Source organism: Prunus avium, chromosome 1 (assembly GCF_965620075.1).
Source record: "Prunus avium chromosome 1, drPruAviu1.hap1.1, whole genome shotgun sequence".
Lineage (NCBI taxonomy): Eukaryota > Viridiplantae > Streptophyta > Magnoliopsida > Rosales > Rosaceae > Prunus > Prunus avium.
The window spans coordinates 56,930,786-57,211,623 of NC_142284.1; the positions used below are offsets into that span (position 1 = coordinate 56,930,786).

The window sequence follows — 280,838 nt, forward strand, 5'->3', positions numbered from 1 at the left end:
TAAATGTACCAAATGTTGCTTGTTTATTATTTGTAGGGCAAACAGACTCACAAGCGTACGTACCAAATGTCTCTGGTCCCGGGGATCTGATTTTAGGCCTAGCTGGATCAAAGGTAAATTAATTCTAGTTTGACCAATTCCAGATAAAGTTGTTTGTTTATTATGCCAAGCATGAGGTGCTCATCCAACGAATATTGGCCTAGTGTGACCAAACAAAAGGGGATAGAAACAAGAATCATCTCCTCACTTACCTATCTATAGACTTCTATCCTATATATATATATACATAATAAGAAAAATTAAATGACGTCCATTTTTCATTTCAATACTAGTTATGATTGCATGTACAACATAAATTATTTGTAACATTATGTACCTATATATTTTCATATATATATCTTTATAATCATTTTACTATAATGCACCTGCAATATTCACTCTTGAACTTTTATAGTTTTAAGCGAAAGAAGTAACGAAGTACACAATGTCGGTGGTCGAAAGTACTTACATACAAACGGGTGCATAAAACTTCTCTCATGATATACTCACGAAAATAATACCAACTTTCGTATACTCATGCAATGGCATTGTACATGCCATGTCAGAATGGAACTTTTAGAAGAGTACCTCATACACACCCGTTCCATTGCATTGCAAGAATGATTTTGTCGACGGTAAAAAAAATCATTAACGATTAGAAAAACATAACCCTCTGCCTTTTTCCATGTACGGAATCCACAGAAGTGCAATGAACCCATCAAGCCTGAGTCCATGACAACAATATAAACAAGTTTTGAGACCAAAAAACCAAGAAGCAGGCGCTGAGGCGCAGATAGAAAGTGACCATTTTGAAATTGTGAAATTATAGGATGTTTGTCTTGGAGCTCTTTGGTATAGAATGTATAGGTAATAATTGATTTGCTTTTTTATGCTATAAAAAATGCGAAGCTTCTACACTTCCACTTAACTGGCACAACATCAATAATGTCTCTTTCGATTATTTTACCCGGAACTATATTTTGGCAAACCATTCCTTGCCAACACAACACATGCATTAATCCATGATCCGGTGCTGATCATGGGATTAAAATGTGTACTAAGTTACACAATTTGTATTAACGTTGTATTAAGTTACTAAGTGGTGTGTTTGAAGTAATTCAATTGTGTACTAAGTTACAAATTTTTTTTTTTGAATATTTACATTTTAGTAGACTATTGTTTTACCTTTTTTTCTTTCTTTTAAATGAAGTAAATGTGTTTTTAAAAAATTCATAAGGACTATACCTACCAAATAATTTGTATTAAATTATAGAAATTATTAGTGAAAATGATTAGATCAATGGTATTTCCTAAGATTGCAAGACTATACCTACCACATAATTAGCTTCCCAAAAAAATATGGTGCAACTACACATTAGAAACCTTCTAGAGAAGGTGGATAATGTCATTAACTAACAAGCAGATGCCCAATGGAACTTCAAGTCATCAGAATATCAATGAGAAATTAAGTTTGGTGGCTATCATTTATATATATTAGCCTCTCCGCACGCGCTTTCCCGCCTGCGAGAGGCTTTTTATAAAAAAAATTATTTTAGAATTAAAAAAGATAATGGGTAGTTGTGTTCCATAAAAATAGGATTCATTATCTGATTTTAATTGTTTTAATATGAAAAAAAATGTGAATTTACTATATTATCCTCATTTAATTAATAATTTATGTTTGCATTAACCAAGGACATTTTTTGGTATTTTGAATGTTTTACCATTCTCTGCCTTTTGCTTTATATATATAGATATATAAATATGATTTGAAGTCTCTGTTAACAAAATCTACAAATATTCCATCACCGTAGCTCAAAATTTCTGTATTGGTTTCCAACTATTTTATATAAGGAAAATATTAGACAAATATTTGAGCAAGCAATTCTACACATTGCAAAATATTCCATTCTCCTATCACGAGCCTCCATCATATATCCGACAGTACAAAATAATGTTAGGTCGGCAACAAAATATTTGTTCAGGTTAATCAAATATTGCCAGAAAAAAGCATCTTGTGGTCAAATCGACAATTTGTACCGGAAATCACATATTAAATTATTCTACATTATTTCATTACATTGATGTTAATTAAAACGGTGTTCAACGGATAATAAGGTACTTGTGATCATAGATTATTATAATTTATATAACCTCCATCTTAGCTGGGGTTGTTGTAGAAGTTCTTCGTCAACTTGATTTTTTTTTTTTAACTACAAGCGGTAGTCTAAATTATAGGAGTGAGGAGTTTCTCACACACACACGCACAAGACTAAGATGTCATGAGTGTTCAAATCTAAGACCTCTTATTTGCAAGTCAAGGCCCTTTGCTACTGGGCTAGACCCCGTTGGCTTCATCAACTTGATTTTATTTGACAGTACTCTCTCAAATTTGATTAAAAAAATTCTTAACTAAATTGTATACCATTTAATTAAACTGGAACATAAAGTAGAATATTGATCCTGTCTGTGTTTGTAACTCGTCAAAGATATATGGTATATTTTTCGGCAATTTCTTTTATAGGAAAAGATACTGCATATCTCAAATTTGACCCATTACATACGAGTCCCCATCTTAATTATCTGGTACACAAACATAAGGCATTATTTGTCTTTTTCTTTAAGTGACAACAAAATTTTGTCACATATATATACAACTTGTGATCAAGTTTGAAGACAAGCTAATCAATTTTCAAAGTTAGATTACATATGTGTGTGTGTGTGCACCTATAAAAAATAAACAAACCTTAAGAAATATGTCTTCTGCGATGTGATCTTAAATCCCGTACAAATAATTTTATTGTTATCAAATTTGTTCATTCTCATCTTCAAGTTATTTGACTCACTTAATTAAATTCATTGTGGCATGAGAACTTTCGTTTTAATTTAATCTTAATCACAACGAACTCCGAGTTAATAATGCCCGACAATAATTAGTGGAAATCATAAGTGGATCACAATGTTTAATTAAGCCAAATAGCAGTGTTTACAAGACAATGAGTCATAATCAGCAATCAAATTTGCTTTCTTAAGCATGATGCATGATGATGTGATCATACTGTAAAATGATTAAAGGAGATTAGTAATGTCATTAACTGACTTAAACCCAATTAAGATTCCCTTTTAATTTCCTTTTGTATTTGTCCAACAAGACATAAAATGCCTGAACGGAAAATCTCCCATTTTGTGGAATCAGCCAAGAAACGAAAAACCTTCACCAGCTAATGTACTTGTCCAACGTTATTAAATACCCCAATTCGAATATAAAATTCAAAAAATTAATCTGAGCCAGAGAAACATACAATTAAAAAAAAGCCATTTTGCATGGCAACAATTTCAGTTACATAATATTGATGGTACAACTGATTTAGGCAATCCATGGTAGCAAATTCGTCTGCTTCGACTGGACAGAAAACAAGTTGGGCATTAGCAACCCTACACTAGGCTTATTGTCCCCCACAGGCCTCCACAACCAAAACCGCGGCACCGCGGCACAACCAAAACCAGAGGCCTCCTTCACAACACAACAACAATGATAATTTTGGCTTTCTCTTGCTAGTTGCCATCGCCATTGACTCATTGCTTGCTTGTCTTTAATATTTGTTTTAGGAAATTATATATATCTCATCTAAATCCATTATGAATTGCCATGGTTGTCTCAAAATACTGGGTCAATTATGATAAACTACTGGGTCAATTTGAACTTCATAAGTGATTGCAAGAAGCCTCATTAGTGACTAGTCTTTTTGAGGTATGGTGTTGATATGATGTGCGCGTCCCATTGAGTTTTACCATGTGGGCTCGAAGGCACATGTGTGGATCTGCCTAGTTATTTTGGTCTTATTAGGCTACTTACTTGTTTGGCGTTTTTGGGCTCAACATTAAGCCTTAGTAGTTATTTTGTTTTGATTATTTGATATATGCTTCTTTAGGAAGCACTCTCTCAAATGCTTTTTCAAGAAGCACTTCGATTTCTTATGAAAATTTCAATATCTTTATAATAAAAGCACTTTTGCTAGAAATGTTTATAAGCAGAAGTGTTTTCTAAAAAAGCAGTCTCAAACGAGCTCTTAGATTAGTTTGGTTCTAGTGGATTGATAGTTTCCAAAACCGATTATATTGGATTGAATTACGGATTGGACCTAAATCTGACCCAATCCAACCTATATCCACCTTTAGCCACTATGCCTGTAAGTTGTAATATAAATATTTGTTTGTCAAAGAAGTTGTAATATAAATAGAACCGCTCAAATTTGTAAGGCCTTTATATTGTCAGGAAAGGATAGACGAACTTAATACCCATGATCTTTTTTCTAGAAACTCCTTTTTCAAAATTTTGCCCATAACCATGTAAAACTTTGGGCTGTTCTTTCTTTCATGAGCCCACTGTTTGATAAATTGATTGGGGTCATTAGGCCAAAGATATTACAAAATAAATTTCCCATAAGAGGATCAAGGTTGATCATTACGAAAATAACTGTAGAAGACAAAAGGATTACCTTGTTCCCATCGATCATGGATGAAGAATTTAAAGAACTAAATTAAAACTGGGCTGTTGATTTTAATATAATCTAATTCCAAGCACCAAACGAACGTCATATGATTCTACTTCGTGGATAAAATTCTTGATTTTGGGGTCTTTGAATTTTTATTCCAAAAATTGTCATTTCGGTCTCCTAATTTTCTTTTTTAATCTTAAACTCATCTTTAAAATTCTTGATAGCAAAAATAGAAGACAAAAAAATCTTCTCCTATCTTTTCATCTCGTTCTTCTCTCCTCTGGTTTGCTCTACTAAAATATTAGGGAAATAAAAAGGTGAAATAATGATTTTTCGTTCTTGTATAGAGTGGTATTTTTTTCAGAATTCAAATAGGAAATAAAATATTTCTTCTGGTTTTGTGTTTTAAGCAGCCAAAAAGACGATGATGTGTATCAGATGTCATGCTATGTACCCTAGAAAGTTGTTCATTTTGTTCTAACGATGACGACAATAAGTCTTGACGAGTATTCTTGTAGTTATCATCAAAATAGTTCCATGGGCAAAAAAAAAAAAAAAAAAAAGTAAACGAAAAAAAATCATCTAAAGACTTTCATCTAAGAGCATCCACAGTGGGGGTGTATGTTAAAAATACACCCATTGTGATCGGAATCACCCGCAATGGGGGGTGTATATGAATGTATAATTACATCACCACCTTGGAGATGTATATTTAGATGCAATTGTACATCTTTTTTTACATCTCTTGCAGGTGGGACCCAATTGCAAAAAGGTGAGGGAAAATGGAGAAAAGTGGCTTTACACCCCCGAAAATACACCCTCTCATTGGAGCAAAAAACGTATTTACACCCCCCGAAGGTGTAAAGGGGATGTAAAAGTGGCTTTACACCCCCGAAAATACACCCCCGAAAATACACCCCCCCACTGTGGATGCTCTAACAAAGTTTCATTAGTCAAAGGAACGTACTTATCTGTTGAATCAAGAAAGCAACAACTACGAATTCTTTATTTTATAAATTAAGATTTGGTTAAATCCAAGGAGGAAGCCAGGATTAAAATTCCTGACAAGAGAGTGAATATAATATTAAATAATTATATATATATATAATTATAAGCCCATGGTTTTTAAAGCAGCCTGAGTAGCATGTAGATATTTTGATTAGATATTTGAGATTGAACGAATACAATCCTCTCCAATTAAGAAAACAAAGGAAGAAGCTTCCTGTAACTTATGTCATCAAGTTTGGGGGCTGCGCATATTGAATTAATGGGTTAATTATCCAATCCCCTTCCTATAACTTATTCGTTTATAAGAAGCTTCCTGGGTCTGACCAGAAGTGTCTTTAGCATTAGCTACCGTACTAGTTACATTTCCAGGTCTACTTTGGTAGACTAAGAGAAGGACATGCAAGGTAGATTATCAGGATTTCGAAATGAACGGGGCAGGATTTACATTACAAAGAAATTTGACGATACAAGAGAATTTCATTGATAACAAAAAAATAATATACCTAGTCATGGGGATGTATAATGAGCCCGTACCCCTCAAAATGCATCTAGATAGAAACTATGAGGTTAAAAACACAACAATAATTAAACATGCAATGCAAATACAAAATAAAACTATTTAAGTAGCACTCTTCGAGACTTCAAATAATTAAAATCGCTAATTATTGTTCCAACACTTGCATCCATCTCTGAGGACAGGTCATCTCATTATTGTTCTTTTGTTCTTTAATACAAATGATATTTGAGGAGAGAGGAATTGAACACATAATTTTGATTTAGTGCATGCAAAAACGCTCTTAAACATATGAAATACAAATCCCTTGCCCGCGATCTCACATCAAATACAAGTTATGTGCAGATATAACCGCTCTTAAACACTTGAAGTAAAAACCCCTTATAGACAATATCATCCTGATGTAAGAGTTTTTCATTATCATAAATTTAGAAGTGAGCAAGTGGAGAAAGAGGATATAGGTCGGCTGGTCATCTCAGGGAATATATAACTTATTTGTTGTTAGAATCAAATTCAACTAGTCAACTTTTAGTTGGGAGCCCTTCCTGGTACGGTTTTAGCCACGACTTGCAATTCCCATTTTCATTGCCATTCACGTTTGCAATTCTTATAATAAATAGTCCAGAAGAGTATTCCCTTTCTTGGGTATTCTTTTAATTGCCGCCTATAATCTCCATCCATCCTTTTACTCATCACCTCGCTCGTCCCCTTTCATTAAGTCTTTCAACTTATTAATTTATTTTTCAACTAAAATTACTTCTTTTTTTCTCTTTTTCTCAAAGGATACTTGGCATTAAAGAATCAAGAAAAAAAAATGTTGACATCCAATTCAAGTCTGACACGACACCCAATACCCCAAATAAAAAAAACACTTCAATGGGCATGGATGGTATTAGTAGGGTTCGTATTTATATTATCCATGATTACGGAACTACCTACCAAGTAACCATACTTATTAGTTCCGTAGTCACACTCCATAGCGAAGAATCACGTTTGTCATTATTGAAGTGTTTTTCGGTGTGTGTTTGTGTTTTTGTTTGTTCTTGTAGTACCCTCCCTTGTAACGAGCCTCAATCCTCAGAGTTTGAACATGGCAGCTACTTTTTTCACCTTCCAATTTGTGATTCTATAATACGTACTGTCAGCTAAGTTTGGTGCAGTTTAAAGAAAACAACAACCGAAGGCACCAACCAATGTTCTAGAATATAGATTAATAATTGTTTTTAGTATAAAAAATAAAATTTGCTCATGCCAGCCACACAATTCTACTACAACTACTCTCGTTGTAATCGCATATATTGACTATCACCCAAACCGCAAGAAAACAACATGCACAGCCGTCTCAAACTCAAAGCGTCCCAACCTCCATTTCTCTACATCTGTCAATCATTGCCACCCACAACCCCAACCCCCGCTACACCACCATCTTCATCATCAAATGATCCACCCCTTTTATTAAAAAAAAAAAAAATAAAAAAAAATCCAATATTATATGTTAGATAATCCTCCATAGAAATTTTATTTTCTTCTGGGTCCCACCTTCTCCATTAGTCAACCTCCACAGCCTCCTTGCTCTACAAACAAACCCACACGACACGACTCATTCAAACCCCTCAACTATATTCATTCTCTCTTCTTCCCTCTATCTCTCTGTATTCAAAGCTCATGGAGTAGAGCCAACCCTTTTCTGCCTTTTCCAGCAGTTTCTGCTTCTCTTTGAACAGCAAACCCTAAACCCTAAACTAGTAGTGATTATGAGTTTCAACCATGCCGCCTTGTTGGCGTGGACGCTCAGCTTCCTCCTGTTCTCGCAGCAGATCACAGCCCAATCCGCACCGCCTCCGCCGCCATCCAACAACTCAGGCGGGCCGAAGTTCGACATCAAGATGGCCGTGGTGATGGTGGTCCTGGTCGTCGTCTTCTTCATCCTCGGCTTCTTGTCCGTCTACACCCGACAGTGCGCCCAGACCCGCCTCCAGGGGAGCGTGGACCTTGCGCTCCGCAACGGCATGGCGCGTGGACTCGACCCCGCCGTCATCGAGACCTTCCCGGCTTTCCTCTACTCCGACGTCAAGGCGCTCCAGCTCGGCCAGGACTCGCTCGAATGCGCCGTGTGCTTAAACGAGTTTCAAGATGACGAAACGCTGCGTTTGATCCCAAAATGCGATCACGTGTTCCACCCGGATTGTATCGACACGTGGCTGCTCTCTCACTCCACTTGCCCAGTTTGCCGGGCCTACCTGGTTCCCAAGCCGGGCGAAGAGCCCTACACTTGGGTTGACCCGACTGACCCCGATATCGAATCAGGGCAACCTGATGCAGGCCCGTGTACTGTGGATGAACAGCCACCACCGCATATGCCACCCCGCCAGGTGTCAGTTCGGGTGGTTGAAGATCAAATCAAAGAGGAAGAATCTCAAACGCCAGTGGTTATTAATTTGGTGAATGTGAGTGAAGGAACCAATCAAAGAGGTCCACCTAGGTCGAGGTCAACAGGTTTTAGACCGCCGAGGTCAGGATCAACTGGGAGGCGATTCACTGGAATTTTATTTCCAAGGTCACACTCGACCGGTCACTCGTTGGTTCGACCCGGCGAGAACGTCGAGAAGTTTACACTACGATTACCAGACGAGGTACGAGCTCAGCTCATGAACTCGGCCTTGATTCGTAGCAGGAGTAGCAACGTGGCATTCCCAAGGGCTGGGAGTACAAGGAAAGGTTTCAGGAATGACAGCGAGCGTGGAAAGAGCCCCAATTTGTATGAGCGGTTCGAACCAAGCTCAAGGTCAAACCGGGCGAGCCGGTCAAGCCGGTGGGGTTTCTCAATGATGCCACCTTTTGTATCTCGGAACGGTTCTGTTAGGAACCAAATTGGTGATAATGACGTGGCAACCCAGTCGGCAGTTGCTCCATCGGAATCGAAGAAATCACAGTTGGCTCATATTGACGGTGATGATGATGAACGGTCAACTGATGCCTTGCGGAGAAAAGATCAGGTTTAAAATATGTAGCAGCTTAAATTTGCCTCAACTCAAATTTTGTGTACATATTTATTTAAATTTGTTTCTTAAGATTTTTTGTTCAAATTGTGAGACAAAACATGTAAGAAAATTATGTGATACCTACAACACTTATAAACATTGAATTAGTTGTGTGATACATACTATTAGAGTTATCCGCACAAAGTGAAGAATAAAGTAGTTGGAGGACGGAGAGTTTGTGATTAATGTATGTAATGACCATATCACTCTTAACTTGTTTTTTTTTTTTTTTTTTTGGTCTAAATCATGAGGTGGTTCTGGATGGGCTCCAACTATAGGTGGCACCTTTAAGCCTTAACCACAACCCAGACTAATCCCCACTCACACCGGGTCGGCCCGTAAGGGGTAAAGTGTTGGCCAAAGTGGTGACTCCGTACGAGAGCAAGGATCGAACCCCTGACCTCTCTTAAGGAATGAGAGTGCCGAACCACTCACACCAACCACCTTGGTTACTCTTAACTTGTTTTTATTTATACAAACGATATTTTATGTTAAATTAATCTAAACTATGGAGAGGGGAATTTGAAAATGGGTGCAGAGTGGGGAGCACATCCGCTTTAGCCAACTTAGCTAGGCCCATATATGCCATTAATCATATAGTTTTAATTAAGAATTGGTGGTCTTCTTTGATTGCTGAGCTGAGCTTTTTTTTTATAATTTTTATATCCAGAGAAGAGAATCCAACCTTATCAAGTTTATATCAATATGTGTTGAAAGTCAAAGTGTATGCCAAACAACTTTAAAACTACATTTGTTTTCAATCGCATTTACAAATTAATTAAGAAACGACATTAAACGAATGAGACTTCGATGTAATCCAAGTTGCGTATGTCTGAAAGCGAACGGACCCTGCAAGCGATCATCTGTTTTTAGCTTTGTTTCAACTCTTCAAGTCATTATCTAATTTCCAAACGTATGCGATGACTGATTAGGCATGTGAGGAATATACTATGTTTCTTGTCATGCTCAATACCTTTTTTTTCCTTTTTAAATCAACTTAAAAATGGAGATTTGAATTTGTAATTTTCATTGACATTAGAAAGAGAACTACTTGTACCATTAGACTAAAAACTAATTTGTTCTAACACGACGTTGAGGGAGTCTTCCTCGCCCCGCATTTCTCCAAAATTCATGATGGCCTTTTGTCTTATGTTTTACTAGTCTCTCCGCACGCGCTTCCACGCCTATGATAGGCTTTTTTTAAAAAAATTTAAATTTATTTTAGAATTAAAAAAGATAATGAGTAGTTGTGTTTCATAAAAATAAGATCCATTATCTGATTTTTATTTTTATTTTTATTTTTTTTAATATGAAAATGTGTGGACCATCCTCATTTAATTAATAATTTCAATTCTTAATGTTTGCATTAACTAAATGCATTTTCTGGTATTTTGAATGTTTCACCATTCTTTGCCTTTTGCTTTATATATATGGATACTAACATCACGAACCTTGTCTTTTAAATTGCAATTTATCGACAAATAGAGGAACCATAATATATATATATATATTTTTGAACAAAAGTTTAGTGGGAGGGGAGACTACCTCATCCCAAGGCCAGAGCATATTATGGCCTTTTTGAGGACTTACAGAGGGGGTTTTAGCCCCTTTTTTAGTTTTTACAAATTACCTATCAAGATGGATTGTTGGCAGCGAGACTCAAACCTAGACCTTGATAACGAAGATAACTATCCTTACCAACTCAACCAACCTTCGAAGAACCATAATATTTGAATGTGTAAAACATAATGAAATACAAATACAACCCTACGATAAGATAAAGGCTGAAGGTTCCAAAGGAGATTTTTTTTTTTTAAAAAAAAAAAACCCATTTCGGCGGCCCCAATCTTACCATTATGGGCTCTACCCTTCAATTTTGGCCATTTGTAACTGTATTTCCTACTTGGTCCCATTTCTTTTGTTATGGTGCCAATTTTGGTCGATACCTGGACGGTCTTATATATGGTCGCTCATATTCTGATCCATCCGTGATATTCCATTTGTCAATCGAATTTATCTTCTTGCTTCATCAGATTGTTTTGCTCCTAATCTTATCTTTATTTCCTCCAACCGAGCTTCTAAGATTTTCACTTTTTAGTTTGTGGTATGTTCCTCCCAATTGAGGTGTAGTTTCCTTGTACGTGAGGCCTCATGTATATGTCTCTTTTGAAAATCACCAATCTATAACTCCAACTTTATTCCCATAAACGATGTCAAACTGTTTGATAAAAATTCGTTAGAAACATATTAGTCAATTTTGTCAGACGAAAACGATTGAAATTAGGCAGGTTCCCTTCTAGGCTAAGAAAGACCGATGTTGATATGTTAGAATGAAAGGAGCTACATAATATGCATGTGAAAAACCTAAATAAGATACTTGTCGTCGCTTTATAGGACTATTTAAGAGGAGGAAAAGTCCATATATACATGCCATTGACCTTAAGTTACCTTTTCATATATAGGTATTTTACATAGCTATTGGTACCATTTCAGATGCTATATATCAATTTGTTTCGATGATCTCATCTCATCATGTTTCTGGATTCAACATCCAAATATTTGATTCTTGAATCCTTAGAGGTTGTATCTCTAGTCGGAAATCAAAACAATTTAGCGAAGATATATAATTTATTTTTTAAGATTTACAAAGATCAATATTAATGCTTTATCATTTTTCTTTGTGGTAGACTAAGCACGATTAAACATCTAATTGGACTTTGGACTAAGTCAATGAATCCTATAATGGTCTACTCAAACATTAACACTATAATGGTCTACTCAAACATTAACACTATAATGGTCTACTCAAACATTAAAAATATGAAAGTATAGCATACTCGCAATTGCAGATTTGAATCTTTCAAAATAATTAAGGAATATATACGGAAGAGAAAGAATCCAAGTAGACAAAAGGGAGAAAAACTTCAATAAGTATTTTTAGTCACGTGTCGAAATAAATGACAAATACGGTTCAATTAAAATTTATCATGCGTTACATAATCTTAATCTTAAAAAAAATAAGTGTCAGAAAAGTACCCACTGTAACATTTGCGGACAACGGGACGCATATAAACCAAAAACATTTACCTTATATCTAATTCTAGGTAGCCTTTCTCGCAATACAGATTACAGTTACACGTATATTATCTGTAAACTGTTCTATATTTACGCTGCCATAAAAATTAGATTTATATTTATTAATTTATTATACTCAAAGCGTTATTCGCGCTCCAACTTACACATAAGTGTAAGAACACACTTAAAAAGCGTTCAAGCCTCTCTTCCCATACGGTAAAAAGACATGCACAGTTTGCACACACACACGGACACCACCAAATTACGAAACCGCGTTTACCTGTCAATTTATACCCTCCGGCCTTTCCGAACTCCCTCTTCATACACTTTTCCAATCAATTTTGTCCATCTTCCATGGCCCGTATCAAACTCATCGGCGTTTTGAAAGACAAAGTCTCGATCCTCAAGGCCACTCTATACATCAACCGCCATGCCTCGTCAGTGCACGTTGCCGTCCTACGCGCCACCACCCACCACCCGTCACGGCCGCCTTCCGAGGAGAAGATCGCCTCCGTGCTCGCCCTTGGGCACTCCTCACGTATCACTGCATGCGCATGCATTGAGGCGCTTATGGACCGCCTCCACGTAACGCAGAGCCCATTTGTTGCCCTAAAGTGCCTCTTGACCCTCCACAACATTATAGCGAAAGGCTCATTTATTCTCAAAGACCAGCTTGCTTATTACCCTTCTTTTGGGGGACACAATTTCTTGAACCTCTCTATGTTTTCTGACAATTCTGATTTAGCCATGTGGGAATTTTCTTCTTGGGTTAGATGGTACGCCGGGGTTGTTGAGCAGAATTTGATGGTGTCTAGAGAAATTGGGTATTATCTCAACTCATCGAAGAAAGATAAAGAAGAGAAGGCACTTGCGTTACTGGACTCGGATTTGGCAGTGGAGATTGAAGTTCTTGTAGAATTTGTGGTACGAATTTGCGACGCACCAAATTCTTTGGACCTTCAGAGGAACAATTTGGTTTATGAGGTTGTACGAGCTGCAGGGGAAGATTACAGGTCTGTTCAGCGAGAAATCTTGGCCCGAGTGAAGGAAGTTGGGGACAGAGTCGACTCAGTCGAGGGAGTGAATTCTGATGAGTTGATTCAGTTGATTGACGCGTTGGAGAGGCTGGAGGGTTGCAAGGGGAAGTTGATGCTGTTGTTTCTAAACAGGAAGAGGAATGATGGGTTTTGGGATACGGTTCGGGAGACCAAGGCCATGCTTGTGGAGACGAAGAAGAAGAAAGAAGAGAAGAGCCTGGTGAGGTTTGTGGGGAGGGACGAGTCGGCCGAGTCGACGCAGTTTTGGAACCCATTTCTTGAACCAGGACAGTTGTTGCTGTTGCCATCTGGTGGTGGGTGGTTGGATTTTGGCCCAACCCCAATAGCGGTTTGAAAAAGTAGATTATTGGACCGGGTCGGGTTTTTGTAGTGGTGCAACTTTCTAATTATATGTGAATTATGCTATTTAAAATGAATCACTCGTACGTAAATGTTTCTAGATTGAACAAAAGATTTATCTTTTTCATATAATTGAAAAAGAAAAGATTTATCTTTTGTCTTTTTGAGAGTTTCTCCAATAAGAATTTAAGTTAAGGATTAGTTTACATATTTTTATTCTTGGCTGTTGAATTGCATTCATTAGATGTATTGTTAGATTTAATATGCAACATCCAAGCAATCCAACGGTCAAGATTAGAAATATGTAACTAATCCTTAACATAAAATACTTATTGATCTCTATATATATGGTTTGGTTTTTGGTGTGAAGTGTGAATCCATATTTGATGTCACAATTTGAACAATGTGAATGTGAAATTGTGATGTATGCCGACATAATGGTTCAAAGACTTTCTTTTTTTATTTGTGGGGATAATAATAACAAAGGTGGCTTTGTTGTTATTGGACAAAAACTTCCATTAGGTTTGTTTTTTCTTTGGAGAAAAGTTTGGACAAAAGAGAAAATGAAATTTTGAGCTAGGTTTGCATCAACCCAAATTTGGGTTTGATTTTTCTCATGGATGCTTTTGCATATTTTAGTCTTTTTGTAGAGAGGAGGTTGATGGGTTACCTCTGTCACGTCTTTGCCAAATGCATCAAAGTTAAGATTGATGTTGATTGTGTTCTCATCTAATTAGTTTGTTTGTGGATGAGCTCAGGCTGCTATGATTTGTCTTCTTTGGACGGCAATGTTTTATAAATGCCCTGGCCAAGCTATTGCAATGACCTTTATTTTGGAGGGTCATTGTTATACTGATTCCTTGGTTACTGTTCGAAAACTTAGCTTAATAATCACTTAAATCGCATCCATGTGGCTTGCATTTTGCACAACATTGCAAAAAATAAAACAGTTACCAAAATGTAACCCATGTCGAGGGTTTACCACAGTTGTTGCGGCCCTCCCTCTTTCTCCCTGCTTGGCATCCAGGATCAAAATTCCAGGATTTTTTTCCTCCCAAAGTAACCAAAAAAAAAAAAAAAAAAAAACCAAAATGTTGGGAAAATATGGGTTTGATGGGAATGGCAAGACAATTTTATGTTAATCTATTCTGTTTTTTCTTGTGCTGCTTGAAATTGAGTAAGCTCACAGTGTGTGCATGTAGCGATAAGAATCAAATATGCTGTTATTGTTGTTCCTCTGTTTGATCATCTGGGTTAGGAGTTGACCACTTATTTACACGCTGGCTGGCCTCTTGAGCCTGCACAAATTGGTCAACCAATATGGTATCATAAAATGTTAGCTTCAGCTTCCCTTAATTCTTCTTTTATTTCTTCTGGTTGAAAGAAATAAGTGGACTTCTTTTTTTTTCTGTGAAAAGAAATGAGTGGACTTTTATGTTCGAATCATACCTCCTTTTCCCAATCACGTCGTGTTGTCACGATGGCCAACAGCACTGTTTGGACAGCAGTTCCACCAAGGATCATCCCACCCCATATACCCTGATTTTATAAAGGAAAAATTCCACAAGCATACTGAGATAATGTAGTAAATTAGTGCTTGAAAGAGCTCATTACAAGTGTATATATTATATGAATGAAAACACCCAAAATTAGGAGCCAAACATACCATAACACCTAAGTTGGCGACCCATCCCATTACAAATCCAAGTGGGAGCCCAATAATGTAGTAGCAGAAAAGATTTATATATGCCACCCATGCTTGCCAACCTGAGCCCACAGCCACTCCTGTAAAATTAAACACCATCTTTTAATACCAAGGAAAAAACCCTAACATTTTAGGCATCGCAATATTCAAGTTAAGCACTGAACGATCGATAACTGTTGATTTAGGTGAAAGCCATAGTGAGATTCGCATATATATATATATATATATACAATGAACAACCATCCATATACATATAAGTAACTGTCGTATTTTTTGGTAAGTAAAGACATCATATACCTACGACTAATTTGTAGTTAAAAAATTTATGAATGGTTAAAAGTTAACCTGATAAGACGGGTTGAACACCGTTGAGTAGAATTGTGACTGCCAAGAGGTAAGACATTTCACTAACTGATTGGAGGACATCAGTGCTGGAAGTGAATATGTACCCAAACTGATCACGGAATATAATAATAAGTATGCAGAAGAATAGGGCAATTAAGGTGGATTCCGCAGCAGAAACTTTTGCGGCAAATTTTGCTGCCTGACCATTTCCACCTCCCAGCTCATTTGCTACCCTTACTCTGTGAGTTCATGACAAAAAAGAATGAACATTTTAATTATATTTAACCATAAGCAAAATAAGAAAATAGATGTCTTTTTTTTTATAGTTAATGATCAAAATCCCTAACTAATCTATCTCATTGCTTCTGCATAATAATTTTTTTTTTCTTTCAATTGTTTACTAAAAAAGTGGCGAGAGGTCAAAAATAGTTACCCCGTTCCAGCAAAGAAGGCTAGATGAATCATGAGCTCCCACCCATTTATAGTCATGCTGCAAGTTTCAATGCAAACAACACAAAAAAGAGAAGGTTAAAACTTAAAACTTACAGTTACAATATGGTGAAATTGAAAATTCACCAAATTAGAAGAAACTGCAAGAAAAAATAAAAATAAAAGTAGTATACCAAATTGATAAGGCATCCACAGCAAGAGTCGCGTTCTGTAAGTATCCAGTCATCAATATCAAGATTCTATAGTACCAGAATTCCAAACTGCATAAATAATGAACGGCAATGCTTGAGATTGGAATTCTTTTTAAAAGCAAAAGGTGCTTAGTAAGTCCCAATGGCCATATGATCCCATATATGATGATTGGAATTCTAAGAATGGATATTATTACTATTTTTTTAGGCAAGCGATATTTAGGGAGTGGGGAACCTAGGATTTGAGATGCAGAAATAAATACTCTTATAATCACTTGAGTTACAAGCCTGCAAGAATGAATATTCTCTTTTAGGTTACAAGAAAACAAAGAAAGAAAAAAAAAAGAGAGAGATATAATACCAGAGCATGACACCAGAAGCAGTAGAAAGTTTGACAAATTCCCAAAGCCCATAAAAGGCTTCCATAGAGAAACCAGTCCAGCTTAGTGGACACCAACCACATGTAACATAGCCAAGCAGCCCAAAACACAAAACCCACCATGAGATATCCAAAGCAACAGCAGCACCCACAACCCCGAAGTCCAAAACATACACAAAAAGCCAACTTATCAAGGCATGAAACACCAAAACCACCAAGGAAACCCACAAAGTCACAAAGTTCTTCAGCTGGCTCTGCAAGAACCTCTGCAGTGGGAACAAAAACGCATAGCTGAAGTGCAAGGGGAGAAGCCACAAAGACACCACCCCAGTTTGCTCCGCCACGTCATCGGCCTGTCCTAACAGTTTCAGGATCGGAGAGGCGAAAATGTATATAGGTAACAGCAGAATGCAGCAGAAAAACAACACAATCCATGACCTTTGTAGGTATATCCCCAACATGTGGTGCCTCTTTGCCCCAAAAGCCTGCCCACATAGTGTCTCTAGCGCACTTGCCATGCCTAGCTAATTAATTGCGAAAAAAACAAATTACAAAAAAGTTAGAGACAAAGAAATAAAGATTGGACATGCTATTCCAGCTTCCAGCATGTTATTTTGCACAATCTAGAAATCGGAATAACATATGGTGCATAAAATTTATTACACGAACACACTGAGAGATTTAGCATGGTTGATTATTACCAGGAGACCGAAAGTGAAGCCGAGGACGACATTGTTTGCAATGGAAATGGAAGCGAGTTCAACGACACCGAGGTGGCCGGCAAAGGCCTGTGTAATAACACCCATGGAGTAGCCAGCCAAACGGCTGACGATGGCGGGACCCACAACTCGCCATAGTTTCTTGGACTCTATCCAAACTCTGGACGGAAGGTGTTTGGCTTGAGATGGTTCTGCTAACAGAGATTGGTTAAGATCCACTTCTGCTTCTTCCCTGTCAATGCTTCCCATCGTAGAAATAGTTTAGTAAGACTTAAGAGTGATAAAAACCAAAAATAGAAAATAACCAGACAGAGATATAGTGGAGAAAAGGTAAATTTGACGTTGAGGAGTCGTTGCAAAAATGTTTGCTGTGGAAAATTAGGTGAATTTTAGCACTCCAGCCACCTTCCCCCTTGCCTTTATTTATTTAATTATCTGGTAAAATGGGGCCTTCCCGAAACCAAAAACTAAACAAAAAGCAAAGCAATGCAAGTAGAGAACTTCAAATAAAAAAAATTGGACTGTCTGCCATTATGCAATATTATGCAAAATTAGGTGAAGTTTCTTGGATGAAGAGTTGTTGAGATTCGGAGAAATTTGCTTCCCCTTGGCCTCCATATTTTAATTGTATGACTTCATGGGGTTGCGCTTGGAATGCCCTTTAATTTTTCCAGCAGAAAAAGAAAAATGGTCATTGAATTTCCCATGACTACTCGGTTTAGTAACATTTAATTTTCACTTTATTAAAAAAGATTATAAGTTCAAATCTTATATATGTTCGCTTCGAATGAAAAGAATATTGATGATTGTATTTATCTAGCAAAGACCATCGACACATTAACAATTTAAAGGTCCTTCGAACAGAACACTAGGACTAGGAGGTAAGCATGATGAATTGAAATCAAATGAGGATCTGTATAGCAGAGACAAGACTTGCTCGAATTAGAACCTGCGAACAGAAACATACTAGATAGATAGGTGCATCTGGAGAAACGACTTGGTAAAGACCCAAGGACTGTGTTGATTCTCCACAGGATCAAAGAATGATGAAAACTCATTAAGGAATGTGTTTATACCTACAATTTATGGAAATTTCACACTAATTAATTAAGCATATAGTTAACCAATTGAAAAGAAATGCAATAACTAATTTTTAAATTCCTCCTTTGTATTTATTGATAACAATTATCATAGTTAATTATCATAAGTACTAATTTAAAGAAAATAAGTAAATCTGAAGATGGTACCAACCAACTAGAAACTTAAATAAAATTAAAGAATTACAAGGAAGGTGTTCAAAATTACCATTTTAGCCCAAGAGGTGGATCAGATAGGCAGACCCCATCATCAATCTTTTTTTCAGAGACTTGCCATTAATTTTGATGTTTTGGACTTGAGACGCCTTTTTCACCCACTCCGTTCCACATCTCGTCTCAAACCATTGTGCAAGATTCGGACAATCTGAGATGCTCAATTCCTGCAGCGGGGTCTTCCATAGGAAGTTTGGCAGTGCTTTCAGCCTATTGCAGTACTGGATTTCTAAGTATAAAAGAGATGGCATTATTGTAATTTTAGAATCCTCTTCTTCTACTCCTTCCCATTCTTCCCACTGCTCCATGTCATGAAGTTGGAGTTTTTTCAATTTCGGAAACAACTTTATTAATGTTTGTGGTGTTTCGCCTGTTATTCCCAAAAATTCAACTCCCACCTTTTTCACACTCATCATCCCACTTATCTCTAAATATTCAAGGGACGGAAGTTTTCCCAGAGGAGCCAAAACCCCACAAAATGGAACATCATAGAATACAAGCCTTCTCACATTATGACAGCTCATCATCCAACTGGGACACAAGGTGTTACTATGGTAATTCCAGATAGCCAACGACTCCAGATTTGTATGCACTTGAAAGCCATTCAGTATTTCTTCATCCTTTGAATCCGCCTCAGCTCTCTCCGGATCTAAAACATAGTCGTGCCAAAAATCTAGTTTCAAATGAAGGAGGTTCTTCTTGTTCACCAATTTTGCATTTTTAGCCTCACTCCCATCTTTCGTTGACTTCAAGTTTATTATACAAAGGCTCCCTTGAAGCTGCTCCAAGTTTCCCAAATCCCCTAACTTGAAAATTCCTTCATCATGCTTGCCACCGTGTTGAAGATACAAGAAATCTAAGATTTGCAGATTTCTTAATCTTCCAATCTCTTTTGGTACTTTTAGAACATAGCACTCCTCAATATAAAGATGTTTTAAGTTAACCAACTTTCTTAAGCTCACCGGCAGTTCTCTGAGTCCAAAGCACCTCATGAGAAGCAATGTTTCCAGATTGAATAAATTACCCATAGAATTGGGTAATTCTTTCAATTCTTCATTTTCACTTAAATCGAGATACCGCAAATGTACTAGTCCACCAATACTTTCGGGAACTTCTTTGATTGAGATTTCATTCAACTTTAACGTTCTAAGGCTTTTCAATTGTGAAAATAAGTCTGAGCGTAACGGAGGAAGTTCTGGAGTAGAAATTACCAAAGTCCGTAATCCTTTGCAATTGTAAATTGAAACAAGAAACGAATAATTGTATGACATTATGTTCAAATGACGAACCTTATTATGGACTATCATGTTTTTCTCTTTGCAACTTTCCGCCACCTCCATGATAAAACATTCATTTTTGGTGAGGAACTGTACAAAGTCATGCACAATATCATGCATTTTGCAGCCTATAATTGTTAGTAAAGTCAAAGACAAAACATAGACATCCCTAAATGGCTTGTCTACCACCTTGTTACTTTTCCTTGTTTTCATATTCCTTGTTTTAGGGATGGAAACTCTCCATGTTTCCCTCCATGTCTTGTGCATTGTTTGTAACTAATAATCACCTTGTATACTTGTATATCTAACCCTTCACTAAGTAAGAAACTCAATTGGCAGATTTGAATTCTCTGCAAAACCTATCTTGTTCTTCTTATTATACATTCTCAACTCTCTCAATTACACTATATTTGGCATGGTATCAGAGCAATCGATTTTGGTTGCCTCTGCATAACCTTGTTCTTGCCTAAATCTCTACCTATCCTTGCCCATAATTTGCTGTTATATTATTCCTACCTCATACTTTGCCTTGCCTCAAAATTGGTCTTGATCACAAGCCCTTTTTGTGCTCTTGTTTGCTGAAGTTTTAAGCTATTTCTTCCTCTACATCCTTTTATATACTTACCTCATGGGTGACACCAACGACTCCATCAACGACTCCACGGACGACTCCTCTAAAATCGACTCCACCAAGATCGACTCCACAACACCACCACCACCCTGGTCCTCTCATGACTACTCTCCAATTACTCCTGATAAGTTGGATGGGTCCAACTATCCTGCATGGTCTCATAGTGTTCGCTTGGCCATCACTGCTCGTCGTATGGCTGGTTTCATTAATGGTAAAAAGATTGCCCCTGCTATTGATGATCCTAGCTATGAAGCTTGGGATGAAGACAACTGTTTGGTGCAGTCATGGCTCCTCAACTCCATGACCAAAAATGTACGTGCCTTATTTGATCACTGCTCAACGGCTTATGCGGTGTGGGACGCAGCTCGGAAGACATATACTGTCACACAGAATAGCTCCAAGTTGTACCAACTCCGTCGTCAGTCAGTCACCACCTCTCAAAGTGGTGAACCTGTGAATGTATTCTATGAAAAATTACACATAATATGGCAGGAAATTGACAGCCTCCGTCCCTGCAAACATACCAATCCCGATGATGTGGCTCTTCACCAACAAGCACTTGAGGTGGAACGTGTGTACGATTTTTTGGGAGGACTCGATCCCAACTTTGATTCCGTTCGTAGTCGGATTCTTGCCATGAATCCACTTCCAGCAGTCATTGAAGCTTATGCACTAGTGGTAGAAGAAGATAATCGCCAATCTTCCATGCTTGGCGGTGGGAGTGCAATGGCGGTCAAGCCATATCGGCCACCACACCGTACGTCCTCCGGACTTCCCCCCCGGGGTCCCAAAACTGACAATGCAAAGGGAACTGAGAAGTGTACTCATTGTGGTGGTGATCATCTTGTTGAGAAGTGCTTCAAGCTTCATGGTTATCCTGAGTGGTGGGATGCTTTCAAATCCCGCAACAAAACACCCAAGGCAGCATGTGTTATAACTACCGATGCCTCTCCATCTTCCACCCTACTCTCCGACTCCGAATCAGGTACACAACCCACTACATGGATAATTGACACAGGTGCCACTGATCATATGACTTTTGACTCTACTATGTTTTCCACAATATCTTCTAAGTCTCGTCATCCTTACATCACTAGTGCCAATGGAGTCCCCTCTAATGTTGCTGGTGAAGGAACTATATCACTTTCCCCTTCCTTATCTTTATCTCATACACTACTTGTTCCCTCCATCAATTGCAATTTGCTGTCTGTTGGAAAATTACTTGACTCACATAACTGTTATGCCACATTCTATCCTTCCCATTGTCTTTTTCAGGACCTCACGACTCACGCGACGATTGGGCATGGTAAACGAAGAGGGGGGTTGTATTCCTTGACGGTCTCTTCACCACCAAGGGCAGCTCATACTCAAGGTTCCAGCTCACAAGCTCGCAATCAACATCAGATTTGGCTTTGGCATCGTCGTCTAGGACATCCATCCTTTGGCTATCTTCAACGTTTGTTTCCGTCTTTGTTTCGTGGCCTAGATCATTCTCAGTTTCAGTGTGAAACCTGTGTATTGGCCAAAAGCCATCGAACTGTTTTTCCCTTAAGTGATAATAAAACGGAATTCCCTTTTGATTTGGTTCACTCTGATGTTTGGGGTCCTGCTAAAGTTTCTTCCAATGGCAAAAGATGGTTTATTACATTTATTGATGATTGTACTCGCATGACTTGGGTATATTTACTAGCTCATAAAAGTGACGTTTCCGCTGCAATCCGTGAATTTCATGCTATGATTACCACACAGTTCCAAGCTTCCATCAAAGTATTCCGGTCTGATAATGGTGGGGAATATGTGAACAATGTCTTGGCACATTTCTTTCGAGACCAAGGCATCATTCATCAAACCTCCACATCTTTCACTCCGCAACAAAATGGTGTCGCAGAGCGAAAGAATCGACAATTACTTGAGGTTACTCGTGCTTACATGCTGGATAAATCGGTCCCTCACTACTTATGGGGACATGCCCTTCTTTCTGCAGTATATGTAATTAATCGAGTGCCGAGTAGTGTTTTGAAGTTTGAAACTCCACTGAACACCTTGGCTCGTCATGTCTCTCTTCCTACAGTCCTCAAGCTGCCTCCTCGCATATTTGGTTGTGTTGTATATGCTCATGTTCCATCTCATCAAAGAAGTAAGCTGGACCCTTGTGCCATTCGATGTGTGTTCGTTGGGTATGGATCAACTCAAAAGGGATACAAGTGTTACCATCCTCCTACTCGTAAGCTCTTTGTCACTATGGATGCCACATTTCATGAAGATTTATCCTACTTTAAAGCTGCTATGCCCCCTTCTCTTCAGGGGGAGAGAAGGAATGAAGAGAAGGAAGAAAAGGAAGAAAATATCCAAGTCTGTGACAAAACGACCGGTCGCAACCCAGAAGCGACCGGTCTCTTTCCTGAAACGACCGGTCGCACTGACCACAGCGACCGGTCGCATTGCTCCAGCGATGATGAAGATCGACTCTGTGACAAAACGACCGGTCGCAACCCAGAAGCGACCGGTCGCTTTCCTGAAACGACCGGTCGCACTGACCACGACCGGTCGCCTTGCTCCAGCGATGATGAAGATCGACTCTGTGACAAAACGACCGGTCGTAATCCAGAAGCGACCGGTCGTCGTGACAAAACGACCGGTCGCACAGAATCCAGCGACCGGTTGCCAAGCACCAGTGAACTTCAAAATTTGGACAGCGATGAAGGTATTGGAAAATTGTCGTTCTTATTTGGTGAAGATCCCGGAGGAGACAATTCAAATGGTTGCTGCGATCAACAACAAAATACAACCCCTTCTTCTCAACCATCGGACCAGTCGTCTCGTGATGAGGAAACACTTGAGGTAATTCCCGAAGCACCTAATGCTATACCATACACTCTCCCACCTAGGACCACTAGAGGAAAACCCAAGCCTCAATATTGTCCTGACCTTACTGCCAAATCTAAATATCCCATTAATAACCATGTTTCAACTCATAGATTGTCAAAGTCATATGCATCATTTGTCAATCAATTATCTACTGTATGTGTTCCAAATAAGTGGCAGGATGCTATAACAGATTCCAGATGGGCTGAAGCAATGGCGATTGAAATGGAAGCTCTGGAAAAGAATTCTACATGGGAAATGGTCCAGTTGCCACAAGGGAAGAAACCAGTTGGATGTCGGTGGATATACACCATTAAATACAAAGCTGATGGATCCATAGATCGATACAAAGCTCGATTAGTGGCCAAAGGGTATACACAAACATATGGAATTGACTACCAAGAGACATTTGTACCTGTTGCCAAGATCAATACCGTACGTGTTCTCATGTCATTGGCTGCAAACCTTGATTGGCCACTATTGCAGTATGATGTAAAGAATGCATTTCTTCACGGGGAATTGCAAGAAGAAGTGTATATGGAACCACCACCAGGGATCTCCATGGCACTTGGTCCCAACACCGTGTGCAAGCTGAGAAAATCATTATACGGGCTAAAGCAGTCACCACGAGCCTGGTTTGGAAAATTCACAGATTCTATGAAGCGCTTTGGGTACACTCAGAGCCACTCGGATCACACTTTATTCTTAAAGCGTCGTGGTGACAAACTTACGGCCCTTATCATCTATGTTGATGATATGGTGGTTACCGGTAATGACAATGAAGAAATGAAGAATCTGCAGAAGCTCCTTGCTAGTAAATTTGAGATGAAGGAATTAGGTGAGTTACAATATTTTCTTGGCATAGAAGTTGCTAGATCAACACATGGCATATTTCTATCCCAACGAAAATATGTGTTAGACTTGTTAACAGAAACTGGAATGCTTGATTGTAAGCCAGCTGACACACCTATTGAGCAGAACCACAAGTTAGGGATGTATCCAGACCAAGCACCCACTGACAAAGAAAGGTATCAAAGATTGGTTGGGCGACTGATTTATCTATCACACACACGCCCCGACATAGCTTATGCTGTGAGTATGGTGAGTCAGTTTATGCATCAACCAAGTGAGGCACACATGAATGCAGTAACTCGGATCATGAGGTACTTGAAGGCTGCCCCTGCCAAAGGGTTGATATTCTCCAAACATACACATATGAACCCAGAAGGATACACAGATGCGGATTGGGCAGGATCCATCACAGATAGACGTTCTACTTCTGGATACTTTACATTTGTGGGGGGCAACTTAGTCACTTGGAGAAGTAAGAAGCAAAAAGTTGTGGCTAGATCAAGTGCTGAAGCAGAATTTAGGGGAATGGCTCAAGGAGTTTGTGAATTGCTCTGGTTACGGAAATTACTGAAGGATCTGGGAATTAAACCATTGAAAGCTACAAACTTGTACTGCGACAATAAATCAGCTATCGAGATAGCACATAACCCAGTACAACACGACCGTACCAAACATGTGGAAGTTGACCGACACTTCATCAAAGAGAAACTAGAAAGGGGTATAATCAAGTTTCCATTTGTAAACTCGGAAAACCAACTTGCTGACATCTTGACGAAGGCCGTATCAAGTAAAGTGTTCCATGACTCACTGGACAAGTTGGGCATGCGTGATATCTTTGCACCAACTTGAGGGGGAGTGTTAGTAAAGTCAAAGACAAAACATAGACATCCCTAAATGGCTTGTCTACCACCTTGTTACTTTTCCTTGTTTTCATATTCCTTGTTTTAGGGATGGAAACTCTCCATGTTTCCCTCCATGTCTTGTGCATTGTTTGTAACTAATAATCACCTTGTATACTTGTATATCTAACCCTTCACTAAGTAAGAAACTCAATTGGCAGATTTGAATTCTCTGCAAAACCTATCTTGTTCTTCTTATTATACATTCTCAACTCTCTCAATTACACTATATTTGGCAATAATATCATCATTCACTCTGTCTTTAACGAAATCTTGGAAAAAAGAACGCATCACTAAGTTATCAAAGTACTGTTGGCCTATCATTCTTTCTTTTTCTCTATCTCCTTTCATACTAAGATATTCTTGTGACATCCAACACTCAATCAACTCATTTCTATCAAACTCATAATCTTTTGGGAAAACAGCACAAAATAAAAGACACCGTCTGACAGCTGGAGTCAAATCATAATAGCTAAGTAATAGTGATTGAAAAACCTGTTGTTCAACCTCTTCTAATTCCCACATCTTACTCTCCAAAACTGCTACCCATTCGTTTCTTGTCTTCTTATATCGCATGAGACTAGCTAAAGTCTTTGCAGCTAGAGGCAAGCCATCAACCTTTTTTGCAATCTTGTTCTTAATATCTTCATCAAACAACTTAGACTCATCTTTTTCTTTCTCAAAGAATGCAATTCTACGGAATATTAGCAAACAATCTTGGTCGCTCAACTTATTCAAATTGATCATGTGATCATTGGTTGCTCCCATCATAATAGCAACCTTGTTATTTCGAGTGGTCACTAATATTCTACTATTTGCATCACCTTTTTGCAAAGCTTCCTTCAATGGTTCCCACTTAGGATCAGTGGGATTCCACACATCATCTAAGACGAGGAGAAACTTTATACCATCAATATTTTCAGATATACATTCTGACAAAGTTTGAAACTCATTTGAGTTCTTTCGAGTATCGTCTTTATTCAGAACTTCAATGATGGCTTTGGCAATCTTAATCTCTTCAAAAGGGTCCGACACACAAACCCATATTCTCTTGTGGAAATGAGTTGTTACATTTTGGTCATTGTACACAGATTGGGCAAAAGCAGTCTTGCCCAACCCTCCCATCCCTACAATCGGGATCAACAATTGATGACGACTCTCACTTTTCAACATGCTAAGTATTTTCCTTTTTTCCTCTTCACGACCAATTATGGTAGACATGTCGACAAAGGAAGTGGTTTTGGATCGTTCAACTTGTTCAGTGCCTCTTACTGTGCTTCGAAAGTTATAATTGTTTCTTAAAATGGCTATCAGAGTTAGCCTTTCATTGATTTCTTTTATCCTCTTAGCAATGTCATGACGCATAATTATCCGATCACCAATTTGACCAAAACAGATAAGAATATTTGTGAGGAAGGAGGGAACGGTGGACCATACCTTGTTCCTCTTAGCAAGGACAAGATCATTATTCTCACATTCTTTTTCTTGCTTCTCCATGTGATGCTTGAGAATGGCGGTGTTCCACTCATCCAACACGTCGTTGATCTGGTACGACGCGTCTTTCAGATTGTACAGCCAACTCTTGACGTTGGCCTCCTTCACTTGCCTCTCCTCTGCATCCTGGAGCAGACCTTGAACAGCCTGGAGATGGAGGATGAGATTTTGGACTTCTTGGTCGACACCGATGACCAGGTTCACCTCTTCTTCTATCTGCTTCAGGCTGATGGAAGCCAGCTGTTCTAGCACTACTGAAACCAATGCTTCCGCCATTGTTGTTGCTTGTTGGCTTGGCGTTAGAATTTACTGAATAACAGGTTTTGAAAAACAAAAGGGAAAATGAAGTGCAGATGAACAACTGGGAAATATGACTAAAGCAGAGAGCAGAGATCTTGAAAGCTAATGGCAAAGACTCAAAAGAATGGTTGGTTTGGTGAAGTAACAATTTTTATAACAAGTTTTTTGACCGTTGTAGTAATTTTTTTCTAAACGTTGCCCACAAAGGTCCACATTACTTTTTTGACAGTGTTTTCCTAACTTCACATTCATATAACCTTATCCTCAATAATGCAATGAACATGAGCTCAAGTGACTGCATTATTTTGATGGGGTGGGGATGAGAATTTTGATCTGCAAATTGAAGCATCCATTGAACGAAGCAAGTAGACTTCTATTCTATGGTCCACGCAAACTTTTCCAAGTAGAGAATTCAAAGCACAAAAAAACAAACTAATTGATACACCAAAATCCAATCAAGCCCCACTTTGTAGTTTGTAATATTGTCTTTAAATTAAGATTCACATACTGACCTATCGATCATTATCTCATTTTACATTACAAACTAGTGCACCTTCAATTTCTTTCTTTCACATTATTATTTTCTTAGGGACCGTTTCATAATCATTTCAATATAGCTGAAAAAGAAGAAGAACAGAAGTGAGAATGTGATAGGATGAAATCTATTTTAGAATTCCAAAACTGTTAAAGAGGCTATTAGAGATGTTCTTAGCGTGTGAATGATTGGAACTGGAATTATTTCCGTTTCATCTATACATATTCATACTCGTAACAATTTTCTAGCCAACCAAACACAAGAGTAATGCAAAAAATGACATAATGAGACACAACAAAAGCTCCTCTCTCATACAAAGAAATAAAAGAATAAAAACAAGGAAAATAAAGTCAAAGTCGTCGTGAGTGACTCATGAACCATGGTGAAAATAGTCTTGCAAATTATTCTAAAGACGACAATACATCATAATAAATTGCAATTCACTGTCGGTGAAATTTCATCGGGGCCCATCTGTATCTGCTTTACGTGTTACATACAGCTGACCCTGTTTCACCACAAGAAAATATGTTGAATTTTATCTCTGAAGTCCACAATAAATAATTAAAAAAATATATTATATTTATATATGATTTTCAGAGAGAAATACCACAATATTGTCACAAGTTTCTTCCAAATCCTGAATTGCTTTTTGGCTTTTTTTCCAAGAGCGTTTTTCTTAGTGTAGTGTTTTTCTTCACAACCAAAGTAAAGGGCAAAGGGGAAAGGGCTTGCCTTCCTCGTAAGGTAATCGATCACCTTTTATATGATATGATTACACACTGGAAGAATTGAAAACTACTTAGAATATAATGTGATTACAAAATTTGAACCTGCAGATTATGTCAAAATTATAAAAAATGTTCGACTTAATGCTCATGTATTTTTGTTCTATTTATGTTCCTCTATTTGATTGTCAGGGTTAGGCGTTGACCACTTCTTTGCACGCTGGTTAGCCTTCTGAGCCTGCAAAATTGATCCAACAGTATAAATATTGGATAGGAGAATATCTACACTTGGGCTAGCAAGCATTCAGAATAAGGACAAGTAAATACAAATTCTTGTTCCTCCTTTTCCCAATCATGTCGTATTAGCACGATGGCCGAAATCACCGTTTGCACAGCAGTTCCACCAAAGATCATCCCACCCTATATACCCTGTTTTATAATAATTTGCACAAGCTAATCAATTAGTTAAATATAACTAGCCGCTTTAATCATTCTATTTCGATGATACTCTCTAGTTTTGATTAACTTTGAACATTTAATTGTTTTTTTTAATAAGACTGAATCATTATTCAGAAAACTAAATTCTACTTATGGATAGCTAGCATGTTGGATGATTTTTTTTGTTTTTTTTGTTTGTTTCGGGGTGAATTTGAGTATTTTTTTATATAAAAAAATAGCTAGAAAGGGTTTAGCTAATCTATTGGAGATGCTCTTAACTGGCGCAATAACAAAAAGAAACATAGCGAAATGTACCGAACCGAAACACCCAAGTGGCGGATCCATCCCATTACAAACGCAAGTGGGAACCCAATAATATAGTAGCAGAAAATATTTATGTATGCAACCCATGCTTGCAATCCTGTGCCCACAACTATTCCTGTGAGTACAAAGACAATTGTTTTACTGATTTAATGGAAGAAAAAGAAAAACACTAATGTGAATGTGAAATTGTGATGTATGCCAACAGAATAGTTCAAAGACTTTCTTTTTTTCTTTGTGGGGATAATAATAACAAAGGTGGCTTTGTTGTTATTGGACAAAAACTTCCATTAGGTTTGTTTTTTCTTTGGAGAAAAGTTTGGACAAAAGAGAAAATGAAATTTTGAGCTAGGTTGGTTTTTCTCATGGATGGTTTTGCATATTTTAGTCTTTTTGTAGAGAGGAGGTTGATGGGTTACCTCTGTCTAGTCTTTGCCAAATGTGTCAAAGTTAACATTGATATTGACTGTGTTCTCATCTATTCGTTTGTTTGTGGATGAGCTCAGGCTGCTAAGATTTGTCTTCTGTTGATGCGAAAAAGTGGTTCGGCACTTTTGGGCTCAACTTAGTATTTTTGGGCCTTCGGAATGCTTTTGGCCTCGGTTCAGCGAGTGATCTGCAAGATGAGAAAACGCTCGGTAAAACCTGGGGCACCAGTGTGGTACTGACCGAAGGCTCTTCGATGCTTAAATAAGTTCGGAAGTAGAAAGTTCAACTGACAGATCAATAGGCTTGTATGCCGTAAGTTTTGATTACCTCCATTTTGGGATGGATGTCCCCTTTTATAGACCTTGGGAGGTGTGCATAGCGTTTAGGATTTCGATGTGGGACTGTGGATGTTGATTGTGAGCATGTCACGTGTCCTAGGGGAGGGCGTTGCCCTAATGGATCAATCGGTAGGCTAGGTGCCGAAGTCAACCATGACCAGGCTCGATTTCTTCCACATGTCTTGTTCTTATTGGTTGTTCATTCTGGTATAAATAGGAGTCCCCCAAGTTTCCATCTGAGAGTTCTCGGATGGGGACTTGATTGCTTCTTCGGGTATCATAATATTGTCCTACCATTCGGTTGTCTAGCAAAGTGTAGCGCTTGGTCCTCGTTTGTGACTCTTCGTTTGGTAAGCATACGTTTGGGAACTCAAAGGTCGCCAGTTCGAAGATTGTCGTTTGGTAGGAGAGGCCGTATGAAATGGATACCGTCATGCCTTTCCGATTAGTCACTAACTTGGACAAATTGGATCTCGCAATCAAGGCTACGCGCGTTGGGGAGGAGAAACGATGGGACACAGTGGCGCTTCGTCTTCTGTGCCTTGCGTGCTGACAGAACCTCCTGTCAGCGTGTGACACATGGCGTATCCACTATTGTGGAGCGGCGCCATTAATGCGCCGTTTGGTTTCTCGAGGCGTGCCATTTCGATCCCTCGTCCTATAAATAGGAGCGACTCCAGAGGAGAAATTCACTTTACGTTTGTGAGTGAAGTGAAAGCTCTGTCAAGACGATTTCCGACGAGAGTTAACGGCAGCCAAAGCGATTTCTGGCTAGAGCTAACGGCAATCCAGGCGATTTCTGACGAAACCAATCGGTAGTCAAGGTGATTTCTGATGAAACCAATCGGTAATCCAGGCGACTCCTTTTCATCTACAACTTCGGGATAAGGTACCGTTCGGCACCTTCTTAATATCTTTACTTACTCTGTACACGTCCTTCCTTGGCATTAACTAGACTGAACTTTGTGCAAGTCGGGTTTCATTCGGTAGTCTAGTTGCCATAGGTAGCGATGTATGTATCGGTAGGCTAGTCTTCTGAATGGCCCTTAGTTTCCTTTTTCTTTGTTTTGTAGATGTCTGATAGCGAGTCTCCATTCGAGAGGCAACCCAACACGTTTGATGAGGAGTCATCGCACGGACAAGGGGATTCTAGCGGTGAGACCTTGAGTCTTGTTTCAGCTTTTTTTGCCAGCCAGAGACTCTTAAAATGGAGGAGGAGGAAGAGAGCTCTCGGTTCAGCTTTTTTGCCAGCCAGAAAATATAAGACACTAAAATTATAAATTTTGCTTATTGTGCTTGGGTTTGAGGAATTTGTAACCATGCATTTGTCTAAATTGATGCATGACTGAGCAACTATGACGGGGGCTTCAATCTTGACCTACAAAATTGGAATGTCCTGGTCCATATGCATATCGGTGAGCATTGGTGGACCCAAATTTTTTTTAACGGAGGTGCAATTTTGAAAGGCTAAAAACGCTTTGTGGATTGAACATCTAAGGGTTTTTTTTTTACCTAGATTGACCTTAGGTCCCTTCATGCATTCATATCATACATGAAAAATTGTTTTATGTAAAAATATTGACTAAGTATTTTTTTGGAATAATTATTTTCTCAAGATAATTTTTGGCAGCTTTTATTCCTTACACATCAAATAAGAAAGCTTGATTTTATGGGATTTTAGTATGAAGTATATATTGACTTAATGAGCCATCATTTTTAGCGTAAATCGTATTTTGCACTAAAACCGATTATTCATATTTTGATTTGGTGGGAATTTAATTTTCTAGTATTTTTATTTGAATCCAAATGAGGGGTACTTCACTTTAATTTTTATATTACTCCATTTACTTAAATGTTGAAAATGGAAATAAGGTAATTTGTACACCAGCTGAGAAAAGGGGCAATTTGAGGCACCTACAATGGTTTTTCTGGCGAGAGGAGGTGTGCACTTCCTTGCGCCTTAATAGGCGGTGAGAGGACCAGTTGCTATCCAAATCATTTGGCTGATGTCTTTGTATTCTTGCTAACTAGCGATGTCTTTGTATTCATGGAAGAGAGAGAGTTGTCAACGGTGAACGGTGGAGAGGGGTCGGGGTGGCACTTGGAGTTGGGTAGGTGGGATGGCTGCTAGGTTTATAATTTTTTCTTTATTGTTCAGTTTAATTTGTTTATTTTAAATTAGAGTTAACAGTGTTAGGGTTAGATTAATTAAATAGATAGGTGTCAAAAGTTAAAAATTAAAGAGTCGTAAATGTACGATGTCTAAATGTAGAGGCTCAGAATGAGGGTTTGTTAAGTTTGACATATTCCAAGAATGGGATTGAGAAAACGGGATCCTCTAGTGTCAATCAAATGATACATTGCCAATTTTATGTACTGGGTTATTTTAGGCACAAAGGTCCAAACCCTAAATAAACACCAATCTGAACCTTCGTAATGTCTTTTGGTGTCACCTTGCAGAACTAAAAGCTCAATGACTTGAAATTCTTTTTTTTTTTTTTATAAAGGCAAACGATAATTCATTCAAATAATCAACTCGGTCTCGTTAAAACCTTCCCGAAGAAAACCACATGGGACAAAACTTCGGGATAGGAAAGAGTACCACACATGCCAAGAAATTACAATAGAATCAAGGAAAGGAATGCAGAGAAGGACAATCATCTTGAATGCAATCCATGAGTAGTCAAGGATGGCACTCATCCATCCAAAATGATAGGCTGATTCACGAAGACAAAACTGAGCAATCCGGTGAGCAGCTCCATTAGCTTTACTAGGAACATATTGAACAGTAGTTTTGGGGTCTCATCATAACTCAATTAGGCGATGAATCTCATCCACCAAAACCCCTTTTGATGCAAGCACTCCTCATCAGTGTTAATCATTTGAACTGCTGTCAAAGAGTCAAATTTCACCACAAGAGGCACACAAGAAGCATCCAAAGCAAAGGGGATTCCAACCTTCAAAGCATATAGCTCATGGCAAGGGTGGACCACGTTGAGGGCTCTAATAGCTACTGCAGGTTGTGGTGATAGTGTTCTTTATCACAGCATCTGTTGATTCTGCACACAATCCGAAGGACCTCAGATTTTTAAACCGTGAATAGAAATAGAGTGACAAAACTATTTCATGAATCTAATTTAATAAAGAAGGCTTGAAAGACCAGTTTGGTTTCAAATTCCAAAAATATTATCTTGCAATATTTACTTACCAATCAAAATCCTATCCACTGTGCCTCTTAATTGAGATGCAACGATCTTAGCACAATTCGCAAATCTGCTGCTCTTGCAGAAATGTTTTGCATGTGCATTAAGAAACTGAAGTAATTTCCACTTAATAGAGTCTCCACAAACATGGTAGTCGTTTTAGACACTACAAGGCCAAGTTAATGAAATTCAATGGGATTAGAATGTGATTACACTTTCAAAACAGAACCTTAAACATATGTACGCACAAGGTTTGAAGCAAAACATGTATGTTCCTCGAATTGTTGCGTTAGGAAAAAATAAAGTTGATATTTTCAATTTGTACAATTTGAGGCAAAGATACCTTGGAGATGAACAAGTCTTCTATGGGTCTCATGACACTCTGACTCTGTCCAATTCCATCTTGATCAAGTTAATTACAGCAACCGAAGCTACTAACTCCACGCGAAGAACTGCATCGTTTCTTCTAAAGCTCAGATGTGTCAAGTTTGACGGACCTGAAAGAATTTGATCAATTCATGTTCAGTTTCTTCCATATTCAGGGCCATAAAAAATGACAACAAATATTGAGCATATAACAGGATAGAAAAAGGTCGGGAAGAAGAAGGAAAACTTTCGGAATAGATAAATAAACCAGAAAGATCCACAGACACAGAAAGTAAAGGTGACCCTTGTGAGGACTGAGGAGAATCCATGCATCCATGATTTGCACCAGGTTATTGTCCTAAGTAGAGAACCTGCATAACAAAATGGCATAAAACACTAGGACTAGGAGGTAAGCATGATGAATTGAAATCACATGAGGATTTATATAGCAGAGACGAGACTTGCTCGAATTAGAAACGACTTGATTACGCACCTGCGAACAGAAACATACTAGATAGGTGCATCTGGAGAAACGACTTGGTAAAGACCTGCTGTGTTGATTCTCCTTATTCCAAAGGATCAAAGAATGATCAAAACTCATTAAGGAATGTGTTTATACCTACAATTTATGGAAATTTCACACTAATTAAGCTGGATATATAATTAATGTAGTGACACTAATTAAGCTGGATATATAATTAACTTTTATAAAAATCAATGAATTAGCATATAGTTAACCAATTGAAAAGAATTTAAAACAAATGCAATAACTAATTTAAATTCCTCCTTTGTATTTATTGATAACAATTATCATAGTTAATTATCATAAGTACTAATTTAAAGAAAATAAGTAAATCTGAAGATGGTAGCAAAGCAACTAGAAACTTAAATAAAATTAAAGAATTACAAGGAAGGTGTTCAAAATTACCATTTTAGCCCAAGAGGTGGATCAGATAGGCAGAGCCCATCTTCAATCCTCCTCCATTCCAACTCCGTCTTTTTCAATCACATGTAACATAGCCAAGCAGCCCAAAACACAAGACCCGCCATGAGATATCCAAAGCAACAGCAGCACCCACAACCCCAAAGTCCAAAACATATTGTATCATAAAATGTTAGCTTCAGCTTCCCTTAACTTCTTTTATTTCTTTTGGTTGAAAGAAATAAGTGGACTTTTTTTTTCTTTCTGTGAAAAGAAATGAGTGGACTTTTATGTTCGAATCATACCTCCTTTTACCAATCACGTCGTGTTGTCACGATGGCCAACAGCACTGTTTGGACAGCAGTTCCACCAAGGATCATCCCACCCCATATACCCTGTTTTTATAAAAGAAAAAATCGACAAGCATACTGAGATAATGTAGTAAATTAGTGCTTGAAAGAGCTCATTAGAAGTGTATATATTATATGAATCAAAACACCCAAAATTAGGAGCCAAACATACCATAACACCTAAGTTGGCGACCCATCCCATTACAAATCCAAGTGGGAGCCCAATAATGTAGTAGCAGAAAAGATTTATATATGCCACCCATGCTTGCCATCCAGAGCCCACAGCCACTCCTGTAACATTAAACACCATCTTTTACCCGTTGATTTAGGTATCGCAATATTCAAGTTAAGCACTGAACGATCATTAACCGTTGATTTAGGTGAAACCTATAGTTAGATCTGCATATATATATAACGAACAACCAGCTATGTACATATAAGCAACTGTTGTATTTTTTGGTAAGTAAAGATAGTTAAAAAGTTTACGAATTGTTAAAAGTTAACCTGATAAGACGGGTTGAACACCGTTGAGTAGAATTGTGACAGCCAAGAGGTAAGACATTTCACTAACTGATTGGAGGACATCAGCGCTGGAAGTGAATATGTACCCAAACTGATCACGGAATATAATAATAAGTATGCAGAAGAATAGGGCAATTAAGGTGGATTCCGCAGCAGAAACTTTTGCTGCAAATTTTGCTGCCTGACCATTTCCAGCTCCCAGCTCATTTGCTACCCTTACTCTGTGAGTTCATGAGAAAAAAGAATGAACATTAGAATTATATTTAACCCTAAGAAAAAGAAGAAAATAGTGGCAAGAGGTCAAAAATAGTTACCCTGTTCCAGCAAAGAAGGCTAGATGAATCATGAGCTCCCACCCATTTATAGTCATGCTGCAAATTTTAATGCAAACAATACAAAAAAGAGAAGGTTAAAACTTAAAACTTACAGTTATAGTATGGTGAAATTGAAAATTTACCAAATTAGAAGAAACTGCAAGAAAAAATAAAAATAAAAGTAGTATATCAAATTGATAAGGCATCCACAGCAAGAGTCGCGTTCTGTAAGTATCCAGTCATCAATATCAAGATTCTATAGTACCAGAATTCCAAACTGCATAAATCATGAACGGCAATGCTTGAGATTGGAATTCTTTTTAAAAGCAAAAGGTGCTTAGTAAGTCCCAATGGCCATATGATCCCATATATGATTATTGGAATTCTAAGAATGGATATTATTACTATTTTTTTAGGCAAGCGATATTTAGGGAGTGGGGAATCGAACCTAGGATTTGAGATGCAGAAATAAATACTCTTATAATCACTTGAGTTACAAGCCTCGTGCAAGAATGAATATTCTCTTTTAGGTTACAAGAAAACAAAGAAAGAAAGAAAAAAGAGAGAGATATAATACCAGAGCATGACACCAGAAGCAGTAGAAAGTTTGACAAATTCCCAAAGCCCATAAAAGGCTTCCATAGAGAAACCAGTCCAGCTTAGTGGACACCAACCACATGTAACATAGCCAAGCAGCCCAAAACACAAAACCCGCCATGAGATATCCAAAGCAACAGCAGCACCCACAACCCCGAAGTCCAAAACATACACAAAAAGCCAACTTATCAAGGCATGAAACACCAAAACCACCAAGGAAACCCACAAAGTCACAAAGTTCTTCAGCTGGCTCTGCAAGAACCTCTGCAGTGGGAACAAAAACGCATAGCTGAAGTGCAAGGGCAGAAGCCACAAAGACACCACCCCAGTTTGCTCCGCCACGTCATCAGCCTGCCCTAACAGTTTCAGGATCGGAGAGGCGAAAATGTATATAGGTAACAGCAGAATGCAGCAGAAAAACAACACAATCCTTGACCTTTGTAGGTATATCCCCAACATGTGGTGCCTCTTTGCCCCAAAAGCCTGCCCACATAGTGTCTCTAGCGCACTTGCCATGCCTAGCTAATTAATTGCGATAAAAACAAATTACAAAAAAGTTAGAGACAAAGAAATAAAGATTGGATATGCTATTCCAGCTTCCAGCATGTTATTTTGCACAACCAAGAAGTCGGAATAACATATGGTGCATAAAATTTATTACACGAACACACTTTGAGATTTAGCATGTGGTTGATTATTACCAGGAGACCGAAAGTGAAGCCGAGGACGACATTGTTTGCAATGGAAATGGAAGCGAGTTCAACGACACCGAGGTGGCCGGCAAAGGCCTGTGTAATAACACCCATGGAGTAGCCAGCCAAACGGCTGACGATGGCGGGACCCACAACTCGCCATAGTTTCTTGGACTCTATCCAAACTCTGGACGGAAGGTGTTTGGCTTGAGATGGTTCTGCTAACAGAGATTGGTTAAGATCCACTTCTGCTTCTTCCCTGTCAATGCTTCCCATCGTAGAAATAGTTTAGTAAGACTTAAGAGTGATAAAAACCAAAAATAGAAAATAAAAACTTGACCAGACAGAGATATAGTGGAGAAAAGGTAAATTTGACGTTGAGGAGTCGTTGCAAAAATGTTTGCTGTGGAAAATTAGGTGAGTTTTAGCACTCCAGCCACCCTCCCCCTTGCCTTTATTTATTTAATTCTCTGGTAATTAAAATGGGGCCTTCCCGAAACCAAAAACTAAACAAAAAGCAAAGCAATGCAAGTAGAGAACTTCAAATAAAAAAAATTGGACTGTCTGCCATTTTATGCAAAATTAGGTGAAGTTTCTTGGATAAAGAGTTGTTGAGATTCGGAGAAATTTGCTTCCCCTTGGCCTCCATATTTTAATTGTATGACTTCATGGGTTTTCGCTTGGAATGCCCTTTAATTTTTCCAGGAGAAAAAGAAAAATGGTTATTGAACTTCTTCCCATCATTGTAGTTGATGACTAATCGGTTCAGTGACATTCAGTTTTCAATTTATTAGAAAAGATTATGAGTTCAAATCTTATATATCTCCGCTTCGGTCGAAAAGAATATTGATGATTGTATTTATCAAGCAAAGACCATCATCGACACATTAACAATTTAAAGGTCCGTGCAAAATTTGAACCTGCAGACTCTGGACTTCATCCTTGGAACAGAACACTAGGACTAGGAGGTAAGCATGATGAATTGAAATCAAATGAGGATATATATAGCAGAGACGAGACTTGCTCGAATTAGAACAAGGCAGCTGCCTACTTAATTACGTACCTGCGAACAGAAACATACTAGATAGATAGGTGTGCATCTGGAGAAACCACTTGGTAAAGACCCAAGGAATGTGTTGATTCTCCACAGGATCAAAGAATGATCAAAACTCATTAAGGAATGTGTTTATACCTACAATTTATGGAAATTTCACACTAATTAATTAAGCATATAGTTAACCTACAATTTATGAAAAGAATTGAAAAGAAATGCAATAACTAATTTAAATTCTTCCTTTGTATTTATTGATAACAATTATCATAGTTACTAATTTAAAGAAAATAAGTAAATCTGAAGATGGTAGCAACTAGAATTAAAGAATTACAAGGAAGGTGTTCAAAATTACCATTTTAGCCCAAGAGGTGGATCAGAAAGAATCATCAGATAGGCAGACCCCATCATCAATCTTTTTTCACAAACTTGCCATTAATTTTGATGTTTTGGACTTGAGAAGCCTTGGCCCACTCCATTCCACATCTCGTCTCGAACCCATGTGCAAGAATCGAACAATATGAGAAGCTCAATTCCCGCAGTGGGGTCTTCCATAGGAAGTTCGGCAGTGCTTTCAGCTTATCGCAGAACCTGATTTCTAAGTATAAAAGAGATGGCATTATTGTAATTTTAGAATCCTCTTCTTCTACTCCTTCCCATTCTTCCCACTGCTCGATAGTTTCAAATTTGAGTGTTTTCAATTTCGGAAACGACTTTATTAATGTTTGAGGTGTTTCGCCTGTTATTCCCAAAAATTCAACTCCCACCTTTTTCACACTCACCATCCCATTTATCTCTAAATATTCAAGGGACGGGAGTTTCCCCAGAGGAGCCAAAACCCCACAAAATGGAACCTCATAGAATTCAAGCCTTCTCAGATTATGACAGCTCATCATCCAACTGGGACACAGGTTGGTACTGTTGTAATTACGGATAGCCAACGACTCCAGATTTGTATGCACTTGAAAGCCATTCAGTATTTCTTCATTCTTTAAATTCGCCTCAGCTGAATGCCCAAAATGTAGAGCCAAATCAAGGAGGTTCTTCTTGTTCACCAATTCTGCATTTTTAGCCTCACTCCCATCTTTCGCTGACTTCAAATTGTGTATATAAAGGCTCCCTTGAAGCTGCTCCAAGTTTCCCAAATCCCCTAACTTGAAAATTCCTTCATCATCCTCGTCACCGTCTTTAAGATAAAAGCAATCTAAGATTTGCAAATTTCTTAATCTTCCAATCTCTTTTGGTACTTTTAGATCATAGCACCCCAAAATATAAAGATGCTTTAAGTTAACCAACTTTCTTATGCTCACCGGTAGTTCTCTGAGTCCCCTGCACCATTTGAGACGCAATGTTTCCAGATTGAATAAGTTACCCACAAAATCGGGTAATTTGTACAATTCCTTATTCCTACTTAAATCGAGATACCGCAAATGTATTAGTCCACCAATACTTTCGGGAACTTCTTTGATTGAGTTTTTACCTAACTTTAACGTTCTAAGGCTTTTCAATTTTGAAAATGAGTCCGAGGGTATCGGAGGAAGTTCCCAACTAGAAATTACTAGAGTCCGTAATCCTTTGCAATTGTAGATTGAAACAGGAAATGAATCATCGCATGTCGACATTATGTTCAAATGACGAACCTTATTATCGACTAATATATTTTTCTCTTTGCAACTTTCCGCCACCTCCATAATAAAACATTCATTTTTGGTGAGAAACTGTACAAAGTCATGCACAATATCATGCATTTTGCAGCCTATAATATCATCATCCACTCTGTCTTTAACAAAATCTTGGAAAAAAGAACGCATCACTAAGTTATCAAAGTACTGTTGGCCTATCATTCTTTCTTTTTCTCTATTTCCTTTCATACTAAGATATTCTTGTGACATCCAACACTCAATCAACTCATTTCTATCAAACTCATAATCTTTTGGGAAAACAGCACAAAATAAAAGACACCGTCTGACATCTGGAGTCAAATCATAATAGCTAAGTAATAGTGATTGAAAAACCTTTTGTTCAACCTCTTCTAATTCCCACATCTTACTCTCCAAAACAGCTACCCATTCGTTTTTTGTCTTCTTATATCGCATGAGACTAGCTAAAGTCTTTGCAGCTAGAGGCAAGCCATCAACCTTTTTCGCAATCTTGTTCTTAATATCTTCATCAAACAACTTAGACTCATCTTTTTCTTTGTCAAAGAATGCAATTCTACGGAATAATTCCAAACAATCTTGGTCGCTCAACTTATTCAAATTGATCATGTGATCATTGGTTTCTCCCATCATATTAGCAACATTGTTTTTCCGTGTGGTCACTAATATTCTACTGTTTTTATCACCATTTTTCAAAGCTTGCTTTAATGGTTTCCAGTTCGATTCAGTGGGATTCCACACATCATCTAAGACGAGGAGAAACTTTTTACCACCAATATTTTTAGATATATTTTTCAACAAAGTTTCAAACTCAGACTCATTTGAGTTAATTGGTGGATTGCCTTCGTTCAGAACTTCAATGATGGCTTTGGCAATCTTAATCTCTTCAAAAGGGTCTGAAACACAAACCCATATTCTCTTTTCAAAATGAGTTGTTACATTTTGGTCACTGTACACAGATTGGGCAAAAGCAGTCTTGCCCAACCCTCCCATCCCTACAATCGGGATCACCAATTGATCACCACTCTCACTTTTCAACGTCCTAATTATTTCTTTTTTTTCCTCTTCACGACCAATTATTGTAGACACGTCGACAAAGGAAGTGGTTTTGGATCGTTCAACTTGTTCGGTGCCTCTTACGGTGCTTTGAAAGTTATAATTGTTTCTTAAAATGGCTATCCAAGTTAGCCTTTCATTGATTTCTTTTATCCTCTTAGCAATGTCATGACGCATAATTATCCTATCGCCAATTTGACCAAAGTAGATAAGAATATTGCCGAGGAAGGAGGGAATGGAGAACCGTACCTTATTCCTCTTAGCAAGGACAAGATCATTATTCTCACCTTCTTTTTCTTGCTTCTCCATGTGATGCTTGAGAATGGCGGTGTTCCACTCATCCAACACGTCGTTTATCTGGTACGACACGTCTTTCAGATTGTACAGCCAATTCTTGACGTTGGCCTCCTTCACTTGCCTCTCCTCTGCATCCTGGAGCAGACCTTGAACTGCCTGGAGATGGAGGATGAGATTTTGGACTTCTTGGTCGACACCGAAGACAAGGTTCACCTCTTCTTCTATCTGCTCCAGGGTGATGGAAGCCAGCTGTTGTAGCACTACGGAAACCAACGCTTCAGCCATTGTTGTTGCTTGTTGGCTTGGAGTTAGAATTTACTGAATAACAGGTTTTGAAAAACAAAAGGGAAAATGAAGTGCAGATGAACAACTGGGAAATATGATTAAAGCAGAGAGCATAGATCTTGAAAGCTACAGGGAAAGACTCAAAAGAATGGTTGGTGAAGTAAAGTCTCGCCCCACCACCAGCTTTTACAACAAGTTTTTTAGACCCTTCTGTATTAAAGTTTCCTGAACGTTGCCGATAACAGTCGTACAGGTTTTGTTTTAGGGTTAATTACAGTTTAGCATCCTGTACTTACACTGTTAAGGCATGTTAGTCTCCGTCTTTTCAATTTTTACAATCGCATACCCTGATTTTTTAAATTTATTACAATGTAGCTCCGCCGTTAGGGTTTCGTCAGATCTCTCTGTTAGTTGACTACGTGGCACCGTGGATCCCACATTTTTCATATTTTTTAATTCTAAATTGATTAAAATATAAATAAAATATTAAAAACCAAAAAAAATAAAAATTTCTCTCTCTCTCTCTCTCGATGAAGCTCCAACACCCAACCTTCAAACCCATACCACAGTCACCCTCCACCGCAGTGTCTCTCTCTCTCTCTCTCTCTCTCTCTCCCGATGAAGCTCCAACACCCAACCTTCAAACCCATACCACAGCCACCCTCCACCGCAGTGCAACCACCCAGCGCCCCCTTCCCCCATGAACACCGCCCTCCAATCCCCAACGAACCCAGAACCAACCCAGCAACCACCCCCTCTCTCTCCGATTTCCCTTTGTTGTTCCAGCCCAACCCCCATCACCTCTCCCCTCTTCTCTCTCCTCCCCGACACAGCCCAACCCTCAAATCCCCAACTCATCCACTCGCCATGACCCTCCTCCAATCGGTTCTGGGATATGCGACACAGCCCAACCCAAAGATTACAGGGTAGACGGTGTTAAGGGGTTGAGGGTAGTTGATGGGTCGACCTTCCTGGAATCACCAGGCACAAATCCAATGGCCACTCTGTTGATGCTTGGAAGGTACCAAGGGATCAAAATTCTTGAAGATAGAAATTAATTATGCTTAAAACCCATCATATCCCAGAGTTTCATCAACTTGTATTTGCCAATTACCGTGTAAATATTTGAATAAAAAGTTTCAGTTTTTTTTTTATTGAAATTCACTCAAACAACAGAAAAAATAACCCCTTTTGAAAAAAATAAAGAATTGTGTGAACACTAGAGGTCAACTCCAAATTCGAAATTCTGCATAGCATTTAGATCTGTACATCATCAACTCACTTGGATATTCCTCCTTACCATCGTATCATGATAAAAGTTGAAAAAGGAGGCAAAGAAATTTGAAATACTATTTCACCGGATGAAACTTAAAAGCTCCGAGCCTGTACAAATCACTTCCTAGTTCCTTCCTACAAATTTCTAAGAACAGAAGAAATCTTAAATTTTTTGTTTTCTAACTCTGCATTTCATCATGATCAGCTGCTGGGCTTGAAGAAGAATCACTGGCATTAAAATCACCTGAAGGTGTTTGCTCAGAATCCTCACTTGCTCTCTCCTCTCCTCCTAGCCCCAGCCACCCTAACCACCACCCAAGCTTACTCAGGCCACCCATCCCCAAATTCAGACGCTCCGCCCCCATTCCCAACCTCCCCCACCCCAACCCAGAAAAATTAAAAAAATAAAAAACTCAGGCCACCCATCGCAGGCATACAACCCCTCTTGTTCCAGCCTAACCCCCATCACCTCTCCCCTCTTCTCTCTCCTCCCCGACACAACCCAACCCTCAAATCCCCAACTCATCCACTCGCCATGACCCTCCTCCAATCGGTTCTGGGATATGCGATTTGGGGTTGGGGATGAGTTCGGTTTTTGTTCCTTCCCATCTTCAAGCTTCGGATTCACAATCACCCTGCAGTCAATATCATCCCAGATTTGGTCTCCAAATCCAAGCTCTAACATCCCCGATTTTCCCTAATCTCATGGCCATCATTGTCAGCAAGAACATGAAATTGATTCACTCCAGATCCATCATCCTTTGCTGGGTTGGTTCTGGGTTCGTTGGGGGTTGGAAGGCGGTGGTCATGGGGGAAGGGGGCGCTGGGTGGTTGCGTTGCGGTGGAGGTTGGCTGTGGTATGTGTTTGAAGGTTAGGTGTTGGAGCTTCATCGGGAGAGGGAGAGGGAGGGAGGGAGAGAGAGAGAAATATATATATATATTTTTTGGTTTTTAATATTTTATTCATATTTTAATCAATTTAGAATTAAAAAATGTGAAAAATGTGGGATCCACAGTGCCACGTAGGCAACTAACAAAGAGATCTTACGAAACCCCAACGGCAGAGCTACATTGTAACAAATTTAAAAGATTGGGGTATGCGATTGTAAAAATTAAAAAGACGGGAAACTAACATGCCTTGATGATGTAAGTACGAGGTACTAAACTGTAATTAACCCTTTGTTTTCACCCAGTCCACATTACTTTTTGACAAAAAACCAGTACTTTCCTGACTTCACGTGGCTTTTTTGGCCTTTTTTGTTTTGCTTTAACCCAGTCCACATTACTTTTTGACAAAAAACCAGTACTTTCCTAACTTCACGTGGCTTTTTTGGCCTTTTGTTTTGCTTTAATCAAGGAAGTGCATTATTGCCCCCACTTATGATGCAAATCTTTTCTTTGTGCATTATTGCCCCTATTCATAATGGAAAGCTATATGCTTTTCTGGTAGGAATTGGGATGCTTCTGGAATGTGGATCATCTACCACAGTCTGCATTTCGTGTGCTACCCTGTAAGATTGGTATTTTAATTTTGGCTTAATTATGTGCATGCTCTCTGTGCTTTCAAACTTATCTCAGATTACCACCTGTGTTTGCAAACGTCTCAAAGTACCCCCAATCTTTTAAAAAACCGTCTCACATTACCCATTCCGTCAATTTTTTTGATGTTCCGTTTTCTCCTCCTTCCCCCCCCCCCCCAAAATCCAGAACTGCAGCCCCTCCCATTTGTTACTGTTTATCCGATCAGTTTTTGGGCCGCCATCTCCTCCTCCGGCCCACCCATGCGATGGCATGGGTATCAAAAGAACCAGCACGTTGTCCTCTACCATCCTCACATCTCAGCCGCTGCCAACCGCCGTCTGGATTGCCGAAAAAAGCAAGAAATTGGCCAGTTTTTACCCAAAATATCCATCGCTCGTTCGGGCGATTCCGAGCACCATTTGCTTCGATCCAGGTATGGTTTTTCAACCTCTCGAGCTGTTCTTGCTGCTAGTTGTGTTGGTTAGGAGAAATTTATGAGTTTTGGAGGGTAAATAAGCGATGAACAGTAACAAAAGGGAGGGGCTACTGTTCTGGAATTGGGAGGGGGAAGGAGGAGAAAAAAAAGAAGAAAAAACGAAGTGGGGCCCAACATTCGTAACGGAACGTCAAAAAAACTGACGAAACGGGTTACGTGAGACGGTTTTTAAAAAGTTTGGGGGTACTTTGAGACGTTTGCAAACACAGGTGGTAATCTGAGATAAGTTTGAAAGCACAGGGGGCATGTACATAATTAAGCCCTGATTCTAAACTACGGCCTCAAAAATGTAATTTAAGAAAGAAGGCCACTCTTAGTCAGATTGTACACTCAAACCAACAGTTTGTTTTCATGTTTTTCAAAATATCACCAATATTTTTACTTTCCAATATCTAAATCATATCCACTGTATGTGCAGTCTTATCAAACGAAAACATAATGAAGAAGTCAAAGAAGTGAGCACAACAACAATACAGAGACCGAGAAAATTACAAGAGATGAAGAACAAAAGTGGGTTCTTCCAACCACTAGAAAGAATCTCTCTCTTCTCAACCCAAATTCTCAATAGAGAATCCCCAATTACACCCATGACTCGCAGGTTCACAAGTCCTAAACCATACACCCTAAAATTAGGGGGGGAAAACAAGGGCTAACCGGCTAAAAAAAAGCTACAAAACAAGGTGGGAAAGACCAAAAAGAGCTACAAAATCATTTACAAGGCAACTTTAGAAAACAAAACTGCATCCGCGTGGCTCGAGCAGTTTTGCAACATCACGAAATCGTTCTCTCTGGACTGGAAAATGTAGCTGGAGAACTGGTGCATATCCACTCAATTGGATTTTCTGCAGAATATTCCCTCGCACTTTTCTTGAGCTGATTAAGCACTTGGGCTCCATGATTGAGCAAACTAACTTCTTTTCCTCGGCAAATTCACTTCTTTTTTATTTTTTACAAAAGTGAGCAAATCAACTCCACATGCTCCTCTTGATTGAGATGCAATGATCCCATCCTAGCACAGTTTGCAAAAATTTGAAGGTGCATTAAAAAACTGAAGTAATTTCCACTTAATAGAGTCTCCATAACAAACGTAGTTGCTTTATAAGGCCAAGTTGATGAGAAATTCAATTGGATCTGAGACACACTGGAAGAATTGAAAACTACTTAGAATATGATTACAAAATTTGAACCTGCAGATTATATCAAAATTATAAAAAATTATTTCGATTTAATGCTCATGTATTTTTGTTCTATTTATGTTCCTGTATTTGATTGTCAGGGTTAGGCGTTGACCACTTCTTTGCACGCTGGCTAGCTTTCTGAGCCTGCAAAATTGATCCAACAATATAAATATTGGATAGGAGAATAACGACACTTGGGCTAGCAAGCATTCAGAATAAGGAGAAGTAAATACAAATTCTTATACCTCCTTTTCCCAATCATGTCGTATTAGCACGATGGCCAAAATCACCGTTTGCACAGCAGTTGGCAGCGGCTAATCAATTATTTAAAATATAACTAGTCACTTTAATAATTTTACTCCGTACTCTCTAGTTTTGACTAACTTTGAACATTTAATTGTTTTTTAATAAGACTGAATCATTATTCAGAAAACTAAATTCTACTTATGCATAGCTAGCATGTTGGATGATTTTTTTTTTTGGGTGAATTTGAGTATAAAAAAAAGACCTAGAAAGAGTTTAGCTAATCTATTGGAGATGCTCTTAATTGGCGCAATAACAAAGAGAAACATAGCGAAATGTACCAAAACACCCAAGTGGCGGATCCATGCCATTACAAACGCAAGTGGGAGCCCAATAATATAGTAGCAGAAAAGATTTATGTATGCAACCCATGCTTGCAATCCTGTGCCCACAACTATTCCTGTGAACACAAAGACAATTGTTTTACTGATTTAATGGAAGAAAAAGAAAAACAGTAATGTTCTGTTTGACAGTGATTTCGGAAGGGATAAAACACTTTCAAATAACCAAAAACACTTCTAACATCATTTCACATAAAAAAGTTAAAAGTATTTTTGGATTACAATAATATTTTCTAGTCATTTCAGGCAATGGAAGGTGCATTTTCAAGTTTTTCACGAAGCACTTGTATTTGCAATTAAACTTTAAAACAGTTATGAGTAGAAATGTTTTTTTTTTTTAAAATTTGGGTAAAGTACTAGCACCTCATAGAACCAATATTAAGGTTATACTAGGACTAATTTGTTGTTAATTAGGAGCTTCATGAATTCTCAAAATTAACCTGTCAGGACGGGTTGAATACTGTTAAGTAGAATTGCCATTGCCAAGAGATACGACATCTGATCAACTTCTTGGATGACATCAGTGCTGGATGTGAATATGTATGCAAACTTTTCATGGAGTATGATAGTAATTACACATACGCATAAACCGATGAAGACAGATTCTGCCATAGAAACCTTTGCTGCAAATTTAGTTGCCTTCCAGTTTCCAGCTCCCAACTCATTCGCCACTCTTACTCTGTGAATTTCATCATGACAAGATTTTCAGAAGGCTGCTAAAAAATTAATTAGAAAGAATTAACATGTTGAAACCTTAGTTAGTAAATTCACGTGTAATACTCCTATAACATGCATATGTACGTATCTTTGAGAAGAAGATAAATAGTGGAAAGAGGTCATAAAAATATGGTACCCTGTTCTAACCAAGAAGGCCCAATGAATCATGAGCTCCCACCCACTTATAGTCATGCTGCAAAATGGAATCCAAGCAATATCAGAAGGAAAAGTTAAAAACTTAAACCTAATTAGGTGTGGATTTTAAAAGATAAATGTAAGCAATATATATATAGAGTTCACAGTCCCAAAGGTTCGGTGTTGTACCAAATTGTCAAGGCATCCACAGCAAGAGTTGCTTTCTCTAAGGATCCAGTCATTAGAATTAGGATTCTATAGCTCCAGAATTCCAAGCTGCAGGAATCAAAAGGTAGCATTATGGATATATATGTTTTGTACCCAATTTTGGTCAATGGACCAAAACTGGTTACCTTCCCAAAAAAGAGCATGGCAAGGGCCCAAGCCCAATAGTTGTCCATAGGTTAAATTTTTCAAGAACACCAAGACAAAAACCAAAGCCCAAGAGCAGAGGGCCCAAAGCGATTGGACTACTGAAAAATGGGAAATCGAAAGATGTTCCAAACCCACGCGGAGGTGAGAAGGACCATCAACATTTAATGACGATTTGACTTTTCCCTCTTCCAGCAAGAAAAGCCAGCCGCCTAAGGAAGCCACCAAGCCAGGTAAGAAGCCAACTTGCACATCAAATCACCAAGGACGAAAACACCTCAGACCAGGAAACTAATTCGAAGGACCGACGGTTCTCGTCAGAAAGATCGATCTCCCCCTCTACGGACCAGTTCAGGACGTCAAATCAGCAAGCTGACTTTGGACAACAGCCAAATATCCTTGCTCAGTCATCATCACTTAAGACCTCTCCTGCTCCTATAAATAGAGAGCTTCCAGCACAGAAGAAGGGGACTCTCTCTCCAAAAACCAGACGCAACGTCTTAGAAAAGCACTCAAGGCATTCCAGTCATCTCGTTCAGACTTCAGATAGCCAGACGATCTCTGTGTTCATCTTTTTATTTCTCTGCCATTTCCATGGTATGATTAACTTCTGAAAATGTTCAGTTTGAATTTGTAAATTTAGTCGGCTATGAACCTTAGATCACCGTGATAATGTATTTCATAGTTTGAAACTAATAAGCATGAATCTCTGCTGTTTCTGTCATTAATTTAAGAGTTAAGTAAATAAGAATGATGAAACCCATATCTAAAGAGCTCTTTTATGCTTATGTCTGTTTTCATTTCCATATCTGCAATCTTTAAGCCGTTTCCCGCTTTCATTTTTTTTAAAACTATAATATCACGAAAGGTTTTTAGCCCGAATCGGGCCGCGTAGGCTTGAGGGATACGAACCAATTGGGCCCGAAAGTCACATAGTTGGGCCCGAAATTGTGGTTAAATTATATATATATATATATATATATATATATATATATATATATATAAATTCAGACTTAGGTTCGTAAACTCGCGCGAGGTGTTTGCTGACCAAGAACTTTGTCTTTTTCCCTTGCTTGGATAGGTGTTGCTCGCACCAACCATAGCCGACATATACACGAGAGAAAGAATTGTGAAGTCCTCTTAACTGGGGCATAGAAAAGAACCAAACCAGGCCAGTACCCCACCTGGTGCACAATGGCTTGAACAGAGGATCAGGAAGAAGGCGCGGACTCCACAAAATACTAACCACGCTCGCTCATACCAGGTCTGTTGGACTGGTCATACATCCAACAGTGGCACGCCTATAAAGCAGAACCCATGAATCAGAAGAATTTCAGAGATTAGGCCCAAGATAGGGCTGGACTGGATTTCTTATCAACCTGATTAAACTTTCAATTTCGTTGAATATTGAAATAACATCTGCGCGGGCCAAGAAAGAAACAATTGGGGCATTGGTGTAGGTCTAACAGCTCCTGTATTCTTTCGAGCACACCTACTACGACATTGGGCGAAAAGAATACTTGACAGGAAAAGAGACCCAACATCTTTTTGGCACGCCCGGTGGGACTTTCGCTCGTGTATGGTGAGAAGGACTAGAAGGAAAGTCTACATGGCAGAGTCCACCCAAGCCACTGACGAAAGAAACAAAGGGATCGTGGAAACAGAGTAAATGGAATCTTCCACAGAATACCCCTTTGAACGGTTGGAAAAGGCCATGAGAGAAGGTTTTCAGACGATGACCACTTCTATGACCAATTCCATGAATCACATGTCCCAGAGCATTGTCCAGACCGTTGAGAAATGATATGAGAACACGACTCTACAAGGAAACGAGACTAGGGCACACCTGAGTCAAATCTTCGAACGAATCATACGAATGGCACATGAAGAGGACGCGCCCAGGAAAGGAAAAGGGCTCCTCGAAAATGAGAATACCTCTTCAGGGGTTCCAAAATATTCTCTGGGCCAAACAAGCGGCCATGCTAACTCAACGTCTCCCAAAATGGTGATAGGAAGTTCTTGTGGAACACCTTTCCAAGTTGCTAACACAGGCACTCCAGACATGACGCTCGCTGGTCCAATCGTTACGCAAGCAAGCAGTCCATCTAAGGAACCTGGAGGTCAACGGTTCACACCTTCTGGAACCTCTTCCAAATATCAAGCACCAAGGACCGGCGAGGCCGCCTTACCACCAGGACCCGTCTGAAAGAATATGTACACCGAAAAATGGAGAGAACCTGCAGGGTTCAACGTCCAGGTTGCCCACAACAAAGGTAATAACGGGGGTAATGGACGAGCTAGGCGGGATTATGCAAGGACAGCCGAGCAGTATAGAGGAATCAATTGCAAGATACAAAGACGAAATTGAACCGAAGAAAACAAATCGAAGCAAACAGAGACGAAAGAGCAGCAAAGTTGAAAAGAAAGCTAGAAAATCGCATAGAGAAACGAAGCAGAGTAAGAATCGAAGAACTGAGCAGCGGAAGAAAAGAGAAAGAGAAAAGAAAATCGATAAATGATAATCAGAGAGGATGCTCTGATACCATGAAAGCTTTCCTCTAGGACTTCATTAAAGAGGTCAATCAAGCTTAGAAATCAAAGAAGGTAGAAGAGAGAGTTCGAGAGAGATATTTGATATTGAAGGAATGTTTTTCATTATTTCACAAAGTAACAGTACCAGCTTATATATATACATGTAGATCAGTTCAGCTTAAGTAACACTAACCAACTGATTAACTTAACAGACTGCTAACTAACTAGTAATCGTAACTAACACACCATCTCACAATATACAACTAACAGCACATGGGCATAAGAGCTTTAATCAGGTGGTCTGAGGTGTAGGCTAACATCTCTGTCATTTTAGTGAAGCATCATTTGCACAATCGTCCATATTTTGCTTATTGTGCTTTTTTTTTTTGGTCAAGGAAACTCTATTCATTAATAGTGGGAAACATTACAAAATGAGGAAAGCTAAATTCAAATGCAGCCCAACACCAACAAATAAAGCAAGCCCAAAGATACAAAACCAAATAAACAACCAAAGCCCATAAAACAATAAACAAAGAAACCCTAGATCTAGAACACAGGAGCAGCCGCACCACTTAGCATGCCAACAACACCGCCAGAGCAGATCCACCACCACCAAGGAGGAGTAACCGATACCATGGGGTATCAAAGAGGCTAACGAAAGATGGGGTGAGCAGGCCACCCGCGCGGAAGCGCTCCCATAATCCAAGAGTCAAGTGCAGTATGCACTTTAATCGTAGCCACGAACCACTACACACCACCAAGGAAGAACAACGGGAGCAGCGGACGTGGAACCGAGGAGCAAACGGTGATGGTTGAGAACTGGCGACCGGACGAAGTCACTGGCCATAGGTGGATGACAACAAAACAAGGAAGAGATTAGGAGAGTGTAGATGTAAGAAGTGGAGGGTGAAAAGTGGAGGTGGCTGGGGAAGAAATGAGAGGGAGAGATGGGAGGTTTGAGGTCTCACATAGTGGGCTTAACTTAGGGAAAACTAGAAAAAAAAAAAAAAAAACTAAAGGAAACCGAAGTGGAGGCAAGGAGCCCCAGATCTAAGGTTTTTTTTTTACCTAGATTGACCTTAGGTCCCTTCATGCATTCATATCATACATGAAAAATTGTTTTATATAAAAATATTGACTAAGTATGAAAAATGGTTTTTCGGAATAATTATTTTCTCAAGATAATTTTTGGCGCGGCTTTTATTCCTTACACATCAAATAAGAAAGCTTGATTTTATGGGATTTTAATATGAAGTATATATTGACTTAATGAGCCATCATTTTTAGCCTAAATCGTATTTTGCACTAAAACCGATTTTTTATATTTTGATTTGGTGGGAATTTAATTTTCTAGTATTTTTATTTGAATCCAAATGGGGGGTACTTCTTTATTTACATTGTAAACTTAAGTAAATTGAGTAATATAAAAATAAATGAAAGTATGTACAGAGCAAAGGGGCAATTTGAGGCACCTATAATGGTTTTTCTGGTGAATGGAGGTGCAGTTGCACCTCTTTGCGCCTTAATAGGCTGTGAGAGGACCAGTTGCTATCCAAATCATTTGGTTGATGTCTTTGTATTCTTGCTAACTGGCGATGTCTTTGTATTCATGGAAGAGAGAGAGTTGTCAATGGTGAACAGTGGAGAGGGGTCAGGGTGGCACTCGGAGTTGGGTAGGTGGGATGGCTGCTAGGTTTATAATTTTTTCTTTATTGTTCAGTTTAATTTGTTTATTTTAAATTGGAGTTAACATTGTTAGGGTTAGATTAATTAAATAGATAGGTGTCAAAAGTTAAAAATTAAAGAGTCGTAAATGCACGGTGTCTAAATGTAGAGGCTCAGGATGAGGGTTTGTTAAGTTTGACATACTCCAAGAATGCGATTGAGAAAACGGGATCCTCCAGTGTCAATCAAATGATACATTGCCAATTTTATGTACTGGGTTATTTTCATTGGGGCACAAGGGTCCAAACCCTAAATAAACACCAATCTGAACCTTCGTAATGTCTTTTGGTGTCACCTTCCAGAACTAAAAGCTCAATGACTTGAAATTCTTTTTTTTTTTAAAGGCAAATGATAATTCATTCAAATAATCAAGAACAATAGAGTCAGCATGTATCGAAGTGGTCTCGTTAAAACCTTCCCGAAGAAAACCACATGGGACAAAACTTCGGGATAGGAAAGAGTACCACACATGCCTAGAAATTACAATAGAATCAAGGAAAGGAATGCAGAGAAGGACAATCATCTTGAATGCAATCCATGAGTAGTCAAGGATGGCACTCATCCATCCAAAATGATGGGCTGATTCACGAAGACAAAACTGAGCAATCCAGTGAGCAGCTCCATTAGCTTTACTAGGAACATACTCAACAGTAGTTTTGGGGTCTCATCATAACTCAATTAGGCGATGAATCTCATCCACCAAAACCCCTTTTGATGCAAGCACTCCTCATCAGTGTTAATCATTTGAACTGCTGTCAAAGAGTGAAGCATCCAAAGCAAGGGAGATTCCAACCTTCAAAGCATATAGCTCATGGCAAGGGTGGACCACGTTGAGGGCTCTCATAGCTACTGCAGGTTGTGGTGATAGCGTTCTTTATCACAGCATCTGTTGATTCTGCACACAATCCGAAGGACCTCAGATTTTTAAACCGTGAATAGAAATAGAGTGACAAAACTATTTCATGAATCTAATTTAATAAAGAAGGCTTGAAACACCAGTTTGGTTTCAAATTCCAAAAATATTATCTTGCAATATTTACTTACCAATCAAAATCCTATCCACTGTGCCTCTTAATTGAGAAGCAACGATCTTAGCACAATTCGCAAATTGATGCTCTTGCAGAAATGTTTTGCATGTGCATTAAGAAACTGAAGTAATTTCCACTTAATAGAGTCTCCACAAACATGGTAGTCGTTTTAGACACTACAAGGCCAAGTTAATGAAATTCAATGGGATTAGAATGTGATTACACTTTCAAAACAGAACCTTAAACATATGTACGCACAAGGTTCCTCGAATTGTTGCGTTAGGAAAAAATAAAGTTGATATTTTCAATTTGTACAATTTGAGGCAAAGATACCTTGGAGATGAACAAATCTTCTACGGGTCTCATGCCACTCTGACTCTGTCCAATTCCATCTTGATCAAGTTAATTACAGCAACCGAAGCTACTAACTCCACGCGAAGAACTGCATCGTTTCTTCTAAAGCTCAGATGTGTCAAGTTTGACGGACCTGAAAGAATTTGATCAATTCATGTTCAGTTTCTTCCATATTCAGGGCCATAAAAAATGACAACAAATATTGAGCATATAACAGGATAGAAAAAGGTCGGGAAGAAGAAGGAAAACTTTCGGAATAGATAAATAAACCAGAAAGATCCACAGACACAGAAAGTAAAGGTGACCCTTGTGAGGACTGAGGAGAATCCATGCATCCATGATTTGCACCAGGTTATTGTCCTAAGTAGAGACCCTGCATAACAAAATGGCATAAAACACTAGGACTAGGAGGTAAGCATGATGAATTGAAATCACATGAGGATTTATATAGCAGAGACGAGACTTGCTCGAATTAGAAACGACTTGATTACGCACCTGCGAACAGAAACATACTAGATAGGTCATCTGGAGAAACGACTTGGTAAAGACCTGCTGTGTTGATTCTCCTTATTCCAAAGGATCAAAGAATGATCAAAACTCATTAAGGAATGTGTTTATACCTACAATTTATGGAAATTTCACACTAATTAAGCTGGATATATCATTAATGTAGTGACACTAATTAAGCTGGATATATAATTAACTTTTATAAAAATCAATGAATTAGCATATAGTTAACCAATTGAAAAGAATTTAAAACAAATGCAATAACTAATTTAAATTCCTCCTTTGTATTTATTAATAACAATTATCATAGTTAATTATCATAAGTACTAATTTAAAGAAAATAAGTAAATCTGAAGATGGTAGCAAAGCAACTAGAAACTTAAATAAAATTAAAGAATTACAAGGTGTTCAAAAATACCATTTTAGCCCAAGAGGTGGATCAGATAAGCAGAGCCCATCATCAATCATCCTCCATTCCAACTCCGTCTTTTTGCATCACATGTAACAGAGCCAAGCAGCCCAAAACATAAAACCCACCATGAGATATCCAAAGCAACAGCAGCACCCACAACCCCAAAGTCCAAAACATACACAAAAAGCCAACTTATCAAGGCATGAAACTCCAAAACCACCAAGGAAATCCACAAAGTCACAAAGTTCTTCAGCTGGCTCTGCAAGAACCTTTGCAGTGGGAACAAAAACGCATAGCTGAAGTGCAAGGGCAGAAGCCACAAAGACACCACTCCAGTTTGCTCTGCCACGTCATCGGCCTGCCCTAACAGTTTCATAATCGGAGAGGCGAAAATGTATATGGGCAACAGCAGAATGCAGCAGAAAAACAACACAATCCATGACCTTTGTAGGTAGGTATATCCCCAACATGTGGTGCCTCTTTGCCCCAAAAGCCTGCCCACATAGTGTCTCTAGCGCACTTGCCATGCCTAGCTAATTAAATGTCATAAAAACAAATTACAAAAAAGTTAGAGACAAAGAAATAAAGATTGGATATGCTATTTCGCGGCTTTCAGGGTGTCATTTTGCACAATCTAGAAGTCGGAATAACATATGGCGCATAAAATTTATTACACGAACATAGTCTGAAATTTAGCAGGAGACCGAAAGTAAAGCCGAGGACGACATTGTTTGCAATGGAAATGGAAGCGAGTTCAACGACACCGAGGTGGCCGGCAAAGGCCTGTGTAATAACACCCATGGCGGGACCCACAACTCGCCATAGTTTCTTGGACTCTATCCCAACTCTGGATGGAAGGTGTTTGGCTTGAGATGATTCTGCTAACAGAGATTGGTTGGGATCCAATTCTTCTTCCCTGTCAATGCTTTCCATCATAGAAATAGTTTAGTAAGACTAAGAGTGATAAAAACTAAAAATAGAAAGAATATTGATGATTGTATTTATCTAGCAAAGACCATCGACAGATTAACAATTTAAAGGTCCTTGGAACAGAACACTAGGGCTAGGAGGTAAGCATGATGAATTGAAATCAAATGAGGATATATATATAGCAGAGACGAGACTTGCACGAATTAGAACAAGAGCAGCTGCCATTGCCAATTACGTACCTGCGATCAGAAACATACTAGATAGATAGATAGGTGCATCTGGAGACACGACTTGGTAAAGACCCAAGGACTGTGTTGATTCTCCACAGGATCAAAGAATGATCAAAACTCATTAAGGAATGTGTTTATACCTACAATTTATGGACATTTCACACTAATTAATTAAGCATATAGTTAACCTACAATTTATGAAACGAATTGAAAAGAAATGCAATAAATAATTTAAATTTCTCCTTTGTATTTATTGATAACAATTATCATTGTTACTAATTTAAAGAAAATAAGTAAATCTGAAGATGGTAGCAATTAGAAACTTAAATAAAATTAAAGAATTACAAGGAAGGTGTTCAAAATTACCATTTTAGCCCAAGAGGTGGATCAGATAGGCAGGCAAAGCCCATCATCAATCCTCCTCCAACATTCCAACTCCGTCTTTTTTCACAAACTTGCTATTAATTGTGATGTTTTGGACTTGAGACGCCTTGGCCCACTCCGTTCCATATCCATATGTCGTCACGAACCCTTGTGCAATATTCGAACAATCCTCCGTCATGCTCAATTCCCGCAGCGGGGTCTTCCATAGGAAGTTTGGCAGTGCTTTCAGCTGCATGCAGTTATAGATTTCTAACTTCAAAAGAGATGGCATTATTGTAATTTTAGAATCCTCTTCTTCTACTCCTTCCCATTCTTCCCACTGCTCCATGACCATAAATTGGAGTTCTTTCAATTTGGGAAACGACTTTATTAATGTTTGTGGTGTTTCGCCTGTTATTCCCAAAAATTCAACTCCCAACTTTTTCACACTCTTCATCCTAAATATCTCTAAATATTCAAGGGACGGGAGTTTCCCCAGAGGAGCCAAAACCCCACAAAATGGTAAATTAGAGAATTTAAGCCTTCTCAGATTATGACAACTCATCATCCAACTGGGACACAAGGTGTTACTGTGGTAAGAATAGATAGCCAACGACTCCAGATTTGTATGCACTTGAAAGCCATTCAGTATTTCTTCATCCTTTGCAATCTCCGGATCGCTAACATTGTCGTGCCCAAAATATAGAGTCAAATGAAGGAGGTTCTTCTTCTTCCCCAACTCTGCATTTTTAGCCTCACTCGCATCTTTCGCTGACTTCAAGTTTTTAATCCAAAGGCTCCCTTGAAGCTGCTCCAAGTTTCCCAAATCTCCTAACTTGAAAATTCCTTCATCATCCTCGCCACCGTCTTGAAGATACAAGTAATCTAAGATTTGCAGATTTCTTAATCTTCCAATCTCTTTTGGTACTTTTAGATTCAAGCACCCCTCCATATAAAGATGCTTTAAGTTAACCAACTTTCTTATGCTCAACGGTAGTTTTCTGAGTTCCCAGCAGCAAATGAGACTCAATGTTTCCAGATTGAATAAATTACCCATAGAATCGGGTAACTCTTTCAATTCCTCATTCTCACTTAAATCGAGATACCGCAAATGCACTAGTCCACCAATACTTTCGGGAACTTCTTTGATTGAGTTGTCATTCAACTTTAATGTTCTAATGCTTTTTAATTTTGAAAATGAGTCCGAGGGTAACGGAGGAAGTTTCGAAGTAGAAATTACCAGAGTCCGTAATCCTTTGCAATTGTAGATTGAAACAGGAAACGACTCATTATATGTTGACATTATGTTCAAATGAAGAACCTTATTGTCAACTACCATACTTTTCTCATTGCAACTTTCCGCCACCTCCATAATAAAACATTCATTTTTGGTGAGAAACTGTACAAAGTCATGCACAATATCATGCATTTTGCACGTTTCAATATCATCATTCACGCTGTCTTTAAAAAAGTCTTGGAAAAAAGAGCGCATCACTAAGTTATCAAAGTACTGTTGACCTATCATTCTTTCTTTTTCTCTATCTCCTTTCATACTAAGATATTCTTGTGACATCCAACACTCAATCAACTCATTTCTATCAAATTTATAATCTTTTGGGAAAACAGCACAAAATAAAAGACACCGTCTGACAGCTGGAGTCAAATCATAATAGCTAAGTAATAGTGATTGAAAAACCTGTTGTTCAACCTCTTCTAATTCCCACATCTTACTCTCCAAAACAGCTACCCATTCGTTTCTTGTCTTCTTATATCGCATGAGACTAGCTAAAGTCTTTGCAGCTAGAGGCAAGCCATCAACCTTTTTTGCAATCTTGTTCTTAATATCTTCGTCAAACAACTTAGACTCATCTTTTTCTTTCTCAAAGAATGCAATTCTACGGAATATTCGCAAACAATCTTGGTCGCTCAACTTATTCAAATTGATCATGTGATCATTGGTTGCTCCCATCATAATAGCAACCGTGTTATTTCGAGTGGTCACTAATATTCTACTATTTGCATCACCTTTTTGCAAAGCTTCCTTCAATGGTTCCCACTGAAGATCAGTGGGATTCCACACATCATCTAAGACGAGGAGAAACTTTTTACCACCAATATTGTTAGATATGCATTCTGACAAAGTTTGAAAGTCATTTGAGTTCTTTCGAGTATCGTCTTTATTCAGAACTTCAATGATGGCTTTGGCAATCTTAATCTCTTCAAAAGGGTCCGACACACAAACCCATATTCTCTTGTGGAAATGAGTTGTTAACTTTTGGTCATTGTACACAGATTGGGCAAAAGCAGTCTTGCCCAACCCTCCCATCCCTACAATGGCTATCACAGATTGATGACCACTCTCACTTTCCAACATGCTAAGTATTTTCTTTTTTTCCTCTTCGCGACCAATTATGGTAGACACGTTGACAAAGGAAGTGGTTTTGGATCGTTCAACTTGTTCAGTGCCTCTAACTGTGCTTTGAAAGTTATAGTTGTTTCTTAAAATGGCTATCCAAGTTAGCCTTTCATTGATTTCTTTTATCCTCTTAGCAATGTCATGACGCATAATTATCCCAATTTGACCAAAACAGATAGGAATATTTCTGAGGAAGGAGGGAATGGAGAACCGTACCTTATTCCTCTTAGCAAGGACAAGATCATTATTCTCACCTTCTTTTTCTTGCTTCTCCATGTGATGCTTGAGAATGGCGGTGTTCCACTCATCCAACACGTCGTTTATCTGGTACGACACGTCTTTCAGATTGTATAGCCAATTCTTGACGTTGGCCTCCTTCACTTGCCTCTCCTCTGCATCCTGGAGCACGCCTTGAACTGCCTGGAGATGGCCAATGAGATTTTGGACTTCTTGGTCAACACCGACGACCAGCCTCACCTCTTCCTCTATCTGCTTCAGGGTGATGGAAGCCAACTGTTCTAGCAATACGGAAACCAGAGCTTCAGCCATTGTTGTTGCCTGTTGGCTTGGCCTTAGAATTTACTGAATAACAGTCGTTGAAAAACAAAAGGGAAAATGAAGTGCAGATGAACAACTGGGAAATATGATTAAAGAGAGTAGAGATCTTGAAAGCTTATGGCAAAGACTCAAAAGAATGGTTGGTGAAGTAATAAGTCTCGCCACCACCAGCTTTTATAACTAGTTTTTTGACTGTTGTAGTAAAGTTTTTCTAATCCAGTGTTTTCCAAACCTCACATTACCTTAATCCACAATAATGCAATGAATTGTTCAAGAAAGTAGGACAAACCTCACATTACTGTTCTAGTACTTTTCTACGATGATTCCTAGAAAGAACATACGTTGGACTACTTCTTTGGCTTGATCTTTGAGTTTGACATTTACTAGTAAAATAAAATTTAAAATAATATATTGTTCACACATAATCTTCTTCTTTTGTTATTTTCCCTTTGGGAAATTGTAGTTGTGCATTTTCTTCGAAGCCTCTGACAAGTTTCTAAGTACATAAACAAAAAAACCAAAAAAGACTCGACAAGAAAAGTCTTAGAACATGAGCTCAAGTGACTGCATTATTGCCTCCACTTGTAATATTTTACTATTCTTATCTTTGTGCAAATAAGAAATATTATCATCCCCTCAATCTTCGTGTATCATTTACTATCATTTAGTAGTAAACTTTGACAATGTGACCTTTTTTTTGGTAGGAGTTGGGGTGCTTCTGGAAGAAGATAATGGTGTTAAGATTGATGATGCCATTGCCTCTGAGTATCATTTGTCATAACTTGCAAGCCTGGCTTCTGCTGAATTTTTTTGCAGGCGAATTTCAACTCATCAAATGGCTGTGGTGATTTGTAAAATGTTTAGTTGACTTTCATTCTGTGGAACAGAGTGAAGGAAAGGTGCTTGAAAAATAGAAAAAGAAAGAAGCATTTGTAGTAGAAGAAATAGTAGAATTTATTTAAGAAGGATTGGACCTTAGGGCCATAAAATAGAAAAAGAAAGAAGCATTTGTAGGAGAAATTAAGAAAGAATTTGATCAATTCATGTTCAGTTTCTTCCATATTCAGGGCCATAAAAAAATGACAACAAATATTGGGCATATAACTGGATAGAAAAAGGTCGAAAAGAAGAAGGAAAACTTTTGGAATAGATAAATTTGACCGTTTGACCGTTTGACCATGTTACTACCAACGGTCCAGTTTTCTTCGGTCAGAGGCGCCTGAGAGTTTATTCTCCCAATGTTTTTGATTCTCCAACTTGCAAGTTGTTTATGCGTTTTTGTGCCCAATGTTACTACCAACAACAATACACTGAACCACTAGGAACGAAAGTCGGTCGGAGCCACCTTCCCCTTGCCTTTATTTATTTAATTATCTGGAAAAATGGGGCCTTCCCGAAACCAAAAACTAAACAAAAAGCAAAGCAATGCAAGTGGAGAACTTCAAATTAAAAAAATTGGACTGGCTGCCGTTATGCAATATTATATGCAAAATTAGGTGAAGATTCTTGGATGAAGAGTTGTTGAGATTCGGAGAAATTTGCTTCCCCTTGGCCTCAATATTTTAATTGTATGACTTTGGTAAAGAGTTGCTGAATTGATTCTCCTTATTCCCAAGGATCAAAGAATGATCAAAACTCATTAAGGAATGTGTTTATACCTACAATTTATGGAAATTTCACACTAATTAATTAAGCATATAGTTAACCAATTGAAAAGAATCGAAAACAAATGCAATAACTAATTTAAATTCCTCCTTTGTATTTATTGATAACAATTATCATAGTTACTAATTTTAAGAAAATAAGTAAATCTGAAGATGGTAGCAACTAGAAACTTAAATAAAATTAAAGAATTACAAGGAAGGTGTTCAAAATTATCATTTTAGCCCAAGAGGTGGATCTCATCAATCCTCCTCCAACATTCCAACTCCGTCTTTTTTCACACATTTTGTAAGACCCGTGTCTTGGGGAAACAAGAATGGTGAGCAATCCCACATCGCTCGGGGAGGAAAAGGTGAAGTGCTTAAATGTGTGGGCACTTCTCTTCCTAGCACGAGGCCTTTTGGGAGCTCACTGGCTTCGGAGTCGTAGGAACTCCGAAGTTAAGCGATTTGGGGGCCAGAGCAATCCCAGGATGAGTGACCCACTGGGAAGTTGCTCGTGAGTTCCCAAAAACAAAACCGTGAGGGCAGAGAGGGGGGCCCAAAGCGGATAATATCGTGCTAGGGAAGTCGGGTCGTGACAAATGGTATCAGAGCCAAACCCCGACCGGAAATGTGCCAGCAAGGACGCTGAGCCCCAAGGGGGGTGGATTGTAAGACCCGTGTCTTGGGGAAACAAGAACGGTGAGCAATCCCACATCGCTCGGGGAGGGAAAGGTGAAGTGCTTAAATGTGTGGGCACTTCTCTTCCTAGCACGAGGCATTTTGAGAGCTCACTGGCTTCGGAGTCGTAGGAACTCCGAAGTTAAACGAGTTGGGGGCCAGAGCAATCCCAGGATGGGTGACCCACTGGGAAGTTGCTCGTGAGTTCCCAAAAACAAAACCGTGAGGGCAGAGAGGGGAGCCCAAAGCGGACAATATCGTGCTAGGGGAGTCGGGTCGTGACACATTTGCCATCAATTTTGATGTTTTGGACTTGAGACGCCTTTTTTACCCACTCCATTCCACATCTCGTCTCGAACCATTGTGCAAGAATCGAACAATCCTCCTCGATGCTCAATTCCCACAGCGGGGTCTTCCATAGGAAGTTCGGCAGTGCTTTCAGCGTATAGCAGTGGTCGATTTCTAAACATAAAAGAGATGGCATTATTGTAATTTTAGAATCCTCTTCTTATACTCCTTCTCATTCTTCCCACTGCTCCATGCCTCGAAGTTGGAGTTTTTTCAATTTCGTAAATGACTTTATTAACGTTTGCGGTGTTTCGCCTGTTATTCCCAAAAATTCAACTCCCACCTTTTCCAGACTACTCATTAACCTTATCTCTAAATATTCAAGGGATGGGAGTTTCCTCAGATAACAAGACCCGCCCCGAATTCCTCAGAACCCGAGATGAATCTTGTAGAAATTCCAACATCACACCGATGCCGGGCCCACTTACTAAAACTTTAGCCTCTTTTCCAAAAAATAAATAAGGAAAAGGGGCACGAGACTTTCTGCCGAAATTTAGGCAGAGTCTACCCTGAAAAACGGACATTTACCAAATTCTTTCACCTGTAAAAAAAAAAACATAGTTTAAGAAACCAACTGCCAGCACACACAATGCAAGAACACACAGTTTACAGAATATGCTTCCATCCTTTGAATTATTCAAGGCAGAACAACTAGCAATGCTCTTAAGTCAATTAATACATTAGCAATGCAATTAAGGAACTCAAATAATTTTACGAATACCACTGCAATCAACATAAAATAACTTCCCAAATTTTCAACATACAGAAAGGCAATAATACTTTCCACAAATTTTCAGCATGCAACAACTACCATATATGAATTATCACCAACAGTTCTAGGAACCTCGGGCCCATTAAACAATATAATCAAACCTAAAATCAATCATTTATTTCGAAATGGATCTCATACATGTCAGAACCACATACACTATTTATTAAAATCCATTCACATACTCAAAATCGGTCAAACCTTTTAAATATAGTTTATTTCGCGGCTGCACCTAGGTGAGACCTCAGGCTACCTACGTACCCCTTGGTGAGGGATCAAGCCACACGTAGTTCTTATATCAACAGTCACAACTCCGATAATATACAATTATTTAAAGTAAAACCAACGAATAAATTTAGATTCCTTACTACATCAAATTCGACAAGGCAACCCCTGAACACTTTATGAGTTCCTTTCCTTTTATCAGCTCTTTCCGCGCAACCATACCCTATCTAAGGCGTATGTTGCCGAACAACACTTCCCAATCCATGACTTAAACATTCATCCATATGCAGGGTACTCACAAAGCACAAACTCAAGAATCTCAACCAGGGAACGAATCCACGTATATATATATATATAAATACACCCACCTCCTACCATCATCATGTACAAGGGGAAAAACAATCCAATCTGGGGATCGTTCGACTAAACCATATGGAGGAATCCTGAACAACCATGTGGCCAGGGACGAGTCGTCCAAACGGAGGACTAACTCTACCAGCACGTACAGCCGAATCCTCAAGATTAGTACGCCTGTGACAAGTCTTACGCGCGCAGACTACCCGACCAAAGGGTCTACGAAACACCACGTTAAAGGTGCCGGGTTCCGATCATATCCGCGTATCCATATCCATGTATCCATTTCCACTGTTTCCAAGCATCAGTATCCAATGTGAGGTACATATGATGATGATGCATATCATGTACTGAGGAAAACAATCCAACCGATGATTGTTTGACTAGTCCACATGGAAGAATCCTCAATTGAACATGTGGCTAGGAAAAGAGCAGTCCAACAGGGGCACTAACTCTACCAGCACGTACAACCGAATCCTCAAGACTCGTACGCCTGTGACAAGTCCTACGCGCACAGACTACCCTGTTAAGGGTCTACGGTAACACCCCTTCAAGGGTGCCCTAAGTTCCAACATATCCAAATCATATCCACAATTTCAAGAATTTGTAACCAAGGAAGCCCACACGCCAGAAAATCTAACGCAACGTATGGGTATAGTGACCAGGGAATGTACATATGATGGTGGAGTTCGTAACTCTTATATAAATATTATAAAAATAATATTCCCTTCCTTAATTCAATTTTTTCCAAATACATATTCAAAGTATAGACAATAAACTCTCAAGCATAAATTCCATGATCGGTGAGGTACATAAGGTAGTGCTAATAGCACTCGAACTAACATAAACCACAACCCAATCCACATTTCATAAACCCTTTCCAACAACCCTATATGCACATCAACACATATCCAAGTATAAATAATCATACACAAAAATAGTACAAATTCATTCAGAATAATCACATCCCTCAAATATACAAAAATAAATCCAATACTCTTGTAATCATACTATATTTCTGCTTCAAAACATATAACAACTCAAAGTCAAAGGACTCAATATGCATATTTTTCTATCCTTGAAAATAATGAATAATATTTGAAAACAAAGTCCACTTACTTCCTAATAATCATAGCCGAGCCCAAGGTTCACTTTCACAACCCACCAAATCAAGTCTCCCATACTCATCTATTCCGTGATTTCAATTATCAAAATAATATCCAAGAATTACATAAGATAATATAAACAAGCTCATACTCCCAATATAATCAAAATAACTCAAATAACGGTCAAGATGTGTTCACACGGTCGTGCTAGTACTTCACGAAGGGTGAAACTACCTCGGAAGACTCATGGTCAACCGAGGGTCAAATTGTCGAAACTTGGTCAACCTGTCCCGCAATGCTCATGACCTCTGATTTCCGATACGAAAGTTCTTATGGGTTCAACAAGGTTTACTAAACATGTCCTGCAAGTTTGGTCCGAATCGAACAGTCGGATCGCTCGCGATTGCATGATCGGACGGTTATTGTTCAACGCAAACTTTAAGTTATTGAATCGGAACATCCGGGGCTCCGATTCACGATTCATGATCCACAATATTTAATTAAAGGACCACCGTAATAATTTTTGAGGTTGAGGGACGAAAAGTAAAGTAAGGCCTTATTTGAGGGACCATTACTACAATTTAGCCTACGAAATATTATCATCTCCCTCAATCTTTGCATATCATTTATCTCCCTATTCATAATGGAAAGCTATATGCTATTCTGGTAGGAATTGGGATGATTCTAGAAGAAGATAATGATGTTAAGATTGATGATGGCATTGCCTATGTGGATCATTGTTGCGTCGATTCAGCTGTACCAAAATGGATTCAGCTGCATCCTCAACTTGTGATACTCGCAAGTGCACGAGCCGTTTGGTAATATAGCATATGTTAGTGCGAGGTCGATCCCACAAGGATTGGTGATTGAATGATCCAATTCATTTCCCCTACACAAAACAGAAATGAAAAAGAAAATAAATAAAACAAGAAAAAAAGGAAATAACTCAAGCAAATAAGTTCTCAAGTTCAATTAGATTAACGGATTGATTCTAGCTAAAGTATGATTAAGCCATGATGTATGGTCATAACCTTGTGTTCCTAATTCCCTAATTTGATCATTTGTTGTCTAACCTAAAATTAAGCATTAGGAACCCATTAAGTATAGAAGAACAATTTAAACAACCAAGCATGTATTTAATCCCTGTTGTCGAATGTCCATACATACTCTTCCTATTCATAGTTCAATTCGAATTAAAGCATGGTGTCTACTCTTAATTCAAACCAAGATAGCTAACATGCAAGCTGATCGGTTCATAATTGTATATCATTTTGTACCCTTCTAGCTTATGATTTGGTTATGTTTTTGAGTTAAACTTGTGCTTTTAATCCTTTTTGTGTTTATTTTTCAGCTTTAGGTAACAATGATGGCTTTGGATATGAAATGATGTAATCCATGTATGTTAAAGCCTGATTTGGATAAAGGGATGAAGAGCTTAAAAGACAAACTCATTTTGGCTACAGCCCCCTGCCAGTCCAGTTCCGTAGGTCATATTTCAAGCTTTGTTTCAGCAATCTACACAGCTCGGATGAGGCAGCATTCTTCATGAAAGTTGTTCCAATGGGTGTGTACTATAACATATCCAAAATTCAGCCCCATTGGATAAATCTGGAGTCCGTTACCTAGCAAACACAGAACCATGCTCAGGATGGATCTTATCAGCGCGGAAAATGAGTTAGCAATTTGTTTCGGCCTTAACTTCTTCCTCCGACCTTGGATTGGCCCAAATAACATATGGCTGGAAAGAAGACATTCTGAACTTCAATTTCGAGTGCTTAAAGTCCTAATTTGATTAAGAGAAGCCCAAGTTGTAAGCCCTTGAAGTTGCTGGTCATGCTGACCTCAGCATGTGCTGGTTGGATGCTTGGTCATGGTGAGCTAGGTATGAGCTATCATTTCTGGTTGGAAGCTTGGTCATGGTGACATGAAGATGAGTTAGGGCTGCTGGTGGGATCTATTGGTGAAGTGCATCAACCAATTCAGATTTTATAATGCAAGTGTTGTATGCATTAGTGAAGTGCATCAACCAATTCATCTTTTATAATACAAGTGTTGTATGCATTAGCCATATTGAATTCAGATTTATCACTCCCCTCTCCTTATAAATACCACATCCATTCCACATTCAAGACACAACAAATCCTGGGATTCACAACCCCACAATTCACTCCAACCATCCTCAAACACTCTCACAATCCCAAACACTCCAACAATCACCAAAACAACTCCAGCTTTCTTCTCTTCCATTTCCCTACGAATTTCATCTTCCTTAGCCATCACCACTCACTCAAACTCATCCCAAATCACCTCCATATCCTTCATACATCTTTCTAGAAGTGGGGAAGCTCTTGGAGAAGCATTAAAAGTGGAGAAGCACTTGGAGAAGCCTTGGACACCACAAGAACTTCAGAAAAAGGGTTTTTCTACTCTTATTGCATTCATTATGTTTTCTCATTTCTGTTCAAGTCTCTTTTCCATTATGAGTAGCTAAATCCATAACTAGGGCTTCGATGTAACCTAACATGAATATTCTGGGTTTATAAGTTTGGAGTTTCAAGTTTGATTCATGATTCATGTTCTTATTCATTATGCTTATAAGTTAACATGCTTGTTTGAATGATTGATCACCATTAGAACTTGTTTGTTAACTATCTTGGTTTGAATTAAGAGTATACACCATGCTTTAATTCGAATTGAACTATGAATAGGAAGAGTATGTATGGACATTCGACAACAGGGATTAGATACATACTTGGTTGTTTAAAATGTTCTTCTATGCTTAATGGGTTTCTAATGCTTAATTTTAGGTTAGACAACAAATGATCAAATTAGGGAATTAGGAACACAAGGTTAGGACCAAACACCATGGCCTAATCATACTTTAGCTAGAATCAATCTTTGAATCTGAATTAGACTTGTTACTTGAATCTTTATAACCCAGAATTGAATTGTTATGGTGAATCGAATGCCCTAGTCTCCAAACCTGTGTTTTAACCTTCAAAACCACCCTTTGTTACTTTTGTTTACTTGCTTTCCGTTGCAATTTCAGTTTGTTCATTTCTTTCTATAATCACAAGCATTCTCACTTCAAAGTTCATTTTAATCTTGCTGCATTTGTTTTCAAACTCACTCTTGCTTTAAATTCTGTTTTAGATTTAACTTCCTAACTTCTTGAATTCGGTAATCTAAAGTACATAACTAATTTGAACTTCTCAGTCTTCGTGGGTACGACCTCGTACTTGTCTTGCTATACTACTAATTGCCCCGTACAATTGCGAGTTAACATAATATTAACAACAAATTTTGGCGCCGTTGCCGGGGACTGAACGAAAGTTCTTTCCTGGTTATGTGCCCAAGGTTACCCTATTCTTTTTAGTGTTTCTAATTAATCTAATTTTCTGTTTCAGGTAGTTTATGTCTAAAAAGCCATTACTTGAACAAGTGAGGTCTTCGTTCCAACGTTCTAGATCTTTGAACGCAGGACCATCATTGCAACCCAGACGAGTGACCTCTGAAATTCAGAATCGTCTAGAAAGGGAGTTGTCAACTGCAAAAGAGCAAGCTCTTGCTACATTTACAAGTCTTGCTCTCCACACTGAACTTCCTGGTTCTTCACTTTCAAATTCGGAAGCAAGTTCAGACCAAGAAGAAGAAGAAATGATGGCTGCCATTGAGTTCATGGGAGAACTTGATATCCCAACAATTCCAGCATCTCCTTCAAGCATTTTGCTGCCCACTGTAGCTCGAAATTATGAGCTTAAATCTTCTCATCTTAATATGCTGCCTTCCTTTTATGGTTTACCTAATGAAGATCCATTAACCCAGATAAAGGATATTTTTAATGTTGTGAGTTCTTTTCCCTTGACAGGTGTGACAGAAGATCAACTTCGAATGAGAGTGTTTCCATACACTTTAAAGGATAAGGCGAAGTATTGGTTGAATTCTTTGAAGCCTGGTTCACTCACTACATGGTCTGCCATTCAAAAGAAGTTCCTGGAAAAATACTTCTCCACGCAAAAAACCGACATGCTTAGGGATAAGATCTTGTTATTTGCACAGCAAGATGATGAATCGTTTTGTGAAGCATGGGAGAGATTCAATGGGCTGCTCAACCAATGTCCTCATCATGGGATTCCATTGAAGCTTCAAATGCGTATGTTTTATAAAGGACTAACCCCTTCTAGTCATAATATAGTCACCAATTTTGCAGGTGGTTCTTTTAAAACCAAAACTCCAGAAGAAACGTACGAACTCTTTGAGGAGATAGCAATGGAGACCCAACATACGGATACAAGAGGTAAACGTGTTATTAGTGGTTCTAATGATGCTTCTAGTGTGCAGATTTCAAAACTGGAACAAAAGCTAGATGCTCTTCTTGCATTAAACTCAAGAAGCCTTCCGAAGGAAGTGTGTAGCATTTGTGAATCTCATGACCATGCTACCACAGCTTGTCCACTTGGGGCTGGATACCCAGAATTTGTGCAAGAGCAAGCTAAGTTGGTAAATTCCTACAACCAAGGTCCAAGAAATGATCCATACTCTCAAAGTTATAATCCAGGTTGGAGAAATCATCCAAACTTTTCATGGAGAAATACCCAGAATCAAGCAAATCCCCCTTCATTCCAAAGGCCACAACAATCATCATCATCATTGGAAGATATAGTGAAGCAGATGGCAATCAACCAATCCAATTTTCAGCAAACTACACAAGCTGCCATCTCTAAATTGGAAGTCCAATTAGGCCAAATAGCTGCTGAAATAACTCAAAGAGTGCCTGGGAAATGGCCAAGCCAAACTGAGATCAATCCAAAGAACCCAGAAGCCAAGGCCATTCATGTGCTCAGATCAGGTAAGATCATTGATAATAATGATAATTCTAATCTTTCAAATGATGTTGTGATTGTAGAAGATAAAGACGAGGAGACCATGGCCACGGAAGGAGAACAACTCAAAACTTCTCAATCTGCTCCTAAGGCCAAATCAGATTCTCAGAAATCCGATCAATTCCAATTGCATAAAAGGGATGACAAATTTGTGCCACCACATCTTCAAGAAGATAGATACGTGCCACCCGCTCCATATGTTCCACAGATTCCATTTCCAGGCCGTCTTAAGAAAGCAAAGCAAGATAAGGCTTTTAAAGAGATTTATGATATTTTGAGTAAAGTTAATATCAATTTGCCTTTGCTTGATCTTATTGAACAGATTCCTGCATATGGAAAATTCATCAAGGACTTGAAAACTCACAAGCTCAATTTCGCTCCAAATGAAGGAGTAAAGCTCGACCAGAATGTAAGTGCTGTGTTGCAAAGGAAGCTTCCACCAAAACTAGATGATCCTGGCAGCTTTGACATTCCCATTAACATTGGAGGCAAGAAGGTTGGAAGAGCCATGTTGGACTTGGGAGCAAGCATCAATGTTTTGCCATATTCAGTTTATCAAGAGCTTGGCTTAGAAGGGATGAAGAAGACTTCAATGCGACTTGAACTAGCTGATCATTCTATAAAATATCCAAAAGGTATTGTAGAAGATATTCTAGTTCAAGTTAATACACTAATTCTCCCTGCTGATTTTGTAGTGATGGACATGGAAGACAATCCAAATGGAGATCGTGTTGATCCCATTCTCCTAGGCAGGCCATTCATGGCCACTGCAGACACAATCATCAAAGTGAAAGATAGCACCCTCTCCATGACTGTTTTGGGTGAAACTGTTGAATTTAAAATGCTTAATGCTCTATCTCAACCTTCTATCTCTCTTGATTCTTGCTTTTCAATTGATGTTGTGGATCATGAGGTTTCTTCCAAAATTTTGCAGAGAAAGTCTAATGATGCTCTAGAAGCTGTCTTAACACAAGAAGAGGAAGATCTTTGTGAACCGGAGTTCCAAGAAGTGGTAGCTGCCTTAGAAGTGTTTCCGCCATACCCACCATCCTTTAGGCCACCAATCGAGCCTCTTGGACCATCATCCACGAAATTGGAGCCATCCATTGTCATCCCACCAAAGCTAGAACTTAAACCTCTTCCCAATAATCTTAAATATACATATTTGGGTGCTAACGAAACTCTCCCTGTTATAATTGCTGCAGGTCTCTCCTCACATGAAGAAGAGAGCTTAATTAAAGTTCTAAAAGAGCATAAAACAGCCATTGGGTGGACCATAGCAGACATCAAAGGAATTAGTCCAAGCATGTGCATGCACCGGATTTTAATGGAAGAAGACAGCAAACCATCTCGTGATGCCCAAAGGAGGCTAAATCCCAACATGAAAGAGGTGGTTAGAGCTGAAGTTTTAAAGCTACTCGATGTAGGAATCATCTACCCAATTTCAGATTCTAAGTGGGTGAGCCCTGTGCAAGTTGTTCCAAAGAAGTCCGGAATCACCGTTGTGAAGAATGAGAAGAATGAGCTAGTTCATACATGAACTGTCACTGGTTGGAGAGTTTGCATTGATTACAGGAAGTTGAACACATCCACTAGAAAAGATCATTTCCCCTTACCTTTTATTGATCAAATGCTTGAACGTTTATCTGGCCATGCTTACTATTGTTTTCTTGATGGTTTTTCAGGTTATAATCAAATTCTCATTGCTCCGGAAGACCAAGAGAAAACCACATTCACATGCCCATTTGGTACGTTTGCTTATAGAAGGATGCCATTCGGTTTGTGCAATGCCCCAGCAACTTTCCAAAGATGCATGATGTCAATCTTTTCAGATATGGTGGAACGATTCATTGAGGTATTTATGGATGATTTTTCAGTTTTTGGTTCCTCTTTTGATAATTGTCTTCACCACTTGTCTCTAGTGCTTAAAAGATGCCAGGAAACAAATCTGATTTTGAATTGGGAGAAGTGTCACTTCATGGTGAGACAAGGCATTGTACTAGGCCATGTGATTTCAAGCAAGGGAATCGAAGTGGATAAAGCCAAGATCGATCTCATCTCAAATCTTCCACCCCCTACCTCTGTTAAAGGAATTAGAATCTTTCTAGGTCATGCTGGATTCTATAGAAGGTTCATCAAAAATTTCTCAAGCATTACAAGGCCATTGTGTAATCTCCTTGCTAAGGATGCTGTTTTTGAGTTTAATGAAGCTTGCATGGAAGCTTTTTCTACCTTGAAGAGGGAGCTAACTTCAGCCCCTATTATCATAGCTCCGGATTGGTCTTTACCATTTGAAATAATGTGTGATGCCTCTGACTTTGCTATTGGTGCAGTTTAAGGTCAAAAGAAGAACAAGCTGCCCCATGTGATTCATTATGCTAGCCGGACCTTGAATGATGCTCAAATCAACTACTCCACAACAGAGAAGGAGTTGCTTGCTGTGGTTTTTGCTTTAGAAAAATTTCGTTCTTACCTTGTTGGTTCTAAAGTAATTGTTTATTCTGACCATGCAGCTCTTAGATACTTGCTCACTAAGAAGGATGCCAAACCACGCTTGATTAGATGGATTCTCTTGCTGCAAGAATTCGATTTGGAGATTCGAGATAAGAAGGGATGTGAGAATGTGGTAGCTGATCATTTGAGCAGAATTGTGGTTGAAGAAAAAGGAGCAGCTATCCTACCCTTGAATGAGACTTTCCCTGATGAACAACTATATGCTGCTCAAGTCAAAGAGCCATGGTATGCTGATTTTGTTAATTATCTTGCTTGTGGTGTTCTTAGAAATGATCTAACTTCTCAGGACAAGAAGAAGTTCTTTTCCATGGTGAAACATTATGTCTGGGATGAACCTTTCTTATTCAAGCATTGCCCGGATCAACTCATCAGAAGATGTGTTCCAGAAGAAGAGCAAGAAAGCATACTTAGGCATAGCCACGAATTGGCTTGTGGAGGTCACTTTGGAGCTAAGAAAACAGCACTTAAAATTCTGCAATCTGGTTTCTTTTGGCCCACTCTATTCAAAGATGCGTTTAATTTTTGTGTTAAGTGTGATAGGTGCCAAAGGATGGGGAACATAAGTCGCAGGAATGAAATGCCATTGAATAACATACTTGTTGTGGAGCTCTTCGATGTGTGGGGTATTGATTTCATGGGACCATTCCCATCTTCCTTTGGTTATACTTACATACTTGTTGCTGTTGATTATGTGTCTAAATGGGTGGAAGCCATAGCCACCAAAACCAATGATTATAAGGTGGTGCTGAAGTTCTTGAAGGATAATATTTTCACAAGGTTTGGTACTCCAAGGGCTGTCATTAGTGATGGAGGCAGCCACTTCTGTAACAAGCCATTCGAAGCACTCATGAAAAAGTACAACATCACCCATCGAGTCTCTACACCATATCATCCGCAAACTTCTGGTCAAGTGGAAATAAGCAATAGAGAAATTAAGCACATCCTGGAGAAGGTGGTGAACAATACAAGGAAAGATTGGGCAGCCAAGCTCAATGATGCATTATGGGCTTATAGGACTGCATATAAGACTCCCATTGGAATGAGCCCTTATCGTCTTGTGTTTGGGAAAGCTTGTCACCTGCCAATGGAGCTTGAACACAATGCTTTTTGGGCCATCAAGAAGTTGAATTTTGATCTAGACAAGGCAGGCCATGCAAGAAAGTTTCAGCTCAATGAATTGGAAGAAATTAGACATGAGTCTTATGAGAATGCAAAGCTTTACAAAGAACGAACCAAGAGTTACCATGACAGAAACATTCAACGGAAAGAGTTCTCCAAAGGTATGTCAGTTCTTTTGTTTAACTCACGTTTGCGTCTCTTTCCAGGAAAATTGAAGTCTAGATGGCAAGGCCCATTCACCGTGGTCAATGTTTCTCCCTATGGAGCTGTGGAGATTCAAAACCCTAAAGATGGCTCGACTTTCAAAGTAAATGGATAACGTTTAAAGCCATTCTATGAGGGAGTTTCAGCTGGCATCCAAACTGGCCATGTGGTAGATCAACTTCCCTTCGTACCATCAACTTAGCTGATTGCACAATGTCTTGCCAAGACAGTAACTAAGGCGCTTCTTGGGAGGCAACCCATGTGTTCAAGAAGAAGGTGCTTGGTAGCAATCGACCTAATCGCATCAAGGGGAAGCATTTCAATCCTTTCTCTTTACTTGTTTTGTTTTTATTTTAGTCATTTTAAGTTTCTGTTCCTTTTTATAAATAAATAAATATAAAAATAAAAAAATATAAAAATAAATATAAAAAATAAAATAAAATTTCTTATAAGCTAACTTTTGGTAACCCCAGTGAGCACCTCCGTCAATACAGTGTCTAGGAGTTCTTTAGGCGACACCTTCGGTGTCTAAGAAGTTTGGGTTTTAAGCGGGACCATTGTGACCCCTCCAACCTTCCCGGATCCCCTGGCTGTGTTTTCTGAGGCCCTTAACTGGTCATCCATGAGTTGCTTATATATTCATTTTTTTATTTATTTTTTTTTCTCTAAACCTTTTTCTTAACTTTTCCCTTTATCATTTACTTGTTCTCAATTATCTTTACTTTGCTTTAACATTGAGGACAATGTTTAATTCAGGTCTGGGGGGAAGGTTTTCAAATTTCATTCATTTGTGTTTCAATTTTCGTTCATTTGTCACTAATTTTTTTGGCGAAATGTCATACAATCGATGCTATGGAGCTGCCATTGAGGTTTTCATATCAGAATTTTGCACTTCACAAAGCTTTGGCTCTTAGAATTCTGGTGGCTAAAGTACCATGCTCAAATTCTTGAAGGAAAATAGTGGAGACTACCCTAGTGAGCTATATCGAGCCTAATTGCTTTCTTGAGAGGGTTTAAAGTGTTCTATTTCTCATCCATACTTATTTTCTTCAATTCACTCTAATTGATCTCATCATTTCATTTTGATTGAATACTAAGGATGATTCTCTTTTACAGATATCATGTGCTTGCTCTCATTCATGAATGAACTCATTGAAGTGATGCTAGGCTATGTGTGTATAACTATTCTATGTGCTTTCTTTTCACCCTACTCATATGTGTGTTCCATTAGCCCTCTTGAAGCCAAACACTTAAATCTTTTTTCTTCTATCACCCTCATCATTTCCCTACCTTTGTATCTCAATCTGAGATACTTGACCTATTGTAGCCATACCCTAGTAACTTAGAAATATACCAAGGTTTGCCAACATAAAGTTTGAAGCAAGGAAGTTGCAGCTATGTACCTAAATAAAGATGATGTGAATCTGTGCAATGAAGTTAATGAAGATGCAGATCAAATCAACGAAGATGAAAGTGTTTCGATTTGATCTAAGTGTGAAAAATAAAGTCCATGCCAGGTAATACCATGAAGTTTGCTGCCATGCCAATCTAAATCAATGATGCCTTGCAGATTAATGAAGCATGCAACCTTGGTATGTTCTTAAGTTATTTGTTTTTCCTTCCAATTCTTCCATTTCCCCTAAACCTTAGCCTTTCATTACAACATTGTGAAAGACCTAGCTGATCTTTGAGGATGTATTCATGGGTGCTGGTAAGTATGTGTGTATCTCTATTCTTAGTATTTAATTCCTTTCATGAGATCTAACCAAATTTGTGCTTCTATTTCACACACTCACTTATGCTTTCTTGAGAGAATTAAAACATAGGTTCTGAGTGATTGAGTGTTATCTGTGAGAATTAGAGTCGAAGCATGTTCTCTATTCAAGGTTTGAGTATGCTTGCTTTGAAACTGTGTGCCTTTGAGCTATAGCTTCCACTTGTACACACTGATTGATGACCTATCTTGGCAACTCTATGGTGTTGGAGGTATGACTAAAGTTTTCTTTCATTTTCATTAGTTGATTTCAAAGTTGTTTTTCTAACCATTTTGTTTTGTAGAGTTAGAAAAACGTTTGTGGGTATCGTATCTGTTAAACCCTCAGGAGACACAACTCCTCCTACTAGGGATGCCTAGAGGTTTAAAGGCTTGTTGCATACGCTCAATGCAATCGAGTTACCTACGAAAGTGGTCTAGTTAGTTTTGTTTTTAACTTTGTTTTGTGTTGTTTTGCTCGAGGACTAGCAAAATCTAGGTTTGGGGGTATTTGATCAGTTCATAATTGTATATCATTTTGTACCCTTCTAGCTTATGATTTGGTTATGTTTTTGAGTTAAACTTGTGCTTTTAATCCTTTTTGTGTTTATCTTTCAGCTTTAGGTAACAATGATGGCTTTGGATATGAAATGATGTAATCCATGTATGTTAAAGCCTGATTTGGATAAAGGGATGAAGAGCTTAAAAGACAAACTCATTTTGGCTACAGCCCCCTGCCAGTCCAGTTCCGTAGGTCATATTTCAAGCTTTGTTTCAGCAACCTACACAGCTCGGATGAGGCAGCATTCTTCATGAAAGTTGTTCCAATGGGTGTGTACTATAACATATCCAAAATTCAGCCCCATTGGATAAATCTGGAGTCCGTTACCTAGCAAACACAGAACCATGCTCAGGATGGATCTTATCAGCGCGGAAAATGAGTTAGCAATTTGTTTCGGCCTTAACTTCTTCCTCCGACCTTGGATTGGCCCAAATAACATATGGCTGGAAAGAAGACATTCTGAACTTCAATTTCGAGTGCTTAAAGTCCTAATTTGATTAAGAGAAGCCCAAGTTGTAAGCCCTTGAAGTTGCTGGTCATGCTGACCTCAGCATGTGCTGGTTGGATGCTTGGTCATGGTGAGCTAGGTATGAGCTATCATTTCTGGTTGGAAGCTTGGTCAATGTGACATGAAGATGAGCTAGGGCTGCTGGTGGGATCTATTGGTGAAGTGCATCAACCAATTCAGATTTTATAATGCAAGTGTTGTATGCATTAGTGAAGTGCATCAACCAATTCATCTTTTATAATACAAGTGTTGTATGCATTAGCCATATTGAATTCAGATTTATCACTCCCCTCTCCTTATAAATACCACATCCATTCCACATTCAAGACACAACAAATCCTGGGATTCACAACCCCACAATTCACTCCAACCATCCTCAAACACTCTCACAATCCCAAACACTCCAACAATCACCAAAACAACTCCAGCTTTCTTCTCTTCCATTTCCCTACGAATTTCATCTTCCTTAGCCATCACCACTCACTCAAACTCATCCCAAATCACCTCCATATCCTTCATACATCTTTCTAGAAGTGGGGAAGCTCTTGGAGAAGCATTAAAAGTGGAGAAGCACTTGGAGAAGCCTTGGACACCACAAGAACTTCAGAAAAAGGGTTTTTCTACTCTTATTGCATTCATTATGTTTTCTCATTTCTGTTCAAGTCTCTTTTCCATTATGAGTAGCTAAATCCATAACTAGGGCTTCGATGTAACCTAACATGAATATTCTGGGTTTATAAGTTTGGAGTTTCAAGTTTGATTCATGATTCATGTTCTTATTCATTATGCTTATAAGTTAACATGCTTGTTTGAATGATTGATCACCATTAGAACTTGTTTGTTAACTATCTTGGTTTGAATTAAGAGTATACACCATGCTTTAATTCGAATTGAACTATGAATAGGAAGAGTATGTATGGACATTCGACAACAGGGATTAGATACATACTTGGTTGTTTAAAATGTTCTTCTATGCTTAATGGGTTTCTAATGCTTAATTTTAGGTTAGACAACAAATGATCAAATTAGGGAATTAGGAACACAAGGTTAGGACCAAACACCATGGCCTAATCATACTTTAGCTAGAATCAATCTTTGAATCTGAATTAGACTTGTTACTTGAATCTTTATAACCCAGAATTGAATTGTTATGGTGAATCGAATGCCCTAGTCTCCAAACCTGTGTTTTAACCTTCAAAACCACCCTTTGTTACTTTTGTTTACTTGCTTTCCGTTGCAATTTCAGTTTGTTCATTTCTTTCTATAATCACAAGCATTCTCACTTCAAAGTTCATTTTAATCTTGCTGCATTTGTTTTCAAACTCACTCTTGCTTTAAATTCTGTTTTAGATTTAACTTCCTAACTTCTTGAATTCGGTAATCTAAAGTACATAACTAATTTGAACTTCTCAGTCTTCGTGGGTACGACCTCGTACTTGTCTTGCTATACTACTAATTGCCCCGTACAATTGCGAGTTAACATAATATTAACAACACAAGCCTAAATGGTGATCAATCATTCAAACTAGCATATTAACTTATAAGCATAATGAATAAGAACAAAAACCATAATTGAAACTTGGAAACTAATTAAACTTGAATACTTAAGAAAGAATGTACATTACAAATAAAAGTAAAGTGGAACTAAGAAAACTTGAAAGAAAATTTAGTAAAATCATTTTGTTACAACAATTGACAACTTGAAAGGAAACTAAGAGAATTTGAGGGAGAGAAGGGAAGGGAGCTCTAGAGAAGTGTTTGAGAGCTCCCCCCCTTGGGGTCTGTTTTGAAGCTTGAAGGCTTCTCTATTTATAGGGCTAAGAGGGAGGAACATCATGATGAAATCCAACACCACCATTCCTCTTTAATACAATCCATAACTCCCACTTCATCTTGTCTATGTTAGTGTGATTGGAAATCAATCCCATCTCATACTTCTTTTGTTGCACCTCAAGCTTTCTTCACATGGGTGTTCAAATGTGTTCAATTGTGGCTGCCTTTTGCTGCCAACCCATGTGGTCTTCTTTTGGTTGTTGAACAAAAACGAGTTTTCTGAACCAGTCTTGGTGTAGGAAAGCATGAGGTTTCAAAACGTATCCAATGTGGCTCAAATTTTGATATGTTATACTAGACACCCATTGGAACAACTTCTATGAAGAAAGTATTCCCATCGGAGCAGTAGAAGTGTGCGTTTTGGGCCTTGCAAGTTGGCTGCCGAACAGAGACTGGAATTGACTTCATTTCATTTCTTTTCTTTCTTTTTGCTTCACATGCATGCACATACTTTCTCTATAATAGCTCCAGCATGTACCAACTTGCTCCTTTAGACTTTCATAGCTGGAATGCCTCCCTACTTCACTCATTATGTTGGGTACAAAGTCAGTTATAGTTGGGGTGAGGCACATGGCTAAAAGGAGGCACATGGCTAAAAGTTGGCAGCTGCAAATCCTCCTGAGCAGGGTTCGGTGTTGGACGGGCTAAGGACTCCATATATGTTCAATTGGGCTGAAATTTGGATATGTTATAGTACACACCCATTGGAACAACTTTCATGAAGATCTTCACCTCATCCGAGCCCCAGGGCATGCTGATCCAAGGCCAAGAAGTTGACCTACGAAACTGGGCTGGCAAGGGGCTGTAGCCAAAATTAGTTTGTCTTTAAGCTCTTCTTCCATTCACCCAAATCATGCCTTAACATGCATGGATTGCATCATTTCCTATCCAAAGCCATCATTGTTACCTAAAGCTCAATGAACTGAAAGATAAACACAAAAAGGATTAAAAGCACAAGTTTAACTAAAAAACATAACCAAATCATAAGCTAGAAGGGTACGAAATGATATACAATTATGAACCGATCAATCATATCTACGCCAATCTGCATTTCTTGTGCTACCCTTTAGGATGAACAGAGAGAAATTGTGCAAGTATTTTAATCTTTATCTCATCTCCTTGGTTTTTCCTGATCCTAAACTACGGCCTTTAAAATGTAATTTAATAAAGAAGGCCGTATGACGCGTAGGACCTAAATTTATTAGTTTTCTAATATATTTGTTAGTTTCTTAGATTCTCTAGTTTTCCAAATTCTAGTAGGATTTCTACTTTTCCAAATTTTTAGTTTTAAGTTTCCTATTTTATTTGGGTTAGGATTTCTGTTTAAGCAAGGGATTTTTATCATATTATGTCTAGGTTTTAGTTTGCTATAAATAATCCCATGTAGTTCTTTAAAATTTAGATTTGGATATTGAGTAAACCTTCTCTTAAAATTATGTGATTTCTGTTCTTCCTTCTCGGTTCTCTGATTTCGGTCCTTTCTTTCGTCCCTTTGATCTATATTTTCGTCTCCTCGACCTCTGATATTCTTCTTGTTCTACTATTCTACCCTTTATTTTGTCTTTGCGGTCTATATTTTCGTCTCCTCAATCTCTTATATTCTTCTATATTCTATTGTTTAAGTACTTAATCTAATACCTACTGGCTGGGCTGTACTACATCTCTCTTAGTTAGATTATACACTCAAACCAACAGGCCTTTGATATTAATTTATTGAAAGAGAACAGTTTGTTTTCATGTTTTTCAAAATATTACCACTATTTTTACTTTCCAATATCTAAATCATATCCACTGAACTTGCAGTCTTAAACGAAAACATAATGAAGAAGTCAAAGAAGTGGGCACAACAACAATACACCAATATAGACAAAGAAAATTACAAGATGAAGAACAAAAGTGGGTTCTTCCAACCACTAGAAAGAATCTTTCTCTTCTCAACCCAAATTCTCAATAGAGAATCCCCAATTACACCCATGACTCACAAGGTCACATGCCCTAAACCATACGCCCTAAAAGTAGGGGGAAAAAACAAGGGCTAACCGGCAAAAAAAAAAGCTACAAAACAGGGTGGGAAGACCAAAAAGAGCTACAAAATCATGTACAAGGCAACTTTAGAAAACAAAACTGCATCCGCGTGGCTCGAGCAGTTTTGCAACATCACGAAATCGTGCTCTCTGGACTGGAAAATGTAGCTGGAGAACTGGTGCATATCCACTCAATTGGATTTTCTGCAGAATGTTCCCTCGCACATTTCTTGAGCTGATTAAGCACTTGGGCTCCATGATTGAGCAAACTAACTTCTTTTCTTTGGCAAATTTACTTTTTTTTATTTTTTATTTTTTTATTTTTATTTTTATTTTTACAAAAGTGAGCAAATCAACTCCACATGCTCCTCTTGATTGAGATGCAATGATCCCATCCTAGCACAGTTTGCAAAAATTTGAAGGTGCATTAACGAACTGAAGTCATTTCCACTTAATAGAGTCTTCATAACAAATGTTGTTAACCCGTATCGCTCTCGTATAGTGTATAGCCTGGACCTGGATTAAGGTCAGGAATTATACCAGATCTTCGGGTTGAGATGCTCTCCGGAAGTGACCTGCACACTTCGAACAACTATCATAATAGGGGCGAACTAGGGTTTGTCTCAGTTGAACTCCCTCTGATGGTTAAGTCAGAAGTGGTTCGAAGATAGAGAGAATGGATGTAGGGTTTGTAAGGTGAGAATATTTATTACCTTTGTCCTGATGTTGGTGAAAGGTATTTATAGAGGGTAGAAGGAGAGACAAAGATATTTTAAGAAGGAGATATTTATCTTCCCTCTCCCAAGTGGGACAGGAGTACATTAAATGACCTGTTCTAATCACCATGCTATCTGTCAGGGATTGTGTGATAAAGCGACATGTGGCTTTGGATGGGAAGTATATTAAATGATCTCTCCCTATCACCAGACTGCTTATCAGGAATCGAAGGGTAAGGCGACACCTGGCTTTGGATGGGAAATGCATTAACTGAACTCTTTCACTTGCCAAGCTGTTTATCAAATGGACGGAGTGACTAACCTGACAGGAGTCTAATCATGCTTGATGAGCATTAAATGCACCTCTGGTCGTACACGGTACCCCAGTGGTCTCGGGTCGGTATCAGGACGCTCGAGCGTCAATTTACCTTTTGCTCAGTCAGGTCTTGGTCGGGAGACCTTTGTTTTGATACCCGAGACATCCCGTTCGCTCAGGTAGGTGTACGTTTAACGTAGCCATCCATGGCCATGTGGTGATTTGAGATAGGCTCGGCTCACCATGATGATGGTATGGGCCATTAACAAATGTAGTTGCTTTATAAGGCCAAGTTGATGAGAAATTCAATTGGAGCTGAGGCACACTGGAAGAATTGAAAACTACTTAGAATATGATTACAAAATTTGAACCTGCAGATTATATCAAAATTATAAAAAATTATTTCGATTTAACGCTCATGTATTTTTGTTCTATTTATGTTCCTCTATTTGATTGTCAGGGTTAGGCGTTGACCACTTCTTTGCACGCTGGCTAGCCTTCTGAGCCTGCAAAATCGATCCAACAGTATAAATATTGGATAGGAGAATAACTACAGTTGGGCTAGCAAGCATTCAGAATAAGGAGAAGTAAATACAAATTCTTATACCTCCTTTTCCCAATCATGTCGTATTAGCACGATGGCCAAAATCACCGTTTGCACAGCAGTTCCACCAAAGATCATCCCACCCCATATACCCTGTTTTATAATAATTTGCACAAGCTAATCAATTATTTAAATATAACTAGCCGCTTTAATAATTCTACTTCGATGATACTCTCTAGTTTTTACTAACTTTGAACATTTAATTTTTTTTTAATAAGACTGAATCATTATTCAGAAAACTAAATTCTACTTATGGATAGCTAGCATGTTGGATGATTTTTTTTTTCTTTTTTTTTTTTTGGTGAATTTGAGTATAAAAGAACAGACCTAGAAAGAGTTTAGCTAATCTATTGGAGATGCTCTTAATTGGCGCAATAACAAAGAGAAACATAGCGAAATGTACCGAAACACCCAAGTGGCGGATCCATCCCATTACAAATGCAAGTGGGAGCCCAATAATATAATAGCAGAAAAGATTTATGTATGCAACCCATGCTTGCAATCCTGTGCCCACAACTATTCCTGTGAACACAAAGACAATTGTTTTACTGATTTAATAGAAGGGAAAAAACACACCAATGTTATGTTTGACAGTGATTTCAGAAGGGATAAAACGATTTCAAATAACCAAAAACACTTCTAACATCGTTTCACAGAAAAAAGTTTAAAGTATTCTTGGATTACAAAAATCTTTATTAGTCATTTTGGACAATGGTATGTGCATTTTCAAGTTTTTTACGAAGCACTTGTATTTGCAATTAAACTTTAAAACAGTTATGAGTAGAAATGCTTTTTAAAAAAATTTGGGTAAATTACTAGCACCTCGTAGAACCAATATTAAGGTTATACTAGGACTAATTTGTTGTTAATTAGGAGCTTCATGAATTCTCAAAATTAACCTGTCAGGACGGGTTGAATACTGTTAAGTAGAATTGCCATTGCCAAGAGATACGACATCTGACCAACTTCTTGGATGACATCAGTGCTGGATGTGAATATGTATGCAAACTTTTCATGGAGTATGATAGTAATTACACATACGCATAAACCGATGATGACAGATTCTGCCATTGAAACCTTGGCTGCAAATTTAGTTGCCTTCCAGTTTCCAGCTCCCAACTCATTCGCCACTCTTACTCTGTGAATTTCATCATGACAAGATTTTCAGAAGGCTGCTAAAAAATTAATTAGAAAGAATTAACATGTAATACGCCTATAACATGCATAAGTACGTATTTTTTAGAAGAAGATAAATAGTGGAAAGAGGTCAAAAAAATATGGTACCCTGTTCCAACCAAGAAGGCCCAATGAATCATGAGCTCCCACCCACTTATAGTCATGCTGCAAAATGTAATCCAAGCAATATCAGAAGGAAAAGTTAAAAACTTAAACCTAATTAGGTGTGGATTTTAAAAGATAAATTCAAGCAATATAAATAAATAAATAATATATATATACAGTCCCGAAGGTTAGGTCTTGTACCAAATTGTCAAGGCATCCACAGCAAGAGTTGCTTTCTCCGAGGATCCAGTCATTAGAATTAGGATTCTATAGCTCCAGAATTCCAAGCTGCAGAAATCAGAAGGTAGCATTATGGATATATATGTACATACTAAAAAAAAGATCAATGGACATTGGATATTGGTGTCCACAAAAGAAGTTTGTATTGACATTCGTATCCATAATATAACTAGAAATTAATATACATCTTATAGTTGTATCAACATTAATTTTCTCAAGTACCTACCCTCAATTTATTTAAATTTAAACTAAACTATCTTAAAGTTAGAGGGTTTAGTTGGAATCTTCAAAAAATTGGTTAATAAACCATCTTTTCTTAAAGAATAATATAGCTAAAAATCTACATAAATTTATACATAAAAATTATAAAAAATTCTTAAAAAATAAAAAATCAAGCAAAGGAAAGATTCAATACCAGCGCATGAACCCAGAAGCAGCAGAAAATTTGACAAATTCCCAAAGCCCAGAAAAGGCCTGCATGGAGAAACCAGCCCAACTCTGCGGACACCTACCAGACGAAACATACCAAAACAGGCCGATCCCCCAAACCCACCATGAAATATCCAGGGCCATGGCCGCACCCACAGCCCCAAATTCCAACTCATACACCAAAACCCAACTCGTTACTGCATGAAGCACCAAAACCGCCAAGGAAAACCACAATGTCACTAAGTTCTTGAGCTGGCTCTGCAAGAACCTCTGCAATGGGAACTGAAACGCATAGCTGAATTGCAAGGGTATAAGCCACAGAGCCACCACGCCGGACTGCTCTGCCACATCATCGGACTGTCCCATTAGTTTTAGAATCGGGGAGGCGAATATGTACACAGGCAATAGGAGAATGCAGCAGAAGAACAGCACAATCCATGACCTTTGCATGTACGTCCCCAACATGTGGTACCTTTTAGCCCCAAAGGCCTGCCCACATAGCGTCTCTAGGGCGCTTGCCATTCCTAACTAATTGATTGTCAAAACAAAACAAAAATGAAAAGAGTCATTAATATAGAAATGAAAACATATAAAATGACGCATTAATTATAGTTTGACATAGAAATGACTCATTAAACATATAAAATGAAAAGTATTTGTACATTGTGGTTTATTTCTTAGGAAGAATGTCTCCTTACAATTTTTCTTTTGAAATTTCAATTTGGCCAATATCATATTTTTGTAAGTTTGGTATACATTGTTGGTCCATGTCCATTCTCTGACAGCTTAAACTTTTGGGGATGGTGATTGTCTAACATGGTATCAGAGCTTTTCTTTGCAAGTGATCCTAAGTTCGACTCTTGTTCCCCACTTCTTTGTCAGTTTACAGGGTGTAAGGCGGCTATATCTATATATTTGTCTCTCTTCTCTTATTTGTCACATATGGCCAAATTGAACACCAAAATTGCAATCGACTGAAAACCCTAGACCAATGTAATTAGCCTAGCAAAGATACATGCAAAATGTCAAGAGTGAAAATCAACCAAGTATATTTTAGAGTGAGTTGAGAGATTGAGGTATGCTAAACTAAATCTATAATTACCAAGAGAGCAAAACCGAAGCCAACAATGATATTGGTGGCAATGGAAATGGAAGCAAGTTCAACGTTGCCAAGGTGGCCAGCAAAGGCTTGGGTAATGACGGTCATGGAGTAGCCAGCCAAGCGGTTGATGATATTAGGACCTACTATGCGCCATAGCTTCTTGGACTCTATCCACACTCTTGATGAAAGCTCTTCATTTTCTTCATCTTCTGAATAATTAGTGTTTCTGCTCGACGATTCTTCAATGTCGATGCTTCCCTGCGTAGAAACAATGTATTGTCTAATGGCCTAACAAATTCGGAACATTCAATATGGTGTAGAATCATCAGTCAGAGTTTGAGTTATAGGATGTTTATTTACCTAGAACTGGTATTCGAATTATTCCAATTTCTGATTTTTGGTGTGTTTACTAACACATGAGTGTTGTAGTTATTCTAATTTCCCCTACGTTTATTAAAACATAACGAATGAAAAATTATGTAAGTTGTTAAAATTTGTAATCTAATACTTGAAAAAAAAACATAAATTAGATTGATTAGGGAGTGTAATTAATCTCATACCTAAATATACGATTTTTGGTTTTTTCATCTCAGATTAGTTAACCACTTAGATTTTATGTTTTCAGTCTCAACATTTGGAATTTCAAACCTACCATCGTCATTCAATACTCTAAATAATCAACCGTATCAATAATTGAGGACAACTATGTATAAAATTGAGTATAAATAAGATTTTCTCAACACGTCCGTCCTTTAAGAAAGAACAAGTGCGGTACAAAGTGAATCAAAATATATGAATAACCAAAAGGTCAGATATTTACATATGTATAGTATCCCCGAACTTCAAATTAATTAACCCAAAATAAATTCACACCTTTGTTTGAATCTCATGAGTTGCGCACCTTTGTTTGAAGCCGTTCATTGTAAGCAAATTGAGAGGATTCAGTCAGTAGGAAGTGTTCTTCCAGTTATCAACAATAGAGACTTATTATTACAGAGCGAAGGATAAACGGAAGAAGCGTTCTTCTTCCTAAAAGAGCAGTTGGGCTCGTCTCATTAATGAGCTAAACGTCTCTTTTAAGATTAGTTTAGTTATGGGTACTTTAACAGATCTTCACTTTGGTTCCTTCTAACATTTAAAACGTGTACTTTTAAAGTATCTGTGCAATAATGGATTTATAACTCAAATGATTTTATATTGCAGAGTTTAGTTATCATTCAATTATATAACGGAGTAAAATAAATTGCAATTTGCACTAAATAATCAAGTAACCGCATCACCTCTCTATCTTGTTTTGTTTTGTTTTGTTTTTTCTTATTTCAGTGGTTGAAAAAGTAGCCTCAGAATTCAAGTGAAAAATAATGGACCCTCAGAAGTACACACACATGAAAAATTCCTAAGTTTGCAGCTAATGTACTTGTTCTTCTGATTGATTGTCTGTTTTAGGGGTTGACCACTGCAATACACGCTGGTTGGCTTTCTCAGCCTGCAAAAATCAAGCACCAATTTTGTGTTTGTATGAGCACGAGTTTGAACGTGGAAAATGCGATAAATGACCGACAAGGAGGGTGACCATACCACAATTCAAAAGATAGAAGTATAATTATTGTGTTCAATATCAATCGTACCTCTTTTTCCCAATCACGTCTTATTGTGATGATGGCCAATATCAATGTTTGAAGACCAGTCCCGCCAAAGATCATCCCACCCCAAATACCCTGTTTTACATAAATTGAACAAGAAATGTCAAGATAATGTCATTAATCCTAACAATGTTGGGTGGAAAATACAAAAAAAAAAAAAAAAAAACTTTCAATGCTAACAATGTGACAACATTTGTCTCCACCATGTGACAAAACCAGCTAATATGATGATAGAATTGATACAATCAGCGGATTTTCGGTACTATAAAGGACTAAAACTTCCCTATTACGGATTTTATCACATAACATGACGAGAGAAATAAAAACACAGGGAGAAATAGACAAAAAGAAGTTACATACACATAACAGTAAAGTGTAGATGCAGGGAGAGATATATATGAGCAAAACTTACCCCAATACTCAAGTTGAAGACCCATCCCATTAAAAACCCAAGTGGGAGCCCAACTATGTAGTAGCAGAAAAGATTTATATATGCCACCCAAGCTTGCCATCCCGAGCCCACAGCTACTCCTGTAGATTGTAAACCCATGAAACCCGAGTGAGAAATGTAATCAGTAAATTATACAGTCCCCTAGAGCAAAATTATTGTTCAAGTTCATTGCTAAAATATGAAATATGTACAACCACTTTTCTAATAGAAGCGAGACACACTTACATTGGTGGATAACATTTCTATTAGAATAACGGCTAAAAAGATGGTTTATAAATGTGTTACAAATTATTAGTGTGAAAAACGAACCTGATAAAACAGGTTGAACGCTATTAAGTAGAATTGTGATGGCCAAGAGATAAGCCATCTCATCAACTGCTTCGAGGACAGCACTACTGGAGGTGAATATGTATGCGATTTTGTCGTGGAATGCCATTATAAGTACACAAAAAAAGACACCAATCACGGTGGATTCTACCACAGAAACCTTTGTTGCAAATTTTGCTCCCTTCCAGTTTCCAGCTCCTAGCTCATTTGCCACCCTTACCCTGTGAGTTTCATCACAAGAATTACACCACATTGCCATAGAGTACAAAAGAGCATTAAAAACTTTAATGCCTTTTGGGCGACAAAGAAGTTGTTTTCATGTTGGGTTTTTCAAGCTTTTTGGCTGCAGTAAGAAAAAAGCAGCACATGAAAAGAGTACTTTCTTTTCTTTCTTTTTTTACTTTTTTTTTTTGGCAAAGGACCCACTAGTGTAGTGGTTTGGAGTAATTACTCCCTCAGGCAGGGTTCTGGGTCCTAGCATTCGTTTAGTGTGTGTGAGTTTAGTATGCTATCGCCCCTCTCAATAGGAAATGTCCTAAAAAAAATAAATAATAAAAAAGAGTGCTTTTGTTTTCATTATATTGGTGCATATATTCAAGTAATTTGACTCGAAAGGGAGGTTTGAGAACCTACCTAACAATCAAACCTCTCTCTCTCTCTCTCTAAAACTACACTTGCCAAGGCTGCTCTCTAACTCTCATAAGGTACCAGCATTTGCTAGCTACCCATTTTAATACGAAAGTGATAAGATTATCAACAAGCATTTGCTAGCTACCTCATAATTTTACATGAAAAGTAATGGTACCCTGTTAATATAATTTTAGGTTTATCTAAATGATTAGTTTTATTATAAAAGTGAGAAAGTTAGAAAGAGGGTTAAGAAATGGTACCCTGTTCCAGCAAAGAAGGCTAGAGGAATCATGAGCTCCCATCCATTAATAGTCATGCTGCATGATAAAGTCCAGTAGTCATAAGTCATACAGTAATGGAAAAGGGATTAGCTAAACCAGTGATTATTAAATCCTATATTTTAATTAATTAAACTTGTCTTAAAGCAAATTAAAAAAAAAGACTTTTAAAATGTGAAACATAGAATCTCGTACCAAACTGACAAGGCATCCACTGCAATAGTTGCATTTTTCAAGTTTCCAGTCATCAATATCAGAATTCTGTAATACCAATTCTCCAAGCTGCATAAATAAAATAGAACACCACCCACAGAAAATCAGCAAAAACCCAACAAAATAAAAAGACTGAAAATAGAAAATACGTGTACCAGAGCATAACACCAGAAGCAGCAGAAAGTTTGGTAAATTCCCAGAGCCCAGAAAAGGCTTGCATAGAGAAACCAGTCCAAGTCTGAGGGCACCAACCGCAAGCAGCATACACATAGAGCCCAAAAACCAAAAACCACCAGGAAATATCCAAAGCAATGGCAGCACCAACAACCCCATAATCCAACACATAGATGAAAAGCCAACTCACCAATGCATTAACCAATAAACCCACTAAAGAAACCCAAGCAATAACAATGTTCTTAAGCTGGCACTGCAAGAACCTCTGCAATGGGAACTGAAACGCAAAGCTGAAGTGCAGGGGAAGGAGCCACAGAGCCACCACCCCCGACAGCTCTGCCACGTCATCTGCCTGCCCCAGCAGCTTCAGAATTGGAGTTGCAAATATGTAAACAGGCGTAAGGAGAAGGCAGCAGAGGAACAGCACAATCCATGACCTTTGCAAGTATATCCCAAGCATGTGGTACCTTTTGGCTCCAAAGGCCTGCCCACAAAGGGTTTCTAATGCGCTTGCCATTCCTAACTAATGGGCACATAAGCAAATTGTAGAACAGTTAGAGATCACAAACTCAAATTCCGGGTAATGTTCTCTAGCCAGTTATCACGCATTTCCAAAATTGAAGCCCAAAATTTGTACAAAAAGTGTTTTATACATTAATTACGTACCAATAGCCCAAAATTGAAGCCGACGATGACAGTGTTGGCAATGGAAATGGAAGCCAATTGGACCTCACCGAGGTGGCCAGCGAAGGCTTGCGTAATGACGTTCATGGTGTAAGAAGCGAGCCTGCTGAAGATGGCAGGACCCACGATTTGCCATAGCTTCTTGGTCTCTGTCCAAACCCTTATTGAAAGGCTCTCATTTTTGTTCTCATGAGCACCATTTTGGGGCAATGGTTCTGGCAAAAGGGATAGGGTAAGGTCATCGTTTTCGTCCCTGTCTTTGCTGCTTGCCATTAGAGAAACAAGAAAGAAAGAGTCTATAATTATTGGCCTGCTGCTGCCTCAGTCTATGAGAGAGATTGAGAGCTTGGGTTTTGGTGACATTTGAAGACCAAAAGAGTGTAGTTAAGAGAGAATTGTTACATAGGGGTACATAACAAAAGAGTGAAAGAATAGGGGGGTTTGAGATCACAGGCTTGTGGGGCTAGAGACTAGGGTTGGCCAATTCTTTCTCAATGAAGTTATTGCCAACCAAATTGAATTCTTGTTTGAAAAATTGGCGAGCTGTAAAAAACAAAAAGAACCTGCAGCTATCTACGTGTGTGACGACCAGGAGAGGTCTAAAGAAATTGATATATCATTTTCAGTCTTGTATAATATAATTGTGGGCTTTCATTGAGGGCTTATTGAAGATGATCTGAGCCACACACTGTTTAGCAATATTTAGAAAACTATTTAACTATATTTGATTATCACCAAACTTATTTTAATATTTACTCTTTGTTCGTTTATTTATTTGACCACAATTAAATGTTTTATTGTTTTTTGACTTGTTTAAATATTTCCAGGGATCGATGATTCTTGATCGTAGATTGAAAATTTGACAATTCATATCATTGAATTGGAATACAAAATAGGCCTACAACGTGTCCCTCAAATAACCCTATGTAACTGACTACGACAATAGAAACTAACTAAATATGTTGTCAATCACTAAATCGAAATGATGTTTTAACTGATTATGTCGTGAATATTTTAATTTTTAATCAAACTTGCGTGACAAACTATAGCAAGCAAAGCAAGATTAGAAGCCAAAATAGGTACTAGTTTTTTTTTAAGGACCAGGACGATTTGCGGGTAAAGAGCTTAAGAATGTTGATCTAATATAAGGACAAGGACGATTGCCATAAATGATCCAACTGCCAAAGTTGATTAATATGAGGACAAGGAAATTATTTCAGTCTCGTATATAGTTGGATTTTTGTGATAATTTAAGAAGTTGGAGTTCAAAAATTTATTTGCCCTCGTGTTGAATCTAGGATCCTACCTTTCACTCATCTCCTTTCCAAGCTAGCTATGAGATTTCAGGAAAACAAGTTACTAAAGTCTCAGTTATCTTTGGCCAGAAAGAACTATGGTGTTGACAAGAATGTAATCTTTTTTCATTTCATGTTACTGGAACTGGAATTGAAGCTCGTGGCATCATTGGCATTGGCGACTTTGACAGGTAGTTGGATGTTTCTGTGTTGTAAATGACCTTGTCGATGGTGTCAATAATTGTTCTTTACATTGGCAGATTACAAACGTATATGCTTACGTAGTGCAACTAAAGGACAAATATCGAAAAAGACTCCTTAAGTCATGGAAATTCGTACATTATCGGTCTTCCATAACTACACTGAACATCTAAAAAATATATAAAAGGAATTCATATGTTCAGTATGAGAAGAAGTAAAAAAAGTTACTACTGGAGATTGAAAGATCATCTTATGATTTTTCTAAAACTAATTCCTATTTCTATTGTGTGTATTTCTTTTTAATTTTTGGTTCAAAAGTCAAAATCCCTCTTAATAAGGTAACCAATGAACTTTCAAAGTTTAGAAGTTCAGGGTATTTAGTGCCCGTTTGGCATTGCTTATTTGGGGTGATAAGTGATTTTTTAAAAATTTTGAGAAGCACAACCCTTTTGGTAAACTGTGAGAAAATCACTTATTGTTAAAAATTGCTGTGAGAGAAAGCTATAAGGGAAAGCAGCTAATGAGGTGCTGTCATTTTCTGATTATGCAGAAATCAGTTTCAAATAGGCGTTGGGTTTAATGATTATGCAACAATTATTTTCTGATTTTGTTGAAATCAATATCAACAACACTTTTAACAAAAAATTTACCAAACGCCAAACTGCTTTCTCTTACAGCTGATTTCTCTCACAGCAAATCTAACAGCGATTATTTTCACAGCACAGCAATGCCAAACTGGCCCTTAATCAAGTTACGTTGATCAAACTACAAACGATATAAGAATTAATAGGCTTCTTCTGCCCTAGGGTTATGAGCCTATAGTTGGCGATTTTCAAGATCATAAGGTCATTCCATAGGTATAATGTTAATTAATTATCAAATTGATGAAAATTGGGTTTGAATGATTTTCATAAACGAATATTCAATAGCTTAGTCAATCAAGGAGGGCTCCACAAAAAGGGTAAGTTGATCTGGGGCAATTGACTGCGTGTAGGGTAGGGGATTCAATGGAATGTGCTACAACAACCGTGGTAGAGAATAGGAAGACGTGCACACATTTTGTTCACAAAAAACAACCCTAAATTCCAAAAAATATATTTTTCATTCCACTCCTTTTAACTCCATATATGTCTCTTTGACTGTTAGTTGGGGTTTTGTTCAAGCCCTCATATGTGTTACATTCTCAGCCACTTTATTTGGTATTTATTTCTCACACTTGTTTGAAGCTTTCTTCTTGTTTTATTTTCTGATGGGAATCAGTTCACCACGAGTCCAAAATAAAGACTTGGAAATGAATGAAATGTCTTGGTCAGGTTGAAGACAGGCAAGGGAAATTGAATGAAAGAACGTTATTTCTTCTTCAAATATACAAAGAAAGGTGATGACGACGTACTTGATACTTGATAGGGTAGGCCATCAGCCATGCAATTTATATCACATTAATTAAGCAGCTCATATCCAGAGTTTGGGTGGCAGGTACACAATATAAAGTAGGTGTGTTAGTTGGATTGACTGGTTGGTGTGCTTCCAAGTAATCCTGACGTTCAAGTCCCAATAATATCCATGTGTGCGAATTTCTTCCCTCCCCTTTCTAACTTTGGCCAAAAGAAAGCTTCAAGTTCATTAGCCAAACAAGACTGATAGAATTGGTTCTCTTTCTTTCAATTTTTTTGGGTTAGAAAGGTTTGGAATGCCAGTAAACAGCTCCCTTCTTTAATTAAGGAAAGAAACACCAACACAATTATAAATATTTGAATCCATGTACAAGGTAAAACTAATTTGTTTTATTATAAAATTATGATAATAAGTAAATTCAGTAAAAGAAAGAAAACAACAACCACCACCAGGTAGAAATTGGGCTAGCCAAAAGAGAAAATGCATACAAGCAAGGCAACAGGCCCAACACAAGAAGGCCAACACCAGCATCAAAGGCCAGGAGAAACAAACTAATAGCAAAAAGAAACCTGAGCCATATGACATCAACAACTCACAATCAGACTAACAACGAAGCAACATAGGCATACTAGCAAAAAGCAGAGGAAGCCAATAGCAGCAAGTGGCAGAAGCCTTCAAACCACTGGAAGGCAATGGAAACCAGCCAAAGAAAGCAGAAGAGACCTCCAGCAAAACTGGAGCCAACAATTACCAATCTATGTTCATTTAATATCTCTGTTCAACACTGACGAAATTTGTGGTATTGCTATTGTAAAACAATAGTATGCTCAAGAGAAGAGTGGTGAGCTTTGCATACCATCAACATAATGGTGCAGCTGTATTTATTTTGATATTTCAAGGTTAACAGTTACAAACGATTACATGAAAATCCCTATTTACATGGGAATTAATCTATACATTTGAAAATCAAAAAGATAATTATATCACAAAACAGATAAGGACTTTGAATTCAAACTTGCAGATAACGTCTGTCTAACAGCTATATCCATGTCATGTCGTAACTCTTGTTCTGTACCAGCTCACTAGAGATAATCAGGCAACCATCATATTCTGATACCTGTGGCACTATTGTCACTTCTCATTACCTGATAATCAGAAATTGCATATCAGTCTCCAAGTCTAAATTGATTGAAACTATCATTTTATAATTCAAATTAGACATGAGATAGTTGGACAAAGAAATCACTAACACTTTGAAGTTTGAATGGAAAAGCGGCAAACGATTACTGTTGAGCTGAGATCACTGGTTTGGAAGTTGCCTCCTTTGCTATTTGAATTTGAGCTCTCTGTGCCTGTTCAAACAAAAGTTCAATTACATAGAAAGTGCCAAAAGGACTGTCTTTCACAGTATCACCATTTGAACTATATATTACCTCTTTTTCCCAATCCAATCTCATGGTGATAATGACTAATATCAAGGTCTGAACCACAGTTCCACTGATCATTCCAGTCCACAATCCCTACTTATTCGTTTAAACCACATGCAAGATCAATAAATCAGATTAGATTCTCAATTTTGCGTAACATTTGGAGCAACAAGTGAGAAATTTCTCACTTAAACTTAACTATGCAGTTAAAACATGCCATAATTGCAGTTTATTCAACAATAATGAGCCACCATGTACATTTCTAACTTTCTACAATTTAATTAAAACCATGATAATTGAAAATCTGAAGCATGTGTGACTCTTCAGATACTCAAATCAACACATATGTCCAAATGCGGTAGTATGTTCAGGATAGGTATATACCTTAAAACCAAACAACAGCAACCACCCCAAAACAACACCAACAGGAACTCCTACAAGGTAGTAGCTACCTATATTTATAGTAGCTACTATTGCTTGCCAACCAGATCCGACTGCTACGCCTGTAGAGCAACATACGACCACAAATGCTTCGGTCAGAGACTAGACATGAATTTCAAACCACGGAAATCTATATATACTGCTTCTTTCTAGTTTCTCACCTGAGAGCACTGGTTGAATGCAATTAAGGAGAATGGTAAATGCCAACAAGACTGATAAGTCATTGACCATTGTGATAACAGGACTACTTGAGGTAAAGATCATTGCAAGCTTCTCATTAAAGGCTATAATTATTAACCACAATAGAAGTCCCACAGCTAGGGAGGTTAAGACTGCAACAGTGGTTGCAAATTTTGCAGCTTTTGTATTGCCAGCACCAAGTTCATTTGCTACGCGCACTCTGGAACAATAAGGGAAAAGTAATTTAGATTTCTTGCATGGGTGCAATAATATGTAAAAGAAACATGTAAATATGCAGGTTTATATTCTAATATAACTGTTCTGATAATCATAAAGGTTCTTTTAGTAGATCATAATGACATTATCAATCAGGAAAGTACCAGTGTAGTGTCAGAGTTGCTAAGAAAAACTTCATGTATAACATTATTTGCTTGATACTCTTGTTCCGAAAGTGTAAAGTGAAAGGCAGTAAATCCTATCTGGAACATTCAAAATATTATGAGGCCAAATGCAGACCACAGAAAAGTACACACAGATCCATCTCATCCACTTCCATAGCTTTTAACTAAATCCCAAGTCCAAAGAGACTTACAACCAGTAACATACCCAGTTGCCGCCAAAAATCCCAGCGGAATCATGGATTCCCAAGCATAGATAGTCATGCTGCAAAAAGAGAATAATGGAATTTACAGAAAAGTAATACACAATTAGTATTGTATATTGATTTAAACAATAAAAAAATAATTTGAAGCACGTTATAGAAAGTTAGAAACACTAACCAGATGGAAAGGGCATCAACTGCAACCTCAGTATTGTTGAAATATCCAGAAACTATCACCAAAACTCTATAATAGAAATTCTCCAACCTGAAACATAGCATGCATATATTTAAATTCAACCAGTTATTACCTGCATATAGAGAGAGAGAGAGAGAGAGAGAGAGAGAGAGAACACATACAAGAGCATGACCCCAGAAGCCAGAGACAGCTTAAAGAAATCCCAGAGCCCAAAAAACGCTTGAGTTGAAAAACCAGTCCAAGTTTCAGAGCATCCACCAGAAACAGTGTATGCAAAAAATGCCACAACCGATGCCCACCAAGCAAAACCAATGGTAAGAGTAGTCCCCACGATCCCAATCCCCAGCTTGTATACAAAAAACCAACTCACAAACACATGGAGTGCCAAAACCCCTCCACACACCCAAGCTATTACCCCCATCTTCAGCTGGCTCTGCAAGAATCTCTGCAAGGTCAGCTGAAATGGGAAGCTCAAGTGAAACGGAATCGACCACAACGCCACCAAACCAGTCCGCTCGGCCACCGCCTCCGACTGTCCCATGAGCTTCAACAATGGCGTAGCGAACACAAACAAGGGCAATAGCAACAAAGAGCAGAGAAACAAAACTACCCAAGAACGCTGCAAGTATATGCCCAACATATGGTACTGCTTAGCGCCATAGGCCTGGCCGCACAATGTCTCAAGCGCACTTGCCATGCCTAGCTAGACAAAACCCAACAAACCCAACAAACCCAACAAAGCAAAACATATTTAAACAAACAAAAATGCGAAATTGGGTTCTGATATTTTACATTTGTAGCATTAAGTGGCGTTACCATGAACCCGAAGGTGATGGCGATGATGACGGTGTTGACGATGGAGATGGCGGCGAGGTCGAGGCCACTGAGGTGGCCGGCGAAGGACTGGGTGATGACGGTGACGGAGAACAGGGCAATGCGGCTGAAGATGGACGGGGCTGCTACTTGCCATAGCCTCTTTGACTCCAGCCATGTCCGTTCAGTGGCGGATCCAGGATTATGTGGCCAAGGGGGCTTAGTGTAAAAGTTCCAAAATTTTTCTCACTGACGACACTTCCATTTACACCAGCATTCTTGGCAATTAACTTCAGGGGGTAACTAAGAGCTCTTTTAACTATATCTGCTCCAACCTGTAATTTACCATATGGTTCGAGCCTTGAGCAGACCAAATAAATCTAAAGTAAAAAAAAAATATATATATATCCTGCATATCCAATAATCAATAAAATTTCTGCCATTGTCAGAATCTTCTGTTGACAAAACTCAAAAGATTGAGGGAGTTCAATAAGCAATAGATAAGTTACCTTTTCTTCATCATTATCAAGAGTATCCTTGATTGCATCAACCTTTGATGCCAACCTCAGAAGGGTGCATCCACCTCCAACAACAATACCTTCCTCAACAACTGCCTGGACAATTACAATTTTTTTAAATTTCTGCTGGTTTCTTTAATGTGCAAAAGACCAGATGAAACAAAACTTAACAGGGATATAATTTACAAAGATTGAGTGTTGTGAATTGTTTTACCTTTGTTGCATTCAGAGCATCTTCGACTCTCAGTTTCTTTTCTTTCAGCTCTGTCTCAGTTTGTGCTCCAACCTTCGAACATTCAAGAAAAAGTTAATACAAATGAATTCCCATTGGTACTACATTGTAATCCAAATCATCTACAAGTATTTAGAAACCAACCTGAATTACAGCAACACCACCGGATAGTTTTGCAATCCTTTCATTAAGTTTTTCTCTTTCATAGTCCTGCTCTGCCGCCTGCATATATAGTTTAACTTATTAAGGCTATAAGACTATGACAACAAAGAATTACAAACAACTTCTGTAAGCAATTGTGGATGTGAAGGTGAGAAAGAGGGTTTCACCTCAATAAGGTTCTTAATTTGGGCAACTCGCTTGTTAACAGCTTCCTGGGTACTTCCATCACCAACAATCGTGGAGGTATCCTTTGTAAGCACCACTTTCGAAGCATGGCCAAGGACCTCCTTTCCAACATTCCAACATTGTCTAATGTGAGGGTTTGATAGGGTTGGACTTGGAGCTGTGAAATTGGGGGAATGAAGGGTTTGGAGAGGTGCTGTGCAGCAGAGGGATCGGGTAAGAGAGCTGCTGTTCCTTTTTTTTTTAAAAAAAACCTGGCCCAAAACGACGTCGTTTTGAGGCCAGGTCAATTAAAAAAATTTGACTGAGCCTGGACCAAACGACGTCGTTTGGCAAGGCTCATTTTGAAAAAAAAAATGACGCGCAGCCCAGCTGCGCAGCAGCAGAGGAGGTTTCGCCTGGGACTTCCATCAAGCAGTTGGTGTGCATACAAGGGGGCTTCTACCAGCAGTCCAAGGGGGCTTTCATGGATTCCCTTCCCAAATTTCCAGCCTTCCAAGGGGGCGTATGACCCCTCTTGTCCCAACGTCGGTCCGCCCCTGTGTCCGTTTGATCAGATTGCCGTCTTCTTCTGCTTCTTCTTGCTGGCGTTGGTGGGGAGAGAGTAACAGAGTGAGAGGGTGCTCCTCTCCATCTCTCTCTGCTCTCATTGTCGGGACCCTCTTTTTTCGGAGGGTGCTCCTCTCCCTTAACGTAGCCGACCCATTAAGTTATGCCACGTGTTAGATTAATTAAACGATGGTTAACTTGCCTAATCCACATGTGCTAATATATAAAAATTAATAATCAATTAGCCTAACATGCATAGTTAATTCTTTATTGTGTATTTGTGGAACCATAATTATGTTCATAAACATGTATCAAGTATTGAAAAAGATAATAATTATATACCTTGGATTAAAGTGATCATATAATATATGATAATTAAGGAGGGAATAGTGAGGCTACACTAGAGTTAGGTAGTGTTGCTTTCATGAGTTTAAAATATCCAGTCCTTAATTATTTAACTAGAGAGCATCCCACCTGTCATGCCATGCATGTGTTTTAAATTATTGCATGTCTCACATCTCACGGAAAAGGAAGACCTAACATCAGTGGCGGAGCCACCAACAGGTTTGGAGGTCCTTGTTTCTTGGTGGTGCGCCCCATAAGTTGCACAGAAGCTGTTCGATAAAAGACCTAACATAACACCCAAAACTCCATCACATCTTCAACACTATCAGCACAAAAATATAATGGATTGATTGCATATTATTTACTCAGTGGCAGAGCCACCTAAAGATCAGGGTAAATGGTCAATAAAAATTCAATTCAACACATAAGTTTAATGAAAATTATTAAAAGTTACTTATCAAATGTTAGACAATAAAATATTAAAATGCATAAAGTCCAAGGGCATATATAAACGTCTAAGCAAATCTATATATATAAAGCAAAAAAACAGAGAATGGTGAAACATTCAAAATACCAAAAAATGTCCTTTGGTTAAAGCAAACATTAAGTGCCCGTTTGGCATTGCTTATTTGGGGTGATAAGTGATTTTAAAAAAAATTTGGGAAGCCCAACCCGTTTGGTAAACTGTGAGAAAATCACTTATTGTTAAAAATTGCTGTGAGAGAAAGCTATAAGGGAAAGCAGCTAATGAGGTGCTGTCATTTTCTGATTATGCAGAAATCAGTTTCGAAGAGGAGATGGGTTTAATGATTATGCAACAATTATTTTCTAATTTTGTTGAAATCAATATCAACAACACTTTTAACAAAAAATTTACCAAACGCCAAACTGCTTTCTCTTACAGCTGATTTCTCTCACAGCAAATCTAACAACGATTATTTTCACAGCACAGCAATGCCAAACTGGCCCAGTGCCCATTTGGCATTGCTTATTTGGGGTTATAAGTGATTTTTTAAAAATTTTGGGAAGTCCAGCCCGTTTGGTAAACTGTGAGAAAATCACTTATTGTTAAAAATTGCTGTGAGAGAAAGCTATAAGGGAAAGCAGTTAATGAGGTGCTTTCATTTTCTGATTATGCAGGAATCAGTTTTGAAGAGGCGCTGAGTTTAATGATTATGCCACAATCATTTTCTAATTATGAGGAAATCAATACCAACAACACTTTTAACAAAAAATTTACCAAACGCCAAACTGCTTTCTCTCACAGTTGATTTCTCTCACAGCAAATTTGACAGCGATTATTTTCACAGCACAGCAATGCCAAACTGGCCCTAAGAATTAAAATTATTAATTAAATGAGGATAATATGGTAAATTCACACTTTTTCATATTTAAAAAAATTAAAATTAAAAGAAAAATCAGATAATTGCCTATTTTTATGGAACACAACTACCCATTATCTTTTTTAATTCTAAAATAAAATTTATTTTATTTTAAAAAAGCCTCTCGCATACGCGGAAGCGCGTGAGGAGAGAATAGTAAATTAGTAAAAGATGTTTCATACGCAATTACATTATTGTGATCTATGTACAGTTTTGTACAAGAAACCGTCCACAAATGGGAAAGCAAGTAATAACTATAATTCTACAAGGTGAGACCTGCCAAAAAGAATCCCAGCCGTTGAATTAACGTATTATAATCCGACGAATGCAATGAGTTTGATATGCACACCTATAAGATTGTGCTCAAGATATTTGTCAATTCGTGTCTAAGCTGAAGTTCATCTTCACCATTTAGGAATATAGGGAGCCACTTAGCAGACTGTTTGGGAATGCGTTTGAGATTGTCTTTGTGGTCAACGTAATAAAGCCCGAACTTTTGAGTATAACCCATCCCCCATTCAAAATTATCAAATGGGGTCCAATAAAAATACCCCTTTACATTCACACCCTTCTCCATTGCCTTGTTGATCCAGAATAAATGCCTAAGAACACTTTGAATTCTATGAGGATCCCTTAGTGCTCCATCAAGCCCATTCTCCTCTTCCTCCACCTCACTAATTCCGTTTTCAGAAATGTAAATCTTAGGGTTTTGGTAGTTTTGCTTCATGAACACCAAAAGTTTCTCCAAACCTTGTGGATAACTATAGATCATGAAGCTTCCTTTAGCCAGAGGACCAATTTGATCTCCATCTATATTTTCAACCAATGACAAAGCCAAAGCATCGTTGCGGTAGCACATTGCCTTGTTTGGACTTATTGGGTCGTGTTTAGCATACCTTGCGGTATAATAATTGATCCCAATAAAATCAAAGGATCCCTTGATCAATTTCTTCTCTTCCTTGGTGAATTTGGGTAGCCTTTCCTTCACCAAAACTCTCATACTCTCTGGATATTCGCCCGACACCAATGGTTCCATGTACCATCCAAGTTGAAAGTCCAAAACTCTTTTTGCTGCTGCTCTGTCTAGGAGTGATTCTGAATGAGGCTCAGCATATTGCCCTACAAGACTAATTCCAATTTGACCACCTTGATTTTCTTGAAACTTTTCTCTGTAGAGCTTAACCGCTGTGGCATGCGCAAGAAGAAGGTTATGGGTCACAATGTAAGGCTCAGTAGAAGAATTCCCACTTGTACATGGAAATAAGGATGGTACAGAACACCTCCCGGGTGGAGCAACCCCGCTATCATACCCCATTTCTGCGATAATATACGGTTCATTGATTGTAATCCAATTCTTGACCCTATCTCCAAATGTTTTAAAACAAATTTCACAATAGTCCTTGAAATCGTTCACAATTGAGCGATTCAAGAAGCCTCCATACTTGTCCTCCAAGGCTTGTGGTGCATCAAAGTGGTATATGGTCACATAGGGTGTGAGGCCATTTTTGATTACTTCATCAATCAGGTTATTGTAGTAATCAATACCCTCTTGGTTTATTCCTCCACTCAAGGTTCCGTTAGGAAGAATCCTAGTCCAGGAGATGGAGAATCTGTACGAATCGACTCCGAGGTCCTTCACAGCCTTCACATCTTCCTTGTATCGTTTATACGAATCGATGGCTGTCAACAAGTTAGAGTGGTCATATATTATTTCTGGATTTTTCTCAATGAAGTGGTCCCAAACACTTGGTCCTCTTCCTCCTTCTTTTGTAGAGCCTTCTATTTGTGCAGCAGAAGTGGAGACTCCAAACGCAAAATCTCTAGGGAAGTGAGACCTCTTGACTTGCAATTCTTTAGGATTCAATGCATTGAGCAAATATTCCTCTAGATCAGCATTCACAGAAACTAATTGTGACAAAAAAGCAATCAAAACAATGGCACACATACCATGTGAAACGCTTAAAAATGGTGGTGAGAATGTCATCACTTTTGATCAATGTTGTGAAACAACCATTTGAAGCAATTGTTACATAGCAACAAGGATACTTCCTCTTTAACAAGAAACAAGACCACAATTTTTGTGCAAAATGAGATCATGTTTTCGATGGATCAGCACTATAATAGGAGGCAGGTATGTGGGCGGTCCTGGGAAATCCTTCGTTAGCTGGGCTGCATGGTGTGCATGGGAGGTGACTAAATTAGGCAATACATATAATGAACCCTTAAATTGATGAGTGGTTTTCAAGACTAAGGGACACTTAATTTCATGGTTAATCTTTCTTCGGCCTCAAACAATCCACATGTTATTAATTAATTGTTGAGCATAAAAGTTCTGCCTCTCGGTAACTAGGTTTCAAATTGGGCTGGGCTGGAGCTTGAGAACTACATTCTCAAATTAGGTAACTACCTCAAACAATCCACTTTACCACAGCCCAGAGCACATGCTGGTCAACCATGGTCGATAAAATCGTTAATCATAATCAAGCAATAAATTAAAACAATAGTTTTTTTTTATTACAACTGACATGGCCATCAGTAGAAACGATTATTAATCATCCTTCGATCGATGCTTTGTGAATGCTTTGCGTTATGCAAATGCAGAAGAGCAACGAGCGGAATGATTTTAGTGGTCAAACTAATCTCTTTAATTAACTAAGTTATATGTTCCATTAGCTGCCAAATCTGCCATTATAATTTGATTGGTAATTAGGAGTGTATAAGATTCAATCTAATCCATTCAAACCGAGCAATCCAATTCAATCTAATCTAATTTTAATCGGTTTCAAAGATTTGATGGATTCGATTGGATCCAATCAAGTTAGTTTTATGCTTATTTTGCTCTTGTAGGTATTTTTCATTGAAAATGTTATGAATATTTGAAGTCATTTAATGGAGTTATGTTTAATTTTGAGTGCTGCTAAACGAACCCTAAAATTAACTGAGTACACCCTACTACAAAAATATATATTGAATTACTGATTTACCCTAATATAAAATGACCAAAAAGGATATATGGAATTATGAAACAAATATAATTTTAATAAGTACACCTAATTAACAATATTCAACCCTAATCAAGAGATTACTTGATTCCCATCTTTGTGATCCGCGAGTCAGAATGGCTTGGAGGAGATGAAGCCTTCCTTCTTTCTTCTCAGAACTATTTCTTGGCAACTTGGATTACTTGGTTGCCAACCTTTTGCAATCGTCTTCGTTGTTTCTTTCTTCCTGTTCTTTGTGTTTATGCTCCAACAATCTTTTATCATCCTAATTACCCAATCAGCAATAAGAAAAGAAACCGAATCAAAGTCAAAGTCAAAGTTTCTTTATGAATATGAAAATCAATCTGACTTACCTAGACCCTCTCGGAACAACCAAAAGCATGTCTTTTTTTTTGTGTGGAGCCATGGATAAATCTCCATGCGTTTGTCTCAGCTTTGTGCATGGGTAATTATGATGGCTTTTTGCTCATTTGGCTTCTTCCAACACAAAAAATGTTATGAGATAATTTTGTATTTAATTTCACATTTGTCCTATTGTGTTTTTAACGAAAGAGGTGGTGATTGCAAGAACTTGTAATTGCAAAAAAGTGTCAACAGTTTTAGTAGAAGCATAAATCCATATGAAAAGTCAAAGATTTAGAAACACTATTAAAAAAATCAAGCTGAAAATCAACTATAAAATAATGCTACAAGTATTAGGGTGTACCAGGGGTATTTGTGGTAATTCTATAGGGTGTACTTAGTTAATTTTACATTTTAATTAAAATATTAGGGTGTACTTAGATCATAGGGTGTACTCAGTTAATTTTAGGGTTCGTTTAGCAGCACTCTTAATTTTTCATTATTGTCTTTTTCTATTATCAAAACCAATCATCCAATCTAATCCAATCTAATATCAATTGGATCCGATGGAATTGGATTTAAACATTTAATATGACTAGATCATATTGAAAAAATCCAATCCAATCTGTATTGAATCGAATACAAATTGATTAAATTGTATTGATTTCGAACTGACGTTCACCCTTATTGGCAATTACATCATATGTTAATGTGAATGTAGTTATTAAAATGTGTACGTTATAAAATTTTAGTGCATGTTGGCAGAATAAATAAATAAATAAGGTATAGGATGTCATATCATTAGTTGGCCTGTTTTTTATTTACTTTGGTCAGATCATTACTTGGCTTATCCCATCCAGGGGAAACATCAGGTGCATATATATCTTCACATTTCTTTTCCCACCTTCGTTATCGAAGTTTCGTTTGTCCCTTCAGTTCAGAGCAATTTATTATTTTGTTTTTCTAAATTATATGTCTTTCTTTGGTCGGTGATGATTGGTTGTTTTTTTTGGGTCAACGATGATTGTTAGTTGTTATATACTAATTATATCAAGGATGTATATACATGGTAGTGGTGCGCAAGAAAAAAAATATTATGTTTATATTCCATTTTCTCTGTGTAGTTAAACTAATTTGAGCTGTTTGGTTCGAAATTAATTTTGTACTTGGTTGGTATTTTAGTATTATTTAGGATTCACTATGTAAGGGGCAAACCACCCGATATCACTTTTGTTTGGGAACTGATGTCTGGTTTTATTGTGGTTGATATTTGCGTTCAATGTTTAAGGGTTTGGTTGGTTTGGTTTATCCATTCGCTAGCTAATGTTTTTGTCTCATTACTTTTTTTTTCTTTTAAGATTTTAAAGAGGCAGTTTTTGCGCATCCAACACCATTATTCTTACACATATTACATTAATATTGTACTTTATGCATTACCATATTGAAGAGCATCTTCAGCAGAATTGCTATACTTTGCTCCTTAGTCATTTTGGCTAGAATGAAGGCAAAACACAACTTCAGCAGACTTGCTATCTGGCTCTCTATTTTGGAGAACTCCTACTTAAGTTTGGTGACTCTCTACGTTTAGAGAGGAGGAAAGAGAAATTGAGGGATCTCCATTTCTTACTCTTCTCTCTCCCAAGGCTCAAAACCCTCTTTCACCTCTTACTTTTTGATTTTTTTTAATGAACTTTTAATTTAGAGAGGAGGAGAGAGAAATACTTTTTAAGTAATTTGCTATAATAGAGAATATTACTGGAGAAAACACTTTTTAAGTAATTTGCTATAATGGCTTTCTAGTTATTTTAGCATATGTTACGTAGATAGCCACCATACCTTCCACCTTTGGTTTTTCTTTGTTTCTCTTTTGTTTTCAATACTAAATGCAAGTAATCTGTGATAACTTGCAAACGCATGTAACTCGTGACTTTTAATTTTCTTTCCTTATTATAAGTCTATATAAAAAGGGTTTTGCCAACATGATATATAAAATTAAAAGTTCAATGAAATATACTCTATTTTCTTCTCTCTCTCTCTCTACTTTTCATTTTGTCTTCTTACAACACTCAATCCCAATTTTAGCAAGAGTGGTTTTCTTTTTTATCAGCAAACAAAGAAAAAAAAAAAACAGAGTAGGTAGGTTTTATTTATTATTATTTTTTCTGTTCTCATAGTGACAGTCTGGCCCCAATTAATGCCATGTGGATGTTGAGGGATAATTTGAGTTCTTGCGAAGCCATCATTCATGAACGGCAACCTCAGAAGAAGAAAAATTATTCAACAAGTAGTGGATTACTGGATATATGTTAACCTATCATAAGTAGGCCCAAGCAGTCGCTGTTGAATATCATAATTATATGATTATTCCCATACATATAAAAATGTCCGAAACCTCCTACTTGCTGTAATTAAATAAATTCAATAGTGGGTTTAAGTATACGTCTCTTTCATTTTTTTTTATAAAAAGAGTCCAATGATGTGATGTTTTGATCACAAATGCGTGTACACTTAAGAATTTGAGATCTCAATATTTATTGAGAAGAAGAATGTTAGGTTTTATAGCCACGTTTGAGCATTGTCCTGAACTAATTTAGAAACTCATGAATCGCACAAACTACTATACTTGTTATTAAAGTTCGATTATCACCCTCTTCTTTGTCGAATATAGAAAATAACACACTTTTTTTTAATTAAAAAAAAGGTAAAAAAACACTTAGCTATTGGGGACATAACCAAGTCATTAACAGGTACTTAAGGCTAAGATTTACGTTAATGTGAGCCTAGTGCTACATGTCCTCTATGCCTTCCCTTCAAAGTTCAGAAGTGGACTTCACCTTTATAGTCTTTTTTAGAGTATATGCTATATATTTTAACGTCTCTTTATGTCCTTGTTTTGTCGGGCTTGACTTTATTTGTTGACCGAAGATATACCAAAGGAGCAAGCAAAGCAAACTTGTTTAGTTGAATATATATGGACGTACTCCCAAACAGATGCTCAAGAAAACTTTTATGAGATTAATTTGTTGCAAACTTCATTTTGATCACAATCAAAGACTTATATGGGCACAGTTCTTTTTCATGAAGTTGAGAAATATATAGTTGGAAAAATGTGAACAATATAGATTATAGAGGAAGGATTTGGAAAATGTAAATTCATATTTTCATGAAATTACATATAAAAATGTATACTTTCTTTTTGACAAATTAAAATATTTATAAACTACTTTTACAATGAGTCAATATATTCACAAATATACATCATCATCGCCATTTATGTGAGTCGAATCTGAAATATGAGCAAACTAAATTGAGACAAATACCACTAAACCAAAACTAATTATTAGTACAAATATATACTTGACTAACCTCCTCAAATCACATGGGGTTAAGTAAGATATGCGAAGTTATGATGCGATAGCGTCAAGATATGACAATCTGCTGTGGGAAAGGTTGCTAGTTGCTTAACTTATATTATATATTTCATAGAACAGCAATAGAGCACTAGAACGCAAAAATAAAAGAAATTTCCGCCGATGATGAGCTTGCAAAAGTGGATAATTTTTGCTCATTTTCATCACGTGACGTGATTATATATTATAAAGGTGGTTGCCCAATAATGCGTGCTTGGTGGTGGTGAGCATCCAGTGTGGACTCATCCCCCCAAGAAAAAAACCAAAAGAAAAGAGACCAGAAGACTTGTAGGTTTGCAGCCTTTGCATTCAAAAGTCGCTAATCAATATTTCTTTTAGTAATTAATGGCAACTCAAAGAATTTACTTTAGAGCTCTCAAGTTCAATTATTATGTCACTGCCAAAGTTGAAAATATTTTAATAAATTTTTGAAAACTTGCAAGAGCTTCTTACTAGTACAAATATAGGCTGCGTGTCCATTCATTCTATCCATCTGTTGTGTAGCATTTGCTCCAAGAGAGAGTAAGAGAGAGTCATAGGGCACATTTGTTCGAATCCCCCATAACAAGGATGAGTTACCCCTACTACTCTCCTCCACCACCTTCACCACCTCTGCCATGCTCTCCTCCACCACCACCGCCACCTGCCCCATGTAACCCTGTAAGCTCACCACCGCCACCTCATCACCACCACCACCACCATCACCACCATCCAAAATCACCACCAAAACACTACGATAGCCATCCACCGCCACCACCATCACCATCACCACCGCTACCTCCGCCACCTCACCACCACCATGATTATCCAAAGCCACCAACTCCGTCACCACCACACCACCACCATGACTATCCAAAGCCACCACTTCCCTCACCTTGTCCACCACCTCCACCCCCACATCACCATGACTACCCTAAACCTCCAACTTATTCACCACCTCAAGCAGTACCACCCTCAGTTCCAGCACAACCACCAACCAAACATGAGGCTCCACCGCCTCACTCACATGTCTATCCACCAAAACCTTCCTATGGCTCTGCTCCACCACCAAAACCATACCACCACACAGCTCCACCACCTGAACATGTACATCCACCAAAGCCCAGCCCAACTATTCCACCACCACAATCACCTCCCAAAGCTTGTCCACCAAAGAGCAGCCAACCTCCAGTCCACCCTCCAAAGCCATACCCTCCAAAATCATCACCACCAAGCCACCCTCCAAAGCCATACCCTCCCAAATCCTCACCACCAAAAAGTCAACCTCCAGTCCACCCTCCAAAGCCCTACCCTCCCAAATCATCACCGCCACAAAGCAGCCACCCTCCAGTACAACCACCAAAGCCATACCCTCCAAAATCATCACCACCAAAGCCCAGTCACCCTCCAAAGCCTTACCCTCCAAAATCATCACCTCCCAAATCATCGCCCCCCAAAGCATCACCTCCAAAAAGCACCTACCCTCCAAAGGCAGCGCCACCAAAATCCGCATACCCACCTGCATTCCCTCCTGGTTACTACACTCCTCCTACCCCCTTCAACGCGGTCCCGCCTTCATCTGAAATCGTGGCACCGCCACCAGGGAAAAACCACACCACTGTCATCGCGGTGTGCGTCTCCCTGGGTGGTGCCTTCTTCCTTGCCTTCCTCTTACTCGGCCTCTTCTGCGTCGCCAAGAAGAAGAAGAAGAGAGTGATGGTTCCTGCAGCAGTTCCTTGTATTGAGGAAGAAGAACATCAACCAGAAGCAGTGCCAGCAGTAGGAGGAGGCGCATATGGTGCTGCGCCACCTCCAATAGCGGTTCCTGTAGAGCAACACGGATATGGTGGTGGTGGCGGTGCAGCTGAGATCGGGCCTTCTGGGGCGACAGCTTATGCTCCTCCTGGACATCATCCAAGTTATTGATAATGCCACGTCATTCTCGGTTGCAATATTCGTACACGTTCAGTGTGATTTCATTGCATTATTCTTTAGGGTTTGTAATAATGTTTGGTCGATTTGTTGATTATTTTTTTTGGATTGTATTTATTCATGTTGTGTGGATCGTCAAAGGAAAGGAATGTGGTGGCCATTGGCCAGCTAATAAGAAGGGTTGTCCTATGATTCTATGAAGGCAAAGGCCAAATTTGTTCATGTAAAGTGCTATATATATTGTGGATTATAGTAAGTTCATTATCAACAATCATTACAGTGACTCAGTGACAGACAAGAAGTGCATGTGTTATTAATTGAAATTACATGCTACACTTGCTTGCTTTCAATTAACTTTAATTTGCACTATTATGTGATTTATACATTTTATGTGTATCATAACACCTACATCGAACATACGTCGCATTTAGGGCCTGTTTGTTAATTCCAAAAACATTTTCAGATAATTGAAAGCATTTTTATATCATTTAGCTGAATTAGACAAAAAGTGTATGTTGAATTTGTACAAGATTTGTACGATTTTATAAAGAAACCACTTATAGATGCTCATAAGATGCTTCTTTAAGAAACGCTTCTAAGTAATCGTACGTAATCAGTAGTTGAATTTCAAATAAATTTATTATTTTGTATTGATACAAGCATTACTAACAAAAGTCTTACATATATAAACAATTGCAAACTAATTTATAAGTATCATAAAATGAGATTGTGAATAACCCCATAGAATAAGATCATAAGCATTAAGATAAAGACAAGAGCAGTTTTCCTGCCAAATTAAATTATTCCTTCGCTGTAATCGATTAAGGCTAAGACAAAAAAAAGTAGTTAAAAAGAGCACGTAAATCTGAGGCAAAATATTGTTTTAGGGGATATCACTTGATATTGACAGTCGTAATTGGCGTGGAATTTATTATTATATTTTTACTGGAGATTTGCAAAAGAATATTATAAGTTAATGAAGTTTTTCATTGAAAATTCTCTTGCAATCATAGCTTAGGCGGCTTAATGTATACAGTTAAAAAATAAAAGATAAAACTAAGAAAAGGATAATATGCCTGCACAGCTAGATATCGAGATGTCCAGACAGAATTTGGTAAGATCATGTCAAAAAAAGTCCGGTTCTTTTTCTAAGTACGGCTTTTTTTTTTCAACTCTCTCATGAGCACATTTGACGTACATACATGCACTTGACTTTTCTTTTAAGATTTTTTTTTTTTTTTAAAAAAAAAGAGGAAATTGCACGTGGAATTTTTTTTATTTTTCGTATCGTAAAAGTTTTAGTATCCCGCTCTAACTAAAATTACTAAGAGCATCTTCAATTAATATGTCAATTCGTAACTTTGAACATATAATTAAGGGTAATGTCATTCTTCATGATGATGAAGATCTTGTAATTTTTTCTTCTTCATTATTATTCCGTATTTATTGAGATTTCAGATGAATTTTGTTATCTGAACAATATTGGAGGGTGGATGATCAAACACACAGATTCAGATGCAAAATGATGATTACTCTTGACCAATTAAACTCGGACCAGGAGCGTTAGGACACTTGTCATCATGAACTATTGACAAGTTTCATTCTGTGATTAGTTGCTTGTATAAGTCTGTTAGAGAGTTAGTTGTAATAATTAGTTTAGTGAGCTTGCTAAGAGTACATTAACAGTATAAGGAGCTAACTAATCTTCTAATAAAAACTCTCATTATCAGAAATAAGAAAAATCAAGAGCTAAGCTTCTTCTTCTACAAGTCTCTCTGTAATTCTTTTTTGTTTTCAGAGGCAGGCCTGGAATTGGCGGTTGCGTTAGGCGGAGGATGGTTTATCTGGGACGTTTTTGGGTTTTGGGACGTTAAGGGCTTAGATATTCATGCCACCTTATTTTTATGTTCTTATTTGTATTTGTAAACAAAATTATGTTCAGTTATCAACGACAGATATTAAGGGGGAAAAGAATTCCCATTTGGCTGACCATGGCCTGCCGGTGACAAATCGCACTCATGGCTGCAGAAACCATGCTAACTGTTAATCAATTAATTATGGCTTGAATTCAGGGACTCAAATTTTATAATATATGTCTAGGTTGATTGCTCGTCTTCATGATTTTTTTATTATTATCAAATATCTCCATGATTTTAATTTTGATAAAGTGTTACACATTTAAATTGCATTTAGCAGTTTCACTATAAATAAATAAAAATTTATATTTGGCGGGTTTTTTTTAATAATTAATTGAGGAGGGAGATTTAGACTTTTGAGAATTTTTTTTTTTTCTTCAATACAAAGTGATATTGAGGGAGGAGAGAATCAAATTTAGACCTCGGGTGCATGGGTAAATACTCTTAATTACTTGAGTGTTTTTTTATCATAAACTTAAAAGCTAGTTAGTGCATTTGAGGTTGATATATTGAAAGGTTTATTATTAACATTGTTACTGTACAATTACATGTAGTTTGCTCAAATTCAATCCTCTCCTTGTGCAATTACATGTACCTTTGCACCCCCAAGTATGTTCGAGTTTTTTTGTTTTTTTCTATTTTTGGGTGCAATGGGGGCCGAAGCCCAACAGGAAGAAAAACTAAACGGAGAAGGCCCTGCTCAAGAAAGTCTCCAAGCATCATTAGTGTAGGAAATCAATGTCCAAATCCAAGTTAAAGCCCATCTTGAAAAGTCGATCAGCAACACGCACATACTTTGATTGGAGGAGCAAATATTGTATAAGTTCTTAAAACGCTTTTGACTAGGGCTGCAATTCGGCCGGATCGGATCGGAAACAGCCATTCCAATTTCCGTCCAAAATCTTTCGGAATTCCTTAAACACTTCCGATTCCGAATCCAAAAAATTCCGGAATTTTTCGGAACTTTCCGATTCCGAAGTTTCAAATTCTTCAAAACAAATTCGTATAATATTGTTCCGATTCCGAAAAATTCGGAATTTTTTTGAAACTTTCCGATTCCGAAGTTTCAAATTCTTTAGAACAAATTCATATCAATATTATACGTAACTAACAAAAAAAATAATATTAAGATCCCAATTAGGCTTTCTATCAAGAAGCCCAACTAGGCATTAATTAAGAAACTCAACTAGAGACTTCATAAATACTACTAAATAATGACCTGTCGAGCCCACTTAAGATTGTAGGCTGAACTTGAAGTCTATTCAAGTACTGAATTGGGGTAAAGATATTTATAAAGAAGAAAACATCTGAAGTCTATGTTTTCAATCGATGTGGGATTCCAACAACTCTCAGAAATGGGACTCCAACAACTCCAATAACTTTCATAGAAAAAGAACACCTATGCATCCAAAACCTATGGATGGTATATCAAAACCAACTACCCTTATTTTATGCGTTTTTGGTTTCAGTCTATGATCAAAGCCCTTCTCCGTCAAATAATCAAACAATCCAATCAAATTATATCCAAAACAGTCAAATCTTCTCCTTCAAACATCATCATGCTCTGATCATGTGAATGAAAATTTATTGATTCAAATGCTAAAGATGGATTCACATTCATCAATCAATTGATGCTCAAGTTATAGTCAAGTGACCATCACGTTGGTTTTAGATTCTTGTGGGCATGAACATGTGTAAAGAGTGTTATTGCTCTAGGCAATTGGAATACTACAATTATTAAGATTCACTTAACATACTTATCCTATGCGTTGTATTTCATGTATATATAAAATAATTTTATAATTAAAATTTTAAATGAAGATAGTTTAAAATTTTAAAAATACATACATACATAGAATACAAAATATAATAGTATGATATGATACTCCCTACATTTACCATATTTGTAGTACGTTTGGATATAACAAGCACACATTATGCATATTTGCCAAATATATATTACTATTACTATGTTTAGTATATTACTATATATTACCCATAGTCTTAAAGTTATATACTACTATGTTTAGTATATTTTTTTCCCAAGCCTATGTTTAGTATGTATGAATATTTGTATGTGGGTACTAAAATATAACAAATAAGAAATGAAACATATATAAGACCTATAAACTAAAAATAATACAATTTTTATTAGAAACTCGGAATTTTTTGGAATCAAGTTGGAAAAATCGGATCGGAATGGGTTCGGAGAACTTCGGAATTTTTCGGATCGGAATTGCGGAATTTTCGGCATTTATCGGAAATATCGGATATCGGATTTATCGGAGTCGAATTTTTTTGGAAATATTCGGACCGGAATCGGTCGGAATCGGATTTTCCAATCCAACTTACACCCCTACTTTTGACGATAGCTCATTGGGATGGGATGTGGAATTAGTTAGTTGTTCCAAGGCCTGGCTCTCCAACTCCTAAGTGTTGATTGATAACAGATTTTGCCTTGATGGTTTCACTCAAACGACAAATGACCTTTTAGGTTCAACTCTTAGAGCACTTCCATCCATTGGCCATGGCAAATGATAAGGGGAGGCAAGGGATGTTACTATTCATGTAAATAGTGGCAACCCTTGCATTAGGATTGTTGTGTTTTCACTCATTATCATGGCAACCCAAGGGCAACTACTATTCACATGAGATATGAGAAGATGAATTTGTAGAGTTTTGGTGTGAGAAGTAATATGGCTAGATATTTATAAAAAAATATTTTCTTTTTTTTCATATTTATTTTTTCAATTTTTTTGTTATTTAAATTGATTGCTGGCGTCATTATGATATCAGTATTACATCACTTGCCCAGGCAGCAGCACGGGCTGATTCAGCCTGAGGGCTTGGCCAGGTTGGTGGACTCCACACCTTGCCCAGGCTTGCCTTTGCTTGCTGGAGCCATCTTGTGGGCTAGGCCCTGTCTAGCCCGAGCAAAAGGCCTTCTGCTGGAAGTGCCCTTAACAGTTATTTTCAAGTGGCTTTAGCTGCATCCCAATTACGTTAGGGCCTTTGATTCATAATAATATTTTGACAAAAAGGGCCAAGCAGCCACGTGCCCACCTCTCGCATTTGGGGGAGGTGGTATGAGTTTTGTTTTTGTTTTTTTATCTTATGATTATGGGCAATAAATTAAAAAGCATCTCTCTATAACCACAGAGCAAGTAGCTTATAATTCAAGTAGTTAAGAGTATTTACCATTGCACCTGAGATCCTAGGTTCAATTCCCCCTCCTCCGATATCGCTAAGAAAAACTTACTCACAACAGCTTATTCTAAAGAAATGTTATTTGAAGAGATTTTACCCACAGGTATCATTTAAATATAAAGTTGATATACACAGACCATGTTTTCATTATATAACTAGCATTTCCTCTTGTGTAGAATTAAGATATATTTCCTCCCATACTATTCTGGAGTTTTTTTTTTTTTTTTAATAGAACATATTATGTTAGTTATAAAAATTGCTCATCTAGGATTATATATATAGAAAAATTCTCTAATACGGACGTTCGGATACTTCTTAATGACCGGACTCGTTTTTGTTTTTGTTTTTTGCATGATGAATTCATTTCAAAGGAAAAGAAGCCATTTCAATTTAGTTTTGTGTATCTATCTTCTTGTCAATATTATTATCATAAGAAAAAAGAATTGAAGCACATAATTAACCAGCCTCCAATGAAGGAAAAGCCCAATCTGGTGGTAATGTTATACTTTTTGGTATTGGCAGAGCATGGTTTGTACTCTATTAGTACCAAGAAAAATATTTTGAGATTATTTATTGGCAAAAACACAAGTAGTCCGGACATTAGATCTAAACTTGATAACTTCCACAGAAAGTGGGGAAAGTGAAAAGTTGAAAGTTGAAATTTTGGTTTAAACTATTTTTTTTTTTTCCAATTGGTCTAAACTATTTGGGAATATATGATATTTTAAGGATTTAAAATCTTATATCAGTTGTCAATTCTTGACCTAAAAGTTATAAAATTAAAACACTTAGACGTGACCAAAAAACAATATTATCTCTTTAATAAAATAAACATATATTGCGCTGACGAAACAGAGCATCCAACTACATCAATATATCAAAACCAGGAGATATTTATTGGTTATCTGCAACCAGATATAAAGAAAAAACAAGAAAGAAGATAAGAAAATATGAAAAAGAGGGACCCCTTTTTTTTTTTGGTCGTAACGAAAACAACTAGGCATGACACAATCAGTCAGTGCATGATTGACCATTTATATGAAACATGCGTGGCACAATCAAGCACAAAGCATATCCAAAAACACCACTTCTTTTGGTTGGAATGTTAGACTTGAAGAAGGGACCATATAAAACGTTGAAAGGTAGCATGTGACTAATTGAGTTTTTAGAGTTGGCAATTAATCATGCACCAATATACAACTAATCGTAGCACCCCTCGAGCTTTCTCACACCTCATGTACAGTGTACTCACACCTGAAGTGAGGAGTGTAAGAAAGGGGCTAGCGCTAGTGCAAATAACAATTCTTTTGGTGAATTTCATATGGAGCCCCATTTATTATCATTCGATTAACAAAATTCTAGCAGCCATGAGCCTTTCTGGGTAGACCAATGACTTGCATTTACCGCATTTCATAAAATTTAAACCATTCAAATAATCCAACGTTTATGAGTATTCCACATCGCCTACAATAAGCATTGGATTATTTGGATGGTATAGATTTTATGAAATGCGGTTAAATGCATTATCTCTCAATATAGAGACTCGAAATTCATTTTCTTTTTTTAACTGTCCAAAGATATGCTAGACTGGAGGTTCTAATTACAAGGGGTAAAGTAAAGGGTTAATTTGTACTATATTTTGGCCTGTATTAGAGATGAGATTCTCAATAGGGTAACATTAGTCAATGTGCGCAAACAAATATATGTATAACAAAGTGCATACGCAGAGACTTTGAATATCCAATAATTGACTCTTGCCGTGGTTTTTGACTCTGGCTTTTGTCACCCTTTCGTGTCGTTATTTACATTGTTATTCCATCACACACAGTCCAGCTGTTTGCTCTCCTAGCTTCCTATACTAATTAACCTCAATATTTATGTACACGCATCCATCATTCTATTAATGTTGTATTAATTAATGTACATATACATTGCTAATGAGGTCTAGTTCAGTGGAAAATGCTTTTGATTTGCAGACCAATTGTCTCATGTTTGAAATCCCATATAGCACATTTATAGTGTGTGTGTGAGGGAATCCCCTATACTACTATCGCTTGCATTCCAAAAAAGAAAAAACACACATTCATACATTAGCATGACACATCAACCAAAATCTTAAAATTTGGTTAGTTGGTCAGTCTTGCATTTCATTCTACTTCTTTTGATATAAATAATTTACTTAAAATTTGAAAAGAATTATTTTTATCATCAATGACGGTAAGTTTTCAGTTCTAATAACTTTCAAACATTTGCATGATCTCAAATTAACGAATAACATACAGAATCCCTCTAACTTGAATTTTATAATTAAAAGTGTGAAAAATTAATTTTCAAAGATGTACACACATTGACTATTCAATAATCTTACCCAACAGATTCGACGACTCCTATACTTTTGATGTGCCTAGTTTGTCCTTTCATCCGTTGACTATATAGCCCCCAACCGACTTATTGGTCACCGTGGCCTTTCACTAGTTATACGCAACGGAGAATCTATCTCAGACGTGTATTCCGTTTACGACATCAGTTTAGATTAAAATACCGATGTTTATAAGGCTTTCTTGTACGCGAATTGTCAGTTGTAACATAACAACTGATGCTTTTGTTGTCTTATTTATTACATCATTATATTTGAAAGTACTGATGAAAGTATTAAAAAAACCCTTTATTAAAATTATCATAATTAATTCTATTCTATGCATTCATTATACTTCTTTTGATACAAATAAAATACTTCAAATTTGAATAAAATTCTTTGTATCATCTCAAATGACGGTAAGTTTTTAGTTCTACCAATAATTTTCAAACATGGAATCAAAATGACCCTTTTTTCTGCAAGGTACACATTTGCATGATCCCAAATTAACAAATAAAATACAGAATCCTTCTAACTTGGATCACTCTGAAATTTATTTTTAAAGGGGTGAAAAAATACACAATTGAGAAAACATTTTCCTTTTTTTAGAATATTAAACTATAAGAGAAAGATGGGTTTTCTCACATACACACTACCAAGATCATAAGAGTTCAAACCTGAGACCACTAGTCTCCAAATCAAGACCCTTTTCCACTCTGCTAGACCTCATAGGTGAGAACCCTTTTCAATACGGCAAAGGTGTACACACATGGAATATTCAACAATTTCACCCAACAGATTTTACGACTCCACTTTTGATATGCATATATAGTTTATCTTTTCCAATTTTGTCACACTCCTATGTCACTATCAACAGCTCCATTATTTCACTCCTACAAAGCCAGACCGCTTCTTGCTCTCCCCTACCTCCTGAAACATACCAAACCCATCAATTTTTGCTAAATTACCATATGCAAATGGAAGCCAATCATGAAGAAAAACGCGACGCCTCCTTGAAGAGAGCCCTTCTCATACTAAGCTGCGTACTCTTATCAATAGGCACATGCGGAGGCCCTTTGATAATGCGCCTCTACTTCATCCATGGAGGTAATCGTGTCTGGCTTTCCAGCTGGCTGGAAACCGGGGGCTGGCCAATCATCTTTGTCCCCATAGCCCTAGCTTATTACCATCGCCGCACCACTGAAGGCCCTTCGACAAAACTCTTCCTCATGAAGCTCCCACTCTTCATAGCTTCCGCCGTCATCGGCCTAATTACCGGCCTTGACGACTACCTCTATGCCTACGGAGTAGCTCGCCTTCCGGTCTCCACGTCAGCCCTAATCATTGCTGCCCAGCTGGCTTTCACTGCCCTTTTTGCATTTCTTCTTGTGAAGCAGAAGTTCACTTCTTACTCCACAAACGCCGTGGTCTTATTGACTATTGGCGCGGCCGTTTTGGGGTTGAACACCAGCGCTGATCGGCCAAAGGGTGAGTCGGATAAGGAGTATATTGCCGGGTTTTTGATGACAGTGGCGGCGGCGGCTTTGTATGGGTTTGTGTTGCCGTTGGTGGAGTTGACATACAAGAAGGCCAAGCAGACCATTACTTTTGCTTTGGTTCTTGAGATTCAATTGGTTATGTGTTTGTTTGCTACTATCTTCTGCACTGTGGGGATGCTTATCAACAATGACTTCAAGGTTAGTGTTAATAATGTTGTAATAATGTAAAATTTTATTAATTTTTAATTACGGTAAAGAGCCTAGCCTCGTATATAGCCAAAAGGTACAAAGTTATAAAGTGACTTTTAGAACTGCGAGAGGAGATAAGCTTTTTTTTTTTTTTTTTTTTTGGTAATATAGGGGGCAAAACCTAAACCAAAGAGATTACACATAAACAAATCTAGGCCTCAAGAGACCATTCTTATCATCATCTAAAATAGACTGCAAGAGGAGATAAACTTTGGCTAGCTAGCTTGCAAGTTTAAGTCAAACAAAAACCCGCAAGTTCTCCTTTTGGCCTTTTTTTCTTGGAGTACATCGCAAAAGGTGAAAAATAGAATGTTGTAATGGATGATGATAATAATAATGATAGACACACAAAAAAAAAACCAAAAAAACAAAAAGATTGCTTCAGAATTAAATAAATCTAAAATTATAAGTACCAACTGATGAATACCATTTATTTTGAACAAATTGTCATGTCATCTGTCCCATTATAATAGAGAAAATTTTCTAATGCCTAGGATATTTTCTAATAAATGGTCTTATATATCGATTGTTTTTAGGTTATTCCAAGAGAAGCAAGAAAATTCGAGCTTGGGGAAGGCACCTACTATGTGGTGCTTGTATTGAGTGCAATAGTTTGGCAAACTTTCTTTCTGGGAGCCATAGGAATCATCTTCTGTGCCTCATCCTTACTCTCTGGTATTGTAATTGCGGTTCTGCTCCCAATTACAGAGATTCTAGCTGTCATTTTTTACCACGAAAAATTTCAAGCAGAAAAAGGGGTTGCTCTCGCACTCTCTCTGTGGGGTTTTGTCTCATATTTCTATGGTGAGATAAAATACAGCAAGCAAAGAGAAAATGAAAAGAAAAATGAAAAAGAAAAAGAAATAGAAAAGAAAGACACCCCAGAAACAGCAGACGTTTCTCAACTCGATCCCTAGGCCATGAAAGCGCAAGCTGTTGTTTCATGTCTTCTTCTTTATTGGAGTTTCTGAAGGAGGAAAAAGGGCTGCATCTTCTGTCATTTGGAATATATTAATTCTTAGCAGTTTGGACGGCAACACTCAATTTATCATTTACGTACTGTTTGTTTTATTGTTATTTTTCCGATGATATTCATATCTTTGTCGAGTTGAAAATTATTAATTAGTAATTAAGATTGTATATGTACATAGAAAAGGGAACACGTCGTCACCCTCTTAAGCTTTAATAATTGTACATATGTTTGATTATGAAGACAAATCTCAGCCATCCCAATACTTTATCAAAACAGCAGGCCATGCCTCACCAACTCATTACTCATGTACTTAAGAAATGAGATAAGAGGTGAGAGACTGTGTATGCGTGTGCGTGTGCTTAGTACAACGTTAAAACTCAACTTTTTCTCTCAATTCTGAGTATGATTAATCATACTATTTGACCTTAATACAACGTTAAAACTTAACTTTTCCTCCAAAACTATCAAAACTAATCTACTTCATTGACAGTTTATGACAGTTCGGTTTATCTGATTTGACCCAAAAAAAAAAAAAAACCAGTTTGTGAGAATTTGTACTTAAATGAAAAGGTTAAATTGAGAATATGCATTGTCATATATTCAGAGAGCTTTCATTGAGGGATCTCTCAAATGAGCTTATTTGAGGGACATCCTTATAGGGCTCACTTCGCATTGTATTTCACTAATCTAAACCGTCTATGTTTTAGATAATCATTCAAAGATCATCTCTACAAAAAAATCACTTGAATCCAATATCGTTTGACCACTCAATTTTGTTATTGAAATTTTAGTACTTTTTTGAAGCACTGTGTTCATTGATTTTATAGGATACAATTGGATGTCAAAACGGTTTCCGATTTGTCCAATTTTTTGCAAGGATGATCTATGAATGTAGACTTAAAAATAGATGGTTTGATATATATACACATGCTACTTGTGCACTTGATCACACCAAATTGTTTGAGGCGAAAGCTTCAAATGTATTAGGAAAATAAATCGAATATCCAGGATTTGAGAGATATTCCAAGGGGTAGAGGTTTTCAAGTAATATAGAAGAGGAAGGGGAAAATGTACCGACAGCTGGTCGGAAGAGGATCTTTAACAATATAGTAAGAAAAAGCTAAAAGAAACAAGAAAGAAACCACTCTGTCTAAAAAGCTGGCCGTAGATTCTAAGTTAAAATCCAGCCAACATACTTACATGTTCTAATAAAACAAAAATTGTCTATGGATGCATGGCAAAAAGCCTCGTACAATCCCCCAAAGAGTAATACATTAAGAACCTTTTCCTTTGTTTTGCTATAAAATAAAAAAACACATAGTTGCTTGGGGAATGAAAATGATTATAAAAGATTAAATATATAATGCAAATAACACATGTCCCTTGCGACAAGGAATAGAGTATTTGTCTAAAGCGAGCACCACCATGGAGATTTGTCTAAAGAGCAGTGCTAGAGTCAGTTGCACATGCTCGTGAACTGATCAGGTCGTTAATACTTGTAAACGGCCAGCCTAACCCTAGCTTCCTACTTTGTCTAAAAGATACAGTTGTTTGGGCCAAGAACAAAATGCTAGGCTCTAAAAAAGTAGGTGTGAGACCCAAAAAGTCTATATTCATACTGAGTGCTCTGTGAAGAGTGCGACACCCTCGTCATGAATTAATCAAACCAACCACTCAAGATGAGTCGTATCTTAGAAAATCCAAGGGGGGCACAGAAGAAATGACACAATTTTAGAATCCAGACAGCTGCAATCAATTAAGCATTCAAATGAGCACGTGCACCACATGTGGACGTTGCCATAGTGCACACAGTGTACCCATCTCGTTCAACAAATTATTTTCCACAAGGGCTCATATATTAGTCCCAAATAAAAAGTGCAAGATATGTTTTTGGACGTCAAACATTTAAATATGGCATATCATTTGAATTGTAAAATTACCAAAAGATTTTGCAATGTACAATATTTTCCTTCCTGTAAAGCCTCAATGACTCTAATTAACCTGTATCGACTTTCATCCTGCAAAAAGAAAGAAAAAAAAATTAAGTTAAGGATCCACCAGACGTTGAACTTTCACTAAGAAGAAGACATTAAGTACTGCTAGGTTTGAGGATGGATTGACTGACGTGCAGTGCCAATGGAAGTGTAAGGAAGAGTGCGAATGTCCAAACAACTTGTGACCAATTCATACTAGATGCATTTCATCTCATATTGTGTTACTCATGAGCAATGAAAATCATGGAGAAGAGTCAATCTATAAAGTCACAACTCACGAGTACTCAATGTAGCTTTTAAACCGGTATACAAACGCTCGGCTAAAGGCAATTCGTCCGACAAACAAGCCCTTCGACTGATGAAGACACTGTAAATCAGGGATCCATGGACTCTAACAGAACAATGAAGATACCACCTACTTGATGATTCTAGCCAAATTGGCATAGGGGAAACTAGTTCCAAAACCTATTTTAAGCTAAGCGTATTACCAATACCAATACCAAAATGTCTTGAATAGCATGAGCTCATTATCTAGCTTCATAATTACAGCACATGTAAGCAGCCAAAACTATCATATACACAATAAAAGTTAACAACTAAATGACAAATTGAGTGTGAAGATTTAAAAAAATGAGATTCAACAATTGGACAAATGCCACTTCTGTACAACCAATTAAAGAAGTAAAATTAAAGGACTGCAGAAAAAGCAATAAGCAGACATGGAATTCCTGCCAATAACTTTAAGGGTGAGGCAATATACTGACTGGTCGTGAGAAGATTGGTACCTTTAATTAACAGAACTGCAACGAATGGAAAAGGCAGCAATCTGTATATCACTGACAATTGGTCTATGTATCTTGATCAAAATTGCCTGGAGCCAGCATTCAGCCCATGGATTTGTTCAGCAACAAAAGGAGCAATATGAATACCGAGAGTTCAAGCATAAACCAAGGCTCTGAAACATGTTCAAGTATTCGCTGAAACCTGTAAGTTCAACCAGTAGATAGCTGCTGATAAAGCCTGTTATCCATTTAAAGATAATCATCACTATCAGAAAAGTGACTAACAGATTCGCTTATATTTAGTTGTAATTCAGCTGATTGATGAATGCTCATTTGACTTCAATTTCTAATAATCTGGAGGCAAAACATCAGACTGTCCATGCACTAGGCCATGTATTAGAATATAGGTTAGGGTACACTTTTCCCTTAATGTTATAAAGGTTCGTTTGGTAACACTTTTTTTTTCATTTTTTTGAAACCCAGAACTCCACTTTGTCAGCTTTGCTGACACAGCTTCCAAACTAGGGCAGATTATTAATATGGTTTTTGGTTTTTGGTATATATTTTTCATTACAGATAGAGAAGCAAAAATAAGACAATAGTGAGAAGCAACATGATAGATGTCAGGAAAGGGGGATAAAATGCACATGGAATGATTTATAGAATAAAAAATAAAACCGAAAACTATAACAAAAGGCTTTCTTTCTTTCTTTTTTTTCTTTTTAAATTTTGGTTTTATGTATTCTTCCTCACATTTTTCATACTCATCGCCCTCTTTTCTCCCATATGCTTTCCCCCTCTCTTTAGCTAAGAAGCAACTAAAATCTAAAGACATGAACATTATCAAACGGAAGTTATATATGTTACTAATTTCCCTAATAGGATGATAAATGTTTCAGTTTCATCCTCTAATTTGACCATGTTCAACATCATAGTTTAGAATGTGTAATATGAACCCTCCATCCATATACGTTTAATGTAACTGGTGGAAAACAATATCACGTAATGCTAACTCGTTCTTCCTAGTTGGGTGCAGCAGGAGTAATCAGAGCACCATGCTGAACATCAGCCTCAACTAGGGGACTTTTTTCCTTGTCATCTTCCCCACCGCCACGTTGAAGGTTACCAACTCAGACTTGCTAAAGACTGCTGACCTTATCGTCCACTTAAATAGAGTATAAGTGACTGGCTGTGACTTGCTTTTCAACAGAGTCGACAAGTCACAGCCAGAACTTTTTACCAGAGTTCTGGTATCTTATTTAATTTCAGGGAATACTGTGTAACCTGGATTTCCAGATAGGTCTTCCAACACATAAAGGGGAGGAGGTGGAAGATCTGGTCCCCAAAACTTCTCATGCCACAGAGCAGACACTGCAGCTGCCTAGCCTGGGCTTGAAAATTTTCCAGTCGAGGCTGAGACAGGTGAAGCAAAATCCTGGAAAAGTAATGACCTCCAACCAAATTTGAGTTACTTAGCTAAGCCCAGTTCAATGCGGTAATGTGGAGCAAGTAACTGGCAAGGGAGGAGCAGAGCTTGGGAGAGAATTCAGTGTCAAAATTTTTGAGGTATTCCATGTCAACGAGGTATTAGCGGTCTCCCTGGAATCGATTTCGTTTTGAACAATGAAAACATCATTCCTCAGTCACATGCCAAGAATGTTATGAAGCCTTCCACCAGTAACATTTAACGAACACGAATGGAGGATTCAGATTTTAAAAAATTAAAAACATGAGGTTAACATTGTTCAAATTAGAAAAGCAAGAACATCAGAACATTTAAGAAACTACAGGGGTGAAAGGTGAAATCTACCCTATAAGTTAGTACTGGCCTGTACAATATCACATTACACCTAGCACCCAAGTGGGATGATGGATATTTATGTTTCTGAGAAGATGAGAAAAAGCATCATATAACCGACATTTTTGGACGTAAAAGGCTTACCAATCTCTTTTATTGGAAGTGCTGTTTCCATGCATAATTTCCTCCCTTGCAAACTCTTCTAATATAGCATGTTGGCGTTCATTTATTTCACTTTATCAAAAGGAAAAAACACAAATCAGATGAAAAGATTCTCCTGGATCACTAGTGTAAAAGTAATTACAACGTGAAGAAAAAATAATAATAATGAATCATTCACGAAGGAAGTAAAATGGAGGCACTAATCTACAGCTTTTATCAAGTGAGGCAGAGCCAGGTAGCTTATATCAGTTCAACTTTGGTGGATCCTTGGGCACAGGAGTTAAAAAGCAAGCATTGCGGTTCTCACTTGATAAGTAGGCCAGTGCCAACACGCATTTTCAGAAATATCAGTTCAGTTTCTTCAAACAATTTTCTTAGAAAATATTGACATATTATACCTATAACCACATGCAACCAAAAGTAATAAAGAAAGCTTACGTGGGAAATCTAACTCGGAAGCGCACATATTGATCTCCATGGTTAACTAGAAAACCATGTTTTGGCAGTCCTGCAAAACATACAGTCTAAGAAAATTTCATGAAGGCGAGGTACCAACTTTTGAGTCATGAAAGTTAATGATTTACTAACCTTTGCCTCTTAGTACAATATGTTGTCCAGGCTGAACCCCTTTTGGTATCTGAGAGATCCATAATTACAAGAAGAGTCAGTCTGATGTAGAATCAAGAAGATGATGGAAGAGAGAGAAATGAGCCAGTCTAAATAGGTAGTCAGCAAAAAAAATCCCATAAGGAAACAATAATTAAACCCTAATAAAACAAAACTAGCCTAATAAACACTCTTTCATCTGCCCCTAAATAAATAGGAAGGTCACCACAATGATCGCCTCACCATCAAAGTGTCAACTGGGCTGTGATAAGATTACGCCAGACATAGATGAAACATCATTGGACAATTACTCTAACTACAGATGTTTCTAATAACATTCAGCATATTAGGTTAACCTCTCATTCTTTAGTATTTATTGTAGTACTTAAATACTTGTATAAAATTAATAAATACGTTTCTGAAGAAACAACAAACACAAAAATAATGCTCAGCCTGAAAAACAACACATTAGATTCCTGACCTTAAAAATTAAAATTTTAAAAGTTTCAGGCAGGGGAGACTCCAGAGCTACAAATTGCATCTTATATCCAGCTTTATACCATATTATGCACATTCATGGATCCAATTCAACTAAGACTCCTCATCCCCAAACACAAGCCATAAAGTTGACCACATTTAATAAAAGTGTTTAAATTGCCCAATAGAACTAAAAGCGTCCACTTATTAGATAATAAAGGTTTAGCACAAAGAGAAAACTCTTACTTTTACTTCTATCTTCCCAGACAAAGTTGGTACCTCAACCTTACCACCAAGAATAGCCTGAAACATACAAAATTTCAGCATCAACATTAATATTTTAGGTTTTGAGAAATGAATATGCAGACGGGACAATAGGACAAAGAAATTGCCTTCAATGCCGACTCGAGAGAACAACTACTTGCATTAGATACTTTACCAATGAATTTAAGGAAATGGAAGACCATTAAATAATCTAGAGCATACATGGAAGCTGACAGAAGAAACTATTAAGTTTTTAGAACAAGAAAATTAATAATAACAGGGATGCCAAAAGTAAGTTTGGAAAAGAAGAAAACACAAAGTAAAATGGAGAGATGATATGATATGGCACTAAGTGGAAAGCACCATAAGTTGCCAAAAGAAAATATTACATTATATGGAAACAAGGTAACTATTTAGAGATATGAATCAATGCATGGAATCGTTCTCACTTGCGTAAAGCTAATATTAGAGTTCACATAAACATCTGCACCATCTCTAGCAAAGATAGGATCTTCAGCAACCTACACCAAAAAGAAACCAAATTTGAGAAGGCATATCAGGATACATATTCACAACCACACTAGCTTCTACACAATAAGTCACTGAAATGCAAGTCTTCATTTGATCAAGTTCAATTATAATCATAGCATGTGCTTAGATGACATCTCAATCCAACTTAGCATACAATTCCAGCTTATCCTCTTTTTTACGGGTAATGCAAGGAATTAAGTCTTCCAAAACACTCATTATCATTTAAAACATGCAAGAAAAGAGAGTAAAGTTGTACCTTTAGTTTAATGTATAAACAGCCTGGTTGACCTCCTCGTACCCCACTATTCCCAGCCTCCGGAATACGGATTGTATCTCCAGAATCCACACCTATAGCCATGAGAGAGAGAGAGAGAGAGAGAGAGAGAGAGAGAGAGAGAGAGAGAGAGAGAGAGAAGTTAGATAATGAAAAAATAATAATAAAGTTCAATTCAGAATTCACAAGTAACATATGATAATTTCAAGACATTAAAGATACATCATGTACAAAGAGAAGCTTCTCGTAATGACTCGAAATTACACTCTGTTAATCCTATAGGGCACTCAATTTCACATTAAGAGCACTCAGTATGTTTGTCGATAATTTATACCATTTTCATACAGGAGATTGAGTAAGCCAAATATTATTAAACATAATGCCAAACAAGGAAAGCAAATGTAGCTACTATAAACTCTCTGCATGATCTTCATGTTTTCTGAACATGTATTCAATGGAATTTTTAACATGCCACCGGTAACAAATATACAATACAAGATTTGTAGAGCCAAATGATAGTTATGTAACACACATGTCAAAAAACCCATGTTGCGGCCTTCCTTCATTAAATCAAACAATCTATTACCAACCTGCTGGTATCGAAACTTTAACCTCTCTAGTGCCTTCAACAACCCCTAACCCTCCACATGAGATGCAAGATTCCTGCAAGAGATAAATAAACGCCAACAATATTATTTGCATCACACAATTAAACACAATGAATCTTCACACAATTAAACACAATGAATTTTTTCATTGGAAGTTACATTAAACCTTGATTATTTTGCCCGCCCCTTTACAAGTACTGCATGTTGATGTGAATGGAGGAACTGTAACCTGGTAGGAGATTAAACATCAGAACAGACAATTTAATAATTTGTCACTCTTGTAGGATGATAGAAAAGAAAAAATAATAATAATAATCCTCACAAACTGACTCCTTTCAGAAGAAATATCCCCATAACCATCATCAGTGTAGATCTTTAAAACTTACTCTCCCAATACCTCTGCAAGTAGGACAAACTTCGGTCTTGGCATTTAGTGGAGAGCCACGCCCATCTGCATCATGAAATATTAGGGAGAACCATATTGCTAAAGTATTTTATTTGGGAACATAAGATCAGATTGTGAATTTTTGGAAGGAACATTAAAATGATCCATAGAAAAAAAATTCTCACCCACCAAGATAGGTGTTATTCCCAAATCCGAAGACAAACTTCAGACTCTGACCAAACCCAGACCTCGAGCCTCAAACCCCCCGAACCACATACCCTTGACCCCTGACTCCGAACTCCCAGAGCCCAAACATCGAAACCATATGCTGAACCCTAACGTTCGGACAGATACACATATTCTAGACCCAGTATGGACTCTGTGCCCGGACCAAATATCAAAGTCACGCATAATGGGAAATATCAGAGTCCAAAAAGTAGTTCCTTCTACAACAGCGCTCACTTAGCAACAGAACATATGCAAAATATTAGTCTTCACTCTTATGCAATCAAATTATAAATAAAATAAAAAACGAACTGAAAAAAAAAATAAAAAAATCCCTTCCCATATAAAAGAGTAAACAAATAAATGGACATCTATGTTGTGGTGAAAGGTTTTCAAAAGAAACGATGATATAAATATTTGAGATCCATTTTATAATTACAAAATTTCCTATCTGAAAGAAAAAAAAAAGTAAAAAGCAATGGAATCTTAAAATATTTATTCGACTCACAGCAAGAATCACAGGGAACATGTGCATCGACAGAGAGATGCTTTGTGCATCCTTTAGCAGCTTCAGAGAAAGAGAGTGACAACTCCACCTATGAAACACAGACAACATCAATCATTTCAGCTTGTAAATACAGAAGGAAAACCACACAAAACGTGTAACCTATGTGAATCAAGTGTACCTCAATATCAGCTGCAACTTGATCGAACTCATGTTCAAAGATCTGCGGTATCAAATCACTGTCAGAGTAACGAAATTTGAGATTTCAACAAGCTGCAGCAACAGACTGCCTTAAGATGAACGATAGAACATGCACTGAAATACCTCTGAGAATATTTTATGGAATGAACTGGAAAAATGAGTTTGAAAACCATATCTAAACCCTTCTGCACCAGCAGCACCATGAGTTTGATTATCATATCTGAACCCCTCTGCATCCCCAGCAGTATACCCTATGTTTTCTGACCCACTTGAGCACTTCTTCATTGGAAAAAAAATAAAAAAATAAGACAAAAAGAACAGATAAGTAAGATCTAAAAATGGTACATGGCGTTCAGGATTTTGATTGCAGAAAAACTATTAAACTTTTGATGGCAAGGCTCAGCATGCGCACCAGTCAATTTTCTTTCTTCCAAGTACAAATATAATCAAAATACATAAAGGGATCACAATCACAAATGAAGACGTACACCAAATAGATTTAACTTTTACACACCAAAAGTGTGTGTGAGAGAGAGAGAGACAGAGAGAGACAGAGAGACAGAGAGACAGATACAGATACAGAGTTATTACCTTGTCATATTGTGCCCTCTTTTCAGGATCTTGCAAAGTCTACAATTAAGAATAAATAAATAAAAATAGAATTATGTAAATGTTACACATAAAAATTAAGGAAAGCATAAAAACCATTCCAAATTTTGGTAATTATTTGATAAGAACATAACGAGGGACAACTCTGAAAAATTCATATAGTTGGGTAAATTGCCACCCTTCCACAAGTCAAACCTCATAGGCATCTCTTATTTCTTGAAATTTTCTCTTAGAAGAAGGATTGTCCTTATTTGCATCTGGATGGTACTTCTTGGCAAGCTGCAAAAATATTCAGCGTCAACAGATCAAAAAGAGAAGATTTGCTAAAGTTGTGGAACAAGACAAGAGTATTTACTCAATCAAGAATTTTGCATGGCTTCAATGGTGTATAATAGAGAAACAATTTATGGCATGGCTTCAATAGAGTATAATAGGGAAAGTTTATGGTCAGATCATACTTGATAATCCTAAATTCATACACCATTCGACTCAGCATTATGCAAATAAAGATTTTCCCACTTGCCTAATTAAAAGAAGGAGGGGAAAGAAACATGAAAAGCAAAAGGAAGATATCAAGAAAGAAACATCACCAGCATTATGCAAATTTTACATTTCAACTTAGTACTTCGTATAAAATTCATTCTAGTCAAAAAATTTCCTCCACCACATCCAATCCCCTTTCAAACAAGCAGACACATTTTTAAAGGAACTACGCTGAAATAACATCTCAAGATCTTAACATTGTTTCTGCAATGTACATGCTAAATGCAATACAATTGCTTAACCCATGAATGCCATTACTTCTATATAAACCACACTTCAAATCACACACAAACCAATTCCAGAAACTACGTGCAATTGACAATTTGTATACTGACCACACGAAAAGCCTTTTTAATCTCATCTCGGCTCGCACTTTTCGAAACGCCTAGAGTTTTATAGTAGTCTCTTTCAGGTGCGCAGCAAAACCCTGCAAAGATCATCAACTTCAAGCCATGAACCCAAAAGTTCTGTCCGTCACTCACTGTTAGAGAGAGAGAGTGAAAAACCTGAGGCATGGAAATAACGATTTCCCAATGAGGTAGCGAAACCAGCTACAGAACCACAAGAGGGCGAACCTAAGTTTGAAAAACATCGACATTAACAAAGATTCTGAATTCTCGTAACCACAAAGCAATCAGGCATGAGAAGTAAAACAAGGAGCCGAGGAGCTCACCATGTGTTCGATACAATGCCTCGCTCAATGACGAAAGCCTCCGTGGCCAATCAACTTGATCAATGGTCGACTCTGCAGCCAACGACGATACCAAACGCCTCCGAAGCTGCATTTCAGTACATATAAATTCTAAGAATAAAGCAAATTTGATGAAGAAAACAGAATGAATCTTTGAACTTCGTCTTCCTCACCAGACCAAGCAAGCTCAATTTTTGCATTTTAGAGGTGTTTGGCTACTGTGAACGATGAAGCTCCAGAACTTGGGTTTGGGATTTTCGTTTAGAATTGTGACTGGAAGGAAGCTCTGGAAATTCGAAAGAAGAAGAATCGAGAAACGAACAATCGGAGAGACGGTCCAATTCGGTAATTTCACCCGCCGACAGGGTTTTGCGTTCTGGGGCGCGACTACAACAACAATACGTTGCGTGGCGGGGGGTTAAGAAGATCAAAACGCTGTCGTTTCGGCAACATATTTACTTCTGCCTTTCAGGTATATTCTGGTCCCGACACGTACGGACGCCCCTGATCTTTCTTCAACTAACGAAGAGGACCTGTGAGCTCTGCAGTTTGGACTTCCGTGGCGACTAGCTGTGGGCTCTTCACCGGTCTGAGACGGTGCGCCCCACAGTTCACAACAAACTCAGTCAGGTGGAGGAGGCAGCTGTCGTCGCTCCTCTCACGACCAATATTTTGGGATAAAAAAACAGGGTCGATTCCATTCTCCCTCAATATAGCTAAAAAAAAATACCCACAAGAACTTATTCAAAATGTTATTTTAAGACATTTTACCTATAGGACAGAATGCATGCAGACACATATTCTGATGCTTGTAAAGGGGACAATGGTGCCAGCCAAAAAAGCAGGGAGAATGAGATTCTGATGATTGTAAACGGGATTAATTAGGTTCAATCTCTATCCAATGCATCATGTTTCATTTCCAGAAACGGCTGTTCCCTTCCCGCTATATTTTTTCCCTTACAAATTACAATGTAAAGAAGCAATAAGAAAAACATCCACAGAATAATTTATTGTCAAGCATGAAATTTCTTTACAGTATATATTTACTCATATTACTCTCAAGGTTTACATTAAAAGATCTCTCTCTCTCTCTCTAAAAAACAGAGCAGAACAAATAAAAAACAGAGGAAACACAAAACACAAGCATAAATTACAGATCATGGGGAGGTTTGTTGTCCAATATGACTGATTGTTTGCTTCTTAGTTCTTACGATTTTCAACATTTTTATCATACTTAATTTGTTACTCAAAATATAATACAAAATTAATCACTGTATAATAAATTAGTTAGACATAGTAGTAATACACACTTTGTTTGCTGGATCCGAATCCCAGTAATCAACCCTTTGCCGCCCGCCACTGATCTTTGTCTATACGCTTGTCTCCACATATGTAACGTCGTGGCGAGCCAATATATGGAGAGTACTAAAAAAGAAGATAAGAAAATATGAAAAAGGAGGACCAGCCAACAACTAGGCGTGGCACAATCAGTCAGTGCATTATTGACCATTAACAGGCGTGACACACAATCAAGCACAAAGCATCCAGTCATATATATAAATACCATATCTTTGGTTGGAATGTTAGACTTGAAGAAGGGACCATATAAAACGTTGAAAGGTAGCTATGCATTTCTAAGTTTCTAAAATTACGACGGTTGAGAAAATAGCATAATTTTTCTCGAATTTTATTATGGTTAGTAGTATTTTAAACGTGAAGGCACGACTAGTTAATTGCTAACCATAGACATAGCGCATCTATATTTAGGGTTAGTAATTAGTCATGCACCCACATACTTGCACACGTTAGTTGGGAGCTTAAAGCACGACATAGCATAGTTGGCCATAGCCATTGCAACCGCTTTGATAAGCACTTTCTTACCACCAAGAGAGAGACAATGTTCTGCCCATCCATTAATTCTCGACAATACTACATTTTCATTCGCACTTCTTCAAACAGCTGCTTCTTAGATGCAACAAAATCAGTATTTATGCTCAGATATTTTCCAAAAGGTTCTCTTTCCCGAATATGCAAAAGTCATTTCTATTCAGTTGTTTGGGACTGCTTCTGCTAATAAGTGCTTTTAACAAAGCGCTGTTCTTATAAAGTTGTTGAAAATTTCATAAAAAATTAAAGTGCTTCTTGAAGAAGTAGATGTCAAGTGCTTCTCCAGAAAAGAGCTTCTATGACGCAGAAGTGCTTCTAAATTTTTCTATCAAACGTTGTCAGAAACACTTTTAGTTGTCAAAAAGTACTTTTAGCCATTCTAAAAGCACTCCAAAACAAGCCAGCCTTTTGGGGCTGTTGCTACTAAAATAACAATGATTTTTTGTCAAAATCAATGCTTTTTGTCGCAGCCCTGCCTCGTAATCTTGCAGAGTATTAAGAATGCAAGAAGCCTCATGCTCATCTAATTTGCAAAAAATCATGAGATATTTAGTCATATACCAATTATTAGCACAAAAAATATAAATAAACCATACACCATTTAATTTCTATAAACAAACCCAAAAATAACTCCAAAAATAATAGTTGGGTCTATTTAATTTAATTTTGATTATTAAATTACTTTGATGTCCTATTGAGTGTTTTGGGTTTTTTTTATGAGGTTTTGGGGTTAGACTTGTTTTAAAAAATCGATGGTAGTTTTGTAACTTATAAGAAGTTAAAAGCCTATTTATTATGTTGTAAATGGGCTTTAAGTGTGTTTTTAAAGTCCATTTTATATAGGGTATTTTTATAATTTGGGCTTTAGCTTATGAATTTGGAAGATTCACTATTATACCCAATACATGAGCCCAAATTATGAAAAAACCATATATGAAATGGACTTTAGAAACACACCCAAAGCTCATTTACAATATAACAAAAAAAGCTTTTAACTTCTTTTAAATTACACAACTGCCATTGATTTCTTAAAACAAACCCACTCCAAAACCTCATAAAAATACCCAAAACTAGGGGTGGGCATCAAAACCGAAATACCGAAGTCATCCCGAAACCGTGCCAAACCGTGTCAATTTCGTGCCATCCCGTTTGGTGTTGATGCTTAAACGGGATGAAACCGTGTCATCCCGTTACTGTTTGGCACGACACCGGTATCAGATATGTGATCCCGTTTGGTGTCATACCGTACCGTACAGTAACTAATTAATATTAAATAATAAATATTAAAATATTATTTCCCCCCCTCCCTCTCTTTTCTTATTTTCTCGTCTTTCTCTTTTTTATTATCCTCCCTCTCTTTTTTAATTCTTTTTTCCTCTCTCTCTCTCTCTCTCTCTCTCTCTCTCTCTCTCTCTTTATTCTTTTTCCTTCTTCCTCTCTTCTTCTTTTCTTTCTTCTCTCTCCGTCTGCCCCATCTCTCTGTTCTTCTTTTTCTTCTTCTTCACTGCAGCAGACTCCACAGTCTCTTCTTCACCTTCCTTTTCACCTGAACCATCAACCGGGGCGACTATATCAGGTTGAACCTCAACTTTCTCCTCTTGCATGGGAGCAGCAGCAGGTTTCGATGCAAAAGACCCCTCACCTAGCTCAGCAAGAATCATATCCAAATCATCCTCTTCCTGAGCAGTCCTTCCACTTTTCTTCTTCTTTTTCTTACTTTTTGAAGTTTCTGGAACCTCTTTACTCTTGTTAACTTTAGCATCGTCAGCTTCAATTTTACTAGTTTCCTTACTTGGTTGTTCTGGTTCAACTACATCTGTATTTTCAGCCCCAACCTTAGTTTCTTCACTCGATGCAGTAATAACACTATTATCTTTCTTTTTGGAAGACTTCTTCTTACCTGTGAATGCAATCACAGATGCATCTTCGTCCTCAACTCCGTCATCACCAACTCTAGTTGATTCGGATACAGAAGTATTTGGCAGCTGCAAAAACTGAAGTTATTTGGCAGCTGCAAAAACTGAAGAAAAAAAATTCAAATTTTAGCCTAAGGTGAACGGTATCAGTTTTGATACCGAACCATCCCGATCCCGATTAGAGCCGGTATGGTTTGAACGTGTTTTGAAAATCTCCCATCCCGTGTCATACCGTCCCGATTCTCCTATTCGGGATTGACACCGGGATGACCTCCATCCCGTGTCATCCCGTACCGTGCCCACCCCTACCCAAAACACTCAATAGGGCATTCAAGTAATTTAATAATCAAAATTAAATTCAATAGAGCCAACTATCATTTTTTGACTCCTCCTATACTTTTCGATATGCATAGTTAGTCTTTTCCAATTCTTTCACACTCCTGTCACTATCAACTGCTCCATTATTTCACTCCCACAAAGCCAGACCACTTCTTGCTCTCCCCTACCTCCAACACTCCATTTCTGAAACATACCAAACACATCAATTCTTGCTAAATTACCATGCACATGGAAGCCAATCATGAGGAAAAACGCAACGCCGCCTTGAAGAGAGCCCTTCTCATACTAAGCTGCGTACTCTTATCAATAGGCGCATGCGGAGGCCCTTTGATAATGCGCCTCTACTTCATCCATGGAGGTAAACGTGTCTGGCTTTCCAGCTGGCTCGAAACCGGCGGCTGGCCAATCATCTTCATCCCCATAGCCCTAGCTTATTACCACCGCCGCACCACTGAAGGCCCTTCAACAAAACTCTTCTTCATGAAGCTCCCGCTCTTCATAGCCTCCGCCGTCATCGGCCTCCTCACCGGCATCGACGACTACCTCTACGCCTACGGCGTGGCCCGCCTTCCTGTCTCCACGGCATCCCTAATCACGGCTGCCCATCTGGCTTTCACTGCTCTTTTTGCATTTCTTCTTGTGAAGCAGAAGTTCACTTCTTACTCTATAAACTGCGTCTTCTTATTGACTATTGGCGCGGCTGTTTTGGGGCTGAACACTAGCGCTGATCGGCCAAACGGTGAATCCGATAAGCAGTATATTGCCGGGTTTATGATGACGTTGTCGGCGGCAGCTTTGTACGGGTTTGTGTTGCCGTTGGTGGAGTTGACATACAAGAAGGCCAAGCAGACCATTACTTATGCTTTGGTTCTTGAGGTTCAATTGGTTATGTGTTTGTTTGCTACTATTTTCTGCACTGTGGGGATGCTTATCAACAATGACTTCAAGGTTAGTGGTAATCCTAACCTCTCCTTCATCATCATCCAATCATTTATAGTTTCTGGAGATTTTACTTTAATCTTAATCATAATCATAATCATCTCCTTAATAATATTCATCGTTTCTGAACCGCACATTCTAACTCTACTTGATTGATAATAATATAGATTCTCAATTTCACAAGACAAGATTTCTCATACTTCAATATTGTTGTAATAATGTGAAATTTTATTAATTTTTAATTGCTGTAAAGATCCTATAGCCATAAAAAGATAATATTACTACTTATATATATACACACACTTAATTTAGGGTGGAACTAGTAGATAGAAAGTTATAAAGTGACTTTTAGAACCGCGAGGATAAGCTTTGGCTAGCTAGCTTGCAAGTTGCAAGTCCTTTTTGTATTTTCTGAAGAGTTAGTGTGATTTCTCAGTCGCCTAAGGCAACTGCGATTAGAATTCCTCATGTTGTAATGGATGATGATTATGATGATTTAGAGGAATAATTGCTTCAGAATTAAATAAATCTAAAGTATTAAAGTACCAACTGATCAATGTGGGCATTAAATACCATTTATTTTTAACAAATTGTCATGTCATATGTCTCACTATAATTGAGAAATTTTTGCAAAAGACCTACTAGCGTAGTAGTTTATAGCAATTCCCCCTCCAAGAAAGGTAATGTGAGTTAGAGTCTTAACATCTGTATAATTGAGAAAATAAATTTTTCTGATGCCTAGGATATTACTAATATGAGTTATAATATTCTCTAATGAATGTTCTTATACATTGATTTAAACCTCTTTAGGTTATTCCAAGAGAAGCAAGAAACTTCGAGCTTGGGGAAAGCAAATACTATGTGGTGCTTGTATTTAGTGCAATAGTTTGGCAGGGTTTCTTTCTGGGAGCCATAGGAATTATCTTCTGCGCCTCATCCTTGCTCTCTGGTATTGTAATTGCTGTTCTGCTCCCAGTTACAGAGATTCTAGCTGTTATTTTTTACCACGAGAAGTTTCAAGCAGAAAAGGGGGTTGCTCTTGCACTCTCCCTGTGGGGTTTTGTCTCATATTTCTATGGGGAGAGAAAATACAGCAAGCAAAAAGAAAGTGAAATGAAAAATGAAAAAGAAAAAGAAGTAGAAATAGGAAAGAAAGATACCCCAGAAACAGCAGAAGTTTCTCAACTCGATCCCTAGGCCATGAAAGCTCAAGCTGTTGTTTCATGTCTTCTTCTCTGTTGGAGTTTCCGAAGGAGGGAAAGGCTGCATCTTCTGTCATCGGCAGTTTATGTGAATTTGTACTTAAATGAAAAGGTTAAATTGAGAATATACATTGTCATAGATATATATATGCTACTTATGCACTTAATCACACCAAATTGTTTGAAGCGAAAGCAATCGAATATCCAGGATTTGAGAAATATTCCAAAGGAAAGAGGTTTTCAAGTAATTGTACTTGTACTTGTGCTACAGAACCAATTTAGGTTCAAAAGGCATTCACATTAACAAAAATTCTGAATTTTCTTGACCACAAAGCAATCAGGCATGAGAAGTAAAACAAGAAGCCGAGGAGCTCACCATGTGTTCGATACAAGGCCTCGCTCAGCGAGGAAAGCCTTCGAGGCCAATCAACTTGATCAACGGTCCAACGACGACACCAAACGCCTCCGAAGCTGCATTTCAGTACATATAAATTCTAAGCATAAAGCCAAATTGATGAAGAAAACAGAATGAGTCGTTAAGCTTCGTCTTCCTCACCAGACCAAGCAAGCACAATTTTCGCATTTTAGAGGTGTTTGGCTACTGTGAAGGATGAAGCTCCTCAAATTGTTGTGATTGGAAGCTCTGGAAATTCGAGAGAAGAAGAATCGAGAAACGAACAATCGGCGCGACTTTAAACAAGAAGTTGCGTGGCGGGGGGTTAAGTAGATCAAAACGGTGTCGTTCGGCAACATATTTACTTACTGCCTTTCTGATATTCTGGTCCCGACACGTACGGAACGCCCCTGATCTTTCTTCAACCAACGAAGAGGATCGGTGAGCTCTGCAGTTTGTACTTCCATGGCGACTAGCTGTGGGCTCTTCACTGGTCTGAGAAGGTGCGCCCCACACTTCGCGAACTCAGTCAGGTGGAAGAGGCAGCTGTCGTCGCTCTGCTCTTCGTCTTCGCCAGTTGAAAGGCGCAAGGACAACGAGCTCAAGAGCAAGATTTTTGGGCTCAAAAATCCGGGTCGGAGCGCAACCACTGTGATTCAGAAATGGGTCGACCGAGGCAACAAGGTCTCTGTTCTCGAACTCCGTCGCATTTCCATTCAACTCTTGAAATCTAAGCGCTTCGACCACGCTCTCCAGGTTTCAATTCTTCGTTTGTTTGCTCAAAATGTGCTTAAAGCTTGAAGATTAGGATATTTTTTAGAGTTTTTCAATCGAAATTTCTTCCTTTCCAAGATGAAAAATTGGAAAAATTGTCACTTCAGAAAAAGTAAGAATAAAATTTTCACAATGGTTGAATGGTGTTTGTTTTTTGAACTTTTAGATTGTTTTTCTGTGGATATCAGATACTAGCATGGATGGAGGCTCGAAGCGATTTTGGACTGTCGCCGGGTGATCATGCCGTGAGGTTGGAATCAATCATAAAAGTGAAGGGTATGTTGAAAGCTGAGGAGTATTTTGAGAATTTAGCTGCCACTGCTTCAAAAAAAGCTGCTTGTCTTCCTCTTCTTCATGGCTATGTTGTGGAAAAGGACACAGAGAAAGCAGAGGCTCTGATGCTGAAGCTTGGTGGGTTGGGGCTGATTGTGAGCCCTCATCCCTATAATGAGATGATGAAGTTGTATATGGGCACAAGTCAATTTGGGAAAGTGCCCCTTGTTGTAGTTCAAATGAAGAAAAACAAGATACCATTAACTGTTTTGTCCTACAACCTCTGGATGAATGCATGTGCCAACCTATCTGGGGTTGCTTCAGTAGGGATGGTTTACAAAGAAATGGTGAATGATGAGAATGTTCAGGTTGGATGGAGCACTTTGTCTACTTTAGCCAATGTCTATATGAAAGCAGGCCTTGTTGACAAAGCCAGCTTGGCCCTAAGAAGGGCTGAAGAGAAGTTGTCTGACTGTAACCGCCTTGGTTATTTTTTCCTCATTACGCAATATACTTCTTTAAAGATGAAAGAGGACGTCCTGCGTCTATGGGAAGCTAGTAAGGCAGTACCTGGGAGAATTCCATGTACTAATTACATGCATATACTGTTGTGCTTGGTGAAGCTAGGTGATATTGTGGAAGCAGAGAGGATTTTTATGGAGTGGGAGTCCACCTGCTTTAGGTACGATGTTCGAATCTCCAATGTCCTTCTAGGTGCATACATGCGGAATGGAATGGTAGAGAAAGCTGAGTCGTTGCATCTGCACACATTGCAGAGAGGCGGTCACCCGAATTATAAGACATGTGAGATCCTTATGGAAGGATGGCTGAAAAGCCAAAACATTGATAAAGCCATTGAAGCGATGAAAAGAGGGTTCAGTATGTTGCAAGATTGTCATTGGAGGCCATCGGATGATACTATAATGGCCTTTGCTGGTTATTTCGAAAGGCATGGGAATATTGAGGACGCAAATTGGTATGTCAGAGTTATCCATGATTTGGGTTGTGCAAGTTTGCCATTATACAAATCAGTGCTTAGACTGCACCTTTCTGCTCAGAGATCAGCCTCAGACATCCTTAAGATGATGGAGAAGGACATGATTGAGATGGATGATGAGACTTCTGCCCTTGTGAGCCTTCGAGGTGTGACTTTATAATCTGTGCTGTACAGTAAGTTCTAGTCGCTTACTGTGAAGGCTCATGGGGAACAATTTATGCTTCTCTGACTGTTTGTTCGTGAATCAAAGACAATGGTGAAATGGTTCATCAAAAATATAGAGCATAACATTTGAACATCAAGTGCCACATATAGAGGTCCCTTGATTCGGGGAAGTTGCTTCTTTATTAGTTAAGGTGGAGAAAAGATAGATCAGATGGTCTCTCTAGTTTCCTTATTTGAACAGAAACAAAGAGATGGAGCCCTTGTTGTAGATTGTTAGGGAAGATGGCTTCTTGGGTCCTTTTTCTTCAGTCAACAATTAATATTTGGTCATGATTCTTAAGGTATTAATGTTCTCGGCAATTATCTCATTTAAAAATTAAAAAAAATTGTTCTCGGCAATTATTTCATTTAAATGCTTATGAAAATGCAAAAATGTTTTCACATGTGTTTTACCGAGTTATTTATATATGATATCATGAATTGAGCTGAAGCCCATTTTATTCAAAGTACATAAGTGGTTCACATATTAACCATTTTTGTGAATGAAATGATGATAAAATATGCAGGAACCAGTCAGAGATGGTGGCAAAGACTTCAACTTGATGCTGCAGTCAAAATCTTGTGAAAGCCTCGGATGTGCTCCAGCAATATATCTTGAGGTGGCAGGCATTCTTTAAGAATGGGAAACTCAAGAACTCTTCCAAACCAAGCGTTGAGCAGTGGCATGGTCTCGGTATCAATCAGGTTTACCTCTGCAATCTCCTCGACTATTCTAGTCCACAATCCAATCCACCCAGCAGCTATGTCCGCAAAGCCTATGCTTTCACCTCCGAAAAACTGCTTTCCCCCAAGTCCACTTTCCAGGATCTTTAGATTCTCTCTTGCTTCTTTTGCAACCTTCTCTTTCTCCTCCCCTTTCTTGGTGAATGCACTCATAATTGATGGCACACACTGAAATGAAGAACAATAAATGGGATATAGTTTCTAAATTGGTTAACTAAATTTTGTATATATATTGTAAAAATTGCTCAATAGTTCACTCCATCTATCAACCAGAAATTTTTGCAGTATTTGCTGTTATGTGAGAAATGTACTGGTAATGCATGAATAGAACATAGTTAGTTCTTGTTGATCCCAGATCGTTCGTGGAAACTAAAGTCAAGTGGTAATAGTATTACAGTATAGCTTGTTCTATTACCTTTTCGTCAACAAATTTTGCCCAGAAGCGCGCCTGAGCTCGTTCGTAGGGATCTTCTGGCAGGATTGGATTTTGCTTCCATGTTTCTTCAATGTATTCGAGTATAATCAGCGACTCCGCCACCGGCTTGCCATCATGCACAAGAACTGGTATTTTTTTGTGCACAGGATTGTACTGCAAGAGCAGGGGACTTTTGTTTGCGAGGTCTTCTTCAACATACTGGTACTCAATTTCTTTCAGTTTTAGAGTCCACTTGACTCTGAGAGCAAAAGGACTTGCCCAATACCCAAGCAACTTCACAGAGTCTGCAGACATGGTTAGATTTTCATGGTGCCATATTCCCAACTCAACATGGCAATTTATAGACTCAAATCTTTGCTTGGCTTAGCTCATTAACCAAGCCAATAACGTCATTGCTGATGTCAAAACAAAGACTAGAGAGCTTTGTTTTTTTTTTAAATCAAGAAGACTAGAGAGCTTGGGGTGGAAGCAGGGACGAACCCACTAGCACGCTAACCTGGGCTAAAGCCCAGATAACTTGTTTTTTATTTAAGCTAAATTAATACTCTAGCCTAGGTCATCTAAATAAATATTATTAACTATTCCCATTAGGATAAGGCTACCCACCCAAATAAAATATTACTAATCCCACTAGGACTGACTGACCAAGCCAACAAATAAATAAAAAGAATCAAACCCCACACCCTACGTGAAAACACATTAGACTCTTAGAGCATATATTCTCTTAGGACCGCATTCAAGCCTTCAAGAATATTGATTCCATCCCTATATTACTTGAGCGCTTAATTGAGACAAAATTAGCAGAAACATACTACTTGATTGACAGATTGATTCGTTTGGTGCTAACTCTTCCTATGTCTACAGCAACAATAGAACGAGCATTTTCATGTATGAGACTTATTAAAAATCGACTTCGGAATAAGATAGGTGATGAGTTTCTTGCTGATTGTATGCTACTTCATATTGAAAGAGAATTAGCTGATAATATAGATAATGAATCAATAATTGGTGATTTTAATGCTATGAAGACTCGAAGGGTGCAACTTATATAAGTGCTAGCTATTTCAGGGGTAAGGCTCATTATGTCCCCCCCCCATATATTTTTTTTGTTATCAATGAAATTTACTCGTACCGTTGAGTTTTCAATATGTTTGTACGTAAGGTAAATTTAGCCCATGCCATTTTGAAATCCTGGGTCCGTCCCTGGGTGTAAGCAATATGAAGACTTAGAAGGGTCAGATATGGAGACATCAGGACGTGCATTCAACCAGTCTGAGTCATATAACCAAAAAGTTTCGAGTCTTTTTCCTTTTTTTGGACCTGCAATGTTGTAATTGGGCCAGACGAATTCTCGCACACACACTTTTGACTTCAGTCATCCTTTAGTTAAAGTTTAAAAAATAATAATAATAAAACTCAAATATTTTTGCCAGATAAAGACTCAATTAGAAATTGAATAATATGTCAATACTAAATTATTCTTAATTCCAATTATCAAAATTGTTTGAAGATAATAAATGGATATTTAACATTTCTCATAGGGAGATACAAAAAAAACGCAAATTCTTTTTGTTTTTTATTTGGCGTGTTCGTTTGGTATTGCTTATTTGGGGTGATAAGTGATTTTTAAAAAAATTTGGAAAATTCAGTCCGTTTGGTAAACTGTGAGAAAATCACTTATTGTTAAAAATTGATGTAAGAGAAAGCTATAAGGAAAAGCAACTAATGAGGTGATTTTATTTTTTGATTAGTCAGGAATTAGTTTCAAAGAGGCGAGGGGTTTAGGGCCCGTTCGGTGGTGTTTTTAGAGCTCCATTTTCATTTTCTGAGTGCCAAAACGGTTGGAATATGCGTTCGATGGGGAAGTCTAAAAACACAGGAAACAACTTCATAAAACGAATTCCAACTTTACGTTATAAAACTGAAAACAACAATTTGACGTTTCCAGCGTTTTCAGAGAATGCAGATTCAACATTTCCAAAAGCAAAATAGAAACGAAAATAATTGTCACCGACTCACCGCCATAATCAAACCCCAACCACCGCTGTCCAACCCGCTACAACGTCCACCTTCAAACCCAACACCGCCATGGCTGTCAGACCATCGCCACCGCTATTGCTCCTGCCACTGCCACCAAACCTCACAGACCCAGTCCCCACATCACCACCACCATCCCAATTGAATCACCACCAAACACCCAATCCAACCCAATACACATCATCGCCACTTAGTAAAAGCAATCGGCACCAGACTCCTCCACCACCCATACCCAATAGAAGCACCATCACCACCCAATCGAACCAGCACTATCAAGCCAATTGAACAACCACAAAACCCATCTACCTAATTTTGTTGCTAGGAGAATGTGACCTTGAAACTTTGAAAATGAGGGACAATAAGAACAAGAGGTTGTTTATAGAGATCTCAAAGACTTAGAGGTGTTTAGTTAACAAAAATGGGGGGAGAGAGAGAGAGAGATATATGTTTAGATCATGAAAATGAGGTGGGGTGTTCTGAACCCCCCCCAAAAAAAATAAGAGATGGTGTGTTTGTTTTTTTCTTTTCTTTAGCTTTTTTATTTTTTATTTTATTGTTTATCAACCTTTCCTTTGTTTAAAAGAGTGGGTTGAAGTTATTTCTTATTAGTTTTTTTTAAAGATAATTATTATTTTTTATATACATAAAATTGTGTTATAGTTTTTTTATCAGACATTAACAAAAACACCTTTGAAATATAGCTCACATATTATTATTCTCAAATTGTACTACCAGACACGTTTTCACTGTTTTTATTTTCTAAATATGTTTTCAAATTAATCTACCAGATGCATTCTCGAATCCTAAAAATGCAAATTTGTTTTCTCGTTTTCATTCTCTGAAAATATTCTCAGAAAACATTCTCCGAAAACGTTCCCAGACGGGCCCTTAATGATTATGCGGGAATTATTTTCTAATCATGCGGGAATCCGTACCAATAACACTTCTAACAAAAAATTTACCAAATGCCAAACAGTTTTCTCTCACAACTGATTTCTCTCACAACAAATCTGACAGCACAACAATGCCAAACTAGCCATACATCTTTTGGCCACAATTCCTACAACTATATTTGTGCCTACTATGATGTAATTGTAATCTACCCTACGACTCATCACTATATTATATTTGTAAAGTGTGGTAAATAGTGTGCTTTATTTGCCTATAAAATGCAAGGCATTAAAATACAAGTTTCTAAGAAGATCAATCCTATTGTTATCATTCTCTCCAAAATTGTCCCTAAATTTTACTAGTTTTATAATATTAAGTATATTTTTCATCATGTACACCTTTAAATTAGATAAACAGACCCAATTATGCTGACATCAACATTTGTTTCTGGTGGGTCAGCAATTACAAACTATAAGAGCAATGATGTAACACACTTAGAGCATTTCCACCCCAACAACCTAACACAGGCAAAAGGCCCCCTATGTCTCAAAAACCATTTTCAACGCAACAATCTAGCCCGGGCAGATGGTGGGCTCCACCAAGCCTGGGCAGGCCCGAAAGTAAGAACAACACGAGCTGTTGTCTGAGGGTGATGACATCAACCTGACGTCATCAACATTAAAAAATCGAAAAAATTATGAAAACTTCCCAATTAGAAATAATTTTTTTATACATACCTAGCAAATTTTTAATATAATTAATCTCATGCATATAAATAAAATTAATTCTATATGAGTAGTAATTGTTCTTGGGTTACCATAGGTGGAAAAGTAAAATAAAAAAGGGTAGGACAATCACTATTTACATAAATAGTGTCCGTCCTTACTTGCCCTTGCCGAAGTGCCCTTAAAAGGAAGCTTACTAATTTTTTTTTATAAGTAGAAAAGCCAACAAATAATAAGCTTAAAACATTTTTGCTTAATTATTATACGCAATTATCCATCTCATTATTTGATACAAGCCACTGGCTAAACCCCATACCAGAGACATTTTCTTGAAACAAGACAACAAAGTTCATCCTAAGATTAACTATCCATCATTTCTGATAATTTTTGGGTAAAGTCAATTCCAATACAAAATTGTGCTTCATACTATGAAGTTACGTAAGAGATGATAACGCCCGTGCAACATTTCGAGATATCCGATCATGTATTGGCTCCTGAACGAAAAGCCAAAATTATGTCACAATAATCTATACATAATAATACTATATCAATTATAACAAGTTCTTTTTTTTTTATTACCTCTGTTGAGGGCAGCTTGAATTCTGATTTTGTTATTGTCTCATACAAGAAAATATACCTGTCATCGTAGAGTAATGTCAGTTCTGCTAGTGGTAGATGCAACTTACACACACTTCAGTATGGAGTTGATTCTATTCAGACACAAGGGGGCCAGTGGAGAGAGGGGAGGAGAGGGTGGGAAAGCAAGGGGAAAGAAAGAGACTGCCCGAGCAATCTTCTAGGTTTAAATAGAATCATCCTAAAAGACAACACAAGCAGAAACATGTGATCACTGATCACAAAGAACTTGACTAGCAACTTGTACTTATACATAGAATCATTAGCTATGCTTTCTGCTGATCACTTTATGTGTAAAAATCAACAAAGCAATTGCAAAGAAACTGAGGGAAAAGTGAGGGAAAAGCAAGGGAAAAGAAAGAGACTGCCCGAGCAATCTTCTAGGTTTAAATAGAATCATCCTAAAAGACAACACAAGCAGAAACATGATGATCACAAAGAACTTGACTAGCAATTTGTAGTTTAACACTTATACATAGAATCATTAGCTATGCTTTCTGCTGATCACTTTATGTGTAAAAATCAACAAAGCAATTGCAAACACTGCCATAATCACAACAACAGTAAAATCATTGGAAATAAATGGATCTTAGCATCCAAGAAGCATGTAGAAGACATTATTATATAATATAAATTATGATAAAGCACAATAAAGAAGTGGCATACCGCCAAGATAGCTCACGAACGAGTTCCTCAGGAGCATCAGGGAGGACCTAAGTTTTTGTACTATCAGTGTGAGATTTGATGTTTCATATGCTCAAACCCAAAAAGGAAATATAATTGGGGTTTATGTGACTACCTCATCTTCATAAGGATTGCAATGATCTTTGAACCACAACCTCAAGAACTCCTTAGAATCAAAAGATTTAAATGTCAGCAACTTGCTGATAAAATGTAATTCGTCTATAAGATCAAAAGAACAAAAAAGCAAAAGGAACATGAAGTATAAAATACATCGCATACTTTATCAACATTTTCAGGTTCAAGGCCATTCTTAAACCGCTCCTCATAAGTATGTGCAATCCAATATCTGCTTGAATCAGGTGTATGCACCTAGAATGGCAAGTGGAGGAAAAAATAAAATTTAACTCTCGTTACATTATCTGAATATGTGTATTGTGATTGAGAAAGAACTACAAAAACTTTGAACAAGACAATGTTAAACCTCATCAATCAAAAGAATGGAACCATCTTGGCCCTTTCCAAATTCATATTTTGTGTCTACTAATATCAAGCCATGTTCCAGAGCCACGCGCTGCAACATGAAAGAAATGGTAAAACTGGTTAGTGTGGCTGACATCTATTATTTAGATAACAAATTGATTCGGTCAGTATCTAAAGTCAATTATGATCATTCCCACAAGCATACACCGTTGAGTACCTTGGCCAATATATTTATTTGGATTGATCAATAGTATGAATGCTCAATAAACTTACACACAAGCATGCGCACACACAAAATTCTTGCTATTGTCCAGCCATAAGGACACTGAATACAGCGTTCAAGTCAGAGATCAAAGCATATGACACAAACTTTTGAGCCCACATGTTTGATATGGAACCAGTAAAAATTGAAACAAAAGGAAGGGAAAAAAAAAATCAAAGACAGTAGAAACTGCTCAAAAGAATTTGTTAATGCTTGCTCTTCCAACTTTTCCTCATTGTAGCCTTTCTTCTATTCTACTTTTTTCGTGAAAATAAGAAGTCTATAATACAATCTCATTCAGAAAACCTATAATCCCATTATGTTTTCAGATCGTTAAATTTTAAAAGGTTCATAACAGTAAGATGATAACAAGAAAGGCAAGTTACCTGTCCATACTCGAACAAGCTTAATGCTTTCCTACTTACTTCATCATACTCGGCTTGAGTCATCAGTCCACGTTCAACGATCTGCAAGAAAATTGCATCAAGTTAACTGAACTGAAGTGTATAGAGGAGAACAAATGAAGACCGACATGTAACACATTACATATAGGCACATGTATGTTATATTAATACATTCCACTCCAAAAGAAAATCCAGCAGAACATCCCAGAATGACTTGGTTTCATCTCCAACACAAATTGACTTATCAGTTATTAGGTTTACAGCTTAAATCCCTAATCTACCCAGATTTCTTCTCCTTCCCCCCTTTTTCCCTTTAGGTAACAAATGATATCAAAGAGAGACCAAACCTCATCTGGGGTAACAGGAACGTCATGATCTGCCGCCTTAGTTGTTGGTGTGAGTATATTTGCAGGAAGTTTTTGGCTTTTTGCCAAGCCTATAATATCAATAAACCATCAGACTTAAAATTTTGGTTTTAAAATAAAGCGATGCATTGATTAGAAAGCGCACCATCTGGGAGTGCATTGCCACAGTAATTCCGAACACCATTATTGTACACTGTCCATAGTGACGTATCAGTACTTCCCGTCACGAAACCTCTGACTACAAAATTAGAAGCAAAAGTAGTGTAAAGACAGCTTAATTTATGTATGTATGGTGCAAGTACTCGAATTCAAATCAAGCCAAGTTGTTTGAAGATTATACCTTTCCTTCATGATTATGAGAAGAAGAAATATATATACCTCTATATAGTTGTTTCCTCTCAAAACTTCCATGTGTATGTTTATATTGTTTTGTTATCCTCTCAAAACACTAAGTATATGCATAAATAGCTAATTTTATACAAATGGAGCAAATAGTGCAGGTAACAGCAAAAGAGCTGCCAAAACAGAAATTCTAAAGGTAAAATGGAGGCTTCCAACACTGAAGTTCAAAAATAAGACACATATGGATGATTTTTTTTTTTTTTAAAGAAATTTGAATCCATAATCCTATTCCTCAAATACAAGTGTGCTGGGACATTAAGCAATCTAGGATACTAACCACTTAAAAAGAATTTATATTGATACAGAATGAGTATATCGGAAAGTCCATTTTCCTCCAGTTCTTCTTTTTTTTTCAAACAATGCCTTGAATATGTAACATCTTTAACACAAAAGTTTTACCTTTTACTAAAACTTGCATTTTCCCTCACTCAGAATAGAAAGAAACTTCAAGCACAAAAAAAATGAAGTAGCTCACTAGCCAATTAAAAAGTGCTAAACACTATGATTATAACATCTTACCCACAAATTCAACAGGAAAAACAGAACATTTCTTTGCAATTGTTACATTTTCATCTGGAGCCGAAACAACTGCGTTTGAAGTTATGTGTTGAGTTTTGTCAAACCACCATAAACTTGTCTCATTGAGAACCTGAAATCACAGAACCAACGAAATTCAGAAACTACTAATTATCCATAAACCATGTAGTAAGTATTTTAATTAGCATACTTTCTGACTGTTCTTTTTTCTCTTTCCATAAAAAATTCAACTAAATTTAATACAGAAAATTCACATATAAGGAATTCATTTCTTTGGGGTCAGAACTAAGAACAGACCTGGCCTTTGAAGGGAATGGAAGCAAGAATTCTGTCAAATGCACTTTGCCTATCCGTGGTGACCATAACTAGATAATCCCCACTGTCATAAACATCTCTAACCTGGAAAACAGAGAATTAGTCTCTTTTTCCATTAAGTCAAAAGCCCAAAAGCTAGTTGCTTGAAAAGCAAAAGCCTAAGTTTTTTATTCAGCACAATTCACTAGAGGCATTGAAATAAACAAAATAAAGCAAAAAGAAGAAAAGATTTGTTCTTTTCCTTTGGGTTTTATACCTTGCCTCTAGTTTTGGATTTGAGGCCGGGAACTGTGAGAAGCAGGTTGGTTTCGGAGAGGCAGTGAGACGACGAATTCTTGATAGCACCAAGTACCTCTTCCTTGCGAGCACTGTTGATCAGAACGTCTAAGGACGGTGGTTTCTGGTGCTGCTGTTGATTTTGGCCCGCCGTCACTGACATGGAGATTGTTGAGAAGTTTTTGGATTTGGGTTTTGGGGTTCTGAAGGTTGAGATGGAATAGAAAGAGGGGTTGGGGTTTGGGAGCTTGGGGATGAGGGTCTTGGGGGGGTTTAAGGTTGGACCATACTGAGCCATTTTCACAGTTGAAGTTCTGGAGTCTCGCGGTGGCTGATTGTGCCGTTGGCGCCTCTTATATAATGTGATTTTGTTAAAGGCCGCGCTTCCAACTTTTTGATTGCGTGAAACATCTCTGCAACTAAGCCCAAAATAAAAAATATAAAAAAATAGGCCAGCAAAAATGAATAAAACGAACGGTTTAATCCGAGGCTAGTGTGTCCAATATTTGTGTGACACCAAAAAAAAAAAAGTTCAACGTACGAGTTTCATTGAACAAAAAAACAAAAGTTAATTTATATTTCTTCTTATAATTAGATATTAAGATATTTTTTACTTTAAATGTAAACTTTTTTTGTACAAACTTTTGTATAATAGGGGAAAATCCATGCCAAATGTCATGCCTAGTTAAGAATTTATGTAATTTAGCGATCCAGCTTCTTTTCTCTTCTTCTCTCTTTTTCTCCCTCCTTCTTGGTTTTCCCTTCTCTACAACCCCTCTTGTTTCAGAGGTTTTCCCCTAGAACTAACCCATGCAGCTAATAAATCGAGCGACTCTCTACCCTATCATATTGTAGAGAGTTTTTCCCCAGTTTTATGATGGGTTTTGTTTTCCCTAGTTTTGTACTGGGGTTTATTTCTCTCTAGTCCTTTTGGACTAGCTTTTCAAGATCTTTTATGTTGTGGAGGTAGAGTTGCTAGATCTAGATGGATCTTTCATTACTGGGTGATGTGAGATCATGTGGAATGTTGGAGGTGTTGTGGCCTTCTTTGGCCGAGTGAGTGTTGAGTGGTAAGGCCCTTTCACTTTTGGTGCTTCTAGTTTCTTATTCAACTAGAATATGTTGTTCTCATGATCTCTCTTATGCATTGGTGCTGCAAGGACCCTTCTTGATCATCTATATGTTAATGTTTATCTCTCACAGTCTTGCTAGATTTATTTTTCCAGATTTATTGTATATAAGAACCTCCATTTGGGGTGTGTTCTTCTTTTACATCTCTTGTTTTTGCCCCTATATTAATGAAATTATGCTTGTTCAAAAAATTAAAAAAATATGTCATGCCTAGTTTGGGTTTATTTCATGCTCATGTCACGTCATGCCTGTTGAGCTAAATACTTTTGTGAGCCTAATCCATGGACTTTTCCATGGCACAATACGTTCAACACCTCTAATAGACAAGTAGAGGCCGTTGCAAAACAAATGGAATTTTAAAAATGGTTAATTTTACTTTACCATTGTTTACATTAGAATTTAGCTATCATGATCGCTTTTAGATCTGCCAATATTGTACACAACTCATTAAAAGCAAGGGTAAATCTTTTTAAAAAAAAATTCTGTGATTATGTTCATGGGTCCTACTTCATACTTGTTCTTTTTCTCATTAACTTTTTGTATATCTCAAGTCTCATATTTGGTGTGTAAATATTTAAGATATTTTATCAACAATTTTAGCTTTTGTTTGGAACTTTGACAAATGTTCATCATTGATTTTTTTTAGGTATGTATGGCTGAAAGATGTTTTATTTAGTCATTTCAACTTTATTTTTATTATTGTCTAATATGACGTGTTTTCATTTAACAATATACTAGCCTCTCTTTTTATTAACAAAAAAAATATATATTTTAGAATTAAAAAAGATATTGGGTAGTTGTGTTCCATAAAAAGAGGATCCATTATTTAATTTTTGTTTTAATTTTAAAATTTTTTAATATGAAACAGTGTGAATTTACCATATTATCCTCATTTAATTAATAATTTCAATTCTTAATGTTTGCATTAACCAATGGCATTTTTTGGTATTTTGAATGTTTCACAATTCTCTGCCTTTTGCTTTATATATATAGATTAAGAAATATAGTTTATTTTATAAATTGGTTAATATGGGTGAAACCTGTCATGTAGGTTAAAGCGACCAATTATTATTATTATTATTTTTTTTTTAATACAATCGATAGTGTAAACTACAAAGGAGAGGGAAATTTTTTCACACAAACTACCATGATGAAAAAGAGCGACCCCCTATTCTTAACAGGTGAAATAAGTCATATTATATCATTCGTTATTTTAACTGACTGTGTTCGTGTTAACTCGTTAAGAAAACAGTCATGAATACGGAAAACATGACTTGCTAAGTTAATGCTGGAAAATTTTGTCAACTATTATTGAACTTAAGTTGTAATTCTCTATTTGATGTAAGTAAGGGAATATATAATATGTGCTTAAGTACATATTAACTGAATGATCCGAACCAAATCAATCACTAATTAGATTGGTTTAGTCCAAGTATACTACTAATTTCATACATAAACCCAATCATTTCAAACCGTAATATAACATTGATACATTAGAGCATCTTCAGTGAGGGTTGTATAATGAGGTGTATGTTAAATATACACAATTTGTGATCGGAATCACCCGCAATGAGGAGGTGTAAATGATTGTAAATTTGCATTACAATCGTGAGATGCAAATTTAAATGCACATGTGTATCCTTTTTTTATATCCCTTACAGGTGGGGCATACATGAGAAAAAGTAAGAAAATGTGGACAAAAGTGAGCAAAATCAATTATACATATTTAGATATACATCTTCTCAATTGGAGCAAAAACCACATTTACAACCTCCAGAAGTATAAAAGGGATGTAAAAGACAACCCTCACTATAGATGCTCTTACAATGTAAAATTTGGAGTCCAAACCGAACCAAATTGGACAAGATAAGGGTTTGCAATCCGTACCAAATAACATGTACCCATCGATAAAGCATGAAATAGGATTCCACATTATTCAGGCTCACGGCTCCCACGTGTCGTCTGGCGCCCATGTGAAATGACATATCACATCACATGCGTCAAAAGCTCACTGCCAGTTTTCACCAAAAAAAAAAAGCTCACTGCCAGTCTTTCCAAAAGTAAAACACGCAGCTGCCCCCAAATCCCCGTGTCTTCAAAGTCGCACCAAATTCCACCGCCCGATTTCATCGCCTCACACGCAGCCGCACCGTAGTACCGCCCGCACCAGATCACCCCACCCCACCCTCTCATCCCAATTAGACTCGGATTCTGAAACCTGTCGTATAAAAAGCGGACACGTCTGCACAGGTAAAAAGGCGCAAAAGACTAAAACCCCAAACCTTTGGCGTCAATTCTTATATATTGTTTTCTTTACCGTGATAAAATTCGTCCCTGTTTCCTCATCAAATCTTGTAATCGGAAATTTCTAGGGTTTCTGGTTCGATCAATCTCTCTCTTTCACAGTCCGGGGTTCGCTGATACTCGTTGACGAACGCAGCTGGCTGTTTATGGTTTCCTTTCTGATATCTTTCTTCAGCTCTGAAATGTGAGGGGTATTGGGTGAGTTCAAAGGTTCTTTCTTTTCCCAATTTTTAAAGGTTTTTCGCTTCATCTATCGGTCGTATTCACTGATTCAATCCTACTGATGGGTTTGGGTTTTGATTTATTTTCCGAGATTTTGAAAGAAAAAGAAAATTGTTTTTCTGCTTTGTTTAATTGAATGTCATTTTTTTAATTTACTGGGTATAATGTAGTTGTCCAGTTTTCCGAGTCAAATTTTTCGTCTGTTTTCACTTGAAATTTCGTTGTAAAATAGTGGAACTCTTTTGTTCTTGATTTTTTTTTCTTTTCTAGGAAACAAAAAGAAAAGGCGTATTTAGTTGATTACACTGAATTTTGTTTTGAGAAAAAAAGATTTTTTTGTTATATAAGAACAACAGAACCCAGAAGTGTGAATTGCAATTTCAATGTACTGATAGTGTGCTTCTGGGTAAAAGTAGTGTTTACTCTGAATTGATGAGGAAGAAGAGGAAAGGTGGCGAGGCTGACCCATGCCTAGATCTACCGGAAGGTGTGACATCAAAGGCGTGCAATTCAAGATCATCGATCCTTACATCACATTATTCACTAGAGGATTATACAAGGTTGAAGAAGCGGTGCAAAGAAGATGATGATGATGATGACGATGATGCAGGCACTGAACCTGTGGTGTCGCATAAAAGTAGGCTCGCAGGCATTGCCACTGCTCCGCCGTGTGGGACTTCGTCTTTGGTTGCTCCAGGAAGAGGTATCAAGAGGAAGATAGGGTGTATAGATGTTGCTACCCAGATGGGTAGGAAGAATAAGATTGAGGAAGATTATGTTTCAGGTGAAACGCTTGGGCATGGAAAGTTTGGGTCGGTTTGGTTGTGTCAGTCCCGGATTAGTGGCGCTGAGTATGCATGTAAGACTCTGAAAAAAGGGGAGGAGACGGTTCATAGGGAGGTGGAGATAATGCAGCATTTGTCTGGTCATCCGGGGGTTGTGACATTGCAGGCTGTGTATGAGGAGTCAAATTGTTTTCATCTTGTGATGGAGTTGTGCTCTGGAGGGCGCCTGATTGATCAGATGGTTCAGGAGGTTCAGTATTCAGAGCACCGGGCTGCTAATATATTCAAGGAAGTGATGCTAGTTATCAAGTATTGTCATGATATGGGGGTTGTACACAGAGACATAAAGCCTGAGAACATTCTTCTCACAAAAGCAGGAAAGATAAAGCTTGCAGATTTTGGGCTGGCCATGAGAATATCAAATGGTGAGCACCTTACCTCTTCTTTCAAGGATTTTATCTACATTTTTAGTATATGTTTTTTTTCCCGGTAGTAGGGGATCTTGAGTTTGAAGAAAGTGTTTTAAAGGCTTTTTCATAGCATCAACAACTATCACAAGCACAGATTGTAGGGGTGTGAGGAAAGGTCAATCATGGATTACTGTCAATAGCAGTATGATCTCCATGGAAGAGTAAAACTAAATAAATCCAGCATTCTTAGTAAGATAGCTTTTAAGTTGCATTTAGCATTAGGCATAATGACTATATTAAACCATGACATCTATCCGTCCTGAGGATAAACTCAACTACAATCTCTATGTAAGAAGTATTTGTGCAGAGTTCTCTATAGCTGTAGTTGAGCTTCCCGTATTAGTCTTGAGCATTTATATGCAAGATCCTAAACTGCTTGGGTCAGCCATATGGCTGTATCACGGAAGACTAAGAAACTGTGTCAGACTTTTTAAGTTCTGATGCTCTTAAGATGAGCTCGTATCTTCTTCTGAGGTTAGACTGTTTGAGGGATGTTTTGATTATAAGTTATAACCATAGATACTGTCAATTCTATGCAGGAAATATGTTCTGGCATTATTATTATCCTTTGGCTGGGTGTCTGGTTCCATCATTGTGAAATTGATGCAGTGTTCAGAGCTCTGTTTTAGATTGCATTTCTGAAGTTAGTTTATATTAAACCTTTAAGCTTATGTACCTCGAATGCAACATTGACATCTTAACATGTTCTCAGTGTTTAGTTCTTCCACCCAGGTGACATTATATCCATCATCTGTCATCATTTTATTGGGATTTGCTTTCAATTTTTATTTATAAATTTATTAACGAGATGTGCTGATATATGATTTTACGATTCCTGGCTTCATTCCATGATTTCTGTTGATACCGCATTCTGTGCTATCGAGAATGTTTAGTATTTTCTGTCTCTTTTTTCTTTAAATTTGAGGTACCTAAAATTATTAAACCTAACTGCATTGCGCCTGTAACTTCTTTTTTTTTTTCCGTGAAATTTCTGTGTGATATGATATGGAGTTTGATAGTGATAAGTGGGGAGAACATGTCTCTATTGTCAAATTTTTTAATGAACATTATGTGTATTTAGTTGTAGACAAGATTGTAATTTTTATTGCAATTTTTGTAAGCTGTTGGCATATTTCTGGAAGTGTTAAATCATATTTTTTATTCCTCTCTTTTATATGGATTAGTTAAGTGAAAGGTTTTCTCATGCTTACTGCAGGGCAAAATCTGACTGGTTTGGCTGGAAGTCCGGCTTATGTTGCACCAGACGTTTTGTTAGGAAAATATTCTGAGAAGGTGGATATCTGGAGTGCTGGTGTCCTCCTACACGCACTCTTGGTTGGTGTCCTTCCATTTCAAGGAGACTCCTTAGAAGCAGTTTTTGAAGCAATCAAGACCGTGAAGCTTGATTTCCATACGGGGATATGGGAGTCAATTTCGAAGCCTGCGCGGGATCTTATTGGGAGAATGCTGACAAGGGATGTTTCAGTACGGATCACAGCAGATGAAGTACTGAGTAAGTTTCTGGTTCTGTCAAATATGAGAATTTTTAAGCATATGCAACCCCTTTGATTAGGTATATGCAATCCATTCTATTTTTGTGCGTAAAAACTTACATATTCTTTCTCTGGGATTAGGCTTATTTGAGAGGTCTTTTGTGTTAAGGGGAAAGTACGACTAAAGGTTTACTTCAATAACTTGTTATACATTTTCTCCTATTAAGATGCTTTTGCTCAGATACGTGTCAGCTAATATGTTTTTAAAATGTCTAAAGATGCCTTTCTTTCCACCCCTGTTTTGTCATAGCCACACAAATTGTTGGTTGATCAACTACTGTGGGACTTTTGGAATTTTGAGGGAACGACTACCTAGCCCAAACTGTTAATTAACCCATGATTACTGAACGTTCTTTGCTTTGCTGCCCTTGTTTCCTTGTATTTCTTGACATTGTCAAAAAGTGTGCGCATGCTCCTTCCAACCAATTTCTGCATTTTAGTATTGGTTCTTCTGATGATCATTGAACTATGGATTTCTTTTGCAAGTTTTATAGTTCCAAGCAACTGACATTTATTTGGCGTTTTAACAGGGCATCCATGGATATTGTTTTATACTGAGCGAACACTAAAGGCACTTCCCATTAAATCAAGATTGAAGAACCAAGCAGGAGCGCCTTGCCCCCCACTTGCCATTCCACCCAGACTAAAAGCATGTCTAAACAAGTCAGTAGATGGCTCTCTCAGTGAAACTTCAGGTCCCCCTTCGTCGTCTGATAGTTGCAAGTCAGAAGAAGACCAGGATGATTGTGGTTTAGTGGATGCACTTGCCACTGCAGTTTCGCATGTGAGAATTTCCGAGCCGAAAAGGAGCAGGCTATGTGGTCCCAAAGGTCGTCCAATTGAGCAGCAGTGTTCATCTAACATGAAAGCTAACAACCTCTGTAAAGCATTTTGATCCTGCTGACAAACTGACACCATCGATATCTCCATTATCTCACTCTTCTTTTAAGCTGGGGAATTGAAAATAACCTGCCCTGGTGATTTTCAGTGAGCAAAAGATAACAAGTTGACATATACCGGACCAAGACGGTAATTTGGGTGTGTCATTTTAGCATTGTCTGTGAAATCATCCCTCTGCAACTCATTCTTTCTCTCTCCTTCATATTTCCTTACTTTAATCTAATAATGATTGTAACCTGATGAACTGAGAGAATCCATTGTACAGAATGTGTAAATAGAATGCTGCACTGTATTATGATATGTTTTCTCTGTCACATGTATCATAGATATATAGTGTTAGTATAATTTTCTGAAGCAGGATTGGTTATACTGTTATTAGGTCTTTCCATCCCCATTCCATCTAGCAATTCAAGTCTTTTTGTAGTTACTGTAATGGCCTTTCGGTTGCTGGATGTTTAACTAATAGAGTAGAGAGGAAATCAACTCTAATTCTCTGTAATGGTGATGCCATATGCAACATTGAGTGAACCGAAATATATAAATTTCGTTCCCATTCTTTAATTTAAGCCCATGATGTATGCTTCTGCGCCGTTGACCTGAACAATATAATCTTTGTTCAACGTTGACTCGAATTTTAGGTTTAATACTGAAAATTGCACTTAATCATTTTTGGTTGCCGCAGGATTGATTATATTGTTTTTAGGCCTCTCCAACCCCTTTCCTCTTGCAACTTAACTGTGTTCTGTAGTTACTGTAATGGCCCTTCGGTTGCTGGATGTTTGACCGATGAAAGCTAGAAAAATTCTAGTATATTCGAGGTCAAAGGTGAAATCCATAATGACAATAATTTGTTGGTTTCCTTAATATTCGAGGTCAAAGGTGAAATCTCTATACAAAGCTTTCGAGGTCTGGCTTGGCAATGCCTGCCACAACCTGAAATTCTGGTACAGCGGCTGCTGCTGCTGCTGCTGTTGGTTTCCTTAATAATTTGTTGCTAATTAACGCTGCTGCTCTGCCTTGACTATGTTTGCTCAACGAGAACTTCAAAATCTTCCTCGTATACTAAATGGAACCCACACTCGATCACTTCCATTGTTGAGCCAGTGAATCCAAATGAAGCTTCAATATTAGAGTAGATATTCTCACACCAAAAATAGAAATAGCATTCATGAGGTGGGAGATAGCATAACCAAAGATAGTTCGACAAAGCTGGAAGAAGGGATTCCAATGCATAATTCACTGGCGGAGTCCCGGCTTCTCCATTGATGCTCAGTTTGCAGCAAATTTTTTTAAGATCTGCTTCTGAGCCATACACCTGGTGTTCAGGGACAGCAAAAACTAAAGGATAATTGACTGTCCACGATATCTAACATTCCATAGTGGTGTAGGTATTAGGGCCCCAGTTTAATATGATGGTGTCAGTATAGTGGTGTTTTAGATTACATTAGTTTATTGTAGTGTTATCATACTATCATAGTATCGGTCTTGTACAACTCAAAAGCTCTCTTGATTCTGATCCTTCTGTATAAAAACTATCTCCTTGTAACCATTTGAAATCATTGAATTGAATAAGAAATCATTTTCGAGAAACTCTTCATGGTATCAAGAGCTTAAGACTTACTGTCTCTTCTTCATTATTATTTTTCTCTCTGCTTCCTATCATGGCTTCTTCGACTTCTACTACAGTAGAATCAGAGAGAGGAGCAGCTGTAGTAGAAGTCGAAGAAGCCATGATAGGAACCAGAGAGAAAAAAAATTAATAATGAAGAAGAGACAGTAAGTCTTAAGCTCTTGAAAGGCGCCTTTCTGCAGAGCTAGATCCGGGTCAACCTCATGCAACCTTTCACAACCTTCAAGAATCAGATGCTCAAGGAATGGAATACTTCTAAAGTCTGGGGTCTTGACAAGACTTAAAGAGTAACGGAGATCAATCCTTTTCAAATTGTGTAACGGCTGACATGAAGTGAAAACGTAGCAAAATTAGCTTTCATATAATTCAAAAAGTACTATAGGTAAGAAAGATGAATAAGAGAGAAGATACATTTATTTCCCTCCAAAGATATTCAAGGTCACTATGTCACATGCTAAGTTCTCGTAGATGCTCATGCTCGGGATAGAAAGATGATGGCAAAGATTTTAGGGAAAATTTAGACCATTCAAGAATCCGTAAACTATTGGGAAGATATTCAAACCCGTTGGAGAGGTCCACACCCATAATTGGCTTGATGTATCTGAGTTTGTTCATCTTTGAAAAGGATTTAGAGTTCACGTGGACAACAGTTGCTACAATATTAAAATATATATATAGAAATTTTTTTTTCTGGGGCCTGTGCGGTGGCACCACTTTCGCCGCCCCTGGGACAACTCCTAGGTATTCGACGTCCACCATTACACCTTCAATTATTTCTGTTCCCTAATCAACATGAGTATATAAATGTGAAGCTCATAACATAAGAGAAAAGTGTTATATGATATACTAGCCAATAGCAATTAAACTCATTCTTGTACTAAATTCTCTTACTGTATTTTGGCTCAAGACATAATTGACGTCTTTACGGCAACCTGCTACGCCTGCCTGGCTCATCAGGAGATTCTCGGCAGACAACTTCCTGACCCATTTGTTGGAGCAAATCATGCACCCGTAGAAACCCATATGAATCAATACCTAGAAGAGCTTTCTCAACAAGGATATCTATTCCAATATCTGCATAAAAACCGCAACCGTCCAGTGCTTCTCTTACTTGATCTTTGTGTCTCATGTTAAAGAAGCATGCAATGTCTAGAAAAATTTGCCTCTCATTATATTCTAGATCATCATAACTTATTTTAAGCGTCTCCAAAATATCCGAATTACCAACTTCAATTAAGAAGCTATGAAAACAATTAAGAAGTCACTCAATTGTCAAGCACCAATCTGCATTATATTCAATCATTACCTCTGACACTAATTTCCAGCCTTTTCTGAGGATGGGCTCTTTCCAAGTATGGAGCAATTAAGGCATCCAATCTCACCAACCAGAGTGCAACTGCAGATGTCGTTTGGGGCATACATGCAAAGGACGCAGTCAGTTCTTCACTAAAATTACAAGAACCTTGCACTATATTGCACTCATATAATAAGTTCTTTAATAAAAAGTGTGTAGCTGCCCGGCAATACTACGGTTTTTTATTATTAAAAATAGTATAGCCGCGCGGCTATACTAGTTTTGACATGTGGCGAAGTGACGCTTCGTCCCAGGTGGGTCCTTTTTAAAAAATTATAAATAGTATAGCGGCGCGGCTAGACTATGGTTTTTTTATTGTCTAGCCGCACGGCTATAATATTTTTGACAAAAATGAGCTCTAACCGCCAGGTGTTTTCAGTATAGCCGCGCGGCTATACATCTATTTTTCAACAGAGTATAGCCGCACGGCTTTACGGGGTTTTTTTTTTATAAATAGTATAGCCGTTCGGCTAGACTCTTTACATAAGACAGTATGCATTACAAGGCCCCAAGAAGAGCCAGTATCTTTTGTATCTACGATCAGACCCCGAAAACATAGATTGCTTTGAGTCAAACCGCACTTCTCTTTCTTTTCCATTTTTCTCTTTTGTAGAGAATCTCTCGTCAGAGAACTTTGAGATTGATCCTGAAGAATCTATAGGGTGAAACTTTAATGTATAATCTTCCTTTGCACCACTCGTATGTCCTGCATGGACCCAGGTTGGCCTGGGCATGCCATGTTATTTAGTTGATAACCTCTTAATTTTCGCCCCCGAACCAGAATGAAGGCTCGCACGGCTGTACGCTTTAAATATAATATATTTAAACGGTATACTGGCATCTTGTTTTTTTGGTTTTCTTTTTCCCCCTGATTTTCGTTTATCTGTCATCTCTTTGAAGGAGTGTACAAGAGCACTTGAGAACCATGTGCTTGCAGACGCCACATCTCATGAACTAAACACAGAAGAATCATAGGTAATCTCCATGTCTGTTTATGCATTCCATCTGCAATGGGAAATTGGACTGAGGTGATGATCCATTTATTAAAGCTACAATACTCTCTTCTTTTTTTCTATCTGGAACTTAAAGCTTTACTCCATTTATTTCCTTATCCATAATGGGTTAGAAGTTTTTGATTGGTCCTGCACATTTTCTATCCTCTTTTGAACCTGTATGAACTCTTCAAAAATCATCTAGACATGCACCCATGAGTTCTCACTAATGCAATTATGTTCTTTGCTTCAATGCCATCGTGTATGGTCTTCTAGCCAGAAAGTCTTTTGAAAGACTTGCTTTTTATATTAGATGAATTGCGGAGCCAGTATTTGAATATATGGTTTATCTTCAGAATTATGCAAGTTGTTTGTGGCTCCAGGATTCTCTTTTGAACTTCCTTTTATTTTACTTTTGAGGCCTCAAATTTCATATATATATAATATATATATATATTTTTTAAAAAGTGGTACTTCAATTTTGGGAAATTTTATGGAAAGTAAGCTGGTTTCTATCTTCATTGGGCTGGACATGAATTGTTCAGCTTATGACATGTTGCATTTGATTTCAATAGTTCAATGGTGCACGCGATTTTGGATATCATTTGAATTTGACACATCTATATTCCACTTGTATCCAGGATGACTTTCTGCATGCTGAAAGCTCTCATTTGGATGGAGATCAAGTGGCCACAGTATCAGATGGTGTTTTGGACTTGCAAGATTTACAAAGAAGAATTAAAGCTATTGAAAAGGCAATGGTGGAAAAGGAAAGGCATTTTTCCGCAAATCAAGTAGAAAAGAAATTCGGGTGGCGGACCTACAGAGGCGCAAGGAGGTGCAGCTGCACCTCCCCTCGCCGGAAAATCACTTTGAGAAGCTGGAAATGCCCCTCTGCTACTGCCCACCAACTGTTCGATTATTTGCTCCAAAGAAGCTCCAGGCAGCAGCTCCTTTGCGCAGGGCTGCTTGGCTTCTTTTTTTTAAGTGATATGTCCAAAACGCATAGTTTTGGTCCAAGTGAAAAAAATAAAAATAAAAAATAAAAAAATAAAAAGAAAGAAAGGGCCACCACTACCCACACCGGCCAACCCCCCAACCACATTCCTTTTTTCTCAATCCTCCTTTGCCTCCATCATCCATTAACTTTTCTCTTTGTGCTTTTTTTCATTATCATTGACTATCTCTCCCTCTCTGTATTCTTTGATTCATTTGGTAGAAACCCATTTGTTTTAGAGGCAAAAGAAGGGTTGTGAAGTGGGCATAAGCCATGGCAGCTCCAAAACCAGAAGAGATAAGCCATCCACCAATGGACCAACCCTCCACAATTTGTCTGGAAAATTAATTTCTCTCTCAAATTTCAAAGTTATTTCTCTTTATGCTTTAATTAATTAAGATGGATTGTTTGGTTTTGGTTAATTGATAGAGTTTTTGTTTTGGTTATTTTGTATAGATTTTTTTGAATTTATTTTTTTGTATATATTTTTAGTTTTTAATTAATTAATAAAGATTGTTGTGGTTTGATTAAATGATTAATATGGTGAATTGGTTAATATTTCAATGTGGTGTTTATTTGTATATAATTAACATGGTGAATTGGTTAATGTGATTAATATAGTGTTTTTAGCCTTTTTAAATATCGTTTAAATTATCAGGGTATTTGGTTGTTTTTTTCGTTAAGCTTTTAGGCTTTGAAATATTGCCCCTTCTTTGAAAAATTTCTGGGTCCGCCGCGGGGTAACACTACGAAGAAGCGTGAAATATCTGGCTCAGGAAATGAAACTCTGACAAAAGACATCATTCTTGATCAGATATCGGAGTGTTCATCCTATGGGATAAGCAAAAGAGACACCATAGAGGCTGATGGTCAGATGCTTGAGTTGTGGGAAACCACTGACCAGGATGTCAGCATTGATTTGATGGTTGGCGAGGGCCAGAAGGTGGACGTTGTACCAACTGACCACAGTCAGACTGAAGCAGTAAAGGAACACAAGAATAAATATTCCTCTTCAGAATCATTGGTTGAGAAGGACTTGGGCGTGGACAAATTAGGGATCTCTAAGAGATTTACAGAGCCCCGTCAAGAAGGCAACAAGAGAAGGATTCTAGAAAGACTTGATTCTGATGTACAAAAGTTGACAAACCTTCAAATACCGTGGAAGACCTGAAGAGGAAGGTGGAGATTACTGAAAAGAGCAAAAAGGGCAAAGGTATTAAATTTGAAAACGTGAAGGGGCAGCTGGAAGAAGCTGACGAGGCCATCACAAAGTTGTAATATGTCTCCACTGTCATTTCTTATATTGTGAAGTAAACAACATACCAAGATGATGCTTGGAAGTTTCCGCTTATCGGGTCTCCACATGACCTTGTTAAGGATTCTCCAAGTGCCCTTTAACTGCGAGAATGCCGTTACTGCAAGTGACCTTGCAGCCCCATGCGCGGCATTGAAAGCGGAAATGGAAGCTTGGGAGGCCATTGCTTTCATAAGGAGTTATGAGCCAGGGAAGCAGAGGATAGCCAACCCCACCAACTAAGTATTCTCTAATCTCTACTCCTCCAGATAAAGTTCTAACATTTTCATTCAAACGCTATCCACCTTCACAGAGCTCGAAAAATCCTGAACACTATAAAAGTGAAAGGACATATACATAGAATATAGAGAGTAGAGGGAAGCCTCAGCTGTGCAAATTGCAAGCAAGAAAAGAAGAATGGAATTGGAGAGAAGGTGACCACTTTCCATAAACGCCATCTTTCTTTGATCTCTTCTCTGCACTCCTAAAACTAATACCAGTTTTTTTATGTCCCCACTTTGACCGGACAACACACCATGCATCTGCAGATAGAAAGAATAAAATGGTTCCATTTGTCTCCTCCTCTAACTTCTAACTTCTAACTTGTAAGTTGTTGTTCATGGGATGGGATCAATTACCTCTTACCTCCATCAGCAACAAAGGGGTATCTGCACTGCAGCCTAGCTAGCTTTGCTTTCACTTCAAAGAGTTTAGTTAAATCTAGCAGAGCTAGAGAGACTACATCAACTAGTTTAAAATGGACCACTGAGAGAAGGCCAAATCTAGGGGCCAGCTTGGATCTACTTATTTAAATGACCTATTTTATTGTAAGCCAACATCTTCAATAAACTAATTACCAAAAAAAGACATCTTCAATAAACTAATCATTAGAGGTGTGCTTTTCTATCAGCAGGGGATCTTTGTCTTCTGATTTCACTTCTTTTTCCATCTTTCTTTCTCTCATATGTGATAATGACCTTCCCTCAGTGGAGACCCCAACAATACACACCTACGACTCCTTGAAGCAAGCAAATTTTTTTTTTTAAAATGAGATTTTATTTCAGCATTCTTAAACATAGAAATACCGAATAACGAAGATCATGCACAGTGTTTCTCTTGGGTTCAGTTCAGTCCCGCCAAACCTCCTTTATTTAATTATTGTTTTATCTCTCTTTTGCCAGTAACTGATTAATTAAAAGGCTAACACTAGTTGAAGGTGTCTTTCCCTTCATTCGAGAATTGGAATAAACAATTATGTATGCTTCTTTTGACATCACCAAAGCCATAAGTATGATGCATATCTGCCCTACAAGCCTCCAAAACAAGGCGTACAAAATTTCAACCAAAATTTTCTTTGAATCTGCTGAAGAAGATTTCATCGGCCCATACTATTACCTCCTCCTCATTATAAAACTCATTCACATAGTCTAAAGTAGTGTCCACCCTACAGTGCTATGCCACTTGAGTCAAACAATATGGTAGAATATTTTCAGATCTTATTTCATTCTCCGAAAGGAGGTATTTATAATACAAGGTTACAAACCCTAGTAGAGTTGAATTAGGAAATAAGAGGAATCCTAATTACATAATATCTATACAAAATGGAAAAATAAATAAAACCCTAATAGAATAGGATATATCTCGCCAACACTCCCCCTCAAGTTGGAGTAAACTTGTCAAGCGAGTTGCGAAAGATACTTGTAGAAACAGCTTTCGTAAGAACATCGGCTAACTGATACTCTGAGCGGATGAACGGAAAGGAAACAATCTCCGCATCCAACTTTTCTTTAATGAAATTTCGATCAACCTCCACATGCTTTGTACGATCATGTTGAACCGGGTTATGAGCAATTGCAATTGCAGCCGTATTGTCACAATATAAATCCATGGGTTTCTTAGGCCCAAAACCAAGGTCTCTCAATAATCTCCTCAACCATAGTAACTCAGATACACCATGAGCCATTCCCCGATACTCGGCCTCAGCACTAGATCGAGACACCACCTTTTGTTTCTTGCTCCTCCACGTAACAAGATTGCCACCAACAAACATAAAATACCTAGATGTTGAGCGCCTATCTGTAGCTGAACCTGCCTAATCAGCATCTATGTACCCTTCCAAATCTGTATGACCGTACTTGGAAAACATTAACCCTTTGCCAGGAGCCCCTTTAAGGTATCTCAAAATACATGTCACGGCACCCATATGATCTTCACTCGGTGAGTGCATAAACTGACTCATTACACTCACTGCATATGCAATATCTGGACGTGTATGAGCCAAATAAATTAATTTTCCCACAAGCCGTTGATAGCGCTCCTTATCAGTAGGAGCTTGATCAGGATACAACCCCAACTTGTGATTCTGTTCACTAAGAGTATCAATGGGTTTACAATCCAACATTCCAGTTTCTGCAAGCAAGTCCAAAACATATTTTCTTTGGGACAGAAAAATACCATGCTTAGATCTGGCAACTTCAATCCCAAGAAAGTATTTCAAGTCACCTAATGATTTCATCTCAAATTCAGACGCAAGATATTTCTGAAGATTCTGTATTTCTACCTGATCATCTCCAGTTACAATCATATCATCAACATAAATTATTAAAGCTGTCAATTTACCTCTGTGACGTTTTAGAAACAAAGTATGATCCGCATTACTTTGTACATACCCAGACTTCCTCATAGATGCAGCAAACCTCCCGAACCAAGCTCTTGGAGACTGCTTTAATCCGGACAATGATTTCAGTAGCTTGCACACCATACCCTCTTTAGCGGTCACAAGGATACCCGGTGGAGGATCCATGTATATTTCTTCTTTGAGGTCACCATGGAGGAACGCACTCTTGACATCAAATTGTAACAGCGGCCAGTCATGATTAGCAGCTAAGGATAAGAGTACGCATATAGTGTTGAGCTTAGCTACTGGAGCAAAAGTCTCCGTGTAATCCACTCCATATGTCTGAGTATACCTTTTTGCTACCAATCTTGCCTTGTAACGGTCAATGGAACCATCAGCCTTATGCTTCAAAGTAAACACTCATCTGCACCCAACTGCCTTTTTTCCTTTTGGTAAAGGAACTAACTCCCAAGTAGCATTCTTGTTCAAGGCTTCCATCTCAACATGCATTGCATCTACCCAGTTTTGATCAGATAGAGCATCCTACAACTTAGTTGGCACACATACACTAAATAATTGACACAAATATAATGCATATGACTTAGATAAACGATGAGTTGACATATAATGGTTAATGGGATATTTAGACTTGGCATCTATATAAGGAGAATATTGCACTTTAGGTTTCCCACGGGTAGTACGTGGGGGCAAAGAATAGGTAGGCACATCACTAGAAAGTACCTCATTATCACGACTTGATTGAGGCAATGGCAGGGCAGATGGGGGTCTTGTATCAATTTCATCTGTACGAGAGTCGCTAGTATCACTGTTATGTCCTTCTGAGAGAGGCTCAAAAAATCCAAAAATATCATCTGGCGACCGGTCGTGACATTCCTGGCGACCGATCGCGTTATTCGTATCGGTACTGTTGTCGCTCGTCGAGGCAAGCGACCAGTCGCTTTCCATGTGCAACCGGTCGTTTCCAAGCAGATTCATTCGCCACCGGTCGCCCACTTCTACGCGACCAGTCGTATCCAGACAGATTCGTTCACGACCGGTCGTGTCATCCTCGCGACCCGTCGCTTCCTGTGCGCCATAAATTCCTTCTTCAGGTCCAAGATCTTCCATATTTTCCACTCCGAAACTCTTCAATTCTCTCCCCCACTCCCCCTCTTCAATTCCACATCCAAAGTGACATGTACCTTCTGAGTAGGCGGGTGATAACACTTATAACCCTTCTGAGTACTAGAATAACCAATGAAGATGCAATGGAGAGCACAAGGATCAAGTTTACTCCGTTGATGGGAGTAGACATGAACATACACAACACACCCAAACACCTTCGGAGGTAACTTAGAGACCGAAACCGGAAGAGTATGAGCACACAACACATCAAGTAGGGTCTTGAAATCAAGAACCCGACTAGGAGTACGATTAATCAAGTAGGCGGCGGCCAAGACACCATGTCCCCAAAGATGATGAGGAACAGACATATCCAACATCAGAGAGCGCGCAACTTCAAGTAACTAACGATTCTTCCTTTCAGACACACCATTCTGTTGAGATGTGAATGGAGTTGTAGTTTGGTGAATGATACCTTGATCACGGAAGAACTGAGTCAAGGTATGATTCACATATTCACCGCCATTATCAGTCCGAAATACTTTAACACGAGCATGAAACTGAGTAGACACCATGGCACAAAAGTCAGGAAGAATAGAGGCAACATCATGTTTATTCTTCATCAAATACACCCATGTTAAGCGAGTGCAGTCATCAATAAATGTAACAAACCAACGGAAACCATGAGAAGTCACACGAGCAGGACCCCAGACATCAGAATGTATTAACTCAAAAGGCAAAGCAGCTTTATTATTACTTAAGGGAAAAACAATACGGTGGCTCTTGGCCATTACACAAGTCTCACATTTGAAACTAGACTCATCACATGAACTAAATAACGAAGGAAACAAATGTCTAAGATAACCAAACAACGGATGTCCTAAGCGATGATGCCATAACCAAAGTTGTTGCTTGTCTTTGACACTGCCACTCAGAGCTTTATTAGCAACACAACCACGAACTGCTGCAGCCGGCAACTGTAAGTAATACAACCCCCCCTATCCGTTTACCATGCCCAATCTTCTCGTGAGTCCTGAGATCCTGGAAAAAAATAATTGGTAGAATAGAAGGTAGCAGACGCGTTAAGTGTATCAAGTAAACGCCCAACAGATAACAAATTGCAATGAATATTGAGGACCAAGAGTGCATGAGACAGAGGTAAAGAAGGAGTGAGATGGATGGTACCTTCACCGGTAACTGGGGAAGGTAAACCATTAGCACTAGTAATATAGGGGTTACGAGGGTTATGCGACAACTCATCAAACATATTATCATTATAAGTCATATGATCAAAAGCACCAGTGTCAATTATCCAAGTAGTAGAACTCATACCTGGCATAGTATCGGAAGCACACAGATTTGCAGATGGAGCCGGAGGACGGGCCTCATCAGGAGTCACAGTGTAAGTGGCATTGGGGCCATACATACGAGCTTTGTAGTCAGCAAACCAATCAGGGTAACCATGCTCCTTAAAACACTTCTCAGAGTAATGATTCCCATTACAATGGCGACATTTAGGCGGACCTTCAAGAGAGCTAGGAGTAGAGCCAGAAGGACGAGACCCAGTAGAAGAACCAAATTTTCTGGATGGAGAGCAACCGGTCGAGTCGTGCTGGGCGACCGGTCGTTGACGAGCTGGGTCAACCTTAAGAGCCAGCGATCCTCCTCCAAGCATAGCGGACTGACGGGTGTCTTCCTCCATAACCATAGCATAGGCTTCGAGAGGAGGCGGGACAGGACTAAGAGCAAGAATACGGCACAGACACCATCATACGGTGGATCAAGTCCGCCAAGAAAATCATAAACTCGATCTGCTTCAATCTCTTTCAGACGACGAGCCCCATCAGTAGAACAGCTAAACTCATGCGGACGCAGACAATCAATCTCTTGCCAGATAGCATGGAGTTTTTCATAGAACACTTTTACAGATTCACCATTCTGACCTGTAAGTATGGACTGCCGTCGGAGTTGAAACAAACGAGAACTATTTTGAGTCACAGTATAGGTCTTCCGAGCCGCCTCCCATATATCAAAAGCAGTATCACCATGTTCAAACAAGGCACGAACTGGTTTAGTCATGGAATTGAGAAGCCATGACTGCACCAGACAATTATCTTCTTCCCATTCGGCATAGGCATCTGACTCTAGAGACGGAGCAGGCTTCTTCCCATTGATCCAACTTGCCATACGACGACTAGTAATCGTAATATGCGCACCACGAGACCAAAAGGCATAATTGGAGCCATCCAATTTGTCAGAAGTAATCGGGGTAGAGTAATCACGCGACGGACGTGCCTCCTTCGGTGTAGACACACTAGTACCAACCACAACCTTGGAATCATCACCCATGATAACAGCGGAAACAAACACAACACGAAGCACAAACACAGCATAGGCACAGGCACAAGAACCCTAAAAGAAATTAGGGCACACAGTAGAACACAGGTGGGCACAACACACACAGGTCACCAGAAAGTTGGCTCTGATACCAAGTCAAACAATATGGTAGAATATTTTCAGATCTTATTTCATTCTCCGAAAGAAGGTATTTATAATACAAGGTTACAAACCCTAGTAGGGTTGAATTAGGAAATAAGAGGAATCCTAATTACATAATATCTATACAAAAGGCAAAAATAAATAAAACCCTAATAGAATAGGATATATCTCACCAACAACTTGTACAGTCACCATATTTAAATAAATAAATTTTTTTATAGGCATGTACTTGCAGAGCAGAAGATGTAAGGATTTTCTGCTATGGCACTTTATTAGACAGTAACATTAGGCTTCGAGTACTAGAAAGAAATCAATAAAGCAGAAAGACATGGGTGAACAATGCCAATGCGTCTCCCTCCACTAACCGACCTCTCCCTGCATGCGTGTTGACGATTAATTTATCTTTTCCTCTTCTTTACCCCAACCAAGACCACCAGGAATTATAAATCTCTCATTCCCTCTTCATTTGCCTCCCAATTCTCACTCTCTCAACAACAGAAACACAGTTTTCTATCTCTTCCTTTCATTTCACACGAAACAAACCCCTCATTTCTTATGACTTTCCTTATTTTATGTCACCTTTCCTCCTTCTCACACACTATATACATGTCACCTTTGCTACTTCGCACCAGCAAGCTTTGTTTGTCTTCATTTGGAAAAAAAAAAAGAAAAAAAAAGCACACGCCCGCCCCCCCATGCCGCCTAAGCGCCGCCTAACTCCCTGGTGTCGGTGTCCTCCCTTTCCCCTAGTGCCTAGGCCGATTTGCCTCCCAATTCTCACTCTCTCAACAAGAGGGAACACAGTTATCTATCTCTTCTTTTCATTTCACACGAAACAAACCCCTCATTTCTTCTGCCTTTCCTTATTTTATGTCACATTTCCTCCTTCTCACACACTATATACATGTCACCTTCAAGGGCGGAACCAGGAATTTTTCAACGGGTGGGCTAGCTAAAGTTATTAGCTTAAAATTTAATGATTATTTTTTTTGGTACTTACAATTTCTATAGTCTTTCTAGAAATAAAAGTAAACATTAAAAATCATATAAACCACGCTAGTTCATAGCTCCATAGACTAATTTTCAATAAGTTTTAACATAAACCAAATAGGGTTTAACACCATAGTGGATTGAACATCTAAGGCTTTTTACCTAGATTGACCTTAGGTCCCTTCATGCATTCATATTATACATGAAAAATTGTTTTATGTAAAAATATTGACTAAGTATGAAAAATGGTTTTTCGGAATAATCATTTTCTCAAGATAATTTTTGGTGGCTTTTATTCCTCACACATCAAATAAGAAAACTTGATTTTATGGGATTTTAGTATGAAGTATATATTGACTTAATGAGCTATAATTTTTAGCCTAAATCGTATTTTGCACTAAAACCGATTTTTCATATTTTGATTTGGTGGGAATTTGATTTTCTAGTATTTTTATTTGAATCCAAATGGGGGGGTACTTCCTTATTTACATTGTAAACTTAAGTAAATGGAGTAATATAAAAATAAATGAAAGTAAAAGGACAAAGACCCACACTGGGCTACAGCCTACTGCCTTGGTGTTTTAAATCATTGCATTTTCTTTGAACGTAGATCTTATCCAAATTCATCCGTTTTCATATTCAATCTCTAACAATGTGTTTCTCTCTTTCCTCTCTCTATGGATTCGACACTCAACTTCTTAGTTATACTGCTTACGACACCCTGCACTTGGGTTTGAGCAAGCAGACACCTTGAGGATGCATATAAATAGAGGGCTGCCTCCTAGATCCATACACACAACTCATAAAGATTGACCCCCATGTAGAGAGAGAGAGAGAGAGAGAGAGAGAGAGAGAGAGAGAGAGAGAGAGAGAGAGAGAGAGGAGCTTCTATACCTACTTTCAATTCAATAGCTGACCCAGGTATGTGTATTAGGTTATATAGCTATCTAGATAACATTGAGTTCGCAAGCTTGCAATTTCACTGGCGATGCTCGCAATTTGTCACAACACAAGCTTTTTGATAAAAGGCCACTGTGATTGCTGGTCCTTCAAGGGGAGAAGGAAATGAATATGAATTTCTTTTATTAATTATCATAATGGCATGTATATTTGATAAGTCAGCTGCCTTATTTTGGTGCATGATGTTGACTAGTCAGCTTTGATGTTAAATAGAATAGAGAAAATTTATTTCACATCTGTTTAAATTTAAAACATTTTACTGACCTAGAAAGAAAGGACCGTATGCCCCATATATTGTCTGTATTAGAACACAAGCAAAATACCTATCCAAAATAAGAAGTGCATCTGCATCTATACTAATCATATGGACCTCCTTTGGCTTTCCAATAAGCCAAACTTGTAATATCTTCTTCTAATTAAGAACCTACACATACTTTTTCTTTGTAACTCCAGTCCTCATCAGAGCTAAATAATTAACCAATTAGCCTATAACCCACAAGCATTATGGCCAAAGCAACCGCTGCACCTATTTGTCCATTAAGCCCAACATGTTTTATATTTGGAAAATCTCTAACCAAGCAAACCCCACTATCACATGGGTAAGTGTCATCATTTTTGTACTGAGACCCCAGCAAGAGCTTGTATGAGTAGTTGATGATGGAGATGTATTTGATCCAAGCAATGAAAGCAGGAACATGTTGAACATAGTAACCTCCAGATATAAGAAATGATACCATGAGGACTGTTCCAAGTACTGTGGCCTTTTTTTGGTCCATTACCAGAGCCCCAAGAGCAAGCCCCATGCCTTGAGCCACTAATACACTGAGTAGCACAACAAGCAAGGTGTGGAAAAAGTGTACTGCTGTGAGTTTGAGCCCTGCCATCCAATATGTTATGGTGACAAATAGGGTTGGAAGGACAAGCTCCATGGGGAGATCAGCAACAATCCTTGATATGAAATAGGAGGAGAGCCTGTATGTGCCTGAAGATCTTTCCTTTTCAAGCATCTTGCGCTCTTGGGGGAAGGTGAAGATTGCTTGGAGCATAGGTAAAAAACCCCAAAATTCACACACATAGAAGAGAAGCCCAGTCTGCATACATTACCCAAAAAGATTCTCAAAGTTGTTAAAATGGGTTCTGTTTGAGGAGGATGATATTAGCAGCACAAATTTTAGTAGACTCTTGATTGAATCTGTCCCATGAAAATGCATATTGAAATTCCCCATGTACCCAAAAAGGAGAAAATGCATATTGCAAATACTAGAAAAAGGGAGACGAAGGAAATATTGCAAATACTAGAAAAAGGGAGACGAAGGAAGTGCATGTCACCTGATCCTGCAAGTGGGAAAAATTTGACTGCCACCATAGGAGGCCAGCAAGAAGAGCCACCGCCACAACCTGACCAATCTGGAGACCGGAGAAGGACTCGTGCCTCCTCTCTTTCAGTCCTCTCTTAAGCAACACAGAGAATTGCTGCCACCAAGTAGTGGGCCATTTCGCCAAGCTCTTGTCTTCTGATCCATCTTGAAATTGGCGGGAGTTGGTTTCTTGCAGTTGAGCCTTCAAACTATCTAAACGGCTGTGCTTGTAGGCCAAGGCCAGGCTCTGCCTCGGCTTGCTCTTGTTTTCATGCGATCCATCAGGTGCCAGACCTACATATAAAATGCAACAAATATTACTCACGCAAACATCTAATATCTGACACAATTTTAGGGTTTCTAAGCCCCAAGCATAAGAATAGATTCTCACTGTTCGTAATTGGATTTCCTAGAAATTATTCAAACAGTAAAGAACTATGCCCCAAAGTCAAGTAAGTCATTGAACAAAGACATGGACTCATGTTACATGCAATAACTGAACCCACGACCCAATCAACCAAAAAACCATGAAGCTACTAATTATTAAATAAAAAAACATACCACTGGCAAGGTCCAACAGAAGATCCGCAGGATTCATAGCTACCAATGGGACATAGCCAATGCCTGAAAAATAGTCCATGACCTCCGATACTTTTCCGAAATACAAACAATTCCCTTCGGATAACAACATCACCATATGAAACATGTAGAAAATCCTACTTGACGGCTGATGTATGGTCATCACAATTGTTCTTCCGCCACTTGCCAAATCCCACAATGCCGACACTATCCGCTGCGCAGTCCTCGAATCGAGCCCCGACGTGGGCTCGTCCAAGAAGAGCAAGCTAGGGTTTACGAGTAATTCTTGGCCTATGCTAACCCTTCTTCTCTCCCCACCCGAAACACCCCTCAAGAACTCACCCCCAACCACGCTGTTCTTGCACTTGGTTAAATCCAGTTGAATAATCACGGCCTCAGCTTGAATGGCCTTCTCAGCTTTTGATAGCGTGTTGGGCAAGCGAAGAAGGGCTGTAAAGACTAGGGTTTCGGTGACCGTCAAGTGGGGGTAGAGACAATCGTCTTGGGTTACAAAGCCGGTGTTTCTTTTCATTGCGTTTGAGAATGGTTTGTTGTTGTAGGTTATGGTGCCGCCGAGTCGACCACTGAGCCGGCCTCCGAGTGCGGTTAGGAGAGTTGTTTTGCCGCTCCCGGAGGGGCCAAGCATGGCAAGGATTTCACCCGGTTGAACGAGGCCAGAGACACCGTTTAAGATCACTCTCTCTTCATTCTTGGTACTCTTATTCGGTTTGATCTTGTAAACCACGTCCTCAAACTGCGTAAATGTGATTAATTAGTAAAAAAAAACAAAAATAGAAAAGACCAATCTATGGAAATGCTTTCAGGGTTTTTCAAGAAAGCAACAAATCCAGGATCCTGATGAGTTTGAAATAACATACAATATAAGAAAGCGAGAAAAGACAATATTTCAATATATATATACCTTCAATGTGACGGGTAGAATGGCTTTCTTAAAGATATCTGGGGGTTCAATAGTGTCGGGTGTTGTATTAGTTTGAATCTCTAAATCCACCATCTCTTTCCCTCTCTCTATTAACCTAAAACCCTCCCTCTCCCTCTCCCTCAAATTTCTGGGCAAGTAATAAAGGAGTGTGTGTATAGAAGTATTGGGAACGAGGAGAGAAATTAGTTAAAGAGAGTCAAGTCGTGCGAGGGAGATGGGATATAGCAGATGAGCCAGACAACTCTACTTCTTAATTTATCAACAATCCCACTACAACTCTACTTCTTAATTTATTATGAACAATACCAATTAAAACATTATGCTAAATTTACTGCGTGCTTATGGTTAATTGTCCAAGTGTGTAGTGTACCACGTGCTTATAGTTAGTTGTGCTAACAGATTTGTTAGTTAGTTTAGCAATCTGTTAAGCTGTTAACTCAGATGCTTAAGCTCTAACTATCTGAAGTATAAATGTATCCTACTGTATTGTGCTATTCATTCAGAAAAACAATACAAAGAAATTCTCAGAATTTTCTCTCAGCGAAGTCTGAAACCTTTTCTTCTTCTTCTCCATTATCAAGAGCTCACTCTGTTAACACTTCTCCCGCTAACTTCCTAATCGTTCTGAGATCGGAGGCGTTTATGGGGAGCACAAAGACAAATTCTCTCGGTGTGGTGTGGAGGACAAACCCAATCCAAGTCAAACACTTAGATTATCTTATGTAATTGTTGGGCGATAATTTTTCTTAAAAAAGAAAAAGGGGTGGCTGACCATTATAAATAAAAAATAATAATAAAATAAAATTCGAGCCATACAAGTTTATTCGGATGGGATTGAAATATTCCTCTAAGACATTACATTGTCACCATATTGGAATGGTCTTCTAATCACATAAGGAGTTGCAGTTTAGTATTAATCAAGAAACAGAACTCGAGCATATCTGCAGTTCTAGTTTAAAGTGTAGTTTAATTAGAAAATAGATTAGGATATGGAGCAGCTGAGATCATGGAGATTCTATAGCTGATGCAAAAGTAATTGTAAGATGTTTACAGCTAATAATATGCAACGGTTTGCATCTTTCCATGGCCTTATTTTCCAGATCCAGACACAAACTTTCCAATAAGGCCAAGCGATGTTTCTTTTTGATAAACTTTACATCATAGCCATTCCGCTGCATGCATCTACTCACCAAGTAACTATTTTTGCATTAAAACCAGTTAACGTCATGCCTGGAATACTAAACCCAATGCCTCCTATAATTTGGTAAAAACATTCATACTTTGAGTGATGAGTAAACTCTTAGAATAGTAAATCTCAAGAAAGTTATTTTTTGATAGTTTGTTCACAAAAGGTACAGGTTATGCTTAAAATATCTGTAAAGGAAATTAAAAAGAGTTTGAAATGTTTGAACAATTACAATAGGAAATCATATTTTATGGATCAAACTACTATATATATGAGTTGCATATATGCTTAAGTTGAAAGTGGAACCTTTGCTCCTTCGCACCAGCAAGCTTCGTCTGTCTTCATTTGGAAAAGAAAAAAAAAAAAGGACACGACCTGTAACACCCAGACCCTAAATTTTTTAGCCATCAAATTATTTAATTTATTTAAATATGAATTTTCAATTTTGCCCCCGGAGTAGGGGTAATTTGGTCATTTTTATCCAGAGGATTTCGGGGCAGTGGTTGGTACCGTTATGTAGGTCGTACTGAGATGAGTTTGTAGACATGCGGTAGGCTCGAATCGGAGTTGTAACGAGAGAGATACGATGTAAAAACCCTCGGTGGCATAATCGTAAATAAGTTGAAGTTTGAATTTTATTAAAATCTCAGAAAAACCCTCATTTCTCTCTCTCTCCCCTGCGCGCAGAAAACCCCCCTTGCTGTTACTATTCATTCGGAGGCTTTTTGGGCCACCACCGTCACATCCGGCCACCGTTTTGGGTGGCACCGGTACCAAAAGAACCAGCGCGACGTCGTCTACCCATCCCGACCCTTCTCAGCCGCCACCGCTGCCTGTGGTCGCCGGAATATCGAGAAAAGACGCCGGTTTTACCCAAAACTTCACGGAGCTCGTTCGGGTGATTCCGACAACCAAATCTTGCGATCTCGGTATGATTTTCTAACCTCTCGACGTGATTTAGCTGCTGGTTGTGTTAGTTTTAAGAAATTTCTGCGTTATAGTAGTTAATTAAGCGATTGAAAAATCTGCCGGTTTCGACCTCCGTTTTCAGCCACTTCCGTCGAATTTTTGGGCTATGTCCAAGAACAAAAGTGACTCCAAATTAGGTGTATTACCTAGAGTAGGGGTCTTAGCCCGAGATTTTGAGATTTTCCGGCGATGCGATATCGCTTTGGACACCCACGCGCTGCCAGCGCGTGTGGCGGCGCGTATGCACTGTATCAGAGGGGATTTTGTCCCAATGCGATCCCCTGGTTGTCACGAGCGCGTAGGATTTTACGAATCTTAATTTGGATAACGTTTGAACCCCGAACGGATTTTACATATTGTGTGAATTCCGGGTTCGATATGTTAGAACCGTTGGATCGCTTCCCATTTAATATATGTTGATTTAGGTATTCCTAGGATTGTGTAGGAATTCGCGGATCGGGAATCGGAGCCCCGGATGTTCCGATTTAAATAACTTAAAGTTTGTGTTTTACGATAATCGTTCGATCGTGCGATCGCAAGCGATCTAACCGTCCGATCTGAACCAAACTTGCAGGACGTGTATCTTAGACCTTGTGGAACCCATAGGAACTTTCGGATCGTAAAACGGAGATCGTGGACCTCGCGGGCCTAGTTGACCAAATGTGGAAAGTTTATGCATATTGTTTTAGTGATTCATTTGAAATATATATTATATATTTGATTAATGGATTTGATATATTATGAAGTATTTGGGTTGTATATTTGGGTTTGGATACATTTGAATATCTTGAGTGTAGATTTACAATAATTGAGAAAGTGCTATCTTTATTGATTTTGTATGGGGTACTTAAAATGTTAAATTTGAGTGTTATTAGCACTACCTTAGGTACCTCCCCGGTTATGGATTTTATGTTCGAGAATTTATTTTGCCAGGCCCGTCGGAGTTTGTCCAGGCCCTTCGGAGATTGATTTATTTTGGCCAGGCCCGTCGGAGTTTGTCCAGGCCCTTCGGATGTCTTCTTAATACGATGCCTTGGGAAAAATTTGGATTAAGAAAGGGAATATTACTTTATAATATTTATATAAGAATTACGAACTCCACCATCATACGTACCTCCCCCCTTGGATGATGATATTTGGAAACAATGGATATGGACACTGGGATACATGGAAATGGATATATAGATATGGTTTGGATATACTATTCACACACGTGCCGGGTTTCGGGCGTGTGGGCTTTCTTGGTCACAGATCCTGAAATTGTGGGATGCCGGAAGAATTGTGGATATAGTCTGGATATGACGAAACCCGAGGCATCCTTGACGGGATGTTGCTGTAGACCCTTGATTGGGTAGTCTACGCGCGTAGGATAGTTTTCAGACGTACGGGTCTTGATTCTTCGTCCGTACGGGCTGGTTAGAGTATCAGTCCCCCAGTTGGACGACTCATCCCTAGCCACATAGACGTTTGAGGGTCGGATAATTGTGAGCTAGTCAACAATCCCCTGTTGGATTGTTTCCCCTAGTACATGATGTGCATCAACATATGTACCTCCCCTTGGATATTGATATATGGAAATTGTGATATGGTCTGGATATGACGGAACCCGGGGCATCCTTGACGGGATGTTGCTGTAGACCCTTGATTGGGTAGTCTGCGCGCGTAGGACGGTTTTCAGACTTACGGGTCTTGATTCTTCGTCCGTACGGGCTGGTTAGAGTATCAGTCCCCCAGTTGGACGCCTCATCCCTAGCCACATGGACGTTTGAGGGCCGGATAATTGTGAGCTAGTCAACAATCCCTTGTTGGATTGTTTCCCCCAGTACATAATGATGGTGAAAGGTGGGTGTTATTATATATACACATATATATATACTCATTTATAGGCATACATATTACGTATATGTGTATGTGGTTTTGATTTGGGTTAAGATCAATGAGATTGTGCTTTGTGAGCACTCTGTACATGCATGAATGTGTAAGCTCTGGATTGGGGAGTGTTGTACGGCAACATACGCCTTGGATAGGGTATGGTTACGGGAATGAACTGATATAAAGGGATGAAATCGATAATGTGTTCATTGTGTTTTGTCGGAATTGGAGTAGTGATAAATCTAAAATGTATTGTTGGTTCTGCTTTAAATAAATGTATATTATCGGAGTTGTGACTGTTGAGATGAGAACTACGTGTGGCTTGATCCCTTGTCCAATGGTACGTAGGCAGCCTAGGGTCTCACCAGGTGCAGCCGCGGAATATTATTGCGTTTAAAAGGTGTGATCGATTCTGAATGTCTGATTGGATTTTTGATGTGGTTAATGGATTTGAATCCAGTTCAATGATTTTTGGGAGTAATCGTATAATTATTTGAGATCATGAATGGTTTGGTTTTGAATTATCTGAAGGCCGGAGACCTATTATGTGATTGGATGTTGTTAACTTGTACATGCTGCCAGTTGGTGTTTTAAAATGTGTTTTATGCAGGTTGGAATTTTTTGGGAAATGTTCAATTTACAGGGGAGACTGCCGAAATTTCGGCAGAAAGTCTTGTGCTCTTTTCCCTTAATTTGGAAAATAGGCTAAATTTTTAGTAAGTGGGCCCGGGATTGGTGTGATGTCGAAAAATTTCCACAGGATTCGTCTCGAGTTTCGAGGAATTCGGGGCGGGTCCTGTCACGACCAAGGTCTTAAATATCGATAATATCTGATTTTTGGGGGTCCGATATTTTAACAACTAACCATAGTGTTATCGTCAATATATCGATATTATCTCGATAATATCGGGAAGATATTTTCAACATTTTTATGAATGATTTGGGCAATATATCGAGATATTATCTATAATATCCCAATACGAAACCCAAAAATATTTATATACATGGTATTTGTGAAAACCATTTTACTCCTTCAACACCTTAACCACCATATCACTTATGTTTTTGTGAAAATACTAAAATATTTATATATATATATATACATGGTTTTGTTTTGAATTCTTTTTGCAAGAAACAAATTTTCACATGAGATGAGTAGTAACTATGGTTATACTCATAACCAACCATTTCCCTACCCGTCATATCCCATTTCTGTTGGGATGGAATCAAGCGACTCATGGAAAGAATCCGAGACTCAATCTTCAAATGATTTTGCTTATGGACAACGTCAACCAATCTCAGATCCATATGGGTGGCATGTTAACAATTACATGCAAAACTATTTTGGGGATTTGTCATTTGATGACTACTCTTCAAAATATACTTACTCTACACATAGAGATGATGAAGATAGTGAAAATTTTGAACCTCATAGGAACTCTATGTGGTACTAAGTCACTCATGTATCTTACCATGCAATGTATAAAGTGTAAAATATTGTAGTAATTCATTATATATAAATGATTATGGTGTGTTTAATCTTCTTTCATTAATTACTACATATTTTCTACACTTACAGTGTTTGCCAGCTCGCTATATAATCAACTTAAATCAGTTAAATCCATCATGCAATGCATTTTCTTCCAATTTTTTGTGATAAACTAATAGATAATTGACTAAATAAACATCCTGCAAAGTTTCAATAAAAATTTCCAAGTTTTTCTTACAATTTTCGTGGTTTTTATTCAATTTTTTCCGATACCGATAATATCTCGATATTTCCTGCGATATTTCCGTGTTTTTTGACTTCCGATATTTCCGATACCTCCGATATTTAAGACCTTGGTCACGACCCGCCCTGGCGCCCAGCCCCCCCCCCCCCCAGGCCGCCTAGGCGCCGCCTAGATCCGCCCAAGCCGACTAGGCGCCGCTTAACTCCCTGGTGTCGGTGTCCTCCCTCCCCCCTAGCGCCTAGGCCCATTTTTCGAACCCAGCTCGTAACCTGGAACTCGCTTGCTCTGTGCCCTAGACGTTCGTAACATGTCATGTGGATATGTACACAAGCAATAAAATAACTTCTCAAGTGAGTCAGCGAATTACTAGAGTATTTTCATGATCACAAATTTATTGATTCAATTTAGCACTCCGGACATATATTTGTTTTGGTAAGGCTCAATAAACATAATATTTTAAACGTATAGCCGCACGGCTATACCCTTGAAATATCATAGTCTGAATTTCTCTTTTTTAATTACTTTATTTTGTAGTTATGCTTTAATTATTATTTACTTAGTGAATAATTAGTATTTAAGTATTTTTTAAATGAATGGCTAGACATCTCACCCACCTTGGTAATTTCTACTTCACAAAAAAAATCAGCTATTGAACATGTTGAAGAATCAATGATAACCTACAAAATTAAAAAACAAGCCACAATCAGTGAAACTTATACTTCGGGTCAAACTTTATATACCTTAAGAAAGTTAAAAAGGGAAAGAAAAGGACCAGTGACCTAATCTACCATTCCCCTTTGACGATTGCCTTCCATTACCCTCCTTACCTGTTGTTTAAGTGACAAGGTACAAGCAAAAATCTATGAATATTCAATAAAAACAACAAAACACATGGATCACATGGACTGTAGGAAAGTACCAAGTAGGCATACAAAACTTGCCAGATAAGTTTGTCAACATAGTTATTTTGCAGCAAATGCACTTCTACGTTTAAATATTTTATGAATGTCATATGTGAAAAATATAAACTGCTAACCAACTTACCATAAGTCTATAACGAGGTTAAAAAATGTGTAGCGGAAACTTCTGAAATGGGAGGACACCATCCATTACAAACAGTGGCATCAAATCAACACCAAAGTTTTGTCATTTCATTCTCCAACTTCCTTTTGGAAAATTCCTCTGAGAAGTTCTTTTGTATAATGTCGTAAGTGTCACACTGGCAAAAACAAAAAGAAGATATTGAAGGTAGACCACATAACTGAAGCAAACAATCTTGGTAAACTTTGAAAGCTATAACACTAATTAAGCACAAAAAATTAGCAAGCACATATCATGCTGACAAACCTAAAATACATGCCTAGCATTGAATACATGATGGAAATAAAAGCTTGAATGGCCCCACCAAAATGATTTCCTAAATTCATATTTATAGATTAGTAATTTCATATTACTTGGATTTTTTTTATTTCCAAAATCTAGAACCAGAAATCAACTAATTGTTATACTCTGTAAAAGTGAGAATGCCAGACTCAATCTATAATAGGTGGAACTCCTTGGGGATGTGCAACCATGCCCATTACAAACAGCATAGGTATAGAAAACCATAAAGCAATAATTCCGACGTCAAATAATACAAGCATCTCATTCAATTATTATAAGCACATGTTCTAGGACTAATGAAAAGAACTGTTGGGCACGAAGGACATTTGTTACCTAGGAAAACTAACACAAGTCAAGGACTAAAAAGGGATTAGAAGTAGAAGATATAGACTAACTCAATTCAATAGAATCAGTAACAGCAAAACACTCACCTCGATCCATTGACTGAAATAGGCATGAAATGCCCACAAGGAGTTGTGACAGGTTTTCATATAGTAATTTCAAGCATAGCGTGCAATCAAAGTCATCACTACGCTATGCTTTTCTATGGCTTCTCCTCCTTGTGAAATTAGCTTGTATTCTCTCTAAATTCTGAAAACATTCCGAAGGAGGATTGCTACAGAATACCAACAAAAAAAAAAAAAAAACTTGAGTTGAGAGAGAGCCTCAAGACCGAGTCTTTGATGCTTGGAAGTGCTTATAGAGAAGCGAAATGGCTGTGACTGTGAGTGCAAGATTCGTGTTCGTTTCTCTATCCCTTCATTTCACTTGCGGACAACATTCCTTTGTGAGTTTCGTATTCATTTCGAATATATTTAAAGCGTATAGCGACGCAGCTATACTTTAAAAATATTTGAATATATTTAAGTAGTATAGCCATGCGGCTATATTGTTATTTCTCCAACAACCCTTAGGATTTAGGAGGAGAAGCATCCAAAGCTGAATCTCTTGTCTTGTGGCGGTAGCCGGCCCAAACCAAAAGAAAGGGGCAAAATGTCTCTATCTGTCTGTCTCCAGTGTTTCTCTTTAAACGTCAAACAAGAAGAAGCAAAGTCTTAGCCCTCCTCATGCTGTGAGTCTGTGACTGTTGGCTTGGATTCATTGAACTTGTTTGAAATTGAAACCAACCATGACAAGTGAAAGGACATATACACAGAATATAGAGAGTAGAGGGAAGCCTCAGCTGTGCAAATTGCAAGCAAGAAAAGAAGAATGGAATTGGAGAGAAGGTGACCACTTTCCATAAACATATGGGGTCCATGCCATCTTTCTTTGATCTCTTCTCTGCACTCCTAAAACTAATACCAGTTTTTTTATGTCCCCTCTTTGACCAGACAACACACCACGCTGCTGCAGATAGAAAGAATTAAATGGTTCCATTTGTCTCCTTCTATGACTTCTAACTTGTAAGTTGTTTGTTCATGGGATGGGATCAATTACCTCTTACCTCCATCAGCAACAAAAGGGTATCTGCACTGCAGCCTAGCTAGCTTTGCTTTCACTTCCAAGAGCTCTCTATCTTATCATCTCAAAGGGTTCAGTTAAATCTAGCAGAGCCAAAGAGACTACATCAACTAGTTTTAAATGGACCACTGAGAGAAGGCCAAATCTAAGGGGCCAGCTTGCTGGGTTAGGTGTGCTTTAGATCTACTTATTTAAATGACCTATTTTATTGTAAGCCAACGTCTTCAATAAACTAATCATTAGAGGTGTGTTTTTCTGTCAGCAGGGGATCTCTGTCTTCTGATTTCACTTCTGTTTCCATCTTTCTTTCTCTCCTATGTGATAATGACCTTCCCTCAGTGGAGACCCCAACAATACACACCTACGACTCCTTGAAGCAAGCAAATTTTTTTTTTTTAAATGAGATTTTATTTCAGCATTCTTAAACATAGAAATACTGAATAAGGAAGATGGTGCACAATTTGGGTTCAGTTCAGTCCCACCTAACCTCCTTTATTTAATTATTGTTTTATCTCTCTTTTGCCAGTAACTAATTAATTAAAAGGCTAAAACTAGTTGAAGCTGTCTTCCCCTTCATTCCAGAATTGGAATAAACAATTATGTATGCTTCTTTTGACATCACCAAAGCCATAAGTATGATGCATATCTACACTACAAGCCTCCAAAATAAGGAGTACAAAATTTCAACCAAAATTTTCTTTGAATCTGTTGAAGAAGATTTCATTGGCCCGTACTATTACCTCCTCCTCATTATAAAACTCATTCACATAGTCTAAAGTAGTGTCCACCATACAGCGCTATGCCACTTGTACAGTCAAAATATTTAAATATATAAAAAAGTTTTACAATTCAGGGCACCAACTCTTGTTATGGACATGTTGATGAACTTTTCAGGCTCTGGTATTAGTGTATCAAAGCAAGCCTCAGAGCTTCTCCCTCCTTATTACAAACTGAAGCTTGGGAAGGTTTACTATATGATTCCTCTTCTGGGTTCTGTTGCAAGTGATGCGAGCAGTGCAGGTATTATTTCATCTGTGGATGTTACAGAAAAGGATAGGGCTGCTACAACAAGGATTAAACCTGCTCGACCATGAAACATCACCACTTTCTTCCTTTTTGTGCTCTCCCTTTATAACAAGAACATCATCTTCTACAGACACCTTGACATCCTCCTTGGAGAGGCCCGGCATGTCAAACCTCATTTTGATCTCTTGTTCATCATCTTTGATGTCCCAACGCGTACGTACTTTCCCGGATGCTCTGTTTCTGCCTGGCAATGTCACAGTGTCCTCCAGGAGCCTGTCCACTGTGTCCAGCATTTGGCGCATGGTCCTCACTGGGGAGATGGGATCCAATAAACCTGCAAACAAATTAAAACTCATTTTTAAGCAAACAAGTTTGATGGTGCTTTTTAAAGAAACAAAGAAACCACTAAATAAACATTAAGAACCTCCTGTCTAATTTTCCTCTGTTCAAACAAATCAGAATTCAATTAAAGAACAACTTACGAGAGATTGTGACACTTACCAAAAGGTGAAATGTCGACAGCCAACCTCCATGGCCTCCTCTCGACTTCAGTTCCTTGGTTGCCCTGATTGACTTGCACGTCCAGCTGGCCATCTCCACAAGCCTGAGCTCTCACCACGGGCAGCCTATGCCACCGTGAAGGAAGGTGGCTGAGCACGGCGCAGTGACATATGTTTTGATTGAAGACCTAGCTTTGGTTGATAGCAAAGGTGATGAAGAGGACAAAGCCAAAGTTGAAGACGTAGTGATTGCTAAAAGCTAATACAGAAAGAAAATATACGAAATTACAGTGGTTGCCAATTAGAACTTCGGGATTGCTTGGTGAGCCAGGCACTGACCATTATGCAATATATAGGTTAACTTATAGGATTGTGGAAAGGAAGCTTGAAGAAGGGTCTTGAACGTTTGAGACTGAAACTTCTCGACCCAACGACAACTGTAAATTTTACATTTTTCTCATGCCTTCCGGAAAGATACATGTCACCTTTGCTCCTTCGCACCAGCAAGCTTCGTCTGTCTTCATTTGGATATAAAAAGGAGACGACCCGCCCTGGCCCAGCCCCCCCAGGTCGGCTAGATCAGCCCAGGCCGCCTAGGGGCCGCCTAGAACCGCCTAGGCCGCCTAGGCGCCGCCTAGATCCGCCCAGGCCGCCTAGGCGCCACCTCACTCCCTGGTGTCGGTGTCCTCCCTCCCCCCTAGAGCCTAGGCCGATTTGCCTCCCAATTCTCACTCTCTAAACAACAAAAACACAGTTTTCTATCTCTTCCTTTCATTTCACACGAAACAAACCCCTCATTTCTTATGCCTTTCCTTATTTTCTGTCACCTTTCCTCCTTCTCACACACTATATACATGTCACCTTTGCTCCTTCGCACCAGCAAGCTTCGTCTGTCTTCATTTGGGAAAAAAAGGACAAGACCCGCCCTGGCGCCCAGCCCGCCAGGCCACCTAGATCCGCTCAGGCCTCCTAGGCGCCGCCTAGCCGCCGCCTAGATCTGCCCAGGCCGCCTAGCCGCCGCCTAACTCCCTGGTGTCGGTGTCCTCTCGCCTAGCGCCTAGGCCGATTTTTCGAACCCAGCTCGTAACCTGGAACGGGCGTGCTCAGTGCCCTAGACGTTCGTAGTGACGAGTTTGGGTAAAGCCTCCTGGCTATACTTTTTTCTGAAAAAAAGGAAAAACACGTATAGCCGCGCGGCCATACTATTTTTTAAATAAAATAAGCGAAAACCGAGTATAGCCCCGTGGGAGTACCATTTTTAAAAGGAGTATAGCATAGCCGAGCGGCTATACTATTTTCCAAAAAATATGGACCACCATTCTAACCTTTCTAAGACAATGGATCTACCATATGAACCACCTTTGGCTGCGATTTTTTCTCTTATTGTTCCTTCTTTTTTTGTAAAATTTGGATTTTATAACTATTGTGCACGAATTATAATAATTTGAGAACATTTTTATAAATCATATCAACATGTCATGTGGATATGTACACAAGCAATAAAATAACTTCTCAAGTGAGTCAGCGAATTACTAGAGTATTTTTATGATCACAAATTTATTGATTCAATTTAGCACTCTGGACATAAATTTGTTTTGGTAAGGCTCCATAAACATAATATTTTAAACATACGAATTATAATAATTTGAGAACATTTTGATAAATCATATCAACATGTCATGTGGATATGTACACAACCAATAAAATAACTTCTCAAGTGAGTCAGCGAATTACTAGAGTATTTTTATGATCACAAATTTATTGATTCAATTTAGCACTCTGGACATAAATTTGTTTTGGTAAGGCTCCATAAACATAATATTTTAAACGTATAGCCTCACGGCTATACCCTTGAAATATCATAATCTGAATTTCTCTTTTTTAATTACTTTATTTAGTAGTTATGCTTTAATTATTATTTACTTAGTGAATAATTAGTATTTAAGTATTTTTTAAAGAAAAAAATTTTAAAAACCAATTACTATTTATTAAGTAATATATTTATGAAGTTAATTAAAATATTTAATACTAATTATTCACAAAATAAATAATGATTAAAACATATAATTACTAATGAAATCAATTAAATAAGGCTATGATTTTATTGAATTACTAAAAAGAAAATTAAAATAAAAATTTACTGACCTAAAGATACTAAGTTTATACTTATTATTTAAAAAAACCTCTCCCGACGACATTTTGTCGGCATAGGAAACTTTCCTCGGGAGAGGTCTAATCCGGCAAATAGGTACAATGGAGTCCTTTGCGAATCCTTTGACTTTTTCCATCTCATTGTCAACCATTTTCTAAAAGCGTCATTCAAATATATCACTGAGTGTTTCAATAGAACATAAGATCACATTTCCATCAGGGAGAGTACATCATAATAAAGTACATGCCTATCCAAACGGATGAAGTTGCGTACAAAATGAAGTTACCTTGATGCTGTCCTGGAATTGAGGAGAGATGTCTTTATCAAAATTCTCAGAAACTTTGAAATACATTACAAGACTCATCCCCTCTCCATCACTATCACCAAGATACACTGCAGCAGGAGAAGTAGGCAACTGCAACAAGGCGCAGAGCAATATCATTAGATGTTGCCAAAATATAACAAACAAAACATAACAAGATAAATCAATTCTGAAAAAATACCTGTATGTTTACAATGAACACTTTCCCATTTGCTTTCACTTTGGGAAGCTCAAGATGCTGGGCAATGTGATGTATCTTTTTGGGGCATACAAACACATCAACACCTATTGGAGTATATGGATTGTAGTTCGGAGCAGTTGACTTTCGCTATCTCTGGATGGTAGACCAACAGAAAATAATATTTATCATTAGCAAGGCAAAACAGAGTAATTAGTTGCAAATGTTTAAATTCAGTTAAGGTTGGTTTTGACAAAAGAAAAAACCAAAGTCATACTTGAAATAGTTCTCGCCACGGAATTTAAAACTTAAGGTTGCAAATATTTCTCATGCTTTAGGGGTCTCTGAAGGTCTGGTTAACTCACATCCAACCCTTCCTCAGGCCAGATAAATCTACATAAATAAGACAAAAGAAGAGCTTCGCTTGGAGGACAAAGGAAAAAAAACAATACAAGATAAACAATAAAGGAAAGAAGCATGGACTAACAACATTCAAGGGTGCTCAGCATCCCCGATTAACATCTCTAACTAATCAACTGATATGCTGGCTATAGAATGTAATAATATAAACAAGGCTGAATGCCCAATTCGCACTAGCACTTGTCTTTTATTCTAGGCAAGTACTACTACTAAGAAGTCAAAATTGTAACTACTAAGAAGAATACCTGCACGACCATTTGCAGAGGATGCATGCAAGTAATTGAGCTTGAAATCCACCCACTATTAGCACATATATCTATCATGGCCTGGATGATTCGCATACTTTGATCCAATATTGACTTCCAAGTCTGTGACGTAATCACTGATTGGTAATTCTAACTACGAGAAATGTGCCTGAATGCAGAATTCATGCATGGTAAGAGAATAAAACGATGAGAGAATTAAAAAGGAAAATGACATGAAGTTTTTATTCGAAAAACATATAGTTGAAGACAACTCTGACCTGAAATAGCATATTGGCTTTGACATGTGGATCATCTAAGCGGTCTTTATCCACTTTATATCAAACTCAGGTTCAGTATTGTCCAAGCCATAGGAAGCTGGATTAAATATTTGTAGAAAACTATGCTCATGTATGATTTTGTACTACGGACACAAAATAATAAAAACTAAAGGCTTTTAACTTGTGTCTTCACCACATTTAAGTACAAGAGGATCATTGTCACAACAGCAATGCAAATGATAGGCGTTCTGAACTTTAACAGCAAAAAAAAAGATAGGTGTAGTGTATTGAAAAAATAAAAGGGAAAATGTTTTATTGATTAGATATAGGACTGCAAGACTTCATCCATTGAATTTATTAGATTTTCTGATATTCAAAACCCCAAACAACTTGATTCCTAGTATTAATATTTGAGGCAAATATTCAGAAAGTAATATGATTTGTGTTTATTGATTGTTAGGCGGGCGGATTGTGATGGACATCTATCCCTGGCTAGCCTAGCCTAATATTATACCTTGCCGTATATGTTTTGCATGACAGGGCTCTACTGCATGATCAGACAGGCTGCAAATTTCATTAAGCCAAAGCAATCGTAGGGCAACTCTTCTTTGGCAGGTCAATGAAAGTGATTGTACATTTGTAGCTGCATCAGTCACCAGTGCCTGCCAAGAAAGAGGAGCCCTATGACTGCTTTGCTTATTTGACAAGTATACTTCTTCTAGTATGTATAGCTGCTTCTGCTTGTGTTTCAATGATGGCCCTGCACAAGTTATATAAGGGCTCAAAGACTCCAAGAGATGGAATAAACCAGTAAGCACAAATGGCATATCCTGAGGATTATGCTGTGAACATCCATCAAGGGCTGCTTTTCAGGGATTTTTTTGGGGCCAGGGTTCATTCTGTTGTTAGATTTTTCTCCTCCTTATCCGAGCCTTGAAAGCGCTCTTTCCTAGCATATGAGATTCTTCCACTCTCTGTATCCATGAAAATGTGCAATGAAGTTGAAGCAGGAAAAAAGTAGATGGAAGGAGATGCCTCCCCATATTATTATAAGGGACTGAGAAAGAAGGGCTAACAGCATATCCTAATCTTATTCGTCTGCTTTTCTTTTTTGCCTACGTCTATATATTAGTAATCTCTGTCTTGAATACAAAAGAGTCTCACTTTTATAGTGAGCCATCATTATATAGGATCTCCAAATTAGTTTTGTTTATACCAGCACTAACAGCCAATAAGAGCAAGACACGTGGACAAAATAGGGCACCAACAGGGTAGCCTTCGGCACCATGCCTGCCGATTCCACGGTTAGGGCAAATTCCCCCTCTAGGACACGTGGAGCACTCACAGCAAAGTCTACAGTCCCACATCGAAATTCTAAACAACATGCGCACCTCCCAAGGCCTAGAAGGAGGGGCCCAAGTCCCAAAATAGAGGTAATCAAAACTCACGGCATACTGCCTATTGCTCTGACAATTTCATTTACTGAATTTGTACTTACTTAAGCATCGAAGAGCCTTCGGCCGGTACTACACTGGTGCCCTAGGTCTTACCGAGCGTTTCATGTCTTACATGTTATTAGCACTACCGAGGCCCAAAACATTCCGAAGAGCCAATATCACTAAGTTAATCTGCTGCACGTTCAGTCCTTCTGTGGGTATCTCTTTCTAACCATGCCATGATTGTGCGCAATGCCTCATTCGTCAATTTGGTAATCATTTTTCAAATCTTTCTTTTGCGAACGATGTACAAAAAAATCATGACAAGTAAAGAAAATTAAGGCCTACCTGAAGGACTTCATGAAGTTAGAGCAGCCCATGTGATTAAAAGTTCTGAAAGTGCTTGCAGTTGTGTTGTGTCATCCTCACCTCCTTATTAGTTTCCTTCCTAATTACGCTCTTAACAAAATAAACAAAAACTAACTAATTATATTTAGAGCTAATTTAGTTTTAATAGTAAGGCATATATTTAATCACAGGAAGGGTAATCTAGTCAAGCTGAGTACAGAAAGTTTTGCTTGAACCATACCAGATCTGATCAATTCAACACCAAATGTGATGATAGGTAAATAAACATGACATCAACTATATAGATTTTACAATTTTAGGTTCCAATCTCTACAATATTAATCAAATGTCTCAGAGACATATATTCCAGTAATCACTAATTGACTTTATGTTTGGGAAACATAAGTGACCAGATCAATTTTTCTTTTTTGATCCATGGACTATTCTGTTGTCATGCAGAATCCTTTGCCCCGTGTATCTGCACCACATGCCTTGGCATGGCCTGAAGGTCTACCAAGCTCAACCACACTCTTGAAGGGCCTCACTTTTGTGTCTGATACATTCTATGACTATAAAAACTTGTGGCATGGGCTAACTGCAATGTCTTTTGTGGGTTGGTCTATGAAAAATGGATGCTCAAAGTCATCAAGGTTGGTACTTTTCTATTGGGGAGAGCTCAGAGACCAAAGGGGATTGTGGATTCAGAATGTCATGCAAGCAAGTTTTGGGCAGGTGCCAGTTGAAGTATTTGAAAAAGGAGATGATGGGCCTTATTGTTTTGAGAAGGCAGTTGTGATGAGGCACAATGTTGGGGAAATGGGGAAGCAGAGGAATCTTCAGGTCTCTGACTTGTTGAGATGTAAAGCAAGAGAATTTTGTGGCATAAACCCTGCAGGTAGGGGGAAGGAGGTGAATGTGAGAGGGCAGCCAAGTATAAGGTTGACATTGCTGATGAGGAGAGGTTCAAGATCATTCAAGGATCCAACTGCTGGGATTAATGTATTCTCAAGGCAGTGTGCAATGGTGGATGGGTACATGTTAGAGGTGGTTCAGTCTGAAGATCTGAATTTCTGTGATCAGGTTTGCTCTCTCTCTCTCTCTTTTCCTTTAATTAATTCATGTTTCACCTTCCCATTTGATCAAGAGAAAGTTCCTAGTATTAGACATGTTGTCTTGACCAAAGAAAAAAAAGACGCTTGCAGGTGAGTTCACATGAGCTAGATGAGAGCTATTTCAAGCAATTTTAGCATTAATAACTTAGGTTTGACTTAAAACTGTATACAACTGGATCGGTTGTAGTCAAGAATTACGCGTTATAGAGTTTAGAGCACTGTGCATTAAAACTGTTCCCTTAGTAATGCATGATTTCTACTTGGTGTTCTTAAAACAGGTTAAGCTAATGACCAACACAGACATCCTTCCATCCCCACATGGAGCACAGCTAACAAACATGCTCTTCATGGATAGAAACAGTAGCATAATGGAGTTTTTCCCCAAAGGATGGTTGAAGCTTGCTAGGGTCGGCCAGAATGTTTATCACTGGATGGCAGACCAATCCAGCATGAAGCACAGATGTGCACAGTGGGACCCCCACACCGAAAAGGAATGCCCAGACCCTACAAAACAACTAGAATGCTTTCTCCTTTACAAAGACGGCCAGCTTGGCCACAATGAAACCTACTTTGCAGAGTGGGCAAGAACAGTCCTCAAACAAGTAAGAACATGCAAGCAAGAACAAACTATCCAAAGTTCTCAGAGATATTCAAATGTTAGCCTGTGCTAACTAGCTAAACCAGTCATTCATTTACAAACTTTGTAAGCATATATGTGTGTGTGTGTGTGTGTGTGTGTAACAAGCATTTGACGAATAGAATTGCATCATTTCATTCTCGGCGTAAAAATTGAAAATAGTATAGAAAAATCAAGATCATAAAGATCTCACATCCGACAAAAAAATTGGAAGACTCATGCTGCTGAAAAGATTTGTGGGGATTTTTCACAATGACATAAAGTTTCTTTCTTACATAGATCAATTCTTCAACTAGTTTTGAGATGCTTGAGGATGTTCAACTAGTTTTCTAATAGGAGGATGAGGATGGCTTTACAATGAAACTAGTATTTGTGTACCCCAGAACCCTGTTTTAGCCTTGAACAAAAGAGTTTAGAAGGCATGAAGTACCTTTGAAATCTTCATCTAAACATTTTGGACCAAAGGTATACCATAAAGAAACAAATTAGCGCAAAAACCACTACATGGACAACATGGTTAGCTCCACTCTGGACGATGCTCTTGTTCAATCTCCTGACATTGTTCTTCAACCCTGCTTGACCTTTCATGAGCGTCATATGCTGTAATGAACCAGACACATATAATGGTTTCAGAAAGCTGTACCATCTCCACACACACACGTACACAAATAAAGTCAAACCGATGGAGACCTTTAATCCATCAATTTTAACAAAAATTGTTGAATGTAGAATGTAAAGTAATCGATTTCATCCTTCCAAGGCAGTTCAAAATAAAGTGAATTATGCAAGTAGCAATGTCTAGAGTTGATGGTATACCAGTTGATTGAGAAATTCATTCTGGAATTTTGCTTCCGCCTCTATATCTTGCGCTACCTGCCTCAGAATAAGAGAACAAGATTAAAAGCTATCTATAACTTGGTTGTAATCAAATTTCTGAAATAAACAATTTTGCAAGGCAAAATATGAAATTCCAAGAAAACTCATACAGTCCTAATAGACAAGATAGTAAAAGCCTGAGTCTGCAGACAGGCATCAGCGACTATCTCCATTATATATCCATAACCAAGCAAAGAAATACAACGCAAGCACATATCCACCAAAACCAACATTTACAAGCAAACCAATAAAGACAAAATAGAACTGTACACCGAATAAATAAACTTCTAGAGAAATTTTGAGAGAAAGCACAAATATAATATATATAACTAAAACATTAGGATAGATTCCATATTCAGAAGAGTAATGCATGGCAATGAAGGGTAAAGGAAATATGTAACAAGTAGAAATGTAGTAATTAACCATGGATTTACTAGCTAGTAACATTATCACATTTAGCAAGCATCAATATACAACAGGTGCAATGCAAGTGAGTAATTAAGACTGAGAATTCAAACGAGAAACATATGGCTCACTTAAAGCATTACATCCTACAGCTAATAGAAACAAAAAAGTTAAAGTGAAGCGTCCAATCTTTAAAAAGGTCAAGTATAATTCATTTTTATTTGGACCTGTCTAAACCATCAAGCAATATGCATACACTGAGAACAATGTAACAGAACTGCCAATATATAACAATTATGGGACCAAAATACATACATACAAAGAAATAAAATACTATTTCCAATTTGTACAAACATAAATTCAGTTACCTAAATAAAACACACAAAGAAAAAATAAAAAAGAAGATAAAAGATAAATGGAGTGCATACATTTCTCAATCTTCTCACTTGGGATCGGAGACCAGTGATCTCATCATCCAAATCGGCATGCATTGGATCAATCCTCAATTGGATTTCATCAGAGCTAGCTGCTGGTCTTGTGCTAAGACCCTCCCTGAAGAACCATCATTCATTTATCAACATCAAACAAAATCAAACAAAATAGAAACATTGCATAGTGTAAAAAATACCTTGATCTGTATGGAGCAGCATTGCCATAGGGTGCCATTAGAGAGACAAGAGTTTGTGTTTGGTGAGCTGGCCTGACTCGGCTTCTATGAACAATCGTCTTTTAGTTCAAATTGAATTGGTGATGATGTTGTCTTGATGATTGCCCACCGTTAGTTTTTGAATCTCGAATATCTGACCATGCATGGACTTCTGTTATAAACCATAATTTGAAGGAGATGGACTACCACAAAACATAAGTAAATTTTATATGTACTTAAGAGATGTAGAATAAGCCAGAAATATAAAATATTCACAAAGAATTTATCTGAGGATATCTTGCACAATGCAGCTTCAACCACAAAACTAGTACCCAAGTTTGAAGAAACAATAAAATAAATTCAAGAACCACTCAATGGGGAAGATAATACTCTACTAGAGCACACTCCTTCAACACAAAATTCACATTGTACATCAGTACATCACAAGGCCCTGGTCGGCAGACTCCGGCTCGAGGTTGCTGAACAGACTCATTCTACATGCCATCATTAGGATTTAGGCCCTAAAGAGAATACCAATTTAAATTGCTTCCCTGCCTGTTAAACCCAATTTGGAAGACAAAAACCCAATTGGATGACTGAAAACATATGATCTCCATCCGAAACCCTTATTCCAATTTATTAGCCAAAAGAATTAGGGCTCTGTTTCAATTGCACGTCCCTCAAATCTCTTGATGCAAACCAAACAAAAGGATTCTAACGAATTCCAACATATATAATAATTCTGATAATCAATCACGGAGGAATTTCGAATTCTGAAACTGGTAAATCAAATCTGATCAAGAAAGAAAAGCATATGATTTGAAAAGAAATAAAAAGAGAAAAGATGTCAATGGCAAAACCTTCGTCGTCGATGAACAACACAGGGGATTCGAACGGTGACAACAGATAGGCCCCTGACAAAAGTTAGAGAGAAGTAGCAGAAATGGAAACCTCACGCGTAAGACGAAGGAGGATAGAAGCTGTTATTTTGAGGAAAGAGTAGAAATTCAAGCTATTTCGTTAAAATGAAACAAAACGAAATTCTATTTTTTTCTACAATTTTGGACAACATTGTTTTACCTAAATTACCGAAGTGGCCAGTATTGTTTTCTACGCTTTTCATTAAGGTCCGTATATTTTCCATTTTAACACTAGTTATCTTTTATTTAATTTTTTTCTGTACAAGTGATATTGGAAGAGGTGATAATCGAATCTAGGATCTCGGATGCAAAATAAATGTTCCTAACCAATTGAACTATAAGCTACTTTACTAGATATCTTTTGTCTTAAGACATGCCTTTTTCTTTTTTTCAATCGGGTGTAGACTTACAATTTGTTTTCTTCTTTTTTTGCAATTATATTCTTTTAGCATGCATTTGAATAGAAAAACCCTTTAACCTCACACATTTTTCCATATATTGTTTTTGTAAATTCAAGCTTGTGTAAGCATCCGAGTAATATAATCATCAATTTTAAAGCCTATGGGGTTAGCTAAATGGTGAGGTTAGGTGCCGTGGCAAAGGCACATTGGGACTAGTGTAGTTCCAGGGCCATACTCAGTTATAAAAAATGAATGTAGTATGCTATATAACCTATATTAATTAATATATTACTTTAGCACACGGGACCCTACCCAGCCAAACTTACCTTTCCTCCAGTCTAGCCCGGCCCGGCCTATTGACGAGCCCTACTCCAATCCTATGCCTCCATTTGCAAACCCGTTTCCAAAAGTTTTAATAAAACTATTATTATTATTATATTACTGTTTTATACAAATCGCTAGCTAAAATCAAAGAGATTTTAATCCCTTTTTCTATTTTATTGGCACATATAGGGAGCAGACTTTTCAGTGTTAGTGAGTTTTCTCTCAAACTCAATATTATGTTATCAATTTTTAATTAGTTAATTCATTTATTATTATTATTTTTTAATCTTTCTCTTATTTTTTGTTATTGTTTTCTCTCTACCTATGGTGTTTTTTAGTTTGTGAAAATTTTATTTTTTTCTTTCTATTGATTTTAATGGATTTAACAACTTGAGAATTACATTTGGGACGTAAGCTCTAACAATGAATTTACATAATTGAAACGGATTACTTATCTTGCACAAAAGATGGTTGAGACAAAAAAAGATTAGATACACCATTTAGTACACTTGCTTATGACACTAGCACTAATCCTACATGTTGCGACTGCAAGTGTAGAGAGTATTTTTTATTATGAATATTATGAAAAATTGATTGGTTGCATATATTGAGAAGAGACGTTTTTAACAGTATAGATGACTTGGTTGGCCCGCAATGATTTCAAAGCATGAAAACTCGTTGAGGATAATTTATGATTGTAATGAATAAACAATATGATTTTTGATGTTTTGTTATGTCTTGAATTCAAATTTTTTATTGTTTATATTTTGTGAGAGGCCCTCACGCATATGAAATTCTGGTTTCACCACTGATTAGGTAGATAAATATATTAGAATTATGGTTCACTAAATAGTTAAATTTGCTTCCTTTTTTAGAAAAGAACAAAAATACTTTGGATTCTGAAAGAGATTTTCCTTTCATAGTGAATAACGCAAAACTTGGCACCACCCCAAGTGGAGATTAACATTGTCCGTAAATAAAATAAAAATATAAAAAAATTGAATATAAATTTAAGAGACAACGTGGTGGAAGAGAACGCGGGTCAAAACTTGCGTTCTCCTTCCATTTTCATCCACCGTTGGTTTCTTTCTCTCGTGTGACATGATGTCACACCACACATCATCTACCGTCGATTCTAAAACGCACGCCCCTTCATCTACCATCCATATCTACCACCCCTTCACGCACACGGTACACGCGGCTCTATTAAATCAGATGATGATATCTCAATTTCGTTGGTGCGCTGCTGCCGTTCACATTGAACGAGGCAGATTCCCACACGACGTCGTTCCAGTCAACAATAATTGCCTCAAACCTTCGCCATTTAAATTCAGCTACCCCACTCAAAATCCACGCACATTTCATTCCTCCAATACTAGCGGAACTGACAAGAGGAAGAAGAAGAAGAAAAAAAAACTCATCGAACCATTGGCATATTCTTCTTATTATTATTATTACAGAAAAACCCCAGAAAAATTAAGAAATTACATGGGTAGCCAGGGAAGCGAAGAAGTAGGGTCGTTTGTGAAGAAACCCAGATTTCTCTGCCTCCATGGATTCAGAACCAGTGGAGAAATCATGAAGAAACAAGTGGGTAAGTGGCCTGAATCTGTGCTGCAGAAGCTCGACCTTGTATATCTTGATGGGCCTTTTCCGGCCCTAGGTAAATCTGACGTTGAGGGCATTTTTGATCCTCCTTATTATGAGTGGTTCCAATTCAACAAGGTAAAAGAAAAGAAAAAAGAATTTCCCAGATTCATCCTTCCCATTCTGATTTGCTGTTTTTTGTTTTTCTGTAAAAGGGTAAGTTTTGAATAAAATTTTTTTTTACGCAGGAATTTTCTGAGTACACAAACTTTGACAAGTGTTTGGAATACATAGAAGAGTACATTATAAAGCAGGGACCATTTGATGGGCTAGTTGGTTTTTCCCAGGTATTTATCTTACCACTTTTAAAATCCTTTAATGGGGTTTTTTTTTCAATCAATTGAGAGCAGAAATTCGGATTTGTGACCTCTTTTAATATTCAGATTTAATTTTAGCAATATGTGTCCATTTTTCATTTCTAGTAAATGCAATTTGGAAATGAGATATTGAAAATCACAAGATGATGATGGTATTGCATTCCTAAAGAAAGAAATTGTGTCCAAATCAAAAGCCCTATAAACGCCGTCCCTTTTTAACTCTTTTGATCACTAATTGGGTGGAAATGAATAAATGCAGGGTGCAATATTGTCGGCTGCGCTGCCGGGGCTACAAGCGAAGGTATACACCAGAAGCTATAAAATTGAAATGCAGGGATTTTGACAATAATATATTGATTTGTGGGGACTGTTGTTTTGTTTTGGCATATATTTTTATTGTAAATTTATAATAAAATTTTGATTTGTTTTGCGTTACTCTTTTTGCCTTGCTTGTAGGGGTTGGCATTGACTAAAGTGCCTAAAATTAAATTCCTCATCATAATTGGAGGGGCCAAATTCAAGTCCCCAGCAGTAGCTGACGATGCCTATGCTTCTCCCATTCAATGCCCGTCCCTTCACTTTTTGGGTAATTTCTGTTTTTTTTATTTGGTCAAATTTCCAAATGCACAAAGAAAATGGGATTCTACATTGATGACGTATTTCAATCAACAATTCAGAGTGGTTTATGTATGTGAACAGCTCGTCAGTTTGTTGGGTTTCTTCATTGCAGGACTACTTTATTTAATGTTGTCTACGCACGTGTGAACTCTGTTTTGTTCCTGAATTTTATATCACAAGACCCATTTCAATCAACGGTTCATAATCATTCAATTTGATTAGTGATTATTTATCAAAGTGTGTTATGTGTTTGTAGGAGAGACGGACTTCTTGAAGCCATATGGACTTGAGCTATTGGAACACTGTGTAGAACCTACAATCATTCATCATCCCAAGGGTCATACAGTCCCTAGGCTTGATGAAAAGAGTTTAGAGACCATGATGAGCTTCATTGACAAGATTCAAAAGGCATTGACTGAGAAAGACCAACAGTAACAATAATGCAGTAATGCAGCATTTGAAGATTCATTCTGGCCATGCCCCTTAAATCTTTTTTTTTTCCTTCAATACGTTGGTGCCATTTAAAACCACATTTACTTCCCATGTTGTGTCAAATTTAATTTCATTAGAACAATATATAGAGTTTTTCTGGAATTATATTTGGATACTCCTCAGTTAGGATCTTCCCATCCTCATGCATTGTGAATCATCGACGCCGTATGCACTTTAGGGTTGAGTCTGCAACTCTATTGTGCATTTCCGCTCAGCTAAAGACCCAAAAATGAGAACTCAGACACCAAACATATCTTAAGTTAAGACATATGCAACCGCTTAAAGTATATGACAACTTAAAGACAACCAATTGTACCAGACGTTAACTCTGATTCTAGTAAAATCTGATACATCATGGTGTTAATTTTTGGAACCACACGCCAATATCCCGCTTGATCACAAGTTAGAGTTAGAGAGATAATGGGATTGATGAGGGAGTAAACCAATGTGAACTTGTGGGAAAAAAGAGTTCTCCATATAAAAAGAAATGGGCATTGATCCCACCAAATGGGTTTCGCCTTCTATGTTGGAAAATATTTTGGTTGGATCTGATCAAACATAATCCTGCAGTCAGATGAATGTGGTGTTCATAGGTTATAATTTTTGAGTCATTTGGTCAGCGGATTTAGCTGGTAAATGTGGTGCTTCTTTGAAGGAACCCATCATTCATCTCTCCACCAATGTGATATGTATACTAATTTTCAAATTTCCCTCGACATCACTGGTGTAAAGTTAGGAGTGACAATTTTTGTCAACGGGATTGTGTTTGTGTTTGATAGTAGTCAATATTAATTAAACTCGTTTTATTTGTGCTAAATGACTCATTACTAAACTATTCCGTATATAATAGTATCATGTTCACGTTGACTCACATATATTGTAAAATGAAAGCTACTTAAGTATGATACTTGCAAAACTATAAGGAAAAGCCTATAATCATACCATTACTCATACACATGAGAAAATAAATAATTCTATTCACCTAATACTAGTTTAAAGTGCTTATCTTGTCAAAATCAAAATTTTTGTGTTCGATATTAACCTGATCCGTCTATTATTCATATTAACATGTATTAAATTGAAAATCTTACTAATTTTGTGTCGAATTTGAATCGTGTCGTGTCAAAATTTGTCACATGAAACATGTGGTTGAGTTTTGCAATGGCTTACACATGTGATAATTGCTAATTACACATCAACAATAAAAAAATATCACATTCTTAAAAGAAAAAATAATAAAAAAAGGTGGTTTCTTTTGAATGACTAGACACTTAACCGCAAGCCACAATAACTTTGCCTAGTCTATGTACTACAAGTTGTGGTCGGTCGTTTGGAGCTTAACACTAAAAGGCAACGTCACTGTACCAAAGCCAGAAACTTAAGAAACCAAAAGGAACACTTGGCCATCACAAATTCACAATTCACAATTCACTATCAGAAAGAAGTGGAAGAAGAAGCGATGCAAAAGAAGCAAACGCTGCTGCTCGACCAATGTGGCCATTGGCACGCAGGAGCAGAAAAATGACACGTCTCCTCTTCTTGAACCAATCACTCTCTTCCAATCCCAAACCCATTTCTCATTCTCACACTTACTACAATTACAGCGTCTCTCGCTCTTTCCACAACTCTATCTCCAATCTCTCCTTGGTAAGCTACTAAGCCTCTCTCAATAAAAAGCTATTCTAACCTTAACCAGCAATTCAATGAATTCATATCGTATGTTCACCTTCTAGGCTTTTCTTCATCCAATTCGAAGCCCTGCAATTCGTGCTTTTTGTTCAAAACCCAGTAGCGCGGTGGGAGTTGGGTCACCACCCAGCATGACTGAGGATATATCGTACCTGACGCAGCGTGAAGCTGCTGAGATTGATGAGATTCTCATGGGTCCTCTCGGCTTCAGTGTCGACCAGTTAATGGTCAGTCTCTTTTTTGGTTTTTTAAGCAACTTTTTATCCTGGGTTCGGTTAATAGTTAATTATTTCACAATCCTAATCATGGGTTCGCATAAAGTTTCGTTTTTATTGACTTTGCAGGAATTGGCTGGTTTGAGCGTGGCCACTTCCATAGCAGAGGTAATGCTTTTCTGTTCTCTTCTCTCTGTCAATTGAGATTAATTGAATATGAGCTCATTGTCTTTGCAGTTTGTTATGCTATTGTTTCCTTGATTTTGCACTTTTTGATTGGTCCTGTTATTGATGATGATCATGCACATTCACGAATTCAAATTGTAATCTTTAATTTGCTAATAGAAGATGTGTTATAACGTTTCCCTCTCATTATGACTGAATGGTGTGATATTTCTAGCATTCTGTTGAGATGCAATGAGATTATTTCATCTAAGTATTCTGCAATACGCCACTACCTACTGCAATGTTCATTTAGTGGGAGTGAGGAACTTCATTCATGTTATATGACGCTTTATTTTTGTTGCTTGATTTATTCGACAGGTCTATAAACCGAGCGAGTATAATCGTGTCCTTGCGATTTGTGGCCCTGGAAACAATGGTGGTGATGGTCTTGTGGCTGCTCGTCACCTGCATCACTTTGGATATAAACCATCTGTTTGTTATCCAAAGCGTACTGCTAAGCCTCTTTATACTGGTCTGGTTACTCAAGTATGGAATAGAACTCAAAGTTGAAAACTCTTTGAATGTGGGGTTATATTATACATATATATGGGGGCTGTTGGATTTTCCGTGGAGGCTTGTTTTAGAAGATATTCTTATTTGATGGAGTAATTTTGCAGCTGGAATCACTGTCAGTCCCATTCATCTCAGTGGAAGATCTACCTTTGGACTTGTCAAAGGACTTTGATGTTATTGTAGACGCAATGTTTGGTTTCTCATTCCATGGTAATTACTAAATTTTTGTTTTGGGAAAATTATTTTTTTCTCTATGTAGTCACCATGCCAATACAATTCTTTTTTCTTTTTTTCTTTTTTCTGACACAACCACTCTGATTCTCGTTCGATTATTGTCTTGTGTGTAAAAGAGCTGTCGTGATAAATAGGAAATACTTTACATTTATCTAAAAACTCTGTGAACATATGAATAGTGGATGCCTGAAATTGCCAGGCAATCTCTCAAAATAATGTCTGGGTTGTTATTTCTCCCTGGTGCTGATTTTACTTGTTCTACAGCTTGATGACATCTCAATTTTTTCCCTTTTGGATCATATATTGGAATTCAACTTAGGTAATTCTCAGTGCATTCATATTGGACCTAGTAAATTCCCACATATTCAGTTCATTCATGTTTAAATTGAGATGTTGCTATACACTAACTTTTTAAGAATTCACTGCAGAAGATAGTTCTGGTGTTTTCATAGGATTAACTTTGACATGCTCAATTTTCTTAGATAAGCCATTGTCCTTTGAAAAACTCTCAATTCGGATTTATGGGTCTATTCTCTTTTTGTTCATGTAGACCCTGACATCTGACCACTTGATAAGTCTCATCCAGATTATAAATTCTTCACTCTTGATGATTGTGGTATTTATTTAACTGCCTACATGGTATATCTAACTGCATTCATTTGTAATGCTTCAGGTTCCCCAAGGCCCCCTTTTGATAATCTGATCCAAAAGCTTGTTTGTATAAATAACTATAATCAAACACACCAAAAGTCTTCCGCTATTGTCTCCATAGATATTCCATCTGGGTGGCATGTTGAAGGGGATGGTGGTGCTGAAGGCATCAAACCTGACATGTTGGTATGTTCTTGAGGAACACCTCAATTGGTCTTTCCTACACATCATTGCACTTTTGATTTTTGTTTAGAAAATTTGACGTGTATTTACATGTATATCTATATTGTTTTATTTATAATGAACAATCTTGTTGATGAAAACTTGCTACTTTCCAGGTTTCTCTGACTGCTCCGAAGTTGTGTGCAAAGAAATTTTTTGGTCCTCACCATTTTCTGGGTGGTAGATTTGTCCCACCATCTATTGCTGATAAATATAAGCTTCGTCTTCCACCATATCCTGGAACTTCTATGTGTGTCCGAATTGGAAGGCCAGCACAAGTTGATATATCGGCTCTAAGAGAGAACTATATTTCTCCTGAGTTTCTCAAGGAACAGGTGGAGGCTGATCCTTTTGATCAGGTACAGATTAGTTAAATGCGTAGTTGATTTCAATTTTATCACATTTAGTTGTAAAAGGTACAGATTAGTTAAATGCGCAGTTGATTTTGATTTTGTCACATTTAGTTGCAAAGCTTCCCCTCATATTTCAAGCCTTTAACTATTTTACAGTTCCGCAAATGGTTCGACGATGTAGTGGCTGCTGGTTTGAGGGAACCAAATGCTATGGCCTTGTCAACTGCTAGCAAGAATGGAAAACCGTAATATCTGTTTCCTTTGTTACTATGTCTCTTTTATTAATACTAAGCTATGTTTCACATATTGTTCTTGCATGTTAGACGACATTTTATTGGTTTCACTATAGTTTTTAAATTTCCTTCTCTGCAATTATCATTTTGGATTTCCATATGATTTTTCTTATTCATATATATGACCTGTTGATTTTCTATTAGTTTACTCAACATAATTTAGATTTTTTTACAGCTCATCTCGCATGGTATTGCTCAAAGGATTTGATAAGAATGGTTTTGTCTGGTTAGTATCTGTCTTTTTATTTCTGTACATACATCAACAATGCCGTGAATGGTGTTTTTCATTAAATGATTGTAATATTCTTAATTCAATGCTATTAATGTATGCAGGTACACCAACTATGAAAGTCGAAAGGCACATGAATTGTCTGAAAATCCTCATGCATCTCTTCTGTTCCACTGGGATGGTCTTAATCGGCAGGTAAAACGTGTTTTCACTTTAAGACTAGTTATTTTAGAATGTTGGGCATATAGTGCTTGCGTGCATGGGTTACACCCACTTATCTGTTTTGGCCTGATGTAGGTTGTACCTCCTTGGTGCCTTTTCAATAAATGCTTTAAATACTGATACTAGAAAAACTGGGTGAGGGAGATCGTTTTTGTTTACATATCCATTCCCTTTGCAAAGTAGAATAATGGTGATTTTCTGGGTAGAAGAAAACCACATTAGTTCACATACACCTGATCTCGAAGCATGTATGCCATATCCTAGTTAGCTCGGCTCTATTTTAGTGGAGGGCTTGTTAGGAGTTCATAAGACCAGATTGGTGGGTATCGCTAAGTCTGTGTAGTTGTTCTTTGTTTTTGGGGTCTTGTACCCCCTATTTCACCCCCCAAATAAAAGAAGTCACAATTGCATCCCCCCTTTGCTAATTGCTTTTGAAATTTCAGTAACTCTGATGTTACTCGCTCTGTAAATTTGGAATACTGATAGTGAACTTAAGTATTTTGTTGAGAGTACTGTTGCTTATTTTTCATTCCTTTTAATGCAATTATTCTTTCTTCTTTTTTCTTAGGGGGGGGGAAGGGGAGGAGGAGGAGTTTGTGTTCCTTGTATTTTTAAAAAGGGTTATCTAGGTGCCTTTTCTGGATTGTGAGTGTTTGCTTCTTTTTCTTATTTCTAGGCATAATTAGGTGCCTTCTCTGGATTATGAGTCCTGTTACTTTTGGACACTTGTCACCCTCAATTAATAGTGCAGTTCGGATGTGATCCTATATTCTGGCCCACCTTGAGCATTAGTAGTGATTCTGGGATTTCATCCTGGACTTTAAGGAATAGATTTTTGATTTACTGAACTACCAACGTTTGATCTAGAAGCAAATGTTTGTTTTCATGCCTTTGCACTACAGGGGCATTGCTCGTTGATGATGTTTGTGGATGAAGATCATGTCTTAACATTATCAGTGATTTGTAGGTACGAGTGGAAGGCTCTGTACAGAAAGTTTCTGATGAGGAATCTGATAAGTACTTCCATAGCCGCCCTCGAGGAAGTCAGATTGGAGCAATAGTTAGTAAGCAGGTTTGTTTCTTTCAAATTTCTCTGATAATCCTGAACACTCGCGTGACGGAATACATTCATTCTTGATTGTTGCATAAATTTTGAAGCTCGCAAGTTTTCTTTAAGAATCAGTAAAAAATGTGAGAAAATTTAAACTAATATTGTGTGATCAATAAGGGAGATAATTAACTTCATTTGGCGAAACTCGTCTTCATATTTCTTCAACTCTTTTCTTTCCAATTTTATCAAACCAAATTTAGTGTAATTGCACTGCCACAGACTGTATTTCGTCAAAATTTAAACCTACCACCAAAAAATAAATTACAAAAGCTTAAAATGTAAAACAAAGATTACACAGTAGATGGGAAGATAAATGTGAAAGATTTTGGATGACTGGGTGGTTCATTGGGTAAAGGTCGTTTTGTATTATTAATTTTACTATTATTCCATTTTTCGTTCTCTATTTTACTGATACTATTAATTTTCTATAATAATATAAATAATTTGCATCTTCTTCCTCCAGAGCACTGTAGTTCCTAGAAGGCATGTTTTGTATGACCAATACAAAGAGCTAGAGGAAAAGTTCTCTGATGGGTAAGTCATTGGCCCAATCCCCTACCACCATCTTATATGCCGTGGACTATGGGTGTAATCTTTGCAATGTGTTTACTTTCCAATCAGAACAACCTTTAAGTAAAATGAAACAGATTTGCATTCTTTGTATGCAATATGAAATTAAATTCCACTTGTTTTTTCTGTGCAGAAGCATAATTCCTAAACCTAAAAACTGGGGAGGATACAGACTTAAGCCAGAGCTGTTTGAGTTTTGGCAAGGCCAAAAGTCTCGCTTGCATGACAGGTGGTTTCTATCCCCTTTATGATGGGTGGTCTTATTACATTGCTTTTTCAATAGTATCTACAGACGGCTTGTAACAAATTAATGGAGCAGATATGTGCCTAAAACATCAAAATATTTTGGTGTCTGTATCATGGATACTTGAAACTTAAATAGAATTTATTCTTTCTCTGGATTGGATATGAACTGTTACTCTGATATAAGTTGAGTTGGGTTGGTCCAAACCATTTGGATGGATTCAGTTGATTCTAGCAAACCTTTGGGTTTTGATACTGTTAGTTTATTTCAAAAAAGTTATCTTAAATCCTGTTATCTTGTATACTCTTACTTATTTCAAAGATTTTTCTTTTCTGTGGTGGTCTTAAATAGAAATCTTATTATTCCATGATTTGTTTATCATATTGTTGGAATCTGAATACTTACATACATTGATCATATGTTGTTCCCCCCCCACCACAGAAAGAAAAAAAAACCCAAAAGAACAGCGTGTAGTTAGCTCAAAATTCTGAGTGTAAATTATGTTTTCTTGATAGGCTGCAATATTCTCCCAAGGAGATCAATGGACAACAAGTGTGGAAAATTGAGCGGTTGGCTCCCTGACGAGTATTTTCAGCATCTTCATTGTGAAGTTCTTTCAGGGTATTGTCTACTATATAATTACGGCCCCTATTATTTTTTCGTTGTTCTCTTTCTTCCATTAGCAACCAACATCCATGTGTAATGTAATGGCAGGTAAGTTACGAGCATGTACATTTAGAATGGTGTTGGTCTTATTCTGAAGGCACACTCTATGCCCAAAGTAAAAATTTGTTGTTTGCCTTATGGATAAGCATCAAAAGTCATAAAATAAAACAATTGAATATATTACACATGTACTTTGTTGGGTTGGAAAATTGTTTGCCAAGATGGAGCATATGTCCTCACTTACAAGGCACCATCATCCAATCATCCATATGGTATTGAATTCTTTTGCCATTTTCTACTGTGCTATAGTATTCTGTTTCCAATGAATGGAACATTTTAGACTAGTTATAAACGATTTGGTGAATCAGGTAGGCATGAATGGTGAACTACATTGTTAAGGGTATACGGAGATCTGTGCCAAAAGTTTGGTACAGTACCATTCTTGTATGATGAAATGTATATGCTTGGAAGAAACAACTCAAGTTTATTTTGTATGTTCTTCAAGAAGTTTCGTTTTGGACTTGGGTTTTGGAGTTCCATGAATCAGCCAGTCATACCTAAAACACCTATTTCTCCAGTGTAGTGGCAGTCTTCCATCTAGCGCCTATAATCTAGTCACACTGCCTGTTCTACCTCTTTTTCTAATACTTTTGATCAGGTAAGTCTTAGCTCAACATTTGTTCCTTTGATATGAAAATTTTAGAGGCATCACCTGGGCTTGAATGCAGGAAGGGTGTTTGAATTTAGGTTAACTGTTCTTTTTTATGTAAAGGAGGTCAAGAGGGGAAGATGAGGTACAAAGTTACGAACTTCCACCCAAGTATGGGGCAAATGCTCACTATCGCTGGAGTTATTGGAACTATAGACTGACGAATTTTGGGAGATTTCGTCACCATGTCTTTTGTAGCAAAAGTTATAGGATAGGGTGATCATATACTCGCGAGGGTGATTGTGAGAGGGTTTCAACCTTGTCATTGTCTCCTCACGAGGATTTGTCGAGGTTTAAATGTGATGACCATCATTGAACACAGCCACACTTCATGGGAGCTTGGCTGCAGGTCTGTATTTGGAGTTCCAAGTGTGACAGTTTGTCACATGCAAGATGGAAATTGCTTTTGCTAGTGGATCAAAAAGTTAACACTGTTGCTATTCAAATTTCATAATTGACTAACAAGTATTTGCCGTTGATGACCACCACAAGTACATAATTAATAACAATTTATAATTTTAAAATCACAGTGGCGCAAAAATTAAACAGAAAGAAAGGAGAAATTCTTTTTGCTCTTAAGAATATTTAAAGCCCTTGCTAAAATCTTAAGCTTTTGGAGGTTTGTTTAATGCATGCTTCTTGTCAATTGTGTTTGATCATGCTTTACTAAAGTTGGGAGACTAAATTTTTGCAGACTTTTATGGGAGCATGATAGTCTGTGAAATGGTGGACAAAGAATTATTGAGTTTGTTTAAGTTTAAACTCTCCAAATTGCTTAAAGCCTACTGTCTTTGTTTTTGGAGGCTTCCTAATATTAATATAGCTTATATTTGAGTGTTGTGGTAGTATGATCATGATTTCTGACCAGAATTTGGCTCCACCATGAAAATAAATATATACTTAAAAAAAACTAATTATTTTCAAGGATCTTTTGACCAGCTGAGAAACTGAAGGCTGACACTTACTTTATATCATTCAAAGGCCAATTTGATGCAAGCTGACCACACCACTCACTTTTTCTTTTGAAGAAGAGAGGTGGGTTGGGTTGTTGATTTTCCTTCTTCTCTATATATGAATGGAAGAGAAGAGTAAAAATATTCAAAGGGGACTCTGACTGTGCCATGTTTACACATCACCCACAATATCACAAAGATCCTAAAGAAGAAGGAGAAGAGGTGGGGAATTTTTTTGAAAAGAATTCTAGAGGAGAAATTATTAGAAGATTCTCTCTCTCTCTCTCTCTCTCTCTCTCTCTCTCTCAAATCATGCACCTAAAAGGGCCTGGGCCTCTTTTGATATATTCCACAAGTGGGCAAAGTTGTTTTTATCAAAACTCATCAAAACCACAAGAGCATTTTTCTGATTATATCAATATTTCTACTACGCCAATTGCTAATGGATATAGTTGAAGGCCATTGACCCCCCCTGAGAATGTCTCTTTGAATGACCCCTCAGCAGCCAATTTGCTTTGCGAGTGGCCACGTCCTTAACTAATAGTTGATAATTCGTTGGAATTTCTAATTGCTAAAGGATGATAATGTGTGTAAGCAAGCACCTATGGGCTGTATGGATAAACCCTCTTTGTTTTTTTTCGTTTCTAACCGCTCTTAATCATTTGAGATATAAGTCCTTTTCTAGTATTCTTTGAGTTAAAGAACGCATTTTTTAAAGAAAAAAAGAATTAGAAAACATTTTTTTATGAATATGTATAAACACTAGAGCTTCTAATGAGTGTTTTCTTATGTGCTTAGGGAACTAAAGAATAACCTTCTCTTTTTTTTTTTTTTGAAACTTAGCGATATATTGCATTCATTGATCAGGCACAGAGGCCGTTAGCCAAAAAGGCCAGTATAGAGGCCGTAAAGACCAGTACAAGAGCCGAAAAGGCCATAGCAATAACAGAGACTGATACCCATTTAGGGTTGATACAAAGGTGGACAGTAGTCCAGAGGGGGAGGACACCGGTAACATTGGGACCTCCAGTCATGGCCACAGGAGGCCAGAGAGAACTAGTGTGGACAGTCGTCCAAAGGGGGAGGACACGGGTAACTTCGGGAACTCCAATCATGGCCACAGAAGGCCAGAGAACGATCGGTAAAAAGACCGCGAGCCAGGAAAAATCCGGCATAGAACACTAAACGCCAAAAACCAGACGCCTAGGCACCCAAACTAGAATTAAGGATATCCTTGATCAACAGAATTAAGAAATATTATTTGTGAAGAATGGGAATGACCCCAAACCTTCAGAAGTCTTTTGTCGTTAGCCCAAAATTCATACCTCATCTACACGAGAAATTATACCACTTCAAGCTAATTTCAACATGTTGCTATTATTTTATAGTGAAAACTACTGCCATAAAATTAGGATGACGCAGTAATAGAAAAACCCAAAACCCAAAACTTGGATTCTGGCGAAGAAAACAAATGTGAAAATTACTGACATAAAACTTGGTGAGAAGGAATGGTTTTTATGATTAATATTTGGAAAGCTGAATTGAAATTCAGATGGTAGTGCCCAATAGCTTACATCATCATTGTGGGTGTGTGGATTGTGGATTGGTGTACCATTTTCTTGAGCTTTCAAAGGAGTTGAAACTTTTTTTTTCCTTTCAAACAACTTTTGAATGTACAAAACAAACATCCAAAGTGGGGTTCAATCTTATCTCCAATAGGAAATTATAGTGTCCCTCACAAACACAAAAACAAAAAAAAATTGAAGAGGTGAGGGAGGGCCCATTATTCTAGAATCTATGAGAGAGTGCCACGTATGCCCCCAGACACTCTCCTCCATGGGGGGCACTTTGTGTTGTGGGAAACTGACCCATTTGGTTTGCTTGATTTCCTATGTATTATGACCTTTGGGTGAGCATTAAAGGAATATTAACGGTTTACTATATGACTTGGTTGTATCTTTTTCGGAATTATATGGGGCAGGCTATGAATTATTGGCGATTCTCACACTCTTTTGATACAAATTATGGTTCCGAGAGGGCCAATGCAGTTTAGTCCAGTGGAAAAGTACCTTGATTTGTAGACTAGTGGTCTTATATTCTAATCCTCATGACACCTTGGGAGTGTGTTTGAGAAACTCTCTCAGTCTTTTTTCAAAAATCTAAACTTTAGTCAAATGTCTAATCTTCTTTAAATGATGCTTCAACTCTCTTTGAATATCAAATTTGGCTAAAGTTGCACTCGAAGCCCCATTTGATAAGAACAAAACTTTATCAAACGCCAAATCGAAGCAATCTCTTTTTAACTCGCTTTAGGGTTATGAGAATTTCATTCTTTCAAATTAAGGAACATATGACACTATCTTCTTTGTCCAACAAAAAATATCTTTGACTTTACCATTCTCTCTTTTTGTTAATGAAATTCTAAATATATAACGTCTGAATTTACAACTCGTTTTATGCTCATCATGTCATCTTTAAATTAGTGATCGGGATCAAAGTGTGCATATGGGTGCATGGAATTAATGCAAGTGATGAGCTAATCATATGTTTATGATCATAATCAAGTATTTTACATCCTCCATCAGTCCATCCAAGTGGAAGCCAGATAATAGGTTTAAGTCTAAACCTAAAATTTGTTTGTATGTGATGGTTGTGCCCACAATTTCCAAGAGAATTCGTTATACATCTTTTCTTCAACTTTGGAGTTTGGAATTGGCGTCGATCGGCCTGTTAGCATATGCCATGTTTGGCCACTGTCTCACTGGCTTTGCCAATTTATAAATTTATATACATGTTGCACGTGAATAAAAAGTAATATGCCAAGCTTAATTAGGATACCAAACACCATTTCAATAATATTTATAATTTATATTATAAGTTCAATTATGATTTAAAATTAATAACCAAGTTTTCTGTTCAGCTAAAATGTCGGCAACCTAATGTTAATATTAAAATGTAATATGGTCACCTCCATGATCGGATCCAAAGTTTTCTTTATGCTTATGCTAAGAACAACCCAGAACTAAATTATATAGTAAAACCCCTAGCAGACATGCGTGTTTAAAAGTTATATTTCCATACTTGTTCTTTAGAAATATTATATGTTAAAGACGGGAGATGATTAATCACAAACATTAACTTCACGATAAACATGTTGAATCATAATGTATCGAAATTATTGTAAAAGATAATTGAAATATTCGAGATACAGAGTTTAGTGGTATCTAACTCCCTCCTATAACTTACATCTGCACATGAATCGCATATGAGTCAAATAATTATCGAACCAAACCAAACTTTTATAAATAAAAAAAAAAAAAGAAGAAGAAGTTTGAATAAGGTAACAGCAGAAGTGAGATTATTAATTACAAATTTATATAGAAGATTTTTTGTGGGTTGAAAACTAGAGAAAGAAAAGTATGCTGGGAAAGAGTGCAAAGTAGAGAAAAATAAAAACAAAAAACAAGATTTGTTAAAAATGAAAGGAAGGGGCATACTTTAGTGGTTGACCTCGTGCTTAGTTCAGCCATGAATGTGCTTAACAGACAAAAGTTTAAATTAAAATAAATAAATAAAAAGCCAAAAAACCCTAACCCTTTTGGCTTCACCGACTTTTGTTTTTCTTTTTTTGGGTGGTTTTTCCACCACACCACAAGCACAAGCAGCACCCACTATCCACCACTTGAGTCTTCTCTGGACTTGAACACCTGCCATTGCCATTTGGATGGGTTTTGTTGTTTGTTTGTTTGTTTGTATTGGATTTTAAATATAATTTAAACTTAAACTTTGTACGTTAGCTTCTTCTCTCTCTCTCTGTGCATTACTTTAATAACAACAACAATGATATTATTGTTAATAAAACCATGATTATTTATAATTAAAGGGTGTAACTTTCATATTTTAATGTCTAATTTTAATTAATAAAATAATAATTAATGGTATCCCCCAGCAAGCTCTCATGCCGTACACGTGACCCACACACTCAATGGTCACTTTGGTGGGCCACACCTTGATTTGGGTCTTCTTCTTCACCAATCAGCCACCTCCAAACAAAGCTCCCTCAACTTTTATTATTATTATTGTTATTAAATATTAATTAATAATCTATTTAATGTGTTAATGTGTTTGCTTAGCAAACAGTATAAGCATGTGCTAAGCAAATGGGGGTTGATGGGTTTGATGAGGTGTGTGCTTATTTCATCCAGGACCATTTAATTTGGTGAAGTTTTTTATCTAAAAAATGATGGGTTGATGTGTGCAAAGTTGGTGAGATGGCTCAATCACAAGGGGTCGTTTAATGTATTGGACGGCTGAGATTGATTGATGTGTCACTCCTCGTCCTTGTGTAAGGTCCCCATCAGTTTTTTTGTTTTTCGTTTGCCCCACTTTTTTTTGTTGTTCACTTTTTCTCTGGGGACAAGGACGGTTGCTCGAAAAGAAAAAAAAAGAAAGAAAAAAATAAAAGCAAACTTAGAAGGAATGATACAATCAAAAAGCAAAGGCTATCATTCTTTCATTCTTTGGCAGTGGTCATCCAAGAGACTATTCCCACCATATGCAATGTGGATAAGCAAAAGTACTGGAAAAAACTTGATGTTCTTTTATCGTTTCTATGGAACGCGCGCGCACACATACACACACCCTTATCCGTAAGCAAATCAAACTTCAATTCAAGATCTTCATGGATCGTGGTCATGACGATCCAGGAGACATGGATGAGAGAGAGAGAGAGATGAGAGAGATGCCAATCCTTTGGTTTGAACCCAACATTAGGTTGAGCTTCCAATGGCTCGACAAGAAAGTAAAACAAGCTTTGCTTGAATTGAAACAACTTTTTTTTCTTTTTAATTTTTTTTTGGTCTGAACCCTTTGTGTTCCAAATCACTTGATCAATTGCACAGTCAGATCCCACTCTGATGATAAGTTTGCTTTTACCATCTTGCTAAATGGAATACCAACAACGAAGGCAGATAAATTTTTCTCTTCTAATTATGAATGAGAGATAGAGAGATAGAGAGAGAGAGAGAGAGAGATGGTGAGTTATTGGACTTCGCTGCTTTATAACGCAATCACGGGGGTGTGACAAGTCATCAAACTAGAGGGTCCCCACTCCTAACTATATACAGGTCATACCCAAAATCAATAATGCAATTCAACAGCAAATCGTAGGAGCAACCAAACCTGTAAAAGCCAGTTTTTTTACTCATCCCAAATGGTTTTCTCCATTGACCAGAAATCTTGTGTAAGCATGGTGATTTATATTGATCAGAGGGTTCTTTTTTTCTTTTGGCTAAGAGATTAGAGGAGATGATGCATTCAATTTATCATTCCACATTCAAGGGGGAAAAAAGAAGAAGGCCAAAGATGCAGACCTACCAAGTATATATATGGTATATGGTCCATGCATATTTTGGCATTTATTACCCATATCACATTGGCTAACAATAACAATAATAAATTCAACAGTCAGGTGCTACAACAACACATCTGAAAGAAACAAACACTTTGAAAGAGAAAGAGAGAGAAAGAAAGAGAGAATGAGACAGATGTATCAGTTTAGGCATTTAAATCTCACCAGCTACAGCTTAAACACTAAACTACCATTTGAATAAAAACTAAACAGACTAAGCTCTCTTCCTTTACTTCTCTACTGGTGGCACACAAGAGGCTAGAAACGTGGAAATTCAACCTGTTCCGAATATCCACTCCGAGAACTATCTCCATTTCCTGGACAAAAGATAAACAATATGGTTCCTTTGAAGATGGATAAATTATCAATCTCTAATCAGCGCAAAACCCTCCCTCCGTTCGCCTCTGGCAGCCTTTGTTTATGATCAAATGAATATGGAAGCAAAAACAAACATTAAATTTAGAAGCGTACCAATACAACATTGGATAATCCAATACCTCACAGAGGCATCCGCACCCCTCCTCCGAGTTCTCTTGAAGAACCAAAGCAAATAAATGTAGTCTACGGTGCTCCTTTGAATGCCATTGCACATGTGGTGCCTGATTGTCACTGCAAAAGCCCAGCCCAGGACCAGAAGTTGTTTAATTATCTTTTGTGCAACAGCCACCTCGCGGGATATATAAAAGTCACCCGCACAACACTTCTTCCCCCCAACCCCGAAAACAAGGGTTAACTTGCTCAGATGCCGCCATAATACAATTTGAAACAACTTCTAAGTGCAAAGTTTATAGGATCTCAACAAACTTTGGAATATCATCCCTGGCTCCCTCAAGGGATCGATACATGTATAGTATATCAACATTCTCAGGCTCACCCGTGTCTTCCTCCTGTTCATTTTTCATTACTTCCACCACTAGGCCGGGAAGTTCTCGAGAAATCTCACGACAACCTTGGCGAGTTAACGTACACGAAGACATCCAGAGGAATCTCATATTGTAATAGTGATGCAAACCAGAGCGCAATGCTGTATCCCCAAAAGGGCTATCCCTGATTTCAAGCTTCTGCAAATTAGAGCAGCCCTCAAGGACATGTTTTAACCCTGTGTCACTGTCACCGGCAAAGGCAACTGAGAGAGTTCGAACCAATTTTCCATATTTTCCAATGTAACTGAAAGCTCCATCAGTCAGTAAACCAGAGACAGCAAGGCGGGTGAGCTTCTTGCAGTTCATAACAATTGCTCCAAAACCTTCATCCATGGACTCACCGGTAACATGGTCAGGCCGGTGGCGCCCCATTATACAGAGACGAAACACCACAAGATCCGGGCAATTATTTGACATGGCTATCACAGCTGCATTTGTCATACGTTGGCAGAAATATAAAATAGATCGCAGTTTTCTACAACCCTCAGAAATTGCTTGGAGACCCACCTCAGAAACAGGACCCTCAATATCCTCCTGAGCATTAACTGGGAAAACCCGGAGCTCACGCAGGTCCTTGCAAGTTCGAGCTACTGCCTTAAGTCCTTCATCGCATATTGAATCAAGTACCTGCATGAAGATACAAAAAGTAAGCTCCACAAGCCAAAGTTCTCCAAAATGCTTTAAAATAAGTACATAGAGCACATACCCAGAAGGTCTGGAGTTTGTGGCAGTGGCATATGACTGATTTAAGTTGTTCTGCATTGATATTCGCATAGCTGAAATTCAGAGTGGTGAGATTACCACAAACAGGGTTAATTGCAGGTAAGTAATCCAGCAAGATTTCCCTGAACCCAGATAGATACACTAGGGATTTGCAAGCAGCAAAAGCAGAGCGATAATCCAGTTCTTGATCACCCTGAGCCATGACCTCTGATGTATTGAATGAACCTGTTCCTAAGTGTGTGAGTTGGGGCGCTCGAACCATCAGACGGTATAGCTGCCCAATTGGAACAAAGCGGTTCAAGCTTAGTTTCTTCAGGGAAGGTGACCTAGCCACCAGCTTCTCCAATGCCTCGAAATTTATGAGGCATTCTACACATTCGAACATCAGAGATTCAAGACAGGTTTGACTCTCCGGAAAACAACATATCCAATCCACATCATCGTCCATAACATCAGATTCAGTCAGATCAAGCACTCTAAGCTGTCTGCAAAATACAACATTATTAACCTCAGTATTGGATCCCCATTGCAATATCACATTATCTTAGGCACCTTATTGATAGTGGGTATTCAATTGCTTCATGCAGGGGAGAAAAAAGCATTACTTTGGAGATTCAAATACTTAATAAGGGGAAATAGAAAACCATTACTATCCACACAAACCCTCAAAACCGTAATGGATCTAAAAACACTAATCAGATCCAAACAATACCCATTAAAGCTTCAGCCTGTCAACTCCAAATCCAATACCCATTTCACGGATCTAATCAACGACTGTTTACGCTAACCAAAACCCATGAATTTAACCTGAAACTAATTAAAAAATTAGCAAAGTACCTGCACTTGCTAGCGACCACGGCGAGCCCACTGGTCCCAAACCCATCGCAGCAAACAAGAACAAGCTCTTTAAACCCAGGAAACGACTCAGCCAAGAGGGCAAGATCGTCATCCGTCACAGACATGCGCTTAAGGAAGAGCTTCTCGAGCCAAGGGTAAGCCTTGGCCATGGAAGAGACCCATGGCGCCAAGTGGGCCCCCCAATGGGCCGGCATGAGGTTGAAATCGGCGAACCGGGGCTTCCCCTTGATTGACACGGCCCGGACCCGGGTGAAGCGGGCCGTGGCCCGGCGTGGAGAGACCGCATAGCAGTTGCCGATGAAGAGCTCGGATCGGGTGAGGGCCTCCGCACGGTACCACGACTTGCAGACCAATGAGGCGGCGTTGCGGTCGCTGCGAGAGGTGAGGAAGCATAGCACGTTTTCGAGAACGTTCTCGAGGACTTGGTCCGAGTAGGGGACGCTGTACTCGATGGAGTTTCCGCCCGACCCGGATGACCCGGATACTCCGGAGCAGTTCCTGGCCTTGTTGGAGGCGATTTGACCGTCGATGAGATCAAACGGCGGAGATCGGTCGTCGTCCTCAGACATTTGGGATGAAGAGGATGAAGGGATTGAAGGGTCCTCCCCCATAAGCCCTTCTCTCACTCTTTTTCTTCTCAGTTTCGCTATCAGTCTCTGAATTTGGGATGATCTGAGTCTGGGTGTTTGATCAAATACAAATATCAAAAACAAAAATCGAATCTTTTCTCTCTCTTTTTGCTGCTGTTTTGAATTTTTAATTCAGATCATGTTATGGGCTCTGGGAGAGTGAATTGGATTTGGGGGTTTTGATGAGAGAGAGAGAGAGAGGGCGAGATAGAGAGAGAGAGAGAGAGAGAGGTGGGTGTGATATGCAGAAATGGAGATGTGGGTTGGGATTATTTTAATTGGTCACAAGGGAGAGTGAACAGTAGGGCTCTGCTGTCTGTGTCTCAGTGTCTCTGAGCATTGGGATTCTCCATGCCATCTCTTCTTACACACACACTCTCTCTCTTCTCTCTCTTCTCTCTCTTTCATCTGTATTATCCAATGGCTCTCCACACTTCTCCTCCATTATTTGGGGGTTTTCCCCTTTACAAACCTTGTCTTTTTTCCCTTTCTTTATTTATATTATTTAGCTTCTCTTTTTTCTTTATTTCTTCCTCTCTTTTTCTGTTCTCTTCTTTTTCTTTTCTTGTATTAACTATTTGGCTAAAATGTAGCAATGTCTTGTATTACTACGTTGGTTAACTTGTCCCATCCCCCTTCTTTTGCTCTTTGAGAAAAATCCTAAAGAAAAATCCCTAGCCGCCCCCTGCTCTTCTTACTCACTCCCATTTTTTCTCCTCTCATTACCTTTCATCTCATTCCCTTCTTTTTCTCTATGGATTCCTTGTTTTTTGTTTTATTTTGTTATGTAGTAGCAGTTGCCATGATATAGTTGTCATCTTTTGGCTCACGCATGCAAGGATTTGGCCTCAAGTTGTCAACCTTTGATGTAAATTTGGAGCTACGAAGTGGGGATGACGTCAGATTCGGGATTAGCCGGTGCAAAATTATGGGTTAAGTCGATACAATGTTATGGCTCTCAACGGGTTGCCCGAGTGAATGTGGAGCAGTGGTATTGTTTCTTAGTTTGTTTTAGTCTAATAATTCTCATGAACTCTTTAAGAGTTTGATGTTGTTTGATTTTTTGTTTAAGATATTTTATTTTCTTTTGGCTTTTGGCTTTCAATACGAATTTTTCGTTTATGTCATTGCGCAGCAAATCTTTATCGCATGTTTGAGTACATGTACATCTGGTTGCTGATTCTTAGATTTTAATCATTTTTTGGGTTGTGCATATTCTCTCCAAATCAATTCAACTTATTGTTGCGTTTGGTCGCTGGATAAGTTGTATTCATATTGGGTAGGACTTGGGCTATGAGTTTACAACCCAAGCCCAATCCACGACCTGATCCGTTTGAGTCCAATGTGGCTCGATCCATCTAGCCTGCCGAAGCCAACCCATATTATTCATTATATTTAGTCTAAATGGTAATATATTTAATTTAAGATACATTATATTTAGTCCACAATATGCAATATAATTTAGTATCAATAAATTAAAACTAAATGTACTTTCAGTAGACGGGCTCGACCTGATCAATCTTAAAAAGGCTCGACCCACATGGATGAGCTTGGGCCAACTTGGGTCGAAGCATTGAAACCTAACATCAACTCGGCTCGGTCTAGTATAATGTCTATGCTTGAAATGGCTCAACCCAAACTCAACTCAAGCCAAAAAATATTAGAAAAAATAATCATAACCGGCAAAATTGGAAACACATATTTAGAATACAAGTTCCTTGCATCCAATCGTGGGAGCTTGTTAACCTATGAAATTATATGCTAAAACTTAATTTATTTTTGAATATATTATAATTTTAATGACATGTTTACTTACTAAGAATAAGAGAAGTAAAGAATCATGGAATTTAAAAAGGTAATGAATTGGTAGGAAGAAGTCATTCTCATTGAGTTGTTTATTAACCATATGGAATCAACACATGAATGCGAATCATAAAGTTGTAAGGTTGTTTTTAGAAGGCAATAAGAAAGAACATGAACGGGAATATGATCAATTGCCCCCCTTTAGTTGATCTGATTCATAATTTTGAGGGTGTGTGATTACCGATTTTAAGATGGAATTTATATATATTTTTTCCTTCCTTATTGCTAGTAAATATAGGAGAAGTTAGAAATTGAAATCAATCCCCTTCTTCCCATTCCCATTATTTGTAAGTAAATAAACAAAAATACTCTCTTTGTAAATAGAGATACAAAAATACTCTCTTAGTTAAGTTTGATTATACAAATTACAAATAGCTTTTTTCTGTACACTCCACCAAACAGAAAAAGAAAAAAAAGAAAAAAAGAAAAGAATTTTGTCTGTATGCTTTCTCTAAAGAAAGTGAAAGCACGGCCCAATCAAAAAGGAGCAAACAGTTTTTTTTCATTGGAGATTCAGGGGCTTCCTTGAGAGAAGGCTGACTAAAGATGAAGCTAGCAGGCTGTTCTTGGCGCTATATGCACGCGCAGTATATTCGCGTCAGAACAACCTCCCTCTACCTTTTTCCCTCCACTTTTGTATTTATTTTATTTTATACTTTTTTAAGCAGCAAAATAAATAAATAACTAAATAAAAATAAAAGAGTGGATGCAAATTGCAAATGAAATGAGCCCATCAGTCTCTTGCTTTTTTAAGTTTGAACCATCATTTGCCCTTTTTACTCAGATCTTTTCTGTAACATCTTTTGTCTATTCTTTGTTTTTTTTCTTTTTTTTCTTCTTTTTTTTCTGCTCTTCTGTGCTTTTTTCAAATTGTTTAAAAAGATTTGAGTTGCTTAATTGATTTTTTTTTTTTTTTTTGGTGAACACTTAATTGATTTTTATGGTAAGGAATTTCACTTCTAATCATAGCTGGGAAGAGTTTTCATGTAGCTTTTTGGTTAAATCTGGCATCTCATCACCTAGTTGTCATTTACCCTTTTGGGTTAAGTTCAAAAGGTGACTGCATAATTACAAGGTTCTTTTTTTCTTTTTCTTTTTTTGAGGGGGGACTTTTTTAAATTTTCCTAGCCATCTTGGCTATAATATATTTGTATCATATTTTCTGACACCTTACGCATTACATTTCAATATAGAGTGCGCCCGAGGAGTCAATGGCTAGTTGTGCACAACACAATCACTAAGGAACTTAATTATATCTCTTGATGCATCAAGTTTATAAGTTGCAACAACTTAATTAACGTTAGAAATATAAAGACTTTGCAATCTCCTTTGTTATGATGTTGATATAAGCATGTTCAAGTTTGTGATGGGCCATGTAGACATTGGCCGTATTAGTACAAGAGCAGCGTGTTTGCAGATCGATGTTTCCAATTTGAGGGTTCATAGGCAAATGTCAAATGCTAGCAAGATATGCAAATAGATCTTCATGACGCAAATAACAACTCGAAGAATAACTTCAAGCCATGCATGCTCATAATTATCCGATTACTATTTATAGTTGACAAAAAAGCGAAAAAACAAATTTGTCATTTTACGTCTAATGAGATGATAAAGTCACTGCATAATCTTGTTCAATCTTTGTTTTTGGGAAAATTTGAGAAAACCCATGTGTGGTTAGCAGCCAAATCTGACTTTCCTAGCGATTAGCATGCTTTCTTAGTTTGGATAAATGGATCGTGGGAAGAAAAGTTTGGAGATTTTATCTGCTAGCTACTTGTACTTCTCTGAAAGGAGGTTCGAATCTCTTTCCTTAATGTCAATGATCGTGTAGTTTGGTGATATTAGTCTCTATTTTAGGTTAAAATTCTACGGACAAGAATTTTATTACGACTTTTAGAGTATGCTAGGGTCGGCAATCTGGTTACTACAATTTTGTGTTACCAAATCATGTTTCTAGTGTTTCATTTTTTCCAACTTGAGCTCAATTGTTACTACAAACGTAAACAATTTTTATTTTTATTTGCCAAAGTTACTATGGGGGCTTGGATCGAGGATCACTTGGGAGCATACCAAAGGTCTAGGCCAATCCAACTAACACCCCATTGGTCAAACGTAAACAAATTTGGTGACCCTAATATTATTGAGTTATTTAGTTGCTTAATTTATTTGTAGAAAGATATTATTTATGCATAGATAATGTATAGTTACATATGTGAGCAGGAATAATCATTCTTAAGCTTATGGCACCCTAGCCACCAATAAATATTTTGCAAAGTTACATGTTCACATGAATAAATATTGCAAAGTTATATTTTGACATGAATATATAGTGCAAAATTACATTTTGACATGAAGATATGATACTACACTAATGAAAATAAAAAATCATTCTTCTTCCACTTAGTACTTTTGTAGGTAATAGTTCTTTATTAGGTGTATACTATCGTATTTTGTGTCTTATGATTTAGCCCCCTCAAATATAAAATTCTAGCTCCGCCTCTCGTACCCCTTATTTTAGGAACTCAAAATACCACCATGCAATGCTTTCAAAAACCAATATATATATCCCTGAATTTTGTAATTAGTATTAATTTTTTTTTTAAAAGAAAGAAAGAAAAAAATAAAAGGTCAAAATCTAAAATTTTGAATTAAGAAACTTTTATTGGAGTCATTGTTCCTAATGTTAATATACAAGAGGAGAGCCTCATCAATAGTTACTTCAGAACAAAAGGAATCTTAAAAAAAAACAAAAATAAGAGAAAAGTAAGAAAACAGATTGGAAAAGGAAAAAGGCAAGAAAGAAAATTGGAAAAGAATGAGTTGTGGTTCCTATGCCTCCTCCTTAAATTAGCTTTTTCCAATCAATGTTGTTCTAACATCGTTTTCCCCTCTAAGCAAATTACCCTTTTTTCCCTGAGAACAAAGTTTAGAAAGAAAAGTGCCCCATCTTTCTTTTTCTCTCATCCATCACAATTCACAAAGTAGTTGTCTGGAAGATCGATCTAGGGCCCACCAAATGACACAATTCATACGTACAAGTACAACCGTATATAAGATTTCAGTTCACCCTCCTCAATTACTCTCATAGCATTTTGAATTTTACTAGCATCGGTTGCATGCGAGCGAAATTTAACCGTTGACGGTCGTTAATTCTCTGTGACTCATGCATTTTGTTGTTATCACTAAATTTTGATTTTTTATACATACATAGACCAAATATATGACCCTTGATAAATAGGAAGTACAGGGTTTGTGTTTAGGAAATCTATTTAAATAGGAGCCCATCATTTTTGGATCTAGACGACGGAAGAGGCAACCACTAAACAGCCCATGTGGGGAAAGCACTGCAGCTGCTGCTGCAACCCAAAGTCAGAATTTAGAAATAAGTATGGGGCTGATTTTTGCATGAGAAGTGAATTAATTTCACCTTCAACTATTGATTTGAAACCAAGACTGCGTGTAGAAAAACCTGCAATGGTAACTTCGTTTTAACCTTGGTCAGTACTAGACATGCACCCTCTTACCTTTGAAGCTCTTCTTTGTTTTTCTCGATATTTTCGTACATCAACCAATCTTCGAAATCGCCCTCCAACAATTAGTAAACATTTCAATGAGAATTAACTTTGTTCATCCAAATTGCATACCTTTCATTGGAGTGCCATACATTTCGATTCATTTTCATTTAGATTCATTCTCATTCGATTCTAGGTTCATAATAATGTACATCTTCTTTAACTTGAAAGATAAAATTTAATCTGGTTGAGACCACCCATATTCAAAAGTTGTAGAATTATAAAAAAAACTGCATTTTGTTTTTAATTTGTTCCAAAAAAGACTGCATTTTGTTCATTAAAAAAAACTGCATTTTTCTGGTGTGGATGGCAGACAAGCTTCCATATCTTGGTTTGAACAAGATTGCTCGTGAGCCTTTTCTCTGTACTGCTATTGATTGGACTGGACAAAGCCCAAGAAGGTAACCCCTTTTATCATCCCTGAGAATTATTGAAGCAGCCATTGAAAATCGAAATAGCAAATAAGACAGCTAATTTTCTTAGTGCTCAATTTGCTATGTTGTCTGGGGAAGCATTGTCCTAGTCAATAATTCCAGTAGGCACACACCAACATGCAAAAGAGCTTTCTGTTCTTGGTTTTTTTAACTTCTACTGGTCTATTTGGATTTACATTGGGCAAAAAGTCATGCTTATCAATCAGACCGCAGAATGGCATCGCTTTTAAATTGAACTTTTGGTGTAGGCTTTTTAGCTATGGCCAGTAAATGACAGAAGCTATAAATATATATATATATATATGCTGTCAAGTTCTGGAAATGAGGAAAGGAAAAAAAAAACTTCCATTGTTTTGTGGGTTGGCCTGCATTTTGCAATCGACATAACCGAGGCACGTAGGACATGCTTAGCCTTAGTGGCTGTAAAGTCCATGGGCCTCCGTCTCTTTTCTTTTCCAACAGTGCATGGCTGCAAGATATGAATGGTACGTGAAATTCTTACCCTACCTTAATTCCATGAAATATCAACTTAATTGTCTACTAATTAATATCATAACACGTGATTTAACTATATGTGATAGCATGACAGTTACACATTTTACACATTTGATCAAATAATTCAAAATTAGCCAGGGATTTAAGTGTATAGTTAGGAATCCTGATATTTCTCCTCCAACTCTATTTTCCCACCGCCCATTGATTTTTTTTAAAGAAAAACAATCCTCTTTTGCCACCCCACTTATACCTAAAGTGCCTTTTATTTATGTAAGCAGTCTTAGATGCCATTTAACCATAGTATATTTCTCATTTATATTTTCATTAAATGGTGAATGAAAAATAGAATATAGGCAGGTCAAATAACAACACTCAGAGTAGACGCGAGTTAGGGTAGTGAATGAGAGCCCACTCCCTTATACCTAGACCTATAAATGGATCATATTCAAATTGAATATACCTCAATCCAAATTCAAATTCATTTATAATCGAATTATTGGATTCGGAACGTTCTGACATGGATCAAGTTAATCTATCAAGTACTAGAGTGATTTTTTCATAATTATATTTGAATTAAGCAATAAAAGGATTATGATGACAAAAATATAATTAAGCAAGTAAATTAAGAGTAAGTAAACAATGTAACAAATGAAAATAAGGATAAAGCAGTAGGATACCGATTTCACCTAGCTAATCCCACCCAAATCTTTCTAGCTTGTTAATCCTAATTTAACTAACATGTTGATAGTCGTTTTCCCTTACCTCACCAACACTTTTTTCCAAGTTATATTAGTTGTGTTCCTTACCGTCAACCCACTCTATTCCTAGTTATGGATTTAGATGGCTAAGAACCTATTAAGAGTTATGAAAAATATTAAAGACTACACAAACCTCAACCTAATCTTCCAAGTTGATAAATAGAATTAACAATATCAAAAAATTTGAATATTCATATCTAGGCTACATCGTAATCCTAGTAAAAAGAGATTAGTTCATGATGGACTTATTGGGAAACATGATGATTGATGAAGACATGAGAGGCGCTGAATTCTTCAAGTAGAACGTCAAGGTTGCATGAGGTTTGTTCTTGTCCTCCTTAGGGTGTTTTAGCTATGACTATGAGTATGAATATGAAGGAATTTGATGGTGTTGGGTTATATTTTTACAATAGTGGCTGAATCCCCCTATATAGAGTAGTCCTAGAAATCCTACCTATCTAAGATATAATTATAATTATTACAAGAATAGGATTCCTACTATAATCTAGGGTTTTCTTGATTTCTCCTTATTTGACTTGATGAGACTTTGAACCATCTTAAACTAGGAATGACGGTGTTCCTTGTGACACAAGGAATGATTTCTCCTTATTTGAGGAATCACTAGATTTTCTTCTTGTTGTTTTGTATGAGGACTGTAACAAGTAGTTTTTACGGACATGATCTTTGGGAGACGGGGGCATTGGTACTCTATTAAAGGCAAGGTTCCTTCTCCTGCTTTCAGTTGAAAGGGTAAGGCTACGTAGTTAGATCGACGACTAAGCCCATATGTGTAGAAGAACTCGTCTAATCCCTGACGACATAGCCCAATTTTTATACTCGTTGCTTATCCTCCTATCAATAAAATAATATCACTCTACTCTATAAATTTAAAAAAACAAAAAACAAAAACAAAAACCAATCCCCCACTAGAAATGTACACAAATGAATATTAAAGCCAGTGTTGAATTGTTTGTTGATACATTTGGGCCTTGAGATTTATACGTCTAGAGAAGTTAGCCCAAAGCCAATGTTGAATTCCCATTTACAGACAAGTTCATTGCCGAATCCAAAAATCCCCAATAAAACGCTTCTTCCCCTCAAATCTAGTTGCCCCAGGTGTCCTTTCTTCTCGTAGGCTCCGCCCCAATCGAGCCGTTTGAATTTCACAGCAACAACAGCAACCAGACAAAGATTCCATTTTCAATCACAAGAATAAAATGAGCGACCACAAGACCGCAGCAGCAGCTGCAGCACCCGATCACCACCCACCATCTCAGACCACGAAGCCTCTTCCTCACTCCGAAGACTACGCTCCCTACCCTAAGCTCGACCCCAACGACGTCGCGCCGCCTCCCCAGCCCGAAACTTGGACCTCTGTCTCTATCGCCTCTGAACCCCCGCCGAAATTGGAATCACCGTCAGCGCCGCCGCCTCCAGTCGCCGATCCGCCGGTTCACGTCGAGGCTCGAGCGCCGATCGCCGGAGAAGCTGCCACCTCCATGCCGGCGGAGTCCAATCCCTACGTCGCCACTCCTGGTCCGGCTCCCTCCTCCTCCGTCAAGAGTGAGTATCAGTAGCCAACCAGCGCTCTCATTTGTTTTCAATTATATGTGTGTACATATATATATTTGTATATGTTAGGGTTTTGATGTTGGGAGTGTTACTGTGGAGGTTGGAAATGACTGTTTATTTGTTGTGTTATTTAGATAAGATGGATTCAGTGAAAGATGTTCTTGGAAAATGGGGAAAGAAGGCTGCGGAGGCCACCAAGAAGGCCGAGGATCTTGCTGGCAACATGTGGCAGCACTGTAAGTTTTCAATTCCAGTGAATTAAGCTGTTCTTCTGAGTGTTTTCAATTCAGTGAAAGATGTTAATTTTCCATGGTAATTGTTCTTTGCATCACTAATATTATGTATAAAGCCAATGCAATCAATTTCCATTCACAAATGGTTTGTTTAGTATGCTGTAAAACTGGGGTCTTTGTTTTTCTTATATGATTGAGCAATTGCATGGCATTTCTATGTGGGAGCATTCTGGTTTTTGCATGGAAGAAGAATGGCGCCAATATGTGTGCTGGGAGTTGGAATTCAGAAATGCCATCAATATATGCGCTTTTAGATTGCAATGGATCTTAGAGTTATGGATTTTGCCTCTTGATTACTTTTTTCACTTACTTCTTTCTTGCCCCATTGTGATCCCATTCCTCATTTTTATGACTTTAATTACTCTGTTATTTAGTTATAGTTTCAGAGGTTGTGGTAGGAACCGTGAATCCTTGATGATTTCTGGGTTTAAAAATTAAAATCATTGCTTGATTTCATACTAAATTCTGTGCTGTTTTATTTGTGAGACATAAATCATGTACTGCTGTTTCCCTTGAACTAGTGAAAACGGGACCTAGTTTTGCTGATGCTGCTGTGGCAAGAATTGCTCAGAGCACTAAGGTACTTGCAGAAGGTGGTTATGAGAAGATCTTTCGACAAAATTTTGAGACTGTCCCAGAGGAGCAACTTCAGAAGACATATGCTTGCTACCTATCCACATCTGCTGGCCCAGTAATGGGAATTTTATATTTGTCAACGGCAAAGCTTGCATTTTGCAGTGACGATCCCCTTTCATACAAAAATGGTGACCAGACTGAATGGAGCTATTATAAGGTATAGTGGATTAGTATTGTTTGCTTATTGCCATTGAACCATTTGCCACCTTCCTTGCTTGAATTATGACTTAGGAGCCGTTTATGCTTGCCAATTGTGATAGTGAAATTTGAATTTCTTTCAATTTTTTTCTTTTTTAGAAATTATACTAATCTCGTGTCATGTTATCAGTGCTGAACGCACAGTATTAATACTGAGGAGGTAGGTTGTAATTGAAAATAGAAATTTCACTTTACTGATGAGTGTTTAGAATGATAATAAAGCATATATTAAATTTGTTAATTCATTTGTACGTATGAAAGATACAGATACGATGATGAATATGCCAGTGATCAACTTTGTTCGTAGATCTTTCTAAGATTTACTATGACAAGGGAGATTAATTTAATTCTCCATATAAGAGGGAGGCTTCGGTAATTGCACTTAACCTCAGGGGAGGTACATGTAATTTACCCAATAATCTTCAAGTTTCTTGTTATGTAGTAATCGCCTCCAGTTATGCACTCCACTTGTAATTGCCTAATTCTTGGTTCATGAATTTTGTGGTGATTGTGCAACCGTCAATATCACCTTCTTTTGAAGGTTAAACAATTTCAAGTGGAATGACTTGGCGTTTCTTCTATTTATGATAAGTTAAGTTCCAAGAAGTGTCAACACATTTCCAAGTAGGTGTTGACCACATTTTCAACTCTTTCCCAGTGTCAGTTCAACCATGCATGTCAATTTCCCTTCATTTGTGTTATCTATATATCACTATAAAGCCAAACCTTCTGAGTGGTGAAATCTCTTCAGCACAGAAAAATGCCCTTTGTTCATTTTACCCTTTTTTTTCCCTTCTGGTATGGTGCTTTCTTACTTAAAGGGTTACAAGCAGTGAAATCAAAACTCATATATTTTCCCCATTTGAAGATCTATTGTGATCCCATTAGTCAATTTTACTTTTTTGCTTTCTTCCGACAATTTTTTCTTTCTGATGAATTTCTTCCGATAATTTTCAATGGTCTAGAAGTAGTATTTATATGTTGAAATCTCTCTATTAGCTATGGACATAATCTGGTATGATTCCCTTCTCGTATGTAGGTTGTTATTCCATTGCATCAGCTGAAGGCAATCAATCCATCAACAAGCAAAGTCAAATCAGCTGAAAAATACATCCAGGTGGTCTCTGTTGACAACCATGAATTCTGGTTTATGAGCTTTGTAAACTATGACAGTGCTGTGAAACATCTTCAAGAAGTATTGCACCCCACCCAGCCCCAGCCCCAGCCCCAGCCCCACAGTTTGTGATGAATATAAGTCCAAACCTTTGCCATGTTACAGCAGAGGCATCATGTTGGCAAGACATCTACGTAGACGAAATCATGCGTGATATGGAATATATCAGCTATAATGTGGATGTTGTATGTTCTTTGATTTGTGAAATTGCTGTGATGTATTTGTTATTAGAACCCACAGATTGTGATTTTTACTCTTCGGGTATAGTGATACATTTGGGATGAGGGGAGTTTCAGTCGAGTCTATAATTGTTGTAAATGACATTTGTGATTATATACATCGTATTTTCAGACTATCACCTTATTATTGTGAAAACATGGATGAAAACTTGTATATTCCTCTGATTGTAGGCAATTTTCTGTAGACCTACAAGTGAGGAAGGATACTGTCAGGGATAAAGCCTATAACCATTATAGACGATACCTTGCCTTTCATATTATCTATGGAATTCAAATCCGAACCCACTACGAAGAAATATTTTACATAAGGGAGATGATTTTGGCACTTCAGAAGTCATTTTTCACTCTTTCTACTCTTACTCTCTTACACATGAGAAGTAAGTTATTTGAGATTGTCTTTGGAGTGTCTAAATCATTACCTAATTTGGAGTCTGGTCTATGAGGTCGATTATTTGAAAGGCACTAATGCATTGACCCAGGCCTACACCTGCAAGGCTTAGACTTTGGTCAAGCTCAAGCCCATTGCTTCGTTGGAATGAGAGCAACCAGACAGAAACCATTAGAAAAAAGAAAAATGAGAAAACAACCTTGACTTGACACTATTTAGAAAGCAGAGAAAAAGGAAACAGAGAGTGAGTGGGTGTCTTCTCTCTAAACGCCGACAGTCACGGATTATGGAGGCATGTTACGTTGTCAGTCCAAATGAGGAAAATAAGGGGATTGGACACTGACTTGAAACACAAGCTACTTTTTGGCCCTCATATCATATGAAATGAAAAATGGGCCATTTTTCTTTGGGGAATGCTAGCAACCTTCTCTCTAACCTTCTCTCTTTTCCACATGACATGTGTCATTTTCTCTACACTTAAAACAATGACATTAATGCATTAGACAATATATCTTTTATTCCCAAATTTACCCTTATTAGATGTATTAACTTTATATTTCCTTCAATTTACAACTTAACTTAAACAATTAATTTAAAAAATAAACATTAAAAGTTCAATTAAATAAATATTTGAAAATAAAAACGAAGTATACTTCCCTAAAAAAAAAATTACAATAAAACCGTTAAAAATTATGAAATTTATAAAAAAAAATACAGATAAATATTTTTTTAAATTAATGAACATTCTAATTGATTAAAAAAGTTAAAAGATAAAAAGAAACAACAAATGAAAACCCAAGTTAACCCATTGCAGCATATCTCTCTCTCTCTCTCTCTCTCTCTCTCACAGCCCCCTCCCTTGGCCAAAACAACGGCCCCCATCCCAAAACCCATTCTCCCTTCCCTCACCGAAAAAAGAGTAGTAAACAGAATTTTTTTAATTTTTTTTAAAAAAACTGACGTTAATTTTGTGGAATATTTTAAAATTATCTTTTAATTTTGTAACAAGGTGGAAACAAAAGTTAGTTTGTCCAATGCATTTAACAAGGGTAAATTTGGAAAACAAAACATACATTGTTTTAAGTATAGAGAAAGTGACACATGTCATGAAGAGAATGGAGAAGGTCCAAAAGAAAAGGTTAAAGAGAAGGTTGCTAGCATTCCTCTTTTTGTTTTTGGCCCCCAACGACTCACGCCCACACATTTCCTCACTAAGTTTTATATCTATCTTGTGACAAAAACTTAGGTGCAATTGGTATTTTTCTAATTGCCAAGGGGTTAGTAAGAGCATTTGCATGTATTTTAGACGTTTCAGGTAAGGGCGAAGCTAGAATTGTAAAGTTAGGAGGCCGAAATAGAATATACAAGTATATAAAACACTTAAGTATTCAATAATTACATATTTAGAGCTAAATATTTATAATTTAGTCACGTCTAATTTGTTTTAGAGGAAACTATAACTGAAATTATAAGTTGTTTATTACAAATTCTATATATTTTATATAATATAATAGAGGAGAGATAAAAATATGGGGGGCCAGGGCCACTCCAAGCCTAGAACGTGTGAACTTATTAATTCTATTTAAAATTAGGGGTTGATAAAAATATGGGAGGGCCAAGAACACTCCAGTCCTAAAAATTAGGTTTCAAAACCAATCATAACTCCTTTCCCCCCTCCAAAATTTGAAAAATAAAATAAAATAATGATGTATATACATTAAACACCCAACATGTTAACTTATGAATTCTATTTCAAATTAGAGGTTGACAAAAAACCACATGAAAAATCAGACAAATCAAAACCGATCTGAGCATTAGGTTTCTACACTAAAAACAAATGTAATCATGAACTGAATCGAACTAACATGTAATTAGTTTGGCTTAAGTCGGTTTGATTTCGCTTAGGTAGGTGTGGTTTGGGCCATTTAGAAACTGTCTAGACCGAACCAAACCAAACCACTTATATTAATATTATCACTTTTTGGCATTTGGCATTTTCTTGTTGGTATGTTAGAGATTTAGAAATTAGAATAGTGACTGCCATGTTTGAGTCCGACACTCCACCTCCACCCCCACCCTATCCCCCATCTCCCCTTCCCCCATCCTTCCAAATCCGAGGCCGGAAAAGTCATCGGTCTCTCCTCACTCACCGTCGCGATGAGAGAGTGAGAGACTTTGATGGGTGTTTAGTCCGAGGAACGTTGGCATGAGCTGATGCTGACGACAGTGGCAGCGGACCAGAAGTTTTTCATTTTATCTTGAGCTTTTCTTGGTCTTAAAAAGGTAAAATGGAAATGCTAAATGTTGGTAGATGGGGAGGAATATATGCTGACTTCACAAACAAAATGCAATGATGCTACTCATTTATTTAAACAGATATAATAGCTGTAATGTCAGTCGAATTTGTATTTTGTGGTCAGTTCTTTTTCCTTGGATAGAGAGAGGCATAGAGAGATAGAGCCCACCTGTTTAGAATAAAGCAGCAACAACAAGTCGATCCAACTTCACATCGTTTTTTCCAACACCTTCAACACCTCGCTGGCTATAATTTGTATTCTTTACGACTTTCACCAATATATCTCTGCATGTTTGACGTGTTGGAAAAACTAGCTCTTCAACAAAAACAGCCTTTCGCAAACAAGGCTGCTTTTACACCAATGGTTTCACATATATAGACAGAGAGCTGCTTTAAGCAATCAAAGGATATATTGTTGTTAGAGCTAGCTTGTCGGGGATGTAAATTTATGGTCTAAATCATTCTCGGATTGCAAAGCTCAATAAGGCTTGTATGAAGGTGTTAAATATTAGTACACTTGTGTGATAAAACTAAAAAATTCTAGAATAATTGAGAGAATTATCAAGTAAAAGATGGTTGATTCTTACTAGAACCATCTAATAATTATCTATTATAATATAACTAGAGAAATCTAGAATTAGAAGACAACTTGTGGTTGAAAATGACTTTGGATAAGTCGGTTACTGTGCAACCGACTTGTCCAAAGCAAAGTTGCCGACTTAGTATCCCTATAAATAAGCCTACAACCTCTCAAAGTAATCAAGCTAAAAGCAGAAAAAACTAGCAGTTGTCCTATATTCCACTAAGTCCTATATCAAAGCTTTGTACCTTTTCTCCTCCAGTCAAATAAAAAATACTTTCTTACTCTTTCAAAAGTTTTCCATTCCAAAGTTAAACTGTTGTCCTAAAAACTAAACCAACCATTCTCTAAACCTCTTCTCCCTTAAACTAACAGAAGGCTACAATGTCAACACAATTTTGTATCAAAATAATATTTTCTCCACATATTATAAGAATGTTTAATCTTTTGATACAAAATATTATATCTGACACGACACGCATACATCATATATATGGGGTCATAAAAGTGCTTTTTTAAGAAACAGAAATTTTTACCAAAAATTATCGTCGTTCTTATGATACAAGCGCTTCTAACAAAAGTAAATGGGCTCTAAAGTCCACAATGCAGATCTTATTTGAGGTGGTATATATTTATATTGCCATACTCTGAACATCAACTATTAAAGATATAGAGCCGATTTAAACATGGTGATGCCATATTAACATCTAACATTGAGAAGAGCGTAGACATGTTTCCTAACAACTGGTATTAGAGCTATGGAGGTCACAAATTGATGATTACGCGGTTGTTTAATTGAAGATGACCACGGGCGGTTTGGTGAACCTACAAACGTGTTGAGTGACATTGTAGAGAAGCTGAAATCTCTGAAGGTTATTTTAGATGAACATATCGAGGCCTCTCATAACTGAAGAATTAATGATTCCATGGGAAAGTTATAATCTAAACAGACCAGTCAGGATGCTCCGAGAAGGTGTGCTAGGAGTTGTATTGGTGATCTTGCGAACCCTAATTAGAAGTAACTATGAAAAAAACACCTAAGTGCTTGTAATTGTTTCTCCTTCTTATTTTATAGTGAGAATCTCATAGTAACTCAGTGTCATAGCTCATACGTGTGAATCTCGTAAATTCTTGTGCTGTTCTTTGTGATTGGTTTACTTTTGTGTTTCTCAATCACATTTATTTATTGGGGTTTCACTAAAACACCCAAAATGGGGGTTGAAATTATAAAAAAACCCAACACCTAAAACACTTTATAAACACACCCAAAACCCATCATTACACACACTCAAAACTCATTTATAAACACACCCAAAAAATATACAATTGTTGATTTTGGGGTTGATTTTGGGTGTGTTTCTATATTTCGCACATGTTATTTCTAAGAGATCAAGAACCCGATTCCTAACCCCAACATTTTTCAAGCTGACAAGAACACTCCAAAAGAAGAACTTTGTAGTGTCAAACTACCAAGCAACCCATTTATTTCTGTTGTTTTTGAGGTCTAACTAAGTAGGTTGTCTTGAACTCTTGGCAGCGTACCTGTTCATGCAATTTCCTTTCTTGATCAGCGTGAAAGAAATTAATTAGGGACTTGACATTGAATTGCTAAAATTAATCAAAGATTACTCAAAAATATCAAATTCATCCATTGATCATGTGTTCCATACGCAGCTGAGCCTCGCTCATCACAAACATCGATTAAAATTGTTCCAAGTAATTAACCAAATAAAGGAAAAAAATTGTTCCAAGAGAAATGATCAACCCAAATACATATTGGCCTCCCCCAACAATTTATGGGGCATTTTCTTCAATTGACTATAATCCAAAGGACGTACTCAATAGTACTTGTTAAACCCTTTTCTTGTTTTCTGGCTCAGAAGAACGTCAAATTGTCAGAGCACACCAAAAGATGAACACAGAAAGTTCCCCATATAGTCCCAATTGGTGCATATGTAAAACAAGAAATTTGATAATTAACTGCATTAATATGAAGTTAACTTCTCATTATTTAAATTGTTAAAGAAAGCAAGAAATGTTTATATAACACCAAAGTGAAAGAAGAAATAAACCAGCATAAGAAGATGAAACACAAGCTGAATGGATTAAGAAAACGAGAGCAACCTGACTAGTTTCAGAATTCAATATACGTGTTATAATTTGTGTAAACGAAAGTAGTCTGAATAATTTTAGAATCCAATATACGTGTTATAATTTGTGTAAACGAGAGCAGTCTGACTAATTTCAAAATTCAATATACGTGTTATAATTTGTGTGAACTTACAGCGCGATATCGGCATGCATGATACGTGTCGTTAACGCATGCATAATGCTTTTCGAGATAGAAAAAAAAATCCAAAAAAATATTTTCCTAATAAAGAAAAGAACAAATTTATTAAACCAATCCAGCCCTGCTGTAAATAGATGCTCTCATCTGATGAGATCACATGTGTCCGTTAAGCTCAAAAATCGGTGAATTTGATCAGCTTCTTCAGTTTCATGCTGGATGTGTCCAGAGATTAATGCAATATGGAGGTTGAGCCAAATTAATATGAGAGAGAGAGAGAGAGAGAGAGTAAAGCTAAGGCGGTGATCATGGAAGAAAATAAGGATAAGATGACAAATGTGGATGAACGTCAAAAACCCAAAACTCAGAACTAATCCAAAAGAAATTAATAAACAACACAAAAATAGCAGGTTTCAGGTTTGCTTTGCATGCCAAAAATTACAGGTTTTGATTGGAGTTTTTGGAATTCTCTGGTTCCTTGGTAATGCGAACTAATTACAATCCAATTTAGCATAATTAAGCTTACCCTTTATGTTGGTTTTCCTTTTTGTTTCACCAAAAAAAGAAAAAGAGAAAACTTACACTTCCATGGAATAAAATGGCAGAGCTGTTTTGGGTTTTTAGGGCAATGTGCAACAAAGAAAGAAGATGCTTAACCAAAATACCCAATTAAGAACACCATGATTAACCTTAAGATTAGAACCAGAGCCAGAGATTAATTAGCAAACACAGTAATTAATTAAAAGTTTAGAACCTGGCGATGAAACCCTAGCTAAGCTATAGCTACTAAAATTACCATGAATTAACACTAAATTAAGGAAAACCATTCACACAATAAATTTGCAAGGAGGCTCTCTTTCTTACGTACATGCATGAATGGGTGATGATAATCTAACTGGGTAAACTCAACATACACTGCAACACTCTTCTGAGCTAGCTAGGTAGCTAGCTAAGCTAGCTAATTAGCTATTAAATGAAATTAAAATGGTTAATCAATTAACTTAAGGCCCTAATTTCTTACCGAGGGTGTGCTTGTTGTTGTGCATCCAAACCTTGAGAACCTGTCGCTTCACTCCAGTCTCTCCACAAAACTCCTCCACCGCTGCCTCGTCATGCTTCTGAATCCTCCACCCAACTTTCTCCGCAAACTCCAGCATCTTCTCCTTCTGCTCGTGCGTGAACTTGGTCCGGTGCCTCTTCTTATTTATCCCAAATCCTCCTCCTCCTCCACCGCCACCGCCGCTCGAGCTGGGGTTCGAGACATCCTCTCCATCCTCCCTACTATGAGACCCACCGCCACCACCTGACGCTGCAGGCAAGGCTAGAGTGGGTCTTGCGTGCGGAGAGGTGATCAGGTAGCCAGATGGTGGTGGCGGTGGGCGATAGAAGCCCGAGGAAAATTGGTGCTGGAGGAGGTGGTGGTGGGGCCCACCGCTCTGGTGGTAGGGCCCAGTAGTACCACCCTGGTGGTGATGAATCAGCTCGCCCTCGGGCTCCTTGCGGTGGAAGTTGCGGTGGCAGTTGCAGGCGGCGCATATGAGCGCGTCCATTGTTCCCTCGTCCCCGGCAGCCAGGAACTCGCAGCAGCCGTCGACGGCGTGACCTCCGATGCTGACGGCGTGATTCTTGAGGCATTCTCTGTACCTGACCATGGTGGTGAGGGTGGTGGTGGTGTTGGTGGTTGCCGCTGTGGAGGTTGCCCCCCTCTTTCTTGCGGTGGAGACGGTGCCCTCACGGGTGGGCCCCATTTTGACCCTGGAACTCGCCGCAGCCGAGTCGTAACCTGGGGGCGCCGCCTGCATCTCCATCTCCATCTCCTCCTCGTGCTCTTCGTGCTCCTCAAATTCCATTCTCTCTCTCTCTCTTCTCTCTCACTCTCTCTCTCTCTCTCTCTCTCTCTCTCTCTCTCTCTCTCTCTCTCTCTTGATTTCTTTGATTGTTTGGTGAGGAAATGAAGAGGTGAAGATCTACATGGTTTCTGAAGAGCCCAAGAAACGGATTATGAAGACGATCAACAGCAAAAAGCTTCTTCCACTGGAGATGGACATTTGTAAATGACTAAGTGCTAAATGTTTGTTTGTATTACATCCAAGTGTTGGTTTGTGTAGTGTAATAGTAATATTTAAATCTTAAACTGTTAATTTTTATTTTTATTTTTGGGGTTTTTTGGTTTGTTTGTTTTGAACTGGGTAATACTTTTTTAATTTTTAAAGTTTCTCAGGGAGGAGAAGATAAGAGAGGGGTGGAGAATTGTGGCCATCAATTCCCCTCTATGCATATCTTACTCTAAACCTCTCTCTTTCATTTACTTCAAATTTTTTTCAATTTTTTTTATCCCTAATACTTAACTAGGGTTAATTTTTGAAATCTCTACTTGTTTTGGTGCTTTGCTTCTAACTTTCTTCTTGGCATTTCTTGCTAATTGCATAATGGCATGCACTTTGGTTCTTTTCTTGTTTTCCTTTTATGTGGAAACACTACTTTGTTGTGTTTTGTTTCCTTTTTTTCTTTGTGGTAAAAGTGAGATTGGGAATCACTTTCTCAGTAATAGCATGAAAGTAGAAAAGGTAAATGGCAGAGAAAGAGGAAAACCACTTGCCTCGAAAAAATGACATAGTACTAGCTGGGATGATGTTTAGCAAATGGTAGACCTGCTACCCCTATATCTAAAGCTACTCAAATCGCACCACGGTAAAACTGCAAAAGATTTCCTAAAACGAGTATTTTTGCGTAACGACATTTAGTCTTCATTTTGTTACTAGGGATTCCGAAGCACGGATTAACTTTGATTCACCAAATTTCTACACATAATTCGAATTCGAGTTTAGTTTATTCGAAGCCGGTCAAATTCAAATTGAGTATGTACAGTTACCCTCTCGATCTTACCCTACGGACCACTTGCTAGTAAGGTAAACGAAAAATATGCATACCAAACAAGTGATATTGTTTGGGGACAAATTGATGAGTAGGAGTGATGAGGGCAAATCAAATAAGCGATCCAGGCTGGATGGGGATCAGGAGGTGGGGTTGATATATGCTTCAAGAACTGGCAACACAGGTGAGGTAAGCTCATGAGGACACTGATTTTAAACTGTCGGCATTTTTGGGAGCTGCCTACGTGCCCTCCATTTTCAGACATCATGTGTGAGTGTGTGTCTATGTGACGTCTTCTACCCTCAACAACTTTCAACACAATGGGTTTCAGGATATTCTATCTCAACTTCTCATGGACTTGTTTTCACAGTACCATATACCATATACTCGACCTGGACGCCATCTCATCTTCATCCAAGTTTCGTTTAAGTGCCATTACTTTTTTTGCCTTTAAATTCGGATTTGAAGAGATTTTTTTTTTTTAAGGACCTTTTCTATTGAGATGGGACGATAATATACACTAACTACACATATACTACGACTCGAACCCATAACTTTGCTTGAAGAAGATATATATTTTTCTGATTAGTTGTTATCAATCATATATGTATGTGGCCATTGATTAGCTAGTATAAACCATATCATCGTCGAATATCAAATATCATATGTATGTGGCCATTTATTTTTCTAAGACATTGTTCATGTTTTAGTTCTCCGGTCAAATATCATCTATGAAAAAGTCAATAAAATCGGAAATTATTTATCAATTTGAGTAACAATATAATCATTTCGATATTTATGGTAAATATATCCGTACGTATACATGCTTGATCAAAATTACATAATGTTATGGCTTTCAAATTAGCTAATTTTCCGAAAGAGTGATTTTCAAATTGAGACGATTTAAGGATTCGGGTCATTGGACCACATGTTAAAAATGAAATAAATCGTAGTCATATAAATTTGAAATGATTTCGATGGTATTAACTAGCTAAACTATTTCTGATTTGACTGATTTTTTGGACAAATAATCGTTAAAGCGAACCTAAGAAATAGGTGCTTTCGATGATTGAACCACAAATCCTGTGCAATAACTTCCAATAATCCTTCAAACTCATAAGATTTCCCTGGGAGAACACAAATTAATTCATCGCATTGTATATTGGTTTTCTCTTCCCTATCTTCAACTTACATAATAATTGTGTATGTTTGAGTCTAAGCAGTGTCAAAATCATGTTATATATGAGGTGATTTCTCACAAATATATAGTAGTAGTGGATGGATTAAATTAAACCACGCCATGATGCCATTACAAGGATAAGGAAGAAGCAACTAACTTTGGAGTGTGGATAGTTGGATTGGATTGGATTGGGTTCTGCAGGATTGGACTCGTCAACTGGCCGTTAGACACTCACCCCTCAGCATGGAGCATTGGAGTATGGAGGACTGATATGTTGGGTTGATGTGGACTTGTCTGCTAGAGTGGGCTCCTTCTACTCTCTACTGGTAGTCTCACAGTGACAGAGATCTTCAGGTCCACACACACACACACATGAGAGAGTCTAAAGAAAAAAAAAGGGGAAAATAGCAACAGATTTGTACAACAAGCACTGTAAATTTGGCCTAAGGTAGATGAATTTTAGTGAATTGTTAAATCGTGTAATTAACGGACCAGTGAATCTTGTCGGATATGGAATAGAAGAAATCACCTTTGGATTAGCAAGTCTACATGTATCGGATATTTATGTCTTAAGACATGTGTATGAGTGTGCATTCCCAAATTTTTTTGGAAATACAGGTGATTGTCTAAACTAAAAGAGGGAAGGAGTTTAAAACACGCACACACGCACAATTAAAGTGACATGAAGGTTCAAACTTGATACCATTCCAGATCATTTTTCACTTACTAGACCATGTTATTAGCTCCTAACATTTTTTTTTTTATAATGTGCATATAAAAGTGAAAATGGATTCTAAAATTCAGTACTAAAATTGGCCTACAAAATAATAGCGAACATTAAATAAACTAGGGTGTCCAAATTTCACTAAAGATTTGTGTACGGAGGAAATGATGCTGAGAATAATATAAGTAGAGCTCAATTTTTGTGTGATGCCCTATGTTCTTGTGTTAATTAATGACGCAACGAAACTGATTTAAATTTCAAGTTCTCCTTTTTTGTTTTATTTTGGCAGGTGATGTGATCCAAACGTCATGTGATTCCCCACCTTACCCTCGAATGCCAAAACCAAAGCCTGCTTGCTTGCTACATGCTAGGCTACTTGCTACTTGCTAATTTGCTTGTGGTTATCTGACGCAACGCCTGTCAGCCACCAGGAAACACCCTCCCACTTCTTTTAACCACTTTTCAACTTTAAAGACACTCAACATAAAGAGAGCTTGGGGTTTATTGGTTACAGTAGTGTTAATAGAAAGGGGCCAGACTCGCATAATTACTACTCAAAAACATTGGTGGAATATGTGTGCCATGGAGAATGGTAGGGTTAACTGTGGTGCTTGTACTCGTGACTGGTTTTTAGTCGTTGATGTGTGTGGATGTTATTTTGTAGAACGTATGTTACTTACAAAGAAAGATATACTTTACAAGATTCATTATGCGATGAATGTTAGATATATCCCGATGACACAACAAGATCACGTAACGAGTACTATAGACAGAATGAGATATACCTCGATGACGCATCAAATTCTCTCATTTATGCTTTGTTGTTTTTTGTTTTTTGGGTCTGAATTGCGCCAAAGCCGCCAGCAAAAACAACAAGACAGAACTACAAGCAAGATGCAGGCAAACTAGAATCAAGCCCACAACCAAAAAGAACTAAACTAATTACTGATGGGTGAACTCCGCCGGAGGACAAGGAAGGCCATCAGCAACCAATGGAGCAATGGTCCGTAAACTTGATTTTCCGTTGCGTTTCAGAAATATAATTGGGTCGGGGATTTCGGGTAGAGGTAGATTCTTTTTGATGTTTGTGTAAATTATATTCGTGAGTGAGTGAGTGAGATTTGATATGAGGGAAGAAAGCGGGGAGAAATAGAGCAGCAGCAGGGAAATGAAAGGGACCACAAGGACAGTGACAATGACAAGATAGAGAAAAAGTTGTGGAGGGGTTTGGGGCTTTCTGACCCCCGACCCTTCATTTCCTACATTTCCATCCTTTCTGGCAGGCTTTTCCATATTTTGCTTCTCATAATCCAAACATTGATATCTTTACCATTCCTATTTCATTATTAAACCTCTCTCACATCCCTCTCTCTCTACTGTCCACTTACCCCTCTCTCTCTCTCTCTCTCTCTCTCTCTCTCTCTCTCTGGTGGTCCTCCCTCCAGCAACCATTTTAATTCTAAGAGAGTAGCCTCTCCTAACCAAACCAGTCCTTTCATTACAAATTCACTCCAAGTCTCTTATGCAAATGATCCCAACTAACACAACAACTAACAGAGCATGTGCTACCAGAAGAAGAAAAAACAAACACTGACATTACATGTGTCTCCAAATGATGCATTTTGTGTTTCACGTACGTGAGGAAAGGGAGTGAAAGAAGAAGAATTATGGGCATAGATTAGCTTCATGCATTGGTGGCAAGCCCACTGTCTTTCCAATCCCTACCTTATTGGGCTTTTCTATTGTGTTCCTCCCTTAGAAATTGTTTCCATTTGTGCCCTATAAGGATTTGGGTTTAGCCCATGAAGCCTTTGGGTGAGTTAAGCCGATTTAAAGAGTTCAAGTTGGGCCTTCATTGATGAAGAAGACTGTTTGAATTAGGCATTTCACTGGAGATCATTTCATCTTATTTTGCCATGTTCAATAAATGCTTCATACTTCATATTTCTGTGCATTCATTCAACGTAAGCATCAAACTCACAGGAAACAAACACAAAGCCATGTGTGATGATGGGGATGCATCCCTAACACAGACAAAGAAATTAATGGTGTGGGACACAGTATTCAAGATGGTGATTGGGCTTCAGATGTACCCTTATAGTTAAAAAAAAACTGAACTCATCCGATGCTTGTATAATGTCAATTAGCTCTTTGTCTAACGGTATTTTTTTTTCCTACTCAATATTGAAAAAAGTCTTAAGTTCGAATTCCTTATTCTCGGTTCACTCATATAGGTCGTGGGAGAAATACAGTGGCCGATGGTTGGTAAAGATGAATAATGTCTGAATGTGAGGCCTTCATTGGCTGTGTGATAAACATATGTCAAATGAGTATTATCTTTAGCTAATTATCTTGTTCTATTATCCAGAAAGAAATTCTACATTTCTTATTTTCATGAACCTTCTAGCTGACATTGACCGGCATGCAATGCAATGAAGCAAGCTTGAGCAGGAACCACATTTCACATTTGGTTAAATTAAAAAACCATACGAATACGAAAACAGAAGAAAGCCTAAAGAGCAATTGCCAATTTGCATTAATAAGTATCGAATACGGAAGAAGAAGCATTGATTGCGATCAACCCAACTGACAGACAGAATCTTAAAGATGATCACTGCATTAAAATGTTTTTGGAATTCAGCCCAACTGACAGACAGAACCTCAGTAAACTGTGGACCATCAACCATCAACCATCCACCATTTGGTAAGTAGAAGACTGAGCATTTAAATGGATGACAGCAGCCACAAATCGGGAAACTTTCAAGTGTTTGCACCCTATTTATATAATTTTCCCGGTTTTAAGTTTTCTAGAAACTTACTGACCTAACTTTCCTACTAATCAGTCTTTCTGGTTTTTAAGAAATGTCGACTCATTTGTATATACAATGGGATATCTGCCGGGTGTGTATGTTTGTATGTAAAATTCATAAAACGTATTTTCGAAAGAGTACTTTCAAATTTTGGGAAATTAAATTACTCGGTGGGATATTAAGGATTGTTGGTATGAAATTTATGTTTGCATTTCCTATAACTCAGAATAGGTTTGGAAGTGTCATTTAGATGTAGGGTTGAAGCAAATATGCAGTCTTCGATTTCCAGAAACAGCTCAGTAAGTTTCCGAATTTCAGAATTGTGACTTAATACGTGTGAGGGATAGTTTTGCAACTAGAAATCAATACCAGTTGTGCTTTGACATGTGAGGGATGCTATATATAAACGGACAATGTTAGTTTGGATAGCATTGCAAATTTAGTGTACTAGCCATAGCTATAGTATTGCAAATATAGGCATTTGAAGTTTCTGAACTGGATAAGGAAAAATGCATTCAGATAACCATCTCCAAAATGGTTATTAAAAAAACAAAGAGAATCACTTTGATCAAATTCAATCTACAATGCCGTACAAACATATAACAATTTTCTTTGTGGGTCAGAATCAAAATACAAACATTGTTTATGGGGGTGACCAATATGAACTTTGCCCCAAAAAAGTTATAAATATTTAATTCTACAACATTCCAATCCCCAACAAAAATAATCCAAATCCCACTTCTTAATCATCTAATTAACCACTTTGTTACATAGAAACCAGAGGTTTCTCAAGCATCTTCCTCTCAGATTTCTCATCACCCTCCAAACTAATCACCCACTTGGACATATCCAACTCCACTGAATCAACTTCCCTCCCTCCAAACTCAAACACAAATCCTCTGTTTTGATACCGCACGATCCTTGGACTATTCAATACCCCCGTTGACCTCGACTTGTTCAGCCTCACCACCGAAGGCACCTTCACCGCTACCCCTGCACCCTTCCGCACCTGATTATTCCCGCCCCACGCCTTAATCTCATTCACCGACCCAATTGACTTTGATTTCGCCACGCGTCGATCAATCATCCCCTCGCACTCTGCGCCCAGCACACTCGATACCTTCCCGTTCAGCTTCCTCCTGCTCCCTCCTCTCACAAACTTCGCATTTCCAACCTCTTCGTATTCGCGACTTTCACCACGACGATGCTGATGCTTCCCGTTCTCCACGCGCTTCATGTTCACGCGCCGCTTCAGGCAACTCCAAATTGGCGGCGCGTGGATTCTCTTGCTCACCACCTTCAGACACTCGACGACCTCGGCCATCGTCGGGCGCTTCTCGGCCGTGGATCTCACGCACTTCGCGGCCAATACGGCCACGTGGCGGATCACGGCGGGGTCAGCCGGAGGTCCGATTCTCTGGTCGCAAATTCCGGCTAAGTCCCCGCGCCTTATGATCGGCACGGCCCAGTCCACCACTGACGGCGGGCTGTAGTTCACGTCAATGGCGTTTCTCCCGCTCAAAATCTCCAGCAAGAGAATTCCGAAGCTGAAGACGTCGCTCTTGGCGCTCAGATCCCCCGGCGCAAGATAGCCCGGGTCGAGGTACCCTAACGTCCCCGCCGGTGGAGTGCACTTTATGCGAACGTCCTCCACGTGTCCCCTCAGCGCCAGCCCTAAGTCGCCGAGCCTCGCGTTCCAGTCCTTGTCGATCAAAACGTTGGACGATTTGATGTCGCGGTGGATAACGGGCGGGCTGGACGAGTGGAGCGCCTGAACCGCTTTTGCCACGTGTAACCCGAACCGGATCCTCCGGGTCCAACCGGGCGGTCTGGAGTTCAAGTGGAGGAGGTCGTAGAGAGAGCCGTTGGGCATGTACTCGACGACGATCAATTTAGTGTCGTTTGCCGAATCGGAGCAGAACCCGATGAGATTTACGAGCCTGGGGTGGTGAACTCTGGAGAGAATCTCGATCTCGTTCTCCGCGTTGTGAAGGCTCGCCGACGACGACGTTGTTTGGGAGGATTTGGTTTTTTTAACGGCGGCGACAAGACTGCCGCCGTCGAGAACGGCCTTGTAGACGTTGCCGTGGCTTCCTTTGCCCAGAAAACTCTCGGCGGCGAAGCCATTTGTTGCGGCGACGAGGTCGTCGTAGTAAAAGTGCCTGATCTTGATTGGCTTGTTATTGGGTTTGGCTTTGTTGGTTTTGGGTTTTCTTCTGCGGTCCCAGTTGTACGGATCGCAGGTTGCGATCGCCGACTCTGCATTGCAAGAGAGGTAGCCCATTGAGCTTAGTTTCTCACAGTCAATTAATCGAACAGCGAAGAGGCAAAGAGAACTGGGCTTGGGTGGTCGATTCTGTGGTGGGTTCTTCGAGATGGTGAGAGTAAAGATAGAGAGATTGAGATTGAAAGGAAAAAGGAGGAGTTAAAGGAAAAGGTGGTAGGGGGAGGTGGTGGTGGAGAGCCGCAAAAGCCATTAGTGCAAAAGAGAGAATGGGGGTTGGTTTTTTTTTGGGTGCTTAAAGTCTTCTTCAGTGGTGAGGTAATGTGTTTCACAGCTTTTGTTTTTGTGGTAAAGAAAGGGAAGATGTGAAAACAATCAAAGGAGTTTGCAAAATTTTGAACTTTGGCTAAAGTGGGGTTTATCTAAAATCATTTTAAAATTATTATTTTATTGTTTTTTACACGCAAAAGAGTGCAACTTTTATAGGCATTTCTTGGGGTTGTTGGTCTTTAAAGAAATTGGGCCTTGTGGTGGACCCATAAATTTTTTGCTTCATCATCATTGAGATATTATAGTATTGAGAAATTATAGAATACTATGGTAGTATGGTTACGTAATATATCTTGTATATGTGTTATAATATGAGTAGACGACCCCTTTTAAGGAAATAGTATCTATAAATATCCACTTATATTATAACACGTGTACAAGATGTATTATATAATCTCTCATAATCATGGCTGTCCCACTTTGATAACCATAAGCTTTTATTCAGATAAACCCTCATCATGAATTGGAATTGGTTTTGTAATTAAGTAATTAACAGATATGATCAAGGAATATATCATTGACTGATAATCCATCAAAGTTGAAAGTTCAAACAAAATGTAACCAATGCCATCATTTCATTTGAGCATCTTTTTAATTAATGAATTTTGTTGGTAGCATTCTTTGGTTTTGTTTGATAGCATATATTATTATAAGCATTATTAGTGACGGATTGTTTTGGAGCTTACTGGGACATAAAAAAATAATAAACTTCCAAATATTTGTGTTCCAATGGATGGCATTTGGTTTGCATCCAAGGTGGACCCAGCTCACATTGTAATAAATTTTTCTTTACATTTGCATCGTCATTCAGGTATATGAGTGAGAGTGTGTAGCAGGTGAAGGGCTGACGACGGTGACAAAACGATAGTACAAAGTAGGTTTTTAGAGTTGGGGGCATGTGCTTTACGTGCACAATTTATGTAAAGAGTAGGTAATCAATAACGTAATTCATGGGACAAAGGAGAAAACAAGTGTAGCAACTTCTTCTACTATCAGCTACCTTATTTGGGGACGCCGGTGCCCCCTCACCAAGGCGTGCAATTGAAGAAAACTTACTTATGAAATGTATTTCCTTTTTTTCCTCGATGAGAGATATAGAAAGAAAGATTTTTTAGGAGTTGTACCTACTTGAGCTTTAGTCTCTCAAACTTTCAAAATGAGGGACAAATTGGTCATTTTATGTGTTCAGGAAAAAAGAGCAGCCCAACGACCTCCTCCACCGACGAACCCCCAGCCACCTCCTGCCATAAACCCACTACAAATTGCACGACCCTCCTCTCCCTCCCCTCTATGTCTCCATGTTTCTGTCTCTTTCTCTTTGATAGGATTGTTACTTATGATACCTCACCCAAATCGCCATTGAAGTTGAGAGAGGGAAAGCAAAAATTGAACGAAAAAATATAGAGAAACTCCTAATCCCATGAGAGAAGAAGACGAAGAGCAGAGAGGGTTGGGGGTTGGGGTTGAGTTTACCTCTCTTTTTTTTTAATTGTTTAATTTTAATTTTAAATTAATTTAGAAAACAAAAAAATGACTAAACACTTAAAAGGACCAATTTGCCCATCATTTTGACGGAAAAAAGTAACAGAAGTTACTCCATGACCGAAGTTACAAATAAAAGTGGAAGCCATTTTGAAAGTTGAATGCCTAAAGCTCAAGTGGGTACAAAATTCAGGGTCCATAGCTCCTAAAAACCCTAGAAAGAAATGGTGCATGATATAGTAAGTCAAATGCCCAAATGGTGAAGTTGAGTTCTACTAGTTTTGCAATTTCATTAATGATTAGATTAAATGACTTGTAATTTCCTTATTCTTTTTTAGAAAGAATCTCGAAAGTAATAGTAACCACTATATTTGTCACTAAGTAAAAACTCCCTAATAATGAATTGCTCTTTCATGGTGGGTCAATGTATATAGATTCCTTCATTGATATTAATGATATAATTTCACCACAAAAATCACTGAAATTAACTTGTAGCTCAAATGATTAAGAGCATTTACCCTTATACTTGTGTTCTTAAATTCAACTCTCACCTTCTAATATTGCTCGTATAGAAAAAGCAATCACTCCCTTTTGATAAGGATAAGGAACTTGGGGGCACTAATTAGAAATTGATTGGATCTTTTTATATAAAGCGTAGAAAAGAACAAAAGAAAAACAGAGAAACATAAGCGTGATTGGGAGGCATGATGTGGTTGGCTTTAACGGCACTCCAAAACGTAGAGTTAATTGGGGACTTGGGCTGCGTTTTGACCCCGAAGCCATTTGAATTTCACAACCTAACATCAACAGTAAGTTGGACTTCCCCTCCACTTGAAGACAACCAAACATGGGGAGCATTTGATTTGATTTGATTTTTATTTTTCTGTTCTGGAAGATTTGATGGTGGGGGCCATGACATGCATGGTAGACCAAATGGAAAATGCCATGCCATTATTTTCTTGGGAGCATTTTTGCTCACCACTTTAACCATAGGTGTACCCTTATCATCATCCTCAATGCTTGACACGTGTCTATAGGTGTAATTATGATTCCATAAATACAAAGTAAAAGTTAACTATGGTTATGTCTATGGACACGTGTCAAGCATTGAGGATGGTGATGAAGGAACACCTATGGTTAAAGTGGTGAGCAAAAATGCACCCTTATTTTCTTCAACTTAGTCCACACTTGTAAATCATGATTTTATCTTGACAAGATTTGCCTCCCAATAATGTTCAAATGATTTGTGAGAGTTTTTGATCTTATCTTATCAAAACTTAGCAGGTGTCAACTTGTAAATCTACCTAAGAAAGCAAACAAATGAATATCCAAAAATAAAGTAAAACAAATTGAAATTCAAAAGCCAAAAAGGGATCATTCATGAAATTAGCCCTAAATGTGTAGTTTTGAGCAATGTGGTTTGATAATCAAAATTATCTATCTCTATTGAAAATCAACCAAATAAAAAATAGTCTTCATCGTCCTTCAGCGCAAGACAGACAGCACAAGAATATCTAGTGTTCACATTATGGCTATGGGTTGGACGAATTTAATTAGACCAGAAAGCAGTTAAAGAATTCAATTATATGATGGCCCATGCTTATTACAAAACTCAGCGTGGCTGGCTGCACTTAAGACCATCAGAGATGCTCAAGCTGTTATTCATCAATTGAAAAGAAGATGAGGACCTTGCCTCTGATGACAACTATATTCCTAGATGTTGTAATATGGTAGCTAATAATGCTTTCGAGTGTGTCACGATATTGTTATTTGGGATGAAGGTGTTCCTCTCTGGCTAGAATCCTCGGTAGAAAACGATGTGATTGTACCCCTTTGATTTCACTCAATCTGCTCATAAAAAAGAGAGAGATCTTCAGATTCCATCCGTCGATTTGGGTAAATAGTGGAAAGAATTTTACCCAACCTGAGTGGTTATTGTAGGAAGATATGTTTATTTATTAAGTTGGTCAACTGTCACGCTGACAATGTTATAAGGAATATATCAAACACCTTTAAAAAACAAATGTGCAGCCCTCATGAAAGTCCTAATACAAAATAGCTGATGGGTAGTTATGTGGCCCATTTTGCAATCATGGACCCAATGGTTTCAGGGCCTCATGTGTCTCCAATGTGGAGACTGGAATTGAAGAGCGCCCTCAATACCCATTCCCCAATTTCCATTGTCCAGTTAGTCCATGTAATGTGTACTTGCAATTTAGGATGATAGATCATGGGGTTGGGCATCAATCCGGCCGAACCGATGAAACCGGCCGAACCAAACCGTAATTACCGGTTTGGTTTTCAAACCGTTTGACTTTTTTTTAGTCAAAACCAAACCAAACCGGACCGTATATGGTTTGGTTTGGTTTGGTTTTGAGCTTTTGTAAACCGGCTTAAACCAAACTGGACCGTTTATGTGTATATTTATTTATTTTATTTTATTTTATATGTGTAATACTCTAATTAGTTAATAACTATATATGAATATTTGAATTGAGCTATATTAGTTAGTGAAATATGAAGTTTTATGACCTTTTGAGCTTTAGAACGGTTTCGTACTCTAGAAGATGATTTATGTAAGAAGTAAGTTGTGAATTTGTTGGTTATAATTGGGCTAATAATGTTGAAAAAATGCAAAAAGAAAGAGAATTGGGCTTAGGCCCAAACCGGCCGAACCAAACCGAACCAAACCGAACCAAACCGTCTTAAATTGGTTTGGATTGGTTCGGTTTCCCTTATAACTTTTATCCAAACCGAACCAAACCAAACCGTTATATTTTAATTGGTTCGGCCGTGATTTTAACCTAAAACCGATCCAATCCGGACCGTGCCCACCCCTAATAGATCATGTCACTTCACTTTTCATTAAAGGCATCATATCTAACAAAAGTGAATATATGCTTCCAAGCTACAAGCAAATGTAAGATTGCAAAAATAAAATAAAAATTCTAGTAAGTCATTTGCAAAAGGGTATAACGTGAGCATAAAATCTGGATCAATACTAAACCCTAGGTAGGCAGTGGCCAAGCACTAAGAATGGCTGGAAATTTTTGCAATTCTTTTTCTTTTTTTAAGTTGGGTTGCGTGATTGGATCGTCATTTCTTTTGACATGTTTCAGAATTGTGATCATGAAAACACGTGTGAATTAGCTATTTGCTGTTGAATATTAGTTTCATCATATTGACGAATTTGCACATGACCATGATGATGAAAATTGTTTCAAGGTGCCATGCCAAAGCCATTCATAACACATTATCAGTAGGACCACATTATGGAAAATGGTCAATATAGTCGGGGTAACATTCCACTAATGTCCTTATAGTTGTCTCACGGTAGTTATTGCAATTACATTCCGTTAATTTAGTTGATAAAAAGATCACGGTGCGTTTGAGTGAGAGTTTTAAATTAGATGTTCTTGTTTCTTTTTAGTTTGCAACTCACCATTTCTTTTTGGATTAAAAACACTTTGTTTCTTTGGCTAAGAGTTATAATTCAGATATGGAGTTTGTATTTCTCTGACTATGGACTTAACCCACCAGACGATGAAACCATGCCTTTTTCCAAGTCAACTTATTCCAATATTTTTAACCTATCTATTTGAGGATTATATACAAAAAAAACTAATTACATATTCTTTTACAACGTGCTAGCATTCTGATCTTTCTCCATGGAATCTGTCAAGCTTTCCAATTAAATCCAGAGAATTCGATATGTTCCTTGTACCTTAGCAACTTGGAATCTTTAGATATCCCACTTTGAGTGGAAAAATGTAGGTTCCTTTCGTTTGTTTGTTTTTTTTTCTTTTTTCCGAGAGAGAGAGAGAGAGCTAGGTTCTTTTTTTAATAAAATAACGTAGCTACATTTGATTGTACCTAATAATTTGTTTATTAATTTGTTGTAGGTACATTTGATTATACCTATTTTTATACCTAGGTTCTTTTTTTTTTAAGGACTTTTCTTATTGAGAGAGGCAATAACATACTAAACTTACACACACTACACGGATGCTAGGACTTGAACCCAAAATCTAACCTAAGTTTTCTTCTTTTTTTTTTTTCAAAATACGATAGAAAAATTATACATAGGGGTTTTTGTTCTATGGTGGTATGGTAGCGAGCTTTTTCCCCGACACGCAAAGCCATAATTCTGACTTCCCATCTCTCTTTCCCTCAAGTACTTCTTAATTATATCCGGCCCTCCTATCGGTGAGATATAAACATGTACACAACACAACTGGTTTTTTATTTATTCATATATAATTATTTATGCGAATATGTATACAACTGGTTATAAAAACCAAAAAAATTTCTACTAAAATTAACACATTCGTCGTCAAAATCTAGCCGAGTTGAAAATGACATACAAGTGGTCTCAGTTTCTATAGTTATTGCAAATTCCCATACGCTACATTAAACTTGCCACTAGCCTTATCCACAACACATATAGGCTCTGTACATTGAACCAAATTCTATCGGTAATTATATTTGTATGTTAAAAGAAAGAGGAAAAAAAGAGTGAGAGAGGGAAAGCGAAGAAAAAAGAAAAAAAGAAAATGGGAAGAACTAGTGGCAGTCAACCAGTCATTGACTTGAAACCTCATCCAAAAGCTTGTACCTTCTCACCTTGTTCCTAAAGACCTGCCTTGTAATGATCCGATTGTTTAAGTTTGATATCTCCTCTGACCTTGTCCTCCTAATCTTCTCAGCCTCCTTCTGCCCATTTGTGAGGATCCTCTTTCTGGTGGATGGAGATTTTGGAGATGGAGATGGAGATGGAGATGGTGATCCAAAACCCTGATGATTATGATGAGGATCAAGTGATCTCTGTTTCTTTATAGGGCCACTTGGCTGCAGCTGCATGGTGCCCCTTAGACCCCCATATGAATTACCTCCATGCCCCTGCTTGTTCTGATGATCACTGGTTTTTGATGAGTTCTTTTTCTTGTTGATCTTGGTTGGGTCATGATCTTGGCCTTCTTTTCTGCATGAAGATGAAGAGTTTGAGGAATTTTGGGACTTTTCTTTTGTGTCCTCCTTCTGGGTAAGGCACCAATTGCAAATTCTGTAAGACTCTGCATTTGGGTAAAGATTGCTACAGTACCTGTACATGAAATTGGATCATAGAACTGTCAAAATTGAATTATAAATGAATTTTGATCATAACCCAAAATTTAAAAGAAGAAATTAAAAACATATAAAAAGAGTAGTTTGTGTAATTTGGGACCTGTGCTGAGATCTGAATTGGCAAACCTTGCATTGAAAGAGCTCATAGGAGAAGCCAAAATCCCCACACATGCAGCACTCATGGGTTGGTTGGGCGGCTGCTGCTGCTGCTGCTGTGGTTCCTTTGCTGCTTGTCATCTTCTTGTTTTTGTTGTTCTGTTAATTTCTATTTTCATGCACACACAGAGAGAGAGAGAGAGAGAGAGAGAGAGAGGGGAAGGTGTGATGAAAAGAAGAGAGATTTTTGTAGGCCGACGGCCACACAACAAAAAGCCGCAAAACATGTATAGGGGTGTTTTATTGGGTTAAATAAATAATTATACATTATCTATATATATAAAGCAAAGGAAAGAGAATGGTGAAACATTCAAAATACCAGATAATGCCCTTGGTTAATTCAAATATGAAGAATTAAAATTATTAATTAAATGAGGATAATTTGGTAAATTCACACTTTTTTAATATTAAAAAATTTTAAATTAAAAGAAAAATTAGATAATGAATCCTATTTTTATGGAACACAACTACCTATTATCTTTTTTAATTCTAAAATAAATTTAAATTTTTTTATAAAAAAACCTCTTGCAGGCGCGAAAACGCGTGCGGAGATGCTAGTATAATAAGAAGAAAAAAATTATGCACATCGTTTTCATTTTTGGTATGGCCTGTGTCAAACGTATTATTATAATAATGTCATAACAATAAAAGGAAATGAGGTTTTCCTTTTTACTTTGATATGTTTGGGTCTGCGTGCTTTCGAGGTTCTTGCTTGTAATTTTATATTTTCGTATAAATAAATAAAAATTATGAAATTGCCTTGTCCAATTTTCTGCTTTTGTTTTCATTTTTTCTTCTTTAGAAATGAAAGTCATTTTCCAGAATTAACAATAAACGTTGAAAAGAAAAAAAAAGCAAAAAAAGTCATAGAGAGGTAGAATATGATTATTTTTTGACGTGGGAAAGGCTTTACTTTCACAAGGCTCCTCCGTTCTGTCACACAACCAATAATTGCCTGACACTTGTCATTCAATGAAAATTATAATTTGGGTTGTTTTTAGTTACCTTTTCTGGATTCCGCGGTAAAAAGCGTCTGCATCGAATCTATGCGAAGGATAATTGTTTTTGGATTACATTTGGGATGAGATGACAATCAACCTCACTTTCTGGGCAAACGGTAAACAAGTCGGACTAATTAGTACGGGAGGATAAGTTGATATTTCACATGTATAATAATACCATGAATATTTATAATGAATTCGATCTGGAAGACTGCAGCAAACACTCAAACGTTGTCCAGCTGTTATGAAGCATTAACAATATATATATATATATATATATATATATATATATATATAAATTGGAGTGCTGCTTAGGGGAGGATGACCCGCTCAAAATTAAATAGATGGTCAAACTACAACTACTTTTTAAAATTGTTCATGGTCGGCTCAAATTCTACCTGAAAAAAGAAGAAGCAATTAATTGAGTTTAAAATAATAAGACCATATATCTAAATTCTATCATGAACATTGGACTCCATTATTGAATTCTTCTTCGTTCTTCTGCTAAAATGAAATTCTGATAGCTACAGATAGTAATCTAGGGTCAACATAAGTATTAACTCTTTATAATGATTATAAATATAAAAAAGTTGAAATTCCAACCCCAAAATCAATTGACAATTTGAGTTTATACAAGATATAGATCATATAATCCACAATCTCCCTATAGCCCCCTAAAAAATTCGAAAGTAAATTTTTCGGCCAAAAAAAAAACTAGAAGTAGGTGAGCACATGGTTTGGCATTGCTAGAACACAACCATTAGTGGACCATGCATTGCATTGGGGATGATGATACTTTGAGCTTCTTGGAATCTAAATACACATCAAATTGTCACTCTCCTGGTCCCTCTTGTCATAAATACATAATTCTTTAGCTCTGCATTATTCAATTCAATTCTTTTCTGTAGGTGAATTTAATTGCTTACATATATATAAAGCAAAAACATGATAAGCATTCCATATATAAATATATAATTAAGGATGTGGCCTTCCAAAAAGTATCCCAAAGGTGGGAAGGTGTGCAGAAGAACAATAAGCAATACCATTGGTTGCTACTGTAAGCTAGCTTCTTTTTCTGTTTAATTATAGAGTCATATCAGTGATGAACGGGTTCCACTAAGCTAGTATGGTTCCTCAAGCAAAGTGGGTTCCACTAAGAACCAAATCCACTTGCAAAAAAGAAGCTGACTTTAACATAATGCAAACGTCCGCATTAGAGAAAAACTCTATATATATATACACACACATATACATACATAACACACCGACTTTGCAAGTGAACAATTCATTCTGGCTATGTCATGTTGTGCACGTGTTTATTTGTACAAAAAGAAAAGAAATAGGTTGAACAACTCGAATAATACGCCTACAAAACCAAGTGCCAACTACGCCCTGGCAAATCATATCTTATGATTGTCATGAATCTGTCTTCGGATAAAAATATTGGAAGTATGATAATTGAACTGTTTATTTTCGAAGTCATCTTTGAAAGGTGATTTATGTAAAAGCTCAACTAAAATGAAAATGTTTAATCATTTTATTAATACTGCAATAATTCAATGTGTAATAGACGAATGAATGAGTTTTTTATTTGATTGATTTGTTGCAGAGATGATTTGTAAATGCTGGTCGAAAATATAAACGGTTATGATAATGAAATTATAAAAAATGATGAGAATAGAATGAGAGAGTGTTGAAGGGGAAGATAAAAAGATTAATGTAACTAGCATTCGTCACATGGTTAACTTGGAAGTGAAGTGACCCCATGGCCAAGTAAGACGTTAAGAGTGAGTAAAGGCATGTAATTAAAAGGGAGATTCACTACTCAATATAAGGGCTCAAATTATAAAGTAATCCTATTTGGTGGCTGGTGATGGAAGAAGTATCGTGCTACTACCAGCACAATACTCTGCCCTTGGTTTGTTCACGGTCGTTGTAATTAAAACATGTTTGGCCGACAATATTACTCGGGAGTATCCAAAACATGATTTTAGGGTTTTGCAGTCAAATCCCTAGGCATTACAATAATAAAGTGCATTTACATTACACAAACCACCATTATTTAATTCATAGTGGCAACGTAGGAACACTAGACAGCTGTAGGTGCATAAACTACGACCACCAAATCCAGCAAAAGGTATCCAACATCGAAGTTAAATTGCCATTTCCTTTCCTTCTTCTATTTGTTATTTTTCTTTTACTTCTTCATTTTATTTGTTATTTTTCTTTTACTTCTTCATTTTATACCAGCGATTTTGAGGAAGGAGAGTTGAAATAAGAACTCAAGTGTAAGAGTAAATACTCTTTAACCGCTTGAGTACCTTTACTATTTTAACTCTTTTTTTCTCTAGAGTTTGGAACAACGGGGCAATGAATTGGAACAAGGGTTGAAGTTTCTGATCCCGCATATGGTACTGTGGTGAAAGGTTTGGATATTTGCTCTATAAAGGAAGAGAGAAATGATTAATAGCTCTATTATTCACATAAAATGTTTTTGGAAAAGAAAAAAAAAAGGAACATTACTCGTGACTTTCCCTCATAAGCATCAAATATATATTAACTCATGAGACACGAGGAGTTTTCCCTTTCTTACTTTGTACACGAAAAAACGAAAAACGAAAAACAAAATGAAGACCATTCTCAACTATACACAGTGATGTTCTGAACAATATATCAGCAAGGCAAATTGGACGGTATAACAACAAATTATATTGGGTAAAACTTCACGGTTGAAAACTGGATAATAACACCTCTCTCTTTTCGACATATTTACGGGAGCCCATAAGACTTTATATGTCCTGCAAGATTTCTGCCACCAGCAAAAACCGTTGACCCAGATCGATCAACTTCTGGCACTACAGAGAACATAAACCTGATTGCCCTGTTTACAATTGATCGTAATTTATCTGCAATAACAGAGAACAAAAAAAATCAGAGCCAGAATCATACGCATCTTGTTAAAAAATCTGTAACCTCATCCTCCAACGTGCAAACTAGTTTTGTTATTGGCAAAAAACCTAAGCAATGAGATTGCCCAGTAGACCACTTTAATCTCAATCACATATAACCAAAATCCTCAAACACAATTGGTAAAGTTGAGGTAAGTCATGAAAGCTTATCCTATATTTTACACACAAATTCTATAGGGCTATAAGTAATTTTCATAATTTAACAAATGGAGCCTAAAGGAATTTGAAGAAGGATTCAGACATGATCATTACCTCCATGCTTGGGTTAGACCATGTCAGCTTTGAGCACACTCAAATGGGTGCAAGCTTCCTTCAGCAAACTCATGCATACGAAAATGCTCCAGAATTTCAGAACGGCTGTACCTAACATAAATGGCATTAGTCATTGGAGGAAAGAGAGGATTTCAACACCATGAGATCAACAACGCATATAATCAGAAATGAAACTGTGGATTAGACTAGTTAAAAGATCTAAAATTCCATGTGCACAATCGTGGATTCATTTTTCTCCCAGGACATGTTTGTATTAATCTCACAGTTTGAAGCATGTCTTATACATGTTGAGACTAAGTTCGGGAATTTCAGGTTTGAATGGGAAACCAGAGCACTCAGCAAGAACATGGGCTTGAATTCAGAGCGAAGAGAGTGAAAGGTCTGGGTGGCAACAATTTCCTGTGAAACATTCTATAAGTGGCAGAGGAGGAGACGACTGAGGTCGAGGGATGGCAGAAAATACAGTTCAGTAATGTACATGGTTAGAAAGGTTGCATAACTCCAATAAAGCAATTTGGAAGCCATCACTAGATACCACTGACCTAGTTAGTTGGGATGTGGTTGAGCATGGCTGATCAAATGTGTGTGTGCGTTAATTCATCAATGCTCCAAACAAAATTAAAGAAATCACACAAAAGCACGAAAATGTTTAGTTTTGTTCTAAAATATTTTATGCAACATACTTATAAAAAGCAATTTTTCTTTGTAACAAATGGGATAATCATATAGACTTGGGAATTTTATAAGCCTTACAGGATAGTTTCACGAGTATGAGTTAATCTGCGCTGATTGGCTTCCATCGCTACCAAAATGTCAGCAGTTTCTGGCCCTGCGGATCCACCAGCTACAATAGATGGGACTGAGGCACTTGGTGTCCATATCTAGAATAATGAACCACAGAAAATTCAGATATGACTTCATAATCGCCAGCCGCAGACCACCCCAAAGGAAAAAGAAAAGGGCTGATTTAATAATACCCACTTTTATTGTGTTGTCAATTCCACTAGTTGCCACAACACAATCAAATGGATGGCACTGTACACAGTTCACAACTGCAGAGAGGCATGAAAAAGTGTTACTCAATCAAACTACTATAGGAAGTCAGTAGTCCCATTATTTTCCGTCACAGGGGAAAACATTACCAGCTTCATCTCCTTGAAGCATTTTTATCAGTCTACCAGTTCGCTTCTCCCAGATAAACCATCTGCCATCATCACTTCCACTAGCAACATATTCACCTGCAAATCAATACAGATAAGAAAATGACCACGAAATATTTATAGTTACTACCGGTTTCCTGCAACCTCAAACTCGTTCTTATACAAGAGATAAATGATATAACTCATTAGTACAAAATTAAATCTACAATGGATGTTTCACTAAAATAATAAACATAAACACCATTACATTGATTCAATTTTATTTATTTATTTATTTATTTTGATTGGAAACAGAAACTTTTATTCAATAATGAAAGATAAATTACACGAAAGAGCCATCTATGCTCAACAGACAAACCAGAAAGATTTCTTACATCAGCTCATGGCTAACTACCAATCTTTCTACATTAAACTGAAGGTAACATGCACGAGGAGAAAGTGACAAATGGCCCATCCACTTTATTGGAAATCAAGCAGAGACTAAGAGATCCACAACATATCATGCAGGGACTACAAGATCCACTTTAAAAAAACAGATGTTAAGGGTTGGGCTCTACATTAACACCTTAATACTTGAGACCTACAAACCACTCTGTCAAGCAACAACAATGACACTGACAAAATCATCAATGTCATGTCTCCACCTAGCGATCAGATATAAGGCACCAAAAATATATTTTAGGATGTCATGTAGCACTTTTATGACGAGGCATTGAGGTATCTCTGCTATGTAGATTCATCTAAAGGAAGTAACCACACACTACGACAGCGCATAAATAACAAAAGTTAACATTTCACAAAAAGATGTAAATTGCTCACATTTAATAGTAACATTCAATACCAAGAATGACTCAGAACTAATATGATCAAGACTCAACTTGCATTGTATCCTTATGCAATGAAGAGCAACACCAAAAACAAGTACCTCTCTGGCCAAGAAAGCTGGCCTGTTTTATGTCAGTTCCAACATTACAATGGCCAACATATCTCTGTTTCATATCAATAACTGCCTCAGGCTGCAATATAAATTTAAAAAGAAAACAAACATGTATTAAATTGAAGAAATCATTTTAATGATGTTACAGAAGAAAACAAGAGGATTTAACTTTGAGGCAATCCTGCAAAAGTAAAGGCAATTTACAAAAGAACTCGGCATGCGAAACATGGACTGTTCTAAGCAAAGGGTGATGCAGAACAGAAAAAGAACAGAAGAAAATGAAATAGAAGTAAAAGTAAACTAATGACAAGTTCAACTACAATCTTTATATAGGCAACCTCATAATATTAAAATATCCAACGTATCCTGAATAGACTGTAAGTTGTATAAATAAAGTTAAATATATAATTAAACTCCTCTAAACTGATTTCTATCCTTGTGCCAAAGCCTAAAAATACCAATTTTCTTCTTGCATCCTTCAATTAAGGGCATATGAAGACTTATCATGAAAAAAGGGCAGAAAAGAATCTGTGAAAAAAAAATCAATACCTAAAATGAGGCTTAAAGAAAAAATTAGCACAATTGCGTATACATTCAGGCATGTCCAAAGGTGACTAAAAGGCAACACTACATGTCATCACTTTGAAAGCACCAGAACTTTACATCATAAGAATGAAAGGAACCTGATATAGCAGCCTTTCATTTTGAGATGACGAAGAAGGGGATCCACATGAGCCGTTTGAACCACCAACTTCTCTAGCAGAATCACTTCTTCGATGAATTCTCAGGTTTAAACTTCCTTGTAGTATATTGGGCTCGACGTCATGCTCTTCATCACCTGATATCGATGTTTCAAAGTCAACCTCCACTTCCTCATCATAATCAGAATCTTCTCTCTCAGATCTTGGACCATCTTGTGAAGCATCACTATTACCCTCCGATCGATAAAGTATGTCACTCAGTGATAGTACTTTTCCACCTCGAGGTTCAGACCTGGGTGCTCCATCATTTGGCTTACCATTTCTTTCAGATTCAGCTGGCCATGAAACTACAGAGTTAGAACCTTGTGACAAAGAATTAATATAAAGATATCATAAATATAATGACTTATTAAGAAATACAATTGACACTCCAGTATGCTACCCAGTTATTTAAAAAGACAGCAACAATGGAAAGAATGTACTACTGTAGTGGATAAAAAGGCGAAACATAATTAACTTATAAAGGCAAAACGTTTTAGTTCTATCCTACTTATAAAGGTCAAACCAGTACTACAGTAATGGATAAAAAGGCGAAACATAATCAACTTTCGGGACAGCTATTAGAGGCTGATCAATTGAAAATCTATCTGGGGAACGAAGGAATGTACCAAGACACTGAAAGTCACAAACCTGCAGCAAGATCCCTTTTTACATGCTCCAATCGTTCTGCTACTTCAGAATTTGATGGAGCCAAAGATTGGGCTGCGATAGCAAAGTCTAGAGCTTCTTTATGTTTAGCCAACTGCAAGGAAATAGCAATTACCAACCAAAAATTGCTCAACAAACACAAATACAGGTTCAACCTCATCACAGTTTCCTTTTTCAGCCATAAGCTAACAAATAGTTCTTAAACATTATAGGCTAAAAATCTAGGCCCTCAAGACAACAACAGAAATGGATGGTCTAAGCTAAATCCATAAGAATTTATAAATCCAGGGCGAAAAAGCACCATATATCGTGTGTGTCATTCTATAGTGGCTGAGCCATGACAGGACCTATGAGGCATTGGTGTGAAAACTTTATAACAGCTTTACATCTCTACACATTACTTTCTGGAACCCATAACACAGAGAATGTGCTACTGTCTTTATAACATCAAAGCTGTGAATACTCCTAATTTTTAAATTAAGTTCTTCAACCCAATTTATATATATATATATATATATATATATATATATAATTTTTATTTTGACGAAAATTATAATAAATTGTTTACAGTCTGAGAATATGGGTTTGTCAAGTAAACCCTTGCTTTTGCAGAAGCTCTGTGAACAAGAGGAATTTGAGAAAATAATTAGGAAATTGCAATTGGGTCGAAGCATATTTGGGGCACATAATCTAACAAGAACAATTAGTGCAAGTCCAATTTTTTTGAAACTATCAGATCTATGATCTCAGCTCAGGGATGACAAGGAAATCATGACCAGATGGGAGAAGGAATAGATTTTCAAAGCAAAATGTCCCATTGCCTCTTAGGTAACACCTATTCACTTAGAAAATTATTGGTTCTCTTAAGCTCAAACCATGCTGGCCTACAGAAGTCTTAATTTAGATGTAGCTACATGAAATAATTTGTAAAATGTCATAACGACTTTAGACCTACAAAAAAAAAACAAATAATACATTCCAGTAAATTGGCCAATTGGGAAAACCAGGATGACTGCAAAGGCAATGTTAACTTAAGTGGCTGGATTGGTCACAACTTTTGGTGACTGCAACGCAATGGCTAACCAAATTCATAAACTCAACTGCAGTAAGCACCACAAATTTACCTGCGATAAAGCTTCAGACATATAGTAATGAGCTCTGAAAGAGGAGCTATCGATTCTCCGAGCATTATAACAGTCTCTTATAGCCATATGAACATCATTTTTCCACTTGCGCTGGGAAAAGAAAAAGGAAAAAATAATTAAATACCGGAAAATATCAAACTAATGAATAATGTTCCCAACCAAGTAATTTCGCAAAATATAAAGAGAACCTTGAGCAACAATGCGGCACGAATACATAAACAATCATGCTTCAGTGTAGGCCCAATATCACAACCATATCCATCCAACACCTCATTGCATGCCTCAATACCATAAAAATACTCTGTCCCCTCCTCCAAGGATTTATCCGCAATTTCAATTAGTTTCCTGCACTTTGCAAGCTGAAACAACTATATTAGATATCCAAAAAGGGTTAACAAAGAAATACCAGCTATAACCAATTCTTTTTGGCAAAGCCTATATAAAAATGACAAGGATACAAGTATAACTAAACAAGAAAAGATCCACACCCTAGCAGTGATATTGCCTCTTTTAGGAACACCATTTGTGAAGATCTTGGATGCTGGTTGATGCAGTTCTACCCCATTGGGTATAGGAGTGAAGCTCGTTAACTTCGAAACATCTCCAGAAGTATACTGCACAGCACTCCCACTAGCTGGAAATTGCAAAACCAATCAAAATTGTTAGCTGGACATTATTAATATGATACAACCAGATGGAAAGAAAATTGACAAAGCAGAAAGTGATATCTAAAAAGCTTTTGTTGTCACATATAGTCCAAGCATAAATTGGACCTGCATCTGAATCAATGATAAATTAAGCAATTTTGATCCTATAAACTACACCTGCATCCGTAAATCACACCATTCAACTGCATTAGCAGAATAAGAATCAAGGCTAATTAACATACCATGATTTACATTCATCAAATATACATGCTCCCCACTATAACTAAGAAGAACCTCTTCTCCATCTGGACTAAATGCAACATGAGTCAAATGCATGCTTGCACGTCCCTGAAAAAAGAAGACAACTTTCTTCAAATTATATTTGATAAAATAATTGTTAAATTACTTCAGCTCAAACATACTAATAAACATCCAAAACTTCCGTCGACCATTTCTTGTTCCCCTTCCTAAAACAGGTTGGATATGAGGGGAAGAAGATTACGACAGCATGAATTTTTTTTTTTCCTTTTAAAAGATAAAAATAAGTCATAATCATAACAACTGAAAGAGTCCCCATGTTTTGGGGGTTGAGAGAAAGATGTGGCAATTGCCCTCCAACGAAAATCATATGTTATAAAGTGTATCCATAAAAGCCTAAGCAAGACTTCAAGATTAAATTTTCTGCTAAACACTGCAACACCGTTGACTTAAACCACTATAATATATTGAAAAAGTACAAAACATCAAAAAGTTTTATCAAATAGCAGGACATAAGCACAACCCTCATATATTTTACCCCCAAAAAAAAAGCATTGGAGGTTTTTATAATGACAGAAAGCAGTTTGCTAATTAAGAACTTTGAACTAACACGATCAGAGAGGTGCATTGGACAGAAATAGTTAACACAAGGAGGTGGCGCCGTCCTTTTCCGACAGGATGTCAGTGGCGGTAGCATCCTTCGATCATATAAACGCGCAAACGCATCACTGCAAATATTCACAACGAGAAATCAGCTGAAATTGAAGAGCAGCAAGAAAGTACACAACATCATTGACACAGCAAGTAAATTACCTTCCACCAACTAGGAGCAAATGAGGCCTAGTGGAACTGATATCACAAGATTTCAAAGCAAAAGTTTGTTTCGGAGGATCTGCCAGTGACTTCTTTGCTCCACACCGCAAGTCAAGCTGCCATTAAGAACTATATGTGAAACCAATGATTTCCTAGTAATTATGGCAGAGAGGGAAAGGCAAAGCACCTAAAGTTTCTGGCTCCAAAACAAACCTACTTAAGTAACTTTGCTGAAATTTTTTAAAGCAACAGACAAAGCTCCCTAATTACAAAGAGCTGAACTACAATTAATATTTTAGGCAGAGCTCACAAAAAACAAAACTACAGAAACTAATTGGAGAATAGTACAGTGAATAAAGCAATGAACCCACAAGAGAGCCTACTGTGTAAAGGATCAAGCTGTTGCCTACTGATTGGGCTCTTTGACTCACACTTGCCCCAAATAAGATTCCTTGATATAGGCTTTTCATGTAAATTCACAATTGTATTATTGATACATTTTGAGAGTATAGAAAGAAGAAAGCAAATATTCACTGAGATAAAAGATTTAATTGGTAGTTCCTTAATCAACCTAAGCATATTATCAGTCAATCGTGGACATGCCACACTTGAGAAATCACATCATGATTAAAAGAAAGATTTCACATCTAAGAACCCATTCCGGTGCCTGGTAAAGACTAAAGATAGCTACTTCCGTGTATTGAAAATATAAATTAGGTTTATTTTTCTCTCGTTTCCTTCATCTTTCGTTCCCACTCTATATACTAACTTGCTATTAGATTATCTTTTCCACACAAAAATGGCACTGCATTTAATTATAAAAAATTAAAAATTAAAATAAAACCACTATTTTAATTTAACATTCCTAACCCCCTCTAGAATTCCATTTAATTTTATAACTAGATAGAAGGGAGCCATCTCCAACATGCTTCTCATGTGTGAAAAGGTAAAATATACATGTGTGTGTATTCAATAGAAAATTTGGCAACTATGCATGCCAAATTATGAGATATTGCAGAAATACAAAGAGATCAACAAATCAACAAAAATGCCTAGCTAAACCAGTTGCTAAAGCCTTAATTTAGCAGGACAGCTAAAATCCTCTACCAAGGAAATTTGATGTTTTCATATAATATAAGATGAACATAAAAAAGTCTAATTAACATAAGTTCTTACTAAAACATTGCGACATTCTTGATGGGTGGATCCAGCAGGAGGGCATGAAGTTCCCTCTCGGAAGTCATGCTGTCTCAAAGTTCCATCTTCACTTGCACTCCATACTACATTGGGATTTCCAACTTCAACCTGCAATGAGAGGCAGGCAGAAACTGTGAGACCCTAGCAAGTAGAAGCAAGGTTGATATTCATAAAACAATGAACAACCCAACAATGCATTAACTTTCTTTCCATGCCAATATAACTACCATAAAAAAATTTAACATCAAGTTTTTCTATATGCTGGAATCTTACAGCTAACTTTTTAACTCTTCTAGTATGACATTGATACAGAGCTGATGGAGCGATAGCATTATCATCAGTTCCTCTCCCACTCAAATGAGACAAATTAAATAATCGAACCTGCGGAAAGATAAGCAAGTTAACTTATAATCAGTATTTAACTGTCAGCAAAAAGCATTCAACATTTGCAATTTATAAATATCCAAACATTACTTCTGCATCTCCAGCTCCAGAGACCACAAGCTCATCAGAAGTTTCAGGGACAAATTTTGTACAAAATATGTTCGCACAGTGCCCAGTCTCTATAGAATGCAAAAGCTTCCGACTAGCATAGCTCCAGATATTTATCTGCAGAATATGGTGGAGGCATTAATAACATTTTCATGTTGCAAAACACGTACAACTACATGTCCCAAGGTTCCATCTTCACTAGCCCTTTAAGAAGCATTACCGAGTTTTTGAACTCAACAACAAAAGATCATTCCAATGGAAAAGAAGACTTAACTTCTGCTAAGCACCATATATCTCATCCATATTTCCTTATCCATGCAGAGATAGCCACATAAAGAGCAATCTAATGCAATGTGAAAATAATTTTCAATGAAGAAATATATGACCCGTCGGATTTTTAGTTCCGAAGCATATTAACACATATATCCAAGCCAATAGGATGAAACTAGGAAGTATTCTGCATCATTAACTACGTACAATAATACTTCACACACCATACCAGTATCTTCTATTTTGTGCTACCAATATGTCACTTAGGAAATGTTATGAGTAACAATATGAAATCAAGTAATTAACATACCCGTGTGTCATCTGATCCAGATATCAATAGTGAACCTCTAGAATTCCAAGCAATAGAATTGACACAACCCTGATGCCCCTGGAGAGAGAGAGAGAGAGAGAGAGAGAGAGAGAGAGAGTCATTAAATGACAACTATAGATAAGCAACCGTTTTTTTTTCCGACTCAATGGAATTTTTTCCATGGCACACATCCAAAGAAAAATTCAGAAATATACTCAAAAGGTGAATTACGAAATACTCACTAAAATTAGTATATACAGCCAAAATTTCATATATCCTAACCACAACTGCCCACCGGAAGCTTAAGATTAGAAATCATACTAGTGTATGTCAAGAATGAAGTTTCACCAATAAGACACTCTACAGTCTATACACTACTTTTATCTGTTTAGGACATTTACAGCATAGATATCTTTCTCTTCGGGTTGAAAAAGTGCCTCTGTGAACAACGTGATATGATGAACCCCAGTAAGACATCTAGGTTCCCCAAATTGTAGGAACTCATAAATAATGACCATGGCAAGCCCCATATGCAGAAGTTTAATTGGCAGTTGTCCCCCCACACCACAAGAAGTTCACCCAGATGCCTCGGAAGTGTCATTACAGTCTCCAACTCATCCAGAGAGTGAATCTCTTAAGTTCAGTACAATTGAGGCGGTGTTTGCCCAACTAGCAACTTAATTCAGTTTTGTCTCTAAAAATTTCCTAAGAAACAATTTGATCATATTTGAAATTGAGTGGATTTACATTAGTTTAACTCACCAATGAACACTAGCATTCATTGAGAACTAGTTTTCAGTGGAACCATGTTTTCTCTAACTGTAAATCCACAAATAACAGCTGAAGAACCAGTATGTTACTTCGATTTTTTTTTTCTTTCCTTTTTTAAAAGCAAAAGTGCAAAACTAAGTACACACGACTGACCGAACTCTCAACTCTGCCTATAGGCAATAAAATTACATCATTCGTGTATTTGGTGGTAACAATGAGAATTACTGGTAAAAGATTACAACATTCTGTGAATACTTACCATTAACACATTTCAATTGCCTTAAATTACCATATTCTCCACTTCACACAAAAATTCACATTTACTGAAAAAGTTTGTCTTTGGCAGAATACTATTAGCTGGAAGCGAAATGAAATGGTGCATAGCTATAGCATGGCATAAATAAACAAAATTGAAGCCAACCTCCAATTCTCTTTCCTGAGAAAGCCTTCGAACCAACGACGAGTGCATCTGCAAGCTGTGATTGCCATTCTACACACACCAAAAATTATTCATCGCATCACAAACAAAACACACAAGCGAATTGCGAAAGCTTAAGCAACCACAATTCCAAACGCGAACAAAAGAGAGAGAGAGAGAGAGAGAGAGAGAGAGAGAGAGAGAGAGGAAATATACGTTGCGAACGTCGACGTATCGGCTCTCAATCAAGTCGTGGATGTTACCGTCGTGAAAAGGCACACCCTCCATTGATGAAAGAAAAAAGCCGAAACCGAAACGCGATCGTGTAGGGTCCGATAATCTCAGTCAGCTACTTGCAGAAGAAGCGCTTCTCGATTCTTCTTCCACAGCTTTTTACTCAATTTGTCCAATTTTTTAAGGAACACGAACACTCGGCTTTTTCCTGAAAATTGTTTGATTTAATTTTATTTATTTTACAGTTTCTAATTTATATTTTACACACGGACGCAATCACGATTTATTTTATTTTTATTATTTGTGTAGAAAATTATAGTGTGATCGTGTCGTCTGGGAGCGCGCACTTTCCACCTTCTAGTAAGCTCGACGGCTGTGATACGTTTGCGTTGTGTTCAGGCGCCGTTGATCTTCTTTCTTTGGCGGTGATTGATATGGCTGAAACTTGGAGCTTGAGTCACGTTCTGCATGCGGGACCCACTATATCGTCATGAATTGTTTGTTACCTCTAAGTGGGCCAGCGGTATGTCGTTTTCTAAAAGTTCTGTTTTATGGACCAAACAACGAGGCTTGGGCCAGCACTGTAGAGCTAGAATTTTACCATGTTTGGGCTTAACATTTGATACTTTTGGGGCTTTCTTTCGCGCTGCACAATAAGAAGCCCAGATGTTTGGCGAGGGCTCAAACATGCACACGAAAAACTCGTGAAAAATATTTGAATTATATGGGCTCGTTTGGTCCACAGGATTGGCTTGGACTAAATTTAGTACCATGTTTGTTTTATCTAATCCTAGTCTTAGATGAGATTGCTAATACCGGGCCCACCAAAAACACCTCCTTAGGAGGGGACTACTAATCCCATGTGAAAAGGGAGGATTAGCTAGTCCTAATGCTCACCAATGTATAAAATGCATATATTATATTGTAAAATTAATAACATATATTATTATTATTAAACTTACTTACACATATACTATAATGTACATATATACATGTATATACACATAAATATATCATATATGTATATATGTATATATATATACATATATAATATATACATGTATATTATTATTATAATATACCCATAAACACATATACATGTATATACACATACATGTCACATATATTATAAAATACATATGTACACATACATAATACATGTATTTATACATATATACATATACATAGATAGTTTTGAAGAAAAAAAAAATCTATTCCTAGTCCAAGCATACACCAAACGCAGGATAGTGTTATCCAACTTAGACCAAGCCAAGCCAAGCCAAGACAGTCCCTAAGCATAGTCCATGCCAAGACAGTCATGTGTACCAAACGAGCCCTATGGGTCTTTTCAAAGCCTGGATTATCATCAGCAAATATTAGTGATATTGATATATCATGCAACATATATATTTTTTTGTAATCACATTTGCATGATAATAAACATCATATAATTGCAGGATACTACATTGATTAGGCATATGAGTCAATCAAAAATGACGAATAAGCTTTATTAAGTTTGAGATATTGGAGAAAACTAGAGTTCAAATACTTTATTTATCAAATTTAGATAAAATTACACATTTACTAATCATCATGGCCAACATATTGAGAGTATATATCACAAGGGCACATAATTTTCTAGTTCAGCCATATAATCCAATTCACCAAACAAGCAAAGTTGTTGGTCGTAGATCGGGCTAGTTAGAAGTAAGAGACTGAGAGAGAGAAAAAAAACTTTTACAAGGGTAAATTCGGTATTTAAATTGTCTAGAAAATCTTGTTGGGTGCCGAAAGAAGAATGATGGGTTTCAATACAAACTTCGGCCCATCCAAAATGAAAGAGGAAACGTTTGAGGCTTAGCAGTCAGCTCTAATATTGACTATTTTATCTTCAACAGAGTGTAGTCTAAAACCCTCTTTTCAGCCGTCTCCGGTTCCCTCTAATTTCCTCTCACATCCCATCTGCCATTGAAGCTCTGCTACGAAAGCTTCAACAAGAGCTTCGTTCATCCACCGTAAGTCGTTAACTCCTCTTCAAATACACACTATTTTTATATGTATATGTTTTAGATCGTTATCTGTTTAGCGAATTGAATCTGAAACCTGTTTATTCAGCGAAAAACGAAGCGAAGCATCTGCAATCTTTTTTGTTCTGTTAACGAATTCTGTTAATTTGCTCTCGCTCTCGATTAGGTTTAGTACAAGATTCATATGATTTTGTAAATTTGAAAATATGCCTCAGGTTGATTTACTAACGAACAGGAAGATAAGCTCTAAGCCGAATTTCCTACCTGTTTCGGGGAAAGCAAACAAAAATTTTTGTTCTTCTGACCCAACTTTTTGGAGTTTATGCCGTAAAATTGTGTATTTTTATTTCGGCTTGGTCTGTTAGCTATCTTACAGTAAGATCTTTTTATGCGCCTGCTGAATGCAGATACTTGTGATTTTTCTTGACTTGTTGCGGAATTCTTATACTAGAGAATGTCTTCCCGCTTTTGGACCCAGGTAATATTGTAATGTAATTCGGGTTTCTTCTATATTTAGAGTGAAATCTTAAACGCACAGTGTTTCTTAATTTCTTGTATTTATTTTTGCTTCTTGTCTTATTTTAGCCTGGAAGCTCCTCAGAGGATGAGGAGAGTGACTATGATGAGGAGGTTGAAAATACAGGTGGTGAGGCTACCACTGAACCAGTTGGAAACCGATACCTTGAGGTTAATCAAAGTGACAGCGATGACCCTGATGATGAAAGGCGTGTCGTTAGATCAGCGAAAGACAAGCGCTTTGATGAATTGTCGGCAACTGTTCACCAAATGAAGAATGCCATGAATATCAATGACTGGGTTAGCTTGCAAGAGAGCTTTGACAAGATAAATAAGCAACTTGAGAAGGTCATGCGTATTACAGAGGCTGTTAAAGTACCCACTCTATACATAAAAGCGCTTGTATTGTTGGAAGACTTTTTGGCCCAGGCTTTGGCAAACAAGGATGCTAAGAAGAAGATGAGTAGTAGCAACGCCAAGGCCTTGAACTCAATGAAACAGAAATTGAAGAAGAACAATAAGCAGTATGAGGAATTGATTAATAAGTATAGGGAGAATCCTGAGCAGAGTGACGAGGAGAAGGAAGCAGAAGAGGATTCAGAAGACGATGGATCAGTTTCTGAAATTGAGGATCCTACTGATATTGTAATGTCAAATAGCGATGATGATGGGGATGAAGAAGAAGATGAAAAGGATGACCAAACTGATGAAGGCTGGGAGAAGAAGATGAGTAAGAAAGACAAGCTCATGGATAGGCAATTCATGAAGGACCCAAGCGAGATCACATGGGATACAGTTAACAAGAAATTTAAAGAGGTTGTGGCTGCTCGGGGAAGGAAGGGAACTGGAAGGTTTGAGCAGGTTGAGCAGCTTACCTTCTTGACAAAGGTTGCTAAGACCCCTGCACAGAAGCTGGAGGTATTTTTTAGTGTTGTTTCTGCTCAGTTTGATGTGAATCCTGGTCTCAATGGGCACATGCCAATAAATGTGTGGAAGAAGTGCGTGCAGAATATGCAAGTTATACTTGATATTCTTGTGAAGTATCCTAACATTACAGTGGATGACATGGTGGAACCTGATGAGAATGAATCCCAGAAAGGACCAGATTATGATGGGACAATTAGGGTCTGGGGAAACTTGGTGGCCTTCTTAGAAAGGATAGATACTGAGTTCTTCAAGAGCTTGCAGTGCATTGATCCCCATACTCGTGAGTACATTGAAAGACTCAGGGATGAGCCTATGTTTTTGTGTCTAGCGCAAAATGTTCAAGATTATTTAGAACGAGTGGGTAATTACAAAGCTGCTGCCAAGGTAGCCTTAAGGCGGGTCGAACTCATTTATTATAAGCCACAGGAAGTTTATGATGCCATGAGAAAATTGTCTGAGCAGACTGGAGAGAGCGATAATGGTGAAGAGCCTAAAGTGGCCGAGGAAAGTCGCGGTCCATCTCCATTTATTGTAATTCCCGAGCTGGTTCCTCGAAAACCTACCTTTTCAGAGAGTAGCAGGACAACGATGGATATTTTGGTTTCCCTCATATACAAGTATGGCGATGAGAGGACTAAAGTTCGTGCAATGCTTTGTGATATTTACCACCATGCTCTGCGGAATGAGTTTTGCACTGCCCGTGACTTGCTACTAATGAGTCACCTGCAAGATGTTATTCAGCAGATGGACATTTCGACTCAGATACTTTATAATAGGGCCATGGCACAACTTGGTCTGTGTGCATTTCGTAGTGGATTAATTACTGAAGGGCATAGTTGCCTTGCTGAACTATATTCAGGCGGAAGAGTAAAAGAGTTGCTTGCACAAGGTGTCTCACAAAGTAGATATCATGAGAAAACTCCAGAACAGGTATGCCAGTGCTTCTGTTATGTTTTTCCAAGTGGTTATTATTATTATATATATTTTTATATTATATGCTTGTGCGCATATTACTTTCTAGGAAAATGCTTTAGAACCCAAACTCAATTACAGGGAGCACGACCCGTATGATTGTGTGACCAACCCCACGTGAGAGTATTGGGAAAACGTTGGGGGAGATCAGGGTTCTATAGCATCATCCCTACTCTCTATATGATCTGAAGTCACTGTTTTGTCCCTGTAAATACCCAACCAAAATTGCACAAGTAGATTATGTGAAAAGAAATATCCACAAGTTTAGAATTTTAGATTTTTAGGTTTAGTTTGGGTTTTTGCAACAACCAAATAAAGAAGTGATGAAAATGATAGAAGAATCTTGGTATCCCCAAAACTATTATCAATGAATAGCTGATTAATTCTGCATGTTATATTCTCTGTATTTCTATATGCACCTTGCAATAAGATCTGGGAAGTTGCAACTAGGAGTTTTTCGACCAAGTATGCAACTAGTTGCTTTTCCTGACAAATGTGCTGGTGACACTTGCTAATATTACCCAATCATTTAAGTTGTATCCTTTTTGGTGACTATTTACGATGTATTTAACCTCTTAGCATTATTATTGCTCCTTTGGAGGAGTTTTTTACTGAACATATCTAGCATAATACTCGTGTAAGATGATGTGTTACATTAGGTCTGGTCAGGCTGATTAAATGGTCCAAGGAAAGTTACGATATGTTTTCAAAATAGGGCTGAATTAATTTCACCTTTGAACTATATGATGAGCTAATGCATGGAGGTTCTTCATGCTTGCATTGTTCTGCCAAATCAAAGTTTTGAATCTTCCACCCCATTCCACAACCTAGTTATGGCTGACATGGCTGTCATCATTACGATGCAGGTTCTTATAGCTTAATGCGGATATAATGTTTGTGGTCTTAACTAACATTGTACCTTCTTTGGGTTTCCTGACTCTGTGAGTTATAAATTTTATGGTATTTTTGCCTTGTGTGTTATCTGAAATGCCTATGGTGCTGCAATTTTTCAGATTGCAGTGTGGCATCATATTTAAAATTCGTGTGAAACTAACCAATTGAATTTGATAGAACAAGTCAGTGAAATAGTTCAGTTGAGCAAAACAGTTTGAAAAAACATATGGTTCGCATTCTGAAAAGCTGAAACTAATAATAAAGGATGGTTTTGCCACCATGTTGTAGAAAATGGGGACCTAGAAGAGTAAATTAGTTTCTTTTTGGCAGACTCTACAGTATTCCTGTTTTTTAAGTGTACTTTGCCTTCATCCCTGTATTTTATTTTATTTTATTGTTCTTTTTGTTTTCAGGAAAGGCTGGAGAGGAGACGACAAATGCCTTACCATATGCATATAAACCCTGAGCTCCTGGAGGCAGTACATTTGATATGTGCCATGCTGCTGGAAGTGCCTAACATGGCAGCTAACATCCATGATGCAAAGCGCAGACTGATCAGTAAGACATTCAGGAGGTTGCTTGAGGTGAGTGAGAAGCAAACATTCACAGGCCCCCCAGAAAATGTAAGGGACCATGTGATGGCAGCTTCCAGGGCACTTGGCAAAGGTGACTTCCAAAAGGCCTTTGATGTCATCAATTCTCTTGATGTTTGGAAGCTCCTCCCGAACCGTGAGAATGTTCTTGAGATGCTCAAGGCTAAGATCAAGGAAGAAGCTCTGAGGACCTACCTTTTCACCTACTCCTCATCCTATAAGACTCTGAGCTTGGAACAACTCACCAAGTTGTTTGACCTTTCAGAGGCCCAGATTCATAGCATTGTTAGCAAGATGATGGTCAATGAAGAGCTCTTTGCAAGTTGGGACCAGCCAACACGTTGCATCGTTTTCCATGACATTGAGCAGACTAGGTTGCAGGCTCTAGCTTTCCAGTTGACTGAGAAACTGGCAATCCTTGCAGAAAGTAATGAAAGGGCAACAGAAGCAAGGATAGGTGGTGGTGGGTTAGATCTACCTCAAAGGCGTAGAGACAACCAGGACTATGCTACTGGAACAGCTGCTGGGGGTGGGAGATGGCAGGACAACAACTTGTCCTTCAATCAAGGAAGGCAAGGTGGTGGCAGTGGGCGTGCCGGATACAACACTGGAGGCAGATCATTCAACCAAAATGCTGGAGGTGGGTATTCTAGGGACCGAGCAGGTCAGTACCGAGGCTCAGGGCAAAACTCTCGTTATCAAGATGCTGCATATGCCGGATCAGGGAGGACTGGCTATCAAACTGGTCCAGCCGCAAGGGGATCTCAGGATACTTCAACTCGCATGGTCAGTCTACACAGGGGGCTTCGTGCCTAAAAAAGCATAGTTATTCCCCATTTTGATTAGAGAGCTTCTCTGTTTGGTTTCTGTTGTCAGTTAAATTTTCCCCTCATTAAACCTAGTTTTTTATTGTTTGAATTTATATTTAGAGGCTTAAGTTTTGGACCTTTAAACGTTGAGAGTTGGGGTTTTGTATGCTAATACTATGCATTATGGCTATGGATGCATGCAAGCTTTTAATTTATTTGTTGTTTCATAAATTACCTGTGATACTAGTCCATGTTTATGGACGTGGATGCTTCATTTTTATGCTTGATCTTCTTGTCTTTCTCTAACTTTATACTTTTAGGTTTTGTGCTTGAACGCAATTTAGAAGCTTTGCTTGTAAGAACACACTACAGGGTTGATGATCACAACTTCTGCAGGAGAGTAAGAGTAATTGTGACTTGTCAATCATAATGTGCATCGCTGCTAATCATTTTTAGGGTTTATCAAATAGCTTTTCTATACGGCCATTGATCGGTGGCGAAATATGGAGCCTGAAAGGAAGAAGATGAAATCATTTTCCCGGGACCTGTGATGTTCACTTCTAATGCCCCTTATGCTTGACTGCAATGGTGTCATTGATCTCGCATGTCGAGCTTCTGCCATATCGGATCATGGCCGGACGGATGATGATGCCTTTAGGGTTCTCTTTGTTTTTGTTCAACCGCCTATTCTCCACATTTCATAAAGACTGAATGAGAATTTTCTTGCCTGAATAAAAGCAAACCACTGAAATTCATATCATCCATTTTAAAAAGTGCTGTTATACTGGTCTCTTTTTCTGTAAGGAGACAGAAAGAAAACTTTATGTGCGCATATCATACTGTGGTTGACAGAAATGTATTCATCATATACAAAAATACTCACCATCTTCTCCAAGGAACTTCTAATAAATACAAGCCTGTTGTGTTGTGCATCAAGTTTGAATTCAATACTCTCATCAATATATTGATATTTTATTACTAATTTATTATGTAAATATTGATAATCAAAAAAATCAATACCTAAAATGAGGCTTAAAGAAAAAATTAGCACAATTGCATATACATTCAGGCATGTCCAAAGGTGACTAAAAGGCAACACTACATGTTATCACTTTGAAAGCACCAGAACTTTACATCATAAGAATGAAAGCAACCTGATATAGCAGCCTTTCATTTTGAGATGACGAAGAAGGGGATCCACATGAGCCGTTTGAACCACCAACTTCTCTAGCAGAATCACTTCTTCGATGAATTCTCAGGTTTAAACTTCCTTGTAGTATATTGGGCTCGACGTCATGCTCTTCATCACCTGATATCGATGTTTCAAAGTCAACCTCCACTTCCTCATCATAATCAGAATCTTCTCTCTCAGATCTTGGACCATCTTGTGAAGCATCACTATTACCCTCCGATCGATAAAGTATGTCACTCAGTGATAGTACTTTTCCACCTCGAGGTTCAGACCTGGGTGCTCCATCATTTGGCTTACCATTTCTTTCAGATTCAGCTGGCCATGAAACTACAGAGTTAGAATCTTGTGACAAAGAATTAATATAAAGATATCATAAATATAATGACTTATTAAGAAATACAATTGACACTCCAGTATGCTACCCTAGTTATTTAAAAAGACAGCAACAATGGAAAGAATGTACTACTGTAGTGGATAAAAAGGCGAAACATAATCAACTTATAAAGGCAAAACGTTTTAGTTCTATCCTACTTATAAAGGTCAAACCAGTACTACAGTAATGGATAAAAAAGCGAAACATAATCAACTTTCGGGACAGCTATTAGAGGCTGATCAATTGAAAATCTATCTGGGGAACGAAGGAATGTACCAAGACACTGAAAGTCACAAACCTGCAGCAAGATCCCTTTTTACATGCTCCAATCGTTCTGCTACTTCAGAATTTGATGGAGCCAAATATTGGGCTGCTTTAGCAAAGTCTAGAGCTTCTTTATGTTTAGCCAACTGCAAGGAAATAGCAATTACCAACCAAAAAATTGCTCAACAAACACAAATACAGGTTCAACCCAATCACAGTTTCCTTTTTCAGCCATAAACTAACAAATAGTTCCTAAACATTATAGGCTAAAAATCTAGGCCCTCAAGACAACAACAGAAATGGATGGTCTAAGCTAAATCCATAAGTAATTTATAAATCCAGGCCGAAAAAGCACCATATATCGTGTGTGTCATTCTATAGTGGCTGAGCCATGACAGGACCTATGAGGCATTGGTGTGAAAACTTTATAACAGCTTTACATCTCTATACATTACTTTCTGGAACCCATAACACAGAGAATGTGCTCCTGTCTTTTATAGCATCAAAGCTGTGAATACTCCTAATTTTTAAATTAAGTTCTTCAACCCAATTTATATATATATATATATATATATATATATATATATATATCATTCGTGTATTTGGTGGTAACAATGACTGACCGAACTCTGCAAAACTAAGTACACACGACTGACCGAACTCTCAACTCTGCCTATAGGCAATAAAATTACATCATTCGTGTATTTGGTGGTAACAATGAGAATTACTAGTAAAAGATTACAACATTCTGTGAATACTTACCATCAACACATTTCAATTGCCTTAAATTACCATATTCTCCACTTCACACAAAAATTCACATTTACTGAAAAAGTTTGTCTTTGGCAGAATAATATTAGCTGGAAGCGAAATGAAATGGTGCATAGCAATAGCATGGCATAAATAAACAAAATTGATGCCAACCTCCAATTCTCTTTCCTGAGAAAGCCTTCGAACCAACGACGAGTGCATCTGCAAGCTGTGATTGCCATTCTACACGCACCAAAAATTATTCATCGCATCACAAACAAAACACACAAGCGAATTGCGAAAGCTTAAGCAACCACAATTCCAAACGCGAACAAGAGAGAGAGAGAGAGAGAGAGAGAGAGGAAATATACGTTGCGAACGTCGACGTATCGGCTCTCAATCAAGTCGTGGATGTTACCGTCGTGAAAAGGCACACCCTCCATTGATGAGAGAAAAAAGCCGAAACCGAAACGCGATCGTGTAGGGTCCGATAATCTCAGTCAGCTACTTGCAGAAGAAGCGCTTCTCGATTCTTCTTCCACAGCTTTTTACTCAATTTGTCCAATTTTTTAAGGAACACGAATACTCGGCTTTTTCCTGAAAATTGTTTGATTTAATTTTATTTATTTTACAGTTTCTAATTTATATTTTACACACGGACGCAGTCACGATTTATTTCATTTTTATTATTTGTGTAGAAAATTATAGTGTGATCGTGCCGTCTGGGAGCGCTCAGTTTCCACCTTCTAGTAAAGCTCAACGGCTGTGATACGTTTGCGTTGTGTTCAGGCGCCGTTGATCTTCTTTCTTTGGCGGTGATTGATATGGTTGAAACTTGGAGCTTGAGTCACGTTCTGCATGCGGGACCCACTATATCGTCATGAATTGTTTGTTACCTCTAAGTGGGCCAGCGGTATGTCGTTTTCTAAAAGTTCTGTTTTATGGACCAAACAACGAGGCTTGGGCCAGCACTGTAGAGCTAGAATTTTACCATGTTTGGGCTTAACATTTGATACTTTTGGGGCTTTCTTTCGCGCTGCACAATAAGAAGCCCAGATGTTTGGCGAGGGCTCAAACATGCACACGAAAAACTCGTGACAAATATTTGAAGAGTTTATATGGGTCTTTATAAAGCCTGGATTATCATCAGCAAATATTAGTGATACTGATATATCATGCAACATAAATTTTTTTTTGTAATCATATTTGCATGATAATAAACATCGTATAATTGCAGGATACTACATTGATATAGGCATATGAGTCAATCAAAAATGACGAATGAGCTTTATTAAGTTTGAGATATTGGAGAAAACTATAGTTCATATACTTTATTTATCAAATTTACATATAATTACACATGTACTAATCATCGTGGCAAACATATTGAGAGTATATATCACCAGGGCACATAATTTGGAAAACATTTATACATTGGATTTTTGTGGCTTAAGATAAAATATCTTCACCGATCACACAAGTCGGATGATGCCATACAGGTTGGCATGTGGTTTGAGGGAAATGATTTCTTATTGACCCATCTTATGTACACACTTTCTCCATACTGTTGCAACACACTACCAAACAATGGAGTTTTGTACTTCTTTGGGGTTTTTCTGCTCTATTTGTTCCTTATACCGAGATATGCTCACATTCCCAATCTCATCACTTACTTCATCTACGCTAATTTCTTGGCTCTCAAGTATTTTCAAAACAAAGAACAGACAAACTGTCATCTTTCACTGAAAGAGAGAGAGAGCGCAATTTCTTGTTAGCTACGTCACTCCTCCGGTGGACGTTTCAATGGACGTTGTAAACACTTCGGCAGTCTACCAATGAAGTAAATGAGTCCGAGTGTGATTATCTATTCATGCAACCTTCACCACTTAAATTTTTTTTATTTGACATCAAATAAGAAATTTCACTTGTGATTTATCTGCCAATAAATTTTGTGCAGATGATTATTGATATTAAACATGTGTTACATCATAGGGTTATTTTACATTATTCCTCCCACCCGCACCCGTGCCCCTCATGCACATATATTTTCCTCTCACTAATAATGCAAAACTCAGTGGTCCCTTCACCATCAAAACAGCATCACATCACATCCATCATCTACAATTTAAAAAGAAATTCTGCAACAACATAATTTGAACAAAACAAAACCCAAAAGGAATCCCACACAAACACATCGCTATCTCATATCATAAATGCGTGCATGCGACGTAAGTACATATACATCAGGACAACAAATAACACCAACCAACATAAATTTACATCAACCAAAACCCTACAGATAATCACAGTAAAATCTTCAAATAACAGTGCGCCAATACAGTGAAATTTCCATATTAGTTTTTTGGCTGCCTCTGTTCACATAGCTGTCTTGAATTGAATTTGCATAAAATGGTTGGTTTTGGAGATGGAATTGGGCCCCTTTTCGCAAGTTGCATGATGGAAGTGGAGAAGGCCTTCTCTTGCTCGTGCAAACTTGTACATCAGATAAAGTAAAAAAGAAGAGAGAAACCCTACACAAGATGAACATGACAAGTAAACAAAAAAAGTGAGAAGAAAGTGAAGTTTGGGACCCAAAAACAACCCAAGGGGCGTGCACTCTTCTCTTTCTTGGGGCCCCTCTTGAGAATAAACAAAGTCTTTCAATCCATCCACCCCATGCCCAGGTTTGGATGTCACTTTCTCTTAAACCTAAGAGAAATCATTCACCTTCCTTTATTGGGACATAATGTAAAGCACTCTCTTTTCTTCTTCCCTTGGTTCTGAGAGAAAATATCACAAAACCAATACTCTCTGCTGATTTCCCACTCCAATCATTGAAGAAATACTCTTCAAGAGGGGTTCAAGCTTTTCTTCCTCTCCACTTGCTGCTACAAATTTAACCACACCTTAGCTGGAACCTCTTATGTCAGACCATATCCACAAACAACTCATGTACACCGGACTTATTTTCCATAATCACGTTTAACAATTACTAATCAACAATACTTGAGAATAACAAAGAGTAAAGTGCCCACTAGAAACAATGCTGGAACGGACATATCCGAACTCAGAGAGAATCAAGTCCAAAAGCTTTGGCCTTGAGCTTCAATGACTTTAAATAGTGGATTGCTTCGTCAAGCACCACCATTGCATCCTTCCCCTTGCCGCCGGGAATTATGTTCTGCAGAATGTTCACAGTTTCGCGTATTTTTTCCTTTCTCATTTTCTTGTTGCTGGATAAAGAATCCACTTCTCTGAACCCAGAACTTCGGTTGCAGGCACAACTCGACTCTGCATCATCCTCTAACTCCAACGATCGGTTGGGTTTCATGGAACTCGCAGTGTCCATTATGGATGGTACCTCACCATAACCTCCATCAAATAGCTTCCGTTTTTTGGTCACTCCAGCAGAACTAGCAACTTCTTCGGTCCTTACTTCAAACCAATTTTTCTTATCATGAACTGTCATTGTACTAGGGGAATGACCTGTGCTAGTAACTTCATCGTCCTCTTCGGTATAATCACTATCGCCATCTGAGTAGAGCAAGGCATTCAGTTCTTCTGTGTCTTCATGCATCTCACTCTGAGCACCACTTTCACCGTTTCCTTTCAGCTCATCAGTCAAATTTGCTCCTGATAGATTTTTCAAATCTCTTCCAGTTTGAGGATCATCCCCGTTCAAATAATAAGCCCCTTGTTCGTTTGGATTCCAAGAAGTACGGCACAGCAAAGGATTCACAATCCCAGAACCAAAGACAAAAGTTGTTTGATCCCCTGACGAGTTGTTAACAAGGAGTCTCTTCTGTTCACAGACAGAGTCTGCATTGGGTACCAATGTGTCCCCCGGAACTTCATAACGGCAAGCAGAAAGTTTCTCTCTGAGAACAGAGTGTGCAGCAGGCACAAAGGCCTGTCTGATACGGGGTAAGCAATAGAACCAACCGTGAGGTTCATTTGGTCTGCCAATTTGTGGATGCGGCAACTCTGGAGATGCATATGCTGGCGAAGCACCATTTGGCACAGGCATATTAGTGCCAGGGTTACCATATGCAGAAATGAAGTTTTGTTGCTCCAAGCCAAGTGGAGCACCGAAGGAATTTGGATCGGGAGGTTGCCAGCCAAGGTGCAGCTGAGGAATCCACGTTCCAAAATCTTCACCCATCCAACTAAAACAAATAACTAAAAATTAAATTAAAAAAATTAGAAACTAAGAAGAAAAAAAGCCAAGAACAATAAATAATGATGTATCAAATGGACAATATAAAACATACCAGAAGGACGTATGTACAACTAGAAACAGCTGATTTATGTCTCTCTTTCAGCAACAATGAAATAAACTAAAAACTCCAGCTTAAACTTGAACACAAAAGCACAGAATCTTCCTACGTTACAGGTTTCAGCAAATGACGAAAGTATTCAGCCTGAAAAATACCCAATAATTATATTAGCCATCATCAACCACTGCCAAGAATGAAAAAAGAAAAAGGAATCTACAGAAAATGAACAGGTAAATTCGAAACATGAAACAGGAGAATCTGATTCTTCTCTCTTAAACGTACTGGCAACAAGTATTAAATTATCCTTGACTAACCTGGCAATCCTGGAGAGGTTGAAAGCATGCTATAACTCTAACAATTATGGTGGCGCTCCCATCAATCCCATTTTCATGTTTCAATGCCCGAAATCTTGTTTGGCTCGCTGCTTGGCACACCATAACTAAACAACTTCCCGGCACTTGAATATTTTGGGAATGAGAACAGTCTTCCAAACAACAACGATTCCACCACACAGTAAAACCCAAAACTAGATTGAGCAGACTAATTGACAAGAAAGAGAGACTGAACCAGCAAAACAAGCAGGGTTGGTTGATGAACGAGAACGAAAGAGAGAATATATAAAAAGGGTTGATGATGTAAAGCTAAAGTTAACAAACTACAAGAAAATGAATATGGACTGAAACAGAACTTCAGCAAAAGGTTTCGGATTTTTCTGATTCAACTAATCTGACGAACATAACAAGGAACGACGATGAAGAAAGTGGATCCCATGGAAAATATCAGGTAAGAAAGACTAAGAAAATTGAAGGATTTTTATTAAACGCTCACAGCTCAGTAAAAAAGAACAATTACAGAATAACTCTACAGTAAAGGTTCAAAGAGATGACTTTGCGAAAAACATCAACAGAGAGACTCAGACACCACCGCATGCTGTTCTGGTCTTACCCAAAAGCTAATTTACCGATCTCTACCACTTCTTCCTCTATCCCCTGCAATGGAAAATCAGTCTATCAGGCACCGTTCTCTAGCTATTTCAATTGGTTTTGTGCTGAGGCAAGCTTTGCCTGCTCAAAACTCAATTTTTATCAAAATGTTTGTGTTTTCTTAACAACAAAAAATTCCCTTTTCGTTTTCCGGCGAACCGAACTGAGAGTCAAGATCCAAAAAAATATGAACAAATCGACCATTCCGCCATTAAAAGTTACGAGATTGAAGAGAAAACTTACAGTGTACGAAAACCCAATTCGAGAACAAGATTGGTTAAGCCGTGCGTGAGAGAGCAAGATCGAATTACAGAACTCAGGAAGCTTTCAGAAGAAGCAGAGGAAAGTGGGTGTGAGAGAGGAGAGAGAGTAGAGAATACAAATACAGTCAAAAACTAACCGTGGGGAGAGCACGGAGGCTGAGATTATATAGAAATGAATTTTACCGAAATGTCCCTGGTTGGGGGGTATCAATTTCCTTTTTGTTTTGTTTTGTTTTTTTATTTTTTTGCGACAAAAGATAGATAAAGAGTGTTGGGGTGGCCCCGTGACCGTGGGTGGTTTTATCATCACCCTCACCTGGCGTTAGCGTTTGAGTCAGGTCAAATAGTCAACGGCCCTATTAACCACGTTGTTGGGTTCGAACCAAACACGGCCTTAACTCTGGTTGGCTTCTTCCGTCTCAGAGTTGGGACGCTTCTGCTGTACTGCACACGTGTCTTTTTCTCTTCTTCGTGCATCTCATCATTTTCTATCTTTAAAATTCCTAAAATACCCTTCTAGTATCATTTAGAATGATCGCGTATTTGCCCTTCTCATTATCATTTTGGTAAGCATTAGGTTTTATAATACTTGCTATTTTTGGTATAACATTGACCTTTTTTCTTATTCGGGAAATGGAGGTCTTGAATTGAATTCTACTTATAGTCCTACCACCGAAAGTAGGAAATTAGAACTCGCTCGGTATGATTTTACTTGTTTCTTTTCAAAATTTGCATTCAGAACCTATTTCATAATGACAAATTAATGGTTTATGTTTTTTCCACAATGCAATATTCAAACTATTTTAATGTACAAAAAGGGGGATTGAATTGAGATGCAACACTACCTTGGTCAACTTACCTTATTTATGATAATTGATCAATAATAAACTTTAACAAACCTCATCAAATTTGTCATGTTTGTCACTTCATTCTCTAACGTTTTTTGTTTACATTGAAGGAAAGAAATCCTACTGAGGTTCAATTCTGGGTGCCATGGGGAAGGGGGAATCCACCACCACTGTGGTGGGAACCCATTGACTTGTTCTCTAACTTTCAATTCAACTCAAATTATTCTCTAAACTTTATTCCGCGTATTAACATTTTTTATGGAAGAAAAAAAAACACGTTACGAAGTTGTTATTTACAAGTTACAACCACAGTTTGTCATTGTGCAACCAAAAACTTATATTTCATTGTTTTCAAAGCAATTACGCATTGCACAGAGACAAATTAATTGTTAGTGAGAATAGAATTAACAACCTTGTCGCAAATTTGTCATATTTTCAAATGGGTATAGTCACGATTTTACTCTTTCAATATTAATTATGAAACTTCTCCCTATTATATATATTTTTTTCAAAAGAGTAGTTACTTTGAGATTTCATACATTAACGACTATCAACAGTTCATGCATAACTTGTATACATAAAAGTTGTTACATTTTCGCCCTTATAACTGATAAACTTGAGTTGAATATCATCCTTTATCTTGATATCATGAGAACCACTTAAGGTGGTAACATGAATGGAAACATATTAGGTGCTCTCACTTTTCAGTATGCCACAAACCGAGAAATGATGCAAGGCAGGGCAAAAGGGATGGTGGAAGAAGAAGGAAAGGCAAATTAGGGCAAATGTATATACAGATTATAAAGATAAAAATAATAATTAAAAAAAGGATGGCATCCAATGTTTTACATGAACACCAATAATTTGGAGCTTGACCATTCAAACACATGAATTATAGATACATTTATGGGGGTCCCACTGATCTGGATTGGGTAATGTTAGGGGTGGCAATTTCCGACTCGACCCGTTACACGACTCGAAACCCGCACGGGAAAAACACGACCCAAACACGACCCATTAATAAATGGGTAATTTTCGGGTCAACCCACCACTGACCCATTTATAAACGGGTGGGTTTCAGGTCAACCCGTCAACCCATTTAAATACCTGTTTAACCCGTTTATTAAACGGGTCGTGTCATGGGTCGTGTCAACCCGTTTACTACCTGCCAACCCGCGAAAAAAATTAGAGAAAATGAACCTTCATCACACCCAATGGGTTTCGAACCCCAGCCAATTTCACCCATCTCCTTGCTCCTTATCCATCTTGGTGTTGATAACTTTGTGATTATATGTTACAACATTTGATATTTATAATGTCTTTACAAACTGATAAGCACTTAATTATTACATTTTTATCCATAAATTATATTTGTTAATTATTACATCTTTAGAAAAAATAAGCACATTTCCCAAACTTAAAATAAAATAATTAAAAAAACAAAAACTGGAAAGGATACGTAAAACACAAAGCACCAGAAAATGAAAGTAACGGGTAAAAACATAAAACACCAGAAAATGCGGAGGTAAATCAAGAAAAGTAAGGTGAAAGTAGAAAGGGAAGGGATCCGAGGAAAAAAAGAGGGCAAACGGTTGGATAGCAATCTGGGGATCCGAAGTGGATGTCGGCTCACTCATTAGTAGATGTCTATTTAAACCATTCATCAGTGAAGTGTAGGATTACCCCTCATTTCTTCTTGAAAACTCAAGGAAAACCATAAAAAAAAAATCCAGAAACAAAACAATGGCATCCTCATCTAAGCTCATTGATGATCTCAACATTGAGTTATCACTTGCACCACCGAATGTTCAGGTAGGCGCTCCTCCAAACCCTATCTTCCCAAACTCCTCCTTTCATCATGGCTCAGCCTCAAACTTTGCTGAGGCAATGCCAAAAAGAGTAGTGCTGCCAGGAGGCATAACTGTTAGTAGACTCACACCGGCAGATCATCTGCACGTGGCACAGAGGTCAGACAAGGCCGCGGTGGAGGAGTCTCATGATTTAACTGTTCTCCAAGCAGTCTCCGCTACAAATTTGGGCATAAGATTACTGGCAAGGACGCGAGAGTGTGGAGCTCTGACCGAGGAAGTAGCCTCCTTGAAGGCTCAGGTGGCGGATTTGCAAAGGCGGCTCTACTGTGCCAACCAGCATGTAGAAGCACTGTGGAAGAGAAACAATGATCATGCAGAGCTATTGCAGATTCTACAAATAAGAGAAAATAGAGGCAATTAGCATGATGCCTCAGGTGACTCAGAATCTGGAAAGAAACATGTGATTTTTAAATTTATGTATGCATTTTTACGTTTAGGTGGCTCAGAATCTGGGAAATGTGCTTATTTTTTTCTAAAGATGTAATAATTAACAAATATAATTTATGGATAAAAATGTAATAATTAAGTGCTCATCAGTTTGTAAAGACATTATAAATATCAAATGTTGTAACATATAATCACAAAGTTATCAACACCAAGATGGATAAGGAGCAAGGAGAGGGGTGAAATTGGTTGGGGTTCAAAACACATTGGGTGTGCTGAAGGTTCAATTTCTTTAATTTTTTTCGCGGGTTGGCAGGTAGTAAACGGGTTGACACGACCCATGACACGACCTGTTTAATAAACGGGTTACAAATGGGTCGTGTCGTGTCAACCTGTTTATAAACAGGTTGGGTTTGGGTTTGCATTTCCTGACACGATTAATAAATGGGTCGTGTTTGGGTTGGGGTTTCTTGACACGTTTAAAAGTTTGACACGACACGAACCCGACACGACACGACCCATTGACAGCCCTAGGTAATGTGATATCCAAGACTCACATTCCACCTGACATGTTGCATCTCTTCTTTTTGCTACTATTTATCCATCAATGTCCTATTTTAGGGTTAGGGTTAGGGTTAGGGTTAGGGTTAGGGTTAGAGGGGGGTTAAAAGGCCAATAGGTCTAGACCCAGCCACATATAGAGTACAATAATACTTTTCATTGATGTAATATATGGATGTGCCTCAACCATCAAAGTAGCCATCAATTGGTTGGCCCAAACCAAGAGTTAAGAGTCGGGAGCATTTGATTAAGCTTAATCACCCTATGATTTACAACATGGTTCACATTTATTTACTCAAAGCATGTATTTCTTTCGATAAATTAAAATTAGGATCATTTTAGGTTTTTGCTTCAAAAGATGTATAGTTTTGTTGTTATCCTACCGAAGACGACATTCAATTGCACGTCCAAAGTAATTTTGTACACTTTTTTTTTATATGTTACTGTGTCAAGAGCATCTCCAAGAGTACTATGAAACTATTTTCATCAAAAAATGATACTGAAACTTGACTCCTTAAATATTAAGTAGCCAAGCCTTTTCCATTACACTAAAGTGACCTAGATCACATTCTGTAAAGATATTTTTACCATTCCATGAACATTTTGTGTCTCTCCCCCTCTCCTCGGTCCTCTTCCTTTCTTTGTATCAATCTTTTCTTCCAAGCATTTCATCTTTCATTTTGCTGAAAGTAAAAATTAAAAACTAAAAACGAAATTGTTGCCAAGTAGTTTTGTTGTTATCCTCATGAAGACAACATTCAATTGTACGTCCAAAGTAATGTTTTACACTTTCTTTTTTATATGTTATTGTGTTAAGAGCATCTCCAAGATTACTACGAAACTTTTTTCTTCAAAAAATGATACTGGAGACTGACTCCTTAAAAATGAGGAGGAGTTCCTTCTTACAACAATTGAGATTTTAACACTTCTCAAATTCAACAATCGCTAATTTCATGGGACACAACTTCTCTTTTTCTTTTTCTTTTTAGTTAGATGCTCTTTCTTAATTCTTGAGTAAAAACACAAAACTAAAAAACCAAAAGGGACTAGTATAGTAATAATTTTAAAATATAACTTACATTAATAATAAGATAAATGGTTCGACATAGGCAGACAAGTGAAGAATAATTATTATTATTTTTTTAAAAATCCAAAAAATTCCCTTATTTAATAAACTGCAAAAATTATCATAGGATTCTAATTTGATACGTGACAGACTTTAAACAACGAGACCAAACAGACAGGGGCCTGCATTAAAAAAAGTTGGAAGAAAAAGAAGTGGAACAAGAAGAACCTAAACCCCAGTGGTTAGTGCCCACTGTGGTTAAAAATAATAATAATAAAAAGGTAGACCCATGATTTGATCAGCTGAAAGAGATCTTAAGGCACAGATAAGAAGATCTAAAGGACGTAATTATAAATGTATTTAGGGTTTATTTAATTGGCAATAATATACATACTTTCATGCCCTCTTGTTTGGAGTGGAGGGAACAATGGCCACGCCCAATCAAGTTTCTTCCTCCCCTCCCAATCTCATTGGGTCGACCCTTTTGGTGGCACTGAAACACTCTCCCTTGTACAAACTACAAAATGAGATGTAAAGCAAACCCTAAATAAAAGCAAGGATTCCTTGTTCAATGTTCATCTGAAAAACAAGTGTTTTTTTTATATAAATAAAAAAAAGAAAAAGAAAAATTGCTTTCCTCCGCACGTCTTATGTGTTATTTAATCATCATAGCCACTTTGAATATCAGAGAATTGTATACTTTATGATCTTTCAAGAATAAATTTGTTGAATGGTGGTTGTGGATTGACCACTTGACTAAAGTCCTTTTGTAGCACGAATTTTTTTTTAATTCTTTTTGTTTTGTTTTTAAAGTTCAAGCTTAGCAGCTTACCCACCAAGAAGAGAAAGGAATGGATGATTCTGTGTAACGCATTTGAGCTGAGTACTAATCACAGCTAGTGGACCCTCCATTTTCTGTGGATGTCCGGCAGGTTTTCTGTTATCTTTCTAAAAACAATACATTATTGGTATGGGGCTAATGAGCTTTGCTTCAAATTTAGGTAGGAGGGGGAATTGAATTTGTGTGAAAATGTCCGGCACACTGATCTGATCAACTAGTTAAATTCGTATATAGTTTTTCGAGCTAATTTTGTCATAATCTTTTTAATTCGTCGGGAATTTTAGGTCGTTTCTGTCTAATTGGATGTTAATGTTCTTAACTGAGGGAGCCGATGCGCATGTCCCATGCACAAATTAAAGGATCAATAATGTTAACGGATTATGATACATGAAACAAATTAATTAAAACGAAATAATCCAAGCTTATAGGGACCAAAAATGTGTTTAAATCTATAGTCTTGATTTAACAGTCTAATCAAGTATATATGTTCTTAAGTTAAGAATGTAAAGATGTATGTTGGTGTACATGGT

General features: G+C 37.7%; 31 protein-coding genes, 1 long non-coding RNA gene, 1 other non-coding gene and 3 pseudogenes across 63 annotated transcripts; 12 read left to right on the forward strand and 24 right to left on the reverse strand.

Moving 5' to 3' along the window:
* The first annotated feature begins 7,654 nt into the window (after positions 1–7,654).
* Positions 7,655–9,221, forward strand: LOC110751900 (E3 ubiquitin-protein ligase ATL6-like). The gene has a single exon (XM_021952441.2). It carries the CDS (start codon positions 7,815–7,817, stop codon positions 9,060–9,062), a length of 1,248 nt encoding a protein of 415 aa, XP_021808133.1. The 5' UTR covers positions 7,655–7,814; the 3' UTR covers positions 9,063–9,221.
* A 3,086-nt stretch (positions 9,222–12,307) lies between these two features.
* LOC110751904 (putative clathrin assembly protein At4g40080) lies at positions 12,308–13,787 on the forward strand. Its single transcript, XM_021952446.2, has one exon. It carries the CDS (start codon positions 12,531–12,533, stop codon positions 13,566–13,568), a length of 1,038 nt encoding a protein of 345 aa, XP_021808138.2. The 5' UTR covers positions 12,308–12,530; the 3' UTR covers positions 13,569–13,787.
* Positions 13,788–14,437: 650 nt separating this feature from the next.
* On the reverse strand, positions 14,438–18,431 carry LOC110751914 (protein DETOXIFICATION 27-like). Of its 2 annotated transcripts, XM_021952463.2 has the most exons (9): positions 18,330–18,431; positions 17,345–17,603; positions 16,626–17,167; positions 16,247–16,333; positions 16,057–16,113; positions 15,624–15,862; positions 15,240–15,358; positions 15,023–15,112; positions 14,438–14,871 (listed from the first exon to the last, which is right to left on the reverse strand). In XM_021952463.2, exons 1-9 carry the CDS (start codon positions 18,344–18,346, stop codon positions 14,797–14,799), a joined length of 1,485 nt encoding a protein of 494 aa, XP_021808155.2. In that variant the 5' UTR covers positions 18,347–18,431; the 3' UTR covers positions 14,438–14,796. The 2 variants fall into 2 exon arrangements, with proteins under 2 accessions (XP_021808155.2, XP_021808161.2); XM_021952469.2 differs by lacking the exon at positions 18,330–18,431 and having other exon boundaries at positions 16,626–17,163; positions 17,345–17,484.
* Positions 18,432–18,671: 240 nt separating this feature from the next.
* LOC110751912 (putative disease resistance protein RGA1) lies at positions 18,672–27,254 on the reverse strand. The gene is made up of 2 exons (XM_021952462.2): positions 25,424–27,254; positions 18,672–20,077 (listed from the first exon to the last, which is right to left on the reverse strand). The coding sequence occupies exons 1-2, from the start codon at positions 26,964–26,966 to the stop codon at positions 18,672–18,674; spliced, it is 2,949 nt and encodes a 982-aa protein (XP_021808154.2). The 5' UTR covers positions 26,967–27,254.
* Positions 27,255–32,250: 4,996 nt separating this feature from the next.
* On the reverse strand, positions 32,251–37,018 carry LOC110751911 (protein DETOXIFICATION 27-like). 4 transcript variants are annotated; one of them, XM_021952461.2, is made up of 13 exons: positions 36,752–37,018; positions 36,031–36,572; positions 35,644–35,730; positions 35,454–35,510; positions 35,122–35,360; positions 34,790–34,908; positions 34,573–34,662; positions 34,274–34,341; positions 33,839–33,964; positions 33,631–33,716; positions 33,323–33,476; positions 32,985–33,145; positions 32,251–32,835 (listed from the first exon to the last, which is right to left on the reverse strand). In XM_021952461.2, the coding sequence occupies exons 1-7, from the start codon at positions 37,016–37,018 to the stop codon at positions 34,579–34,581; spliced, it is 1,395 nt and encodes a 464-aa protein (XP_021808153.2). In that variant the 3' UTR covers positions 32,251–32,835; positions 32,985–33,145; positions 33,323–33,476; positions 33,631–33,716; positions 33,839–33,964; positions 34,274–34,341; positions 34,573–34,578. The 4 variants fall into 4 exon arrangements, with proteins under 4 accessions (XP_021808153.2, XP_088108589.1, XP_021808152.2 ...); XM_088252463.1 differs by having other exon boundaries at positions 33,649–33,716; positions 34,274–34,662; XM_021952460.2 differs by having other exon boundaries at positions 34,274–34,662.
* On the reverse strand, positions 36,863–41,660 carry LOC148298066 (putative disease resistance protein RGA1). Of its 2 annotated transcripts, none has more exons than XM_021952458.2 (3): positions 38,149–41,660; positions 37,806–37,934; positions 36,863–37,001 (listed from the first exon to the last, which is right to left on the reverse strand). In XM_021952458.2, the coding sequence occupies exon 1, from the start codon at positions 41,087–41,089 to the stop codon at positions 38,204–38,206; it is 2,886 nt and encodes a 961-aa protein (XP_021808150.2). In that variant the 5' UTR covers positions 41,090–41,660; the 3' UTR covers positions 36,863–37,001; positions 37,806–37,934; positions 38,149–38,203. The 2 variants fall into 2 exon arrangements, with proteins under 2 accessions (XP_021808150.2, XP_021808151.2); XM_021952459.2 differs by having other exon boundaries at positions 36,871–37,010.
* A 10,350-nt stretch (positions 41,661–52,010) lies between these two features.
* LOC110745567 (putative disease resistance protein RGA1) lies at positions 52,011–58,709 on the reverse strand. 11 transcript variants are annotated; one of them, XM_088252421.1, is made up of 7 exons: positions 55,512–58,709; positions 55,155–55,285; positions 53,992–54,901; positions 53,562–53,686; positions 53,046–53,439; positions 52,729–52,888; positions 52,011–52,579 (listed from the first exon to the last, which is right to left on the reverse strand). In XM_088252421.1, exon 1 carries the CDS (start codon positions 58,471–58,473, stop codon positions 55,558–55,560), a length of 2,916 nt encoding a protein of 971 aa, XP_088108547.1. In that variant the 5' UTR covers positions 58,474–58,709; the 3' UTR covers positions 52,011–52,579; positions 52,729–52,888; positions 53,046–53,439; positions 53,562–53,686; positions 53,992–54,901; positions 55,155–55,285; positions 55,512–55,557. The 11 variants fall into 11 exon arrangements, with proteins under 11 accessions (XP_088108547.1, XP_088108545.1, XP_088108561.1 ...); XM_088252419.1 differs by having other exon boundaries at positions 53,992–54,910; XM_088252435.1 differs by having other exon boundaries at positions 53,992–54,514; positions 54,690–55,285.
* An 8,925-nt stretch (positions 58,710–67,634) lies between these two features.
* On the reverse strand, positions 67,635–67,741 carry LOC148298067 (small nucleolar RNA R71). Its single transcript, XR_015833213.1, has one exon. It is a non-coding gene; the product is annotated as a small nucleolar RNA R71 (small nucleolar RNA).
* A 12,730-nt stretch (positions 67,742–80,471) lies between these two features.
* LOC110751974 (protein DETOXIFICATION 27-like) lies at positions 80,472–83,930 on the reverse strand. Its single transcript, XM_088247498.1, has 8 exons — positions 83,697–83,930; positions 82,581–83,122; positions 82,127–82,213; positions 81,929–81,985; positions 81,544–81,782; positions 81,048–81,166; positions 80,648–80,737; positions 80,472–80,546 (listed from the first exon to the last, which is right to left on the reverse strand). The coding sequence occupies exons 1-8, from the start codon at positions 83,799–83,801 to the stop codon at positions 80,472–80,474; spliced, it is 1,314 nt and encodes a 437-aa protein (XP_088103624.1). The 5' UTR covers positions 83,802–83,930.
* Positions 83,931–84,930: 1,000 nt separating this feature from the next.
* On the reverse strand, positions 84,931–88,673 carry LOC110752000 (protein DETOXIFICATION 27-like). Its single transcript, XM_021952574.2, has 8 exons — positions 88,079–88,673; positions 87,394–87,935; positions 87,221–87,307; positions 87,008–87,064; positions 86,100–86,338; positions 85,752–85,870; positions 85,325–85,414; positions 84,931–85,182 (listed from the first exon to the last, which is right to left on the reverse strand). The coding sequence occupies exons 1-8, from the start codon at positions 88,367–88,369 to the stop codon at positions 85,105–85,107; spliced, it is 1,503 nt and encodes a 500-aa protein (XP_021808266.1). The 5' UTR covers positions 88,370–88,673; the 3' UTR covers positions 84,931–85,104.
* Positions 88,674–91,829: 3,156 nt separating this feature from the next.
* Positions 91,830–96,436, reverse strand: LOC110751975 (protein DETOXIFICATION 27-like). 2 transcript variants are annotated; one of them, XM_088247594.1, is made up of 13 exons: positions 95,725–95,967; positions 95,540–95,617; positions 95,378–95,449; positions 95,155–95,259; positions 94,649–94,980; positions 93,994–94,531; positions 93,815–93,901; positions 93,642–93,698; positions 93,017–93,255; positions 92,799–92,917; positions 92,421–92,507; positions 92,238–92,339; positions 91,830–92,132 (listed from the first exon to the last, which is right to left on the reverse strand). In XM_088247594.1, exons 5-12 carry the CDS (start codon positions 94,821–94,823, stop codon positions 92,271–92,273), a joined length of 1,371 nt encoding a protein of 456 aa, XP_088103720.1. In that variant the 5' UTR covers positions 94,824–94,980; positions 95,155–95,259; positions 95,378–95,449; positions 95,540–95,617; positions 95,725–95,967; the 3' UTR covers positions 91,830–92,132; positions 92,238–92,270. The 2 variants fall into 2 exon arrangements, with proteins under 2 accessions (XP_088103720.1, XP_088103722.1); XM_088247596.1 differs by lacking the exons at positions 95,155–95,259; positions 95,378–95,449; positions 95,540–95,617; positions 95,725–95,967 and adding an exon at positions 96,291–96,436 and having other exon boundaries at positions 93,994–94,535; positions 94,649–94,830.
* A 1,732-nt stretch (positions 96,437–98,168) lies between these two features.
* LOC110752011 (beta-glucosidase 24 pseudogene) lies at positions 98,169–100,016 on the reverse strand (annotated as a pseudogene).
* A 5,260-nt stretch (positions 100,017–105,276) lies between these two features.
* On the forward strand, positions 105,277–106,966 carry LOC110751905 (uncharacterized). Its single transcript, XM_088254892.1, has one exon. The coding sequence runs from the start codon at positions 105,341–105,343 to the stop codon at positions 106,673–106,675; it is 1,335 nt and encodes a 444-aa protein (XP_088111018.1). The 5' UTR covers positions 105,277–105,340; the 3' UTR covers positions 106,676–106,966.
* Positions 106,967–115,018: 8,052 nt separating this feature from the next.
* Positions 115,019–117,126, forward strand: LOC110752004 (purine permease 3-like). Its single transcript, XM_021952580.2, has 2 exons — positions 115,019–115,857; positions 116,445–117,126. Exons 1-2 carry the CDS (start codon positions 115,132–115,134, stop codon positions 116,823–116,825), a joined length of 1,107 nt encoding a protein of 368 aa, XP_021808272.1. The 5' UTR covers positions 115,019–115,131; the 3' UTR covers positions 116,826–117,126.
* A 1,097-nt stretch (positions 117,127–118,223) lies between these two features.
* ATJ1 (DNAJ heat shock family protein) lies at positions 118,224–128,964 on the reverse strand. Of its 4 annotated transcripts, none has more exons than XM_021952588.2 (21): positions 128,847–128,964; positions 127,710–128,252; positions 127,519–127,624; positions 127,352–127,420; positions 127,181–127,272; positions 126,498–126,581; positions 126,285–126,323; positions 125,817–125,969; positions 125,674–125,715; positions 125,496–125,583; positions 124,764–124,828; positions 124,544–124,606; positions 124,360–124,432; positions 123,752–123,843; positions 123,414–123,485; positions 122,947–123,003; positions 122,206–122,254; positions 122,056–122,125; positions 121,600–121,689; positions 119,661–119,859; positions 118,224–118,899 (listed from the first exon to the last, which is right to left on the reverse strand). In XM_021952588.2, the coding sequence occupies exons 2-20, from the start codon at positions 127,734–127,736 to the stop codon at positions 119,760–119,762; spliced, it is 1,431 nt and encodes a 476-aa protein (XP_021808280.1). In that variant the 5' UTR covers positions 127,737–128,252; positions 128,847–128,964; the 3' UTR covers positions 118,224–118,899; positions 119,661–119,759. The 4 variants fall into 4 exon arrangements, with proteins under 4 accessions (XP_021808280.1, XP_021808279.1, XP_088103251.1 ...); XM_021952587.2 differs by having other exon boundaries at positions 125,817–125,972; XM_088247125.1 differs by lacking the exon at positions 128,847–128,964 and having other exon boundaries at positions 125,817–125,972; positions 127,710–128,490.
* Positions 128,965–131,900: 2,936 nt separating this feature from the next.
* Positions 131,901–133,946, forward strand: LOC110751938 (purine permease 3-like). Its single transcript, XM_021952499.2, has 2 exons — positions 131,901–132,626; positions 133,428–133,946. The coding sequence occupies exons 1-2, from the start codon at positions 131,901–131,903 to the stop codon at positions 133,812–133,814; spliced, it is 1,113 nt and encodes a 370-aa protein (XP_021808191.2). The 3' UTR covers positions 133,815–133,946.
* Positions 133,631–134,517, reverse strand: LOC148298068 (uncharacterized). The gene is made up of 2 exons (XR_015835312.1): positions 134,376–134,517; positions 133,631–134,290 (listed from the first exon to the last, which is right to left on the reverse strand). It is a non-coding gene; the product is annotated as an uncharacterized LOC148298068 (long non-coding RNA).
* A 161-nt stretch (positions 134,518–134,678) lies between these two features.
* LOC110751937 (Tetratricopeptide repeat (TPR)-like superfamily protein) lies at positions 134,679–137,245 on the forward strand. Its single transcript, XM_021952498.2, has 3 exons — positions 134,679–134,969; positions 135,176–136,763; positions 136,989–137,245. Exons 1-2 carry the CDS (start codon positions 134,679–134,681, stop codon positions 136,415–136,417), a joined length of 1,533 nt encoding a protein of 510 aa, XP_021808190.1. The 3' UTR covers positions 136,418–136,763; positions 136,989–137,245.
* Positions 136,858–137,961, reverse strand: LOC110751939 (glutathione transferase GST 23). The gene is made up of 2 exons (XM_021952500.2): positions 137,621–137,961; positions 136,858–137,373 (listed from the first exon to the last, which is right to left on the reverse strand). The coding sequence occupies exons 1-2, from the start codon at positions 137,933–137,935 to the stop codon at positions 137,017–137,019; spliced, it is 672 nt and encodes a 223-aa protein (XP_021808192.1). The 5' UTR covers positions 137,936–137,961; the 3' UTR covers positions 136,858–137,016.
* A 3,563-nt stretch (positions 137,962–141,524) lies between these two features.
* PUR7 (purin 7) lies at positions 141,525–146,084 on the reverse strand. The gene is made up of 12 exons (XM_021952407.2): positions 145,636–146,084; positions 145,362–145,463; positions 145,047–145,176; positions 144,271–144,363; positions 144,108–144,196; positions 143,743–143,823; positions 143,096–143,185; positions 142,894–142,983; positions 142,730–142,780; positions 142,597–142,643; positions 141,874–141,931; positions 141,525–141,788 (listed from the first exon to the last, which is right to left on the reverse strand). The coding sequence occupies exons 1-12, from the start codon at positions 145,951–145,953 to the stop codon at positions 141,729–141,731; spliced, it is 1,209 nt and encodes a 402-aa protein (XP_021808099.2). The 5' UTR covers positions 145,954–146,084; the 3' UTR covers positions 141,525–141,728.
* A 2,973-nt stretch (positions 146,085–149,057) lies between these two features.
* PEPKR2 (phosphoenolpyruvate carboxylase-related kinase 2) lies at positions 149,058–153,393 on the forward strand. 3 transcript variants are annotated; one of them, XM_021952509.2, is made up of 4 exons: positions 149,059–149,288; positions 149,726–150,522; positions 151,784–152,080; positions 152,651–153,393. In XM_021952509.2, exons 2-4 carry the CDS (start codon positions 149,745–149,747, stop codon positions 153,013–153,015), a joined length of 1,440 nt encoding a protein of 479 aa, XP_021808201.1. In that variant the 5' UTR covers positions 149,059–149,288; positions 149,726–149,744; the 3' UTR covers positions 153,016–153,393. The 3 variants fall into 3 exon arrangements, with proteins under 3 accessions (XP_021808200.1, XP_021808201.1, XP_021808202.1); XM_021952510.2 differs by having other exon boundaries at positions 149,729–150,522; XM_021952508.2 differs by having other exon boundaries at positions 149,058–150,522.
* An 11,028-nt stretch (positions 153,394–164,421) lies between these two features.
* LOC110751978 (ABC transporter G family member 9-like) lies at positions 164,422–170,427 on the reverse strand. Its single transcript, XM_021952554.2, has 5 exons — positions 170,335–170,427; positions 169,395–170,166; positions 168,805–169,127; positions 167,950–168,566; positions 164,422–164,566 (listed from the first exon to the last, which is right to left on the reverse strand). The coding sequence occupies exons 1-5, from the start codon at positions 170,425–170,427 to the stop codon at positions 164,422–164,424; spliced, it is 1,950 nt and encodes a 649-aa protein (XP_021808246.2).
* A 9,159-nt stretch (positions 170,428–179,586) lies between these two features.
* Positions 179,587–181,012, reverse strand: LOC110751979 (small heat shock protein, chloroplastic-like; annotated as a pseudogene). The gene is made up of 3 exons (XR_015834126.1): positions 180,974–181,012; positions 180,490–180,747; positions 179,587–180,322 (listed from the first exon to the last, which is right to left on the reverse strand). The product of XR_015834126.1 is annotated as a small heat shock protein, chloroplastic-like (transcript).
* A 5,290-nt stretch (positions 181,013–186,302) lies between these two features.
* Positions 186,303–187,650, forward strand: LOC110751980 (uncharacterized). Its single transcript, XM_021952555.2, has 2 exons — positions 186,303–186,947; positions 187,258–187,650. Exons 1-2 carry the CDS (start codon positions 186,303–186,305, stop codon positions 187,648–187,650), a joined length of 1,038 nt encoding a protein of 345 aa, XP_021808247.2.
* Positions 187,651–187,748: 98 nt separating this feature from the next.
* Positions 187,749–190,564, reverse strand: LOC110751894 (bet1-like protein At4g14600). Its single transcript, XM_021952435.2, has 5 exons — positions 190,404–190,564; positions 189,526–189,697; positions 189,326–189,449; positions 188,433–188,489; positions 187,749–188,216 (listed from the first exon to the last, which is right to left on the reverse strand). The coding sequence occupies exons 2-5, from the start codon at positions 189,561–189,563 to the stop codon at positions 188,058–188,060; spliced, it is 378 nt and encodes a 125-aa protein (XP_021808127.1). The 5' UTR covers positions 189,564–189,697; positions 190,404–190,564; the 3' UTR covers positions 187,749–188,057.
* Positions 190,565–192,456: 1,892 nt separating this feature from the next.
* On the forward strand, positions 192,457–194,384 carry LOC110751887 (dihydrofolate reductase). The gene is made up of 5 exons (XM_021952412.2): positions 192,457–192,913; positions 193,024–193,122; positions 193,412–193,453; positions 193,609–193,738; positions 194,027–194,384. Exons 1-5 carry the CDS (start codon positions 192,677–192,679, stop codon positions 194,203–194,205), a joined length of 687 nt encoding a protein of 228 aa, XP_021808104.2. The 5' UTR covers positions 192,457–192,676; the 3' UTR covers positions 194,206–194,384.
* Positions 194,385–195,637: 1,253 nt separating this feature from the next.
* LOC110751994 (pyridoxin (pyrodoxamine) 5'-phosphate oxidase) lies at positions 195,638–201,908 on the forward strand. 4 transcript variants are annotated; one of them, XM_021952568.2, is made up of 15 exons: positions 195,639–195,909; positions 195,996–196,178; positions 196,296–196,334; positions 196,710–196,877; positions 197,009–197,114; positions 197,812–197,975; positions 198,128–198,370; positions 198,521–198,609; positions 198,821–198,883; positions 198,991–199,081; positions 200,076–200,180; positions 200,683–200,753; positions 200,923–201,018; positions 201,549–201,654; positions 201,748–201,908. In XM_021952568.2, exons 1-14 carry the CDS (start codon positions 195,754–195,756, stop codon positions 201,613–201,615), a joined length of 1,641 nt encoding a protein of 546 aa, XP_021808260.2. In that variant the 5' UTR covers positions 195,639–195,753; the 3' UTR covers positions 201,616–201,654; positions 201,748–201,908. The 4 variants fall into 4 exon arrangements, 3 of the variants coding, with proteins under 3 accessions (XP_021808260.2, XP_021808259.2, XP_021808261.2); XM_021952567.2 differs by having other exon boundaries at positions 195,640–195,909; positions 201,549–201,908; XM_021952569.2 differs by having other exon boundaries at positions 195,642–195,909; positions 198,833–198,883; positions 201,549–201,908.
* A 6,795-nt stretch (positions 201,909–208,703) lies between these two features.
* AFB5 (auxin F-box protein 5) lies at positions 208,704–212,366 on the reverse strand. Its single transcript, XM_021952480.2, has 3 exons — positions 211,255–212,366; positions 210,401–210,902; positions 208,704–210,321 (listed from the first exon to the last, which is right to left on the reverse strand). Exons 1-3 carry the CDS (start codon positions 211,884–211,886, stop codon positions 209,557–209,559), a joined length of 1,899 nt encoding a protein of 632 aa, XP_021808172.1. The 5' UTR covers positions 211,887–212,366; the 3' UTR covers positions 208,704–209,556.
* Positions 212,367–220,081: 7,715 nt separating this feature from the next.
* On the forward strand, positions 220,082–223,257 carry LOC110751962 (FH interacting protein 1). Its single transcript, XM_088247445.1, has 4 exons — positions 220,082–220,589; positions 220,733–220,834; positions 221,413–221,684; positions 222,765–223,257. Exons 1-4 carry the CDS (start codon positions 220,244–220,246, stop codon positions 222,969–222,971), a joined length of 927 nt encoding a protein of 308 aa, XP_088103571.1. The 5' UTR covers positions 220,082–220,243; the 3' UTR covers positions 222,972–223,257.
* A 6,224-nt stretch (positions 223,258–229,481) lies between these two features.
* Positions 229,482–230,930, reverse strand: LOC110751901 (zinc-finger homeodomain protein 2 pseudogene; annotated as a pseudogene).
* A 5,827-nt stretch (positions 230,931–236,757) lies between these two features.
* Positions 236,758–238,919, reverse strand: LOC110751989 (Protein kinase superfamily protein). Its single transcript, XM_021952561.2, has one exon. The coding sequence runs from the start codon at positions 238,559–238,561 to the stop codon at positions 237,044–237,046; it is 1,518 nt and encodes a 505-aa protein (XP_021808253.1). The 5' UTR covers positions 238,562–238,919; the 3' UTR covers positions 236,758–237,043.
* A 5,750-nt stretch (positions 238,920–244,669) lies between these two features.
* On the reverse strand, positions 244,670–245,837 carry LOC110751896 (uncharacterized). Of its 2 annotated transcripts, none has more exons than XM_021952437.2 (2): positions 245,564–245,837; positions 244,670–245,414 (listed from the first exon to the last, which is right to left on the reverse strand). In XM_021952437.2, the coding sequence occupies exons 1-2, from the start codon at positions 245,617–245,619 to the stop codon at positions 244,895–244,897; spliced, it is 576 nt and encodes a 191-aa protein (XP_021808129.1). In that variant the 5' UTR covers positions 245,620–245,837; the 3' UTR covers positions 244,670–244,894. The 2 variants fall into 2 exon arrangements, with proteins under 2 accessions (XP_021808129.1, XP_021808128.1); XM_021952436.2 differs by having other exon boundaries at positions 245,538–245,837.
* Positions 245,838–249,054: 3,217 nt separating this feature from the next.
* On the reverse strand, positions 249,055–260,211 carry ASG2 (transducin family protein / WD-40 repeat family protein). 2 transcript variants are annotated; one of them, XM_021952484.2, is made up of 20 exons: positions 259,880–260,211; positions 259,667–259,735; positions 258,475–258,552; positions 257,877–258,011; positions 257,676–257,783; positions 257,382–257,510; positions 256,206–256,321; positions 256,003–256,120; positions 255,377–255,482; positions 254,976–255,121; positions 254,676–254,846; positions 254,467–254,577; positions 253,325–253,436; positions 252,617–252,969; positions 251,922–252,012; positions 250,979–251,074; positions 250,818–250,888; positions 250,590–250,717; positions 249,816–249,926; positions 249,055–249,500 (listed from the first exon to the last, which is right to left on the reverse strand). In XM_021952484.2, exons 1-19 carry the CDS (start codon positions 259,949–259,951, stop codon positions 249,839–249,841), a joined length of 2,298 nt encoding a protein of 765 aa, XP_021808176.1. In that variant the 5' UTR covers positions 259,952–260,211; the 3' UTR covers positions 249,055–249,500; positions 249,816–249,838. The 2 variants fall into 2 exon arrangements, with proteins under 2 accessions (XP_021808176.1, XP_021808177.1); XM_021952485.2 differs by having other exon boundaries at positions 249,816–249,920; positions 259,880–260,208.
* A 1,534-nt stretch (positions 260,212–261,745) lies between these two features.
* LOC110751927 (eukaryotic translation initiation factor 3 subunit C) lies at positions 261,746–266,866 on the forward strand. The gene is made up of 4 exons (XM_088255590.1): positions 261,746–261,912; positions 262,332–262,402; positions 262,510–264,297; positions 265,647–266,866. The coding sequence occupies exons 2-4, from the start codon at positions 262,379–262,381 to the stop codon at positions 266,640–266,642; spliced, it is 2,808 nt and encodes a 935-aa protein (XP_088111716.1). The 5' UTR covers positions 261,746–261,912; positions 262,332–262,378; the 3' UTR covers positions 266,643–266,866.
* Positions 266,867–267,026: 160 nt separating this feature from the next.
* Positions 267,027–269,844, reverse strand: LOC110751930 (protein ALTERED SEED GERMINATION 2-like). 3 transcript variants are annotated; one of them, XM_088255593.1, is made up of 5 exons: positions 269,586–269,844; positions 269,389–269,457; positions 268,499–268,610; positions 267,790–268,142; positions 267,027–267,362 (listed from the first exon to the last, which is right to left on the reverse strand). In XM_088255593.1, the coding sequence occupies exons 1-5, from the start codon at positions 269,655–269,657 to the stop codon at positions 267,312–267,314; spliced, it is 657 nt and encodes a 218-aa protein (XP_088111719.1). In that variant the 5' UTR covers positions 269,658–269,844; the 3' UTR covers positions 267,027–267,311. The 3 variants fall into 3 exon arrangements, with proteins under 3 accessions (XP_088111719.1, XP_088111722.1, XP_088111725.1); XM_088255596.1 differs by having other exon boundaries at positions 267,029–267,319; positions 269,586–269,843; XM_088255599.1 differs by lacking the exon at positions 267,027–267,362 and having other exon boundaries at positions 267,653–268,142; positions 269,586–269,842.
* Positions 269,845–271,393: 1,549 nt separating this feature from the next.
* On the reverse strand, positions 271,394–274,883 carry LOC110751931 (transcription factor bHLH145). 2 transcript variants are annotated; one of them, XM_021952490.2, is made up of 4 exons: positions 274,718–274,883; positions 273,806–274,480; positions 273,486–273,635; positions 271,394–273,380 (listed from the first exon to the last, which is right to left on the reverse strand). In XM_021952490.2, exon 4 carries the CDS (start codon positions 273,374–273,376, stop codon positions 272,282–272,284), a length of 1,095 nt encoding a protein of 364 aa, XP_021808182.2. In that variant the 5' UTR covers positions 273,377–273,380; positions 273,486–273,635; positions 273,806–274,480; positions 274,718–274,883; the 3' UTR covers positions 271,394–272,281. The 2 variants fall into 2 exon arrangements, with proteins under 2 accessions (XP_021808182.2, XP_021808181.2); XM_021952489.2 differs by having other exon boundaries at positions 271,394–273,393.
* Positions 274,884–280,838: the final 5,955 nt, after the last annotated feature.

What these genes read in the sequence shown, in the direction of transcription:
- LOC110751937 (XM_021952498.2), top strand. Translation starts at nt 134,679, where the DNA reads ATGGCGACTAGCTGTGGGCTCTTCACTGGTCTGAGAAGGTGCGCCCCA. An exon ending in GCTTCGACCACGCTCTCCAG is followed by an intron (nt 134,970 to 135,175) that starts GTTTCAATTCTT and finishes TGTGGATATCAG; the next exon opens with ATACTAGCATGGATGGAGGC.
- LOC110751912 (XM_021952462.2), bottom strand. Translation starts at nt 26,966, where the DNA reads ATGGCGGAAGCATTGGTTTCAGTAGTGCTAGAACAGCTGGCTTCCATC. An exon ending in TGATATTATTGCCAAATATA is followed by an intron (nt 20,078 to 25,423) that starts GTGTAATTGAGA and finishes TAACAATTATAG; the next exon opens with GCTGCAAAATGCATGATATT.
- LOC110751931 (XM_021952490.2), bottom strand. Translation starts at nt 273,376, where the DNA reads ATGGGTGAAGATTTTGGAACGTGGATTCCTCAGCTGCACCTTGGCTGG.
- LOC110751939 (XM_021952500.2), bottom strand. Translation starts at nt 137,935, where the DNA reads ATGTCTGCAGACTCTGTGAAGTTGCTTGGGTATTGGGCAAGTCCTTTT. An exon ending in CAAAATTTGTTGACGAAAAG is followed by an intron (nt 137,374 to 137,620) that starts GTAATAGAACAA and finishes TCTTCATTTCAG; the next exon opens with TGTGTGCCATCAATTATGAG.
- LOC110751927 (XM_088255590.1), top strand. Translation starts at nt 262,379, where the DNA reads ATGTCTTCCCGCTTTTGGACCCAG. An exon ending in CTTCCCGCTTTTGGACCCAG is followed by an intron (nt 262,403 to 262,509) that starts GTAATATTGTAA and finishes GTCTTATTTTAG; the next exon opens with CCTGGAAGCTCCTCAGAGGA. An exon ending in ATGAGAAAACTCCAGAACAG is followed by an intron (nt 264,298 to 265,646) that starts GTATGCCAGTGC and finishes TTTTGTTTTCAG; the next exon opens with GAAAGGCTGGAGAGGAGACG.
- PUR7 (XM_021952407.2), bottom strand. Translation starts at nt 145,953, where the DNA reads ATGGCTCAGTATGGTCCAACCTTAAACCCCCCCAAGACCCTCATCCCC. An exon ending in TGGCAATGCACTCCCAGATG is followed by an intron (nt 144,197 to 144,270) that starts GTGCGCTTTCTA and finishes TTGATATTATAG; the next exon opens with GCTTGGCAAAAAGCCAAAAA. An exon ending in GCTTGTTCGAGTATGGACAG is followed by an intron (nt 143,186 to 143,742) that starts GTAACTTGCCTT and finishes TTCATGTTGCAG; the next exon opens with CGCGTGGCTCTGGAACATGG.
- LOC110745567 (XM_088252425.1), bottom strand. Translation starts at nt 58,473, where the DNA reads ATGGCTGAAGCTCTGGTTTCCGTATTGCTAGAACAGTTGGCTTCCATC.
- LOC110751989 (XM_021952561.2), bottom strand. Translation starts at nt 238,561, where the DNA reads ATGGGCTACCTCTCTTGCAATGCAGAGTCGGCGATCGCAACCTGCGAT.
- LOC110751994 (XM_021952568.2), top strand. Translation starts at nt 195,754, where the DNA reads ATGTGGCCATTGGCACGCAGGAGCAGAAAAATGACACGTCTCCTCTTC. An exon ending in CTATCTCCAATCTCTCCTTG is followed by an intron (nt 195,910 to 195,995) that starts GTAAGCTACTAA and finishes TTCACCTTCTAG; the next exon opens with GCTTTTCTTCATCCAATTCG. An exon ending in TCAGTGTCGACCAGTTAATG is followed by an intron (nt 196,179 to 196,295) that starts GTCAGTCTCTTT and finishes TTGACTTTGCAG; the next exon opens with GAATTGGCTGGTTTGAGCGT.
- LOC110752000 (XM_021952574.2), bottom strand. Translation starts at nt 88,369, where the DNA reads ATGGCAAGCAGCAAAGACAGGGACGAAAACGATGACCTTACCCTATCC. An exon ending in GCTTCAATTTTGGGCTATTG is followed by an intron (nt 87,936 to 88,078) that starts GTACGTAATTAA and finishes TGTGCCCATTAG; the next exon opens with TTAGGAATGGCAAGCGCATT. An exon ending in TCTTCAACTTGAGTATTGGG is followed by an intron (nt 85,415 to 85,751) that starts GTAAGTTTTGCT and finishes TATGTAAAACAG; the next exon opens with GGTATTTGGGGTGGGATGAT.
- LOC110751974 (XM_088247498.1), bottom strand. Translation starts at nt 83,801, where the DNA reads ATGACCGTCATTACCCAAGCCTTTGCTGGCCACCTTGGCAACGTTGAA. An exon ending in GCTTCTGGGTTCATGCGCTG is followed by an intron (nt 82,214 to 82,580) that starts GTATTGAATCTT and finishes TGATTTCTGCAG; the next exon opens with CTTGGAATTCTGGAGCTATA. An exon ending in GTGGATGCCTTGACAATTTG is followed by an intron (nt 81,986 to 82,126) that starts GTACAAGACCTA and finishes TACATTTTGCAG; the next exon opens with CATGACTATAAGTGGGTGGG.
- LOC110751911 (XM_021952461.2), bottom strand. Translation starts at nt 37,018, where the DNA reads ATGGGAAGCATTGACAGGGAAGAAGCAGAAGTGGATCTTAACCAATCT. An exon ending in GTGGATGCCTTATCAATTTG is followed by an intron (nt 35,511 to 35,643) that starts ATATACTACTTT and finishes TAAAATTTGCAG; the next exon opens with CATGACTATAAATGGGTGGG. An exon ending in TCGCCAACTTAGGTGTTATG is followed by an intron (nt 34,663 to 34,789) that starts GTATGTTTGGCT and finishes TTATAAAAACAG; the next exon opens with GGTATATGGGGTGGGATGAT.
- LOC110751894 (XM_021952435.2), bottom strand. Translation starts at nt 189,563, where the DNA reads ATGGCACCCTATGGCAATGCTGCTCCATACAGATCAAG. An exon ending in AAGTGAGAAGATTGAGAAAT is followed by an intron (nt 188,490 to 189,325) that starts GTATGCACTCCA and finishes ATTCTGAGGCAG; the next exon opens with GTAGCGCAAGATATAGAGGC. An exon ending in ATGAATTTCTCAATCAACTG is followed by an intron (nt 188,217 to 188,432) that starts GTATACCATCAA and finishes GGTTCATTACAG; the next exon opens with CATATGACGCTCATGAAAGG.
- LOC110751938 (XM_021952499.2), top strand. Translation starts at nt 131,901, where the DNA reads ATGCACATGGAAGCCAATCATGAGGAAAAACGCAACGCCGCCTTGAAG. An exon ending in TTATCAACAATGACTTCAAG is followed by an intron (nt 132,627 to 133,427) that starts GTTAGTGGTAAT and finishes AAACCTCTTTAG; the next exon opens with GTTATTCCAAGAGAAGCAAG.
- LOC110751975 (XM_088247596.1), bottom strand. Translation starts at nt 96,390, where the DNA reads ATGAGAGCAGAGAGAGATGGAGAGGAGCACCCTCTCACTCTGTTACTC. An exon ending in GCTTCTGGGGTCATGCTCTT is followed by an intron (nt 93,902 to 93,993) that starts GTATGTGTTCTC and finishes GCTATGTTTCAG; the next exon opens with GTTGGAGAATTTCTATTATA. An exon ending in CATTCAACCAGTGCTCTCAG is followed by an intron (nt 92,918 to 93,016) that starts GTGAGAAACTAG and finishes GTTGCTCTACAG; the next exon opens with GCGTAGCAGTCGGATCTGGT.
- ASG2 (XM_021952484.2), bottom strand. Translation starts at nt 259,951, where the DNA reads ATGGAGGGTGTGCCTTTTCACGACGGTAACATCCACGACTTGATTGAG. An exon ending in GAGGCAATATCACTGCTAGG is followed by an intron (nt 254,847 to 254,975) that starts GTGTGGATCTTT and finishes TAGTTGTTTCAG; the next exon opens with CTTGCAAAGTGCAGGAAACT. An exon ending in TGTCTGAAGCTTTATCGCAG is followed by an intron (nt 253,437 to 254,466) that starts GTAAATTTGTGG and finishes ATTTCCTTGCAG; the next exon opens with TTGGCTAAACATAAAGAAGC.
- LOC110752004 (XM_021952580.2), top strand. Translation starts at nt 115,132, where the DNA reads ATGCAAATGGAAGCCAATCATGAAGAAAAACGCGACGCCTCCTTGAAG. An exon ending in TTATCAACAATGACTTCAAG is followed by an intron (nt 115,858 to 116,444) that starts GTTAGTGTTAAT and finishes GATTGTTTTTAG; the next exon opens with GTTATTCCAAGAGAAGCAAG.
- LOC110751896 (XM_021952436.2), bottom strand. Translation starts at nt 245,674, where the DNA reads ATGACAAGCAGCAAAGGAACCACAGCAGCAGCAGCAGCAGCCGCCCAA. An exon ending in CAATTCAGATCTCAGCACAG is followed by an intron (nt 245,415 to 245,537) that starts GTCCCAAATTAC and finishes TTTCATGTACAG; the next exon opens with GTACTGTAGCAATCTTTACC.
- LOC110751905 (XM_088254892.1), top strand. Translation starts at nt 105,341, where the DNA reads ATGAGTTACCCCTACTACTCTCCTCCACCACCTTCACCACCTCTGCCA.
- LOC110751904 (XM_021952446.2), top strand. Translation starts at nt 12,531, where the DNA reads ATGGCCCGTATCAAACTCATCGGCGTTTTGAAAGACAAAGTCTCGATC.
- PEPKR2 (XM_021952508.2), top strand. Translation starts at nt 149,745, where the DNA reads ATGAGGAAGAAGAGGAAAGGTGGCGAGGCTGACCCATGCCTAGATCTA. An exon ending in GGCCATGAGAATATCAAATG is followed by an intron (nt 150,523 to 151,783) that starts GTGAGCACCTTA and finishes TGCTTACTGCAG; the next exon opens with GGCAAAATCTGACTGGTTTG. An exon ending in CACAGCAGATGAAGTACTGA is followed by an intron (nt 152,081 to 152,650) that starts GTAAGTTTCTGG and finishes GCGTTTTAACAG; the next exon opens with GGCATCCATGGATATTGTTT.
- AFB5 (XM_021952480.2), bottom strand. Translation starts at nt 211,886, where the DNA reads ATGGGGGAGGACCCTTCAATCCCTTCATCCTCTTCATCCCAAATGTCT. An exon ending in GTGGTCGCTAGCAAGTGCAG is followed by an intron (nt 210,903 to 211,254) that starts GTACTTTGCTAA and finishes TGTATTTTGCAG; the next exon opens with ACAGCTTAGAGTGCTTGATC. An exon ending in ACAAACTCCAGACCTTCTGG is followed by an intron (nt 210,322 to 210,400) that starts GTATGTGCTCTA and finishes ATCTTCATGCAG; the next exon opens with GTACTTGATTCAATATGCGA.
- LOC110751978 (XM_021952554.2), bottom strand. Translation starts at nt 170,427, where the DNA reads ATGGTGGATTTAGAGATTCAAACTAATACAACACCCGACACTATTGAA. An exon ending in TTCTACCCGTCACATTGAAG is followed by an intron (nt 170,167 to 170,334) that starts GTATATATATAT and finishes ACATTTACGCAG; the next exon opens with TTTGAGGACGTGGTTTACAA. An exon ending in TCTGTTGGACCTTGCCAGTG is followed by an intron (nt 169,128 to 169,394) that starts GTATGTTTTTTT and finishes TTTTATATGTAG; the next exon opens with GTCTGGCACCTGATGGATCG.
- LOC110751980 (XM_021952555.2), top strand. Translation starts at nt 186,303, where the DNA reads ATGGACTATTCTGTTGTCATGCAGAATCCTTTGCCCCGTGTATCTGCA. An exon ending in ATCTGAATTTCTGTGATCAG is followed by an intron (nt 186,948 to 187,257) that starts GTTTGCTCTCTC and finishes TTCTTAAAACAG; the next exon opens with GTTAAGCTAATGACCAACAC.
- LOC110751930 (XM_088255593.1), bottom strand. Translation starts at nt 269,657, where the DNA reads ATGGAGGGTGTGCCTTTTCACGACGGTAACATCCACGACTTGATTGAG. An exon ending in GATACGTCGACGTTCGCAAC is followed by an intron (nt 269,458 to 269,585) that starts GTATATTTCCTC and finishes TGGTGCGTGTAG; the next exon opens with AATGGCAATCACAGCTTGCA. An exon ending in CTCAGGAAAGAGAATTGGAG is followed by an intron (nt 268,611 to 269,388) that starts GTTGGCATCAAT and finishes ATTTCCTTGCAG; the next exon opens with TTGGCTAAACATAAAGAAGC.
- LOC110751887 (XM_021952412.2), top strand. Translation starts at nt 192,677, where the DNA reads ATGGGTAGCCAGGGAAGCGAAGAAGTAGGGTCGTTTGTGAAGAAACCC. An exon ending in AGTGGTTCCAATTCAACAAG is followed by an intron (nt 192,914 to 193,023) that starts GTAAAAGAAAAG and finishes TTTTTTACGCAG; the next exon opens with GAATTTTCTGAGTACACAAA. An exon ending in GGCTAGTTGGTTTTTCCCAG is followed by an intron (nt 193,123 to 193,411) that starts GTATTTATCTTA and finishes GAATAAATGCAG; the next exon opens with GGTGCAATATTGTCGGCTGC.
- LOC110751914 (XM_021952463.2), bottom strand. An exon ending in GTGGATGCCTTATCAATTTG is followed by an intron (nt 16,114 to 16,246) that starts GTATACTACTTT and finishes TGAAACTTGCAG; the next exon opens with CATGACTATAAATGGGTGGG. An exon ending in TCGCCAACTTAGGTGTTATG is followed by an intron (nt 15,113 to 15,239) that starts GTATGTTTGGCT and finishes TTATAAAATCAG; the next exon opens with GGTATATGGGGTGGGATGAT.
- LOC110751962 (XM_088247445.1), top strand. Translation starts at nt 220,244, where the DNA reads ATGAGCGACCACAAGACCGCAGCAGCAGCTGCAGCACCCGATCACCAC. An exon ending in TCCCTCCTCCTCCGTCAAGA is followed by an intron (nt 220,590 to 220,732) that starts GTGAGTATCAGT and finishes TGTGTTATTTAG; the next exon opens with ATAAGATGGATTCAGTGAAA. An exon ending in TGGCAACATGTGGCAGCACT is followed by an intron (nt 220,835 to 221,412) that starts GTAAGTTTTCAA and finishes CCCTTGAACTAG; the next exon opens with TGAAAACGGGACCTAGTTTT.
- LOC110751900 (XM_021952441.2), top strand. Translation starts at nt 7,815, where the DNA reads ATGAGTTTCAACCATGCCGCCTTGTTGGCGTGGACGCTCAGCTTCCTC.
- ATJ1 (XM_021952587.2), bottom strand. Translation starts at nt 127,736, where the DNA reads ATGCAAAAATTGAGCTTGCTTGGTCTG. An exon ending in TGTTCCCTGTGATTCTTGCT is followed by an intron (nt 124,829 to 125,495) that starts GTGAGTCGAATA and finishes TTCATGATGCAG; the next exon opens with ATGGGCGTGGCTCTCCACTA. An exon ending in GTTTATACATTAAACTAAAG is followed by an intron (nt 123,486 to 123,751) that starts GTACAACTTTAC and finishes TTTTTGGTGTAG; the next exon opens with GTTGCTGAAGATCCTATCTT.
- LOC148298066 (XM_021952458.2), bottom strand. Translation starts at nt 41,089, where the DNA reads ATGGCTGAAGCGTTGGTTTCCGTAGTGCTACAACAGCTGGCTTCCATC.